The sequence below is a fragment of the Triturus cristatus genome, chromosome 3_2 (genome assembly GCF_964204655.1).
Source record: "Triturus cristatus chromosome 3_2, aTriCri1.1, whole genome shotgun sequence".
Lineage (NCBI taxonomy): Eukaryota > Metazoa > Chordata > Amphibia > Caudata > Salamandridae > Triturus > Triturus cristatus.
The window spans coordinates 259320755-259609112 of record NC_140584.1 but is presented as its reverse complement, the minus strand read 5'-3'; the positions used below and the strand labels follow the sequence as shown (position 1 = coordinate 259609112).

Sequence of the window (288358 nt, the reverse complement as noted above, 5' to 3'; positions counted from 1 at the left end):
GAACATGGAGCGGACGTGGGTGGAAAGAGTGGCTGCCACAGCTGCATACCAGCGAGAGGTAGCTGGGTCCCTCAAAGCCCTAAAGACACTCCTCATGGCATTGCTGCCACAAGGCCTGGCGCTGATGCATACTGCTACTACCACTCCATCCACATCTCCGGCCCCTGAAGTGTCAGTGCCACACAGTGCGGCAGACATTCCACCTCCGGCCCCTGATGTGTCAGTTCCACATAGTGCGGCAGACATTCCACCTCCGGCCCCTGAGGTGTCACTGCCACACAGTGCAGGAGACAGAACACCACCACCCACATGTGAGGCAAATGAAACATCAGAGGACGAAGATGCGGATGAATCTGCCTTGGTGGTGTGAAGGAAGCAGTAGCATTAATTTCCGCCATATAGCCTGTTCCTGCTTGGTTCTGCCCCTGCATCATCACCTTCCACTGTCCCCCGATGCACTCTGCGACACTCACCTTGGACCTCGACATGGACTGCCATATTCTGTTTGGTCACCAATGACACAGCTATCAGACTGCGGACTGAACTCCTCCTCTTCTGATGTACCTGTCATTCCCTGAAGGACCCTGGCTGGCCCTCCACGGGCCAACAATGTGAAGTTGGGTTTGCATGGCCCTGTACTGCTCCAGCTTCAAAACTCCACTGAATGTGCAATAAACATTCATGTTTATACAGATGTGTCATGTCTATGATCCTTCAAGTGTGGAAGTATGGATGAATGTAGGGTCAGTGATTCCCCCTTACATCCATGTTGCTCATGTTGTGGGACTTGGGTCACGGGTGACACATAGCTGATTGCGGTCCCGGTGGCACCGACACTACAACAGAGACACACGCATTAGTTACTTCTCTGTCCACCCCAGGACGGAACCATGCCCAGCGCCCCGGGGTCATTGTTCACACCCTTACGCTGGTCTGGCATATGCCAGGCCAGCCCACTCCGCTTACACTCACGGGGGATATAACGCTACATATCCCAGGTCTTCCCTGTAGGAATCTGCTGCTCACAGGTCTAGTTGTCAGCATGCCTAAGCCATTCCCTCATGGCTGGTTTACACCCACACCACACCGATCCAGCACAGCCATCACAGGACATGTGACCCTGCCAATAAATAGGGCCTGGCGCACGTGCTGGACACCATTTCCACTCTCTAACTGGGTGTCTCCGTGTGGTTATCATTTATGCATGAGGGCCTAGGGCCCTGCCACCTAACATTGCCCAGTGCCGGGAGTGACATGATGGCGTCCGCACCACGAGACTCAATCAAAAAGGGTCCATGGCTTGCGGTGCACAGACTTAGTGGCACGGGATACACTGTGGCAGGCACAGGCACACCGCCACAGGACAGTGTCTTTCTGTGCACTGAGGTCGGGGCACCTAAAGTGCTGAGAGGGTGTGCAGACTGCGATGATGCTCCATCCTGGCAGTCCGGACTGGTAAGGATTAGTGTGAGACCTGCTGGACCGCAGTGAAGGCCTGAGCCAGCGGGCAGTGCGGGCCTACCGCCACGTGGCGTTGCTTCGTGGTTCACAGAGTTAGTGGTAACTCAAGAGCTGGGCGGGTGTGCAGCCTGCGATGAGGCCGTGTGCACTGATGTGATCTCTGCCATTGCAAAATCAAGACGCAGGATCAAGTGTGTGACCTTGTGGCCCGCGGTGCGGGGCTGCATGATGTGAAGGGTGCCATGGTCGTGGGCCCCAGGCTTGGATCTTCCACCGGCGTGTAGTGTGCCCTCTTGGAGACATGCCGGTGGTGGAAGGTGAGCAGTGAGGCCTGGTTGCACAGGGGCGGGCAATCAACGCTGGGCGGCAGGATGGGCTGGGGTGCACCAGCCTGTGTGCGCAGGGGTGGGCAAGTGATGATGGCATGTGCAACTGTATGGACTCTGCCATTCATGTCTCTAGCAACTGTTTCAGATAAGGGACCTGGGGGACTGCTGTATATACCAGCACGTGGTTGGAGACACACCGGTGGCAGCAGGTGAATAGTGGGGCCTGGGTCCACAGTGTCGGCACTCTCTCTCTCTCCCTCTCTCCCTCTCCTTCTCTCTCCCTCTCTCTCTCCCTCTCTTTTTCTCTCCCTCTCTTTTTCTCTCCCTCTCTCTCTCTCTCCCTCTCTCCCTCTCTCTCTCTCTCTCTCTCCCTCTCTTTCTCTCTCTCTCTCTCTCTCTCCATCTCTTTGTCTCTCCCTCTCTCTCTCTCTTTCTCTCTCACTCTCTCTGTACTTTGATGTGCGCATGACACACCTTCTTATCTACATTTTTGTCTTGCAGGCTGTGACTTACAGAATGTTCTAAGAAGACCCGCCATGACTCTTCAGAATTGTTGTTTTAGGTTTGTTCTGTAATGAACACATTATTTGGATATTCTAAGATGAATGTATGATTCTCCTTTTTCTGTCCACACTTGCATGTTAGGTGTTGTGATTGTGCGACTTCATGCAAATTGTTTTGTTCATGATTGATTTGGTAACGTTGATGTGCAATATCTTTGTCCGGGGGGGTGCCAGGGGTAGGGCCCGGGAGGGTGGGGGGGTTCCTGAGGGTAGTGGCGGTGGGTGTTGTTGTCCTATTGGGGCTCCGCGCTGCATGTTCAGTTGCTCCAGGGCATCTGTTGTTCTTCATGTGTGGCTCTGGGCTGTGCTCCCTTGTCTGGTGCCAGCTGTTGTCCGACTTTTCACCAGGTAAGAGCAGGTGTTACAATCCTGCAGCTAATGCGCCTTATCGCATGTTTTGTGTTCTTATCGCCGATCGGGCTGGTTGTTGAGAAAGTTGCGGAGTGGTGTTGTCGCGGCTTTTGGCACGGGAATGCCTACTCTGCATCTCATTAGGGTTAGTTGCCAGAGTCATCTGTGGCGATGTTTTTTGCGGCTGCTATCGCAGGAAACTGGTGATATGGACTGTTAGCACCAGCTTGTGAATTGGGCAATGAATTTATCGTGACTTTGACTGCGGTAAAGTGCCGATAACTCGGTGATAGATCCTTGAGAATATGCCCCCGAGATGTGTGCTTGCAGAGTGGCGGAGACAGGGGGTGTGGCCTCTGACCACCTCTCAGCAAAACTGTGTGAGGCTTACTGGAGGTAACAGGAGGGCTTGTTGACCCTTGGACTTCATCCCCAACCAACAGCATGCCAGGAGGTGTGTTTGCAGAGCAGTCCAGCGACTTGCCAGATTTTTTTTCTTCTTTTTGTTCTTCTATTTTGTGGGAAGGAGGATGCTTGGCCAACTTCTCTGGACCATTTCAACCCCAGGGACCCCATCACCCGGGGCCCGGACTGTAGTGTGGATGCCCCAGTCCCACACAGGGCACCCAATTTTGAAACATTGGCTTCCCGTCTCCTGCAGAAGCCCGTATTGCTTTGAGACCCAGCGAGCTGACCCAGGGAGCTGCTAACTTGCAGCTCTCTGGGTCCCAAACAATGTGTCTGTTTCCCTGCTCGCTTCGACATAGGGCAGGGAAACAGACTTGCTCCGCTTTCAGCAAGCAAAAGCATTTTCTGCTCTTGTTTGCTGAAAGTAGAGCAGGTTGGCTATGGCTTGGCGGGAACGGTGCTCCCGCCAAGCCATAGGAAAGTGCAATGTTCCGAGATGGGCACCCCAGGAAATTGCTGGAGCCGGCCCTAGGGTTGGCGGCCCCCAGGGCCACCTACGGCTCCATGGAGGGGACAGCGCGGCCCCCTCTTTTGTTAATTAAGCCCCGGAGGGGTGGTGGGCCCCTGGGATGTGGGGCCATGAAGCCCCTGTATTTAATTTAAAAGACTTGCCCTGGGAAGGTGGCAGCCCAGGGGCTGACCTGGGGGCCGGAGTACCCCCCATGAACTATTGTTTCATTTTGCCCCAGGGAGGTGGCGTTCCCCGGGGCTGCGGGGGAAGCCATAAGAGCCTCCCCTGCATTCATTTAATTCAATAGCCCAGGGTAAGGGCCAATCCCCGAGACAGCGGGCGGCACGTGGCCCCCCACATTTGGCTCAGTTAGCCCCAGGGAGGTGGTGGACCCTGGGGCAGTAAGGCCCCCCCACATTATTGTAATTAGAACCGGAGAAGTGGTGGTTCCCTGGGCTGTGTAGGGGCCCAGTGGACCTGCCTGCATACATAGTCAAAAGTGCCCTGGGGAGGTGGCAGTCCCCGGGGTTTTTATAAGCCCTAGAAGGGGGGCATGTGCATAATATCATATGCCTCAGTGACCTGGCCCACCCAGGGGTTATTCAAAAGCAAGCACAGGAGCCCACACTTGCTTTTCTCTTTTCTGCTGCGAATTTCTCGATTTCTCTGCAAAATATATTTTTTTTAATGCTTCAATGCTTTGGCGGGATGCTAGGGGGAACCCAAGACCATGACTTGGAGGTCAGGGTATTCCTACCGTGCCCTCTATTCTTTATTTTCACTTTTTTGGGGGGATTCGGTTGAGTCCCAAGATGGCTGCCAACACTTCCTGGTTGAAGTGTTGGCAGCCAATCAGAGCTGTGCAGTTCCCTGCAAAAGCTCGTCTTTTTTCGTGAAGGCTTCGCAACCAGAGATATCACTATAATTTTCAACTTACATTTCTGTAAAAGTACTGAAAGGATTTGCACCTAATAACAAAAACCACAATGTGCGTAACAACATCTACATTTCTGCCAAATTTAGTGTAATTCCGTCCAGCGGTTTGGGCTGTAGGTTCGACAACGTACTCCTTTGGAAATTAACATTGCAAATGCACCCTTATTTTGCACCCCTATTTCTTGGTCTCCACTGCACAGATTACCCCAGACTTTCCATGACACATACAACCTACTTTGACACTTTCTTTGGAAAATTTCATCAGGGTTGGTCAAACTACCCAAACATTATAGGCAAGTCAAAAAATACTTTCCTATGGATACTAGGAGGCAAATATATATATTTATATATATATATATATATATATATATATATATATATATATATATATATATATATATATTACCTACTGGCGGTCGCCAGTAGGTAGTTATAGTTAGGACCCCTTTTCCATAGGAAATCCGCAACATTCTATTTGGAATAACTTTGGCGCCGGTCGACGAATCCTCGCGAATTTCTCAAAATAGGTGGGGCGCTACGCTCCGCTCCTTCCCTGAAAGTCTCGGGGGGATTCGTCAAGCAGGGGCTGAGATAAAAGGGGGGTCCCAAAACGCGTTTTTCCCATGCATTTTTCCATAGGACCTTTAGACAGGGCTACAGCCCGAACGGCTGAACAGAATTACTAGAAATTTGGCAGAGAGGTAGTCCCCAGGTCAAGGAAGTGCCTTTTGTAGGTTTGGTGTAAATCTGTTCAGTAGATTATGAGAAAATAGCCTTTAAATCAATATATATATATCTAAGCGCGCTCCGTGCGCGCTGGGTGCGCGCACCTCGCCGTGCGCGAGCGCAATTCTGATTGGTTGTTAGATCTTAGTAAACATTCGAATCGGTGGAAATCAGGAAGCGGCGGCCGCCATTTTGTCTATCGCATAAAGAGGGGGTGATAAACAAAGGGGGAGAACTTGAAAAGGGGGCAGAGTGGGTAGAAATAGACCCAGTAGGCATTGTAAGGGGGTCAAAGTAGGACCTTGTAGGGCAAAAAAAAAGATTTATATTTTGTTAAAAAATATCGCCGAGTGCGCGCACCCAGCGCGCACCCGGAAAAAAACTTTATTAAACAAATTAAAAAAAAATCGCATTTAAGTGTTTAGATATAAGTTATGAGATAAACTAAAATATTAAAAAAAAAACTAATAAAAAAAAAAATTATCCACACTCTCTCCACCCCGTGTGCAAATGGTCCTCGAAGGGCACCATTTGTGCATGGCTTATAAAACATACGAAAAATTAAAATATTACGTTTAAAAACGAAGTGCATCATATGTCCTCCATGTGCGCACGGTGCGCGAAGCGCATCGTGCGTACATGGCCCATCTAGCGTAACGTGGGCACGCGGTGCGCGTAGCGCACCGCGTGCCCACCGTGCGTGCACGGCACTAACTGCGTAAAGTGGGCGCGCGGTGCGCGAAGCGCACCGCGTGCTCAATGTGCGCGCACGGTGCGCGAAGCGCACCGTGCGCGCACGGAACGAACTGCGTTAAGTGGGCGCGCACGCCACGAATGGCGTAAAGTAACTTAGCATTTAAAAAACCGTACAAATTCACTGAAAAAACCATAGGTTTCACACACGTTATAGTTAGGAATTAGCATTTAAAAAACCTTGCAAATTCACTGAAAAAACCATAGGTTTCACACATGTTATAGTTAGCGGAAATTTTACTGATAAAAAACCAATGAAATTCCCCCGTTATAGTTAGTGCAGGCAACTATAACTCACGCGACCGCAATCTTCTGCTGATGACATATGTGTCTTTATGAAAAAAAAATATTTGTAATATATGTATAGCTAAAAATGTATGGAAGAAGACATGGGCAAATAAGTGTCTAAATACAGTATTAGCATCAGCAGAGGATTGCGGTCGCGTGAGTTATAGTTGCCTGCACTAACTATAACGGGGGAATTTCATTGGTTTTTTATCAGTAAAATTTCCGCTAACTATAACATGTGTGAAACCTATGGTTTTTTCAGTGAATATATATATATATATATATATATATATATATATATATATATATCCATAAGAAGCAAAAGCGTTTCCCCGTTACGGGAGCCCCAAGCACTTCAGGGTGGCCTCGCTACGTGGGTACGGAGCAGCCCACAAATCCACACTGGAAGAACAAAACTGTGAGGCCCATTACCTTGGAAGTAGCTTTATTTCAGAGAGTCTTTATGCAGCGCTTGTTTCCTTCTGCTCCAACGTTTCGGCTGAATGCCTTGCTCACGGACAGGAATTCAAGCGCCCAGGTGCGCTCGGTCATATTTAAATGAATGCATCACGTGTCCGCAATCACAATACTACCGGTCCCATAGTGCACTTTGATGTTTATTTAAAAGTAAAATGGCAATCCATAAATGTTTATGGCCACACTGGCAAATGTTAATCTTCGTAGGCACTAGTATCTTCTGAGGACTCGTTTTTCTGCAGGCAGGTGAGTAAATATCGATTTTGCAAATGTTTTTAAATTTGTGACTTTCTGAGAGGCTGTTACTTCCTCGGCACGATCAAGACGGGGTGTAAACCCATTTGAAACCCTTCCATGCGCCGTTCCTTTTCGCTACAGTAGCATTCCCTCGTGGGTCGGGGGCGCTTGTGGACTGAGCTCCTCCATTGATATCCATAAGAAGCAAAAGCGTTTCCCCGTTACGGGAGCCCCAAGCCCTTCAGGGTGGCCTCGCTACGTGGGTACGGAGCAGCCCACAAATCCACACTGGAAGAACAAAACTGTGAGGCCCATTACCTTGGAACTAGCTTTATTTCAGAGAGTCTTTATGCAGCGCTTGTTTCCTTCTGGTCCAACGTTTCGGCTGAATGCCTTGCTCACGGACAGGAATTCAAGCGCCCAGGTGCGCTCGGTCATATTTAAATGAATGCATCACGTGTCCGCAATCACAATACTACCGGTCCCATAGTGCACTTTGATGTTTATTTAAAAGTAAAATGGCAATCCATAAATGTTTATGGCCACACTGGCAAATGTTAATCTTCGTAGGCACTAGTATCTTCTGAGGACTCGTTTTTCTGCAGGCAGGTGAGTAAATATCGATTTTGCAAATGTTTTTAAATTTGTGACTTTCTGAGAGGCTGTTACTTCCTCGGCACGATCAAGACGGGGTGTAAACCCATTTGAAACCCTTCCATGCGCCGTTCCTTTTCGCTACAGTAGCATTCCCTCGTGGGTCGGGGGCGCATATGGACTGAGCTCCTCCATTGATATCCATAAGAAGCAAAAGCGTTTCCCTGTTACGGGAGCCCCAAGCCCTTCAGGGTGGCCTCGCTACGTGGGTACGGAGCAGCCCACAAATCCACACTGGAAGAACAAAACTGTGAGGCCCATTACCTTGGAACTAGCTTTATTTCAGAGAGTCTTTATGCAGCGCTTGTTTCCTTCTGGTCCAACGTTTCGGCTGAATGCCTTGCTCACGGACAGGAATTCAAGCGCCCAGGTGCGCTCGGTCATATTTAAATGAATGCATCACGTGTCCGCAATCACAATACTACCGGTCCCATAGTGCACTTTGATGTTTATTTAAAAGTAAAATGGCAATCCATAAATGTTTATGGCCACACTGGCAAATGTTAATCTTTGTAGGCACTAGTATCTTCTGAGGACTCGTTTTTCTGCAGGCAGGTGAGTAAATATCGATTTTGCAAATGTTTTTAAATTTGTGACTTTCTGAGAGGCTGTTACTTCCTCGGCACGATCAAGACGGGGTGTAAACCCATTTGAAACCCTTCCATGCGCCGTTCCTTTTAGCTACAGTAGCATTCCCTCGTGGGTCGGGGGCGCATGTGGACTGAGCTCCTCCATTGATATCCATAAGAAGTAAAAGCGTTTCCCCGTTACGGGAGCCCCAAGCCCTTCAGGGTGGCCTCGCTACGTGGGTACGGAGCAGCCCACAAATCCACACTGGAAGAACAAAACTGTGAGGCCCATTACCTTGGAACTAGCTTTATTTCAGAGAGTCTTTATGCAGCGCTTGTTTCCTTCTGGTCCAATGTTTCGGCTGAATGCCTTGCTCACGGACAGGAATTCAAGCGCCCAGGTGCGCTCGGTCATATTTAAATGAATGCATCACGTGTCCGCAATCACAATACTACCGGTCCCATAGTGCACTTTGATGTTTATTTAAAAGTAAAATGGCAATCCATAAATGTTTATGGCCACACTGGCAAATGTTAATCTTCGTAGGCACTAGTATCTTCTGAGGACTCGTTTTTCTGCAGGCAGGTGAGTAAATATCGATTTTGCAAATGTTTTTAAATTTGTGACTTTCTGAGAGGCTGTTACTTCCTCGGCACGATCAAGACGGGGTGTAAACCCATTTGAAACCCTTCCATGCGCCGTTCCTTTTCGCTACAGTAGCATTCCCTCGTGGGTCGGGGGCGCATGTGGACTGAGCTCCTCCATTGATATCCATAAGAAGCAAAAGCGTTTCCCCGTTACGGGAGCCCCAAGCCCTTCAGGGTGGCCTCGCTACGTGGGTACGGAGCAGCCCACAAATCCACACTGGAAGAACAAAACTGTGAGGCCCATTACCTTGGAACTAGCTTTATTTCAGAGAGTCTTTATGCAGCGCTTGTTTCCTTCTGGTCCAACGTTTCGGCTGAATGCCTTGCTCACGGACAGGAATTCAAGCGCCCAGGTGCGCTCGGTCATATTTAAATGAATGCATCACGTGTCCGCAATCACAATACTACGGTCCCATAGTGCACTTTGATGTTTATTTAAAAGTAAAATGGCAATCCATAAATGTTTATGGCCACACTGGCAAATGTTAATCTTCGTAGGCACTAGTATCTTCTGAGGACTCGTTTTTCTGCAGGCAGGTGAGTAAATATCGATTTTGCAAATGTTTTTAAATTTGTGACTTTCTGAGAGGCTGTTACTTCCTCGGCACGATCAAGACGGGGTGTAAACCCATTTGAAACCCTTCCATGCGCCGTTCCTTTCCGCTACAGTAGCATTCCCTCGTGGGTCGGGGGCGCATGTGGACTGAGCTCCTCCATTGATATCCATAAGAAGCAAAAGCGTTTCCCCGTTACGGGAGCCCCAAGCCCTTCAGGGTGGCCTCGCTACGTGGGTACGGAGCAGCCCACAAATCCACACTGGAAGAACAAAACTGTGAGGCCCATTACCTTGGAACTAGCTTTATTTCAGAGAGTCTTTATGCAGCGCTTGTTTCCTTCTGGTCCAACGTTTCGGCTGAATGCCTTGCTCACGGACAGGAATTCAAGCGCCCAGGTGCGCTCGGTCATATTTAAATGAATGCATCACGTGTCCGCAATCACAATACTACCGGTCCCATAGTGCACTTTGATGTTTATTTAAAAGTAAAATGGCAATCCATAAATGTTTATGGCCACATTGGCAAATGTTAATCTTCGTAGGCACTAGTATCTTCTGAGGACTCGTTTTTCTGCAGGCAGGTGAGTAAATATCGATTTTGCAAATGTTTTTAAATTTGTGACTTTCTGAGAGGCTGTTACTTCCTCGGCACGATCAAGACGGGGTGTAAACCCATTTGAAACCCTTCCATGCGCCGTTCCTTTTCGCTACAGTAGCATTCCCTCGTGGGTCGGGGGCGCATGTGGACTGAGCTCCTCCATTGATATCCATAAGAAGCAAAAGCGTTTCCCCGTTACGGGAGCCCCAAGCCCTTCAGGGTGGCCTCGCTACGTGGGTACGGAGCAGCCCACAAATCCACACTGGAAGAACAAAACTGTGAGGCCCATTACCTTGGAACTAGCTTTATTTCAGAGAGTCTTTATGCAGCGCTTGTTTCCTTCTGGTCCAACGTTTCGGCTGAATGCCTTGCTGCATAAAGACTCTCTGAAATAAAGCTAGTTCCAAGGTAATGGGCCTCATATATATATATATATATATATATATACCCACTGAGACAGGAAACCCATTCGAAAATGGCAGCATGCTGATAGCAGACTAAAGCAGGAAGCCACATCAAAATGTTCAAATCGCCAGACGCGTTTCGGGAATCACCAAATCCCTTCTTCTGTGGCATGATGTGTGAAAAAATGAAGTCGCTAATACTGCCTCAGTTTATATGCAAAACACCCGTAAACACTAAAAATAAGCACAGTTCGAATCCCAAGTGGGTAGAGGTGGGAACCAGCTGTCTTCTATCTTGCTTTGTTGCCGCCAGTCAATCAATCAATCAATGACACTTATAAAGCGCGCTACATACCCGTAGGGTCTCAAGGCGCTGGGGGGGAGGGGGTGCCGCTACTGCTCGAATAGCCAGGTCTTCAGCTTCTTCCTGAAGGAGAGGTGGTCTTGGGTCAGGCGCAGGTCGGTCGGGAGGGAGTTCCAGTTCTTGGCGGCCAGGTAGGAGAAGGACCTTCCTCCTGTAGTCGCTCTTCGGATGCGGGGGACGGCAGCGAGGGCGTGGTTGGCTGATCGGAGGTGGCGCGTGGGAGCGTAGAAGTTGACTCGGCTGTTGAGGTAGCTCGGGCCTTGGTCGTGTAGGGCTTTGTGTGCGTGGGTGAGGAGGCGGAAGGTGATTCTCTTGTTGACGGGGAGCCAGTGAAGGTCTCTCAGATGTCCGGAGATGTGGCTGGATCGTGGGATGTCGAGGATGAGTCTGGCTGAGGCGTTCTGGATCCGCTGGAGTCTCTTCTGGAGCTTGGCGGTGGTACCGGCGTAGAGGGCGTTACCGTAGTCCAGTCGGCTGGTGACGAGGGCCTGGGTGACGGTCCTCCTGGTCTCGGTGGGGATCCACCAGAAGATCTTCCGAAGTATGCGTAGGATGTTGAAGCACGCCGAGGAGACGTTGTTGACCTGCCTGGTCATGGAGAGGGAGGAGTCCAGGATGAAGCCCAGGTTGCGTGCATGGTCTGTCGGTTTGGGTGCGGTGCCCAGGACGGGAGGCCACCAGGAGTCGTCCCAGGCGGAGGGTGAAGAGCCCAGGATGAGAACCTCCGTCTTGTCCGAGTTCAGTTTCAGGCGGCTGGTCGTCATCCACTCGGCTACCTCTTTCATCCCTTCGTGCAGGTTGGCTCTGGCGGCGGCGGGGTCGTTGGTCAGGGAGAGGATCAGCTGGGTGTCGTCGGCGTAGGAGATTATGCTGAGGTTGTGTTTGCGTACGATGGCCGCGAGGGGGCTCATGTAGACGTTGAAGAGGGTGGGGCTCAGAGATGATCCTTGTGGGACGCCGCAGATGACTTCGGAGGCCTCTGACTTGTACGGTGGTAGGCGGACTCTCTGTGTTCTTCCGTCGAGGAAGGAGATGATCCATTCCAGCGCCTTGTCCTTGATTCCGATGTTGCTGAGGCGCCGTACTAGGGTGCGGTGGCAGACCGTGTCGAATGCCGCGGAGAGGTCTAGGAGGATGAGGGCCGCTGTTTCTCCATTGTCCATCAGGGCTCGGATGTCATCGGTGGCGGCGATGAGGGCGGTCTCGGTGCTGTGTTTGGCTCGGAAGCCGGACTGTGAGGGGTCGAGGGATCCGTTCGTCTCGAGGAAGGCGGCCATCTGCTTGTTGACGGTCTTCTCGATGACTTTGGCTGGAAACGGGAGAAGCGAGATGGGGCGGTAATTCTTGAGGTCGGTGGGGTCCGCTGTTGGTTTCTTGAGTAGAGCGCTGAGTTCGGCGTGTTTCCAGCTCTCGGGGAAGATGGTGGTGTCGAAGGATGTGTTGATGATGTCTCGCAGGTGGGGTGCGATGACAGCGTCGGCCTTGTTGAAGACGTGGTGAGGGCAGGGGTCGGTCGGTGATCCGGAGTGGATGGAGTTCATCGTGCGGGTGGTGTCTTCGGTGCTGATCGGGGTCCAGGCGTGGAGGGTGGTGGTGGGTGGGGGTGGTTGGTCGGTCATGGTGTGCGTTGGTTGGTTGTTGAAGCTACTGTGTATGTCCGTGATCTTGTTGTGGAAGTATGAAGCGAGGGAGTTGCAGAGGTCTTGCGATGGGGTGATGTCGTTGTTTCCTGCGCTGGGGTTGGAGAGCCAGTAGTGTTGGAGTGAGCATACTTCCAAGTGGCCTTTTTCGAATGGGTTTCCTGTCTCAGTGGGTTTATGGCGGCTGTTCCCGGTCGCGAGAAAGGCCCACCGCTGAACAGCGGGTCTCAGCAGGCACCTAATTGGTGTCATGGCGGCAATGATGGAAGGCGAGTGAGCGCGATTACAGGGTGGTGCTCACTCCAACACTACTGGCGGCAACAAAGCAAGATAGAAGACAGCTGGTTCCCACCTCTACCCACTTGGGATTCGAACTGTGTTTATTTTTAATGAATGTCGTGCCCACTTGGGAAAACTTACTTGTGCACTACAACATCCAGAGGGCCGTGTTTACGGCCGCGCCCCCTGTTGTGGGGCGGGTGTTTTGCATATAAACTGAGGCAGTATTAGCGACTTCATTTTTTCACACATCATGCCACAGAAGAAGGGATTTGGTGATTCCCGAAACGCATCTGGCGATTTGAACATTTTGATGTGGCTTCCTGCTTTAGTCCGCTATCAGCATGCTGCCATTAAACTATGTGTTATACTCATACTTCCAAGTGGCCTTTTTCGAATGGGTTTCCTGTCTCAGTGGAGATATATATATACAGTAACAGCAAAATGGTGAAAGAATTCTGGAATACGAGCACAAACACCATGATCACCATTTCTCAATTTCTTACATGTGCCAGCACTTTTGTCATATACGTGTTGGAGTGCCCGTGTAAACTACGGTACGTGGGCAGTACAACACATATGGCAAAAAAACGTGTACTTGAACACATGCGGGCTATCACTAACAATGATAAACAATATCCGATAGCCCACCATTTTGCCAGTCACCATTTTTCAGATTACAAAAAGCTAAGATATTATGCAATTGAGCAGGTTCTACCGAAAGTGAGAGGTGGAAACCGTGTGCTAATACTTAGGCAACGAGAATCAAGACACATCATTGGTATGTGCACCCTTTTTCCCGAAGGCCATAACTTGGATGAAGAAATGGCCATTCATTTACAAGAGGAATGAGGGCTCCATGAGACTATATGTTTAATACTCAAGATATGATAAAACAGTCATGATTTACATCGTTGTATGACTATGCTGCTAAGTACTGTACATATACAACATATCTGTCTTGTTCATTGTTTTATCTTTTTATCTTTTATCCTAAAATGTGAGCTGGTAAAGGTCTTTATCTAACAATACCTCATAAGTCTGACAACTACATTTCTATTTCCCACAGGAGGAAAGGAAGGGAATTGTCATCTATGGTGCCAACGTGATCCCTACCCTTTCTTCAGATCATCCTGCAGTCACAACACTGAGATAAGATTTTTAACATACACTTTTGACTTTATTACTTTGATTGTGTAATTAGGAAACCACGGGTTACTCTAAGGAGTAGGGGGTATTAAGATGGATGCCGGTTTATTTGTATTGTTACTTTCCATTTACAGTTTGCAGAAGGACTAATGGGTAGCATATACATATATCTGTTGCCTATAATCATGATTTATATACCTATAAATGTTTGTACCAACGAAATAGCCATCTTACATGAAGGACAGCGTTATACCCACTAGCCAGGGTGTTTCACAATAACTTAGACGCTTCATGGATATATGTCTTTTCCATATTGGTATATTGAATACGTAACTGTGAGACGGATTGCGCATAAAGTCTAGCACCTACACGAGGATGCGCACCAATTACGAAAATATTACCCACTAATTAGGGGAATTCTAGCATAATCCCACATGGAACATGTAACGCGTAAACGAAGGACAGCGCTATACCCACTAGCCAGGGTGTTTCACAATAATTTAGACGTTTGATGGATACTTTTCATTTGCATTTTGTTATATTTAGAGTGCAACTGCGAGACAAATTGCTTACATAGTCCAGCATATACACGAGGATGCGCACCTACTATGATAGCATTACCCATTATTCAGGGAAATTCGAGCATAACCTCACAGAAATGTACAACGCATACATACGAGTGTGCATAGGACAGCTCCTACATAATTTGATTATCAATTTGGATTATCAATTGTGGATCAATGAATATATACCGTAACATAAATACCATGTTTAAGAACAGTTATGCATTATTTTACATTATGTTAAGATGTTACAAGATGGCGCCCGAAATACGGCTACCTGTTGTACTAACGGTGTCCTTTCACTATGTTTATTGACTACCAACACGGAAGTATATGTATTGGCATCTTTATTGAAAATCACTGTGTGAACAAGCCACCACGGTGGCGAAACGCGTCACGGTGGGTTTATGAAGTGAATAAACCCCCACTTGGATATGAACTAGAACCTGGTTTACTGTGTCAGAAGTTTTTGAGAGCACGAGTGGGATCCCGTTTTCTCGACATATTGATTTACCGGTTCTCCGCCGGTCTCGCGCCACCCCTCAACGGATTGGGAATGCTTAAGGAGGAACTTGGATTGATATATATATATATATATATATATATATATATATATATATATATATACAGGTAGCAACTCAATTAAGCTGACACAAACCGAGTTATTAATTCAGGTTGGGTTCACGCGCAAACCAAATAATAAGGAATGGCTTGGTTTTCAGGCGATACATTTTTACGCCTATGATTTGTAACCAGATGGGGTTCCTATATGAGCTGTTTAAAATCAATGTAAAAAATATTCATGAAATTATTTCTTAGCCATAGGTGCTCCTTGATTTCATGGTGCCCCCCAATCATGCTCCAATTGATTTAGATATTTTTATCTATCTTTGTGTATTGTTTCTGTGGCCTTTTTTCGTTGTTTTTTAGGGATCAAAATGTATTTAACATGTATTATAACAAGTTCATGTATGGCATGAAAATTGTTGACATTTGTTTTCAAAATAACGACGCTAAAATCTGTTGTCTATGTTCATGGTTATGATGTCACGTTATCACGCACTTGCACTTTAAAAATTCAGGCTTCTATCGTTAGCGTCATGTGACCAAGGCCTCCAGTAGGTCGAAACGCGTCATGGCAGCGGTGCAGGTTATGGATTAAATAAAAAACTAAGAGCACCTACTTCTGGGTCTGTGTTTGTCTCTGGCGTGTATATGCAGCGCATCTTGTGAGGCGATTCCTTGTGGCGTTTATCGTTTCTCCGTTCAGCTTCTACGGAGTGTCACGGACCCCTTCTTTGCCTGGGCTCAGCAACAGGAAGCATCCTTCTGGTTACCCGGAAGTTCTACGAGCTTCTAGTCGGAGCGGTTGCGGGAGCCCCCGGTCAGCAGCTACGACCCCTACCGAGAGCCAGAGGCCAGCCTGCCTGAGTTGCAAGCGGCCGTGAAGACTGCAAAGGTAGGCGGATTGGCATTTTTGAACCGGTTAAGAAGTGTGCGTATTCACATTCGCGAGCATCGTCATTTGGCGTAGTGCCGTCAAAGTGAACTCATACATTATCATCAATTATCCGTAACCTGAGCACCATGGCCGCCAGCGCTGCGAGAAGTCGTGAGGAGGCGGCAATGGAAATGTTAGATGATTCTCCAGTCATTGAATCTGAACCGACTAGTTCCGCGGAGGTCCCCAGGGTGGGCAACACGGATTTGAAAGAACTATTCAAAAAGTTAGAAAAGGCCATGCGAGTTGAGACCTCGAAATGGTGGGAGCATCGTTCTCTATCACGCTATCTGGAAGTTGGACGCATACCGCGGGGTTTGCGTATTATGCTGGCGCCCAGCTATGAGAACCCGGATCCTCAGATGCTGGTAGACTGGGCGGAGTGCAACTTACAATCTTCTGCCAACTTGTTGAGAATTCTGGTCAGGTATGCTGAAAGCGATCGTTTAAAAATCCAAATAACCATCGAAGAGCTGAATGAACAAATAAAAAAGCTGGGTCCCTGTGATTTGGAGAAAAAATATCGTGAAGAAATGCATACCCGATTAGCCAAAGAAGAAGAGGCTATCAAGAAACGAAAGGCCTTTAAATTTCAGAGGGACAAAATTGACTATCAAAATGGTCAAATATTCACATTCGCCAAGAAGTTTGTCACCCTGAAACAGAAGGTTTGTCGGTCTGCCACAACATCGCAATTGACAGGCAGCAAGACCGGGGCGTATTCATCATCCTCTATTTCTGATCTTAGCTCAATTCCAGGCAGTGAATCAGAAAATGAACAAGCCTCTGCAAGCAAAGAATTGGGGTTTACAAGACTTACCCCGGCACAAGAGGTGGATTGCCTTCGGCACGACAGACGCCAGACCTTAAGGCCTCGTGTGCAGAATACAAGAATGGCAGGAGAAATAAAATCAAGCGAAGGGAACGTAGGAAACACCGCAAGATCCAACAGCGGTCAAAGACCGCAGAACAGCAAAAGAGGTCAGAAGCGATGGACTCGCAAACATTGAACGCAGCTTCCAAACCCCTCGCTGTCATCAACCTCACCAACATGCAACTCAGCACCAATGAAAAGAAGATCCTTGCCCTCGGCCTTTCTTTTTGTCCAGCAGATAACTTCAACTATGCGCAAACCCGCATAGACGTTTATAAATTCATACGGAAGTTGAAACTTCGTAAGTTTTTTGAACTGAACAAAGATAAAGCCAATAAAACGCAAAGTGAAACACCTGCTATTTCCTTCAGTCCTCCAGTAGGTACTGTGGGTGACTACAATCTTCTTTGTGATCTTCAATTGCTACAAGAAGAAGGCCGTGTTGACAATCTTTCACAAGTCGATGTTGCTCCCATCACCAACAAACCTGGCACAACACCGTTTAAACCAAAGTCCACTTTTAACCCCATCATGGTCCATGACAATATAGAAACATACAATGAAATGGTTACCTGCCAATTGAAATCTTTACACAAATCTGTTAAAGGTGCTCGGCAAACTCAACAACACTGGAACCATGGTTATGGACAGTTGATGAAAAAGATCCAAAGTGATGACAATGTTATTGTCCGTCAATCGGATAAGGGAGGAAACGTTGTCTTGTGGCCAAGAAAGTTGTATGTTGATGAGGCCCTGTTGCATCTAAATGACAGGTTGTGCTATAAGAGAAGCGAATGGAAGGTGGTTAAAGCTGCATGGGGCGATTTCTATAGCAAACTTTTGGCGTGGAAGAGCGCTGGTCTTCTCAGCACTGAGGAATTCAAATTCTTGAAAGTTAATTATCCCATCATGCCAGTTTTCTACCTTATTCCCAAGATACTCAAGAACACAGCTAAACCCCCTGGTAGGCCTATTATCTCGGCCAGGGGCAGTATTTTGGAGAAAACATCACTCTACGTTGATTTCTTCCTACAAAAGTACGTGAAGGGATTACCATCCTATATACAAGACACCAACGACTTTTTGAGGAAGATCAATGATATTGAGTGACAGGATGAATACTGGTTAATCACCCTGGATGTTACTGCCTTGTACACCAGTATTCATCACCATGAAGGGATCAAAGCGGTTGAACACTTTTTGAGGACTGAGCCTATGTATATGATGGACCACTGTAAAATGATTCTGGACATGATTAACATCTGTCTAAATAACAACTATTTCCTATTTCAGAATACAGTGTTCCAGCAATTAAGAGGTGTGGCAATGGGGGCTTGCTTTTCCCCGAGCTACGCGTGTTTACACATGGGCATGTGGGAAGAGCAAGTCCTCAAAGTTGATTTTAGTGAGGTCATGTCCAACAACATCATTACTTGGCTTCGCTATATAGATGACCTTTTTGTGGTTTGGAAGGGGCCAAGAGCTGCCGCCTTGGACTTTATTCAGGCCATCAATGCCAACCGACTTAATTTACAATTTACAGCTCAGATCAGCCAAACTCAAGTTAGCTTTCTAGATGTAGAGGTCTTTGTTCTTGAGGGTAATCTACACACTAAGCTGTTCCGCAAAGTAACCGCGGGCAATACTGTGCTGCATGCACATAGCCATCATCCGGAACATCTCATACGTAGCATCCCCTATGGGGAGGTGCTGCGTATTAGACGCATTTGCAGCACGGATGCCCACTGTATATCAGCCCAGGAACAGAGCAAACTGAGGTTCCTAGCAAGGGGTTATTCCCCGGCAGTGATTGACAAGGCAATGGCTCGAACTAGGTCTATGTCCAGAGACCTAGCCCTGACTACCAGAAACACCAATTCTAATTCTAAGGATGCCTCTAGTTTGATACCTACCCAAGATGATTCACCCAGACTGATTTTAACCTATAGTCGCCAACATCATAGCTTGCGTAAAATTTTCAAGAAAAATTGGTCGCTCATTCGCCATGACCCGGTAATAGGTAGCAATGTGCCCAATGCCCCTGCCTTAACTTTTCGGAAGGCTCGGTCCATGAGCAATATGCTGGTAAAGAGCAGTCCCGAATTAAGTAGTAACACAAGCAATTGGCTACAAGCCAGTAAGGGATTCATTAAATGTTCCTCTTGCAAGGCCTGCACGTTGGGCAGGAGTACAACTACTTATTCTTCTCCGTTTGCCAACACACCCTGTAAGATCACTAAAAAACTTACATGCAGGACAGACTTTGTAGTTTATGTGCTGGAGTGTACATGTGGCCTGCAATACATTGGCAGCACCAAATTGCAGGCACACAAACGTATACTCCAGCACATGAGGGCTATCACGAATCATGACGTATCCTATCCTGTAGCAAGACATTTCGGTGACAAATATAACAGCAACCTTGAACATCTTAGCTACTTTGTCATCGATTCGGTGCCTCCACTTAGACGTGGTGGGGATCGGGAAGCTATCCTCAGAAAACTGGAGACGCGGTACATTTTGGAGCTAGACTCTAAGGTACCTAACGGGTTAAACGCCAGTGAGGACTTCTTTACATGGCTCTAAATCCAACCTACACTCCATATCTGCCCTGCATTTGTAATCTGCATAGCATCTAATAGCACTTGTTCCGCGTAAGAGTTCGGATTCAATGTAACTGTTGATCACCATTGTTCTTTCCCTTTGTTATTTTCTTTTATTTTGAATTGTTGTTATCACTCTTTTTTGTTGTCTCTTCCTTTTTTCCCCACCAACAACTTAGATGTTGGTTTTTAACTGGCAGCACAAATATTTTCTTGAATGTAGTTAAACTTAAAAGGTCTCAGGCATTTTAGTGGTCAACTTCTTTGTTTGTGGGGTAATGTTTAACATGAGTTGAAATGGATTAAACCAGTTACAGGTAGCAACTCAATTAAGCTGACACAAACCGAGTTATTAATTCAGGTTGGGTTCACGCGCAAACCAAATAATAAGGAATGGCGTGGTTTTCAGGCGATACATTTTTTACGCCTATGATTTGTAACCAGATGGGGTTCCTATATGAGCTGTTTAAAATCAATGTAAAAAATATTCATGAAATTATTTCTTAGCCATAGGTGCTCCTTGATTTCATGGTGCCCCCCAATCATGCTCCAATTGATTTAGATATTTTTATCTATCTTTGTGTATTGTTTCTGTGGCCTTTTTTCGTTGTTTTTTAGGGATCAAAATGTATTTAACATGTATTATAACAAGTTCATGTATGGCATGAAAATTTGTTGACATTTGTTTTCAAAATAACGACGCTAAAATCTGTTGTCTATGTTCATGGTTATGATGTCACGTTATCACGCACTTGCACTTTAAAAATTCAGGCTTCTATCGTTAGCGTCATGTGACCAAGGCCTCTAGTAGGTCGAAACGCGTCATGGCGGCGGTGCAGGTTATGGATTAAATAAAAAACTAAGAGCACCTACTTCTGGGCCCGTGTTCGTCTCTGGCGTGTATATGCAGCGCATCTTGTGAGGCAATTCCTTGTGGCATATATATATATATATATATATTACCTACTGGCGGTCGCCAGTAGGTAGTTATAGTTAGGACCACGTTTCCATAGGAAAACCTCAACATTCTATTTTGAATAACTTTGGCGCCGGTCGACGAATCCTCGCGAATTTCTCAAAATAGGTGGGGCGCTACGCTCCGCTCCTACCCTGAAAGTCTCGGGGTGATCCGTCAAGCGGGGGCTGAGATAAAAGGGGGGTCCCAAAACGCGTTTTTCCCATGCATTTTTCCATAGGACCTTTAGAACGAGCTACAGCCCGAACGGCTGAACAGAATTACTCAAAATTTGGCAGAGAGGTAGTCCCTAGGTCAAGGAAGTGCCTTTTGTAGGTTTGGTGTAATTCTGTTCAGTAGATTCTGAGAAAATAGCCTTTAAATCAATATATATATCTGAGCCCGCTTACGGTATGCTTACTGTACGCTTACGGTAAGCGTACGGTGGCGTGCGCGAGCGCGATTCTGATTGGCTCTTAGATCTTAGTAAACATTCGAATCGGCCGAAACCAGGAAGCGGCGGCCGCCATTTTGTGTATTTCACTCTGAAAAAAAAGAGTGAAAACAAGGAAAGGGGGCAATGAGGAGAGTTACAGACCTCCTACCATTTGTAAGGGGGTCAAAGAAGGACAGAAAAGTACAAAAAAAACATTTATTGATTTTAAAAAAAATCACGGGGTACGCGTACGGTAAGCTTACGGTAAGCGTACGGTAAAAAAAATAAAAAAAAATAAATGAAAAGCAGATTTAAGAGTTTAGAAATTAGGGAGCTCTAAAAAGAGCTGTTGTGTTTATGAAGTCATTTTTTTAGTGGTACCTACAAGTAAGTACCGATGCAGAGTCTAAGGTTCAAGAGGAAGACTCTGTTCCCTTCATCATTGAAGTGCACACCATCTCCTCTATAAATGTCTTGCATGTCGTAACGCAAGTTGTTGTGGTAAATGGAACCCATACCATAGTCACGGAGGAAAGCAGAAACAGATTTGTTGACGTGCTTTCTTGCTTTGTCAATCTGTGGACAGAAATGATTGGACCAGTTCCATTTTTGCCTTTGGCATATGTTGGAAAACACAAAGGCAGTTTTAGGGAAAAGTGTAAACAGTTGTGCAAAGGTGTCCTTCATAAGCATTTCCAGACCTACCCCAGTCAAAGTGCCTAGGTCATTGCCACCACAGTGCACTATTATGAGGTCAGGGTGTTGGATTTGAATGAAGGATTTCACCAATGGCATCAATTGGTGCCACTTTAACCCTCTCTGACCAATCCATTTAATGTCTACATTTGGCAAAGCAAGGTCTCTCACCATACCTGTTTTCTCTGCAAACTTTTCACTCCAGAAGACATAGCTGTGCCCTACAATCCACACTGTGAACATCTTCAAAGGAGAACTGGATGCACTCAGGAGGTGTCTTTCAGTAGAATGGCAATATGAAAAGAAAGACAGTTTGGAAATGGAGGCATACATATTTTTTTCAAAACAAAAAGAACTGATTGGCTGTTTCATACCATTCTAGAATAAAAACTAGGCTGTATGTGTAAATTAATAGAAGCATGTTTTGTATTGGTAAAAAAAAATGTGTAACCAAAGAACAGTACTATGGATTTGCTGTTAGGTTTGAAAAGTCAAGCACTCTTGCTCTGTGGAATTGAAACATTGTTTGGCGAACTTCTGACCTAACTCAACACAGCAGTGTTCCATGAGCTGTTGCTATGGTAGCAGGCAGAAGTCAAGTTGGGGGAAGGGTACTGGGCAGAAGTCAAGTTGGGGGAAGGGTACTTTTGGAAAAGGGTTGGTTTTCAACCAATAGAAATGTGTGATTACATTTGAAAAAAAGGGGGAAGCACTGAGATTTGAAACTTACAAGTATATGTGTGGAAAAATAGAGGGAAAGTTTGCCATTATCTGGTTCTGCTGAGAGGAGAGAGGTGAACACAACAGAGATCCTGGCTCTGATAATCTGCTGTTTGAGTGTCACATTTCTTTCACAACTAACTAATTTTAAAGGTGAGTTTACAGTTTGAGAGGGGATGTATGTGGTAACTTAAGAAATGAATAATAGAAATGGAAATTGTTTTTGTTGTAGTTACACATGGTGGTTTCATAATGTGTCAGTCTGTAAAAGTGATTTTCACTTGCCCCGAAAAAAAAAAGAGCAGTAAGTGTGCTTTCAAATTGGCAAAGAAATTTCGTTTTGGGACTAATGTGAAAACATGACTCTGTGTGCAGAGAGGAATTATAGGCAGAGATTTATTGCGTCTTGCTCTGGTGATTTCACAGTTGCATTAGATGGAAAGGGGGAGCGAATTTTTGGGGGAAGAAGCAGAGTCTTAGCACACACCCATGTGCTTGCCAAAAACTGAAAACTGTTATAATATATGTGGCTCTAATGTTGATTCTGAAAGGTTTATTTATTTAACATTGCCAGAAAGTAAAACAGTCACTTTTGCTAAATTAGTTAAAGATGCTAATCATAGCATGGAATGCAGTGAGTGTCAATCTGACATGTTTTCAACGTTAATTTTAAAGGAATACGGACAGTATGTAATTTTAATGATGCAACGATGTAGAGCTGATGGTTCAAAATTGGATACTTTAATAAAGAAGTTTACAGGACAGCAATTATCAATTTCAGGAAAAACTTTTGTAACTGTTGCAATAATTTTCCATGATGGACCTACTATTACTTCTGGACATTACACAGTTTATCTAAAATGTGAAAAAGGCTGGACACTGTGTAATGATTCCCAATTGATTTTCAAACAACGTTTGCCTTTTGATTTAGCAAATTCCTATCTAATCTTCCTGAAACCTAAATTTTAGAGAGACTTGGCAAGATCTGGACAAAACAATTTTACCATTTTACTGGATTACCATTGCAATTTTGTAAAAAAAAGATTTTTTAAATTATCATTTGGCCTAATGGAAAGATAACCAATTGTAATGTAGACTATTTTAATTTTTAATGAAATTTTGAAAAACCAATAATTTAGAGATTATCGGTAACTTCTGCACATTTTAAATTTTGGAATGTTATTGGACTGCCATTGGAAATTTTTTCAAAAATGATTTAAAAAATTACTATTTGGCCATGTGGAAAAGTAACCAATTCTATTGTGGACTAAATAAATTATTGAAAAAATTTTCGTGAACCAAAATGTTACAGAGAATCGGTGAGATCTGGACAAATTAAACTTTAGAATTTTATTGGATTACCGTTGGAAATGTATTCCAAAAAAAAATTTTAAATTACTATTTGGCCTAAAGGAAATGAAATCAGATGTATTTTGGAGTTATTTGAGATATAATATTGTGATTATACTTCTGAAACAAACATATCAGACGGTATTTTAAAGAAATAAGTATTGGTATTAGATGATATTTTTTTACAATATTATGCATTTCTATAATGTTAAGTTTAAGTAAAAAAAGAATCAGGGCTTTTTTAATACAATCTTTGTGATTGGTATTTTTTTTTGCCCGCTGTAAAATGATGAATGCAATTGCTTTCACAATTTATAGTGAAATGCAATATATTCTGAAAACAGCAAAAATAAGGCAAAAATATTTTTTGGAAAAAAATGTAAATATGTGTACTGTATTATAAAATGTTTTAAAAATATTAATACTTTTTTCTTTTTTTCCAGATAGATATAGAAAATTTTCGAAAACTACAAACATTTTTAAAACTATTTTTTAAAAAAAGAAATGAATAAATATTTTTTCAGTGAGTATGGTAAGTCAATAATAATAATTGTAGTCTCTCAAGGACAATTTAATGTGATAAATGATTTTTAGTGTTTTTTTAAAAAAAAAAAAAAAAAGTACGCGCACCGTACGCGTACGGTAAAAAAAAAAAAAGAAAAGTTTTTAAAAACATATGTAAAAAAAAGATGAAAGATAAGGTTGGCTCTTAAAAGAACCGTTGTGTTCATGCAGGGACAGAGGAAAGAAAGCATGGGAAAATTAGTCTCTGTGACAAGTGTGCTGATCTATTTTGTTGTCCACTAGGGAAACACTGGTCTCCCTATGACAAATTAGATCATGACACGAGGCACATCGAATATCAACCCTCGCAAACCGAGGGTTAATTTCCAGAGGGCCAGCAAAAGGAGATTCTCCCCCCACTGATGAAGGGCTCACCTGACCTGCAGAAGAAGGAGTCAGCCCTGCAGATGATGGTCCAGGCTGAGCTGCTGTGGATGTACTGGCTCGTCTTTCTGAAGAGTTACCTCCAAAAAGATGACCATGTGTCCTTCTGTGTACATCCTGGAGGTGTCTCTTCATGGTGTGATTCCCAAAGGAATACTTCCTGTCAGGATTACCTCTAGAAAGTACACACTTACACAGCCTGCAAGTAACTAAGGGTGCATTCACCTTTTGCTGGCCTTCAGGAAAAGTAAAATAATCCCAAACATAAGAGGGCTTTTGTTTCCTCACTCTCTGCCTCAAGACAGTGCTGCTGGTGCTAGCCTCACTCTCAGAAGGGCTCTGCTGTTCTGCCATCGTATCCCAAAGACAAACCAGCTCCTTCTCCCAAGGGATCACAAGCAGAAATGAGGGGAATGGGTGTGGTGTAGGAGAGTTCTAGAACTGAAAGTAGTTTCAACCAATCAAAAGTTGTGTTTCATGATCACATGACCTACCGTACGCTTACGGTACGCTTACGGTACGCTTACGGCAAAAAGTGCGCATGCGCGTAAAAAAGACACGCGCTTGCGCGCTTGCGCATAACAGTCACTCCCCGACACTTCCGCGTAACGTGCGCGTGTGGCGTAAGCGCGCACGCGTCCCACGCGCAATACGCGCGGCTACGCAAAGTGCGTAACTATACGCAAGCAGCGTAGATAGATTACGGACGTTGCGTAAACCGTACGCTTACCGTGAGCTTACGGTACGCGTACTAAAAAAAATAAAAAAAAAAAAAAAAGAACTGCAAATAAATTTTACATGTTTATTTTAAAAAATATATTTAAAAAAACATATTAAAGAATTTTAAAAATTTAAGCATAGTCTTTATAAAAGGTAAGATAATTAAATTAAAAATATGTTAGAAAAAATAGAAGAAAAAAAAAAAAATTAGCATTTAAAAAACCTTGCAAATTCACTGAAAAAACCATGGGTTTCACACACGTTATAGTTAGGAATTAGCATTTAAAAAACCTTAGAAATTCAGTGAAAAAACCATAGGTTTCACACACGTTATAGTTAGGAATTAGCATTTAAAAAACCTTAGAAATTCAGTGAAAAAACCATAGGTTTCACACATGTTATAGTTAGCTGGACATTTTACTCGTAAAAAACCAATGAAATTGCCCCGTTATAGTTAGTTCAGCTAACTATAACTCGCGCGCCCGCAATGCACTGCTGATGACGTCACATATTACATCACTCATGACATGGTCAGTGACATCACTCATGACATCACTGATGACATCTCAAATGACATCACTGATGACATCACTGATGACATCATCCTTGTGATAGAGTGGCAGACCTCCTCTCACCCTAATATAACCTTTGACACACACATTCAAAAATAGAGACTAAAATTAACAAAAACAATGGACATACCAATAACAGTTACAACAACCTCTTCAGTAATTCTAAGATCCACATACACATCCACTCATTCACCAACAGTCCAATACAGTCACTCATACATGTACTCACTCATCATATGTACTCATACACCTATACATCCTGTTACACAATGCCACTCATCCATAGAGTTACTCACACACATAGTCACTCATGCTAATAAAGAATCAAACATCCATTTACTTGCATATACAGTTATACACACACCACCACACTTACTTCTACGGAAACTTACACATACTTAGTCTTTTAAACAATCACTTATAGAAACACATACTTATTCATACAGGAACTCTTTCAATCTCTCACTCTCACATATACTCACATATATACACCAATAGTCACATATACTAGTTTAAAACATATGTAGTTACTCATAAAGACACTATTGAGACAGTCATTCACTCACTAACACACCCATACACACACTCATCCACCCATACAGTCCTGCACACATACTGTGTTCAACACATACAAACAGTGAGTCACTCATTCATGCACCTATGCACTACGTAATACCCCCCACCGAACCATGCAGACCCTCAGACTGATACTCAAAAAACCAACTAATAACCTATATAGACACCCATGTAGCTACTCACCAACCCATGCAGCCACTTATACACAAAGTGAGAGACTGATACAGATATTTACATATTTAAACATTACTCACTAAGCCATGTATTCACTATGATACACTTAATCAGTCAGTTACACAATCAATTTTTCAAAAACAAATCATCCATTTAGACACTTATATACCCATTTATTCTTCCATCGACCTTGAGATATACATATATAAAACATATTTAATTTTCAGAATAACACACATTCACTGGATGATGTCATCAGTGATGTCATCAGTGATGTCATTTGAGATGTCATCAGTGATGTCATGAGTGATGTCACTGACCATGTCATGAGTGATGTAATATGTGACGTCATCAGCAGTGCATTGCGGGCGCGCGAGTTATAGTTAGCTGAACTAACTATAACGGGGCAATTTCATTGGTTTTTTACGAGTAAAATGTCCAGCTAACTATAACATGTGTGAAACCTATGGTTTTTTCACTGAATATATATATATATATATATATATATATATATTGCTGGCCTCGTCACAAACATCAACTTCTTCTCGGAAAGGACGAACGCGGACCCAAAGTTCTTGGTGCAATGGTGAGTTTATTCAAATGCCCTGCATCTCTGCCATAACGCGTTTCAGCCCAACCCGGGCCTTGATCACATGACGCGTTGCTTGGTGTTTGACCGCTATTTAAAGTGCTAGTGCATAACATTATGTGTTTAGACAGGTGACTGTTTCATAGACATGGAAAAAAAACTGAATAGCATTCACTTTCCTACGAGCGCTACAACAAAAGGTTCACCATCTGCAAATAAGCATACATTTGATGCACTGAATACATAAATGTACTATAAATAAATATAAATACAAATATAAACATGAGACCTGATGGATGGCATTTAAAATCTATTAAAACATTCAAAAATACGAATTGCAAAAAGCTAAAAATGCCACTAATTACAATACCTCGATCTCCATTGCACATAAAACAACCCTGTGTAAGGAAAATGTTAAATACAAAGGATTGTCAAGAAAGTGTGACTATCAAAATAAATAGAGAACACTTAATTACAATGATAAAATCGTTCACATATTGGTGTCAAGATGATCTGCTCTTTGTATATAAGCTGCTCGTCAAAATTGAGCCCCAGTGGGCTGACAATCACTCCATATCTTATTGAAATCAATGTGTGTAAAAGTGCAAAACGTGTCACCCAATTCAACCAATAGGTTCAAAAGTGCTAAGTGCCATAAATTAATACAATAGGTAAAAAAATCCTATGACTGAGGGGTTTGAGATGCATATATTGAACAGGGAATGTATTAAAATGTATATACATAGGCACTATCTCTTCTACAGAAAAACTGTCGCTACTACAACCCATAGACTAAGTACACTGATGACCAAACTAGCCCACTATAGGCAAGTGTAAAAATCTTCACTCGCATTGAGCCTTAGAGGTGTCTTAGTGTCGAGCTCTAATATATACTTTGTTTCTAAAAGACGAAGTTGGGCTTCACGATTTCCTCCCCTTCTCAGGGGGGGAATGGTGTCAATAACAAAGTATTGTAAGTGTGCTGGGTTGCCATCGTGGATCTCCTCAAAATGCCTAGCCACTGGGTAGGCTTGATCCTTATTGGTGATTGCCCTTATGTGCTGGAGTATCCTCTTGTGTGCTGGCAGTTTAGTACTGCCTATGTAGCGTAAGCCACAAGGATACTCCAGCACATATACAGCGTACTCTGTCTTACTGGTCAGTCTTTTACTAATAGGTATCGGGTCTGACTTGAAAGGGCTGGTATAACATGTCTTGTTTTGTGCAAATTTGCATGCTTTACGAGTTGGACATTTGATAAATCCTTTGTGTGAGGTGAGCCAGTTGGTAGGGGATCTAATTTCTGGGCTGTTCTTAACAAGACTGTTGCTCATAGACCTTGCATTTCTAAATGTCAGATCAGGTTTTTTAGGCAAATAGTTACCTAAAATCGGATCACTACGTGCCAGGCTCCGATTTTTATTCAATATTTTCCTTAGAGCCTGGTGCTGCCTGTTGTAGGTCAGAATCACTCTACAGGGCTGCTCTGAATGGTTTTGGTCTACATCCTGCTGACTAGTTTTAACGGCAAGGGTCTGTTGTCTGGAAAGTGCCTTGGTTTTGTCAATGGGCCTATCTATGGTGTCAGCAGCATACCCTCTTTCCAGAAATCTCTGTCTGCTTGCTTGCATATACACACACACACACACACATATATATAGATAAACATGCATATTTAGTATGTGTATATCTGTATACATGTGTTTGTCAATTCTTAAGAAATAGACCCTTCCGACTCTGCCTTTCGCTCCACTCTCTGACTCATCCCAAACCTTCCTGACTACGATGGACTCCCAAACATGCTATCCCAACTTTTATCTCCTTCTATCCAATTCATACAGATAACAGACGCACATATCCCCACTTCCAATGACATCTCACATCTTCCATTTAGTAATCTACTTTAATTATTCTATCCTTTGTCAGAAAACTAAAGTAAATGCATGACATCTCAAGAACACAAACTTAACACAAATAAACCTAAAAGAAAAAGGAGGTCACATATTACTAATCTGCTTATTTACGTCTACCCTTGGGTTCTGGAGTAGTGTTCTACTCACAGGAAAGGAATTCAGCACCTTGTCTAGGGCAGTAAAGTGCTATGTAAATACAAATTACACTTATGTATTTTGACAGAATGAGCAGTTTTGGGTAGGCCTTCTTCTTTGGCCTCTTTTAGGGTAGAGCCAGAGTTTCAACATGCTCTTACAGTTTAGGCAGTTTTCAATGATTCTTCTTGCATAAAGTAAGTTCTAGTATTTAGCCACTTCAATTGAGAAAGAGACACCACTAAACGTTTCTTTTTGAAAGTCAGAATGATTTGTTGTGGTGCCAGTTTGGATCACAATATTATTTTCTGAGAGCAGCTTTAAGCTTTTCTTGTAGGTAGTCTGAACCATTCCATTGATGGCTTTACATGTAACGCCTCGAAAGTGGATCTCCTTATCTCTTAGTTGAAGACAGTGAGGTGCTTCTAAGACAGGATAGAACAGATTCTGTAGATTTATGTAAAGGAGTTGTCTCTGTCCAGAGTTCTGAATGAATTCTTGGTAGCAGACACATAATCAAAACTCTGGCATAATTCAGAATTATGCGCTTTAATGCATAATTCAGAAACTATATTTGCTTCTGTAGAAAATCCTAGATGTAGTCCAATATATTTTAGTGTTCACATAGCGTGAAAGGCAATTTTTGACAAGTGAATTACTTGCAAAGCTATGTTGATTTCTTTTTTTTCCAATCTCCTCATTTGAGTACTGCAGTTTTGGATGTATCAAATTTGGAGTGATTTCTTAGCATCCACTTGTCAGCAGCTCAGAGATAGTCATCTAGATTTGCATTATAAAGACCACATTACCAGTTTCACGATGATCTGAAGGCCAGCTCCTTGGTTGTAGCATGTGGGGTAAAAAAAATCTATTGGTTTAAGGAATGGACGGAGATACTCTCTGAAGAGAGAAGAAGTGAACGTTCCTTGAGGTAACAAGATGATGCTTGATCTATCACTAAAATAGAAAGATAGAAAGATAGAAACTAACCCATCCAGTGTGGCTCTACTAAGATCTAATCCAGTCCCGTGTGGCTCTACTAATGTCTGTTTATCCTAGTCTCTCTATGAGAGAATCATAAAGAAGTGTGACGAAAAGTGCATATAGCTCTAGTAGAAGTAATACTGCCACTTCATTTCCTTTTACCAACATTGTTAGATCGTCCCAAAGGGTAGTTAAGGATGGATTATGTACCTGTTCCAGAAAGAAATTCTGTTTGTTAGTCTTATTGTATCTTCCTTTCTTAACAGAATTTGGAGATTTTAGTGATGGCTGCTCTTTCTATCAGTTGAAAAGAAAATCACTATTTGAGGTTGACCTGTAGATGTTCAGAACTGCTTTACTGAGATTGTACTTCCTGTGGAGTGTTCATATGTAGACTACCTTAAACTCTGTTGGGAATAAGCCTGTGGCTAAATTCAGGTCATAGATACGTTTATTTGGAGACATCTGTACTTTAAACCACAAATTTACATAAAACATATCAAATGAATTCATTTACATCACTTCTGTCACATTTCACCTTATTTACAGCAGCAGTCAAGAATCTTCCTGAGGCAATTGTCACAACTACAAAACACAGATTAAGCATTATATCTTTCACCGATTTATATCACTGTCTATAAACTGGAATCCAATGCCTTTCTTTTTAGATTTTGCATTTTAGGTAATTTCTTTTTTTGATCTTGGCAAGTTGCAACAGACCAATTTCTTCTTTCATGTGCGGTATTGTTTTGATAGCCTCCGGCTTTTTAGGATGATTGATCTGGAGACACATTACAGCTTCACCATACCAATTTGTTTGGGTATTTGTAAAATTCAGCTTTTATACAGGTATTCGATTATTAGTTACATTTTATAGTGATTATATATGAGTGGGATCTACAAGTGTAGCTGGTTTCTTATGGTATGCACTTTCTAATGGGAGAACTCTTTTAAGGTTACTTTTTATCTCAACATTTTTAATTCAGGCTGACAGATGAAGATGGCTCTACGTTGTCTATTACCCACTTAGTCAGAAACCCTTCTGACTTATATATTTTTGATTCAACTAATTACATTGGTGGGAAGCAAAGTATTCAATAGTTTTCAAACAGTAATCAAAAAATGTTCTATTTTAATATCTTTATTATAAATATGAAAATAGATATTTGCTTATAATTTCTTTATATCACAAAAACATGATGCAATCAATAAATAATCCTTTGGGACAGTTGATTATGGCATTATTTCAATCAAGGGAATTCCATGCTATGCACTGTATCCATCAAAACCTAGCAGATTTCTTCTCATGTGCAATCTAAAATCATGTGATACATGTTCTACCATACTTTCCAATTGTTAGTAATCCACCATGATAAATACAGCCGACACATGTTTAGTGGTGAAAATGCTTCTTCAGGGCTGCAATAAAAACATATGTTACACAGGAATTAGCATCAAATGCATTGCCCGATTATCAAAAAATATCAGTGTACTTATTGATACCTACAATTTCATTATCTACAATATTTACAAATTCCAGAACTTCTATAAACAAATTCAAGAAAGTTATATATTGAGAATCTTATGTCTTTCTTCCATAATTAATAAATGTTGACGATATCGTTTACAAAAGGAGGTTGAACCCCTAGTCTTATAATGGCTGTGGCGGCCAGCGGGATCATGGGTGGCAGGGTGGAGGGGTGTTAAGGTGGTGTTAAAAAAAAAATGTAAAACACCTTATCACCGCGTCTCTCCTCCTTGTTGCACTCCGGTCAGGAACAGGAAGCAGGAAGCACCCAGGCTCGCCAAAGCCAATGGATTAGTTGCTCAGATGGGGAATGAGAGCCTGGGCGTGTTCTCCACTAAGGCTGTAATGCAGCCTGGTTGGAGAACATGCAAAGTGTGCATGACTAATTGGCCAGCCTGAGACTGCCGGCCAAACAGTCATATGCACTTAGTGTGCCCAACACTCCTCCTCCCCCTGCTATGTGAACAGAGCAGAGCAGCCCCGCCCACCCCACACCACAAAGCTGCAGTAGCAGGACAAAATAAAATGATAATAACATCAAGTTATTATAATTTTATTTTTCCTATATGACTGCTGCAAAGCAGTGAGTGGGACGACACTCCTCCGCCTTAGCGGAGGAGCCACCACTGCATACATCCATTTTGATGTTTAATCTCCATATATTTGGACACATTATAAAGCCCTGTTTATGAAGAAGTAGGTAAAAAGAATCTGTTTAGACTTTCTCTTATTTACATCTCATTTCTTGTCAAAATGATTACTGTAAGGGAGAATTCTAGGGGCACAACATTTACTATGACAGTAGCCCTCAAGATCTATTAGGGACTATAAACAGTTAGCCATAAAGCTTTTGTACATGTATTGTGTGGAAGCTGCTTGTACCTTCCCGCCTAGTACCATACTAACAATAACTAGTCCCTGCTAATAACCTCCTATATCCTGGGATTAAATTCAGACAATTGTTTCGCACCTCGAGATTAATACGGATGTTTCCTCTCTCAAATATCCCTTCAGTATCATTCAAGGTATCCTGTCTGAGCTCACAGTGTTCTTCTCATTGGACCCCTTGCCAAGGATTTTATTCACCCCATTCATATGAATCATATTTTCGTATATAAAAGCAAAGAACCATATCCATCAATCTTTCCTCCCCCATGGGTTAAATCAGACCAAAGATTCCTTCCTTACTTACCTCACAATGTTTAATAGAACTTTTCTTCTTATGTCTATAACATATATCGATTGTTCACAAACTAATTTGTTATTCACATCCAAACCCTTTCTTCCTTTTAGGGAGGCATCACATGCCGTGGAAACCAAAATCAATTAAAACTCTGAGCTATTCATATTCTATCTATTAATTATCCTCCTTGAGTTCTGACTGATAGGGCTAGGGTTCTGGTTGGTTTCTAGGGCTACGATTTCAATTGGACTTAGGGCCTAGGGTTGGGGGTTTGATTGGTTGCCTGGGCTAAGGCTGTGACTGGTTAGGGTTAGGGTTCCCATTAGTGCAGGGTCACTTGATCTAGGGCTATTTTACCTTAGGGCTCAGGCCGTCTTAGCCCAGGTGTCGAGGCTAAGGGTAGAGAGGACAAGTGCAGTTGTCTGGTTGGGGCTGTTCGGGCAGGGTCAGACCTATGGCCAGAGATGCCGCCCTTTTTAAAAAAAAATTACCAGCCACCACATTAACCCATCCACATCATTATACATACAAACACATTCTCACCAAACACACACCTCACATTCACAACAAACACAACCAATCCACAAAGCAATTTCTCAACAAACACCACAAAACACATCTTAATGCCTTTCTACATCTACACCTCATTACACCCCACCTCAAATACTACCTCTTCATTCTACCAGAACAACTTCAAATACTCATAGCCCTTTGTTCATTTTCTCTCATACACCAACATACATCAGCACCATCTTTCCTCTTCAACATAAGCTCCCCACCAGCATTTTACAAACAAATCCTACACACACAAACTCACTAAACCAATATCACATATGATTACTCCACAAAAAGCAAACATCTCACACACACACACACACATGCAATTTCTTATTACCTTTCATCGCAAAATATAAACAAACACCCACTCCCATCCTCATGCCCACACAAATAATATACATCCTACACCAACTCTGCATACATATGTTCAAACATTTAAAACACCAAACACAAACTCCTCATATACACAGTAATACCCTTCCACTCACCTTTCATCCACTACATGATTTAGAGCCATAAACATGACCCACATGCTCCACCACCCCTCACGCACACATACTTTCCACCCTCAACATACGCAAATGATATAAACAACACACCCCTGTTCACAACTTTGCATCTCCTTGTCTATTACACAACACCACTACACCACAAAAACAACTACACATCCCACCACCTCACTCCCAACCTCTATCCCAATCATCTGCACACACAGACTCAACTAAATGCCTTCTATGCCTATTGAATGAGAATAACAATATAGACAACCACTAGTGCTATTCCAATAGCGTTAACAACATCACCAATAGTCCACCTGCTACAAACCCAAAGGATACTACTCGCTCTTCCAGAAAACAAGCTCACACATCCACAAAAGCATAATCTCCAAACTGCCTACTAATAAATGATGATCCATTTCTGAAAACAAGCATCACATCTACGACCTACTCACAGACACTCAACCTGACTTGCTCTTCATAACTGAATCATGGTTGGAGGATGACATGGCACCAGTATTTTATGAAGCTGTTTCTCCAGGCTATCAAGCTCTCACACATAATGACACAGGCAAAAGAGGAGGTGGACTACCTGTTATATTGAAGGAAACATTTAATCTCACCAAAGCTGGGGACATTTGCATGGTTAGTTGTGAGGCCCTCATCACCAGATGCAACGCTACACCAACTTTCTCCTTCTTTACAGAACACATTCCCAGACTCATTTCTAGACACAATTTCTAACCTTCTAACACAACACTCCAACCTATGCATCATAGGTGATCTAACTATGTGGTTTGATAAACTTAATATGACCCATCCCAGAACTATCATCACTAACCTAGACACACTGAACCTCCATCAGATCATCTCCAAACCCACACACATTGCTAGACACATCCTAGATGTACTTTTTCTAATCTCAAACTAGTCACTTTCAGAAGGTCACTCCAGTCACGTGGTCAGGCAACCATCTGGTAGCTTTCCAACACAAGACACCACAACTCTCCACACCTAATGACACCTTACCAAGAGCACGTATCAACCTTGGAACTAACTGAATTTTGAGGACCTAGAAACACAACTAACATCCAACACAGATCTGGGCACAATAAATTAAGTTTAAAAACTCTATGAGTGGCTCTTGGAAGCTTTTGATATGCTAATTCCACTACAAACAACAAACATGTCTAATGAAAACAAGCACCTTGGATGAATGCAGAACTAAAAAAGATAAAACAACAAATTGCAAAGCTACAACGTACCTGGCTGGAAATAAACAACACTCACGACAAACGTCGCCTACACAAACACAACAGAATATACACATCGTCTAACAAAAAAGCTAAAAAATATACTATTCAATCAGTAATCAGAATGCAAAATGCGCAAATATTTTTTTTTCAAATTCTCATTGAATTTCATAAACCTAAATGCACAGTAGTAAACCATCCTATTTCCCAAGAATAACAGTTTCCATTATTGCGATGTTATTAGTCACAGAGTGTTTGGGTCTAAAACCCACCTGGACTAACATAATCACACTCTTCGAGTATGCCTATTCCTTGAGGTGATCCAAAACACTTGAGGCAAAGATTTTCTCAGTAGCATCGAGAAGGGCAGTTTGAGGAAAATCACTGGGAGAAGGGCGAGAGACTTTTTTATGTAAAGAGACAACTACACTTCCTGTCTATGAGCTTGGAATGTTCCCAGTAGCATTCTAATAAGAGAAAGGGGGTGAGAAGTTTACTCCAGCCTTCTGGGTCACTCTGTAATACTTTTATGGGAATCTTGTGGGGACTCATCGTTGAAGAAGATTTTGCTTTCCTTATGTACGTCTCAATCTGTTTTTCCTTTGGAGGTATTATATGCCAATCAAGCATGTGAGATGGCTTTGGAGCTCCTCACAGTTATTTGAGGTGGAGTTAATCATGTAGAGCTAAAAAAAGAAGTTAATCCATTTCGATTGAGAGATGGGTACTGTGGCAGGATTTTTCCTACTGCCTGTAAAGTTAGAAATAAGCTGCCAAAATATTTTCCTGTCTTTTTTTAGGGCTACTTGTTGCAAATCCTTCCCATTCTTATTCATTGTTTTTTTATTGATTACAGAGCTAATTCTCATCCTTTTCCTTTGTAAAGCTTCAATTTATTTGCCACTGGTGACTGACTGAGAAATCAATAATCTGGTGTCGAATAAGCCTGTTTAACTTTCATAAAAATTTGACTTCCTTTGAATCTTTGATGGTGTGTACCTTTTCCTTTTGAAGTAAATGCCTCCTCTGATTCTCCTGGACAGCGTCTAAAATTATCTTTCAAATATTTGAATGGGATTTATTTCTTCTAGTGTATGTTGAGTGACGTGACTACTGCATTCATCCTAGTTATATTGTTAGAGTACCAAATAATTCGACCTTGGTTACAGGCTATAGTAGCTACTCCATTTCTTTCTGTTAGAGACCAATATGGCTTTTGATTTAGCTGCAATTCGAGCTTTGAATTTAATATTGCATGGTCGCAGCCTTGAACAAGCTCAGATTTTAGGAAAGAACAATTCTAAAAATATCACAACTATTTATAATATAATCAATATTGGAGGAGCCAGTAACTTCCTTAGTATAAGTGCCAGAATCTCCCCATCAATTGTTCCATTTAGAATCACACCATTTATTTCATGAAGCAATTTCAATAACATTCTTCCACATTATCTGCCTTTGCCTTAGGCACGAATACTGGATCTGAAATGGACCAGGTTTCTTCCAGATCCTTATTTTTATGGGCTTTTATAGAGACGTTTGAGATTTTTGCATTAAGATCACCCATTATTATCATTTGGGAATTTTGCTACGGACTCAAGAATAGACTCTATTAATTCAAATATCTCATTCAGCAAAGAGTTGTATTTCAGTCCGAGCAGAACATAGATAAGAAATATAAATAAAGTATCTGCAGAACAAGCACTTATTTTGGGAAGTTTAATTTTGATGCACTGCACATTGTTACAAGGAAGATGTATTATTTCAAAATCACACTGTATCTCGACCTAAAGGAGGATAGAAAGGCCACCTTTGGCATGGCCTTTCCTAACCCTTAAAGCTGGATCCTCAATAATTTATTAATTATGCCAGTCAAATTTTGCTGTGGACCAAGTCTCTTGGAGACAAATGATTGCTGGGTTGAATTGTAGAAGTCTATTCAGCTTATATATTTCCAAGCCGGCCAAATTTCAGGAGTTGATCTTTAAGTTATAGCTAGAAAGGGAGTTTGGAAATACTGTTCAATTTATTTTCATTTAAATTCCTCATAAGCCAAGACCAAGAGACAACAATTTTTGTATTATCCACTTTGGTCAGGCTTTGGTTCCATATTTGCCTTTCAACTTGGTCGATATGTACTGTGAGTGTGTTTGTAGAACCACTATTGCACAAATGGTTATTTAGGTTAGATGGGGTGGCGAGGGATAGACACCCCTGTCAGGTGCCGTCTTAGGTTTGAGGGGTAGGAGACTTATATTATGGGCTGAATGTATGACCGTTGGAAATTGTGACTCGCAAATTGCGCCACATTCCGAGTTACAATTTGCGAATCGCAATTTACAATGTACAATAGTGTCTGAGACATTGGTTGCGATTCCCAATGGGGTTGCAAATTACATGCCTTATGAATATTATTGAGGCTGTCGCAATTTGCTACCCCATTGGGAGTGGCTAGCACTCCCTGGGATGGTGGCCTGCTGGGGTCTGCAGACCTCCATGTCTGGGACTGCTTTAAAATAAAGCAGTTTTTTTTTTTAAATGCGAAGTATAACGGGATGCATTTAAAAAATTAAAAATTTAACTTTTCATTTTCATTTTTGAAGGGCAGGCAGTGGTCCCTGGGACTACTTCCTGCCCTTAGAAAATGTTTGCACATGCATTCCCAAAGGTGAAGGGGTCCCCTGGAGATCCCTACCCATTTGCGAGAGGTTTACCACCCTTCTGAGAAGTGTGGTAAATTTTGAGTGTTTTGCGACCGCAATTTTGGTCGCAATCCATTCTTACATGGCTTTTGGAATCGCTATTAGGAAGGGAATGCCCCTTCCTAATAGCGAGTCACAAAACCCTATTTTGCGAGTTGCAAATTGTTTGCGAGTCGCAAAATAGGGTTAGTACATGGCCCACTGGTTTTTTGCATGTGCAAATGGATCTAAAACCCATTTGCGAATGCAAAAATCCATCGTACATCTGGCCCTATATCCCTACAACATCAAAACCATTTATGTGAAGTCTTTCACTATCCTGTAGCACTATTGAGTGAATCACATTTGACCAAAATTCTACATGCGCTGTGGAAAGAGCTTGATTGTTGGGAAAGGAGACCAACTTTATTTCAGAGAAAGAGAGGGAATGGAGTTGTGGGTACTTATGCAGTAACTTTAGGATTTTTTGTCTATTTAGAGGATCATTTCCATTTGCAAAAACTTCCAAAATCTCAAGAACTCAGACGAGATTTGGGATTGGCTCTACCTTAGTTAATCTACTGCCGAAACAGTATAGTGGAAAGCCTGCTTTCCGAAAGAAGTCTAGGACTGTCAAATTCGGGGGCCAACGGATCTAATTGAGCTTATATTTCTTATCCAGATGGAGGGAGGGCTATGTTAGGTACTTGCGCATCCTGAGAAATTGCCTGTTTGGTTATTCTGCTGCCTGCTCCATTAATCCTCATAGTAGAATGGTCACCTATCTGTGTAAATTTTATTCTTCTGTACTTTCTTTCAGTAATTCTGAGATTAACTTTTTTTCCTGTTCCTCATATTACGCTTCTCCTTTGCCTTATTACTAACGGCCTTCCCTGATACAACTTCTTTTGTTATTGGAGTAGTTGGACGTAGAGTGGTCGAGTTACCTACACTGTTGGAACAATGGAAAATTTGGGGAATAGGGAGGGGTGGGTGAGAAAGTACATAGGTCCTGATTTAGAGATGATTCTGTAAATAATATACGAAGGGAGTAAACTGTTCCTTCCTCATTCTCTTTCCTTCCTTTTGTTTTTATCTTGCGTGTTTGAGTTGTGCAGGACTTTTTATGAAAGTTCCAAACGGATGGCACTTTTGTACCAATAGCTTCCTTACTTGTTTGATCTCCAACTCCAGTAACTTCCAGCAACTAAAAGATCATTTGGATTAGTTAAGGATTTTAATATTACAGTTTGAATTTCTAATGTGTGATTAGAATTAGAAGTTGCCTTTTCCAAAAGTATTAAAATAGATTTGAGTATCCTCTGTAGTGCCTTTAGGGACTCAAAAATGATTACATGATCATTTGCGGGATGAAATGCTGTTAAGAAGAGGAAAGTCTGGAGATCGAGAAAGATTAGCTTCAATCTCTGTAACATTGCTCGGTGTACTATTTAAAAGTTCTATTGTCTATTTCAACTGTTTGTTCCCTACCGTATGTGGCAGCTGGCTCAAATCTATGGTAGTGTATAATCCGTTGGTTGGATGTGAATAGAAACAACTTCAGGAGATATCTGCTGTTTAATTATTTTGGTAGGGAGGTGGATGCCTTTTTTTCTGCATTCTGAGAGTTTTTTGGAACTATATCTGCCTCGCTGACTGGTATGCTGTCATGTAGATCAATGGCAGTCATTGTGTGGCCTTCTTTTGAAACTTTTACATTTCCTGGTGTTGCTGCGTGTAATGTGGGAAAGAATTGATGTAGAGATGTTAGACCTTCTAAAGCGCCGATATACGCAGCCTTTTTCTTTCCTCTCTTGACTGTTTGCACCGTTCCTTGCCGCTTCATTACAACAGTGCAGTTTCTTTTTAATCGTCATGATGGTGAGATGTCCTTCCTCCCCTAAATGGCAGTGATCGCTGCCTCCACCCACCAACAGGCCTTTCAAATTGGTGCGCACAGTCTTTCAAAACCTAAAGTCCAAAAGAAAAAACAGCTGAAGAGTTTATGGGCAGGCACGATCACAATCGGACAGTTCTTTTTTGTTTTCGTTCAGAAAGTAAGTTTATTAAGAAAACAAGTGATGCAGTACAATATGGGTGGTAGGGAAACAGAAAAAAGGGAAACAGAAAATTTAAATGTATCATATAAACCTATCTAGGTTGGAATGAAAAGGCATTAAAATATCCATATATATACAAGTAACATCAAGTCGCATATAACAATCATGTTGCAACATAGCTTAAACCAACATATAATAGCATATTATAAAATAGGAATGTCCACGATATGGAATATCATGGAGGTCGAGCAACTTCTTGTTGAGCAGGAGATGAAGAGAAGGAGCTTTTAGCACTTGGAACGATAACTTTGTAAAGTCTTTCCAATTCTTAGTGATCTGTTGAAAGGCAATTGCCAATAATAAGTCCACAATCTTAGTGTTGGGAGTATGGTCTTCCTAGATAGGAGACAGGCTACCCAAGAATATATGCGTGGTAGAGAAAGGAAAATTAGAGTTGAAAATAGAGTTGATTTTATTCCAAACAGATGTCCAAAAATTGTGTAGGTGAGGGCAAGTAGAAAGCATGTGTTTTAAATCAGCAAGTGGAGAGGAGCAGGACCAACAGGTGTCAGGTATTGTGATATGTTGTTTATGTAGTACAGCTGGGTGTAGCAAAAGCCTGTTATAGATAAAGAATAATGTTTGCGTAACATTTGCTGCTCTAGACGTTCTCCTAATTTTAGACCATATCTTATTCCATAGGGAAGAAGGCCAATCAATCTCAAGATCTTCTTCACAAGACAATTCAGCTTTGGTCTTTGTTCTAATGGATTGCGAGGATCGTATATGAATATAGATATTGGAAGCTTTAGGAGATGAAAGTAGAAAAGAACATAAACTATTAACCGGGGGAGATGTTGGGTATGCTTGAATTCGAGTGTAAGCGGTTAAAAGGGCTTGCGAGATTAAGTTATATTTGGAATGGAAAGAAGGAGGTAAGTGAAATTGTTGACTAGCCTCGGAGACATACAAGATCTTATTTTGAGAAAATAGTTGAGACGTCCAGATGAGGCCATTATTTCTCCAGGATTTCCAATAAAAAGGTTTCCCACCAATTAAAATAGACCTGTTATGCCATAAAGAATAGTTAAGAAAGGATGAAGAGGGACCCAGAAGTTTACAGGTATATTTGGAAATAGGAGTAAATAAAGAAGGAGGTCTACAAGTAAAAGAGAGAAAGTCCTTAAAGGAAAAAGGGGAGAGAAAAGAGCGTTCAAGCATAACCCACATAGGACAATCGATTTAGGAATCAGAGAACCATCTCTAAGCTTGACGAAGAAGGAAAGATCTGTGGTAGGTGGGAAAGTCAGGATAATTAACCCCCCCTTCTGCTTTAGGTTTTGTTAAACATAACAAAGACATGCAAGGAGGTTTTTTACTCCACAGAAAAGATGATAATATCAAAGTGATTCTTTTAAAAAAATTTTAAGCAATGGGAACAGGGATAATAGAGATGGCGAATAAAACCAATGGCGCCAACATCATCTTAATGGTATCTAAACGACCCCACCAGGAGAGGTATAGCGGGTGCCATCTAGTAGTCAGAGAAGAGATTTTTTGTAGGCAATTCTCCATGCAAAGAGACACTTATCTCGATTGAGCTTATAGCCAGAGACATTAGCAAAAATTTCTACCTCTTTTAAAAAGCAGGGACAGAGGATTGAGGTTCAGAGAGAAATAATAAGAGGTCATCAGCGTAAGATGCTAACTTAATTTGGGCACCGTTGGATTCAAATCCTTTTATGTCAACATTTTGATGAATCTTGGACAAAAAAGGTTCTTAGGCTAAATTAAAAAGAAAAGGTGAAAATGGACAACCTTGACGTACCCCTCTTTTTAACTCGAAATAAGGAGATGAAATACCGTTCACTAAGACGGCTGCTCGAGGGTCTGAATACAGGATAGAAATGAAAGAAATAATTTTAGGGCCAAAACCAAACCATTTAAACGTATGAAAGAGGTATGACCAGTTCACTTGATCAAACGACTTTTCTGCATCTAAGGCTATTGCAACTGGTGGTATACACTTCAAATCTTAGTTCAGCACTACCAAAAGTTTATGAGTTGGCGGCAGGTTTTGGGAACATCTCAGGATATGAAATCAATCAAGGGAAAACTGTCATAATGGCTTGGAATATCACCACACAAGAGAGTTTTGTTAAAAAGGAAATGCGCTACTTGGGCATAAAAATTACTGAGAAAATAGAGCAAATCCCTGAATCTAATTTTCAAAAGACCAACAAGGAAATAGGGAAACTACTGCTGGGGTGGTCTCACCTGCCTTTATCTATTTATAGGAGAGTCAATATCATCAAAATGACCATTCTCCCTAAAATTACTTTCCTATTCCAGAATATTCCACTGGCTTTTAAGGGTGAGTGGCTCAAAAAAACTCAATCTAAGATATCTAGTTTTATTTGGGCCTCTAAAGGGGTGCATATCTCATGGAAAAAACTGAGACGACAATATGAGAAGGGGGGCCTAAGGTTGCCAGATCTATCTTATTATGCCTGGGGTTTTTTATTAAAAGGAGGGAAAGGGTTGTTTAAGGGGCCAGATGACTCAGAAATAGGAAAGGTGTATACAGCAATGTTAAAAAATGTAAAAGGGGAAGAATATGGCTTTATTCATAAATATGGAGACCTGCGCTTTTTTTTTAAAGATTCGTCTAAAGACCCTACAGAGGCAATGGACTGCATGGTACGTCCATTAAAGAATGCAGGAATCACTACGTGGAGTCAATTGATAACGAATGGTTCCCTAATACCCTGGGAAGAGAGCCAAACATTGTCTAATGGCCAACTCTCAAGATTTAAGTATTTGCAAATGTTGAGTTGGAGTCTCACTGATGGCCGTGGAGCAGGACTACCCAATAAACTGGAAGAAAGTTTGGTAGCCAGGAGAACCTTCAAAAAAGAGGTGGCAAATGGTTACTGGCTGCTAATGGAGATGGCGGATGGAGATTTTAATCTGCCGGCGGAGCTGTGGGATAAGTGCTTGCCAGGAGAGCAGATCCAAGATTTATGGCAAGTATCTTGTGACATACTATACACCACGGTTCGACCCGCAAATTTAAGGTGGAACTACCTCTTCTGTCTCCATAGGGTTTATTGGACTCCGTACAAATTATCTAAACTGGGGAGTGGAACAGCATCTAGATGTCCTAAATGTAACAAGGAGAAAGGTGATGATACTCACATGTTTATGCTCTGTCCGGTGATCCAAGGTTTCTGGCTAGATGTGAGCAACACAATATTCTCTATTTTTGGTGAAGCACCCCAGGTAAGTGAATTGCTGGTCTTTTTTGGACTCACAAATAATCATGTATCTTTGTTAAAAAATACAAAAATATTTATATTTTACTAAATACTTCTTGCGCGCAGGGAAATCTGCAAAAATTGGGTTAAGGCTAACCCCCCCAGGAAAATAGAATGGCTGGCTTCAATTAAATACACCAATATGCTGGATTGAACACATAAATGTAAGCAAAACGCGTTTTGGCTGCCTTATGAGGAATGGGCACAGTCACCAATCAATTGAGTCCAATGATTAGGCCTCTATACCACATTGCCAAATACTCTGGTGGTTGCCGACGGTTGACTGGGCGACTGGGCGGACTAGGCACCAATGGTTGAGTACAGATGGCAAGGTGTAGAGTGTACCACTCCAGGTCTCAAAAAGATCACTAGAGGCGCCTCCGGGAAGTGATCAAGGTTCTAACTCCTGTACACCTGGGCAATGAGGACTAAAAACAAAAAAAGAAAAAAAGGCTATTGCAACTAAGAAGTGAGGTAGGTGTGGGGCTTTTGATAAAATATCGAAGAATAGGCGAGTATTATCGGACAGGAGACGTCCTTTAACAAAACCAGACTGTTCTGCGCCCAGTAATTGAGGTAGGAATGATTCGAGCCGAATAGCCAGAGCTTTGGAGAAGATTTTATAATCAATATTTACAAGAGAAATGGTTCTATAATTTTTGCAGTGTTTCAAGTCCTTCCCATCCTTGGGTATTAGACAAATAAGAGCTTCTAAAAAGGATCCTGATGATTTTTTGGACTGTGTAAAAAGATTTAAAAGACTGGGGGGCATATGTATCAACATCTCCATTTGCGATTCTCAAATAGCGATTTTTAAAGAATCGCTACTTGAGAATTGCAAAACGGGATGTATTTAAAAAATCGCAAAACTTTAGCGATTTCTTAAAAATCCTTAATTGCGATTAGCAAATTGCGAAATCGCAATTAAGGAATACCTTCCCATTCATTTCTATGGGCCAGGAGACCCATAGGAATGAATGGGAAGTAATTCTCAAATTGCGATTCGCAATTTTCTAATCGCAATTTGAGAATAATTTCAAAGGTGCAAGGGTGTCTTGATGACACCCTGATGCACCCCTGAAATGAGCATGTGTGTGCATATGGCGCACATACATGCCCTAAGGGCATGTATGTGCGCCACGTGGCACTTTGTAAAATTACAAAAAGTGCATTTTTAACAGAAATCGCAAATTACCACCAACTAGAAGTTGGTGGTAATTTGTGATTTCTTAAGGATAATTCGCAATGCTTTGGTGCGTGGTACATATCATTTAAGAAATCGCAATTTGCGATTTCTTAAATGCTTACGCAAACTTAAGAAATCGCTAAATTAGCGATTCCTTAAATTTGCGATGAGAACTTGCCTCATACATCCCGTTTTGCGAATTTTTTATCGCAAACGCTGTTTTTTGCGAATCGCAGCGTTTGCGATTAAAAATTCGGTTGATACATATGCCCCTAAGTAATTTAGGAAGAAGGATGGGAGCGAAGTGAGTAAAAAATTCTACTGTGAATCCATCAGGATCCGGGGCTTTGTCTTTCTTAAGTGAATGTAAAGCATTTAGAAGTTCTTGTTGTGATAAGTCAGTTTCCAATGAGGAAAGATCAATTTGAGTATTAAAAGATTTGTGTATATCCGAAAGAAAATGTGTAATATGAGATTCTGAGGGTGTAGTCTCAGGAGAGTATAATGACTTATAGAAAAGGAGGAATTCATTTAATATATCTGGATCCTTGGTTTGTAGTATATTGTGTTCATCAAATTAGCTTCAATATCAAACTTGTTATGTTTAATTTTTAAATAATTAGCCAAGAGCTTGCCTGCCTTATTTTGGCCACCATAGTACTTTGCACTAGACTTCAACAGAAATAGTGAGGCATTCTCTGTAGATTCTTTGTTAAATTGAAATTTTTTCTCAATAAGTTGTGAGAGACAATTTTTGGATTTAGAAGAATAGAAAGAGTGTTCTAGCTTCTTAATCTCAGCCAAAAGATCACTAGTAAACTGACGGGCATTTTTATGCTTTCTGGAAACGAAGCCAATGATGAAATCTCTGGCGGCTGCTCTAAATGGATCACAAACAACAGAAAAGTGAAGATTATCAGTCTGATTGAGTGAAAAATATTCATTAAAAAAGGAGACAAAAGAGGGATGAAAATTTTTATCTAGAAGAAGTGAGTTATTAAATGTCCATCTTCTAGGTAAGCTGGATTTTGGAACTATATCCAATTGAATGGAGATGGGAGTAGGGTCTGAGATTAAAAAAGAGCCAATATCAGCGCTTCTCAGAGATTGGGAAATTTCATGTGAGACAAAAAAATTATCTAATCTGGATTGAGTTTGGTGGGCTGGGGAAAAAAACGTGAATTCTCTAATGGTGGGATTGCAAATTCTCCAGGCATTAATAAGTTAACATTGTTGAATAGTTTGAACAAAAAATGTATGGGCTTTATGGGATTTAAAGGAAACCAGTGAGTTACGGTCAGTGAAGGGGTCCAACACTTGGTTGCAATCCCCAGCGAGGATAAAGTTATCATCAATACAAGAGTAAATTTGCTGAGACAAAGAAGACCAAAACAGAGGATCCCCATTAGTAGGTGCATAAACATTAAACAAAGATAACAGTGCACCTCTCACTTGTAATTTAGTATATAGCCATCTACCTTCATCATCAGACTGTTAAGAAAGCAAATTAACCTTCAACGATTTATGGCAAAGAGTAATAACACCATTACGATTACCATCACCCGGAGAAAAAAAAGAATCTCCGACCCAATTCCTTTTCAAATTCAAAGATTCAGTAGCACTTAAGTGAGATTCCTGCAAGTAAACAATATCAGCTCTTAACTTGGATAAATTTCTTAAAACTCATTATCGTTTGATGGGTGAATTCAAACCTCTAACATTCCAAGATATGATTTTCAGGGACATAAAATCAACAATAAAATTACCAAGAATAGGAGGTCAAGAAAGACCATCAAAGAACAAAAGGTAAGATTAAAACCATTCCAACTATATGAGCATAAAATGCAATGATAAAGAAAAGTTAAGAACAATAACTGTAATAGTAAGCAAACAAAATGAAGCCAAGAAAAATAAGAAGTGAAAGACTCAAATAGGGAGAAAATATATAGCAAGAGGAACAAAGAAGAAAGGTAAAAGAAAAAAAAGAAAACGAAAAAATTATGCAAGTAGAAAAGAAAAAATAAGAAGATAAATGAAGAAAATAGATATTCATGTGAGAATAGGATGATGAACCAGAAGAAATCGAAGACAAAAAAGGGGAGTAAGAGAAAAAAGATATAAAACCGGAATAGAGAATGAGAAGAAAAAAAGAAAGGAGGAAGAAAGAGGATTGGCAATGAAGGAGAGACAACATACCTAAATCAAAAGATATCACAAAGGAGTGGGGGTGGGTGAAGCCACGAGAAACAAATGGCGCGTCCAGACTCAACGAAACGAGGGCGGGGACATACCACAGCAAATCAGATAAGGTGAGGGTACACAGTAATTGTAAACATCCAGGGACCTGTCAAGAAGAGGGAAAAAAAAAAGGGGTAACAATAATTATTAACACAAAAAAGTACAACAGGCACAATGTAGATACAATATCTGCAAAAAAAGCAAAAAGAAAAAATAGAAAGAGCCAACCAGACAAACAAATATATTAAATAAGAGTTGTATATGCTAACGCCTAGAAACCATGAATCCAGTAAGAGAATTCAATACAATAAACATAAGAACCAATTAAACAGCTTGGGAAGAAGAAGCCCCAGAAATGTCCATAGAGTCAGTTTTGCTAAAATTGAGGAAACGCCGCAGTTTGACAGGGTCTTCATAGGTCGTTGGTTTATTGTTATAGGTACAACCTTGAAGAGGCAGGTGTGGAAGAGGCCATATCTAGCACCCATGACACGTAAAGCAGGTCTCATATTCAAAAACTGTTTGCGTCTATTAGCTGTATATCTAGCATAGTCCTGAGCGAAGAATAAAGTCGAGCCTGACTAAGAAATGCGTTGGATAGATTTTGCAGCCAAGAGCACCTTAAGTAGATCTGTATACTCGAGAAAGTACATTATAACCCCTCTCGGTCTCCGAGAGGAGGAGGTGTCAGCATGGTGATGACCAAGCCTATGGGCTCGTTGAATGTTAAGTGAAGAATCTTCAGGCAGATGAAGCAACTTAGGAAGAAAGGACCTGAAGAACGATAGAAGGTCAGAACCTTCTGAACCTTCTGGCAAACCATAAATGCGAAGGTTATTCTGTCTGTTTCTGTTTTCTAAATCTTCAAACTGATGCTGTAGTGACACATTCTGGTATTGAAGAGTATTAACTTTCTCATGTGTATAAGAGACGGAGGAGACACTTTGTTCCACTGTTGTAAGACGCTCATTCATCTGAGAACAATTCTCCGTTAAGAACTGTAGCTTGGATGAGGTATCTTCCATGAAGGGGCGAAGTGCTCTTATCTCTTCGAGCAGAACCTCCAAGGAAATAGGTGATGAAGTGTTGGATGGAGAAGGTGGATCTTTCTTGAATCTTTTGGTAGTGACTTTACCATTTGTGGTATTATTTGCACTCAAATAAGGGGAAACCTTGGAAGCAGAGTTCAGTGAGTTCTCCATTTTAGCGAATTCAGAGAAAAGTCTAGAATTTTTAATGAACGTGTGCGTTAAATGCGACGTAGAAGGCCCCAACTTTTTCACTCTTCCCATAAGAAGGGCACAATATTGATAGGTAAAACTAAGTAAAATTATGCTACAATGGAGACAAAGTTACAACCTGTGGAAAAATATTGATGAATGAACCAAACCAAAAAAATTCAGCTTAAGTAGATTATGCTCCTCACTGTAGAATAACTGGAACGAGTTGTCATCTGTGGGAAACTTAACAATTATAGCCTTCTTTCTTCAAGATATAATAAGTCTGCCCTGGAACTGAAAACACATCAGGAAAATAAATATCGCCTCAAACGTTCGCCTGGGCCAAAGCTGCTTTGAGACGCAGTAGTGAGAGCACAGTAACAAAAACCATGTTTAACTAGAATGTGCCACATATGGTGAAACCTTCAAATCCAACGAGATAAGGAAGCTAACATTTCCACATAAAGTTCCTGCCAGAACGTAAATTGGAAGAAACAGAGCCAGAAAGAACAATAGCTGGCCAATAGCAAATTTTCCAGTCAAATAATATAGAGCAAAAGGCTTTCTAATAGCTGTGGTCGCATAGTGTCTGTTGCCCAAGGTGCCAGAAGGAATTACAAAATGCCAGGGGCATGAGCGCAGTGTAATTTCCTCACTGGAATTCCTCTTCAGGTACGAGGTGACGAATCTAAGATGGCGGCCGCTCTTGGCACCTCAGAAATGCAAGAGAAAACAACCAAAGAAACTCGCTGAATGTAGGCGGCAGAGGTCAGGTCATCTTCCCACGTCGGAGACCCCTCACCAAAGACAAAAGGGAATCCTGCCAACCGCATCGGGTGCCAAGCCACGCCCCCCACAATCGGACAGTTCTAAGATTGAAGATTGAATTGAAAATATTTAGAAGGCCGAAAGGACGTCGCCTCTACTGCCTCCAACGCTGGTCAATAAGTCTGCAGGAAGAACCAGGAGTACTAGTATTCTATCACCACAAACTGCACCCAATCCAAGCTGGGCCACTTCGGCGGTTGCTGGCATTCACCTTATATTGAGAACCCTCAGCCTACAGCTTCTCCCAGCAACCTGCACTGGTCCAACGAACCTCACAGGAGATGTACAGTGCGGCACACAACAAAGCACCCATTGAAGCAGCGCTCACCTCTTATTCTGACTCGGGCTGTACAGTCTTCTACCAGCCACTGGACGCTGGTCTGCCCAGGTCCTAAGAGTTGAAGAAGTGCGCCAGGATTCAGGACGTAACACGCTCCAAGAGCACCAAAGAACAGGGGCTGTCACCAAGAGTATGGGAGCGCAGCTTCCTCCTGCGCCTTACTTCTTGGTCACAACACCCAACAGACACCCAAGGTGCCCCAGGCAGCCCCAGGCAGCCCCATGCTCCAGAGCCCTAACCCAAGCCCAAACCTGCATATCTGCACCACTGGGGGGTGGTGTAAAAGGAGATTGTTGGGACAGAAAATAGTGGGCTCGTCTGGAGAGGAGCTTGCGATGGCTCTGCGCTCAGTTCTCTCCGTTCTCTCCGCTCATAGCTCCACTGGCCCAGCTCTTCCGGCATCTAACGACACAGCCCTTCCGTCCAACACAAGATCCAAGAACATGGTTACAACCAAAGCAGACATGTTTGATTCCTATTTAAACCAAAAGAAAACAACCAGCACCAACCCATTTCCAATGGCCCCCCTCCCCAAGGGAAAGTTAACCCAGCCTCTGAATTCCTTCACGCAACTAAATTTATGGATCTTGTCAAAACAAGCAGGCCGGCTGGCTGCTCCTCTGGCCCTTGTCCACCACAAATCTTCAAAAACATCCTTTTAACAGCCTCTGTGCCACCCCAGTCAGAACAATCATTCCTTGACAACTGGAGTCTTTCCCAAAGACTTAAAAAATAAATACAAACGCCCATTATTAATACCCAAACAACTACAGACATTTTGCAAATGGACCAGTCCTTGGCAAACTAATAGAAAGAGTAGCATTCACCTAGGTGTCTCAATTTATTAAAGAGAACTCCATGCTTTCTGACTTCCAAACAGATTTCCGTCCAGGGAGAGGCACAGAATCAGCCTTAATAGCCATCTGGGATAACCTTAAAAACACAGTATTCCGCAAAGGTGTCGCTGCACTGCTTCTATTGGACCTTACAGCTGCCTTTGACACAGTTGATCATGACACTCTAATTCAAAGACTCCACTAAGCCGGCATAGAGGGGTCTGCTCTCGACTGGATCACATCCTACCTTCAAAACAGAACAAATATCATCCATGCTCCTTTCTCTTCCAAACCCTACATCATGGGTGCTCACAGACATTTTCTCAGGGGACAAAAAGTACAGTTTGGTTTGTGCTGAGGGTCACATTTATGCAGTGGCAATCCCCACCCCAAATTCACTCCCCCGTTTTTTTTTAAAGTGTATTAGCCCTGTTTCAAAAAGTGCATTAGCACGATACCAAAAAAGTGTATTTCTCACAACTTATGTTTACTAATCCATCTGGGCTAGGTCAATAAAAAGAAAAAAAAATGCTCACCTCACTTTGTAGGCACAAGCATCTATGTTAGAGTGTGCCTACAAAATGACGTGACTGTCATGTCATGGTACCTTTTTTTTACATTATTTTCAGCCATGCTGCATATACACCATTGCTGAAAATCATTGCCAACACCACTAGGTCTCATAAATGAGACCGATTGGCTTTGACAATCCTTGTTCAGTTAAGGTGCCTGTATTACATTTTATATACAGTTACATGTAGGTTAAAGACCCCATTTTAGCTACAGATTAGTTTGTTCTTTTTCGCTAGCTGACTAACCCTCTTCCCACGCTCACTGACTCTGGCCCGTTGTACTCACAATCACAAATTCTCATACTTTATTCTGCACTTTTCAGGCATGAGCAGGGCTGCCTTGAAGAAAGTGCAAGCTAGACTGGCTGTAGAAACAAAGCCCTATAGCAAAATACCACAAAACATACCATTACAACATAGGGGTAGATTTATGACGTCTGGCGCATCTCTGCTAATCAGCAAAGATGCGCCAGAAGAGTTGCGACGCATCTGCCCACCCGTGCGCCACCATTGATGCGCCGCATTTACAATGCGGCGCACCGTGGCACTCGGATGGGCAGATGCGTGACGCATCTCCTGTCGGAAAGGCGGCGCATTGCTGGAGTTGCGTCGCAAGCGCGACGCAGCTCCAGCAAGGCTCGGGGGTGCCCTATCCCTTACATGCTGCGTCAATCCTTACGCCTGCTTCAAGCAGGCGCAGGGTTTTGACGCAGCATGGCCTTAAAGGTGACCGAGTGAAATTTTGTAGATTTCACTCAGCCACTTTTAGGAGGCGTTCCTGCGCTGGAACGCCCCCCCCCCTGCTCCAGAACGCCTACATGTGGCGCAGGGCTTTACAACGTGACGCATCTGCCAGATGCGTCACGTTGTAAATAACCCGCAGCATGGCGCCGGATTTGTAAATGAGGTGCAAGGGGCTCATAAATCTGCCCCATAGTTTTTTGTTTCTGGGCTTTGTTTCTACAGTTATTTTAGCTTGTTTTATGAGCAGGTCAGCTCTGCTCATAAAACAAGCTTCACTAACTATGCAGAAGATTTTGAACCCCAACAATTACCTGTCATAGACACTGGGATCCACTCTTCCATTGTGTCTAGGTGCCGTAGCACCTGTAAAGAAAAAGTAACTGGCTGCACCAATCAAAGGCAGGAAACAGACACAACGGACTACTCTGTCTCTGCACAGGGAGGCGGGTCCTGATAGTTGCAACCCAAACAGTGGAGAGAGGAGAGGATAAAAACAACATAGAGGGCGGAAGTAGAGAGGCCATGGGGATTCCAGAGAGAGAGAAGGACAGATTGGGATGCAGGGAGAATAAGATGGAGAAAACAGACACCAGGAGGATGTTGCCACCTATCTCGATGAGTCTCCTGAGATGTGGACCGAAGAGTGGTGGACTGGAGGACATTGTTTGGTCTGCCGCAACTCTCCTGAGAGCGGGTGAATGACTTAGGGAAGGGAACGGGACCCGGCAAGGGGAAGGCGCCAAGGTGTTCACAGCACTACCATATTCCCCTTCATTATTTCCTTGAGCACAGCCGCATATCTTTGGCAATAAGGAGCATGTTATTGTTGGTTTGGAGTGCACTAATGCTTTTCTGTTAATTGGCACTGGTGTGTAGCGCCGGTCTGGAGTATTCTTGGAGCTATAAGGCGTATCCTGTCATTCGGAGAAACAGTGCATGCTCCGGGTGACAGTGAAAACCCGGAATAGTTCTTTTTAAGAGCACCAGAGAGGTCACGAGGACAACTGTACAGAGTGGGGCTGTCCCAGGCACAGGGCATATCTTGACATGTTATACCTGTACTAATGACCCTCACGGGTGGAGGTGGTAGGTTAAAACAATAGGCATCTAAAACTCTTACTTACCGCCCTTTCTCTTGATACAGATCAGGGTATCAGAAATATGCCCGCTACCACAGATAGAGTAATCTTCACAGTTACACGCACATGCATTCATCATACACTAGGGCCCATTTCACTAACATATGCTCCGATACTCTACCAGCAGCAAACCTGTGGAAGAAAACTCCTAAACACCCTGCATCTATATCTAGGCGATAGGACCAGTTTTAGTGGCTGTCTAAAATAATATAAACAATCTATAAACAATGATCAATAAGTCTTCAATAAACGACAAGGAAAGAAACAACCAACACCATGTTTAAAAGTTATATTGCTTTATCTAAAATTAGTCAGAATAAAATCAGAATAAATCATTTCTCATAGTTACCTATTCTAACTAGTGTCAGAACGGGTCAGGACCAGTCTCTTGTAAAGTCTTTTCAGGATAAAGTCTTCAGCATCGGACCTCAGCAACGCAAGTTCACGCAGCAAGGCGACGAAAGAAAGAGTGGGGAGAGCCCTCCCTAAGCTAACATTTTATAATGCAAAATACAATGAAAACCCACATGAATTAATTGTATCACTGAGCAGAACGAGAAGGAAGGGATGTATCTTAGCAACATCCTGAAATCTCCGCTCAAGAAAAGTCATAATACGCAATCCTCGGAAAAGGAATCAAGTTTTGTAACTGTTGAAGTTCACTTCCCTCGGCAAACCAGCCTTTGCACAGAGTTCTTTCTGAGGCTCCATTGTTCACCAAGGACGAACATTTCTTTTGGAGATCCTCCAAACTTGCTGATGTCCTCCCGGAAACTTCCATATAAGGACTACCGTCAGTTTTTCTGTTAACTGAACTCCAGCAGGGGTCTCCCTTGTCACATCATAGATCTCGCCTGCACCACAGCTCAGCCAGGCTTCAAATTATTCTCAGTTATTTTCATAAAGGCCTCCATAGGCCACAATAGACCATCTTTAATTAAAGAGACAAAATAAAGATTACTACATCATAATGATTAGACAGTGTTAACCCCACTAATACCCTTATGTGTATGCATTTATCTAGCTTCGCGACATATAGAGCATTAATTCAGACAGCGTTTTGTGCTCAAAATAAATAGCACACAGCAACGTTTAAACATGGAAAACTTGCACGTTATTGTAAATACAAATACAGCACAAATAAGCTAACCCTTGTGTAACCTTCTCTTATGTTAAGACAAACAGGTTGATTAAATGAGACTCACTTGCACAAGACAAATAATTAGTTGTCAATTATTAATTAATTAATAAAACGCATAGACATGCCAGAGCTTCAAAAGCCCCAGAATTTTCTAACAGAAAACTCTGCTCCAGCAATCCCCCCTTTGGTGATTTTATCACCAAATAAACCCAAAAAAAAAAGAATTAGTGAAAATTTAGTCCCATTTTAGGAGAAATCAGAAATGTCTTTTCCCCTTACACAACATTAAACACCAGTCTCTCTTTCATCATCTCTCTTAGTCTCTAAATAAACACTCTCCCTCAATTCTTCTAATTCAATTTCTTCTGGTTCTCTTTTCGAATTTTTCAAATTCTTATTTTTCTTTTTATTTTCCAAAATTTTCTCTTTCCCTCTCCTGTTTTTATAACACACACACACTAATCTCAGTATCAACACAGCAACAATTATACAAGACAAAGGAAACAATATTCTACCTACAATAGTACTACCTATCTTTGTAATAAAATCCTTAACAGCTATCATCTTATTAGCTAGTTTAGTCCATAAACTCCCAGTTTCAAGTGGTACTAAATCTTCATGCAAATCAGTAATATTTTTGATATAGACTTTCAAGTCTCTACTCTCATCAGGAATGTAAGTGCAACAATGTTGAACTTTCAAAATTCCACAAACTCCACCCTCCTTAGCCAAAAGAATATCAAGGGCAAGTCGATTTTGCATAGACATGGCACGTACGGCACCTAACTCCGTATTTACCAAAAGAAATCCTCCTGCGGTATTTGTCGATAAACGATCAACCACTGTGGACAATTTCCGAATTCCATAAGCATTTAAAGAAATTCCCACTGCTGGAATCAAAACCCCAAAAATGTCACCCACTATTTCAGACCAAGTTTCTCTCTTAAAACGTTTTAGTATATTAATATCTTCTACATCACTTATTTTATCTGTATGAAAAATCTTAGGAAAAACTAAACCCACATAACATGTGCCATACCAATGATCAGGCAACCTGTAATAAGCTTTGTTCCCACACACATAGTACACTCCTGGAAAAATAGTATCTTCTCCACCTCTAAAACCCCAACCAGTCGCAACGAAGTATGTATCATGGCACTCACTAGTTCCCACAAAGTATGTATCATATTGGGATTTCCTTCTGGTAATGCATAGTTTACCCTTCTGCGGTGCATCCAAAGCTAAAGTTGGACTAACCCCATTCCTCAACTCCTTTCCCATCTCAATGTCCCAAATAGTCTCACTCACTTCATATTTCCCTGCTTTCTCTTGCATGTTCACTCTCCTTTCCTCTACCATATCCAGGAAAGCTTTCTCCTCCTCTTTCAAACTGCAAGTTAAATTATTCTTAAAAATGTAATCTAATGTTAGTCCTTTCTCTTCAATAAAAATCTCACCAAAAGTGTTAGCTTCTTTAGCTGGATTCAGCTCTTTGTTCATTGGCAAGTGCCCAAAAATACTATCTCTGTTAGACATCTTATAATCTACTTTCCCTAACAAATAAAAAACACTACTTAAAATACTACAAGAAATACCATATGTAGCTGGTAAATGATGATAAGTAACACCTTCCGAAACAGATGCAGGTAACTGCATGCAGACATAGCAATCCCTCACTTCCATTGTTTTCACATATTCATATAACAGTTTAGAAAAAACATTACTAGAAAAATTATTAATTGACCTATCTTTGTGTATGTAACTACCACTTCTAATTGGGACTACTTTCTGTGAATTCTTCTCTATATTAGTCATGTTTTCTGTGTCCATCCCAAATTCAACCTTAAAAGTAACTAATAAAACTAAAACACCCCAAAGAAGCATTAATATTCCAGTACAACAGCAGCACATCTTGCACCATCTTTTAAAGAAGGCACATCTATTTTGGTTATTCTCTATGTTAGCCATTCTGCTTTAACTTCTACTCCACTACTGTAATTAGAACTTTTCAAATTTCCAACGTTTGTTCCAAACTTTTCAGCTTCTTCAAAGATCTTTCTGTTCACTCAGTCCAAGTGAATTCTTTTTTCACTCAGTTTGGATACTCATCATTTTTCACTCCAATTTCTTCAACATCAAATTGTATTAGATCTCCAACACTTAAATCCTCAGTATCTGACTCTTCTTTGATGTCAGTCAAGAGTACTTTCAGGATTTCACCAGTTTCTTCCTCAACCACTTCTCGTACGGTCTCCTCTGGATTTCCTTGACTTTCCACCTCTTCACCTTCAGGCAGTGTCACATACGTCCATTCCGGCGACCTATACTTTTGGTTGGGTCTCTTAACTCTTTTTATTTCTACTGGTTCTTTTGATTTCTCTGATTCAACCTCTTCAGCTTTTGAAGTTTGACTGGATACTTCATTCACTTGTTCAGCTTCTGATGCATTTGTATTCGCTCTTATTATCCTGTATCTCAGTTTTTTCACTCTGTTGTTAGGCCAACGATCTCCTTTCACAACCCTTTTCGGCTTCACTTCTTTTACACTCTTTTCTCCAATCGAAGTTCTCTTTCTCAGAACTCGACCTTCTGTTTGTTCATTCTCATCATCCGATTCTGTTTCAATTACCTTTTGCTTTCGTTTCTTAGCAGTTTTCTTTTCTTTCACAGATTCTTTCACCACTGTTTGAGACTTCCCTACTTCTGTCCCTCCTCGGGTCTCCGACACGCAATCTTCTTGCTGTCTATTTGTCCCTTTACCTAGCTCCTCATCAATGTTCCCTACACCTCCTCGGGGGTCTTCCGCAATCTGTCCCTCTCTATCTTCTTCTGACCCTGTTTCTTCAAGAATAATCTCTAGTGGTTCTTCAATCTCCTCCTCTTCTGATTCAGGAGTAGTCTCTATGTGTTTTCTTTTTCCCTTTCTTTTTCCTCCACTGCTACTCGAAACTTCAGGCTCTTTCACAGAATCAGAATCTGATCTTCCTTCTGATACTCGCAGTGAATTTCTTGAAGCTCCCTCTGCTTCTCTTCTCACTGATTCTGTATCTTCAGGATCTTCACCATCACTGGAATCTGACTCTTCATAATACTCTTCACCAGTTCCCTCTCTCGGACTTGGAATTCTCAGAGTATGACTTGCATGTACCCAGTGTCTCACTCCAGCACACTTTACTGCAGTCGTTGTAGTCAGAATAACTTGTCTTGGCCTTCCCCACCTTGGAATCAAGCAATTTCTTCTTCTGTGCACCTTAATCCTCACCCAGTCCCCTGGACTTAGATCATGGGCTTGCTTCTTCTCAAGTGTGGTAGCTTCTTCTCCAACCTGGTGAAACACAGAATGAACTGCGTCAGCCAGGCCTTTACAGTAATCCAAAATCATGTCATCAGTTATTGTCATCAATTTATTCACAGGCACGAATGCATGGCGCATTGCACGTCCCATAATGATTTCATGTGGACTCAAACCTGTAGTTCTATCTGGAGTAGATCTCATAGTCATTAAGACTAGAGGCAGAACGTCTGGCCATTTCATGCCAGTGGCTAAGCACATTTTCCCAATTCTGTTCTTGATTGTGCCATTAATCTGCTCAACCACACCAGAAGCCTCTGGTCGGTATGCACAATGTAGCTTCTGCTGTATTTTTAATGCTTCACAAATCAAACCAATGAGTTCATTTTGAAAGTGTCTACCTCTGTCAGATTCAACTGTGACTGGAAACCCAAACCTAGGAATCAACTCCCTCAACAGTAATTTTGCCACTGTTAATCCATCATTCCTCCTTGTCGGGTAGGCTTCCACCCACCTTGAAAACAAACAGACTACCACTAGGACATACCTCAGTCTGTTCACTTGGGGCATTTCAATGAAATCTATTTGCATTCTTGTGAAAGGACCTCCTTCTCTGCCAATTGTCCCTAGACTCACCACTGTCTTTTTCCCAGTGTTAAACTGCTGACAAATCAAACACCTTTGACAGATACTCTCCGCAATTGTCCTAAACTTTGCATTGTACCAGGTTTGCTTAAAGGACCTAACCATTGCGTCCCTCCCCAGATGTCCCTGGCCATGATACATCCTTGCCATTGACGACAAAATTGAGTTTGGCATTACTGGTCTGCCATCTCTGTAGACCCAAACATGGTCTGTTTCTCTTGGAGCACATCCTGCCTTAACCCAATCTTGTTTTTCTTCCTCTCCTGCCTCATCTTGTAACTGTTTCACTTCATCCCACGTTTCTAGGACATTAGTAAACATCACAGAAGGTAAAGACATTTCCTTATTTTCTCTGTCCCTATTAATCGACTGATTTAACTTCGCACAGTACTGTGCGACATCGTTAGCATATCTATTGCCAACAGTGATAAAATCCTCTCCTGAAACATGTGCTGCACATTTTACAACTGCTAACTCCTTAGGCAGCTGTATCGCCTCAAGCAATTTTCCAATCAGCTCAGCATTCTTTATCGGAGTTCCACCCGATGTCAAGAAACCTCTTTGTAGCCACAGTTGGCCAAAATCATGCACCACTCCAAACCCATACTGACTATCAGTCAACACAGTTGTTCTCAAATCTTTCCCAATCTCACAAGCTCTTGTCAATGCCACTAATTCAGCAACCTGTGCAGATTTTACTCCTTTCAACGGTGATGCTTCCATAACCTCTGAAACTTTGCACACTGCATATGCTGCACATAGCACACCATTATCATTTCTCAGGCATGATCCATCCACAAACAGCACATGATCATTCTCAGGCAAAGGAACATCCTTGATATCTGGTCTTGGTTTCGTACAGTACTCAAGCACATCCAAACAATCATGATCATCTTCCATCTTTATACCCACATTCTCAATATCCGGCAAAAGTGTCGCTGGATTCACATTCGTACATCTCTCAAGAGTCACATTTGATGCTCCCAAAATCACTTTTTCGTATTTAGTCAGCCGACTATTTGACATATGCTGAGTTCTGCTTCTTGTCAAAAGAATTGCCACATTGTGAGGTACGAATACCCTTACAGGATACCCCATTATGATCCCCTCACTTTGCTCCAGGCTTCTGCATGTTGCAGCCACAGATTTTAGACAACCTGGTAAACCCACAGCTACTGGGTCAAGTGTCGATGAGAAGTACGCAATAGGCCTTCTCAATTGTCCATGTTTCTGGATTAACACTGAAAGTGCACATCCATTTCTCTCACTGCAATACAGTTCAAATTCTTTTTCATAGTCTGGCATACCCAGAGCTGGAGCTTCACACATTTTTGTTTTGAGCTCTTCAAATGCTGCCAATTGTTCTGCATCTAGATCCAATGGATCTGTCATATCACTTTTTGTCAATTTGATCAATGGCTTTGCTATCAGGGAAAAATTAATTATCCACTGACGACAATATCCCACCATACCCAGGAACATTCTCACTTCTCTCTGGGTTTTTGGAGCTTTCATTTCTCTGATTATTTTGATCCTGTCAGTAGTCACTTTTCTCAGACCTTTCTCAATATTATGTCCAAGATAATGCACTTCTTTCTTGCAAAACTGCAATTTGGCTGGAGATACCTTTAACCCTCCATCTCCCAGATGATTCAGTAAAGCTATGGTATCTACTTCACAAGCCTCACGTGTCTTTGATGCCACAAGTAAGTCATCAATATATTGCACTAGTACTGAGTTCTCAGGCATGACCAAACTTTCCAACGATCTCTTCAATAACTGATTGAATATTGAAGGACTCTCCGTATACCCCTGTGGGATACGACACCATGCTAAAATACGCTGGCCAAACCTAAATGCAAAAATCGGCTGGCTGTCATGATGCAATGGAATTGAAAAGAATGCATGACACAAATCAATCACTGTATACCACTCAGCATCATGTGGAATTTGATACAGAATCACTGATGGATTTGGCACGATGGGACAACATGCCACCACAATCTGATTAATTTTTCTCAGGTCCTGCACGATCCTGAACTTGCCATTAGGCTTCTTCAGCCCCATTATCGGTGAATTACACGGACTACTCAGTAATTCTCTCAGAACTCCTTGCTGAATCATTTTCTCAATTATAGGAGTTATCCCTTCAATTATTTCTGGCGTCATTTTGTACTGAGGAATGTTAGGATATGTAATTCCCTCTTTCACTGCAATCTTTACTGGATCTACATTATTCATCAATCCCACATCCTCTCCAGTAAAATCCCAAACTATTCTTTTCACCGTGTCTCTCAGCTCTTGAGGCAAATCCTCCGGATTAAACACTGGAAATGCACCAATTAATTCATTTTCTCTATTTTCTAAAGTCATTCGGTAGAAAACATCATCATCTGGTGTCTCAAAAGCTATTCCATCTGGTGTACAGAAAATCGTGCAGTTCATTTTGCACAATAGGTCCCTACCTAACAGGTTCACTGGACTCGTGTCACAGACAATAAATCTGTGCATGTCTGAAAATTTCCCTATCTGTACCTTCACTGGTTCAGTAAGACGTGTTCTGATTTGTGTATTGGCTACACCGACTACTTGGATTGCTTCATCCGAGAGAGGAAGATTTCTAACATCTGTTGACCTGACAGTTGATCTTGTCGCACCTGTGTCTACCAAAAAAGTAACACTCTCCTCATTTATTTTCCCATCCACAAATGGTCCTGCCTGGTCTATTTCTAGAGTTGCACCAAGTATGCACTCTTCTTCCTCTCCTCGGCACCGTCAGTAATCACCCTCAGACTCACTCCCTTCACTCTTTAACAAGTACTGCTGTACCTTGTTAGTACGTCTTGGTTTGTTTACCTGCTCATCATTGAAGAATCCCGAATCCTGACTGTACTTTTGTACCCCTCTATTCTGCGGTAAAGGTGGTTTTGGCTCTTGACTCTGCTGCTGTCTCACAACTTTCTGCTGTTGTTGCTGTTGCTGCTGGTTATTCCCTTCATTCTGCACCTGTTGATTTAAGGATTTACCCTCATTTAATGGTGGATTAGGACATTCAGATCTCCAATGTCCCAGTTGGCCACAGTTGTGACACGGGAACTTCTTTTTGGCTTCCTCAAGACTTCCTCTTCCCTTTCCTGCAAATCTTGGTCTATTCCCTGTATTATTTCCTGGATTATTTGCCTGTTCCACTAACTGTGCTTCTTGTCTTTCTGCAACTTTCACTTGTGCCCACATTGCTTTTTCCTTCAGCTTTCTTTGTTTTGCTTCAATTTCATCACTGAAATATTTTGCATGTCTTAGAATCTCATCTACTTTCTTACTCTGCCAATCCACTGTGTGTTCACGAATTCTCTCACCAATTTCAGGTCTAAGGCCATATACAAATCGGTATACAAAATGACTCAAATCCTTGTCACCCAGGTGTTCATCTCCACTGAATTGTTTAAAAGCCAGTATCAGCCTTTCGTAGAAAGCATGAACTGATTCCTTTGCTTCCTGTTGTGTTCGATCTATTTTAACCCAGTCTGTCTCTTTTGGTGGAACTTTACTCTTCAGGTATACCATCACCTGCTCATATTTCCTCATCACTTCCGGATCTGGTGCCCCTGTTCTTGAATCTCTTGGATATTCTTCAGTAGGCCAACTCACAACTATTTTACACTCAGTCCACAAGTCTGCTGGAACAATTATATCAAACAGACTATTCAGGTCAACCCACAGCACTTTTGACAATTTCACAAACCTGTCTACCTGCCTATACCACTCGACGGGCTTTTCTCTCAATCGAGGGAAATCATTCGTAAATGATAAAATATCCTGTCTGGTCCAAGGAACATGTACATATCCTCCTCCAGGTATTTCTCTCATGGGAAACTGCTCCACTGGTTTCTCTTTTTCTCTTACTGGAAATGCTGAGTAAGTTGTTCTATCTTCAGATTCATCTCTCTTCTTATACCACCTATCTTTCCACTTTTCTACGTCACCCCATCTTCGCAATAATGCCACCATTTCCTTAATCTGTCCTGTTCTACCAGATGTATTCAAATTCTCTATGTCCTTCTCCGTAAAATCCATCTTGTATGTTTTCTGTAAAGCCTTTACTTTATCAATGTCAACTCCTTGCTCATTTGCTATCGCTCTCAATCTATCATGCGTATTTCTTGCCCTCCATGTTATGCTCTTGCACATAAACATTAATTCACCATCATGATGACTTTTCAGGATTTCTGTTGGAACTGTTCCTGTCACAAGCTCTTCTAATTCTATACGTAATTTAACCACATCAATAACTTGTGAATCTTTATCTTTTTTCTGAAGAACCTTCATCCAGTCGTTTAAATCGTCAACTGTTATTTCTGCAGTTTTTCTCACTGGAACCACTTTTTTCTGCGGTTCTAAAATTGGCATTCGTGAACAACTAGGTTCACTAACATCCATTAATTCACTACCTGTGTCATGTCTTGTTTGTCTCAGGTCATTTCTCCCTGTTCTTTTATCTGAATCTCCTGAAGATCCAGCTGAATTTGTCAAATCATTTGCAATATATGGAACTACCAGTCCATTTTCACCTGCTCTCTGTCTGTCAAACCTAGGAATAACCGGACCTATAGTTACAGGTACCGTAACAGCTTCCAGATTCATCGTTAACTCTCTAATTTTCTCAGTCAGTTCTGTTGTCGTCTTCGCTAATTGTCTAGCATTTTCCCTACTACCTTGACTCTCTCTCTCTCTGAAAGAACCACTACCTCTTGATTCAGGTGTCATCTTTTCCTTCTCAACTGTATCTCTTATCGGAGAAACAACTGGTGTACTCTCATCTGATTCTGATCTATATGGAGGTGGTCTCTTGTAAATCATGTCATTTAAGACCTCATCTTCATACTCTCCATATCTTCTCCTATCTGACTCAGAAACCCTTTCTTCTGAAGGAGCAGAAGCTTCAACTGTTCTCATAGGATATAATCCCTCTGACATATTAGCATCCCGCCACCTTTTCATTCGATCATGATGTGTTTCACGATCATGTCTCCTCCCAAACATATATCTATACTGACCTCCAGTTCTCTGTCTTTCTCGACTAATTACTTCTTCTTCCCATTCCACTAAAGCCTCGAACTGTGTAGGTCTCGGCTTCGGGTCCAGATGTGCCATCTTTTCCCGTAAATTTCTTAACACGGCCAGATTAAATGAACCATGTTCTGGAAATGCTAGAACACCATCTTCTTTAGTATAGCCAACCCAATTCTGCAACCATATACAGGTATGTAATCCATATTTCGCAACCATAAAGGATGCAGGTGTTTTCGCTGGAGGTAGCAACTCACCCTCTCTTGTCTTAACCTCTTTATCCTTACTAAACCACTTCTTAACCTTTCCAAAGAACGTCTTTTTCTTTTTCTCCTCTTGATAATACATTTTAGCTAACTCTTATTAAACTCTCTATTTTTAAAGGTTTGCAAACTTAATTCTCGTTAACGCACCAGTCCTGGGGCGTCTACGTCACTAAGCAGCTCTTCCAATCCCTGCGCGACTCACACTAACGCACCAATCCTAGCGCGAACCCTATTCTGAGTCACTATCCAATCAGTGCGCGAACCTTCTGACGTCAGCAGCCGCTGCAGTCTCTGTCTCCTGTCTCTGTCACTCGTCTACCCCTCCTTTACAAAAACTCTCAGTAGACTTTGTGTGTCAAAATTTCTACAAAATCTGTTAGTTACCACATAAAAACATTTCCATTGTCTGCTTCGCTAACTACAGAATAGGAAAGAGAGTCTATTTCTCAAGAGTCAACAACTTACATACATCTCATAACTGTTTCCTCTAGGACTTATCCAAAGAGTCTTACAATTAATAAATGTATATGCATTCACGCACATTCATACGAGAAAAATATAGTACATACACACAGAATCCTGCTTTTTGAGAACAGCGCACAATCTGCCTCTGTACAGAATTATAACTGACAACAACTAAGCAGCTTACCTCTGCCCAGTTCTGCAAACGAGCTCAGAGAATACCTACTACTCCTCCCGTAATAAGCTTTAACGGCAATCCTTACGGATCCTTGGGACTTAAGACCAGAGTTTCACAGATAACCTTCACTATGATACACACTCCTTATATACCAGAAATTTCTAATAGTAACATACAATGTCACTGATTCCGAACCCAGACAATGTGAACGCGCAACTTCAATTGTCACACGTAATTCCTTACAATCCCGTCTTTCCCGAGAGCAGCATATACGCCTTCCTCTGCCCTACTACGGAACTGTTTCCAGCTTCCAAGTTCCAGAAGCACTACATATAACTCAACATTACGACTCCAACATATAATATTAGTACATATACCAACAACATCAAAATAAATCAATAATCAATAAGCAAATTTACAAGCAATCTTATCTTATCAGATCAAGACAACCATCTAAACCATCCTCTGCTACCAGAGAAATTGATACAGATCAGGGTATCAGAAATATGCCCGCTACCACAGATAGAGTAATCTTCACAGTTACACGCACATGCATTCATCATACACTAGGGCCCATTTCACTAACATATGCTCCGATACTCTACCAGCAGCAAACCTGTGGAAGAAAACTCCTAAACACCCTGCATCTATATCTAGGCGATAGGACCAGTTTTAGTGGCTGTCTAAAATAATATAAACAATCTATAAACAATGATCAATAAGTCTTCAATAAACGACAAGGAAAGAAACAACCAACACCATGTTTAAAAGTTTTATTGCTTTATCTAAAATTAGTCAGAATAAAATCAGAATAAATCATTTCTCATAGTTACCTATTCTAACTAGTGTCAGAACGGGTCAGGACCAGTCTCTTGTAAAGTCTTTTCAGGATAAAGTCTTCAGCATCGGACCTCAGCAACGCAAGTTCACGCAGCAAGGCGACGAAAGAAAGAGTGGGGAGAGCCCTCCCTAAGCTAACATTTTATAATGCAAAATACAATGAAAACCCACATGAATTAATTGTATCACTGAGCAGAACGAGAAGGAAGGGATGTATCTTAGCAACATCCTGAAATCTCCGCTCAAGAAAAGTCATAATACGCAATCCTCGGAAAAGGAATCAAGTTTTGTAACTGTTGAAGTTCACTTCCCTCGGCAAACCAGCCTTTGCACAGAGTTCTTTCTGAGGCTCCATTGTTCACCAAGGACGAACATTTCTTTTGGAGATCCTCCAAACTTGCTGATGTCCTCCCGGAAACTTCCATATAAGGACTACCGTCAGTTTTTCTGTTAACTGAACTCCAGCAGGGGTCTCCCTTGTCACATCATAGATCTCGCCTGCACCACAGCTCAGCCAGGCTTCAAATTATTCTCAGTTATTTTCATAAAGGCCTCCATAGGCCACAATAGACCATCTTTAATTAAAGAGACAAAATAAAGATTACTACATCATAATGATTAGACAGTGTTAACCCCACTAATACCCTTATGTGTATGCATTTATCTAGCTTCGCGACATATAGAGCATTAATTCAGACAGCGTTTTGTGCTCAAAATAAATAGCACACAGCAACGTTTAAACATGGAAAACTTGCACGTTATTGTAAATACAAATACAGCACAAATAATCTAACCCTTGTGTAACCTTCTCTTATGTTAAGACAAACAGGTTGATTAAATGAGACTCACTTGCACAAGACAAATAATTAGTTGTCAATTATTAATTAATTAATAAAACGCATAGACATGCCAGAGCTTCAAAAGCCCCAGAATTTTCTAACAGAAAACTCTGCTCCAGCACTCTTCTGAGGTTACTGGCGGCACCTTCCTCTTGGAAAAGACCTGCAACAGAAAGCAGAAGGAAAGCATCATCAGTAACATCATTAGAAGTGAAAAGCCTATCGAACTTCAGAAACAACCCATACAGAGAAATACTAACCAGTTTGACTCTGATAATCAATAAATCACCAAAATTCAGAATCCTACTCAGCCTTTGTTTCCTTATATCCACCCATACCTCCTACACATGGTGTCAGAAGTGGGATCTGGCGATATGGAGGCTGTGGTAAACCACATGTTGGAAAGCCAACAGAAGCTGGAAAAAGCCATGGAACAGTTTTTAACCACAGGTGCGGAAGACAGAGCGAACCTTCAGAAGGCCCTGACCACCCAGAGCTCAGTCCCAGGATACCACCATAGGAAAACTTGCTGACTTACTGGGTCAACAAAGGGCACACACTGCTTTACCATTGGTGGCCCTGCAGAAATATGTAGGTGGAGAAGACCCAGACATTTTCTTTAGTAATTCTGAACGTATGGCTCAAGCAGCTGCCCGGCTTGTGGGCAGAAATGGGGGTCAGTATCTGGGTCCTCTACTCTCTGGAGACTTGGAAACCGCCTATCACGAGTTCAATCCCCAAGGAACCACTACTTGTGGTGGGATCAAGAGGAGTATTCTTGCGAGACTAGGGGTGGATGAGGAAACGTATAGGGTGAGTTTGCAACAGATTAAGGAGGGTCCACAGGGGACTCAACGGGCCCTGTACTATTGAGTAAAGGATAAAACTGACGGTGGCTCAAACCAATCACCACCACCAAAGAGGAGATCTTCAAGAAGATTTACTTAGAACAATACATAACCTCCTTATATACCACTGTTCAGAAATGGGTACGCCAACATACACAACTAACTCTGGATAGAGCTGTTGAAATTGCAACTGCCTATACCCCAGTGCACAAGCTACAGAAAGGACGGGAGGAAATCGGTTGGAGGGTTACTGGCTGGTGCTGAAAGACCGCACAGGACAGGGTTGACCCAGAAGCCTGAAGGAGTGACGTTGCTGCCTGGTCCTTCTCCTACAACCCCACTTACCAGGCCTCAGTGTTTTCATTGTGGGTGATTTGGACATATTGCTCGCACTGTCTCCAGAAGGAGGAGCCTATAGATGTCAGCATGGTTAGATCTCTCTACTGTTCTACAACTGGAGCTTGTCCCCCCTGTCACTGTCAGATAAAGGTGAATAGTGAACCAGTTTCAGCTCTGGTGGACACGGGATGCCAACAGCGTGTTATGCAACCCCAGCTGATCCCAGGAGGAGTGAATAGCCCAACAGGAATGGTGAACATCCAATGCGCCCATGGTGATAAGAAACTTTATACCATGACGGAAATCCACCTCCAACTCCAAGAAGATGCATTTGTACCCCTACGGGTGGGCCTTATCCCTTAACTTCCAGAACCACTAATTGTCAGTAACAACTATCCCAATTTAGAAACCCTAGTCCAAAAGACCTGGAAGGACGGTGACTCTTGATGGGGGAACGTTCTGTTTTATCAGGCCGAGGCTAGTGAGTGGCCTACTTCAAAAAAAAGAAAGGCAAGAAACAAAGGAGAGAAGAAAAAGAAATCAACATGAGTCATATTACCCGTGTGTACTGATGACTTTATCTGGAGCTCTGATTGCAATTTCCACGCTACCCAGCATGAGGACCCTCTGTTCAGAGAAACATGGAACACGGCTTCTGAACAATAAGATCCAATGAAAGTACTCTTCTTCAAAAAAGGGGGATTGTTATACAGGAAGGGAGGAAAAAACCAACCCCGGCAACAGCTATTAATACCTATTCCATTTAGGAATAAAGTATTATTCCTGGCCCACAGCCATTAACTGGGTGGTCACTTTAACACAGAAAAAAATTGAAAAATCCATTCTGGATAGGTTCTATTGGTCAAGCATATACAGTCAGGTTAAGACATATTGCAGGAAGGGTCCTGCGTGCCAAAAGAATAGTCGCTATTGACCCTCAAGGGTTCCCTCACTCCTGCTTCCTGTGACTGAAGAACCTTTTTCTAATGTAGGAATGGATATTATTGGTCCCCTTCTTCCTTCACCCAGTGGATGTCACTATGTCTTGTTATGGTGGACTATGCCACTCGTTATCCCAAGGCAGTGGCTCTGCGACAGCCCAACACAACCCTAAGAGTGTTAGCCCAACCAGGGGACTTGTTCATTTCCTGATTGATGAAGCAGGTATGCCAGCAACTGGGCATTAAGCAAATAAGTACTGCTACATACCACCCACAGACTGACGGTCTCTTGGAGAGGTATGTTGCCACTCTTAAGAGCACCTTAAACAAATTATTGGACTTAGAAGCCAGAAGGTGGGAGGATATGTTATACCTGTCTCTTTTTGCAATAAGATGTAAGGTCCAAAAGAGCACTGGGTTTTCTCCCTTTGAGTTACACTTTGGTCGTCACCCCGTTCCTTGTTATACATGGCCAAAGAGGAATGGGAACAAGAAAGGATGACACAAAACCCCTCCTGGATATGTCGCTAGTCTAAAAATGCACTTAAGTCAAATAAGAGACATAGTGAAGGCCAATTTGGAGAACGCACAACAAGCCCAGAAATCTCAGTATGATAAAAAAGCGGAAGCTCATGTCTTGTCAGTAGGGGAGCTGCTCCTTTTAATGATGTCCTCATCTGAACACAAGCTTTTAAGTCAATGGCAAGGCCCCTATACAAGGTTGAAACAAGTGACCCTGTCACTTATCCTATCAAATTGAACTCTGAAAAAAGGTATCCCAGATCTATCACATAAACCTTCTAAAAAAAATAGGAGGGACCCCTTCCCGTCCTATTCGGGGCCTTTAGTGAGAAAACTACCTTGTATACCCAATGTATTGATTCAGATCTCCCTGAAAGCTTGAACCGAGAGCTAAGAACGCCCCTACATCCTTTTCAGGGCATGTTCTCCCTTATGCCTAGCAGGAACACTATCATAGACCATCACATAAATACACCTCTGGGGAAGAAAGTCCACCTAAGACCATACAGGATACCGGAGGCTTGTAGAGAGGTCATTGAGAGTGAGGTAAAACAGATGTTGCAAATGGGGGTCATTGAACACTCCTTTAGCGAATGGAATTTATTGATAGTCCTAGTACCAAAACCAGATGGGTCCATCTGCTTTTGTATTGATTTTAGGGAAGTCAACAAAATATCCAAATTCGACACATATCCCCTCCCAAGAGTAGACGAGATGATTGAAAAATTGGGGGAGACAAAATACATAAGCACATTGGACCTATGCAAGGGTTATTGGCAGGTGTCTTTGAGAGAACAAGATAAAGAGGAAATCTCCTTATCCACCCCAGGGGGATTATACCACTTCACAGTGTTACCTTTCGGGCTCCATGGGGCCCCTGCAGAGTTTCAGAGAATGATGAATTCCATTCAGAAACTCCACGCAAAATATCCTGCTGCCTATATCGATGACATTGTAATCTACAGCCCTTCATGGTACTCACAGCTAAGACACTTACAATCAGTCCTCTATGCCTTAGGAACTAGTGGACTGAAAGTTCATCCTTCCAAAAATCACCTGGCAGCTAGGAAAGTGAGATACTTAGGTTTTCTTCTGGGGGAAGGCCACATAGGACCCCAGTCAGAGAAAGCAGCAGCTATGTCACGAATACCCATGCCAAAAACTAAAAGAGATCTTCGTGCTTTTCTTGGCCTCATCTCTTACTACAAAAGGTGCATCCCTTGGTTTTCCCAGCTAGCAGACGCCCTTGACTGATCTAAAGAAATCCAGGGAAGCAGAACAAGAACTAAAAACAACCCTCCCAGGCTGTACTTGAGGCCTTTCAGGTATTAATGTGCTACCTCAGAACCAGTACTTGCAAGTCCTGACTATACTCAACCCTTTGTTCTCCAATTTCACCACTCAGTGTAGGTCTTGGAGCCATCTTATCACAGACGGTTGATGCTGGAGAAGAACGACCTGTAGTGTACATCAGCAGAAAGTTGTTTCCCCAAGAAAAGAACTACAGCATAGTTGAAAAGGGAGCACTGACTATTAAATGGGACATAGAATCCTTAAGATATTACTTAGATGACATGAATTTTCTCTGTATACAGACTATGCCCCCCTTTAATGGATTGCCCTTAACAAAGGGAACAATGATTGCGTGTTGCGATGAATCTTAGCTGTGCAGCCCTTCTGATTCCATACATTCCATCGCAGAGGGATAGAACATACACATGCTGATTATCTCTCAAGATACCCCCAAGAACCCTTTCTTACGAGTAAGAAAGTAAGGGAGGAGAGATATGGGCAAGATTCTCCTGAACCCCGCCACTTACCTGTCAAAGACCCTGGGGTCTGCTCTTCTGTTGTGCCTCGCCGCCAGAGCAAATGTAAAGAAAAAGTGAAAAGAAGGGTGAGAACGGGCGGGACATACCAAAGGCAGGAAACAGTGACAATCGTCTGCTTTGTCTCTGCACATGGAGGCAGGGGCCCGATGACTGCAACCCAATCAGTGGACAGAGAAGGAGGAGACTAAAAAACAGAAGATGCCAGGAGGAGAGAGAGATCAGGAGGATTCCTGATGGAGAGAAGGACCGACAGGCATGCAGAAAAAGCAAGATGGAGAAAACAGCCACCGGGAGGTCGTTGCCACCAACCTCGACAAGTCTCTTGAGACGTGGACCGAAGAGTGGTGGATGCTGCCGAAGGACGCTGTTTGGCTGTTTGGCCTGCCGCAACTCAGAAGAGTTGCGCCATTGCAGGTGAGTGATTAGGGGAAGAGAACGGGCCCAGCAAGGGGAAGGCAGCCAAGATGTTCTTAGTGATAGCCTATTTCCCTTCATTATTTCTCTGAGCACAACCGCATACCTTTGGCAATAAGGAGCCTGTTGTTGTTGGTGTGGGATGCAAACAGGCTTTTCTGTTTATTGCTGACACAGGTGTGTAGCACCGGTCCGGGATATTCTTGGAGCTATCAGGTGTATTCTGTAGTTTGGGGAAACACTGCATGCCCAGAGTGACAGGGAAAACCCAGAATAGTTTTTTTAAGGGCACCAGAGAGATCACACTACAACTGTACAGCCTGAGGCTGTCCCAGGCACAGGGCTTATCTTGACAAGTTACCCATGTACTAATGACCCTCACAGGTGCGGGTGGCAGGTTAATAACAAAAGGCATATACAACTTACTGCCCTTTCTTTTCCAAGGTTACTGGTGGCGCCATCTTCTTGGGAAAGACCTGCAACAGAAAGCAGATGGAAGGAAAGACATCATCAGTAACATCATTAGAAGAGAATAGCCTGTCAAACTTAAGAAACAACCTATACTGATATATAATTACTAGTTTGACTAATGATATTCAATAAACCACCAAAATTCTGAAACCTACACAGCCTCCGCATCCTTATATCCACCCAGCACTCCTACATAGACTAAAGAAAGCAAGCCCAGATTTACAAAATGATGTTGCTTGGCTAACACCAACAGAAAGAAGAAGCCACTCAAGCAGCTTTCTCTACCGTAACTCTCTGCTTACCAGGGGGTCCGGGAAGATCTGAGAGCCACAAGAGAAGATGTGCTGGGCCGCCAGCTGCCTGCGGGCCGTACTTTGAGAACCACTGCCCTTCATCATCAAAGCAGAGGCCCCTCAAGTCTGAATCATCTCACCCATGCTTTTCAACATCCACAAGAAGTAATTACCGGCAATGATTAATGAATTTCAGCTCACCTGCTATAACTGTGCATATGACACAGAAATATGTGTTAAACTGGAAACCCCAAAGACACTGGAAATTCAGAAATCTTCAGTTGCCTCTGAGCCATTGATCAGTGAATGACATTGAGTCATCTCTAATGGAATGCGTCCAAAACTGAAATACTCACCTGTGACATTTGGAAACATTATGACCAACTCTCTGCCTGGTATGATGATAAAGTATCCAAGGAAGTAAGAAACCTTGGAATTACCATGGACTCCAAGCTATCAATGAATGCCCAAGTGGATACAATAGCAATATCAAGCTTCATTACTATGAAAACTCTGCGATGCATATTCCCCCACCTAGGATTTCCACACAAGGTCCAAGCTACTATCTCTCTTGTACTGTCTAAACTTGATTACACCAATGGTCTCTGCCATGGATCACCTCTATCAACTATGAAAAAAACTACAACGAATTCAAAACTTTGCTGCCTGGCTACTCCTTTATATAAAGCCACAAGCCCACATCTCCCTTGTCTTAAGGGCCATACATTGGTTACCAGTTGCCAGAAGATCCACCTTCAAGCTGCTTTATATCACCCACAAAGCAATACATGGACTAGGACCACTTTTCATCAGAAATAAAATCACACAATACATACAACAAAGAAACCTCCACTCAAGATTAGTGCGACACCTCAAAATTACAGAATACAAGAAAAAAACCATGGGTCGAACACCTTTCTCTATTCAACCAACCAAACTATAGAATTTATTACCCCCAAACATAAGATCCACAGATAAACATCTTATATTCAGAAGATTACTTGAGCTGGCTCTTCTCCACATGATCACCATATTCAAAATACAAATGCACAGCAATATTACCCAATAGACGCCAATGGTGCATATACGTGTGTTTATAAACATATATACTTAGATTATATGCATGTATTCAGATATGTGCATCTCTTTATACAAATGCACATATTGCTTATAAAAAAAAATATATATACTCTTATATATTATGGTTAAATATATACACTCCCCACATTTATGCTTAAAATATATATATCTTATATTACAAAATACAAAAATGAGAGAGAAAAAAAGCTTTCGATTATTCTATACTTTAATTTGTATATGAAAAAACGTTAATACAAATGCTCTATCTATATCTCCTTTGGGATGGAGTAAATGAGTCCCATCGTAAACACTAAACATATAGACAAAAAATAAAAAGCACACAGTAAAGAAAGCAAGCCCAAGGGCCAAAGGATAGAATGTCCTGGACGTCCAGCTCTTTTAGACTTTCAAAATGAGGGTACAATATCGTTCATCATACCAATGCAAGAGCTCATTCTCTGTTGACGTTTTGGTATTCTTTTAGCTATTCATAGAGACCATCCTCAGTATTTGATGGAGGTCCCACAGTTAAAGGATAATCTGGAAGTTTGAACAAGGCTAAAGTCATTCAACCGTATGATACCACTTGCTGTAAATTTATACAAACATGATATTAAAACTCTCCTCTGCTCACCAGTGGGTTCCTTTTTTTGTTTTTCTTTATTGACATTTCCAAGTGCAATTTACTATCAACAGAAATCAGGTGGCGGCCTTTGCTGTCCGTACATAGGTTTACAACAAACAAAAGATGGACGGAATGCTGACAATGCAGACATTCTCCCCCAGTCAAGAGATCTGGGTTAAATCCATCGTTCTTTTGCCCACTACGCCACCCCAGTTTAGACATGGCCATATGCAAATCAGTCTTGACCCTGTGCCTCATGGGAACAGTCCAGCCCGAACTGCCAAGCCATGTCTTCCCTGGACCGGAATCAAGCATCCTAGGACCGGTTTCTGGCTATCAGCCGTCATCAGCCAGGATAGCTTGACTCCAGTGGCGTAGTGAGCACGGGTCCCACGTCTGGGAATACCCATCCCACTTAGGGCGAAAAGCGTTACAACAAACAAAAGATGGACGGAATGCTGACAATGCAGACATTCTCCCCCAGTCAAGAGATCTGGGTTAAATCCATCGTTCTTTTGCCCACTACGCCACCCCAGTTTAGACGTGGCCATATGCAAATCAGTCTTGACCCTGTGCCTCATGGGAACAGTCCAGCCCGAACTGCCAAGCCATGTCTTCCCTGGACCGGAATCAAGCATCCTAGGACCGGTTTCTGGCTATCAGCCGTCATCAGCCAGGATAGCTTGACTCCAGTGGCGTAGTGAGCACGGGTCCCACGTCTGGGAATACCCATCCCACTTAGGGCGAAAAGCGTTACAACAAACAAAAGATGGACGGAATGCTGACAATGCAGACATTCTCCCCCAGTCAAGAGATCTGGGTTAAATCCATCATTCTTTTGCCCACTACGCCACCCCAGTTTAGACATGGCCATATGCAAATCAGTCTTGACCCTGTGCCTCATGGGAACAGTCCGGCCCGAACTGCCAAGCCATGTCTTCCCTGGACCAGAATCAAGCATCCTAGGACCGGTTTCTCTCTATCAGCCGTCATCAGCCAGGATAGCTTGACTCCAGTGGCGTAGTGAGCACGGGTCCCACGTCTGGGAATACCCATCCCACTTAGGGCGAAAAGCGTTACAACAAACAAAAGATGGACGGAATGCTGACAATGCAGACATTCTCCCCCAGTCAAGAGATCTGGGTTAAATCCATCGTTCTTTTGCCCACTACGCCACCCCAGTTTAGACATGGCCATATGCAAATCAGTCTTGACCCTGTGCCTCATGGGAACAGTCCAGCCCGAACTGCCAAGCCATGTCTTCCCTGGACCAGAATCAAGCATCCTAGGACCGGTTTCTGGCTTTCAGCCGTCATCAGCCAGGATAGCTTGACTCCAGTGGCGTAGTGAGCACGGGTCCCACGTCTGGGAATACCCATCCCACTTAGGGCGAAAAGCGTTACAACAAACAAAAGATGGACGGAATGCTGACAATGCAGACATTCTCCCCCAGTCAAGAGATCTGGGTTAAATCCATCGTTCTTTTGCCCACTACGCCACCCCAGTTTAGACATGGCCATATGCAAATCAGTCTTGACCCTGTGCCTCATGGGAACAGTCCAGCCCGAACTGCCAAGCCATGTCTTCCCTGGACCGGAATCAAGCATCCTAGGACCGGTTTCTGGCTATCAGCCGTCATCAGCCAGGATAGCTTGACTCCAGTGGCGTAGTGAGCACGGGTCCCACGTCTGGGAATACCCATCCCACTTAGGGCGAAAAGCGTTACAACAAACAAAAGATGGACGGAATGCTGACAATGCAGACATTCTCCCCCAGTCAAGAGATCTGGGTTAAATCCATCGTTCTTTTGCCCACTACGCCACCCCAGTTTAGACATGGCCATATGCAAATCAGTCTTGACCCTGTGCCTCATGGGAACAGTCCAGCCCGAACTGCCAAGCCATGTCTTCCCTGGACCGGAATCAAGCATCCTAGGACCGGTTTCTGGCTATCAGCCGTCATCAGCCAGGATAGCTTGACTCCAGTGGCGTAGTGAGCACGGGTCCCACGTCTGGGAATACCCATCCCACTTAGGGCGAAAAGTGTTACAACAAACAAAAGATGGACGGAATGCTGACAATGCAGACATTCTCCCCCAGTCAAGAGATCTGGGTTAAATCCATCGTTCTTTTGCCCACTACGCCACCCCAGTTTAGACGTGGCCATATGCAAATCAGTCTTGACCCTGTGCCTCATGGGAACAGTCCAGCCCGAACTGCCAAACCATGTCTTCCCTGGACCGGAATCAAGCATCCTAGGACCGGTTTCTGGCTATCAGCCGTCATCAGCCAGGATAGCTTGACTCCAGTGGCGTAGTGAGCACGGGTCCCACGTCTGGGAATACCCATCCCAATTAGGGCGAAAAGCGTTACAACAAACAAAAGATGGACGGAATACTGACAATGCAGACATTCTCCCCCAGTCAAGAGATCTGGGTTAAATCCATCGTTCTTTTGCCCACTACGCCACCCCAGTTTAGACATGGCCATATGCAAATCAGTCTTGACCCTGTGCCTCATGGGAACAGTCCAGCCCGAACTGCCAAGCCATGTCTTCTCTGGACCGGAATCAAGCATCCTAGGACCGGTTTCTGGCTATCAGCCGTCATCAGCCAGGATAGCTTGACTCCAGTGGCGTAGTGAGCACGGGTCCCACGTCTGGGAATACCCATCCCACTTAGGGCGAAAAGCGTTACAACAAACAAAAGATGGACGGAATGCTGACAATGCAGACATTCTCCCCCAGTCAAGAGATCTGGGTTAAATCCATCGTTCTTTTGCCCACTAGGCCACCCCAGTTTAGACATGGCCATATGCAAATCAGTCTTGACCCTGTGCCTCATGGGAACAGTCCAGCCCGAACTGCCAAGCCATGTCTTCCCTGGACCGGAATCAAGCATCCTAGGACCGGTTTCTGGCTATCAGCCGTCATCAGCCAGGATAGCTTGACTCCAGTGGCGTAGTGAGCACGGGTCCCACGTCTGGGAATACCCATCCCACTTAGGGCGAAGACATGGCTTGGCAGTTCAGGCTGGACTGTTCCCATGAGGCACAGGGTCAAGACTGATTTGCATATGGCCATGTCTAAACTGGGGTGGCCTAGTGGGCAAAAGAACGATGGATTTAACCCAGATCTCTTGACTGGGGGAGAATGTCTGCATTGTCAGCATTCCGTCCATCTTTTGTTTGTTGTAACGCTTTTCGCCCTAAGTGGGATGGGTATTCCCAGACGTGGGACCCGTGCTCACTACGCCACTGGAGTCAAGCTATCCTGGCTGATGACGGCTGATAGCCAGAAACCGGTCCTAGGATGCTTGATTCCGGTCCAGGGAAGACATGGCTTAGCAGTTCGGGCTGGACTGTTCCCATGAGGCACAGGGTCAAGAATGATTTGCATATGGCCATGTCTAAACTGGGGTGGTGTAGTGGGCAAAAGAATGATGGATTTAACCCAGATCTCTTGACTGGGGGAGAATGTCTGCATTGTCAGCATTCCGTCCATCATTTGTTTGTTGTAACCCTGTCCGTACATAGGTGTCATTAATAAACATAATTTGCACACCGCATCCGTGGAAAAGTCGTAGCCCACACAAGGTACTATGCAGTCCCAGTGTGTGGAGGGCACACGTGGCCCCCTCCATGGGCATTTATATGCCCTAGGGACTACTACCTCCCTGGGGCTTATGTTAATGTAAAAGCAAGAGGCCCACCTGGAACACCTAGGGGCTACAAATAAAATGAAAAGGGGGTGCTGTGCAGACCCCCAAGCCCCGAGGACCACCACCTCCCAGAGGTTTTTATTAAATCTAATGCAGAGGAGGCAGCGCGGACCCCGAGCCCCAGGGACCACCCCCTGCCCAGGGCTTCTGTTACATTTAATCAGGGGGGTGTGCAGACCCCCCATCCCCGGGTAACACCACCTCCCCGGGACCAAATGCAAGAAGGCCCTCCCCTCCTGGAGCCAATTAGGGCCGGCTCCTGCTATGTCCCGGGGTGCCCATCCCCAGGACATAGCTCTTTGCTTTTGCTTGGCGTGACTTGACAGCTCCCACCAAGCAAAAGCAAACACTCCAGTTCCAGCATGCCGGAGCTGTCAAAGTGCTCCCGCCCGCTGGAAGGAGAGGTTTCATCTCTTTCCCTGCCCGCAGACATGCAGGCAGGGAAAGAGATGAAACTGTTGCTCTTGCACGGAGAGACCTGCAGCTCCCTGCGTGCAGCAGCAAAGCCGGCTCCCGCAGGAGACCATAGGAACATTGAGGCTCAGCCTATGGCCTCAAGGATGAGCTCCAGGGAACTCGGGAGACATGGCCGAGCCCCAGACTCATTTGTGTTGCCTATGACACGCTAAAATTCATCATGTATTACAATAAATACATTATTAAATTCTTTGCGCTTTTGCTATTCAGACGTATATCGGCAAGCATTTCATATTCCAAGTCCTTATTTACAAATCATATATTTCAATTCATTCAGCATACTTATATGGACATTTGAACTTTCACAGTAAATTTTAATTTCCAGGATGAACTGCTAATTCCTCCCCACTGTTCATGCCTTGCGAGGCCATAGTTTCTAAATTGATTATATATCGTGATTCCAGTCTGCGTAGTCTCAAAATTCTGTCACCTCCCCTTATATCAGCTGTTACATGATCAATACCATAGTATCGCAGCATGTCCCTGTTATTTGGTGTTTACTTTCCAAATATCTGGCCACCCGATATGTGGCATCTTTCTTTACTATGGTCATCATATGTTCCAAAATGCGTGTCTTTGTAGAGTGAATGGTGATGCCTATGTATTTCCGCCCACACGGGAAGACAAGGCAATACACTGTATAGGCAGTATTGCAGGTTATAAATTTTGTTATTGCCCTCCTGCTGTTCAAACCAGGTACTTCATAAAATAGTGTTCTTCTACTGTTCACACAAGCCTTGCATTTGCCACAGGGGTGACACCCCTTCAAATCCTTTCAGACGGCACTCTTCTGGGTCTCACACTTAAAGTGACTATGTACTATCATGTCTTTTACGGATTTGGTTTTCCTGAAGGTAATCAAGGGCACTGCTGGTATATCTGTTCCAATGACCGGATCAGTTCTCAGTGCACGGCAATTTTTTCGCAATATGTTTCTTAAATCATTGGTGTTTTCTGAGAACGAGGTGATCATTCTGAACTTGCCTGTTTCTTTTTCTTCCTTGTCTTTTTCCTTAAGTAACTCCTTCCTAGGGATGGAGTTAACTTTTCTTAAAGTCTTATCTAGCAACTGCTTACCATATCCTCTAGCAATAAATCTGGCTGTGCTCTGTTTCACTGCCACTTGAAAGTCACAATCTCTTGTACTGTTGCTTTTCAAACGGAGGAATTCCCCAAAAGGAATGCTGTTGATTAGTTTCTGTGGATGGCTAATGGTGGCATGGAAGACTGAGTTTCCAGCAGTCGGTTTTCTATATAAAGCAGTACATAGTTTCCCCTCAGATACAAATACCTTGAGGTCAAGAAAGTTTACTGTTGTGGAACTCATTCACCTGTGAACTGTAAGTTCACTTTGTTGGTATTCAAATGTTTTTTTTTGATAAACAAATTTATTGATTTTCTTAGAAAACAAGCACCAACAACACGGCTGTGGATAGCACCAATATTGATACAATACAGTAGAAGAAACACAGGCCTCACTTATCCGCCCCACCCCTCAGCAGTAAATACATAATGTATACATAATGAACAAGTTATTCCATGGCTCCCAGCCACTTGCCCCACACCCTCCGGTATTTCTTGGGACACCCTTGTGCCTCGTACATGGGTTTTTCTTGAGCCGCACACCAGTCCATCCCTCTCCGCCATTTCTCCGAACTTGGTGGTGAGGGTAGTTTCCAGGAGGCGGCCATGTCCCTCTTGGCTACAACCATGGCTGTATGATACAGTAACTTCTCGTTCCGGGACCCGTCTAGTCCGTCTGTAATCCCGAGAAGGGAGTGACGTGGATCATGGGGAACCTCCCAACTCTGGACCTCGGACAGCTGACTTTCGATCTCTCCCCAAAACCGAACCAATCGAGGGCATGCCCTCGGCCGGGTCTTGGCCGCATCTCGTACATGCGGCGGACGGGGAAAAGCCAGCCCGTTATAGGCGCTGCGGGGTCAGGTAACCCATGTGAATGTAGTATAATTGGACCAGGCGGAGTTTAGCGGATGTGTTGACCATTTTGGGTGACATGAGAGCATCACGCCAGTCCTGCTCATCCAGCGGACCCACCCATTCCTCCCATTGGCCACTGAGACGGTTAAGAGAGGTCGGGGTATTGTTGACCAGTGTCTTATAGATGCGGGAGATGCCCCCAGGTCACCCAGCATGATCTGTGCCTCTGGGGGGCTGTACTCGGGGACCCTGGTATCGTCTTGAATATGTACATGGAGGGCATGACGCAATTAAGTATTTGTAAAATCGTGACGGGTGCAGGGAGTATCGGAATTGGAGGTCTTGAAAGGAGCGCATGTGGCCGCTTGCCCACACATCGCCAAGTTGGAAGATCCCAATAAGATCCCATTTTTGGAACCCCTGTAACCCACTAACCTCCCTGAGCCACGTGCTATTCCATAGGGGCGTGTGCTGAGTGAGTTTGTGTGTCCATTTGGTGTGTCGTAAGGCCACCCCCAAGCTAGGAGCACAGAGCGCGAGACATCGGGCAGGGTGGACGGAATGGATTCCCCGTACATTAGGGATTGGATTTTGGGCAGTCCAAGCACGCTAAGTTCCAGCATGTAGGCCGGATCGGACCAGCCCCCGTTGAACCAGTCGTGTATACTCAATCAACGGGTTGCCAGGTAATAGAGATATAAGTGTGTCATCCCCATGCTCCCATCGAAGGATGGGATCTGGCAGGTCCTTAGTGCCAACCGGGTCCTCCCTCCCCCCCAGAGGAACTTAGCAGCCATCGTGTCTAACTCCCGAAACCACGCCCGTGGAAAACAGTAGGGGGTATTCTGGAGAACATATAGAAATCTGGGGAGAATCATCATTTTAAATAGGGCGACCCTTCCCAGGGGATTCAAGGGCAGTGTCTGCCACCTGTGGAGATCCGCCCTAGCTTTCTTCACGAGCGGGGTAACATTAAGGGACCACCTCAGGAGGAGAGCCACCCAAATCCCAAGATACTTGAATGACTGACGCCGAAACGGTATCGTGGACTGCCAGTCATAACAATCTCTGGATGGATGGAGCGGGACCAGGACCGATTTGCTAGGGTTCATTCGGAGGCCAGAGTTCTGTCCGAAAGAACTCAGGATCTGGAGGCAACAGGGGCCTGATTGGGCGGGATCAGTTAAGAAAAGCAGGACATCATCCGCGTAAAGAGCGATTTTGTCCACCGCAGAATTAGGCCACTCCCAACCCCGAACAAGACTCGCGGACCGGATCAAGGTCGCTAGGGGCTCCATCGCCAAGGCGAAGAGAAGGGGGAGAGGGGGCATCCCTATTTCATTCCCCTTTGAATGGGGAAGGCATCTGAAAGAGCCCCAGTAACCAGAGAACCCCAATCAGTCGCCGGAAATGGAGGCCAAAGCCCATCGCCACCAGTACATCTTCTAAGTACGTCCAATCCACGGTTTCGAACACCTTCTCAATATCAATAAGAAGGAGCGTCAAATAGGGGGAGAGCACCTGGCGATGCACCAGGGCCATGTGCAGCCGCCAGAGACAGTGTCTGGTACCTCGCTGGGTCATGAAACCGCACTGGTCCGGGTGGACCAATGTGGTACGATGGGGCTTCAGCCGTTGAGCAAGAATCGCGGCAAATATTTTAACGTCCGTGTTAATAAGAGATATGGGGCGATAGTCAGCACAATGGGGAGATGGTGGCTGGGACTTCGGGAGGATCACGATGGTAGCCATATCTGTCTCAGCCGGGAATGAGCCTTTTTCGAAGGCCACAGCATACAGATCTGCCAAGCGAGCAGGGGCGGCTGGTGGATTTTGAAACTGGTGGGCGAAAAATTTGTACCCTTGCACAATGTGCGAGCGAGCGAAGCGAGCGAGCCCGAACTGAAAAAGGAGGGTGCGATTCCCCCCGCAAGAAAATTTTGCAAAAACTGTATTCAAATGGTGGGTTTTACACCACATATTTACTGTAAATTTTTGCAAAAACGGGATCCAAATATAGCATTTTAACCTCTTCGACGCCGATGACGGAACGGTTCCGTCATGCACGTCGGTTGGGCTGTGCTTATGACGGAACCGTTCCGTCATGGCCCCGCCCGCGCTCAGAACTTTCAGCACCGCGCGGGAATCCGCGCAGCGCTGAAGAGGTTAAAGCACAAGTGTGAAGAAAACATTACAAACATATCAAAAATGTGCCCAATCCTCTAACTGGTCTGCTTGCAAAACGACCCCCAAGCCAAGCACACACAGGCAATGGGAAGAGGCCCTCTAAGTGTTTTCTACCTGTAACACATCTCTTCCTCTTTACTGTATTGGTTAATGAAGTCATCAAGGCTCACACCATTGGTAAGACCGTACATTACAAATACTTTGAAAATTAGATGGCGAAAGAGATCCATCCCAGGATTGCAGTTCATCCTTGATTTTTTTAAGATTAGCCAGACAAACAGAAATTATATTTCAGCAAACTGTGTTTATTTTGCAAAATATAGCATTTATATACTATAAATGTACACTGACAGAAAGTCCACATAACAGAAATTGAGGTGCAAAACATACAAACCTGACGACAAGATTTTGGGTGGAAAGCAAAGATATACTGAAAAAGACAGATATGGTTTATAAAGTGTTTCAAAATTTACAATAGAGAAAAAGGAGTTAACACAATAAGTTTCATTTTTAAATTGAAACATAAATAATAAAACATATAAATGTAGAGCATTACAAGCAAAAAAATTGAAATCAGTGAAGAAAGTAGTTTGCATTTAGGGCCTCATTTATGAGGTTTTGCTGTAGGGCAGAACAGTAGGCCTTCCTGCTGCCCTGCCCTACAGCAAAAGAAAAGGGCACAAATGTACCATATCTATCAGCAGATACGGCGCATTCCTGTCCTTTCCCCATGCACCGGCACACAATAAGCTGCTGTACGCCAATGCAAGCACTGTTGCACCATGGAGCACTGGTGCCTGCATTGCGGGCAATTACAAGAGACGTTTTCCTCTTTCCCTGTGTGCTGCAGAAGGCAATATGCATAGAAAAAAGAAAAACAAGGCGAAATAAAGAGATTTCTCCGCGTTGTACCTCTGTAAATTTTTGGTGCTGCTTCAGATTACCGATTTCTCGTAAATCTGGGGCAGTGTCAAAAAGCCATGGATGTTGCTGGGAACGCTCCCAGCAACACGCATTGCACGCAGAAAACTGCGTTAAAGGGGAACATATTTACGAGGCAGCATTAAGCCCAAAAAAGTGGCTTAGTGCTGCCTCGTAAATAAAAATCCTGCACCACGGAACATCACAAAAAGAGACATTGCGGCAGCGCAAGGGGCCTCATAAATGAGGTCCGTAATGTACAAAAGAAAAGTGAAGTATAAAATGTAAACTTTAATTTGGCATTAACAAATAAATAAAACCACACCAAGTGGTTAATATGGTTAAAAAAATATTAAATAAACACAAATATGTTAAAGTGGCAAAGCTTGGTTTCCACTCTTTATATTGGAACAATAATATTTAACGAGTAACAGTAATTTATAAAATGTAAACTTTTAAGCAGCATCGGCAAATAAAGACCACACACACAGAAAAATAACTATGCAAACCCAAAAGACGGAAAAATGAAAAGTGCTCAAATCTTTTTGAGAAATACAAAAAGCTTATAACAGCAACTGATTGTGATTTGTAAAGCACTAGGAAAATGCTGAAAATGTGTCATTGTGATTTAGCTGTATGAGTCAAGCCCCCTCCAAAAAGGTTATTGGGTGTCAACCATGTTAACTTTTTGTACAGAAATTTTGCACGGCGATCTTTAAGAGTGACAAACTTCTCTATAGTACGCTTATTAAATTCTGAAATGTCTCTGATAAGTTCCTGTTCCATAGACAACATGGCCAATGCATTCAGACGAGTCTCTATCATAGTGTTCCTTAAGAATGTTTTTATTCTCTTTAGAGTTGAAAAACACCGCTCGGCCTCTGCTGTGGTCATGGGTGTGGTGATCAGAATCTTGAACAGATTCATAGTCTCTGAAAATGGTTCTTGTAGATTGTTTTCAACAAATAAACCGAATAAGGGAATGGCACCAGTAGCTCCTCGAAATTCATGCCTCCCATATATGATTGATAGTTCAGAGTTCAATTTTTCTTTGTTTAGCATGGGATATGCCTTTATAGTTTCATTGAGCATTTGATTTGGAAAGGATTTGTCATATTTTTCAAAGTGGTCACTTTGGAGTAAAGAAGCACTGACAAGATGTTTGGTAAATTCAAATCGTTCTTTGGCGTGGACAATGATAGTATCACAGACTTCTTTGGCAACTTGGACCAAGACCTTTATATCAGTTCTGTGGCTTGAAAACACAGATTCCACCGGCAATCTAGCATCAAGATTGTCAACAGATGCCCTTACATGGGTGATGTGGGTGACAAAATCTGTTGTTTTTCTTTGCACATATAAGGCATCTATGGCCTTCTTTTGTAGCTGGTTATACAAAATGTCCACATGGGGCATTATGTCATGAAATAAAAAAAGGAAGAAAAGAAACTCTCTGTCTTCCAATGTTCTGATGAATCCATGGGCCTCGCGTACAGCAACTGATTCAAAATGACCGCTACTTTCAATGGCCCTATAGCATTTTTTCAAGTCTTCTCTGTACTCATAGATCATATTGACAGTGCGTATGTGGAAATTCCAGCGAGTTGTAGCCCCTCTTGGGAGTCTTCTAGAAATGATGTCTTGGAGAACTTCAGATCTTTTTGGAGATCGTGAGAAAAAAGCAGGAAAGCCACCCAGAATAGCAAAAACATTTTTTTACTTTTAAGATCCTTGATACTGCTTGCTCCATAATCCTATTAAGTTGATGAGCATAGCAATGCACATAATGTGCATTGGGGTAAACATCTCTAACTTTATTCTGGACTCCCCCAGAGCCGCCACTCATCACACTAGCTCCATCATAGCTTTGAGCAATGACTTTTTTTCTGTCACTGGTCTCTGGGAAAGTATTATTAAGTTCCTGAAGCAAAGTTGTGGCAATTGTATGAGCAGATGAATCTTTTAGTTGATTAAAACAATAGAATCTCTCAACAACTTTATTGCTTGCATTAATATAGCGGAAAACCAGTACGGACTGAGTCTGTGTGGATACATCAGTAGTATAATCCGCCTGAATAGCCACAAATTCAGAGCTTCGTAGCTGCTGTATTATGACGTCTCTTGTTACTTCCAACATACAGTCTAGGAGTTTGTTCTGGATGGTTTTGGAAGTGCCTTTAAAAGCTGTTGCTGATTTTAAGTGAGTGTCCATTGCACTGTCTAAGCTGGCAACAAAATCAACTAGGCCTCTAAAGATTCCTTTATTTGGAGAGCCTTCCTGCTCATCGTGACCACGTAATGCCAGTTCAAAAGCACCACAAAAAAGCACACAGTCAATCAATTTAGATAAAATGTACCTGTTTTATCAACTTCTAGGTTATGATTCCTTATTCCAATGCGATAGCCATCATCCAGCTGTGAAGCAATATTCATTCTTCCAAACATGGCAAGCTTTATTGAGCTATCTTGATTAGATTTACATGATTCGTGCTTCTTTATTTTTTCAGAGAGATGCTTCAAATCCGTAACTCCTGTTTTTGTCCATGGTACTTCACCACCAAACAGTAAGCAGGGAAAGCAGAACAGTGAATTTTTAGTAGTGCTAGCAGTAAGGCACATTTTCTTAGTATACCATGTAGTAGTGAATTTTCTAGTGTAATCTTTTCCACGATCTTTTGTAGATAGTTCAAGCTTGATTTCAGGCTTATCTGGTCCTGAAGTTTTGATCTGCATTTTCTCTTCTTCTTTCAGCCTAAAAAATGGTGTGAGGAGTAGCTGGTCAACTGTATTCATTTTGTATAACAGAAAATGATCTAGTGATCCAAGTCGTGTGATGGAGTAGGGCAGTGCTTTGAGTCTTTTAGTGATGCTGGCTGGCCTTTCTGCCAGTTACTGGGTCAATCGATGGCCCCTGTGAATAAGTAAAAAGTAGCTGTAAACTTGGACACTAGATGGGGTGCATCATAATGACATGTCAAGCGCACCCACATATAATCATGTTTCATGCAAACACGTGTGTTAGAAATGTAAACCATGTTAATGCATTTACATGCCATATTTTAGCAATTATCTAGACGATGAACAAAATAACATAGGAAATAGACATGACATCTGGAATTACTCATCTGAACAAACCTGTGTTACATTCATAATGTTTTAGTTGTGGTTTAAACTAATGCTTCATTTTAGTTTGATAATCCGCATTAGCAGAATTATAATGTAGCTGTGCTAAACTCAATTTATGTAACATGAATGCTTGAAATACATTCTTATGTTACCTCAAGTTGTAGGCCTGAAATACCAGTCCTTGGTAGTTCTCTTTCTGAATGAACGTTAAATTTCATGTGCACTGTGAATTTGTACTATCTCATGTTTTCTTTGCAGGTGGAGAAGCTTTCTCGTAGGAATAGTAATGTTTTTGTTTTAGCAGCTAGTCAAGGAAAGGAGAGGTTAGAATTGTATGCTGTAAGGTGATATGGGACAATACTCGTGAGTCAGTTTCGCACAGAAAAAGGCATGGGAAACAAGGGCAAAATAAATGTTGCCGAAGAGCAACCTGGAGAACACCGTGGAAAAGTCCATCCTAGGCTGTGTGACCATCATTGGAGTACGTGAATGAAGGGAATTATGGGAAAGAGTTTTTTTTTTTCCTCTGTACCTTTATACCCTTGTACTGAGGTTTATGTCCTACTGTTTTTGGCATTGTAATAAATCTAACTAACCTGTTCCAGTTATCTGTGAGTTATTAAGTATTGAGGTGTGTTACTTCGAATTGGTTTGTTGACTCAATTGATTTTCTCCCCTTCACACTTTCATGCTGCTTAAAAGATTCATATACCACCACCTCCTTAATATTAACTATTTAACGGTTTGCTGTATTCAAACCTACAATCTCTACCCGTTTTTCATATCACAGTGCCACAATTGCAGGGTTTGAGTTGGTATTAGAGTGGCATCGTTTGAAGTTGTTAAGTTGATAAGTCGTCCTTGTATCTTTATGAATGGAATTGTTAAAAATGGCACACAAAGGCGCACAGGGCCTCAAAATGTCTGCTATCCAACTAACGAAACCAAAAGTTACCAACAAATTGCACAATCTACGTACGCCATCAGGGCAAGGCAGCAGGCCTCAAAGCCACCCTCCCCCCCACCACCACCACCCTACCCCGCAACTACCCACCATGGAATCAAAGTCACCCTGCCGGCCGGGCCCCAAAGGCGTCAGTAAAATAAATTATCCCAGCAGTGACAAAATGAAATACAACACTTAAACAGTTTAACTGTTTAAATGTTGTTTTTCATTTTAAACAGTCTTCAGAGGTTCGGCACAGATGTTTTAGTATGAGGTCAAAGACCAGACTTTATAGCCCTTGGAAAAATGCTGCTTACAACCCATGCCTAAGAACATACCTCACACACAAATAAAGTGTGCACAAATATGGAAATCTTGCCTGATCGTTAACAGCATAAACCCCATCAGAGGCGTAGCTAGAGCTTGTGGCGCCCGGGGCTATCCCTCAGATTTCCGCCCCTGGGGGGGGGGTTGCTGGGGAAAAAGGACGGCAAGCACTTGAAAGAGGACCGAGAGGCACGTACTATCGCCGCTAATAGTTACCTCGATCATGCAAGTTACATGCACATACATGACACGGTCCAAAAGGCTACACAGTTGAATACACCGGTGATTGGCAGTGACTGGCAGTACACAAGAGAACACACAGACTGCATGATCTATCTGGGGACTCTGAAAAACCGCATGTGACATCCATCAGAGAGCTGCGTGAACAATTACCTGGTAATCCCCTCAGCACAATGCATACATGCACATACATGATGACACTGTTCAGGGATCCATCATCTACAGCTGACATTAAATGACCATTCATCATGGTCCCCCCATTAAAGCAGTGCACTTTGTGATCTGCACGGTACATGTTCTTTGCAGCAGGCATATTAACCCTCTGTGCTACCTTTCCATGAGTCAACCCTTCCACTAGACAAAACTCGGATCTCTCTCTAGGAAGAACATTAATCACCGAAGTAATCATGACATTTTTATTGTTTCTGTAAATTGTTGGAGGCTAGGAAGGTGGCAGCAAGTTTTTTTTAAAGCATAATATACTTGCAAACACTACGCACCCACCCGAAATAGGTACCCAGTGCGGTCACACCGTTTGCACCGCCCTAACCTGCTCAAGGTTCATGTGACTTAAGTGACAGAGTCACAGTGACTGGATCACTGTTGCTCTAGGGCACGGTTACTCATAGTACGGCCCGCGGGCCGCCAGCAGCCCGGCAAGCCTTCCTTGGCGGCCCGCGGACCTTGCAGACATCCTACCTGTGTTTTCAAAAAAACAAATTTTTTAAATAGTGTTAGCAAACACTGCCGGGTGCAGCAGCCGGGACTCTGAGATGCTGCTCTGTGGGGGCCGGGAGATTCCATTGATTGTCAAAGTGGAGATGCAGGGGCCTAAGAGGTGAAATACAACAAAGCTTATTAACATGTAAATGTTCTTTTAAAGACCTGTGAAGTACTCGGGTGCGGCTGTGTGTGCGCGCTGGGAAGCTGTCTCAGTGCGGCTGCCAGCTGGGCTGTGTGTGCACGCTGGGAAGCTGTCTCAGCCCGGGCTGAGGGCTGACACACACACGGGGTGAGATGACAGAGGGTGAGGGAGGGAGGGGGAGACAGAGGGAGGGAAACAGAGGTTGATAGAGGGTGACAGAGAGAGGGAGACAGAGAGGCACAGTCTGGGGGAGACAGAGGGAGGGAGACAGTGGGAGGGAGAGGAAGGGAGGGAGACGGAGGGAGACAGGGAGGGAGACAGGGAGACGGAGGGAGGGAGACAGGGAGGGAGAGGGAGGGAGAGAGACAGAGTGAGAGAGACAGAGGGAGAGGGAGGGAGACAGGGAGGGAGACGGAGAGGGAGACAGAGAGGGAGATGGACAGGGAGACAGGGAGGGAGACAGGGAGGGAGACAGGGAGGGACACAGGGAGGGAGACAGAAGGGAGACGGAGATGGAGGGGGGAGGGAGACAGAGATGGGGGGAGGGCGACGGGGGAGAGAGAGAGAGAGAGAGAGAGAGAGGGAGGGGGAGAGAGAGGGGGAGAGGGAGGGGGAGGGAGGAGGAGGGGGAGAGAGAGGGGGAGGGAGGGGGAGTGAGGGAGAGGGGGAGAGAGAGAGGTGTGTGTATACCGGGTCTGGTGGCTCAGTGGACGAAGGCATCTGCTGCAGGGACCTGTGTTCAACCTCATGGTCACAATTTATTTTAACTTTAGCCTCGCCCCTCCCCCTCTGACCCCGCCCCCACCGATGCGGCCCTCGGCCACACACCACACTGTAAATTTGGCCCCCGAGAGAAAGTTTGTGAGTACCCATGCTCTAGGGTGTGCTGCTTCATAGGCCTGCCCGCAAGACTGGAGATGAACTTCAGTATGGATTGTGGTGGACAGGCCTTCAAGGTTAACTCACAATTGACACCACTAGGGTACACCTGCTTGTGCTAAGACATCAAGCCTTCTAAGGTCTAGTGGGCCTTCTAAGGTCTAGCATGGGAATATGCTCCCTCAGTAGAGTGGTCTGGTGGACTGGTCATGATGGCTGAACCCAGTTCCCCAGTTCCAAATTCGACAGCCCTGGCCATAGTGCCACATCCTCTCCCCCACTGAACACCATACTGCCCCACTGAGAGAAACTCGCACTGCCTTCAGCTACAACCTAATTGTGCCCGCTATAAACACTTGGATGTGGCTCAATTCAAATTATGCACTTGATAAGAGTAATATGCTGCCTAAAAAAAAAAGTAAAAGCAAACACTCATAGGGAATGCAAGATTAAGTAAAGCATGTGAAATGTAAGCAGAAACAACATGGTTACCTTAACGATCTCTCACTCACTATTCAGAAATCAGCGAGTGGTTTTACCTGAAAGGTTAAGGACATGACTACAGGGCCCTGAAGTGAACCGTTTCAATGTCCATTGCTTATATCCTTAATAAACGTAAGCAGTATGGTTTAGAGCCGAACGCGCCAAAAGCCCAAACACCACACTGTTGTGCAAACATTGGTCAAAAGTCATGCAAATGGCAAAAGGCTGCTCTTGAACAGCACCTCATATGACAACATACACGTGTTCCACTCAATTTCATGCAACCATCCTAGTGAAAACACTACTCAAATGGTACTGGGATTGTCCACATCTGATGTAAGAAAACTTAACACACTACAATAAGTGAGACACATTGCAATACGTGAGACACGTATATAATTATTAAGAGTCCATCATCAGCCTTCCGGATAGTGTGCAGACTGAGTCAGCTCCACCAGGCAGCGTCAACCCCCATCATACTTACATGGTGTAGACCCCCGACTCATCTCACATTTCACTTGGGCAGAAACACAGCCAACAGGCACACACACCTAGCAGACTGGAATTAGAAAATGCTTTCCAAGACATAGCGCCACCTGGTGGTCTGTTAGCGCCCTCGTGGAGCTCTCGACCTGACAAACTGCCTGCACCTTCCACAGACTGCTCGAGCGCAATAATTACTACAAACCAGACATCTAGAGTGCAGGTGACAAAAACATACCACAGCAGTTATGCGCAATGCAAACAATGCTGGTAACAGAGCATAAAAGATGTCCCTATTCTACTATGTCCATATGGAACTGGCGTACTTTGTCTTTCTGTGGGGTATCAGACGGGTCCCTGTCGCCAAGAAAATACAGAAAAGAGGCAGCTGACATAAATTAAGGACGTATATAAATACATGCACCGCAGTATGAAAGACAGGCCAGAAATTTACTGTCATGGGAAAACCTGCTGCATCTCGTGTACAATAAATGTGGCTTGCCGGCCACGGCACTGCAAAATACATTGCATCTTGCTGCTTAATTTCCAGAAGAAGGAATTGCATTTGGGGAAAGGATGTTTAGTACTAGGGGTCGGAAGAACTAGGCAGTATGCTGGCTTTCTTCCTTGTTGTCGCCCCGCACAAAGAACCATTGCAGAAAGGATTGCCCAAACATGTGTACACTACACATAGTCTTACACACGCCCCCCTCTCCCAAGTAGCAGACTATTATCTTGACTTTCAGATCCTCCAGAGAGCCTGGCACTGCCAAACGGCCATTAAAAGCAGCTCACTGACACTGTCTCAGTCACTTGTGCAACATTTTAGATTTATTTCTTTTCTGAGGCTGAAGTTGCTGCAGTGAGCGGCTTTTAGTGGCCCTTTGGCAGCGCCAGCCTCTCTGGAGGTAATGAGGCGCGCAAACAACAACTATCCTCGCAGCTACACCGGAACCGTTGTAAACAAAAGTTGAAATGTGATAGCGTGGGCCAGCTGTGAGCAAGCACCTCAGAATACTGGTACAAGCCTGACAGTGAACCGGCCAAAGAAGAGAGCTTGGAACAGCTGTAATTGAACAAAGTAGAAGGTTCCATTATGCGTGTTTAACTCTCAGTATATTGCCCTCCCCCATGAAAATAAAGAGTGAAGGAACCCACCCGGTGCGCTTTGAGTAAAAGGAGGAGGCTTCCTGGCACACTAGAATGGCGACAACATCAAAAACGTCGCCATTCTAGTGTGCAACGAAGCCTCCTCTTCCTCCAGGGGGTGGACAGTAAGTCTCTAGCGTTGGGAGATGTTTAGAGGGGCAGATTATAAGGACAGGGGGGAAAAAAGGCCAGATGAAGTAAAAATTTACATTTCATTTTCTGCCACAACCTTCCTACGTTAGGCTGCAGAGAACGAATGTGCAGCCATATAACATGCCAATATGATACACCGAAACGTACAACATGTGCACACCGTCTACCATAAGTCAAAGCGTGAGCACAAACATGGAAGTTATACTTGCTGGCAGCCTATAAGAGAGCCAGTTCCAAACTGTATGCAAACTGCCGCAAAGTTCTGCTCCAAAACATCATAAATGTATAAGTGCGGATGGTAAATGCTAATACCCTAATGCGTGATATAGGAATCCAACAAAAAATACCTGGTAATGAATCCAATATGGCTCAACACCTACCAATAAAAGAAACACGTATGAATTGAAGGACGATATCGAAAGTACAAAACACGGAAAATAAAAGATATCAATATCCAACTGACCTGAAAGCAAACAAATCTGCCGCCACTCAATTCTCAATTCTTGGCGATGCTGCAAAGTAAACGAAAGCAGCGTTTCCCTGCGAGCTCTTAAAATGGCGCCACAGCTGTGGCCGATCACGTGATAGGCAAAGAGCTAACTCCCGATCGCAAACTGTGATGGAAAAGGCCGGCATCCCTAAGGTTTGATATGTTTAAACAGGCAGGCGCTTTAGACTTTACAGTATGGGAGGTAGAGAACAGTGATTCTGGCCAGCGGAGATCATTTCAGACGTCAAGGGGACCCGGAGCACGCCTGTGACAACAACCCTGTGGAGTGAGTGGGAGGCACAGGGGGATCATGCCACTCGGCACTGCCGGGCCCAGGGCCCTGTGTCAGACTTGATTTCAGTGAAATTATTTCACTACACTGAAATAAATCAAGTCTGACACAGCAGGCAGTGCCAAGTCGTGACTCGTGTCGCATTTGCATCCCCGATTTCCCGTGGATCCCACTCACACCGCTACGTGCTACTGTACTCTCTCTGAGGCTGATAAAAAAGCCACTACTACCGCCACAGCACAGCAGGCCACAAAGGGCGTCTACACCGTCCGCTGCGCGCTACCGCCAGGGTACACAAACTCGCAAAGTGCTCTAAGGCTGAAAAAAAGCCACCCGCCCACCACCCTCCTCCCCCGGTCCCAACTAGTACTACCGCCACGGCACAGCAGGCCTCAAAGAACGGCTTGAACTGCAGAAAGTAGAAAAAACGTTTTATGCACAACGCAACCAGACACCACCAGGCCTGTGTACTACCACGCCACCATGGCAGGCCCTCATCGTCATCAATCGAAAAAAAACAGTGCCCCTATAATTAAGAGGTTGTTGTGGGGGACGGGTGGCCGGGTGGGTCGCACTCGCTTACCTTAGTGTCCTCTTGTCCTCAACGTTCTCCAGCCGGGCTTCAGGAGGAGGACTGCAGTGCAGAGTGAACTAGTCTAGAGACAGCGTGGCAAGCACGCAGGCAGGCACAAGCCAAACTGAAACTAGAAAATACTGGATTTGATCTTTGACTCCTCCCCAGATCCCAGCAACCAGCAACCAATCACTTGCAGAACAACAAGCAAGTTGCAACTGTTGCTGGGTCTGGTGGAAGAGGTAAAGGCCACTGCCACACCCCCACACATCTCTAAACCTGCCGGACAGCCCCGCCCACAGCCATTGGAATTAATGGAGGGACTCCAACTCCTCCCTGGGCCAAGCTAATAACGCCCAAAATCAGGATGTTATTCTGGCAGTGAGACACAGGCTGCACCCACCACTGTGTCGTCACTGCCCTGCTTTCTGGCTCCAGGTCGAAGGAATCTTCGCCCAGCCAAAAAGCATTGCACAGAGCAAGGGCCATCCTCCCCCACCCCCCTAAAAAAAACCACAGATTTGCACATGTTTGTCAGGACTCACGAGCAGCCAGCAGAACAATTTATTTCTAAACTGCTCAGTGCCCATTAGGCATTTATTTGGTCCCCCAGGGTGGGAGGGCGACGCCCATCTCGCCCGTTTACACCAGCCGCCCCTGCAAGTGAGGCACGAGGACCTCACGATACGCTGCATAGTATTCCTGGGGTAGGCCATCTGGGCCAGGAGTCTTACTCAATGAAATGTGGGCAATCGCCTTGTGAATCTCGTCCTGCGAGATTGGGCAGTCGAGGTCAGCTAGAGCAAGAGGGTCCAGCTGAGGGAGGTGAGCGCCCGTCGCCTCCAACAGCTCCAAGAGCGACTGTGACGGAGGCCACTTGGCGTAGAGTTGATGATAGAAGGCTGCAAATGTGCCAGCCATGGCCATCGGGGAGCGATGTGCCGACCCCTCCTGGTCCAGTATCTCCGGAATGATACGGTTCGCTCTGGGGTACGTGGCAAGCCTATGTAGGATAACGCCGTTTTTGTCCCCCCATCCATAAACTCTGGCCACGGACGATCTCCACAGGAGTTTGACAGCCTCTAAGGAGAGATGCCTGATTTAATTGCGAATGTTCGTGAGGCGCCGCTCGTGGGCAGCACCGTCCTCTGCAGAGGGGGAACGCTCAAGGCGTAGAGCATGCGCTTCTAAGGAGGTAACCTGCAACAGCTGGGCCTGCCGCTGCCGCTGAACGTAACCTTTGGCAAACCCGCGAATGGTGGCCTTACCCATCTCCCACCAGGTACCCGAAGAGGGGACCGACCCCACATTGGTGATGAAATATTGCTTCAATTCCTGTCTCACCGCCTTCTTGAAGCTCTTATCCTGAAGAAACCAGGCGTTTAACCGCCATACTGGACGTGAGTAGGGAGGGGAGCCCCTATGCTAAGGAGCAGCGGGGAATGGTCCGAGCTACCTCTCGGGAGTATACGGACATCCTGGATAGTAGAGCAGTCCGTAGATGGAAGAAAAATTGCATCTATACGGGCCTGCGTGTGGTGTGCGGCAGAGGTGTGTGTGAACTGCTTGATGTGCGGGTGCCAGATTCGCCATGCATCACAGAGGCCAAGAGATTCAGCCCAGTTTGTTAACTGTTTAGCTTGCGCCAGTCTGGAGGTGGAAGGAGGGCCTGTTGTGTCGAGTAGCGGGCTGGAGACCGCTTTAAAGTCACCCAAAAAATGGTGGGCCCCAGGGGGAGAGTAGGCAGCAGAGCAGTGGACTGTTTTAAAGCTGTGGCGAGCATCATCGGAGGAGAGTACATGGACACAAAGTTATTGGGAGTGCCCCCGTGTGTACCACAAACCGTCACGGACATACCCTGTGGGTCACGGAAAACTTGTGTCAGCACAAATGGAAGGGTGCGCTGCAGTATTACGGCCACACCACGGGATCCTCGAGCGAAGCCCAAGTGCCAGACCCTATCATATCCATAACGCGGAAGAAAGGGACAATGGTTACCCATTAGGTGCGTCTTTTGAAGCAGGAGCACTTCTATATTAAGGCGCTGAGCGTAGTGCAATACGGACGTCCGCTTATGGCTGTCTAGTAGGCCATTAACATTCCAGGATAAAATATGCAAGGCAACCTTCGGAGTCGATTCATCAGTCATGGAGGCAGGAAGTCGTTATCAAAAGTCACCGGACCCTGGAGAGTCAACGGCAAATGCGGGGCCTGGAGCGATTGTGGCGACGCGCTGGCGGGAAGGACCGCATGTGTCAGACCCCTGTAGGGGCAGGCCCAAGTGCCTAATGGATGATGGTGCAGCAAAACAAAGAAGAACCACAGGGAACCTTGTGAGCAAACAAACACAGCCCCGAACAACAACAATGGGCAAATCCAGTCCCAAACCCACCCCCACCCCCACCCTATACTTTGAGAATGGAAGCATCTGTCGACCCCCCATTTTAACTGAACAAAACTAAAACGCTCGGGTTGGTTGCGTGGAGGACCCCAACAGAAGAACGGATATGCAGTACATCGGCATTAAACAGTGTGAGTGACCATAAGAACATGTCAGCAGTCCGAGCCCTCCCCAGGCGGGGCGCTCCCCCGATAGTGGGTGTACTGTAGATTCAGACCACATTGTCTTTTAAAGGGTGGGAGTGCGGGAAAGGTCCGAGTCCACCTGGGCCAATGGCAAGGACAAGCCTGCCAAGGTCTCGACAGAACGGTGCCCGTGACGCGGTGGAAATTCCGACTGACTGGAGGAGTCATGAGGGTCTGGAGCAGCTACACTTTAGGATCGGGGGATAGGTGCTTGTAGCCGGCGCCCCCTGCGCGACCGCGTAAGGCACCGGTGCTGGCGCCCTGGCGCCCCGACCCCTCGGGCCGCAATTTCGTAGGCTCCGGGGATGCGTAGCGTCTCTGGCAGAGAGGGCACTCTTCTGTAGGCCATGTCCACGCCGCTTCGGGTGAATCAAGGAAGTATGTCTTATTTTGAAAAATGACCCGAAGGCATGCTGGGAATTGGAGCTGGTACTGTAGGCCTAGCGCTCGGAGCTTCTTCTTTACTTCGGTGTATGAGCGCCTGAGGTCCTGGACCTCCCGGGTGTAATCCGGAAAGATCATGATGACGTGGTTCTGAAACTTGAGGGGACCAGCCGCCCGGGCCGCCCGCAGGATAGCGTCCCAGTCTTTGAAATTGAGGATTTTTAGAATAATGGGGCGGGGTGCGGTGCCAGGAGGAGGTCTGGGCGCCAGTGACCTATGGGCCCTCTCTACTACAAACCATGCTGACAGGACAGTGCCTGGCACTCAGGACTTGAACCAGTCTTCAACGAAGGTGGCAGCCTCGCCAGCCTCAACCCCCTCGGGGAACCCCACCAGCGGAGGTTGTTGCGACATGCCCGGTTCTCCGCGTCCTCAGCACGCCTATGAAGCTCCTTGGTATGAGCGCAAAGGTGAGTCACTTGGTCTTTGAGTTGCTTAATATCATCCTCGGCCGTGGAGAAGCGGGATTCGGCCTCTGTTAGTCGTACGCCAACCTTTATTTCTCCAATCTTCCCCTCAACGGACATCTGGGAGGCCCTGATGACCTGGAGGATAGTATCTAGGTAATTTTCTTGAGGGGGAGGGGGCGGCGGCAGCGGCCCCCCAGCGGCCCCCCCAGAAGGCTCCTGCTCGGAGGTGGTAAACCGGTCAATTTTGGTTTGCGTGGAGGCCGATGAAGGCTTGGGGCCCCTATCCCTTCCCATGTCTGGCGGTCAGTCTCAGAGTCACTGTAGCAGTAGGGAGCCCGGGGGTAAGCGTGTGAGGCCAGCAAGAGGCCCACGAAGCCACAGAGGCCTGGGCCACCCGGCAGAAGCCACTCGGTCCAAACTACCGGTCTCAATGTCCCAGTTGGATCCACCCGGGACCAGCGTGCAGGAAACGCTCTCCGCCACCCGACAAGATGGCCGACTACGCCCAATAGTGTCAAGCTTCGTCACTCGCCTTCAGGGTCCAGGGCGCCGGCCCCCCAGAGCCAGGACAGGGAACCCCGCACCAGGCCCCGAGAAGAGATGCAGGAGAGGGGAGGGGGAACCACCGCCCAACAATGCCACCACTCCTCTCCCCAGAAGCCAAAAGCCAGGAGATTCTCCTCCAACATCCACTGCACGGGTGCCCATGCAGCAGGGGAGGGCCCAGGGTCCCCAACTCTCCGGATTGAGCCACAGACCCCGTTACCCAGGAAACCACAGTAACAGGAGGCGGAAGGGGGGTCGAGCGCCAATGCCCGTGCTGCTGACCGGTCCGACAGCCGGTCCCCCACTCGCTGCACAGGTCACCGCTCGACCACCGGGGCCACAGGAAACTGCTGGATGGCTGCTGCCTCGCGGATGCGGCCCCCCACGGGACCAATGCATGAAGTGCCGTGCGGCCCCAGGCACTGCCACTCCACTCCTCAGGAAAGCAGGGAGAATCACTATCGGGGTCCGCAAGTGTTCAGGCAGCGGGGAAGGGCCCAGCAGCCCTACTCTCCAGGGTCAGCCTCGGGCCCCGCCACCCAAGACACCCCAGTCAAGCCCCTGAACCAGCCCTTTTATTGCGGGGAAAAACAACAGGCCTTGCAGATTAGAAGCGGGGTGGGGGGGCACGCACCAACACCCGCGCCGCTGCCCAGACCGACAGCCGGTTCCCCCACTCACCGTACAAGGCCGCCAGATGACTCCCAGCTGCACTCCGCAGTGGGCCGCCGCTCACACACATCCTTCCCTGCTGCGGCACCAGCCAACGTGCCGGCCGAGTTCCTTCCAAAGGCCCCGCCAGCCGCAGGATCCACCGTGCCCAAGGACTGCAGGGCAAACGGCGCCACTCCTCACAGGCGCCACAGTCATCCACTGCCCCAAACCGGCAGCGAGGCCCCGGCTGGCCAGACCATGCAGGAGGCCTCACGGGTGAACACGGGGGGCGGGGGCCCGCAACCCGCACCTCTGCTACCTTCAGCACTGACAGTGGGGCCCCCGCTCGCTGCACACTGCCACTATGATGCCCACGGCCAACGGCCCTGCCCGCCACACAGTCCAGGGGCCGTCCACGTTGCCTCCGCCGCCCCAGCACCGGCCGATGCACCGGCCAATCTCAGTCTGGGGCAGCGAGACACAGCTGGGCGGGAACTTCCTGATGGGTGCGGCCCCACTACACAGAAGCAGCCAGTGCTGAGCTGCCCTCGCACGGGTTGCCGCCCAGCCCCTCTCAAACTCGCCGCTTCCCCGGAGCCCCGGCCCCGCCATTCAGAGGCTGCGCCGCCGAGTGCGCAGACCGCGACAGGCCGCGAGCTGCAGGAGGCCACAGGTAGCGTGAACCGGCACCAGAACACCAGAGAAGGAACACCACCGGACAGGGACACCACTGCAAGCAGGTAGGTGGTTCGGATGAATGCCGATGGGTGCCAGATTCGAGGCAGATGACGGAGGGGTCCGGAGCACTCTTAGAATGCGACCGCCATCTTGACGCCTCAAGCCATGCTCCGGTATTCAAATTTTATTGAAGTCCCAGGCTGACTCCTGAGACCCCTTCCAAAGCATAAACAAGTCATCTATTGACCAATGCCATGATATTACTTTCACCATCCACCCAGCATTTTAAGCCGACCATGCCACCTGCTTCTCCCACCTGCCCACAAATAAATTTGCGTAGCTGGGGGCGAAGCAGGTGCCCATGGCGGTCCCTGAGATTTGCCTGTAATAATCATCCTGAAATAGAAATATGCTATTGTTCAGGCAAAAATCTGTGGATTCCATTAACATTAGATTGTGTTCCACAATTTTTAACGGTCAGTTATTTAGGAACACCTGGACTGCTTTTGCGCCATCTAGGTGTGCTATACTTGTGTATAGACTCAATATGTCCAGCACCATCATTTGAAAGTCTGATTCCAATTTCAATTTGTCTCTATGACACAAAAGGTCCTTCGTGTCCTTAATATAGGACGTCAATTCCGTTACAAATTGGAATAGAAAATGGTCTATGTATATTGATAAATGTTCAGTGAGACTCCCCTGTGATGAGACTGTCGGTGACCCACTGATGATTATTACAGGCAAATCTCAGGGACCGCCATGGTCAGCTGCATCGCCCCCATGGATGCAAATTTATTAGTGGGCTGGTGGGAGAAGCAGGTGGCATGGTCGGCTGAAAATGCTGGGTGGATGGCGAATGTAATATCATGGCATGAGTACATAGATGAACTGTTTATGATTCGGAAGGGGTATCAGGAGTTAGCCTGGGACTTAATTAAACATCTGAATAACAACAAAGTGAACTTACAGTTCACAGGTGAAGTGAGTTCCACCACAGTGAACTTTCTTGACCGCAAGGTATTTGTATCTGAGGGGAAACTGTGTACTATTTTATATAGAAAATGGACAGCTGGGAGCTTAGTCCTCCATGCCACCAGTAGCCATCCACAGAAACTAATTAACAGTATTCCTTTTGGGGAATTCCTCCGTTTGAAAAGGAACACTACAAGAGATTGTGACTTTCAAGTGGCAGTGAAAGAGAGCAGAGCCAGATTTATTGCCAGAGGATATGGTAAACAGCTACTAGATAACACTTTAAGAAAATATAACTCCATCCCTAGGAAGGAGTTACTTAAGGAAAAATATAAGAAAGAAAAAGAAATAGGCAAGTTCAGAATGATCACATCATTCTCAGAAAACACCAATGATTTAAGAAACATATTGCGAAACAATTGGCGTACAATGAGAACTGATCCGGTCATTGGAACAGATATACCAGCAGTGCCCTTGATTACCTTAAGGAAAGCCAAATCCCTAAGGGACATGATAGTACATAGTCACTTTAAGTGTGAGACCCAGAAGAGTGCCATCTAAAGGCTTTACCACTGTGGCAAGTGCAAGGCTTGTGTGAACAGTAGAAGAACACTGTTTTATGAAGTACCTGGGTTGAACAGCAAGAAGGCAATAAAAAATGTATAACCTGCAATACTGCCTAGACAGTGAATTGCCTTGTCTGCCCGTGTGGGCTGAAATACATAGGCAGCAACATTCACTCTACAAAGACACGCATTTTGGAACATATGAGGGACATAGTAAAGAAAGATGCCACATATCGGGTGGCCAGACATTTTGAAAGTAAACACCAAAGTAACAAGGTCTTGTTGCAATACTATGGTATTGATCATGTAACAGCTGATATAAGGGGAGGTGACAGAATTTTGAGACTACGCAGACTGAAATCACGATATATAATCGATTTACAAACTAAGGCCCTGCAGGACATGAACAGTGGGAAGGAATTAGCAGTTCATCTTGGAAATTAAAATTTACTGTGAAAGTTTAAATGTCCATATCAGTATACTGAATGAGTTGAAATATATGATTTGTAAATAAGGACTATGATCAATTTTAGTGTGTCAATTTCAACACAAATAAGATGTGGAATAATTCCGCAACTCATGTATTAAGTAGAGTCATTATGGCATTTCTATATTGATTGTATGCCCATCCAGAGCTTGATCGAGCAACACGTACATGCCAATATGGCGGATCCTTTGTAATGAATTATTTCCATGTCCATCTTCGATTTCAATTGAATTGTGTTTTAAACTTGCCGCTTCCGGCACGTTCGGTGACATTGACAAAGGCGTCAGACGAAATGCGTCTGTTGTGTGCCTGCACGCGTTGATAATAAACAACGAACATATCCAGCTCCAACTGGGAGTGCTTATTTCTTGATTGAAAAGAAGGAAAGGGGCGTGGATTTAATTTCACGGGTACACCCCCTTGACGGTAGCACCCATCCATGAGTGCGCAGGAAAAGGTGATTGGGAGCATTGATATATATAGATGGAGCTTGACTATAAAATTCTTTAAGCCCACACATGGCGTTGTCATCCTTGTTTGAAGACGATATTGGTTTATACTTTACGGGCTTTGCTGAGTCCATTTGACGATGTGCCCTATGATTGGGATCGCGGCGGCAGGCAGCAAACAGAAATGAGGAGCACTATCCGAGCCGCCGAGCCCCCTGCCATGCTGAAGAAGCAAGAGAAGTTGTTCTAGCTGTGGTAGTGAGCAGCAGTAACCAGAGAGTTGAAGGACCCCTAGCAACTGCTCAGCCACCCAGGTAAGACTGCACGTTATTGTGGGCAGGAGGAGGGAGAGCCGCTGTAGGAACACTAAAGTCTCGATTGGTCCACTTCAAGAGCATCAGTGGCTGTATGTCACCAAGCATTTTGCTGAAATTTTAGTTATTTCAATGTCGACTATGGAGGTGAGAGAGAGGCTGCCCTTAGAGTTTTCAGTGATGAGCTGGCTATAGGAATAGGAGCAAATAACTGTACAAATGTCACAGTTGGACAGAGGGGATCTAGCATCCAGGTTGAAGAAATTGGCAAAAATTGAAGCATGCAGAAATGTCACAGGGGTGGGAATCGAAGTCGCTGCAGCAATATTTGGGAGTGGTAACACATCGCACGTGGCTTGAGGATTCTAGTAGCCTTAAGCTATGAAGACTCAAACCCTGACAAGTTGCGCGAGTGGGCTAATAACAACAACAAATCTCCTAGAAGAATGTTAGGCATATTGCTAAAATATGCAGACATTGATAAAAAAAAATTGTTGGAACAAATGGAAGGAATTCAGTCCTCTATTAATAGCGAGCAGAATCAAGAATAAGTGAAGAAGGTCACTACAGAAATTAAAGAAAGATTAATGAAGCTAGAAGAATCACTTAAGACCAGGAAAACTCAAATATTTGCATGCGATAGAGCAGATTAAGAATGAGGCCAACTTTATACTTTCTTAAGAAAGTATGATAATTTGCGTAGACAACGGCTAGTTGGTGTTAATGAAACTAGGCAAGAAATATGTTCAGGACACAGTAGCTTGGTGAGTTCTGAAATTGCCACTGCTATTGATGAAGGAACAAGTACAGCACAGAAAGGTGTGACCCCATCAGTTATAGATTAATTTGAATTTTTACACCAGGATCGGCGATTCTATTTGTGCCCCCAGACAACAACAACCAAATGTAAAATCTCCAAGAGGAAAAGGCAGAGGAGAGAGAGGCGTAAGAGCACAAAGAAAATCAGCCCAAAGAGAAGAATTCAAAGTGGGACAAGAAACAGTAAGAACAGCAACGAGTACTGAGAACACTGAGAATTCTATTATAAACCTTTCAGACATTGTTCTAACACCTCAAGAAATTAGGATCCTCCAGTTAGGACTTTCATACTGCACTAAACAAAATATGTGTTATACTCAAACGAAAACTGATTATTTAAAATTAATAAAGTACATTTTGCTCAAAGAGAAGAATCAAAAGAAATCAACAGAGATAAGAGGGGTATCAGACCAACAGATTGCCTTAATGGTTGAAGATATGAACTTAATGCTGGAACTTTGGGAGCTGGAAAATGAGAATTTGGGAATCCAAGAACCAGTCAATGAAGAAGTGGTGTTGACTGAAGGAGGACTAAATGTCTTTGGTGAAGCCCCCACTAACTTTAGACCAAAATCTAAGCTTACCCCAATGATGTCAAAGGAAGCGATTGACATTTTTAGTGATTTAGTAATCAGCGAACTGAAAAACCTGTATTTTAGTAGCTTTAAGAAGAATAGTTATAATCAGTGTCAAAAAGAATATAAAAAATTGATCAATAAATTGCAAGCAGAAACAGAGTGCGTAGTCAGAAATTCTGACAAAGGTGGCAATATAGTTGCATGGGCTAAAGAAAAATATTTGACTGAGGCATATAAATAATTGAATAATTTAGTATGCTATCGCAAATTATCTAAGGAATTCATGATATCAGTTCAGGTGAAATTTGCTTCTGAATTACAGGTTTGGAGGGATAAGGATATACTCAGTTATGAAGAATATTTTTTCCTCAAAACAAATCAGCCAGTGACACCAGTGATGTATTTGATCCCAAACATTCAGAGAGATCGTGAGAATACCCCAGGTCGCCCTATTATTTCTGCTATTTGTAGCACACTTGAGAATACATCAAAGTATGTTGACCGTTTTCTGGGCGACTTTGTTAGGAGTTTCCCATCTTACATTCAAGACACAGGTGATTTCTTATGTAGGATATATGATCTCCCATGGGAAGAAGACTATGTAATTAGTACAGTAGATGTCACCACACTGTATAATAGCATCAAACATAAAGATGCTTTAAGAGAGATTGGTCACTTCCTGGGAGCTAGACTGCTGAATCTGTGGCAGCGTACTCAAATGCTGCTAACGTTGTCTGAATAGCAACTTTTTCTTCTTCAATGGCAGATTTTGCCACCAGATCCGTGAGACAGCAATGGGCACCTGCTTCGCCCCCAGCTATGCAAATCTACATATGGGCTGGCGGGAGGAGCAGGTGATCTGGACCCGTTACCATGATGTATGGGAGAAAAATGTGCGTTGGTGTCGCTTCCTTGGTGACCTCTTTATAGTCTGGAGGGGTACTGAAGAATGCACCAAGGTGTTCCTCAATCAAATTGAAATTAATTACCTCAATTTACACTTTCAAAGTACAATATGTAAGACAGAGGTAAATTTTTTAGATCTGACAATATATGTCAAAGACAATAAGCTTGAAACCAAGCTGTACAGAAAACCTACAGCTGGGAACACAGTTTTGCACGCAGCAAGTTTCCATCCACGTAATTTATTTGGAATATCCCATATGGTGAGATCCTAATAGTGAGGAGTAACTGTAGCGACCCCAAGGAAGAGAAATCCACCATTGATCATTTGAAATCAAGATTCATAGTTAGGGGGTACACACCTAGGTGCATCAATGAAGCAATTTTAAAAGTCAAGTAGAGACCTAGGGAACAAATTTAGTTTAATCCATACAAGACCAACAAATAAGTTAGAGATGAATAACACTTTTGACTCATCACCACATTTAACAACCAGGAAGGGGCAATTCGATCAATCCTGCACAAGTGTTGGCATTTAATAAAGAATGACCCGGTGGTGGGAAAGGTGGCTCCTAGAAGACCTGTCATTACATTTACATTAAAGCGATGAGACAGGATTTAGTGCGAAATAGTCCAGAAAGATGTAAGCAAGTTAAATCTACATGAGATAACAGATCAAGGTTCAGGAAGTGCGGTAGGAGTAAGGCCTGCCAACATGGAAAAAATATGACGGAATACAAGTTAGCACTCACATCTCATATAAAATGCCTCAGTGGTAACTATACTTGCAAGACAGAATATGCGGTTTATATATTAGTGTCCATGCGGGCTGTCTTACATAGGGAGTACCATCTTAGCAGTTCCTAAACGAATATTGCAACATTTACGGGCTATAAAAAACTGTGATAGGAGTTATCCGGTAGCCCCGCCACTTTGAAGTGGCAGTCAAACAGCAGGTCTAGTTTACTTCGTCTTGGATGCTGTCCCCCCAAATATTCAGGGAGGAGACAGAGAAAGACAACTCAGATGGATGGAGTCCAGATATATTATTCAGATGAATACCGAAGATCCATGGGGTCTTAACACTGAGAAAGATTTGCATACACATTTGTAAATAATATCAGAAAGGTAGCCATCATCCCTCTCGGTCAGCAGTTATTTTAATTGTTTTTAACATGAATCTTACTTTTTTGTGACAGGAATTTTTTAGGAAGATTTTGTAGGTAAGTTTGCACATTGCACAAGTCATTTAGCCGTTATCTGCACATATCTTATAGCATCTCGCTAGGAAGGAGACAGTCATATATTATATTAGTTACTAAGGGAGACACAGCCCACATGCACTTTATTATATTGCTGTGCCACAAGTAATGTAGTCAATAGGATACCACTCAGACAGATCAAGCATTGGTATCAGACAAATATGGCTTTGATATGTTCATACAGTACAAAATATTTCATAATTCATAATGGATAGTAATGTGTTTCATGTATTTCTAATGCTGGATGAATATAGCACTGTGACATCTAATGGGGGAACAATATCCCTAGAACAATTTAGTATTCATTTGATCTCACCGATGTTTTATATGCTGTAATGCGCACTACATGCAATTTAACAGTAAATATTTAGTAATTTATATGCCATATATTTTGCGGGTTCACAATACAAATTTAAGTTTCTAGCCATTATGGATGAAATATTGTGAATGGAACATCACATTTGAGTATGTAAAATGACTTTATTCCCAAAATGCCACATTTTAAATGGATTTCAACATATTGTATTTTACGATGACACAATTAAATGTAAGTCTTAATCAGATGTTAAAAAATGTAAAACAGTCAACTGTTAATAATGGTTAATCTGACACGAAGGAAAGAAATATGTGAACTTATGAGAAATGTTTTTGCGAGATGCCAAAGTATGTCTTAAAATTCTTTTGGTCACATGTCACACAGTTAACTTTGTAAATACAGGCAAAAAAATGGCACCTCGACATTGGTGGACAAGTCGGTATATCAGCCGAAACGCGTTTACGATGGAGCACAACAATAAAATTCTTTAAGCCCACACACAGCGTCGTCATCCTTGTTGGAAGAGGATTTTGGTATATATATATATATATATATATATATATATATATATATATATATCCACAGTAACACCTCCGAGAAAGGAGCCCCCGACCCTTCAGGGCGGCCTCTCAAAGGCGGGCACGGAGAAGCCCGTCACTTCAACAACATGAGAAAACAACAGAGGCCCATTTCTGAGGACAAAGCGCTTTATTCCAGGCAAATGCAGCACAAATTCTTCCAAACGTCCAACTAGTTTCGGCATTTGCCTTGATCACGGACTGGGAAGCGGGAAACCAAGTGCGTACGTGCCTGCATTTTATAGGTGTATTTAAGGTCACATGACTGTAAAGCATACAACTTCCAGAATGCCACGGGGGATACAGGTAAGTGCTGACATTAGAAGAATAGTTCTCATAATTCTGGCAATCGTTAATCCTTTGCTCATGGCAGCCATCCCGTGCATTACACATTAAATAAAACCAAGTGGAATACAGTCACGGCAGTTTGTATGCCAGAAGTGCTGAATATACAAATGTCCCGGTAAAAAAGCTCCCGTCCCCAGAACGATTGGTGCCGGAAATCATCCACACCAAATCCCTTCCAGCGTTGCAGTAACTCTTTGCTCAGTGGAATTTTACCTCGATAGGTAGAAACTGCATCGAGTGGGTCATGCTCCTTGATTAACATCCACAGTAACACCTCCGAGAAAGGAGCCCCCGACCCTTCAGGGCGGCTTCTCAAAGGCGGGCACGGAGAAGCCCGTCACTTCAACAACATGAGAAAACAACAGAGGCCCATTTCTGAGGACAAAGCGCTTTATTCCAGGCAAATGCAGCACAAATTCTTCCAAACGTCCAACTAGTTTCGGCATTTGCCTTGATCACGGACTGGGAAGCGGGAAACCAAGTGCGTACGTGCCTGCATTTTATAGGTGTATTTAAGGTCACATGACTCTAAAGCATACAACTTCCAGAATGCCACGGGGGAGACAGGTAAGTGCTGACATTAGAAGAATAGTTCTCATAATTCTGGCAATCGTTAATCCTTTGCTCATGGCAGCCATCCCGTGCATTACACATTAAATAAAACCAAGTGGAATACAGTCACGGCAGTTTGTATGCCAGAAGTGCTGAATATACAAATGTCCCGGTAAAAAAGCTCCCGTCCCCAGAACGATTGGTGCCGGAAATCATCCACACCAAATCCCTTCCAGCGTTGCAGTAACTCTTTGCTCAGTGGCATTTTACCTCGATAGGTAGAAACTGCATCGAGTGGGTCATGCTCCTTGATTAACATCCACAGTAACACCTCCGAGAAAGGAGCCCCCGACCCTTCAGGGCGGCCTCTCAAAGGCGGGCACGGAGAAGCCCGTCACTTCAACAACATGAGAAAACAACAGAGGCCCATTTCTGAGGACAAAGCGCTTTATTCCAGGCAAATGCAGCACAAATTCTTCCAAACGTCCAACTAGTTTCGGCATTTGCCTTGATCACGGACTGGGAAGCGGGAAACCAAGTGCGTACGTGCCTGCATTTTATAGGTGTATTTAAGGTCACATGACTGTAAAGCATACAACTTCCAGAATGCCACGGGGGATACAGGTAAGTGCTGACATTAGAAGAATAGTTCTCATAATTCTGGCAATCGTTAATCCTTTGCTCATGGCAGCCATCCCGTGCATTACACATTAAATAAAACCAAGTGGAATACAGTCACGGCAGTTTGTATGCCAGAAGTGCTGAATATACAAATGTCCCGGTAAAAAAGCTCCCGTCCCCAGAACGATTGGTGCCGGAAATCATCCACACCAAATCCCTTCCAGCGTTGCAGTAACTCTTTGCTCAGTGGCATTTTACCTCGATAGGTAGAAACTGCATCGAGTGGGTCATGCTCCTTGATTAACATCCACAGTAACACCTCAGAGAAAGGAGCCCCCGACCCTTCAGGGCGGCTTCTCAAAGGCGGGCACGGAGAAGCCCGTCACTTCAACAACATGAGAAAACAACAGAGGCCCATTTCTGAGGACAAAGCGCTTTATTCCAGGCAAATGCAGCACAAATTCTTCCAAACGTCCAACTAGTTTCGGCATTTGCCTTGATCACGGACTGGGAAGCGGGAAACCAAGTGCGTACGTGCCTGCATTTTATAGGTGTATTTAAGGTCACATGACTGTAAAGCATACAACTTCCAGAATGCCACGGGGGAGACAGGTAAGTGCTGACATTAGAAGAATAGTTCTCATAATTCTGGCAATCGTTAATCCTTTGCTCATGGCAGCCATCCCGTGCATTACACATTAAATAAAACCAAGTGGAATACAGTCACGGCAGTTTGTATGCCAGAAGTGCTGAATATACAAATGTCCGGGTAAAAAAGCTCCCATCCCCAGAACGATTGGTGCCGGAAATCATCCACACCAAATCCCTTCCAGCGTTGCAGTAACTCTTTGCTCAGTGGCATTTTACCTCGATAGGTAGAAACTGCATCGAGTGGGTCATGCTCCTTGATTAACATCCACAGTAACACCTCCGAGAAAGGAGCCCCCGACCCTTCAGGGCGGCCTCTCAAAGGCGGGCACGGAGAAGCCCGTCACTTCAACAACATGAGAAAACAACAGAGGCCCATTTCTGAGGACAAAGCGCTTTATTCCAGGCAAATGCAGCACAAATTCTTCCAAACGTCCAACTAGTTTCGGCATTTGCCTTGATCACGGACTGGGATGCGGGAAACCAAGTGCGTACGTGCCTGCATTTTATAGGTGTGTTTAAGGTCACATGACTGTAAAGCATACAACCTCCAGAATGCCACGGGGGATACAGGTAAGTGCTGACATTAGAAGAATAGTTCTCATAATTCTGGCAATCGTTAATCCTTTGCTCATGGCAGCCATCCCGTGCATTACACATTAAATAAAACCAAGTGGAATACAGTCACGGCAGTTTGTATGCCAGAAGTGCTGAATATACAAATGTCCCAGTAAAAAAGCTCCCGTCCCCAGAACGATTGGTGCCGGAAATCATCCACACCAAATCCCTTCCAGCGTTGCAGTAACTCTTTGCTCAGTGGCATTTTACCTCGATAGGTAGAAACTGCATCGAGTGGGTCATGCTCCTTGATTAACATCCACAGTAACACCTCCGAGAAAGGAGCCCCCGACCCTTCAGGGCGGCCTCTCAAAGGCGGGCACGGAGAAGCCCGTCACTTCAACAACATGAGAAAACAACAGAGGCCCATTTCTGAGGACAAAGCCCTTTATTCCAGGCAAATGCAGCACAAATTCTTCCAAACGTCCAACTAGTTTCGGCATTTGCCTTGATCACGGACTGGGAAGCGGGAAACCAAGTGCGTACGTGCCTGCATTTTATAGGTGTATTTAAGGTCACATGACTGTAAAGCATACAACTTCCAGAATGCCACGGGGGATACAGGTAAGTGCTGACATTAGAAGAATAGTTCTCATAATTCTGGCAATCGTTAATCCTTTGCTCATGGCAGCCATCCCGTGCATTACACATTAAATAAAACCAAGTGGAATACAGTCACGGCAGTTTGTATGCCAGAAGTGCTGAATATACAAATGTCCCGGTAAAAAAGCTCCCGTCCCCAGAACGATTGGTGCCGGAAATCATCCACACCAAATCCCTTCCAGCGTTGCAGTAAATCTTTGCTCAGTGGCATTTTACCTCGATAGGTAGAAACTGCATCGAGTGGGTCGTGCTCCTTGATTAACATCCACAGTAACACCTCCGAGAAAGGAGCCCCCGACCCTTCAGGGCGGCCTCCCAAAGGCGGGCACGGAGAAGCCCGTCACTTCAACAACATGAGAAAACAACAGAGGCCCATTTCTGAGGACAAAGCGCTTTATTCCAGGCAAATGCAGCACAAATTCTTCCAAACGTCCAACTAGTTTCGGCATTTGCCTTGATCACGGACAGAGAAGCGGGAAACCAAGTGTGTACGTTCCTGCATTTTATAGGTGTATTTAAGGTCACATGACTGTAAAGCATACAACTTCCAGAATGCCACGGGGGATACAGGTAAGTGCTGACATTAGAAGAATAGTTCTCATAATTCTGGCAATCGTTAATCCTTTGCTCATGGCAGCCATCCCGTGCATTACACATTAAATAAAACCAAGTGGAATACAGTCACGGCAGTTTGTATGCCAGAAGTGCTGAATATACAAATGTCCCGGTAAAAAAGCTCCCGTCCCCAGAACGATTGGTGCCGGAAATCATCCACACCAAATCCCTTCCAGCGTTGCAGTAACTCTTTGCTCAGTGGCATTTTACCTCGATAGGTAGAAACTGCATCGAGTGGGTCATGCTCCTTGATTAACATCCACAGTAACACCTCCGAGAAAGGAGCCCCCGACCCTTCAGGGCGGCCTCTCAAAGGCGGGCACGGAGAAGCCCGTCACTTCAACAACATGAGAAAACAACAGAGGCCCATTTCTGAGGACAAAGCGCTTTATTCCAGGCAAATGCAGCACAAATTCTTCCAAACGTCCAACTAGTTTCGGCATTTGCCTTGATCACGGACTGGGAAGCGGGAAACCAAGTGCGTACGTGCCTGCATTTTATAGGTGTATTTAAGGTCACATGACTGTAAAGCATACAACTTCCAGAATGCCACGGGGGATACAGGTAAGTGCTGACATTAGAAGAATAGTTCTCATAATTCTGGCAATCGTTAATCCTTTGCTCATGGCAGCCATCCCGTGCATTACACATTAAATAAAACCAAGTGGAATACAGTCACGGCAGTTTGTATGCCAGAAGTGCTGAATATACAAATGTCCCGGTAAAAAAGCTCCCGTCCCCAGAACAATTGGTGCCGGAAATCATCCACACCAAATCCCTTCCAGCGTTGCAGTAACTCTTTGCTCAGTGGCATTTTACCTCGATAGGTAGAAACTGCATCGAGTGGGTCATGCTCCTTGATTAACATCCACAGTAACACCTCCGAGAAAGGAGCCCCCGACCCTTCAGGGCGGCCTCTCAAAGGCGGGCACGGAGAAGCCCGTCACTTCAACAACATGAGAAAACAACAGAGGCCCATTTCTGAGGACAAAGCGCTTTATTCCAGGCAAATGCAGCACAAATTCTTCCAAACGTCCAACTAGTTTCGGCATTTGCCTTGATCACGGACTGGGAAGCGGGAAACCAAGTGCGTACGTGCCTGCATTTTATAGGTGTATTTAAGGTCACATGACTGTAAAGCATACAACTTCCAGAATGCCACGGGGAATACAGGTAAGTGCTGACATTAGAAGAATAGTTCTCATAATTCTGGCAATCGTTAATCCTTTGCTCATGGCAGCCATCCCGTGCATTACACATTAAATAAAACCAAGTGGAATACAGTCACGGCAGTTTGTATGCCAGAAGTGCTGAATATACAAATGTCCCGGTAAAAAAGCTCCCGTCCCCAGAACGATTGGTGCCGGAAATCATCCACACCAAATCCCTTCCAGCGTTGCAGTAACTCTTTGCTCAGTGGCATTTTACCTCGATAGGTAGAAACTGCATCGAGTGGGTCATGCTCCTTGATTAACATCCACAGTAACACCTCCGAGAAAGGAGCCCCCGACCCTTCAGGGCGGCCTCTCAAAGGCGGGCACGGAGAAGCCCGTCACTTCAACAACATGAGAAAACAACAGAGGCCCATTTCTGAGGACAAAGCGCTTTATTCCAGGCAAATGCAGCACAAATTCTTCCAAACGTCCAACTAGTTTCGGCATTTGCCTTGATCACGGACTGGGAAGCGGGAAACCAAGTGCGTACGTGCCTGCATTTTATAGGTGTATTTAAGGTCACATGACTGTAAAGCATACAACTTCCAGAATGCCACGGGGGATACAGGTAAGTGCTGACATTAGAAGAATAGTTCTCATAATTCTGGCAATCGTTAATCCTTTGCTCATGGCAGCCATCCCGTGCATTACACATTAAATAAAACCAAGTGGAATACAGTCACGGCAGTTTGTATGCCAGAAGTGCTGAATATACAAATGTCCCGGTAAAAAAGCTCCCGTCCCCAGAACGATTGGTGCCGGAAATCATCCACACCAAATCCCTTCCAGCGTTATTGTGAATGGAACATCACATTTCAGTGTGTAAAATGACTTTATTCCCAAAATGCCACATTTTAAATGGATTTCAACATATTGTATTTTACGATGACACAATTAAATGTAAGTCTTAATCAGATGTTAAAAAATTTAAAACAGTCAACTGTTAATAATGGTTAATCTGACACGAAGGAAAGAAATATGTGAACTTATGAGAAATGTTTTTGCGAGATGCCAAAGTATGTCTTAAAATTCTTTTGGTCACATGTCACACAGTTAACTTTGTAAATACAGGCAAAAAAATGGCACCTCGACATTGGGGGACAAGTCGGTATATCAGCCGAAACGCGTTTACGATGGAGCACAACAATAAAATTCGTTAAGCCCACACACAGCGTCGTCATCCTTGTTGGAAGAGGATTTTGGTATATATATATATATATATATATATATATATATATATATATATATATATATATATATATATTACCTTCTGGCGGTCGTCGCTAGTAGGTAGTTATATTTAGGACCTAGTTACTGTAGGAAAATGGCAACATTCTATTTGCAATAACTTTGGCGCCGATTGATGAATCTTCGTGAAATTTTCAAAACTAATTCTTTGTTGAGATCAGCTCCTTTGTTGACAGTTTGGGGGTGATTCATCAAGGGGGGGCCGAGAAAAAAGGGGGGTCCCAAAACGTGTTTTTTCAATATTAATTTCCATAGGAAACTTTAGACAAGGCTACAGGTCGAACGGGTGAACGGAATTACCCCAAATTTGGCAGGGAGAAGGGTCTTGGTCTAGAAAGCACGCTTTTGTTTACTTGGTGTAAATCCGTTCAGTAGTTTTTGAGAAATATTGAAATGTACAGATATCGATATTTGTGAATGCTGCCATCTGATTGGCTGAGGCATTACGAGCACGAGCTTGCTGCTGATTGGCTGCGAGCACTACAAGCGTTTGCAACTAGGAAGTGTTGGCCACCATTTTGTGATTCCGTTGAAGTGAGTAAGGGGCAAAAAGGGCAGAAAATGTGGGAAAGAGGAGGGTAAGTGCACTGTAACCTTTGTGGGGTGTTTAGGGTGTGCTATAGAGGGGGTGCGAAGTGAACTAATCATACCTACCGGTGTGAAGGTTCTAGGCTACGAAAATTAAGTGAAGCATTTGCTAGTGTGTGATGTTTCTAAGGTGAGCTTGTGCGCGACTCGAGGATTAAAGCGTGAGCCCACACTGTGTGTCTTATGCTGTGGAGTCATGTGCCCTGGCCGCTGCAGTACAGTTGTTGAAGTAGTGTCAGCATGTGTTTGTACCTACTAGGATGAACTACTGACCCGTAGTGGTGTGAAAGTCCGGGGTACGGCAAATATGTGAGGTATTCTCTAGAGTCTCATGGAAGGAGGAAGTGTTGGCCGCCATTTTGTTATTCCGTTGAAGCGAGTAAGTGGAAAAAAGGGCAAAAAAAGTGGGAAAGAGGAGGGTAGGAGCACTGTAACCTCTGTGGGGTGTTTAGGGTGTGCTATAGAAGGCGTGCAAAGTGAACTAATCATACCTACCAGTGTGAAAGTGCTAGGCTACGGAAATTAAGTAAGGTATTGCCTAGAGTGTGATGCCTCTAAGGTGTGGTGGTTCAGGACTCAGAGATTAGAGCGCAAGTCTAAATTGTGCGTCTTATGCTGTGAAGTCATGTGCCGTGGCCGCTGCAGTACAGCTGTGGAAGTAGTGTCAGCATGTGTTTGTAACTACTAGGACGAACTACTGACCCACACTGGTCTGAAAGTTCTGGGGTACGGAAAATATGTGAGGTAGTGTGTAGAGTCTCATGCTGCTAAGCTGAGCTGCTGCCGAACTCGGGATGAAAGCGTGAGCCCAAACTGTGTGTCATATGCTGTGAAGTCATGTGCTCTGGCTGCTGTGCCACATCTGTGCAAGTAGTGTCGGCATGTAGTTATAGCTACTTGGAGGAACTTTTGTTTCGAACATTGTAACTTGTGTATGGTGCTTAGGGGGTGTTATATAGGGAGTGTGAAGGTAAATTCGTGTGTATGAAATAAATTTGGTATTTGGAAAGTTGAAAGCACTGACTCTTACGGGTCGCTGGGGGCGTAAGGTGAGGTGCTGCTGGAGTTGGGTATAAAGCTGATGAACTACTGACCCCTATTGTGAGCTTTTAACCTGCACGTGCCATTGAATGTTCGATAAAATGTTGCAAAAGTATATCGTTAGGTTAAAAAAGATTTATAAACTTTTAACCTGCAGGTGTCGTAGAAGGTTCCAGAAAGTGTGATGATAAAATAGGTTGAACTTGTGACCTGTATGTGGTGCGGAATAATAAGTAGCTTTTCGGAAGGAAAATTCAAAATTAACCAATGGAGGTAAGTTTTGGAATGTCGTTGAAGGAATGAAGTATTCTGATTTTTTCTTTACATGTATTTATGTGTGGAGCGACAGAGAAATTGTGCCATTCCTGGTTTCATTCTTGATGAAGTCGGAGCTTTACATGTACTATGTGAGAAAGAGAGAATTGTATGCGTGTGTCATTTGAAATCTGGATAACAACTACAAAGGTGAGTTAGAAATGAACAGCTGATTCCTCGTATGAATTGTGTCTCCTAGGTTGAATGCTGTAGCTGCTCGTAGATTTTCTTAACAACTCTCCGGCTCCCTCCCCTCTCCTAATACGAGGGAAGGTGTTTGCCGGCGTACTTGCTCGCGTTTGAGCATTTTATGTGGAGTTCACCATTTGTTTTTAGAAATTGCATTTGATTCTTCTTGTATGCTCCCACTAACCCGCACATTAAAATTGTACTCATTTCTCGCTATTTTGCGAGTTTATCGGGGTTTTCTGAGGGACTGTGACACTACAGGGTGCCATTTTGGTCAGCGCTCTAGCGTTTAGACCGTGGGGGCTTTAAGAGCAGACCCATGCTAGCGCGCAGCGCAACAGCTGATTCCTCGTATGAATTGTGTCTCCTAGGTTGAATGCTGTAGCTGCTCGTAGATTTTCTTAACAACTCTCCGGCTCCCTCCCCTCTCCTAATACGAGGGAAGGTGTTTGCCGGCGTACTTTCTCGCGTTTGAGCATTTCATGTGGAGTTCACCATTTGTTTTTAAAAATTGCATTTGATTCTTCTTGTATGCTCCCACTTACCCGCACATTAAAATTGTACTAATTTCTCGCTATTTTGCGAGTTTATCGGGGTTTTCTGAGGGACTGTGACACTACAGGGTGCCATTTTGGTCAGCGCTCTAGCGTTTAGACTGTGGGGGCTTTAAGAGCAGACCCATGCTAGCGCGCAGTGCACGCACGCAGCGGGCGCGCCGATGGCGCGCCGGAGGCACGCCAGAGGCAAGCCCGTCTGCGCCCGTTCGCGCCAGGACGCCGACAGCCGCCAGGCCCCCTGATAGTTTGCAGCCACTGTTAAGATCCGTGAGTAACCCTGTGCAGACATATTCACGTGAGCATTTGTTGTCTTTAAATATGGTGTGTTGTAAAGCTCTGCGCCATTTCAATAGAATTCTTGAGGGTCCCTTCGCATGCTCGACCTGTAAGTTTCAAAGCATGCATTGCTACTGTCCCATTTTACTTGCTGCATCGCCATCTGATTGTACATGCTTACCTGACTCTCTTCGGTTGGAGCCTCTTATTTATTCGTCTCCCACTGTGCAGCATCAAGCATGGAACTGTATCCTAGCTAATGTTAGATCTTTGGTTAGGCCCTCCGCGGATATATGGGATGTCTTAACCGATCTGAAGCCGGATATAGGTTTCATTACTGAGACCTGGCTTAAACCTACCTCCACCCCGGCTATTACTCTAGCTATACCTGAGGGCTATCGGATTCTTAGGCGGGATAGAATAGGTAAAATGGGTGGGGGTATAGCCTTAATTTATAAAGAGGAACTGACCGTTACCATCCTTGATCAGATGGGGACCGAAGCATTTGAATGTATTGTTTTCAGATTGGACCTCTCCGCACGCTGTAGCTGGAAAGGCGCCTTAGTTTATAGACCGCCTGGGTCAACATTAAATTTTACTAGTCAACTGCTCGAATTCATTTCTCCCTATTTAATTGCTTCACGCAAATTTCTCCTGCTTGGGGATTTTAATATTCACAGCGAAGATGCTTCCACTCAAGACGCAAGATTATGTTTGCAGGATTTAGCAGCTGGAGGTTTAGCTATTATTAATACCGCTCCCACTCACATTGCTGGTCATACTTTGGATCTCATCTTTGCTAATTCTTTGGACATTAAATGTGGTGAGACTTACCCGCTTACATAGTCTGACCACTTTATGATACATTTTCAATTGTTGGGCTCTATTGACCATCTCCCTGCGATAAATAATCATTTTGCTACCCGGCAGTACAGACCCTGGCACAAATTAACATCTAACCATCTCTCCCTACTTTTTACTGGGTGGGATTGAGATAGTATGCAAGGGGATGTAAATCAGCAACTCGATTTTTTGATTTGAGAGTTAGTAATTTACTTGACAAAGTAGTTCCTCTCAAGCCTCTTAGACATTCACCCAAAAGGTCTGCCACTGGTTGGTATACGTCTGCTTTATGAGAGGAGAAAAGTGCCTGTAAAAAACTGGAGCGTGTTTGGCGACGCTCACATAATGAGCAAGCCAAAACTACTTATAAAGCAGCTATGGTAATTTATCATAATAATGTTAAGTTGGCCCGTAAAACGCACATTGCAGAGACTTTGGAGCATGCAGGTAACAATTCCAGAATGCTCTTTCAAATTGTACACGATTTCTCGAAACCCAAATCTTGCCAAACTAGGGATATTTCTTCTCAGTCATTATGCGATAATATCTCCTCCTTTTTTGTACAAAAAGTTGAGAAGATTTATCAAAATATCACCCTTTCCAATACTTTTGTCCCTATCCCTATGGTGACCACATTCCAGCCTACTAGTGTAGGACCTCATTTGACTACATTTCCTGCTATTACCATCACTGAAGTGCAAACACTTCTGGAATGTACCAGATCTGGATCCCCCTGGATACTATTCCTGCTAAAATCTCTTCTAGATTTGCGGCTCAGCTGGCGTCGCCACTTTGCTCCATAATTAATATTTCTTTAAAATCTGCTAGTCTTCCGCAAAGGTGGAAACATGCCCAAATTATCCCCATTCGTAAAAACTCAAACATCTCCCCTGAGGAACTGTCCAATTATCGCCCGATTTCGTTGCTTCCACTACAGAGTAAGATCACTGAGAAACATATCAATAAGCACTTATCTGCTTTCCTTGAGTCTTCTAGTGCTCTTGATGTTTCTCAGTAAGGCTTTCGTGCTAAACATAGCACTGAGACTGCCTTAGTGGAGGTAACGGATAATATTAGAATGGCTCTGGACCAAGGTCAAGCGGCACTTCTGGTGCTGCTCGACCTCTCAGCAGCATTCGATACCATCTCTCACCAAGTTCTTCTGCACAGATTACAAGAGCTTGGTATTAACGGATCTGCTTTGAGCTGGTTGTCAGATTTCTTGTCCAACCGCACTCAGGCAGTGTCATTGGGTTCTTTTACTTCTGCTCCCTCGCAGGTTACTAGGGGCGTCCCTCAGGGCTCATGTCTGAGCCCAACTTTGTTTAACATCTATGTGACGCCCCTGGCTAAACTTATGAGGGATTTGGGGTTTAATCCTATCTCTTACGCAGATGACACCCAACTCCTCCTCACCTTTGACAAAACGAGATCAGACATACAAACCATCTTTTCTCAGGGCAGGATGGCTATTGCCTCCTGGATGAAAACCAACTATCTCCAGTTAAACTCTGAGAAATCTGAGATTCTGCTGTTTGGAGGTGCTGACATCTGTTGGTCACCTAGTTGGTGGCCTGAGGAGTTGGGTAAAGCCCCCGCTCCCAAAGAGGTAGTTAAAAATCTGGGCATTAAGCTCGATAAGAAACTTACCCTTCAGACCCATGTTAATACAATTGCTGGATCCTGTTATCACATTTTAAGTTTACTTAGAAGAGTTTTTCCAATGCTCCCTCTCTCCACAAGGAAGACTTTAATGCAGGCACTGCTCATGAGCAAGATTGATTATTGTAATGCTCTTCTTCTTTCTGCTCATGTAGCTTCATTGGACAAATTGCAGGTTATCCAAAATACGGCTGCCCGTCTGGTAACTGATTCACCTGCCAGGACCCCCTCATTGCCTCTGTTGCATGAATTGCATTGGTTGCCAATCAAAAAAAGAGTGCAACAGGCTGCATGATTTTCAAGACTCTTAATGAGCTTAGCCCTCTTTATCTTGCTAGGAAACTGAAAGCGTATACTCCTATATCTCACTTAGATCAGGATCAAAAAAACTCCTTTCTGTTCCTAGAATAAACAAAGCCCGTACTGGTGGCAGGGCCTTTTCGTATTTGGCTCCCATGTTTTGGAACAGTCTTCCCCAATACCTTCGTACGGAAATGCCCCTTCTCCAATTCAGAAAGCTGATGAAAACTTATCTTTTCTAGTGTCGAGATAGTCTTCTGTTGCAAGCGCAGAGATACCCCTTGGGGTGATTCAGCGCTATATAAAATCATAAAATCATAAATCATAAAATCATGTGTTTTATAGTATTGATTAAGTATTTGAGGTGATATTTTTAATTTTGAAAGTATTTTTTATTTCAAAGTAATATAGTGTTAGTAAAGTGTGGTGTTTGATATTGGTTATGAAATATGCATAACATTTGAGCTGTTGTTATATAAGTATTTTATATATGTTTAGGAATTTTTCACAAAGAAGAAGTGTAGTTTGTCATCTTTATAGGACTGTATTGTTTTGAAAATGAGGTACAGCGTTAATTTGAGTTTGTAATGTATTTGGGGAGATAAAGAAAATGTTGCACGTTTGCAATTGATACTTTTTGTGAAAATAGTGGGGTGGGAGGGTGGTGGTAGGAGAAGTATGTGTTATTAAGTTAAAAGCGATAAAACGAAATGCAGAAATATTATGTGGGCAGGTTGTGGTCCTATTTTTGACACTGAGAGAAAAGGTTTGAATGTAAGTCAGGGTAGGTTGTTGTACAGTGGGGCAGTGTACAGTGTTTGGAGATTACATGGAGAGGAGATGGAGATAGGAAAAGTGATAGCTTCCTTTTATATGTACGCATAGGTTCCTTTTATATGTACGCATAGTTTGAATCATGTGATCCTAAGTTGAGATAAATATGAATATGGTTTCTGGTTTGCATTTGGGTATAGAGAATAGTTTTTGTAGTTTCTGACTAGTGAATAATAAAAAGGTAGATATACTAAAATATATGGTAGTAAACTTATTAATTATTGTCTGTTCTTATGGAATAGAAGTAGTTGGGGAGTGCTTCTTTAGAAGAAATGTTTTATAAATGTGTGAGAGATAAAAAAATGTAAATGTGCGGTATATTTTCTGTATGACTGTTGACATTAGAGAACTACATGTGATTATAAGTGATACTATTTGTCAGGCTGTGTCGCTGTGGTGGATATATGTAGGTGTTGAAGTGGTTCGTGTTTTACTGATGGTGAGCTTCACTATCCCTTTTGAGACACTTGTCAATGTATTCATGCCATTTAATATCTTTAATATAGATACAGTAAAGGGACTGTATATCAAAAGTTTGGGAATTAGAACTTTGTTTACTCTACCCATGCCCTGCTATACACTCTACAGAGTGTTTAAACGACTTTCGTAACATATAGATGTCTAGCTAGTAAAGATGGTGTAGTTCGACTGGGTCCATTTAAAAGCCTTGCTATGGGATGGTTTATGTTTTACCCGCCAATTTGCATGTTTGAATACTTTTTGCTGATAAGTTCTGGCAGACACCTGTTAAAATTAACGTCGTATATGGGTATAGTGGCGCTACTGGGAATGGTGGGGGTTTCTGTTTGATTTCGTACGGTTAAGCAAGGGCGGGGTGGGTGTGGAGGAGGTGGTTATGTTGCTGATTGAAACACAGAATATAGTAACGTGCAGATGGCGAGCTACTAAGGGTGATCTAGTACCACTGGGAGCACTTATAAAGAGCCCTATGGCATGGGATACGTTGTAGTCGCAAATTTGCATGTTTTAATATGTTTTGCTGATGAGTGTTCTGGCAGACACCTGTTAAAATTAACGTCGTATATGGGTATAGTGGCGCTACTGGGAATGGTGGGGGGTTCTGTTTCATTTCATACGGTTAAGCAAGGGTGGGGGTGGGTGTGGGAGAGGTGGTTATGTTGCTGTTTGAAACACAGAATATAATAACGTGCAGATGTTGAGCTACTAAAGGTGATCTAGTACCACTGGGAGCACTTATAAAGCGCCCTATGGCATGGGATATGTTTTAGTCGCAAATTTGCATGTTTTAATACGTTTTGCTGATGAGCGTTTCGGGAGACATCTGTTGAAATCAAGCCTCTGTTTGGCTATAGTGGCGCTTCTACGTTTGCTGGGACTCTTTCTTTTATTGCGTAAAGTTAAGCAAGGGTGGGTGTTGAGGTGGTGTAGTGGTACTGTGACTATTTATAAACCGTCTTATGGTATGGTGTATGTTTGAGTTTCAAAATTGCAGGTTTTAATAGGTTTTGCTGATGAGCGTTCCGGCAGACACCTATTAACATTAAGTCTATGTATGGCTATAGTGGCGGTAACGGGAGTGCTGGGTCTCGTTGTTTGATTTCGTAAGGTTAAGCAAGGGATGGGTGGGGGTGACGGAGGTGCGTATGTTGCTGATTATAAGACGGATATTTGTAACGTGGGCATGTGTAGTTACTAAAGGTAATGTAGTTTCACTGGGCCCATTTATAAACAGTGCTATGGGATGGTTTATGTTTTACCCGCCAATTTGCATGTTTGAATAGTTTTTGCTGATAAGTGTTCCGGGAGACACATGTTAAAATTAAGCCTGTGTATGGTTATAGTGGCGCTACTAGGAATGGGGGGTTTCTGTTTGCTTTCGTACTGTTAACCCAGGGCGGGGGTGGATGTGGGGGAGGTAGTTATGTTGCTGTTTGAAATACAGAATATAGTAACATGGAGATGTGGAGCTACTAAAGGTGATCTAGTACCACTGGGAGCACCTATAAAGCGCCCTATGGCATGGTATGTGTTTTACCCGCAAATTTGCATGTTTTAATACGGTTTGCTGATGAGCTTTTCAGGAGACATCTGTTGAAGTTAAGGCTGCGTATGGCTATAGCAGCGCTTCAACGTTTGCTTGGGCTCTTTCTTTTATTGCGTAAAGTTAAGCAAGGGCGGGTGTTGAGGTGGTGTAGTGGTACTGTGACTAATTATAAACCGTCTTATGGTATGGTGTATGTTTGAGTTGCAAAATTATAAGTTTTAATAGCTTTTGCTGATGAGCGTTCCGGCAGACACCTGTTGACATTAAGTCAATCTGTGGCTATAGTGGCGGTAACGGGAGTGCTGGGGCTCGTTGTTTGATTTCGTAAGGTTAAGCAAGGGATGGGTGGGGGTCGGGGAGGTGCGTATGTTGCTGATTATAAGACGGATATTTGTAACGTGGGCATGTGTAGTTACTAAAGGTAATGTAGTTTCACTGGGCCCATTTATAAACAGTGCTATGGGATGGTTTATGTTTTACCCGCCAATTTGCATGTTTGAATAGTTTTTGCTGATAAGTGTTCCGGTAGACACATGTTAAACTTAAAAAGTTTTTTGAAGGAAAGGAAAAGGAGAATGCAACGCTTTTTTCAAACAATCTGCGTTGCCCTTCCCAATTTTGTCCCCCTAATAGCACTGTGGGCCCTGAGACAATGGTGTTTGAACAAAAGGTCCTACAAGACATCCTTCAGTTGGAACAAAACACGCACGCTGCGGGTCATAGTAACATGCACCATAGAGATTGGCAAGCACTGAAAAGTATTCAGAGAAATCAAGCCATCACTATCAAGCCAGCCGATAAAGGCGGGGCGGTGGTAGTAATGGACACACAAGACTATGACACTGAAGTGGGCAGGCTTTTGGGTAACCGCTGCAATTATAGACCTCTGGTGCGGGATCCCACTAAAGACCTACAAGCGACCATTACTAAACTGGTGACGGAGGCAAAGGAAAAGAAATGGATTACATATAGAGAAGCCGAATTTTTGATTAACACCAAACCGAGAATTCCGGCATTCTATATTGTACCTAAAATTTACAAGAGACAACGACCACCTCCAGGACGCCCAATAGTATCGGGCATCCAGTCCTTACTAGAACCACTCTCACAGTTTGCGGATTTCTTCCTGAGGGAATGTGTCATCACCCAACCCTCGTATCTCCAAGACACTACCGATCTCCTGAGAATGTTGGAGAATGTAACGTACGACCCTACCCATCAATTTCTAGTCACCATAGACATAGAATCATTGTACACAAGTATCCCTCAGGAAGCAACGCTGGTGGCAGCAGCCCGTGCCCTGAGGGATTGTGAATGGTTCTATGATACCCCCCAAACCTTTGTCCTTCAATGCATAGAGATCGCATTAACTCAAAATTTCTTCTCATGTAAGGACCAGATATACCTCCAGGTGTCCGGTACCTCGATGGAGGCTACTTTTGCCCCAAGTCTGGCCTGCATTTATGTAGGCCAGTTCGAGGCTTACCATATCTATCCTGACACCAACCTCTTCCAGAAGAACATTGTTCTCTGGAAGAGGTACATAGACGATGTGCTATGTACATGGGAAGGTTCAGAAGAGAGACTTCACGAGTTCTTACACTGGATTAATGGTTTGGATGACTGTTTAAAGTTCACGTGGTCGGTGAGTAGAACATCTGCAGTATACTTAGACCTCGATATCCAGGCGGAATGTGGCGGGCTTGTGACAAAGGTGCATCAAAAACCAACGGATAAAAACTCCTTGCTGCACTATAGGTCATACCATCCCAGAGCTCTTCGGGACAACCTACCCGTGGGACAGTTTTTAAGATATCGTCGGAACTGCTCTACTTTACAACAATATTCTGAACAGTCTAGTGTCCTGGCCACAAAGCTAGAGAACCGAGCATATCCTAAAAAGGTGATAAAACAGGCAAGAAAAAGAGCATATAATACACCCCGTGCTGCCCTTTTGGAAAAGACTCCCAGGAAGAAGGGCGATTGCATTCCCGTGATCACTACCTTTGGCCCACTCTCTACGAAAATCAGACAGGTTATCCGCAGACATTGGCACCTGTTGAACACCACAAATATGAAAATGCCTCCACCCCGGTTTGCATTCAGGCGATCAGCTAACATCCGCGATCGCTTGGTACACACCAGACCCAAACAAGATCTACGGGAGACCAATATCCCGCAGGGACATTATCCTTGCGGGAATTGTTCAGTGTGTGAGTTTACATCTGCTACAAAAAGTGTTACCCTTGTTAAGAACAAAAATTGGTTCCTAAATAAATTCAGCAACTGCAACACATCAAACGTCATCTACAGATTGACGTGCCCCTGTGATCTCCATTATATTGGCCTCACCACCAGGAAGGTTAAAATAAGGATACAAGAACATCTCAGTACACTACGTGCAGGCAAATTGAGCACCAGATTGGTACAACACTTCCAGTCTCATAAACATACCCCTCGGGATGTGCGTTGGGTGGTTTTAGAGAGGGTGATGGGAGACCAATTTAATATGGAAGTAAGATTGAGCACAAGGGAAGCACGCTGGATTTACCAGGAAGGTGTAGATCAAACTGGACTGAACGACCTTATTGAATGAAACAAAGTAAATCTATAGTCCATTCTGCCTTCATGCCCTCCTGCAAGGATGGCGTACTTGCACTGTACCCACTGTCCACAGGAACAACATCAGAACTATTCCATCAGGTTCCAGGTCCATACAGTGTTTGTTAATAAAGTTATGAGGTTTCTGAATGTGCCACCTGGGTCTGGTATTAAGGGGTTTCCAATGTAGTAAACAGGCAGCAGGGGCAGTACACGTGTATGCATAGTGGATGTAGTATGTTCTCACACTGGCCCGCTACCGCCTCACTGTATCTAAAGCCTGATAGTCAGTGTACCAACACTCTATCTCTTTCTAAAAGTTTAGATAGATGCCAAATAAATTGGACCTCAACACGAAATCCGCCACCGATAACGATATATAGGCTTATGCGCGGGTTTAGATAAGCCCGAACTCCAATCTCTTTAATTTGGAATTTTTCCTTTAAAAAACTATGTTTGATAAATTCTATTATCATCATAAATGACAATATTAACATCATCCATACAGATGGATGATATATCCGGTGTTGGCATTATTTTAATCCCCATGTGAACGTAGGTATTGGTAAAAAACTGAAGAGCACACTGATGATCTCACCAGTCTAACATGGCGGTGATGATTACGTGGTCAAACAGTCAGATTCCCCAAGGCGGGCGGGAACGCCTGAAGTCCGATCACGTGGCACGAGGCTCTGCTCATATTGACGAAATACACCATCAGGGCTGATGCGGTGCCGAGTTGATGCCGGACACGGTCGTACTCACGGTGAGCTTTGCCTAGCTAGCGGGCGTGAGGTAGGATTATGGCAATAGGAACGGTCATTTAATGCTCAGCACCCTACCAGAGCCACAGGGAGCGACTGGGATAGAGGGCAAACAAACCGGGTCGTTATGAGGGGGAGTAACGGTCATTTCATAGAGTAGGGATTCCCCTGACCACACGCTGAGTGTTTAACAATAACAAGAGGGTATATCATGGAAGGTTTGATTTACACTCAGAATGGAACACAGAACCATTACAGAATAAACCTTTACGGAATAGTCATTGACAGCCATGTGGTAGATATATCCTCCACGGCCTTATGATCTCTGTTGTGTATTACAGACTCACTGTAGGAGTTGTCTGGAGGAACCTTGAAAGAGTGATCACAGTTACACATACAAGCGCTCCAGGGTAAAGGTATGCCCGTGATGGGCAATATCCCAGTAAATGTCTTGAAGGAAATGTAGTCTAAGACACAGTATATACCGCACATGTGTTCTCTCCTTTTAATCAGATGCCAACTAACTTTGCTTTGTGTTGTTTGTCTTCTCCTTGTGTCTTTAATAGAGTTTTTAATAAGACAAGTGATGGTGCAGGGTGGATTGACAATACCCCATGCCCTGAAGAAATTGCCGTGAGTTTATCCGAAGGCAATGAAACATGTCGGCATTTTAATATGAGCAGACACACAGCACAGAATAAAATAGCAAGCCAGTGTGATTTAGCTCAAATCTGTATATAGTTGTGGTGCACGAATCACAGCACAGCTTTCTCCTTCACACACCTTAGCACTCTGTCTTTTGGGTAGCAACCCATTCATTTTCTTTTGAACTCTTCGTTTTCTGGAGTGGTGGTAGCTGATGATGAGATCTGAGGTAGCAGGCGAGTACCTTCCTGCTTTACCCTCCTTGGTGGTGCTACCGTGAGGCACCATCACTCCTTTCCTACACTTTTTCTACACTTTTCTATCACATTGGGGTGACAGAGACACAAACTTGGGTCATAAAGATAATCCTTCTGTTGAAATTGTCTATTTTTTATTTTGGTGAGTTATACCTACAAGTAGCACAGATGGTGCAACCACTTCCTTCATAAAGTGTCTAATATATATGACAATTCTAATAGGTATATGAACTGTATCCTCACCAAGTGAACAGGTCAATTATTGTTTACATATACATGTTAAAATTAAGCCTGTGTATGGGCATAGTGGCGCTACTAGGAATGGGGGGTTTCTATTTGCTTTCGTACTGTTAACCAAGGGCGGGGGTGGGTGTGGGGGAGGTAGTTATGTTGCTGTTTGAAATACAGAATATAGTAACGTGAAGATGTGGAGCTACTAAAGGTGATGTAGTACCACTGGGAGCACTTATAAAACGCCTTATGGCCTGGTATGTGTTTTACCCTCAAATTTGCATGTTTTAATACGGTTTGCTGATGAGCTTTTCAGGAGACATCTGTTGAAGTTAAGGCTGTGTATGGCTATAGTGGCACTTCTACATTTGCTTGGGCTGTTTCTTTTATTGCGTAAAGTTAAGCAAGGGCGGGTGTTGAGGTGGTGTAGTGGTACTGTGACTATTTATAAACCGTTTTATGGTATGGTGTATTTTTGAGTTGCAAAATTGTAAGTTTTAATAGCTTTTGCTGATGAGCGTTGCGGCAGACACCTGTTGACATTAAGTCTATCTATGGCTATAGTGGCGGTAACGGGAGTGCAGGGGCTTGTTGTTTGATTTCGTAAGGTTAAGCATGGGTGTGGTTGGGGGTGGGGGATGTGCGTATGTTGCTGATTATACGGACATTTGTAACGTGGGCATGTGTAGTTAGTAAAGGTAATGTAGTTTGAGTGGGCCTATTTATTAACCGTGCTTATGTTTTTCCAGCAAATTTGCATGTTTGAATACTTTTTGTTGATAAGTGTTCCGGCACACACCTGTTAAAATTATGCCTGTGTATGGGTATAGTGGCGCTACTAGGAATGGTGGGGGTTTCTGTTTGATTTTGTACGGTTAAGAAAGGGCGAGGGATGGTTGTGGGGGAGGTGGGTATGTTTCTGATTAAAACTCAGAATTTAGTAACATGCAGATGTCGAGCTACTAAAGTTGATGTAGAACCACTGGGAGACGCTTATAAAGTGCCCTATGGCATGGTTTATGTTTTACCCGCAAATTTGTATGTAGCGTTCCGGTAGACGGTTGTTGAAATTAAGTTCTTGTATTGGTATAGTGTGTTTACTAGGTTTGGTGTGGCTCTCTCTTTAATTTTGTAAAGTTAAGGAAGGATGGGGAAGAGGGTGGTGCAGTGGCAGTGTGCCCATTTATGAATCGCTTTATGGTATGGTATATGTTTTTCTGGCAAATTCCCATGTTTTAATACTTTTTGGTGATGAGTGTTCCAGCAGACAGGTACAGAAATTACACAACATTTCTGTGGCTAAGACATCTTTGTGCTGATAGACATTCTTGTACTGTGGTAGAAGGCTGATAGCGTTGATGGAAAATTATGAAACTTGGTGCCATTGTAGATTTTAATGGAAGGTTACACTGTTTGTTTGTTACTATGGTGTAGTTAGGGTTCTAAGTGGGAGAAAAAAAAGTGGGGGTGCTCTAAAAGGGGGGGGCAAAGCTCTTAAAGGGGTGTGGGCTATGTAAGTTTGGGCGTGGTCTAAATCAAGATAAGTATCATTATGTGCTTTAGAAAATCCTCTCCAATTATCGTAGGTTCAGAAAAAAACATTGTTTAAAGGATTTCCCTTTCTTCTACAACGTGGGTAACCTAGCGTGATGTCTCCAGTTCTCAGTAGTGAGCAAAATAAGCATGCATACATCGATGTGCATGCTGTCACTGCAGTGTAATAAAAAAAAAAGTACTATCTTTGAGAGGGACAAAAATAGAGCCTGGTAGAGAGTCGTTTGGAGGCTGCCTGAAAATAAGTGCCGGTCCCCAGACCCGGCCCAATTAAAGGGCAGTATCCATGCATCCTAAGCACTGCGCCATTCGACCATCTTTTAATTAATTAATATATTCCTATATACATAATTCTGTTTGTCCGCTTATCTTAAGCATCTATGAGCGCACTCGCCTATAGTAAGCACTGTGCCATTCATGCAGCGATACGCCTATATTTGCATAGATATATCTGTCCTAGAATCAATCCTAAGCATTTATCAGCCCACCCGTCTATCGTAAGTACTGGTCTTTGCATTCATTCATCCTTCCATCCATCCATACATTGATACATTGATCTATGTATCTATCCATTGATGCATCTGGCCATGCATCCACTCGCCAATTATTCAACTATGTGTTCTTATTTCCGTGCATCGTCCACCCCCGATCTTTAAATACGACGTATTATACTCATCCAGCTACCCTCTTAAGGCGTTGAAAAGGCTTGCGAAAAGCATTGACAGGCAGATTTTTTAATAAAGAATAACAAAGCTTTGAGTTACTCTTTGTGGAGCATACTTCAACACCCTTCTCTGGTGGTGTTTTAAACAAAGGCACATCTAGCGAAAGAAATGTAAAGGAGCTTTTAAGTGTAATACGTTAATTTAGAAACATAATGTTTTGTCGAGTTGTTTATAGGTACACTGTTTTAAAGTGGCCGTGACTGACAGATACTGAATACCTGTACTTCTTATATTTTTGAAAGTATACCAGAGAGCTAATTTGGGGTGGTGAGAACCTTGAGTTCTATATTTCCATGTGAAGTACAGTATAGGAATATAAAAGTAATTGGAAAGCTTTTATGTTCATATTAAAGAGGAGGGGTGAGAACTTAGTGAGGCAGGCAAAGTGTGTGTTTTCATAGCACTAAAACAAGACTGTGTGTAAGGTGAGACCAGGTTTGTGCTGGAGTTGCCTTGTTGTGGTTGTTTGCAGAGGCGCAACCAGAGGGAAATTTCGGGGGATCCTAATTCTATCAGCAATAGGCAGAGTGGGCATGTAGGTTGTAAGAAGGGGTGAAAAAGAACAGTCTCCTTTACAAAAAAATTATGTTTTGAAGACCGGTGAAGTATTGGGGTGCGGCTCAATGTGTGCGCCCAGGAAGCTGTGTCAGAGAGTCCAGGGCAATGGGCGTTGCGCGCCTGGTGGCCTGCAAAAAGAGAAGGGAAATACTGAGAGAAAATGGCTCTCTTTAAAGGATTTCCCTTCTCCTACAATGCGAGTCACTTGGCATGATGTCTGCACTTCTAAGTATTGAGCAGTGTGCATGCTCTCACAGTGTCACTGCAGTGCAATAAAGAAAAAAAACGGATTACGTTTGTGAGGTCGGAAAATAGAGCCCTATAAAGACCCGTTTCGAGGCTCCCAAAAATTAAGTGCTTGTGGTTATATCCCCACAGATACCCTCTCCAGGTAAAGCCATGGGTGCAGTGTTATGTTTGCGAAGTTGTTGATAAAATTGTTAGGTAATAATGTAAATTTTTATGTGTGCTGTTTGGTTGATAATATCATTCTAAGTACATAGATTAAAAATTTTTAAAATACTATTTATAATGTTGTGTGCGGTGGGTAGCAGAGAAAGTGGTGTGGGGTGGTGGGGTGTGGCGGAGAGGTGAAAAGTATGAGGTAGTGCAGTTATATATAAATTGTAAAGGAGTATGTAAATAATTAAATAAATACTTGCTGTATGTTCTATGGCACTACTTGTCATCCTAGTGGTCATCTGTCATGCTCCATCACGTTGCAGCAGTGGGTCTGGAAGTTGTTAGTGGAAGTTTTGCAATTGTATTTCTAAAGCGAGGTTAGGTGGTATAGTTAATAGGGTATAGGTGCCAATAGGTGGTTTCACTAAATATTTGTACGGTGAGGTTCTGAGTAGTGACGGTGCTGAAGAGTTAAGGAGAACCACCCGCCTCCCTACGTTTTCGTAGCATAGGCAACAAGATACAATGATTGTTAAACCGCAGCACACGTAAATTCAAATCATGTTTTTTTTCAAATGGTATTCACACATAAACAGTAGATCAATCAGTCGAATTATTTTCTTTTTTCTTTAATCAATCTTCAAGTTTTCAGTAAGTAAAACGTTCTTAAGTCAACACGTGTTTCGTCGCCTCAGTAATTTCGTACATGCGACTTGTTCACGGCTAGGTAAGACAACAATATGATAGCTCACATTACTTAATAATAGCATCCATTTGTCTCGCAAAACCAAATGTGCTACCAGGGGAAAATAACCATAATAAGTGCCTGTACGTGCATATAATGGAGTGACAATACAATTCAGGTTTTAACCAAAACGACAAAAGATTCCCACAATTCCGTTCATTTAATACCGGAATTCAAGTGCGAACGTGAAACTGAAAATGTATGTGTTTGGAATCATCAAAGTGTCACCCAGTGACCAAAAAAGAGAGAAACCACCACTTCAGTCTTCAAATTAATCGACCTCTAAACATAGAGTATGCACTTGTATCTCAAAAAGAGACAACCGACCTGAACGGTAATACTGTATTGCAGTCTGTGAAGAAACACAAAAAGCGCATACATATATCAGTTCTATGTTCTACTGATCCGTTTCATGATTAACATGCTGCACTCAGTATATGTGCCCCCGAGACCAAAATCGATATACATTCTTCTAATGTGGCGATAATTCCAGGCCACATTAATCCTGTGACGTGGGGCGTACTCCGAAATTTTTCAATTAAGCTCAGCTGGGCAAGTAATTGCTTCCTTTTCCCTGTGAATAGGCTCCCAAATCCATGAGGGGAATATAAAACGAGAAAAACGACCCGGCTTACCAACGGGGAAATCTACTATAAAGCACTTCCTATTTGTTGGTGCAATATCAAAGATCCGCGCTCTGTTGCGGCATAACCCAACTTAAAACAACAGTTCTTACTGAAATGTGCCGCCGTTCCGCGTATTGGTCCCCACGCTGGACTCCTCGTGTGCGAGTGCCCTCATTATTCAGAGACACGTCCTAATGACTAAACCCGCGGGGTCACGTGGTCACTTCAAATGGATGATCACGTGGGCAGTTGATAGCCAAACTCCATTTTTGAATAGGCTAAAGGCTCAAGTATAATGAGAAAATCAAGTGTCTCCTTACGTATATATCCAAAAAACTTATTTTTTGTCGGTGATCATCCCCAGAATATTTAACATGAAGTAATGACAACGTAATACGTTTTTATGATTATAATGTTAAAAAGGGGGAAAGTGGATGATAAAAGCAACCTCTATCTTTAAAACGGGCAAAATTTAGCGTTTCACACAATAAATTCCCGACATCTGCCCCTTTATACATGTTCATATGTGAGAGGTTGCGTAGACGTACCATAGTGACTTAAAGTATCATTAAGTGTTCGTGTAGCATGAGTATTTGGTATATCTCATGTGAAATATAGGACACTGTAGATGTCCCCATATTAGTTATATCCATATTGTGCTGTACCCCTTCTATTGGCCATGCCCGAAATTCTGTAAAAGCCAAAGGTTTGAAACTTCAGGCATTAATTGAACCGAGAGATAAAATTAATTTATTTATCTCAAATTCGACCAAAATTAATGTTCACGGTGTGAATCGTGTCTTGGACAAGGTTTTAAATACTGGATACGGAGGCAAAACATGGAGCAAGATTTACAGGTAACTTAAAGTTAATTGTAAAAAACCAAAGGTCTCTAACTGTCTCTATCTCACAGGTAGAACGATGACGTCTCTATTCCAACATTCCAAAATTCCGGCAACCAACTCCAATATTTGAAGCATAATAGCTCCCGTCATCCACGATGAATATCCGGTCCTTTTCAGTGTCTCCATTATGTGTGTATTCTTACTCCATAGCTAGAAATCGCTGTCAGTGACTATTGTGTGTAGGTGACATTACTGTACATCAACCAAAATATTTATACATTGTTATATCTATTTTTAACATATGTTTTACTGTACAATGCATGGTGGTCTCACATCAAAACACATCAAAATTACATAGATTGTTAGGCTCCACTCTGTTAACTTTACTTTCATGTGTTTGCTGTATATTACCTGGTAGTCTCACATCAGATCACATCCTAGTTGCATCGATTGTTGGGTTCAGCTAAATAGACTTAGCTTTAACTATAGATTTCATTTACCCAAGAAATAATGCATCTCCTGGTCAACATTCATCCCTGTGTCTGTTGTCCGTAACTTGAGAATCCAGGATGCCTCATTTCTGCGCAATCGCAGTTCTCTATTACCGCCTCTCGGGTGTCTCAAAGTCTGTTCTATCCCGTAAAAAGGAGAAGTCTTTATGCTGTCCTTGCGCATGGCAGTCTGTGATGTGTGTCATGATGGGGTATCTGAGGTCGCCCTGTTTGACCGCCCTCATGTGTTCCCCAATCCTCTCACGTAATGGTCTTATAGTACTCCCCACATATTTTTTGTGGCATCTGCATTCAATTATATATACAACAAAATTTGAGCTGCAGTTTATGTTGGTGTTAATCTTGTAGCATTTGCCGTCGGGGCCCATGAAGTCTATCTTCCTATTATTAGCCCATTTGTATGCTGTGCAGTGTTCTCACACGTAAAAACCCTTTGAATGTGCTGTTAGCCAGTCAGTGTTTGTTTTTGTTGTGGGGTAGCTTGGGCTCAAAAGGTTCCTGAGACACATTCCTCTTCTGTATGTTAATTCTGGTCTCTTATTAATAGAACCAGTCAGTGTTACATCCTCATTTAAAATGTGCCAATGTCTGTTTAGACTCTTACTCAGGACACCTGATAGGTTATTGTAATTAGTAATGCATCTGACTCTGGTGTCTCTACTCTTCTTCTTAGTATTTTCTCTTAGAGTTTCCGCTCTCCCTGTCTTCTCAATCCTGTTTTTTGCCTTTTCTAGGATACGTCTGTCATATCCCCGTTGTTTGAAGCGTTGTGTCATTGCTTCTGTGCATGCTTTGAAATCAGGTTCTGAGCTACAATTGCGTCTAGCTCGCACAAGTTCCCCATAGGGGATGGCATCACACAAAGCAAAAAGAAGAATTTTTCAAGTAAGGTGAAGCAGAGTTCAATTTCAAATATGAGGCAAAGGAAAGATGATTATCTGGTACTCGGAGACAAAAACAATTCCAAGAAATTCATCAGACTTTTTCGATCTAGAGTGATTCAGAATTTATTGAAAACATGCTGCAAATATAAAAGAAGAATGTTCCAATTCAAAGAGAAGCAGCGTATTGGAAGTATAGTGGGTACTGCTTTCAATTTGAAACAGAAGTTGTTCATTTTGATTTTAAAGAGAATGAAAGTATTGGATAAAATAGTCAAAGTATTGAAAGAAAAAAGTAGAAAAAAAAGACTTGTGAAGAGAACCAACTTTTGTGCAATCTTTAGTGGACATTGGAGACATACTTCTAGTACTGAGCCTTTTTTAATGAGGAAAGTTACTTCCAGGAAAATAGTTTATCATTTGCAGTTGATACTGGAGGTCGTTACTACGAAGTTCAGGATGGTGTTCCTCTTCCAAAGGAGGAAATGGTTGGTAACAGTGCAGAAGAGTAAATAGCTGAAGAAGTGCAAGGGAAACTTCCACGAGCTCCTGTGTATAAGCGGAGTTGTAGTAGCATTTGTAGTATTCGACAGGAATCCATTGATATAATGCGAAATTTGCTACGAGAATATACTCAGAAAAGTATAAAACAGAAGATTAAGTTGTTACAAGGACTAGATCCATGTAATGTAAGAAAATATACTGAGAAGTATGGGCATTCTCTGGCTTGTCTTTTAAGAAGAGTTTGTAAAAGTGTTTTTCATCATTTGAGGATGTTAGCAGTACACCATTCAGAAATGCGGAACTATGTAAAGAAACTGTACTATGGAAAAAGTCCTGCATTAAGTTTAAGTGAACTGAATGGAAGTCTTTTATATGGTTCTTTATCAGATGTTCAAAAAAAGTGTGATGATATTGAAATGCGATATTTTGGTTCAGAAGAGCAGTTCATAGAAAGAGAAAGTTTGACAATTACAGATGTTGGAGGAGATGAGAAAGTGATTAGCACTGATCAGTTTGAAGAAGAAATTGGAAAGTTTAATATAGTGTGCTCTGAAATACCAAACTATGTTTGTGTTTGTTGTCAACGTACTCATAATAAAAGTCAAAGTAGGAATGTTGATTTGTATTTGAAAAGTGAAAAGGACAACAATGGTAAGTGGGAAGAATTTGCAACTTACTTGTTTGTTGAAGGTCGATTTGAGTTAGGTAGTGATCAACGTATATGTAATAGAGCAGTGCATAATAAGCTGGAGTTAGTAGCTATTCCGCAGGAGCTGGCCAAATTGAATACATATGAGTCGGTTCTAATTCAATCTGTTCATCCTTTTCAAACTATAATTCGGATGGAGCCTTAAACAGGTAAACTGACACCAACAGACTTGCAATGAGGGCTGAAAGGAAGAGTGGTGTACTTACCTTTGGATTTTAAGAAAAACATTGAAACTATTGCTGGAGAGAAAGAGGAAGATGAGGCAGTATTATTTTAGTAAATGATGTACCCACAAAGAGTCGGAAAATATGTCAAGAATTTGTGGATGTTAATAAAGTTGAAAAGGCTACCTTATATCTTATAGAGAAAAATATTTATTACAAAAATGTAAATGTGGATGAACAGGTAATACGTTTAGAAGATGATTTTGAAATTTCAAGTGGTCAAATAGAGAAAGTGGACAAGTCAAGGACTGAAGAGATTTATGAACATTATACTATATGTCCTTTGCATTCAAAAGAAGTGATGGGAAGTAGCATTGAGTTATTTCAAATGAAAAAAGCACAGGGAACTCCAATGAGTTTATGGGAGAAAAGCTTGGAAGCTCGTTGTTTTCCACAGTTGTTTCCTACTGGAGAAGGTGGACGATATGATGACCGACCTGTACGGATTCCAGCTTCAGAATATCGGTCAACAAGATTATATTCTGAAGATCCTAGATTTCAACAGTGCATTCCATACATATTTCAATTTTTGTTTGAAAGTGATCTGTCTTCTCTCTCGTATGCAGTGAATAATATACTTAAAACTGGAGTTCATGAATCACTTCTTTCTGCGAAACAATTTGTGGAGAAAGTTCAAGAAACAGATGAAAATTTAGAAGCACAGTTAATCAATTTGATGGCATGTCAACGTGGAACAAATGAGTATTGGTATCGTCGTCATGGAGAACTCAAGTGTATGTTACGGAACTTAGGTACACCAACATGGTTTGTCACACTTAGCTGTGCAAAGTATGCATGGGAAGATTTGCTTGAGTTTTTAAGAGAAGCGAATTCTAATATAAAAAATGTTGAAATAAAGACTCCTGGTGAACTGTGTTCATTGGATCCTGTAAAAGTGTGCAGATATTTTAATCATAAGTTTCAAGCTATGATGTCTTTTATCTGTAATAAAAAGAATCCACCTCTTGGAGAAGTTACCGATTTCTTTTGGAGAAAGGAGTATCAAGCAAGAGGTGCATCTCATATACATATGTTAGTATGGATCAAGGATGCACCTAAATTTGGAAATGATTCTGATGAAACAGTATTGTCTTTCATCGAACAGTATGTGACATGTGAGATTCCAAGAGAAGGAGGAGATAGAAGCTTGAGACAGCAAGTTTTACGTTTCCAAAGTCAACGTTGTGGAAAGTATTGCAGAAGAAAATACAAGTCCAAAGGAAAATTTTACACTAAATGTCGGTTTGGTTTTCCCCGTCCAGTCATTTGTAAAGGAAGAGTAAATTCTTTTTTTTCTTCTGTGAGGCACACAATAACTCGGAATTCTCCAACGAATACCTACAACTTAAAAAGAACAGAAGTGTCAAAGTATATCAATGACTACAATCCAGTTATTTTAAAAATGTGGAATGCGAACATGGACATCCAGTATGTTGCGGATAACTCAATTGCTGTTGCACGTTATGTTACATCGTACATAACAAAATCGGAAAAAACAGAGATGAAACAAATGTGGGAAGAAATTGCACAAGAGAATAGTCTTAGCAAAAAATTGTACAGCTTTAGTTTAAAAATGCTTTCCCACCGAGAAATTGGATCGTATGAATGTTCAGACCGCTTGTGTTCTTCAAGCTTATATTCAAGGTCACAAGGAATCATTTGCGTAAGTTTAGGTCTTGCCTGCAAACGAAATAGAGTGTTGAAATCATTGGAAGAAATTGAACAATTAGCAGCAAATGAGCCAAATAGTACAGCCATTCTTAAAACTAATATGTTGGATACATACTAACCGAAAAGTAGTCAACATCTGGAACAGCTATGTATGTATGAAGTACTTCAACATTACAGCTTCAAAAGAAATGTTAAAGAGAATTTAAAAGAAGGAACGTTTGCAGTAGTTGGATGTCATGGTTGTGTAGTAAAACATGCCAAGGGTAATCTTATAAACCACAAGAAATTTAGTTGTGAAACTCCAAATAAGTGAAAATGTTACTATTTAGCACTTCTGCAGCTGTTTAAACCATGGCGTAGCGAAAGTGAATTACTTGGAGAGTTTGACTGCTACGAAGATTCTTTTAATGCTTGTAAAGATAGCATTCGATGTCCAATTTTCCCTACATATTTTAAATTGTTGAATGATGAAGTTGAACAGGAAAAGACTATTATAGCTGAAATAGCTCATGAAAGTTCTCAAGATAGTCAAAGTAGTGGTCCATGTAGTCAAGATCCTCTTGGAAAACCAATGCTGGAAAATGAAGCAGCGATTGCTATGCATGAAGTCAAAATTGCAATGCAACAAGCACACGAGGAGAATATAACATTGGAAAAGTTAGAAGAACAAGTAAATATTGAACAGAAAGAAATATATGTGCAAGTGAGAGAACGGATAGAACATGGTTTGTTGCATGAAAAAAAAGAATGTCTGTGTTCATCTTTTAAACCTCTTCTGATGTACATCAGTGGTCAAGCTGGGGCAGGTAAAAGATTTTTAATTAAAGTTTTGACCAGTTATCTTCATAAAAATACTGGTTACCATTTATGTTGTGTGGTAACAGCTCCAACTGGATTAGCTGCACACAATGGTAAAGGAGTTACTTTGCATAGATTATTGATGTTACCAGTGGAGCATGATAATAAATTAGAATATCAGAAGTTGTCCGGAGAAGCTTCTTATGAAGTGTCAAGAGTGCTGAAGAAAATTAAACTTTTAATTATTGATGAGGTGAGCATGGTCTCAAACTTAATGCTTGCTTTTGTACACTTAAGAATGCAACAGGTATTAAAAACAGATTACGACATTCTCTTCGGGGGAAAACATTTAATTGTATTTGGAGATCTGCTACAACTAACCCCTGTAAAAGGAGAACCAGTGTTTAAAACTCTTCTACATGAAGATACTAAGAAATCTTTGGGAAGTATTGGAAATGTGAATCTGTGGTTACATTTTGAATATAAAGAACTCACTCAGAATATGCGACAAGCAAGAGATGAAGATTATGTAAATATTCTAAAAGATGTAAAAATTGGTGTTCTAAGCAAACATGGTAAACAAGCTTTTCAAAGTCGTCTGCTAAAGAACTTGTTTACAAATGAAAACACACCAGCAGAAGTAATGTACAAGAAAATGAAAGAAAAAAAGTCTATAGTTTGCTTAATGCCTACAGTGGAAGAGTGTTATACATTTAATAGAGAGTTTATGAAATTGGAAAATGAAGAAATAGTTCACATTGAAGCTATTGATAAAATAGAGCATCAAGGAATAACAATTGTTCTTTCTGAAAAACTACAGACTAATTTGGAATTTTTGGAAAAGTCTGTATCAAAAACTGTTGGCTTAGAAAATTTTTTAGATGTATGTTTAAACTGTCGGGTAATTTTGAAGCGTAATCTGAATGTAGAAAAAGGTTTAATGAATGGAGCAATGGGGAAAGTTGTTGATTTTGGGAAATATCAAAATAGAAATTAAATTGAATTTTTGATCAGATTGCAGCGGTAAGACAGATTGCACGTTCTGCTGCATGTTTTTTTGCTTGTAAAAGACTTGTATGTTCGTAGAAAACAGTTTCCCTTCTGTTTAGCATATGCAATAACTATTCACAAATCACAAGGTTTAAGTGTAGATAATGCTTTGGTAAATGTTGGAAAAACTGTGTTTAAAGAGGGAATGGTATATGCTGCATTATCTCGAGTTAGAACGTTGTCTGGTTTGTATTTAATTGATTTTGATGAGAACAAGGTTAGTGCTGATGTTAATTGTGTAAGAGAATATAATCGTTTGAGAAGGCTTTATGCTCCCCATTTAGGTGAATATCCTATTTATGAGAAACGTGTTGTGTGTTCAAAACGCAAATATGTTGAAGAGTTAACTATGGTTGAAAAGCAGAAAGAAAATCAACAGAAAAGAAAAGATGTAAAGAAGCAGAAAATACAAACAAGTGATGATGTTGTTGGATACCAATTAGAAAATGCTTCTGGTGTCAACTGCTATGGTAATGTCATTCTAAATGTTATATTTTATCTTGAGGATGTTTGTGGTGAAATTATGGAAAGTCAGGAAAAATCTTTATGTTCTGCACTCTACACTTTATTACAAGAATTGAGAACTGACAGAAGTAAGATTCATTATGTTTCTGGTATTCGCCATCTGTTGGATACATGTACTGGATCTTTAACGTTCAGTGCTAATATACAGCAAGATGCACAAGAATTTCTGATGGTTATGCTTGGAGTACTAGAAGATGAAGGAATTCAGATTGGGAGTTTACTTGGACTCAGTTACAAAATTGGAACATAAATGTGAAGAGTGTTTATTATCTTCAAGGACTATAGTTGACAGAGAAAGATTTTTATATTTAACAATACCGGACTGCAAATCTGTACCATTTTCCAAATTAGTAAAAGAAGCTGATCATGAGATGATGTGTTCTCGTTGTAAATCAAGAATGCTATCTGCATTATGCCTACAAAGATATGGAAAATATTTGATTATAATGCTGCAACGCTGTCGACCAAGTGGAAGAAAAGTGGAAACCAAAATTAATTTTTTTGTTGCTAATCAAGTATCTATTTCTGGAAGAACTTTTGCAACAGTTGCTATTGTTTTCCATGCTGGAAGTACTACTACAAGTGGACATTATACAGTTTATTTAAAGTGTAATAATGGTTGGAGTCACTGTAAGGATACACACTTGGAAATGAAACAGAGATTGCCTTATGAATTACCCAACTCATACTTAATTTTTCTGAAATAAAGATTTTAGATACACTATTCGGCTTTAATGGGAAGGTGTATAGATCTTTAAGGAATTCATACTGGATGCTTTCAAAGCAAAAATGTTGATACATTATGTGGTGTATTGGAAAAATTGTGCAGCGAAACTACGCAAGATATTTAAGGAATTCATACTGGATGCTTTCAAAGCGAAATGTTTGATATATTATCTGGCGTATTGGGAAAATGTGCAGAGAAACTACGTAAGATCTTGAAGGAATTCATACTGGATGCTTTCAAAGCGAAATTTTTGATACATTATCTGGCATATTGGGTACATTTGCAGACAATCTACGAAGTAAAGGTAAGCTTTGAACATTTGAAGTACTATTGGATGTGTTATTTGTGTTGATTTTTTATTATATTTGAAAGAATTAGGGTTTGTTTTTTTTTTAACAATGTAGTTCATAGTTTTTTTTCCCCTGCTGTTTATGATGAAACTACACTGGCATCACTGTGAATAGTGAAGTTAAGTAGTAGCTGATGACAGCAAAAAAAGGGAGAAAAATTGTTATCTGAATGTTAAATTGTTTTGTATTATTTAAAAACTCATTGTAATTTGTGAAATATATTACGTTACATAGTACTTTTGCAGTTTATTTTATGTAGTTGAAAAGTTAGAAAAAATAGTATTAATGACAAATACACAATAGTAGTTCGATATTTAAAAAACCTTTGAAATTCATTGAAAAAACCATAGGTTTCAGAGACGTTATAGTTAGGAATTAGCATTTAAAAAACCTTAGAAATTCATTGAAAAAAACATAGGTTTTACAGACGTTATAGTTAGGAATTAGCATGTAAAAAACCTTAGAAATTCACTGAAAAAAGCATAGGTTTCAGGGACGTTATAGTTAGTTGGACATTTGACTCATATAAAACCAGAGAAATTTGCCTGTTATAGTTAGTTGAGCTAACTATAACTTGCGCGCCCGCAATGCACTGCTGATGATGTCACATATTACATCACTCATGGAATGGTCAGTGACATCACTGATGACATCTCAAATTACATCACTAATGACATCACTCATGACATCATCCACGTGGCAATCTGATGCATATACTGATGCTCTAATATAAAATTTGATACACCCATTGTAAAATGCTGACTACTATTTTTTAAACCATACACAGAATAATGCCATATACTACATACACTCACTATTTCCTAGATCTACACACACATCCAGTCACTTATACATGTAGTTACTCATCAGTAGAGGACTATAATATGCACTCATGCATCTATACATGCAGTCACACACTGCCACTCATCCATAGAGTTACTCACATGCCTAGTCAGTAATGCAAAGACTGAATCACATACCCATTTAATCATGTATACAGTTATACACACCAACTTCGTTATTTTTAGACATACCACATCACTTATTTATACAGATACTAACACATATTTACTGTCTTATACAATCACTGATAGAAGCAGACACTTATTTATACACCCACTCTTGAAATAACTTAGTCTCACGTATACTCATTTATATACTCCAACACTCACATATAGTGGCTTAAAACATATGTAGTTAGTCACAGATATACCACTGAAACATTTATTCACTCACCAACTCACCCATAGACACACTAACTCACCCATACAGCCCTTTCCAGATGCACTTTTTAATCCATACAACCACTGAATCACCCACTCAGACATCTATGCACAGACTCATACACCCACCCACCCACACAGACACTCAGGGACCCATACAGATACTCAGACAACAAATCAATAACCTATATAGATACTCATGTAGGTATTCAGCAACCCATGCAGTTGCTTACACACCAATGGAAAGACTAATACAGACTTTTACACAGTTTAGTCACTAACCCATGCATTCAGTAAGACACGTTCAATCACTCCCTTATACAGTCAGTCACACACATACAAAATATTTCCTTTAGGCACTTGTAAATGCATTCATTCTTCAATACACCTTAGCATATATATATAAAACATATTTACATTTTATAGAAACACACATTCACTGGATGATGTCATGAGTGATGTCATCAGTGATGTCATTTGAGATGTCATCAGTGATGTCACTGACCATGTCATGAGTGATGTAATATGTGACATCATCAGCAGTGCATTGCGGGCGCACGAGTTATAGTTAGCTCAACTAACTATAACAGGCGAATTTCTCTGGTTTTATATGAGTCAAATGTCCAACTAACTATAACGTCCCTGAAACCTATGATTTTTTCAGTGAATTTAAAAGGTGTTTTAAATGCTAATTCCTAACTATAACGTCTGTAAAACCTATGGTTTTTTCAGTCAATTTCTAAGATTTTTTAAATGTTAATTCCTAACTATAACGTCTCTGAAACCTATGTTTTTTTTCAATGAATATATATATATATCTCAATACTTACTATAGGAGTGAATGAAAAAATATTATATACATACATACATATATGTTGCATTGTAATTGCATTCATATAGTGCTTACTACCCCTGTGGAGGTGTTTAAGTGCTTTTTCGGTGAGTAACATGCTACTCCGGAACCCATAAAGGATTAGTTGTGAATTAGTATAGTGAAATATTAAAGTAATTTGAGTGGTGGATATGTTAGTCAGTTGTTTGGCTTGAGAAGGATAGTTGAGGGATAGAGGAGGGAAAAAGGTTTGCATTTGTATAGCGCTTGCTACCCCTGATGGGGTGTTGAAGCGTTTTTTGGCGAGTAGCATGCTACTCTGGAACCCATAAAGGATTAGTGGTGAATTAGTATAGTGAAATATGAAAGTCATTTGAGTGGTGGATATGTTAGTCAGTTATTTTGATTGAGAAGGATAGAGGAGGGATAGAAGAGGGAAAAAAGGTTTGCATTTATATAGTGCTTGCTACCCCTGATGGTGTGTTGAAGCACTTTTTCAGTGAGTAGCACACTACTTCGGAACCCATAAAGGATTAGTGATGAATTAATATAGTGAAATATGAAAGTATTATGAGTGGTGGATATGTTAGTCAGTTATTTGGATTGAGAAGGATAGTAGAGGGATAGAAGAGGGAAAGGTTTAGAATTATAACATAGTAGTAGTAGGAGGCTTGGGATAAGTAAAAGGGAGGTGGAGGGGGAAGAGTCAGAGGGAAGGGTTTAGAAAGGCTGGTTTTGGGGTATCAGAATAGTAAAAGACGTATGAGATGATGCAAGGAGGGGTAGAGTAGAGAAGACTATAGAAAGGGTTATTTTGAGGATCATAGTAGTGGTGTGGGGTTTGGGATGAATGAGAGATTAGAGGTAGAGGCTATATTGATAGAGGTATAATGTGAAAAATAGCTTAGTGCATTCGATATGCTGAATTAGAAGAAAAGCAATAAATATACAGATCCATAAGTACATGGAAGGTATATAGATGCATAAAGGAAGGTAGTATATGTAGATTAAAGATGCATTAAATAAACCCCGGCTTTCAAGTGTTGTTGTACTTTAAATCAGTTAGATATATATATATATATATATATATATATATATACATATATATATATATATATATATATATATTTTATCAATCAATAGTGAAGAACTTTGTAAATAAATAGTTATGATAAAAGATTTACTTATTTTTGCAGTCACTTATATACATGTTAAAAACATAGAATAATGTAACTATTGTAAACTCAATTTGGAACACTTAAAAACACAACTAACATCCAGTACAGATCTAGAAACATTAAATTTAGTTCCATAACTATATGAGTGGCTACAAGAAGCATTTGATATCCACTAAAAACCACACAACAGAACTAAAGAAAACAAGGACCTTGGAGAAATACAGAGATAAAACAACAAATTAGAAAGTTGCTACGTGCCTGGCTCAAAACAAATGCCAATCAAGACAAACTTCGCCTACAGACAATTAACAGTTTATACAAGTCAGTTACCAAAAAAGCAATGAAAAGATACTATTCAGACAGAATTCAAAATGCTAAATGTGCAAATAAAGAATTCTATAAAATTCTAAATGAATTTCGAAAACCGAATTTCCTAGAAAGAGCTCATCCCGTTACTCAAGGTGTCACGGACAAACTAGCAAATCATTACACGGACAAAGCAGAAACATTGGGCTCATACTTAAAGCAAAGACAAAGCATCAGCGCTAACACTTTTACAAAACAACAATCAAAGAATACTCTAAATCGGCCTCTCCGTTCCTTCAAACACATTTCACACAATGAATTTATGGACCTGGTCAAAGCAAGCAGGCCTGCCGGCAGCCCTCCTGACCCGTGTCCACCGCACACCTTCAGGACAATTCTTCTAACAACCTCTGCTGCCGCTCCAGTAAAAAGAATCATCAACAACTCCTTAACTACCAGAATATTTCCTGAACAACTCAAAAAGTCATACATACGCCTATTACTGACAAAACAACCTTAGACCCACTGAACCCTGACAACTACAGACAGATCACAAATGGACCTTACGCAGCCGACATAGAGGGCACTGCTCTAGACTGGATCACATCCTACCTTCGCAATAAAACTAATGTCATCCATACCCCACCTTTCTCTTCCAAACCGTACTTCACAAAAGCAGGGGACCCTCATGGCTCTATTTTCTCTCCCATTCTTTTCAACATCTTCATGAAGTCATTACCGGCACTGATCAATCAATTTCACCTCATGTGCTATAACTGTGCAGAAGACACCCAAATACTCCTTCAACTGGAATACCCCAAAGACATTGAAAACGCACCAATTTTCAGTTGTCTCAGAGCCGTAGATCAACGGATGACATGGAGCCATCTCAAATTGAATGCTTCCAAAACAGAAATACTCACATGTGGCAATTGGAAACATTATGAGCCGCTTGCCGCCTGGCCTCATGATCTGGGAACACCGCTTAAAGTATCAAAAGAAGTAAGAAACCTCGGAATGACCATGGACTCCAAGCTATAGATGAATGTCCAAGTGGGCAAATTAGCAAGATCAAGCTTTGTTACTATAAAGAAAATCTGCTACGAATCTTCCCCCATTTGGCATCTCCACACAAGGTGCAGACTACCATTTCCCTTGTTCTGTCCAAACTCGATTATGACAATAGCCTCTACCACGGATTACCTTTAACAACCATGAAAAGACTACAATGGATTCAGAACTCGGATGTCAGACTACTCTTACATATAAAACCGCAAAACCACATCTCCCTTGCCTTGAAAGCCTTGCATTGGTTACAGGTTGTTTCGGGATGGAGCATATTGGGTCAAATCAAATGTTGATGTCACCCAGAATGCATAGGTTGGAGTGTAGTGTTATCAGGTTGGAAACAGTGTCTAGAAAGCATGTCTGGGAATGTCGCATTGCTAGGTGGTGGTCTGTAAAGGAGTAGGAAGTTACAGGAGCAAGACGGTGTAGGACTGCATCTGGTGAAAAGGGCCTCACAATTTTCTATGGAGACGTTGTCAACTTTAGTGATATGTAATGTTTGCCTAAACACAAACGCTTGGCCGCCTCCTCTTTTGCCTATATGATCATTGGCTGTTCCATGAGTGGCAGTGGTATGTGGTTCTGCTGCTGAGTTTGTTATAGATCACACGCTGAGTGAGGGGATGATATGAAGACTCTGATGAGACCCTTTTCTACATCATCTTTTGACACCTGACGTAAATGGCCACCGATAACCCCGGAAGAATTCCTTGACTTCAACACATATGTCACTACTCGGTCTTTAGAAAGGTCCCTTCTGGCCTGTCATTTCCGAGTTCTCCTATAATTTGTAGTTAGTAAATGTCAGTGAGTGCTCACATTTGGGGACATGTTGCTCGCACCCTGCCCCTCTATAAACAACAGAACAGACCTGCTCTAGCATGGTGGTTACTGAATTTGGTTGTGGACCATATATGTGCGACTCGATGTGTCACTTACAGGTGATGGCATCCACGAAGATTCTGATTTGGTCCGTGAGCAAACAGGTAGAGTGTTGGCATGACGTGTAGCATGGGCTCCATGTCGGCACAGGAAGTGGGAAGCTGCATGAAGGTGCTGTTGGGGTTTTATTCAGTGGTGGCTGGCAGGGAACGGGATGGCAGGGGGAGGGTGGTGGAGGAGTTTTGATAGCAAAAAAAATGAACACTTATCTTTTGCCCGCCGCTGTCTCTCCTCTGCTCCAGTCCCTCCTGACGCCGCCATCTCTCCTCACCTTCCATTGCAAATAGACAGCTCCCAGGCTCCCTACCCTAAGCCAATCACAACGCTGCAATGCAGCGTTGAGATTGGTCTGAGCACAGTAGTTCGGTGCTAAAACGGGGACAGGGAGCCTTTGTATGTTCCTCATCAGGCTGTGTAATGTAGCCTGGAGGGGAACATGCAAAGTGTGCATGACTGTTTGGCCGGCCCAGGACAGCTGGCCAAGCAGTCATGCCCACTTGGAGTGTGCGAATCACTCTTCCCCTGTGCCACCAGCCCTGCCCCGCCCTAACCTAGCCCCATCATGAAAAATAAAATGATAATAATGAGGTTATTTTCATTTTATTTTTCCTTTCTCCTGCTCTGATAGCAGTGGGACGACACTCCTCCGCCGTAGCAGAGGACCCGCCCCTGGTTTTATTCCCCTCTTTCCGCCTGCTTTGATGAGGTGGTTGGACCGCTACGCTACGCTCAGCCTGTCTGAATGACGCATCGTAATTGGATTCGCAGTCCATACGCTGCTGCGCTCTCCAACAGCTTCCATTGGTCCTTTCCGAGACCATTGTGGTCGGAATAATCTGTCTGAGTGGGACGGACCACAGCAGTCGGATTTCTGTGAATTCGCATGCATTGTAATCCAGCAGTCGGAGTGACCGCTTCCTACAGTACAGCGGAAGCCGGTCCAACCGGCATCGTGATGACCCCCATGATATTTATTAATTGTGTCAATCAAGTCTTTTTCGTTATTTATTTTATCAAATGTATTAATGTTCCAGCTTAACACTCTGATGTTGAGAGTGTGTCCCTCATATTATTCTACTTCATTTCATTGGGAAGCTTGATTGAATATTTGCTCAGAGGATAGAACACAATATTGAATAAAGAATGAGTAGTTATTGTGGAATTCAATCCAGTCCTTTCTGGATTAATTATGTATTACTATGTACAGGTAATGGTTATTAAAGTGGTTATTGGGACTCTCCTGCCAGTTATCCTTATACCTTGAGTGAATGTTTCTTTCTTGGACCATTACTTGACCTGACATTATTCTAGTATGAATTTTCAATATGTGTGGTTCATAAGGTCCACTTTATTGTTGAAGGGCCAATTTAAGGCACAGATTGAGAAATTTTTTGTTTCAAGGCTGATTTCATTCAGTACATCAGATGATTTAGAATTTTTTTTCTTAACAAAATTTGAGAAAAATAGATTTTAGTCAGCTCTCGTTCATCTGTTCTTTTAAAAAAGCCTACAGAGTTCTGTACTTTAGTGGTCATTTCCGCGATATCAAGGACTTTGCTGAATACATCCAGGAATTTTCATCTATTTAGCGGGCAAACTTTCCTTGTTTTTTTTTCTTTGAGGGATATGTCAAAGTAGAATTCCAATTCTTGGTTTGATTGATTTACGCTAATCTTTTTTTTATCCATTCCACACTCTTACATTGTCTCCTTCTTACCAGCATAGGCCTCGTGGCTGTATATAATGATTCCAAAGTTTTCACTGATACTTTTTAGTATTGGTATTGATATCTTGAACTCATTTTGAACATCTTATAATAACCTTTTCTATTTCTTTACTCTCTACATTGCCTTGTCCTGGATATTTACCTTCCTCCTCCCATCTTGTGCCATACAGTTCTTATTCATCTTCCCTAGCAGGTGCTAGTAATGTCAGTAGGCACTTATTCCCCTGTTATAGTTTTGAAGATATATTGTTTATATTAATAATTGATGGTCTGATTGATTATGCTGATCAGTGCCTCTAACATGCCCTGAAGGGTCCCAAGCATCAGATGAAGTACATCAAAAAGCGAGGGTGCTGAGGAGGGACTTATACTCATATTCTATGTCGATGTATTCTGCTGTTGACTCGACCAATAAAGTTTAGGTCCTTCAGAGACATGGTCTGAATTATAATCAATGCAGTCATTAGATTTTAAATCTTATTGACGGCCTTGATGGTGGTACTCATCCAAAGCAATATATAAACTTTGGTCTAATGAGAAATTGGATATTCACATTCATCCCCCAATATTGTGTTTAAGCATGGACAGTTAGATCATCTAGGCCCTGTATGGGTGGAAAATACATTTGGTAGCTCATCTGAGCAAATGATTGCTTCTGCAAGGCTAATATGTGCATTGCTTAATTTACCACCATTTTTTTGCGGCTTCTAATTGTTCGCCACTTGGTCTTTGCAAGCATCCTTCGTTGGGGCCACTTCCATCTTTTAGGGCAGCATTGGTTATAAAATTGTCTTCTGATTTTGCATAAGATTTAAAATGCTTGCTTGCGAAATTCGGAAACAACTTTGCAAGCTGGGTAGATAAATCCTTTGATTGAGGAGACTCTTCTCCTCTAGAAGCAACTACAGTTAGTAATCCCCCAGTTTGTTTTAATTGATTATCCCCTTTGTTTTTGCAACTCTGTTTGTCCTGGGACAAAGGTTGCTTTATGGCTGCTTCTCCATTACTTATCTTCGGTACCACTCTTTAGAACACTGTTATTCTGTTGCTTGATGACCCCATTGCATCCTATTTGAAAACTGAGAAATTACAAATAAACAAAATTACTGCACTGCCCTTCAAAGACTGCTGTCTTTAGCACATCGTAAACACTTAGTTTTGCCCTGGACTAAACAATGTGTATTGTCAAACCTCTTTATGCAGGAAGTTAATTTTGGACTAAATGAGCAGGCTTCAAATCCCCCCCCCCCTTTTTAGCTCTCGCCTAGGCAGCATTTGCGCTGTCTTCGAGACATGCTATATTCAGGTATAGACTTTAAGCTCCACCCATTTTCCGGCCATCTTTTCAGTGGGCTGCTGTTACTTTGTAAATGGTGGCTTTTGATTCGCCCATAAGCTTAGTATTCCCTCCTTAGTACCTCCTTTTCTCCTGCTGTATACTCCCATGAGGACTGCTCCTGTTATATGTGTTGTTACTCTGGATGATTTAATTACAGTCTGGGAGCACTATTTTCTTAAATTACTTTCTCCTGCCTGGACACGCTCTCCTGCAACCGTTTTTTATTAACCAGCAAGGCACGCTTGTGAAATTTGAGTGCAACTGATAAAACAATCTAGTTATTTCAGTATTTGGCTGCTGTTGCAGGCAGGACACGCTCAAATGCAACTGCTTTTTTTTTAACCACCGAGGCACGCCTGTGATATTTGAGCGCAACTGACAAAGCAATTCAGTTATTTCAGTAATTACTCCAATGCACCACTTAGCCTCATGATTCCATAAATTAAAATAGTGGAGTTGAACTCGAAGTCGATGTTTAGTAAAAACCACTGCGAAGATATGACCATCCATACCGTTATGTAGAAGAGGCGGAACATTCAGGCCCTTTTCTAGAGGCAAATCTCATCACTCCAAAATGCAAAGACATGGGATAGCATTAGCCAAGTTGAAGGTTTGTTTTTACTAAATTATTCGTTTGACAGTAAAATTACAGCTTGAAAGATTGTTTGCATATATGTAAACCTCTCATGTCATGCAGTAGCGTTTCACCCCGATTGTTGGATATACCACTTGCTATCCTGCAATAGAAATGGATGCACTCTGTAAAGAATATGTTCATGAGAGCAGTGGCACTGTGTAAAGCTGTGAAAATTACTTTTAAATGCTGCCAAGGGAGAAGCTTTCAGGACGAGACTAGGCTAACGAGCTATCAGAATGGTTACAAAGAATGCAAGAGAACTCTGGAACTCAGCCGGACAGCTCAGGTGCAGTCCAAAGGCCTGTTGGACCAGATGATTCTTCTGAGACTTCCAAGGCTTTATGAAATTGCCTTGAGGCTGAGCTGTAAACAAAGCAAGTTCTGTTAGGGAGAAGCCTTGGGCCTAGAATGATCTTCCACTACAATGTTGTTTTTTGCCTGAGGTATAAAAGATTGATTTTGGAGGACAGTCTACCTAAGGAGTGCAATCAGCACATATGGTAGTTGCAAACTGGTGAGGTAGCAAGTTGCTTGGCTACGAATGTTCTTGTACAAAAGACTAAGGACCTTAAACTTTATCCTTTAAATATCTGGAGCCAATTAAAAGACATAATTGCAGAAGGGATGTGATTGGTGAGTTCCAGGCCAAGAGTAGGGCAAGCTGCAGAGTTTTACACACACTGAAGTTTGGCCATAATCTTCACATGAAGGGCCCTCTATAATTTATTACACTAATCGTTCTAGAGATAATTAAAAAATCACTAGGTAAAGCAGAGAGGGGGGCACTGGCATCATAGACATGTTAGCATTAATAATTTTATCCGGGTAATGGATATTTTGAGGGTGCGGTTACATAGGGCCTGGAAAGGAGGCAGGTCCCTTTAAGTGTAGTATCTCTGTGTTGAGTGCAGTAAGTTAGAGAAAGTTGTGGTGCATTTAGCTTTGGGTACTTGTCGGTCTCTCCATAATCTGTCAAAGTTTGCAATTTTTGTTACTGAAACTGATATGTATTTGGGTATCATCTGCCTTCATATGTCATACTAAAGATCTAAAGATGCATGAGTGTAAGTGTGATACTACATGTCATCATTGATAACATGGATGATGTTGCTAATTATGTAATGCCATCTGTAATGTAATTGATGGCATAAATTGTAACGTTATTTTGTATTTCAGGCCAACAGCAGTTGGTGGTAGAGTCTTTTTTGGTTGTGTAGACTACTATAACTGTCTTTTAGACCTTTCAATATTTTTAGGTTCCCAATAGAGAGTCAAATTTGGGTCAGCCTTCAAGCTTTCTTTTAAAGTATGAGAGTTCATTTTTGGGGCTCGGGTTCTAGGAAAGTACGTATATGCATCAAATTTCAAAATGCATGGTGCAATGGCTTAGATCTTTATGTAATATTTACTGTTGGTGTTTCCAGCATTTTCTGGGATACAGCCTTTTTTAAACTGTCCTATCACGATTTAAATGGGAAATAGGACTTTTGAGAACGCTCTCTTTAATTATTAACCCCTTGAGTAATTTGCACAAACCTTCCAAGATTTTGTGATGTGCCATTGGATGGGGTTGTGTGTATGGCGCTTCCTGCTCAGGATTGTGACCAGCCATCTTTGGGATAAGAACTGCAGTGCTGTGATGTGTTAAAGTCATTGACCATATTGGTTTCAGCTTCTCAGAACACTGAGTCAGAGTGTCAAGCGAAAAGCCCCAGAGTCCTCTTTCCTGTAATTACTTTCGTCTCTCTACCACAGGGTACTTGGATATGTCTTTGCATTATCTACAACAGTGAGACTGTTCTCTGCCGTCAGCCTTTGGCACATCTAATCATATTATCTAAGAGTCCTTTAATTGGTTTTTCCATACTTTTTACAAACAATACAAACACATGCCTTTCAAACCGGTATTCCTAGTAATCCTACGCCTCACCAGCGGAAGCGTAAGGAGGTGTAACGAGGAGAAATATTTTTATTTCTCCTTGTTTTTTTTCTCATTCTGCAGCACACAAAGCAAGAGGAAAACACCTGTTGTGATTGTTTTTGTGCAGGAAGGTGTGCCTTCCTGTTCAAAAGCAATCATCCCCACAATGCAGGCACCCTTGCACAATGGTGCAAGGGTGCCTGCCTTGGTGCATGGCAGCCAATTGTGCGCCAGCGCAGGGGAGAGGTCAGGGAAACTTCATATTGTTGTAAATATGACACATCACTGTCCTTTGAAAGTGATGCGCAGCAAAATGCTTGTTGCACTGCGCTACATTACTTTCTTGTAAATAAAGCCCTATGAGACTAAATTCTGGGAGCGTTTCCCATCTTGTGTGGCTTCCATCCAATGCAAGCAGGAGTTGCACATATCTATAGTTTGTTATTAATTTACCTGGAATTCCTCCTGTGGTTTTGCAAAGCTCTTGATATGGTTTCGTTCCAATAGGTCACCCAGGGTGGAGATGCCTATGCTGTCCCAGGCCTTGAAGCTGGTGAGCTGCTCTGGGTGTTTTCAACCAACTCCCTATCCGTGATCATATTTTGTGTGTGACCTTTTTGCTCTATTGTGTCCATCCCAGTGTGTCTCTCCAGCACTCATACTACCTTAGTGGGTGATGGATGTGTGTTGGTGGTTGTATTACCATATGGGAGCCCCCATATCTCAGCTATCTAGGGAAAAAGCTGGGTCAACTTGATCGCCCAACAAACACTTATTCACCATGAACAGCATGGAGGCCCAGTAAGAACAATGGAACTCTGCAGTCCCCATTATATATTAATTGTGTGCTATTTGTCAACAGCAATACTGGTTGCTCCATTCCCTGCCCCCACAGAGAGGACCAAGGCCCGCCTTTCAATCAGTGGAACAATTTCCTTGATAATCCATGGGTAAGGTATAGAGGGGCATTGACAGTTCAATCATTTTATACACTACCACCCTACCTAAAAAAAAAAGTCAGGTGCAGTTTGCGTGATGGCTAGAGATTCCTTTGTAAGGTCTCATAAAGGTCCTGAATATTGTCACTAACGCTTCTCTCAATTCAGTGTCAAATGTACCACTAAGTGTTTGAAATTTTCTACTTGGGTCCATAGCTTATTTTGCTAGTTTAACGCTGACTCCTTTCTGGGTTTTGGAATTATACTTGATTTGTTCCAGTTAATTATGAGGCCAGATGTTTGCCAGTAGGACTCAACTATATTCATTAGTCTCTAGCCTGTGGTGACTATAGGAAGAGCAGGGCATCAACTGTATATAAGCATATGAAGTCTTTTGTATTCTCTATCCACTGAAAACTGTCACCTGTGCATCACACAAAATCCAGTTTGTCAGTGTTTCTATTGCCAGCGCGAAGAGGAAGGAGTTGAGCGTGCAACACTGCCTGGTACTTCTCCTTAAAAGGAAGGGGTTCAGACAAGATCCTGTTAACCTCTCACCGAGGACGTTTATATACCAGTGCTACCTGTAAAAGGAACCTGGAACAAAAATTCCTTTTTTTTTCAACCTGGCCTTGCAGTTGCCAACTGGACCCTTCTAATACAGTGACGTGTGCTTCATCCTAGGTGTATTAGGGATGTTAACAAACTACATTCTCATGGATAGTATTTTAGCAAAAATCTTCCTTCTGAATTTGGGAGAGATAGAATGGTAGGTGCTGTGTTCAAGTGACTGTCCAGTCTTGTGTATTGCTGCAATGAAGGCAGCTTCCAGATTCGCCAAGAAGGCACCAATTTGTACTGACTCTAGAAACATATTCAGAAAATTAGGAGTTAGCAGTGTTTTGTTAATGCTAATAAATTTCTTCTGGAAAGCTGCTCAGCATGGGGTGTTGCTCAGACTGCATGTTAGTTGTTGTGTCTTTAACCTCCTTTTCAGACCATGATGACATCAACTTTCATGCTCCTTCAGCATTTCCTAACTGGAAGATGATTTATCAATGGCAGGACCATCTGTTTGATCGGCGTGGGGTGTGCATTATATAGTGTACTACAGCACTGTGAAAATGCATTGGGAATTCCTGCTAGGCTATCTTCTCTTCTATTGGGGGTGCTAGATCACTGCTACAAGTCTAGAAGACATCTCCCTACTGGTAAGCCTGTACAGGAATTTGTCAGATGTATCCCCTATTTTGCTAACTCTACTTCGTATTGCTGATGAAGCAAGTTTTGATGTGTCTAGTGCTATTTGTTTAAGGGACATGTTTACCACCTCTAAGTGCCTCAGTAGGGTAGGGTCAGAGGAAGCCGCAAATTGTTGTTACAGTTGCAAGACACGGGATTCCAATGTGGTGATCTTCAATTTTGTCTGTTTCTCTTTATATCTGAAATGGAGATATACTTTTTCCTCTAACGTCTGCCTTAAAGTCCTCCCATAGTGTAACATATCATTGTGATCCAGCCTATGTTAACTTGGAAAAATAATTTATCACAGTGCAGATTTTTTCTTTTTTATAATCCTCATGGACTAACCACCATGCATTTAACATACATGCCCCTCTTTCCATACTTTTTAGTAACCCAAGGGATATCTCCACTGAGCAGTGATCTGTGAGACCTCGCGGTGCACACATGTTCCCTGTTTCCAAGGCTGGTGTTTGACTGGCATAGAGATGTAATTCAATCTGAAAAACAAATAGTGCTGTCCGGAATAATAAAAAGAACACTTTTTCTTGTGCATGCCATATTTTCCAGATATGGGACAGTGCTCAGTCCACCAAATTTGAGCTTCTATGTGATCCAGACGTCCCTGAACTGAATATTTCTATAGCCTTGAAGTTTCCTCTAATCGTTGTTGGGGTCTGTGGAATTGCTGCTACCAAATTTGTGAGGTCATCTAGGTCCTTCTTCATCAATGTTGTGGGACATATCTACTCAGGAAAGACAACAGTGTCTACCCTCTACTTTGCTCGTTAGTGTAAGATAGCCATCAATCGATCTGTCCAAGTTCGATCGATAGGCAAGAGGAAGGTTGTTTTAATTGCTATTCCTCTCACACCTCTTTTAAATCCTGCCTAGAATACTCTATCATATCAATATCAGCTCTGGAAGGAGCATCTCATATATGTGAGGTAGGTTTCTTGAAGTAGGAAACAGTCTGCTGCATGTCATTTGGCAGAATGTAGCACCATCCCCTTTTAAATTCTGTTGTTTAAGCAACTAACATGCACATGTGGGATTAGGTATATCAGCTATGTTTGCCTTCAGCTGCTAAGTGTAAATACAGACGGTCACCTAGGAACAGAATTTTTTTAACTAATAATAATTACTTTGTCAACAACACCAAGTGCCTCCCACCCTCTATTTCCTCGCTTAAGGCATCTGTCATCCTAAAGAATGAAAAAACCCATAGTTTACATCAGGAGCATCACAACTTATTGTTCTTTGGATCAGATGTTTCAGCAGCCATTGTGTTCAGTTCCCATATGATGATCTTCTCTCCTTCTCAATGTCTGCTTATTTTTTTCATCTGCTCTCATTTGATTTAGCTTGATTTGTCAAAGTCTGGCTGAACAAGGATGTGGTTGGATTCCTCTCTTCTCCTTGGGTTTGGTTGAGGGTTTCAGGAGATCTGTCTCAGAGTACATTCTGGTGTTCTTCTGAGCTATCTGGCCTGGTCCTCTTTATTCCAGCCGTCTGATCTGTTCCTTGAAAGGATTCGTCCCCCAAGCAACTCCCATCATTTCAAAGAGTAGTTAAGTGGTTAACCATGTTTGTGGGGTCCTTCTCCACCACCTAGTCCTATGCCCCCATCAGTGTATTAAAGAAGAGATTTTTTTGATCTGAAGAGCATTATTAGCATGGCAGGAATTTTTTGTTTCACCACTCAAAGAATCTGCATTGTTGCTGGATTAAGCTGGTGTAGCTTGGAAATATTAGTATATGGGAAACTTTGTATTAGAGTTGTGTTACATTGTCGGTTTCTTTCACTACCTCACCTATAGCTCTACAATTGAGAACTCTAGCAATCACAGGTCTTGGTGCATCCCCAGGAGATGGGTGTTGCATAAGTACCCTGTGCGTGCTCTCCATTACGAAGTGAAATGAGAGTTCGTCATGCAGGAGTACAGTTCATAGCCATCCCTCCAGTAATGTATCTGGCCCGGATCTTCTACTCTGTCAAGGAACCCAGTCAGAAGGAGGTTGCTCCTGCAGACTCTCCCTTCTGCATACTCAACTCTACTAAACAGATTCTGCAGATTGCTGTTTGACTGAATCATCTAGCTAGAAAACCTTTCCTTTAACTACAGTATTGTGGAGGTTCAAACTAGGGTCACATCTATGCCCACCTCTCCAGTTTTAGTATCCAGTGCCTGTCTAGAGAACTGTATGGCCTGTAGGATTGCTTCTGTTGATGAGGTGGTGACATTGGCGTAATCTGACTCCTGTCATCATGTGCCAATCTGTCTGGGCAGAGGTTCCTGCTCTAGTCGTAGGAAATTTATCAATTTTTCCTGGTTTGTGCGTAGACAGTCTTGTCTTTCGCCACCTTGGTAGCTGAAGAGTAGTGACAGGTGTGCGGGGGCAGGAGGAATAGTGGAAAGACAAACCTTCGGAGCAAGACTAGCAGCAAGACTCAGGTCTCACCATCAGTTTCTTTTAGGTGTGTTTTGGAACAGGACACATCCACTCTCTGACTCTCCTTATTTCTTTCTGGATCTACTTGAGGATGGTGTCTCTTAAATAAGTCAGAGGAGGAGGGCTCTCTTTTCTTTAAATGCTGGGGTAGGTCTGGGCACACTCAAGCTCTCTAGCCGGCCTCTTTGATCCACTAATTTCTGCCTCCCCTTTGTCAGATCTACTCAGACCTCAATTCTAGTGTTGTCTGCTTGTGGGTTTATTTACTGCTGAGACAATCACTACTCTCCATAAGCAGTTTGGATCCTCCGGACTTGGCAACATTATCAATCAATCAATCATAGGCATTTGTATAGCGCACTGCTCACCCGGAGGGTCTCAAGGCGCTGGGGGAGGGGGGGGGGGAGGGGGAGGAACAGCCAGGTCTTGAGTTGCTTCCTGAAGGCGAGATGGTCTTGCGTTGTCCGGAGGTGGATGGGGAGGGAGTTCCATGTCTTGGCTGCCAGGTAGGAGGAGGATCTTCCTCCGGCGGTGGCTCTGCGGATGCGGGGGACGGTGGCGAGAGCGAGGCTGGCGGAGCGGAGCTGGCGGGCGGGCTTGTGGAAGGTCAGGCGGCTGTTGAGGAACTTGGGGCCCATGTCGTGGAGGGCCTTGTGTGCGTGGGTGAGGAGTCGGAACGTGATTCTTTTGTTGACGGGGAGCCAGTGCAAGTCTCTCAGGTGTCCGGAGATGTGGCTGTGTCGGGGGATGTCCAGGATGAGTCGTGCTGAGGCGTTCTGGATCCGTTGGTGCCGGCGTAGAGGGTGTTCCCGTAGTCCAGCCGACTGGTGACGAGGGCCTGGGTGACCGTCTTCCTGGTCTCGGTGGGGATCCACCGGAAGATCTTTCGAAGCATGCGCAGGGTGTTGAAGCATGAAGACGAGACGGCGTTGACTTGACTTGTCTGGTCATCGAGAGGGAGGAGTCCAGGATGAAGCCTAGGTTGCGTGCGTGGTCCGTTGGCTTGGGGGTGGCTCCCAGGGCGGGGGGCCACCAGGAGTCGTCCCAGGCGGAGGGTGATGATCCCAGGATGAGGACCTCCGTCTTGTCTGAGTTCAGTTTCAGGCGGCTGTTCTTCATCCATTCGGCGACGTCTTTCATCCCTTCGTGTAGGCTGGCTCTGGCGGCGTCCGGGTCGCTGGTGAGGGAGAGTATCAGCTGGGTGTTGTCGGCGTAGGTGATGATCTTGAGGTTGTGTTGACGTGCGATGGTTGCGAGGGGGCTCATGTAGACGTTGAAGAGGGTGGGGCTGAGCGATGACCCTTGTGGAACGCCGCAGATGACTTCGGTGGCCGCTGACCGGAACGGGGGGAGGCGGACTCTCTGGGTTCTTCCGGCGAGGAATGAGGTGATCCACTCCAGGGCCTTCTCCTGGATGCCGGTGTTGTTCAGGCGCTGTACCAGGGTGCGGTGGCAGACAGTGTCGAACGCTGCGGAGAGGTCCAGGAGGATGAGGGCCGCAGTTTCCCCGTTGTCCATTAGGGATCTGATGTTGTCTGTGGCTGCGATGAGGGCGGTCTCTGTGCTGTGGTTGGCTCGGAAGCCGGATTGCGAGTGGTCGAGGGATCCGTTGGTCTTGAGGAAGGCGGCTAGCTGTCTGTTGACGGTCTTCTCAATGACTTTGGCAGGAAACGGGAGGAGCGAGATGGGGCGGTAGTTCTTGAGGTCGGAGGGGTCTGCAGTTGGTTTCTTCAGCAGGGCACTGATCTCGGCGTGTTTCCAGCACTCCGGGAAGGTGGCGGTGTTGAAGGAGGCGTTGATGATGTCGCGGAGGTGGGGTGCGATGATGTGGTCGGCCGTGTTGAAGATGTGGTGTGGGCAGGGGTACGTAGGGGATCCGGAGTGGATGGTGTTCATTGTGCGTGTTGTGTCTTCGGTGCTGACTGGGGTCCAGGTGCGGAGGGTGGCGGTGGGGGGCATCGGTTCGGTGGTGGGGTTCGTGGTTGGTGGGCCGAAGCTGTTGTGAATGTTGGCGATCTTGTCGTGGAAGAAGGCTGCGAGGGAGTCGCAGAGGTCTTGCGAGGGAGTGATATCATTGTTTCCGGCGTCGGGGTTGGAGAGCTCTTTGACGATGCTGAAGAGTTCCTTGCTGTTGTGGGTGTTGTTGTCCAGTCGTTCCTTGAAGGCTGTCTTCTTTGTGGCGCGGATCAGTTGGTGGTGTTTGCGGGTGGCGTGTTTGAGGGCCGTCATGTTGTCTGTGGTCTGGTTCTTGGAGGTGATGAGCTCGTCGGTGAACCAGGAGGCTTTCTTGCTGCCGCGTCTGCTGGGGGGGTTCTTCTTCAGTGGTGCGAGGGCGTCTGCGCAGATGGTGATTCACTGTGTGAGGTTGTTGGCGGCTTCGTTGGGGTCCGTTGAGCTGGTGGGGGGGTTCTGGCTGAGGAAGGTGGTGAGCTGGTCGCCGGTGATCTTGTTCCAGCTCCTGCGGGGGGCTTGTTGAGGGTGGTGGTGGGTCATCGTTTTACTGAAGCTGAAGTGGACGCAGCTGTGGTCAGTCCACTGGAGATTGGTGGAGTGGTTGAAGGTGACGTATTTGCTGGATGAGAAGACTGGGTCAAGCGTGTGGCCGGCGTAGTGGGTGGGGGTGGTTACCAGTTGCTTGAGTCCGAGGTTGGCCAGGTTGTCCAGCAGAGCAGTGGTGTTGCGGTCCTTGTTGTCCTCCAGGTGGAAGTTGAGGTCCCCCAGGAGGATGTAGTCGGTGGAATTGATGGCGTGCGGGCTGACGAAGTCTGTGATGTCTTCGCTGAACTGTGTGCGTGGTCCCGGTGGTCTGTAGACGAGGGTGCCTGTGAGCGTGGTCTTGGGGTCGGTGTGTATCTGGAAGTGGAGGTGTTCGGCGGAGGTGAAGGTGTCATCGGAGTTGGTCGTGATGCGGATGGTGTTCTTGTGGATGATGGCGATGCCTCCTCCTGTCGGGTTGACGCGGTCCTTCCTGGTGATTTTATAGCCTTCCGGGACGGCGATGGCGACGTCGGGCGCTGAGGAGGCGTTCATCCAGGTTTCCGTCAGGAAGGCGATTTCTGGTGCTGTCGAGTCGAGGAGGTTCCAGAGTTCGACGGCATGCCTGTGAACGGAGCGGGTGTTGAGCAGGATGCACATCAGGTGTTTGTTGCTGGGGCTTGGTTTAGCAGGTGCGGTGTTGGGTCGGAGGCCGGTGAAGCGGCAGGTCAGGCAGGTGAAGGGTCCGTGGGTGCGTCTCGGGGTGGCTCGGTAGCAGGCGGTGTTTCGGCCGGCGTTGAGTGCGTGGAGGGTTTTGGCGTCGTAGATGTGCAGGGTGTGCTGGCGAGGGCGAGGACCAGGGGGTCTGGCGCTGGGCGCGGTCCAGGCGCGGACGGGCGCAGACGGGCTTACCTTTGGCGCACCTTCGGCGCTCCCGCTGCGCGGTCGCTCTGGGGGCGTCATAAGTAAGGAGCCGGGAGGGAGGAGCAGCTGGGTGGCGGGAGCGGGGCGGCGAATGGAATCACAGGGGGGCGGACCGCAGGGAGGCAGCGGCGGGAAATTCCAAGAAGCAGCGGGAAATTCCCAGGAGCAGCGGGCAGCGAGCGAAGGAATCTGCAGGCAGGAGGCGGCAATAGCAGGCAGGAGCGGCAGCAGTGAGTGGGGCGACCAAGCCCTGTGGAGGGCTGAGCGGTCACACTCTGTGGTCCCCTTAAGTAAGGAGCCGGGAGGGAGGAGCAGCTGGGTGGCGGGAGCGGGGCGGCGAATGGAATCACAGGGGGGCGGGGCCGCAGGGAGGCAGCAGCGGGAAATTCCAAGAAGCAGCGGGCAGCGGGAAATTCCCAGGAGCAGCGGGAAATTCCCAGGAGCAGCGGGCAGCGAGCTAAGATATCTGCAGGCAGGAGGCGGCAAAGGCAGGCAGGAGCGGCAGCAGTGAGTGGGGCGACTAAGCCCTGTGGAGGGCTGAGCGGTCACCATTCTTCCTCTTATATACTTCATATGCTAGGTTGCAGGCAGTATAGGACTATTTATTCCTCAGGTCTCTGGAACTATCCTATCGAGGGATGCCCAGTCCTATTATTTACAGTGTGTCCTCTGTACCCTATCCCTTTCTCATTGTCGTCTGAGGTGTGCTTGTAGTGAGGACTCCCTTAATACGTACATACATTGTTAAGTTAGCATAACCACGTTAGATGTTAGAAAGCCATCTTGCTGCTTTTGCGCACGACACTGCGTTTACATGTTATTCTTTAAACAAACTGCTGACTCGAGCCTTGCCTCACACGGGAGCAATCTGTTGTTACCATCCCGAGCTCTGCGCAGCGACCTTGGTCTTTACAGGGTGTGACAAACAGTCTGGGTTATTACACAATGCATGTTTTCCACTCTAGGTTGATCGACCCACTATTTAGCCATAACACACGAGCAGCTGCAAATACCTGAAAGTTGGTGCTTTTAATATTGCAGACATCATAATTAATATTCAGACCGAAGACGAGCCTTCCTGCGAGAAGTCTCCTGATGCTCCTGTGATGTGATTTCACTAAGCTGATCTTTGAGGTATGGGGTCCCCTATTCAAGCCTAAGAGACCTTCTATTAGCCTAATAATAATATTAGCTTCTTAGTAAAGGGAAGGTGGTAGTATCCACTGTCATTATAACATGATCACCCCTTTTATATTCTATGGTATTGTAACGATGCTGATGGTTTTGATTTTAATCATTTGTCTGCTTGTATTAGCCAAAGTACTGCATCTTAGGACACGTGGTCTATAAAAATAAACTCTTTTTATTTTCACCGTGTCTCTGTTGATTCTTGTTGTGGACTGATGTGAGAATAATATACGAACAGGTATTTCCGATTTCCACCATTCCTGAGAGTACACTGAGTAGCTTGTTCTGGGTTGTCTTTTCATTGGGATCTCTGAGCCAAATCTCGGATAACGAATGGGACACTTATGCTAGCCGGATACTGGGTTCTGGGTTCTGAGGTGAGTTTCTGGTACACCACAATTCACTGAGGTCCTGGGGTTCTTCGCATAGTTCTGTGTATAAGCAGAATCCCTGCAACATGGCGCACCTAACGTTTGGTCTATGAGTAGAAACGCCTTAGTAGTGCTTATATTAGTCCACAACACCCTCATTCTTCTTTCCGGATAACAAGTCTGACGGATTTAAACCTACCTATTTCTGTTGATATAGGTTTCTTCAAGCTTGATCATTAAAAAGGTTGTTGAACCCTTGTGCTACTGATTACTTCGAGTGTAGCTTGTCCTTATGTCGGTAGATATTGCGGCGCATAGCCGTGCAGCTCTGAAACGTCATTTGACGCAGTATGGGGTGCCGGACACTGGCATGAACGTCATCTTTGTGGTAGGAGCCGATGCGGCTCATCCTTATGAGTTGTTCTACTCTTGGGTGACGCTTCCAGCAGTGAGTGAGGACGATAAAACCTTTCATTCTTACACTGCCACCGCCGTGCCAGCGAGCTATACGCCGTATAGGACACAGGAAATACCAATATCTGCTTGGCAGCATCTTATTTGGTTTAATGGCGCCCTTCCCCATGTGGTTATACCGCCGAGAATGGGCCCTTTATCGATTGAAGGGGCCACTTGGCCGGTACTAGCCGGATTTACGCCTCATCCCCGTTACCTCACGGTGACGGTGGCTGAGTTGCGTGTACTGCACACTGCCCTTATTACGGTATATAGGGCGTTAGTGCAGTACGTGTCGCGCAATATGCAGGCGGGGGCACCTGCGGTTGCGGGACAGCCTACTGACCACCACGCGGTGGTCATTAGTCCTGTTATGGTTAATTCTGTTATGGGCAAGCGCCCCCAAACTAGGGATGATTTCCCCTTTTGGCTTGCTGAAAAATTTGACCAAATAGAAGCGGTATATCCGAATACATCTCCTGTGGAGAAACACAGGATCCTTACCATTAGTTTGCCTAAAGACTTGGTCCCCGACGTGGATGATTGTGTAAACTGGGGCAAGGTCTTTGCAGCGACGTACGCGCAGTGCTTTGGCACTCCGTCTATGATGATGCTGCCCTCCGTTATTAAACGTGTTCAAGAGAACCACGGTGCGGAGTCTGCGATAGAATTAGGAATGCGGCTCCTCGGACAGTTTGACCTGGTGGCTAACATGATAATGGGTAACCTTAAAGGTGATGCGTTGCAGTTCCAAGTTCGTAATGAACTGAAGAAAGTTGCAGAAGAGGATAAGCCGCGGGAATTTGCGAAAATAATCTCGTGTGCATACAGAGATTTGGGTCGTAGCTCTTTAGGAGTTAAGCCTGTGGTCAAAATTCCCGATATTAAGCAGCTGGGTAAGGCGGAAACCTCTGGTAAGGATGACCGTCCAATCTTTCAGAAACAGAATTGGCGGTCGAAACAACAGGGAAAGCAGCAGCAGAAACAGGGCTCTCGGCCTGCCTCTCCCGTTCAGTCAGGTAGTGAACGCACTTATGATCTACGTGATCGTGCTACTATTAAGTCTCCTGATAGATTTCAGGTTTCTGAACAACGTTCTCCTCGTTCTTCACAGGAAACATCGGCTTCACAATCCAGTGGCGGAGGCGGTGGCAAAGGTCGGGGTGCTACACAAACACGTGAACAGCCCCGACAGACTGAGGGTAAAGGCAAGCAGGACGATTTTGCACGACAAAGACCCCCGTTTCAGAAGAAGAAAGTGGCTGCTCTGACGGCGAGGTATGCCTCAGATAGTGCGGACACAGCTTCGGAACCGGACATGGGCGCTGACGCTACTGGACAGCGCGGCGGAAATTACCATAGTCCGTCAAGCTCTGCGTCCATTTCTGGCGGCGACAGCAACTGATATATTGGTTACTGTTGAAACAGCTGACACCAGAGTGGCTCCCCCTGACAGACTTTATGAGATAGTCTTACTAATAGAGGGTGACATACAACGTACAATTAAGGGGATTTTTTGGGATAATCTGACTACCACCTATGATATCCTCCTAGCGGAGGCAGATTGGCCCCCAGCTTTCATTTTAGAAGCTCCTAAAGGGGAGGAGGTAATCCTCCCGTCCTTTGCGCACACAGTGCCTAAGGACCAGGCTGAAGTGTACGCTGAGGAGTGGGCGCTGGCGCTTGCGCCGGCGGTGTATCGTACTCAGGTGGGTTGGGACAGATTGTCTCCCTGCCATGAGATTCCATTGCGGTCTATGCCCCAGCCTCAACCCCAATATCCCATGCGTCGTGAAGCTAGACCCCACGTCGCGGCGATCCTTGAGCAATTGGAATATCAGGGTGTTATTGAAACTTATGTGTCCCCTATGAATAACCCTTTATTCACTGTAACGAAGCCTGACGGCTCGTACCGTTTAGTTTTGGATTACCGGCACCTAAACTCCCATTGCCGGACCTGCGCGGTACAAAATACACACAGCTCGGCTCTTGTTGACAGTCTCGTGCGTAAGAGATTTAAAACGACACTTGACATTTCCAATGGCTTTTTTAGCCACAACCTGTCCACACTGAGTAGCCAGTGGACGGCGTTTACTTCGGGCGGCAAACAGAAACAGTTTACAAGATTAGCCATGGGCTACAAAAACAGCCCTGGCGTCTTTTCCGCTCGCGTGGTCTCGCTCTTAGAAAGAATAGACCCCGACGCATACTCCTATGTTGACGATATCTACCTCACGGATGATGAGCTGATGCCGCATCTGTCTCGAGTCGACAATATAATAGTGAGTTTTGCTGACTATGGCTACAAATTTAATTTTGCGAAGTCTCACATCGCGGAATATACAGTGTTGTTTTTGGGTTACGAGCTCAACAACGAGGGTAAGGGATTGGCTCCTCACTTTCTGGAGAAGAGCGCATGCTTGCGTGCACCCACTACACTGAAAAAATTACAATCTCTACTGGGCTTTCTGAATTTCGGCCGTACGTATATTCCTGATTATGCCCAACGTATCAAGCCGCTATACGCCTTGGTACAACCTTCTTTTTCGAAGTCTGGCTGGCAGCTAGAACATTCTGCTATTTTACAGTCTTTACAGGCTGATCTTCTTGCTTCACAATACTTGCTGACGCGTGATAACCGCACAAACCTGGTAATAAGAATAGTACCAGGCGCCGTGGGTTTCACGCATTTGACGTTCAATGAGGGCGATACCGTCCCCATTGCGTATAAATCACACTTGTACACCTCTGCTGAATTACGTTTTTCCACCGTCGAGAAAGTCCTGACGGCAGTACAGATGGCGATCCTTAAGGATCCCATGCGACGCGCACTGTCGCATGGGAAACAGATCTTGGTTGTAACACCGTATCCTGCCCTAGAGGCAGTGACTAAGGCAAGTGTACCAAATTCTAAAGCTTTGCATCCACGGTACAATGGGCCACGACACTGACATCCCCGGATGTCACTTATATCTTTGACGCCTCTTTACAGACTCAGGAGTTCTTGCAGTATGAATTCGTTCATCCGGCTCCTCTGTCTTTGCGCCCGCTCGAAGAATACCATTGTGTCATATACACTGACGGCTCGGCGCAGCCCGCGATTGGATCAAAGCACGCCTATTCTGCGGCTTGCGCAATTGTCGTAGGTACATTCGTGAATGGTGAATTCCAATCTGATGCAGTGCATACGCAGTCATTGGGTGATTGTACCGCGCAATTGGCGGAGCTCCAGGCTCTGGTGCTTGCACTGGAGTTTGCTGATCCCCGAGTCACGACTCTTATAGTAAGTGACTCCTTTTATTGTGTCCAGTCCTACAATGACAACTTACACTTCTGGTCTCAAAACGATTACCGAGATACCAAAGGTAGCACAATTAAGCATAAATTGCTTTGGGTTCGAGTGGCAGACTTTAAAGAACGTCTCCCTCTTGTGAATGTTATTCACACTCTTGGTCACCAACGACTTGGTGTCCATGCTGTCGGTAACAGCTTGGCTGACGAGGCAGCAAAAACCGCAGTGGCTACATACTTGGTGGCAGCAGTTACAAGATCCAAAAGTAAGATTGATGATGACATCTTGGCAGCTATTGCTGCTACAGAGAAGGGAAGTGATTACCCGAAGGGTTTTCCTTCTCGTTATTTTTATCACTTAAGTCCTGATAACGTCCCGTTAGTGAGGATTAACAACGTTGGTGACAAAATTATTCCCAACGCGGACTGCAGACCAGCACTGATACTAGCAGCGCACGAGGGGTTGGCGTCAGCCCACGCCGGAGTGTCCGCTACTATATCTCTGTTACAACAACGTTACTGGTGGTTTGGTTTATATAAACAAGCGCGCGCTTATGTACTTGATTGTGACATTTGCCAACAGATTAAACCTTCCTCTGTTGCGCGCCCACCCCAGACACAGTTGTACATATCTAATAAACCATTTGGTTGTGTTTATTTAGATCACTGCGGTCCTTTTTCTTCGGATACTGCGTACAAGTATATCTTGGTTGCAGTGGATTCGTGCACACGTTTTCTCTGGGTATGGCCACAAAGGAGTGCTGACTCGCGGACTGTCATCAGGGATTTGCGTGTCTTTTTGGGAACTTTTGCGTGTGGTACCTTCCATTCTGATCAGGGCCCTGCGTTTGCCTCTAAGGCTTACAAGGAGGCTATGAGAAATTTGGGGGTCCAAGTCAAATTTTCGTCCCCCTACCGACCTGAGGGTAATAGTGTGGTGGAGCGAATGAACCGTGACTTAAAGCAATCATTGACAGCACGTGTTTTAGGCACAGGCCGGAACTGGCTAGCCCATTTGTATAACGTCCAACGTGCACTTAATAATCTCCCTAGAAGGTCTCTGGGTGGGCGGACCCCGTACATGATGCTCTTCGGAATCAGAATGTTTGTTCCAGACCTTGATGGTCTAGACATGGCGGCGTCGACCGCACCCTTTGACGTAGATGATCACTGTGCTGTTTTGCAGACTCTACAAGAAGCCAGAGACACTCTTTCGAAGGAACACTTGCCCTCCACATCTGAATCTGAGGTTCAGATTCCGGTAGTCGGCTGGCTACCCCGAGTTGGAGACCTGGTCCGTGAGAAGGTGGAGAACAAGAAGGAGTTCGGCCCCTCTTATCGTGCACCAGTTCCAGTGCTTGGAGTGCAGGGTACAAGAACAGTCATTTTACCTCCACTTCCTGGTCGAAAGGAAAACAGGTACATCTCTATTGACAATGTCAAACTTCAGCGAGTGGCCGATACTTCTTAGTCTGACTCCTGCAGTTTCATGCCAGACGATGCAAAGAAATTCAATGTTGGTTCCTGCTTCTAACACCTTGTCTGATGTTGCCATCGAGATGCAGTCTGTTACACATGTTTTGGTTGCCCCTTGGACATACATCTGGCTGTTGCTTTTCAGTATTTTTTTGTTTATGTCCATTGGATTCGTAATAGTTTTTTTCCGTCTCGTGGATGGGCACTATCTCAAAGAGAGATCGACAATTAGACTTAATGGAACTTTGGCCCCCCACTCCTCGTCCCACATCATGAAAAGGGACCAGACTTTTGTGAATATTACTGCCTGGCCCGTCTTGGATGGAATCGCGTGGGATGCTGTTAAATTTCAAATTCATGGGCCTACAGAGGTCATTAATGTACCTAATGTATTTCGTGTTTCTATGGGTGATGTGGTTAAGCAGAACATACGTTCTGATGATTGGGATGTTCACGCCATTGAAGCACTGTTTTCAGATTTGAAATATTATGCCGCTTTTGATGCTGAAGATTTATATGAAAATGCGGCTAACTATGCAGAACAGTATTGTTTTCAGCATTATGGAAATCACTTCCTGCATAAAGCGAATACATTTAGGAATTTTGTAAATTTTACCCAATGGGAACACTGTCCCACCCCCTCTTTTGGCAGTTCACCTACATTAGTTGAAAAGTATACCTATTTTACTGATTTCAGTGTTTCCGACCCGGCATCCTTTTATTTTAAGGTTATGCCTGAGTCTGCCTCGAAGGTTAGACTGACACACACCAAATTACTTTATTCTAAATCCTTTATGGATGAGTTGTCAATCAAAGGTTATGATATATGGAAGGCTACTATTGATCTTAAGTCGGTTTGGGGTTCCAAACCGTGGCAGGTTCAGGGAACTGAAGCTTTACACCGTGCCTGTCTCGTACCAAATCACATGTTGTTTTTGAATTCAACCATCTTCCAAACCACCTGTTTCGGATTGGCTACTTCTAAAAAACTAAATTCACCTTCTGTGCCGGATCTGGGCGCTTACCCCAATTGGGATAACCACACAGATCTGTCCCTTCCTGCTTTGCAGTCATTGATTGCTAATACATCTTTCAATATTTCGAAGTTTAGTAGTGAGGGGTGGTTAATTTGGCAAAGCGGTTCAGATACCTGTCAACGTCGTTTTCTAGGGCTGAAACCAGGGTATACTCAAGAACGCGTAGACCCTAGGTTTGAGTCGTCACATACAGTAACTACATACTCTGTAGGGAAACTATGTCAGTCCTGGCTGCGACATTCCACCTTGGCATCTGTCACAGTTCATTTATCAAAATTACATGACAAAATAGATTTGAATGATTTTGTTAAAGGTCCTGTGGGTGGCAGAACCAAAAGGTGGGCGTATGCTATTTACAACGAAGTATGGAAATTGTCGCAAATTGAGGCGGCTTCCAGATTGAGAGCTATTGACCAAGCTAATATGGAAAAGGTTTTAGCCGTTATTGATAACAGCATTAACACTCTCTCTTCACGAATTTATACGTTAGATAATATTGTTTCCTCAGTTGTTGATATTGTGCATGATGATATGTCTGTATTGTATCATGGTCAAAACCAGTTACGTTCTGTTATGCAGTTTGCATGGACATTGCAAACGTTAAAGGCAGGGAGGGTCCCTTGGGACTATTTGAATACAACATCTTTATTCCTTCCCTTTAACCTTACTGAGAAGCAGCGGTTCATGTCCATGAAAGATGCTACATATTCCTTGTTACATGTTGAAAAATTGGAGAAGTTACCTTTCTCTGTGGCGGAACTAAATTCGGCCACGTGGTTAATCCACGGGTTGATCACTCTCCCGTTCGCGCTTTTTAAGTTTACGTCCTGTATGAAACACTATGCTCTGGGTAGATATGAACAACTGGGTACCGCTTTCATACATGAGGTTTGGTCCCTCCCTTTTACGTATCGATGTACAAGAGACGGTACTGAGGTTTATCTGAAAGGTGAGGAATGTACAACGACACCTGATCATTCTGTCGTGTGTAGGCACATTCAGTTACACGGTGCATGCAATGTACAAGCCCCGAATTTGGCCTGCGTACTAAAAGGTGTCCCAGTGCCTGTGGTTACGCCTTCTTTCACGCTGCTTGCAAACGGTAGTTATTTAATTTTGGATAATGAAGCTTGCTGCGGGATGTTAGTGGGAATCCCATATATAGTAACTGTATCGCAGAGGGTTGTCTGCTGCAATAATGTTCTCTTTCCACCCCCGCATGGGCGGCTGGATGTTTCCATCTGGCCTTCGATTCCGACCTTGAAAGCAGAGTTCAACAAGATGAGCAGAATAAGAGCTCTATTGTCCCAAAAAGAGGTGCCATTGACTTCCTCCCGTGAAACATTTGTCCTTCACGTTGCAAATGCGCGCACTGAGGTGCAGGCGCTTTTGAATACTGACCTCCCCCTGCATTTTGGAGCTTTGATCCAAACAATTTTCAATGCCTCGTCCACAACCGGCCTGGCTCATTTTTTTAAACTTGTGGGCTCAGGCCTCGTGACCTCTTTCCAAACTATTTTTGGTGTGATTCCGGCATTTTTTCATTCTATTTTCTCAAGCGTCTTTGGAGGTGTTCCGCTGATTCTGGCGCTGGTGGCAGGTGTGCTGCTTTTACTTTTCATACTACGGAATGGCTGCTCTTTCTGTGCCACACGACCGCCTGTCCCGTCTGCATCTTCTTCGTGACAGGATGCTTGACTATTATGGTACTCTGCCATTGGCGACTTTGAGCCTGGCATATGGATTATCCTTCAGGTATTCCTACTTCACCTGTGTGCAACCTGTCTTTCACTGCCTGGATTGTCCCTTTGAATGGCCTATGGATTTGTGCTTAACCAACACGGTGTCTCCGGTGCCGGATTACGATCGACTGATGAGGCCCTTAGTGTCTCACGAGTTTGCCTGTTCTGGTGTTCGGATTATGGCCTGTGGTGCGGCGCATGGTATCCTGGGTAATTGGGACATCGCACGGGCTGCCTACGATTTCTTGGCTATGAGCTATCTGGAGGAACAGTTCGGTTGCCCTCTGATTGTGCTAGAGGCTCCGCTTATTGAAGAACATGTATGTTCCTTTTCTTTACTTAATTGGATGGCTGAGACTTTTAGTAGCTCTGCAAACGATTTTTTGTTGGAAGCAGTTGCCACGTATGCTGCATATACGTTCATGGATTGAGTGTAATATCGTCCACTTTACCTGTGCCTTTGGACGGCTACCCGGCGCAGCATTTATTTTTATTTTTTCTCTTCCCGTTATTCGTTTGAGGTTTTTTGATTTTTTCCCCTTTTCATTTTTCATTTTTTCAGACTTTGCCCGATCTGAAAGTTTAAATTGAATACGCCTTGTTCTGCTCTGTCGAAACTGAACTCTGCGTTCTTTATTTTTCTTGCCTATTGAATAGTGCTTCGATCAAGGGGGCATGTAGTGAGGACTCCCTTAATACGTACATACATTGTTAAGTTAGCATAACCACGTTAGATGTTAGAAAGCCATCTTGCTGCTTTTGCGCACGACACTGCGTTTACATGTTATTCTTTAAACAAACTGCTGACTCGAGCCTTGCCTCACACGGGAGCAATCTGTTGTTACCATCCCGAGCTCTGCGCAGCGACCTTGGTCTGTACAGGGTGTGACAAACAGTCTGGGTTATTACACAATGCATGTTTTCCACTCTAGGTTGATCGACCCACTATTTAGCCATAACACACGAGCAGCTGCAAATACCTGAAAGTTGGTGCTTTTAATATTGCAGACATCATAATTAATATTCAGACCGAAGACGAGCCTTCCTGCGAGAAGTCTCCTGATGCTCCTGTGATGTGATTTCACTAAGCTGATCTTTGAGGTATGGGGTCCCCTATTCAAGCCTAAGAGACCTTCTATTAGCCTAATAATAATATTAGCTTCTTAGTAAAGGGAAGGTGGTAGTATCCACTGTCATTATAACATGATCACCCCTTTTATATTCTATGGTATTGTAACGATGCTGATGGTTTTGATTTTAATCATTTGTCTGCTTGTATTAGCCAAAGTACTGCATCTTAGGACACGTGGTCTATAAAAATAAACTCTTTTTATTTTCACCGTGTCTCTGTTGATTCTTGTTGTGGACTGATGTGAGAATAATATACGAACAGGTATTTCCGATTCCCACCATTCCTGAGAGTACACTGAGTAGCTTGTTCTGGGTTGTCTTTTCATTGGGATCTCTGAGCCAAATCTCGGATAACGAATGGGACACTTATGCTAGCCGGATACTGGGTTCTGGGTTCTGAGGTGAGTTTCTGGTACACCACAATTCACTGAGGTCCTGGGGTTCTTCGCATAGTTCTGTGTATAAGCAGAATCCCTGCAACATGCTCTGTCCCCCGCTGCTGCCATTTGATTTTCTTTCCTCCATAAACCTCTGGCCAAGGGGGATGGGGTCCAAAGGAAACCCAAGAGAGGCCTAGTTGGTGGTTCCCCAGTAACTGTACATCTGTCCCCTCCAGTGAACCCACCTCTCTTTTTCTTTAGGATCCTGCCCAAGAGCAGCATCTGACTCACCAGTCTGTTGAGCTCACCGTCACTCTGTTGCACTAAGGCCTGCAGCTCTAACTTGTTCCTCTCCTCAAACAGCTGCCTTAGTCCAATTCACTTTTTTACCCAGGTGTGGCTTTTGTTACTGTGGGACCACATCATGGACAGAACCCGGGAGCCCTGCCAATAGGGCAACTAGGCTCTCAGGCAGTCCTGGCCCACCTCTTTTTCTCATTTTAAGCCCAGTTGCTGCACCTCTTGTGTTTACTCTGGGTACTAGAGTGCCTCGAGCCTTGTTTTTTCTGCTGTGCACTGTTTCGTGGCCTTTTAGGTGGCATCTTCTTTTTGCTCAGACTGGCCCACCACACTGCCCACCACGCAGGGCCCTTGGATTGGTCAGGACACGAGCAGCCAGCTCCCTCACAAATGGATACTCTGAGATGCTTTGTCATTAACCCTGAGTTTTCCCCAATGGTGAGGGATAAGAGATGTGACTATTGATTGAATGAACTGTAAGGCAGTGGTTCTTAACCTGTGGTTCGGGGACCCCTGGAGGTCCGTGAAATCTACTTAGGGGGTCCACAACTGCTTAGAAAATAAAATACTATTAACAGATTGGTAACATTTATTATATAAATAACGAAGCAAAATGTACAATTGAAAATTTTAAATCGGAGGCAAAAAATTAAGTTGGTACACTCAGTTTGATTCATGGGAGCAGTGCAAGTGCATCAAACAGCATATAGTGTGGACAGACTGTGGCCTCAATTGAATTTACAAAAGCTCCAACCTTCCTATTCATTTATGTTTTATGTTTGCCTGGGCATTTGTTTGAGAAATGCTTGTTTCCGTAATTTTGTGTATTGTTTTGCGGTTCAAATCATCAAAATTGCATAGGCCTGGTCCCCGGGTTTCAATAACAACTCAGTAGGGGTCCTCGGATTCCACGAATGATTCGGGGGAGGGGAGAATGGGGGGGGGGCAGGATTCCAGTAATGAGTAAATAGGGGTCCACAAATATCAAAAGGTTAAGAACCACTGGTGGAAGTGATCGCAGAGCCTCACTGAGGGAAGTTCGCCATCTTGGCCTTCCAGACCACGCTGCTATCTCACCCAACTGGATGTCACTGGACCTACCTTCCTCCAAAGAACACTGAGGCTCTATTAGCCCCTGATGCAGCTAGCGAGAAATAACTCTTGCTGCAACAGATCTTGACATGGAGGCTGAACGTTCTCCTTTTAGACTGTGAAACCTATGGCTTATATTAGGAAAATGTATGACCATCTTGCCTTCCACTGCAGGTCCCAAACAAATGATTCACCATCATTACATGCAACTCTGATCATGGAAACTATCTGCTGTGCCCAATCTTGGAATATAGCAAAGTGGGATCCCAGCTACCTTGACCCTTACTCCTTGTGTCATGATCAGAGTACATATCTCTCTCTCTCTCTCTCTCTACACACAAATATATAGGAACCTACATGGGCAGACTCAAATTTTGACATTATTTTCAATACTTTCCAGGATGTTGCACTTCAAGCCCATTTTGACACCACTGGGTCAAACGTCTGGCTCTCAAACACATCACCTATACACATCGGTCACACAAATCAAAACCGTTCCCATCCATGTCTTGTGAGAGTACAGTTAACAGTAGCTCTAGACTGTTCTAAACTGAGGTGTGAACTGTTTATATGACAGTTATATTCATGAAGTTTTTGGTAGATTTGTGAAACAAAATACAGTTGGATGTACACCACAAAATGTTTTGCCCATCGACTGATGGCATGAATCACAACCAAAGAGTGACTTTCGAATCCTCTGTAGCAAATAGTTAAATATTTCACAATGAAAGGTACATTTACTACTGTGCACATTAAGTACATGAATTTAGAATTATTTCCAGGAATCAACAGTTGCTTCAAACGGAAATGCCAGCAATATTTGTAAACCTTCTAATTAACAGTTTAATTCCCAATGTAAGTAGGGAACACAAACTAGTTAGCTGCCGTTAAGAGTCCAAGTATTTAGTGCAGAGAGTTGTATGTAGCTTAACTTGCTGGTTCCAATCGTGGTGAGCCTACTCATGCTCCAGAAGTTTATTAGTTGGTTAATATATGTCTTGATAACGTTTCTGGAGTGGTTTGGGGTACCAATATACAGCTCAGCAGCCTGGAGGGGCTCGGTTGTGTGATTTGTAAATATAACAAAAATAGCATTTATCTCTTAAATAGCAGCAGACGGTATGCACCCTGAATGGTGACCCCCAAAATACAAATAGAGACACAATATTGAGGGCAAAATATTGAAAAAAAACATATTGACAGGTAAGTAAGTCTAGATTTTCTACACTTAATATCCATGTAAATGAACCTACCCGGTACATATGTCTTCAAGGTACATAGATAGGGCATTAGGAATAGTAAATCTATACTTCCCTATATGCATCTACCTTTCGATATTTTGTCCCTCGATATTCTTCCACCACAATAGTCCAGGGGCCGATATTCACTTGTGCAATCCAGCAGCAGACTGTAGGGCAATCTAAAACAGAGCATTTTCTTTGAAAGGCTCAGCAAACCAGAATCTGCTGGAAACTATCTTGCAGCAGCGACTAGGCAGCAGTAGCTGAGAAGTAAAAACAAGCATGGGTATATATTGGAAGACATCTTCCCTTCAACGTTAGCACTAATACCCATTGCTTGCAAACGTTAGGGCTGGACTGCTGGTTTCATGGACTGTGCAGGAGGTAGAGAAGACATTTTGTGACAGCTGGCACATCCTCGGGTTGACTTGAGGTTTTTGTTGTCTGATAAGGCTTCTGAAAGCAGAGTGCCTTGTTTTCTTTTCAGAGTCCACTTCATCGTAGGAAGTTTCCTGAAACTTCTTGGGGTGGAACCACTTGTAGTACATACATCTTAGCAAAAGTCCAGTTGTAAACGACAGCACAGTGCTCACACAGAGAGGTAGTGCGTAACAGTCTGTAGTTAGGGGATCTCTGTAGTACCACCAAGTTACGAGGAGGAGCAAACTGTCTGTTGTTATAAATGCATGATAAATTAAACTGCGGAAAACAGTTCGGCCCTCTGCCACATTAAACCAGGAGAAATACAGTATCAGAGCTACTGTTCCCCGGTAGAAAGGTTCCAGGCCTGGCAGTTTCATGAAGTCAGTCTGTTGCAACCAGACCCAGATTTGCAACGCGCCCCAGAGGATGAGAAAATGCACACATATGTAGTACTGGAACAGCACTGTGAATACTGCAATGCACAGAATCCGTGGACAGATAAGAAAAAAGTTCCACACAAAATAGATAATGACAGCACCACAGCTGAGTCTGTGCTTATCTTTGAGGAAAAAACGTAGTGACTGGTGGTAATCCTGAACAGCCCAAGAAATGGAGAAAAATGAGATACAAATGCTGAAATCTAAAAAAGAAAGAAAAAATGAAAATTAAGAGAATGCATGAAAAAAAAAAATTAAAAGAATGTGCCTTAAGCCCTTTTTATATGAATACCAGTGTAATTCAAATTCACTCAAACAGTAACTACCGTGACAGACAATATTTCGCATTAGCCACTCCACTTTATGTTCCCCCAACAAAATCTGTCACAAAGAAGAAACCTTGAGGAGTATCTTCATGAACCACTTCCATGCAACCGCCACAGGATCTCTCACAGAGGGGACCCTCTGAAGGTAAACCCAAATGTACCCTTCCAAACTTATGCAACAGATTCACTTACACAGAGGCAACTCTGAAGGGTGATATCATGGGTCATTTCCCAGCATCCACAAAAGTAAATCTTGCAGAGCAGCTAGTAAGCATTTTAGTTAGTCCTCTATATTGGGTAATATGGATCAGCGGAGGATACATATACACGACTGCTGTACTTACATGCTTTTTTAACATAGGAAGCAGGCCTTACAGAACAAAGCCTGGATTTAGTTAGGAACGACCCATGATGCCAACGAAAGTGACGACTTTAAGGATACGGCAGCCCTGTAAGGGTGGAGGCTTACCACACAGACTGTTCAAGTTCTGAGAAAGGTTGATGAGGACTGGGTTAAACATTCTGCAACTATTCATGAGTCTAAGGGATAGTTGGGGATAATGACAAATTGCAAATACAGAGTTGAGTTTGTAGTCATGCAAAAGGAGCTTCAACATACATGAAATAGCACTCCGTCATTCAAGAATCTTGGTCCTGGTGGAAAGCAGGCGGCAGGCTTAGATGAACTGCCAGAGTTGTACCAGCCCTTGCTTGCAAGAGTTTCGAATCTGTATTCCAGACCTGGAAAAACTTAGCCACTGTTCAAGTCTTTAAAAATAGATCCATGACAAATTCGTTCATGTTCTAGTTACATTAGAAGGCAGGATTACATTGCCATGTCTCATGTCTTCAAGTGCTGTCAGAAGAAAGGGTCACCAACCGGGACATCCTGTTTGGGCCCACTCAAGAGCTTGGGACGAGTCAACTATTATCTTGTTCTCTCTATATTGTGGCAGAGGATTAAGCTGTTCACTTGGCCTTCATAGACCTAGCCTCTGATAAAGCCAAGCTCTGGCCAGGGAGCAGTGATTGTAAGACGCTGAAAAGCCCAAGGACACTATTTGTGTGGTGAGGCTTCAATACAGAACTTTAAACACGGTCGGTGAGTCCATCCAGGAGAAGGTGATGCTGTAGTGAGAATGAGGTTAGGCTTGGGGAAGAGGAACTATAAACTGGGAGAGTAACAGGTAACATTTGTCGATATGAGTCAGGTGGAGGAACCGGGCCAAGGGTTAACTCGGTCCCAGCAGCCCTAACAGGGGAAGCATCACACCAGAGTCCGTTCACCTCCCCTTTTCCTGAATGCACTGGGAGGAGAGGTTAAGAAAGGTGAGAGTGGAAGGAGTAGAGTAAGGAAGGAAAAGGCACACACAACCTGCCAGGATGTAGGTGCGAAGGAAAGAACAAGAGAAAATCCAGGTCAAATTTAGAAAAAAATATCACTGACTGTCAGGATAAGATCATGAAAAATAAAAAAACGCCCTGGAGATACATTTTTGTACACAAACTTTATTGTATTTTAGCAAAAAATACAAGCAAGGTTTGTTATAGAATTAGTCACAATGCCCCATGCCGTCTGTGCCACCATATGGCACCTTGTAGTTGTATAGCCAGAGATCCATTCGCATGGAGTTTGGAATGGCATCGACAAAGAGCTTTGATTACAGGGGGATGCAGGGAGACAGCCAGGACCGGCAGTTGTAAAGGCGTGGACTCCGGAAGACCCAACTAAGGAAAACTACCCCAGCACTAGATACCGGGAGGGCGGGGGTAACCAGGGAGGGGCAGACAGGAAAGGAGGGGATAAGATACACTAGAACAGAGGGAGGGAAGGGAGAAGAGGGATCCTGCTTTAGTCTGTGTGTAGTGTATCTATGCTGTGTAGATACATAACACAGTACTAAATGTGGCACTCAACACACATCGATTGTGCCAATCTTATAAGCTCTGGGCATCAGAACTTGCTAACAAGTTTTTTCAAATTTCTTGCTTACGTCAGGTACGGTAAATGTGTGCGTTGCTGTTGGCTACTTTTGAGCTCAAGCGGTATCACTGAGCGAAATGATACATTAATAATGCTAAAGACTTATTTTTTAGGAAACTGCGTGAGAGGGTGAATTGACCCTTCATATTTTGGTGTACTTTTAAATGCACCATTTTTTTATCCCTAACTTTTAAATGAAATTATATTTTGGATAAACTGAAATCTGAATTGACCGAAGGCAGAGGGCCTGATTCTACTACTACAAACTGGTGCAGATTCACTACTTTTTGGAGTTCACAAACAATGCTAGTATTGCACCCGATGCACATTTACAGGCATAATACTGACAATATCAAGGGACATTTCTGAACGTTTATATTTACCCAGTGCACAACTGCACACACACTAGAATTCCGCACTGGACAAAAACAACCATGCTGCACAACAGCACATTTTTTGCTCCACAGAAAAAATATTTTTCCCAGTGGAGAAAGTCTCCTTACACCATCATGAAGTTTGGGAGAGTTCCGGGACTTTTACAATTCAAAGGGGATTTAAGTCCAGCCCTTTGCTGGAGCAAATTACAGATAATGTTTAGGCGTGATGCATCAAAAAAGTGTTGGCGTTCACCAAGTCTCAATGCAAAACATGCTTTTATCTGCCCACTCCGCACCCTTTGTGTGCAGTGTAATCATTTCAAATTGTATACACTCATGGCATACACAAATGAGTAGTAAATGCCTTTACGACTACTAGGTTTCATTTTCTGAATAAGTGAGAGGTGTAAATGCAGTCATTTCTTACTGCAAACATATGTTTATGGCCCACGCGCTTTAAGACCCGCAAAGAAGTCCTTACTCACTGGGAAAGAGGAAAAGGAAGCTTGAGAAAGCACTTCCCGTAAACTGTGATGTCATCAGCTAAGAGATTGCGCTTCAAACGAGCTTTCATTAGAAAATAAAGGGTGCTTCGTTCCTATCATTAGGTTGATAGATTTGCACCACATTCTTTACCATTTCGAAGCTTATGGTGTCCTGGTGGGAGGATGATTCACTTATTGTTGTCCCAAGCCTCAAATTTGGCAGTGGCACGTAGCTATGAGCAAGTTGAAATTCTTACTTTGTCAGAATTATAAATGAAAGGCTGCGAATACTTGGCAACTAAATTCCTAACTTTAGAAACTACAGAACACAGTCTACTGACACTGTCCGGATCCGGAAGCCCTCTAAGCATTAACTGTCAAAAGTTAGACCTCTCGATGTAGTCTCTTTTCTAACGTCTAGCATTCGACTATCCAGTGCACTGAAGACACTGATCAAAACATTCTCCAGATGTGAACAAGCTATTATTTTTAAAACGGACTGAATGAAAACAAAACGAATTGAAATTCATTCCCTGCCAGGCTCGTCTACCTTTTTGTGATGGCGAGTTATGTGCTAACCATTAAGGTGTTGATGTGTTCTTGGAACTAATCCTGCTAGACTCTCAACTTACTACCAACGAATTGTAAACAACTCAACCAGCAAACTGTTTTCATTCTACAAGAAAGCAAACAAGCATTTGCAATGCAATAGGTCTCGCATTCACACGATTTGAGCTATTGGCATTGTAAATGACAATGCCTTTTATTTATGTTTTGGTTTTTAAAACTTAAATAAAAGGCATTGTCATTTACAATGCCAATAGCTTAAACTCACGTAAATGCGAGACCTATTGCATTGCAAATGCTTGTTGCTGATGGTGCAGCACTTCTGTCCAGAAGCATCACCAGAGGACCTTAGTAGCACTGAGTTCCTAAAACATTACTTCCTAGATGATCTTGTATGGCGCCTCTGCGGTGTTATTGTGACTAACTCTCCGGCCAGTTGCCGATTCGTCGGCGCAGACGAAGCGCTGCCCTTTAACACTGGTTGTTTATAGTTACGATTGGACTTTTGGGCAGTGGAGAGGCATGCAACTTATTGTGGTAGGTTATCAAATGTGTAAGGCGCTGACACAACAAAGTATTCTGATGCTGACATCACTTCCCGTCCTGGATGGGAGAGTCATTTATGGGTCCGGGGACAGGTGCTTGAGAGGGGATCAGCGTAGATGACTGAGTAGCGTGGCAGTGAAGGAAAGGAGGGAGCGATGGGGGTGGGAGGGATGCAAATGTTAGAGAAATGTAGAGGCAAAGTGCAGGAGAGGTACAGAGGCACTAGGTAGAGAGGTACTGTGGCGCTGGGAGGAGAGGTACAGAGCGCTGGGTGGACAGGGTACAGAGCGCTGGGTAGAGAGTTACAGGGCGCTGGGTGGAGAGGTACAGAGGTGCTGTGTGGAGAGGTAGAGGCGCTGGGTGGAGAGGTACAGAGGCGCTGGGTGGAGAGGTACAGAGGCGCTGGGTGGAGAGGTACAGAAGCGCTGGGTGGAGAGGTACAAAGCACTGGGTGGAGAAGTACAGAGCACTGGGTGGAGAGGTACAGAGCACTGGGTGGAGAGGTACAGAGGCGCTGGGTGGAGAGGTTGGTGACTGACTGAAGAAAACGTGGGAAGGGCGTCCATGTGTCCACATAGAGCCGCTTCCAGGCGCTTTTCGGGCTCGCACGCATAAAAAGAACACACAGAGCTGAGGCCAGGGGCCTGGACAGGGCGGGCGCGAGGTGCGGGTACCCGGTGGACACAGAATGCGAGGAGAGGAGGCAGGCATCGGAGAGAGGCAAGGACTGGCGAAATAATGGCTGAAGAGGAGACAGGCACTGGAGACAGACGGGGAATGAGGAGAAACCGGGATGTAAGCTTTGATAGAAGAAGAGAGACGACCTCTAAAGAGACAATGTGCGTTGAGAGGCAGAAAGGGTTAATCTATGGGGGAGACAGGCAGGCAGAGGAATGCATTGAACAAGGCAGAAGAGAAGCGAGATGCCGTCCAGAAGTGAACATTGAGAAGCAGCCTCCGGTACGTGTGTCTGGAAGAGACGCCGTGCATGAGCGTGCAAAATCAAAATCTCCAGTCCGGGTGGGTGGGGCCTAATGCTGACAGGGCGGACGCCAACCCCGCTTCCACAGAAGCCTAACACAAAAGCAACAACAATAGATCTCGCCAAGGCAGAGTAGCGCATGCGCTGCATCGCAGGCGAGACCTAAAAAGGGCTGACCTATGGGTCGCCGTGACCAGGGGCGCAACTAGACCCAGACTTCGGGGGGGAGGGGACCTAACACTTCCAGCAATGGGTCAGGAGATGTATTTCCAAAAGTGTGGCTGGAGCTATCCTCATAACCTATATGAGAGAAAGAAATGACATACTGTGTAATGTAAACATATTTGAGGAACCGGGCATTATTACAAACGTGTTTTGGTAGATTTGACACTGTTCTTAAGCTACTCACAGTGATCTTTAAAATGTAGATTGAGCGCATTGACAACTACAAATTGTAATCCAAAGCGCATAAGACACATTTTCTCAAAGTTATTCCAAGACAGTACCCTTTTTGTCAATTCACTGATCCCTTATGTGGCAGGACAATTTGCTTGTGAAATATTTATCATTGCAAGTCCAGAAAAGTGCCCCAATCACACTAATGACGGAATGTAGCTAGTTGTCTTGATGCGGATTGTTGTGGCTTGAATTGGTATTGTACATCCTTTCCCTTAGTTACCGGTTCCCTGCTGCTAAGCCAGTATGAATGTGGTGCAGTGGAATGCTGGAGTGCTTGGTGATGTAATGGAATGATTGAGTGCCCTGTGAGGTTGAGAGTGTCAGTTGGAGTGTGTGGGCTGAGCAGCAAGGATGCTGCTCCTGGTGGGGCTATATGCAACTGAAATAGGTTCCAGAAACCTACTTTTGGAACCTATTCTACTGGCTACTGGACTACTTGATTACAAGTACCCAACGCTGATCACAACACCGAGCTTTTAATCTTTTTGTCTAGAAACAGTTGGTTATTGGCTGGAATTTATAAGGAGCCCTTGTTTGAAGGCCTCTTTGTTTTAGGGAGTTATCTTGAGAAGAGACCTTTATCCAAGGAGTTGTTGCTACCTCTAGCTGGATTAGCTGCAGAGCTATTAATAAGTGCAATCTTGCATATATGGGCATGACATGAGTCGGTCAGTGATCATGCTGGTCTACAAGAGTTTGCAGCCTTGATAAAATCCTGTGTGGTCAGGACGTTGAAGGTGAGTGGTTGTTTGTATTGTTTGTTTTCTAGTGAACTGTGCAGCACTGTTGGAATTGTGATTGAGCAATGGAGAGGGAAGCAGGGGGTCTACATTCATTTGGAGCATTGGAAGTAATGCAAGTGTGCCAGACATGCAGCAAGGGCCTTCGAGGCCTTTGACTGTGCTGCCAAGGCATTAGAATGTCCTAACGTATTGTCTCTTCAGGTACTGTGGTTAGACGACCCTTTTTCATGTGAACTCTTCTAGCTGGTCTGTCCATGAGGCCCATCGTCAGCTCTCCCTGTTCATATCTCCTGCTTCATGTTCAGGTCTCTTGAGTACGGTCTGCTCTTCAACTGTAGGACATCTCTCCAGGACCGAGGGCAGGTTCCTCTGAAGCAAGAAAGGCATCAGGTGTCTTGGCTCCAGTCAGCCTACCCTGCTACATACTTCTGTGTTGTTCTTCAAAGGAAAACAAAATGAAACATCCATGCTGCTCACCGTATAAAGGTTGAGCAATGGCTATTCCTGTAGGTGTGCACTGTATAGACTGTCAATTATTGGAAAGAATACATATTGAATTTAATGATTATGCATTAATGATTATACATTGAGACAGAAATATACATTAGTTTAGTATCCATGCAATGACGCATTTAGTGGAGTCCACTAAATATATACGGAGTGAACAAACCATAAGAGAGCCCATGTTAATTTAGGGAAATATAATGTTGCATGAAAATGCTATACTAGAAAGGATACATATTTTCGACTGGAGCACTGTGAACTGTGCACTACCTAGCTCCATGTAGTCCTGTCATTCACTTACTAAGATTTCAATGGGAACCAAAGGCACAATGGGCGCAGATAAGGAACTGTGCCCGTTTACTGGCAATAAATGCATGAAAGGAAATAAATGAAAACAACGTGATTCTGAATAAAAGTAAGTGTTATAAAACCACTGCACTGCTTCTGGGTAATGAGTTATGTCATGGAAACCCATGACAAACTCATGCTGTGGTCTGTAAAAGTTAAGATACTTGTAGAGTACTGTGATGCACTTTGTTTAAAGCACCATAGTTAATAGATGTGTTTTAGAACTTCAGAGATTTACTTTTGGGTCTGACTTCACATAGCAGCACACCTGAGAGAGGGGCTTTGTTTCCGCCCACACACTGGTTACCTTAAGTACAGTATTTGATTGGTCAGAAGATGTGTTCTGCCACCGAGAAACCGTGCTTGTCATACTACTGTTGGCTCCTGAGGGGAGTGCGGTCACCTGAAGAAATGTAATTATGGGGCAGTTTGCAATGGGAAGACTCATCTACTATGTATTAGCTAACAATATTGCTAAAGGGTCACGACATGCTCACTATGTGCATTAACTACAGAGTGGACCATATTTTTGATAGACAAATCCTCTTGCCGAATAGAGCTTCTTAATAAGAATGTTCCCTCTTTAAAAATGGCAGTGGCAAACACTGTAATGCTGCAAAGGCATCTGTGCATGTGTTTTTTCTTCCTCATTTATGTTTGTGCTGTGCAGACTACGCAGTTTGTTCTGCCCTCCCATCCCAGAACTGTGAAGGACACCCCAGTTGCTGAGTCCTATCAGTCTCATGCCGATTTTTCCTCCCACACCAACCCAATGTCCAAGTTTGCTCTCCCCAACTGCAGCAGCCCGGACCCATGGCCCTATTTTGACTATAAAACGGGAAGAAATACAGGAAGGGGAAGACAACAACATGTCTAGCCCCTTTTGAAATGTAAGCAATTACATCCATTTTACAATTAGACAGTGGTTTTATTTCAATGGCAAATATCTGCCCCTGTTCTTTCTGCAGGCAACTCCAAACTTACTCTTAAACTGCCCCCTCTGCACCCTGCCAATTCTGCTCAGTAGTGTTGGCTTAATGCTTTTTTAAGTGGTGGGTGTGATATTTTCCCCAAATTTCAGCGAACAAAATGAGTAAATAGACTTTTTGTAGGTGGTTTCGGGGAAATTGGGCTCCTCCCCTGAAACCTTTTTGAAAACATTTGGATCAGATTTGCTAAAACGCCACAGACTCTGAAATGGCATTTATGAAACATTCCAGCACTTTCATGGTGCTTGAGAAAAGCCTGGCCTTTCCTAGGAGTAGACCCCATTTTTTCCAATACAAGTCAGAAATTACTTCCACTACACCATGGTCGGAATTTTTCGAAGGTGGGCCCCTTATGCCAAAATTAAGTACAATATGCCAGTTTCAGAAGTTTCCGATGGATACTTCACCCAGTACTAATGGGCACCTAAAATAATTACCTCCGATATACAAGGGTCCGAGTTTTTCCATCAGTACCCCACTATAAACGTGAGGGCCTGCATTCTCCCACAGATAACACCTCCCATTTTTAAGCCATTAATGCCCTCATCCATAAGGCAAGAATAACCTCCAGTATGCCAGACCAGCAGCACACTTGTGAGCATAACACAGATACACTCACACACAAACATGCACTCATAAACATACACATTCTCTCACAGATACCCTTTCTCTCACACAATCAGCTTCACACACACTCATTCTCACTGTATCTCTTGCACTCGTTTGTACATTTGTACTGTCATACTCACACACACACACACGCGCTCTTTCACTCACACTCCCATTAGTTCAATCTGCTTGTCTTGCATTAGAAAGGTTTGTACTGTCGCTGCCCCTGCTTTACCTGCCTTACCTTTTAGTGAAGCTTAGTAAAAATATTTTCTCTATACACTATTAAAAAATCATAACATATGGCCTTGTCAAAGCCTCAGACAACTCTCCACTGTTGTACCTGCCACCACAGAGCACTGCTTTCATGCAGGCCAACCGGCCCAAAACACTGATCTACGTCATGGCTTCAGCAGCAACGAAAACACCAGGCCCCTGTGCAGGCCAAGAGAGCACAGGTGAACGATTAAAAAGTACCTCTGGAGCCAGTGCTGCTTTGCCCACCCACAACACACTGTATGCCTGAAGTCGCTATTCGATTCCCTCACCAGCCCACAGCCTCTGTTATACTGCTTCATCCTTAGCCTGTTGCGCCTGCTCCCCCTTCTGCAGCCGTTGCCTGCTTTCTCCATCTATACCACATAACCACTCACTGCCAGCTCACCTCCACAGCCTCAGACCGACCCTCAATCACGCACCATCCCCCAAAGCCTCAGCTCTAATCTCTCTTCTGGCCATCCCACATTCTCAGTCCACTCTCCCCTCTTGCACCAGCAACGTAGTTGCAGATGGAACCGACTAGGTAACTAGATCTACAGAAAGAGCAGGTATTCTGTAGGTGCCGATATGGATATGTGTACATTCATGAGTTGGGTAATTTTTACATCTCACCTGCGACAGCCCATGCGCTGCTTGTGCATGCACTTGTGCTTGCAAGATGTGTTGTATTTAACAATCACTTTGGCAATGCTTGTTATGCGTGCAACATAAGAGGAGTCCACATGTAAGTGCTGGGTGATGTGAATATTGTGAGTGAGTGCAGTGTGAGTACTATGAATGTAGGGTGAAAGGTGTGCCAATGTGAGTGCAGGGCGAGCTGCATGAGTCCAAGGCGAGCGGAAGGCCAAAGTGAGTTCCAAGTGAGAGGAGTGCATACAGAGTGAGAAGAATGTGTGCAGGGTGAGTGATGTTAGCAGTGTAAATGCAGGATGATTGGTGTACCTGTGTCAATGCTGCTTGACCAGTGAGCCTGTGAGTGGAGGGTGAGTAACAGGAGTGACTTGTGAGCGCATGGTGAGAGGAGTTGCTCGATGAGTGGTGTGTCCTAGTGAGTTCTGGTAGACTAATGTGCCTGTGTGTAAGCAGGGTGAACTGTGTGAGTGATGTGTGAACGCAGTGCCTGTGTGAGTGCAGGCTGAGCAGTGTGCTTGTGTGAGTGCATGGTGAAAGGGGGGACCGAAGGGTGAGCTGCGTGATTGACCAGAGCGCCTATGTGAGTGCAGGTTGAGCAATGTGCCTGTGTGAAAGTAGGGTGAGAGGAGTGAGTGGAGGGTTAGTGAGGTGAGTACAAGGTGAGCGATGTACCCACTACGTAATGTGCTTGTTTGAGATTGAGTGCAGGGTGAATGGTGAGACTGCAGGGTGAGCAGTTTGATGCTATGTGAATGCAGGGTGAGCGATGTGGTTGTGGGAGTGCAGAGTAAGAGGAGGATGAATGGCTTGAGTGCATGGTGAGTGGTGTAAAGCAGTGTGCTCGCTGCGAGTGCATGGTGAGAGCTGAGAATGACAGATGAGTGGAGTGTCATGTGCATGCAGAGTGAGTGGTGTGTTAGTGTGTTTGAAGGTTAAGAGCAGGGTGAACATCGTGAGTGCAGGAGAAGTGCATGAGTGCCTGGTGAGTGGTGCAAGTGCAATGTGATCTCTGTGAATGCAGGGTGAGTAATGGGACTGCAGGATGAGATGTGAGAGTGACAAGTGAGCGGAGTGCCATGTAAATGCAGGGTGAGAGGTGTGATTGTGTGATTGTGTGAGTGCAGGGAAAGAGGAGGGTGAATGGCGTGAGTGCATGATGAGCAATGTAAATGCTATGTGATCACTGCGAGTGCAGCCTGATCTTGAAAGCGAAAGGTGAGCAGTGAGAATGATGGGTGAGTTGTCTGAATGAAGCCCTTTCAGATCTAAGGGCATTGCGCGCCTCAATAATATGGTAATTCTGATTGTTGCATTCCTGCATTCTCAGAATATATTGAGAATGTATTTGCCAGGTGAGGTTGACGAAAAAGGATCCTACAAAACACTTCAAAATGTGGGGATTACATGTGTGTTACGTGGGTAGACCGAACAATTTCCCACTGAGGCAGCAAAAGTACTTAACACATTTAAGGAATAGGCAGAGAGGGCAGGCACGGGTCTGAGACCCCGTGTAAAAAAAAAAAAGAAAGTGTCATTAACAAGTAATCCGTCTTTAAAGACCTGTGAAATTGTCAGATGAGACTGAGATAAGGCGCCATCCACTGTACAGCGAGCACACAGCAGCTCAAGCTCGGACTGTGTGTGTCCTGAAACCTGCATCAGCCCGCGATGAGACACACGACGGGGGCTGAAGCTCCTTCAGCCCTATGGGCGTCGTGCGCCTGCCAGTGACATTATATAGTTATATACTTCCATATATAACAGCGCTCAGCAACAAATTATAACTTATACCTATTAAATTCACATACTACATATCTGTATGTTCATCCACAGCACTTTACAGCCAAAAAACCAAACATCACCAAATGAACAGGCATGGAATAATTGAAGACATCTGGCACGCGTTACTGGACACTTCTGGAGGACTTAATATAGTACATTCACAGCAGCCCCCAAACATCTATACAATCTGACTGCTTCTTTAACTATCACAAAGACATTCAGATAAGGGATGATCTCTTCACTTTCTCTCTCCCTCCAACCATGCCAGCTCAGGACCACACTGCACAAAATCTCACATTAGACAAATAAGTGCAGTAACCAGCTTAGAAGACTATATCTTATGAAATACCATAATGGGACCTGCAGAGCCGTTCGAAGCTAACAGCATACTGAAAACCCAAAAAATGTGCATCTATCTCTTACACTTCACCATTCAACTGCTACACACTGCGTCCCATAACACGATAACCACACCTCATGGTTATCACGTACGACATGGATACACTTCCCACATAGGATGAAAACAAAAAAAACATTCTTCCAACCAAACACCCTACATGGTGTTGCATGCTACTCATGTAGGCAAGCGCTTTATCGCTCCACTTAGGGGTAGTAAGGGGTATATAAATGCTGCAATACAATACAATGCAATGAAATACTAAACAACCCATTTGTACTCGGCTTCTACTCGTAGAGTCAGGCCCATTGGAGTATAAGAACTCCAGTCTGATACATCTACCTCCACTATGTGCCTCGTTTAGAGGAGGGCTGAAATGAGATATCCATCAATAATTAGAGATGTACTGACTGCCCACCTATCAATTCCACCATCTGATTTAAAGGTTGAGGTGATGTATTTTTTGTTTTTTACGGATAGCCACCAATGCTTCCACCATCAGGGAAATCATTGCATGGAGAGGTGGACTACCAAATTTACTCCTGTAATTTCAACCACGACTGCCATGATGAGAAATCTCAGAAATGTCCCCCACACACTCAGAGAAACGCTCCAGTAAATTGGTTACATTAATAATGCCATATACAAAGACAGACCCCCATATTCGGAATAGGATAATGAAGGGCAAGTCCACCATGGAAGGTCTTGCTCAAGAGGAAAGTATTCTCGAACACGGCAAGCCGTGCAATATTTGGCAGGCAACACCATAGCGACACCAGCCAAGCCTGGCCTGACAAACTTTAAACAATTCCATTCGAGCCTCTGGCATTGATGTTTGAGTACATCTTCAACCACAGCAGCATTTAGACTGATTTTGGCATTTTACCAGACTTATTTTGCCTTCCCTCTCACAACCAATGCCACCACAAAATAAATTAAAGCTGCTTTAATAATTGCTGAGATAGAATCAGCACCCATCCCACATTCCATTTTGATTGCCAGAAATGGAGGAGACACAAACCCATTTGTCACCTTTCAGGTAACACACCACCTATTGCTACTTATCTTCCAATTGTTCTGTCACAACCACCAGATGTTTCTCCATGTTCCCTGCTACTCAATTCTCTGCCTCTCACCATCAGCAGATCAGACTGACATTAGTGATTGACATTAGTGACAAATACTTGACGAGATTTTAACTTACTCCTAGCCTTATCCCAAGCTCCATAATAGTTGGAAATATCCATCCTGCTGTTGGCAATCACTCAAGTCTAGACAAGGAGATACCTGCAGCAGCTTCCAATAGTGAATGTCAGGGAAGCCAATGAGGCTCCAATAATTAGTGCATCTACCCCTACACTCATGGGTTCATTGATATTTGCCATTCCAGCTCTTGCCTCAAAATCTGCTGTCATGTTTGTACCTAAGAGTGTGCAGCACTTTAATCTTTCTTCTTCAGATCTTGAGCCACTCTGTGGGTACTTGCATGCCAGTCACTGAAGGAGTTCAAGATACTATAACTCCGATTAAAAGAATCAAAGGCTCATGTTTGGTTCTTGACACTTCAGATGCAGTGGGGGGTCAAGCAGTCAAGGCTTATTTTATGATGTGGTTATGAATAGAGACCTACAAGTGCAGTGTAAAAGAATCAGATCACACATAATAAATGTCAATGTTCAGCCACACTGTAGTAATATAGTTCCGTATCTATATGGTAGATGACTAGAACTGTATAAGTGACTGCCACTAAAGCCAATATTGAGTTCCATGGCCAACAGAGTAATGCAACTAACGCGTTCTCTAGTGTATCCTGGGACTGCCTTAGGACTTACAAAATCAGCTTCTAAACCACAAAAGCTCACTTAAGGAAAAACAGTTTCTTGTTCAGTGCCCAGTGATCTGTTATCAGCAAAGCTCAGCGGCCAGGTTCAATGATGCACAGGTCTTGCCACTAGTGAGCCGCCTGGACCAATCCTATGCAGCCCAGTTTGCAACCACCCGTAATCCACCAACTAATCCACCATTGGATGGAACAAATGGGCTCAGCTTGCTATGGTTTGCGGTTTAAGGGACCACCCAGACGTTGTCTTACAGCTCAAGCAACTTGGGGCCAAATAAGTAATCCTTGTAGCAAGTATTGTTTGTTTACTCTGCATCCTCAGTAACCTGATACTAAAACAACCTCAATAGAACGCCACCTAGAAACCTTTTTATTATTACGTTTTGATTCCCAGGAGGTAGCAAGTGTAAGCAGAAATGACTTGCTCCTAGAACGTGACGTAGGTTTATGATTCACACAAATATAATGTGACTGGTGCCCAAAAATGAATGTCAAGATAATGCATTACTTTATAAAAAAGTATAAGATTTTTATTGACTTTAAGGTTCAATAGATTAGTAAAATTAATATGGGAAACGGCATTTACAATGAGGGCTTAAACATGTGTGCATATGATGCAGAGCGGATGGGTGGGGAGAGGAACAGGAAGGGTCGGAACAGTAAAGACAGGGACGCGGCTTGGTAAGTAGGGCTGGGGCATGGGCTGGAGGGTTAAGGATGGGGGTCGAGGTAGTTTTTAGGGCTGGAGGCCGAGTTTTAGGGCTCACGGCAGAGGGGAGGGGCAGTTTTCAGGGTTGGGGGTCAGTGTTAGGGCTCAGAGTGGGCGGGCTGGGGTCGTTTTTGGGCTAGGGGCTGGGTTTTAGGGTTCAGGGTAGGGGATCGGAGTCGTTTTTTGGGCTGGGGCAGGTAGATTGCAGGTCTTGGAGCTGGGTTTTAGGGCTCAAGGCAGGGGAGGCTAGGGTGTGATCTTTACCACACATATACCTTTGCCAATAATGCCTTTACAACGAAATTCGAAAATGACGCTGCCCCAGTGCTTTCTGGGATCAGGAAGGACTAGGTGCGACGCGGGAGTCAGGCGGCAGCTCAAGGTACGTTTATTTTTGTATTTTAAAATAAACCCCCCGCGCTCCCACTCCCGCGCTCTCTCCACCCGCCCCACCACCTCTTCATTATGGCGGCCACCACTGGAACCATGGCGTAGGTCATAGTGAAGTGATGGAGCAGGGTTTTGCAAAATAAAAACCTGCTCGGTTAGAACCTCTATTTAGTGAAATAATCATTTAAAACCGATAACTGCATGACATTAATCGTGTTGCAATTAAAAATTGCGCATGCATATGCGAGATGGGGGGGGGGGGGGACATGTTTGGAGTAGGCTGCAAGCCTGTGCATAACTAATGCAGAAACTAATGTCTAAAAGGCTGCGAATTATTATTTACATAATGCTTTGATTTTATGCGTAACATTAATAATGCTTTGCAAAAACCCATTTATAAATGACTTGTGTGGAAATGATATTTACATTATATTTGTCTTTCTTAGAAACATGGTAAAGGGTTTAATTCTGAAATGGGAAAGGCCTCGGAAAACAGTTCGAAGATTTAGAACTGTGGTGTGGGGAGAAAAATTTGGCAGCGAAGTGTAACCATTCAGCGAGTCTCCGTTGATGACCAAGGTTGTGCAGAGGAAGACAAAGAATACTTTTACAGCCGAGTTCCTCTGGAAGCGGACATGTACATAATTTGTTACACGGAATATTAGCGTGCTGCAGAGGAAGAAGATACTGAGGCCTGTGAATGACGTAGCTTTTATGAACATAAGAACTCTTGAAAATGGAACTTGCCTGAGTGGTGTGACCGAGACACCCCTTGTTTTATCCAATTAGAATTGTTTGTTAGGTTGGATGGATAGAGTAGTGGGTTGGACTTTTTAGAATGTAAAGTATAACTAAACCTGGAAAGTAAGAGGAGTTGTCTGCATTTTCCTAATTTTGTGAGAGGAGAGAGCTGTGACGCTGTTTCTGATTCTTGAGGGCTGGCTGATGATCTGCTGATCCTGACTTTATATCTTTGCATTTTAAATCGTTTGAAGTGCCTTGCTTACGCTCATGGCCAGGGAGTAGCATTTCCTAGAATCTTGGGTGATAGGTAATATTTATTGATTTATGATTTGTATAACAATTTTCAAATGTTTTCTCTTCTTTTGTCTCTCAAACTATCCACTCCTTCAATGCGCTGATCACGAGAAGTATTTGCATATTGCATGTTCTTTACTGTGTGTGACACGCATTTGAGCTGTATTGTATTTCTATGAGCATTTTACATTTATTAGATACAAATCATTAACCTTATCAAAAGTGTCTGTTGTTATTATGGTATTGTATTAATTTATAGAGTATTATTAAAAACCAATCCCTGCCCTCTAACATACATCCATAGACAGTAGAGATGAACCAAACTGTTGATAAGTGATATTAACTCATGCAGAGTGGAGGGAACCTATTAGGAATTGGGTCCAGATTATAAAAGGATGCAGTTGGTTCCCGAAACGCTGTATCAGAAGTGTGGTGACACACTGGAGACAGGAACTGATAAAGCGTGGGAGGTGGCCTGTGTTCACATCGGGTATAAATCATCCTGCTTTCATCTCCAACTCTAAACACTAAAGTAACTATGAAGTAAAAATAAAAACACTGCCACTAAAGGGAACTACCTTGTGTGGGGATGTGCTCATTTTGAGAGAGCAAAATGAAATCACTCAAAGTGAAGTTAACCAGTGGCTGAAGTAGGCCATTCCCCCATGCTGTAGTGGGAATTAATGTAAATGAAATGAGAATGAAACAACAGACCAATGGATGAAGAGAGGTGGCTGAAAGCCCCTTTAAATAAGTGAATTATACATATAATTTTTGAAAAAACAAAAAGGTCTTATCTAACACTAGACGTACAAAACACAAACATTACCCCAGGGGAAAAAAAGAAAAATGCTGCATTTACCCTGGGGTGGTTTTGCTGCCTGGTAGTGCCCTGCTACTTGGAAAGATGGGCAAACCGTCCAATGAACGTGTTGCTGGTTGGATCGAAGCACACAACAACCTGCCTAAAATAGCATGGGACGACAGGGGTTGTTGATGTGTGTGTGGGGATTAAGCAGCAGAATCGCTGTTTGCAGGAGACAAAGGAGACAGTTCCTAAAGGCCTTTACTGGTTACAAGCGTCCCTGAAGCTGTAGATAGAAATGAGATTCCCCAGCCATTATTTAAGGTAACACTTCGCTTCTCTACCTTTCTCTGCCGCTCTCACTTGCTTCCTCTTGCTAAAATTACCCAAACTAAACTCAGTCAAGTTAGAATGGACATCATAATCCCGACGGCGGTGCACCAGGGATTACCTGTCCGACCGCTGCCCCGAAGGGATCTCAGATCCTGTCAGAGGCTGCGGTCTTTCTCCCCACCCGCAGTGCCCCGACCGCCGGCTTCGTAATCACGAGATCGACCGCGGCCCTGGAATGTCGAGCTGTTGGTGGTGGCCCGTACAACATCGTAATCGGGCCCTTAGTTTACTAGCACAGTTAAAGTACAAATAGATATGGTCTAGGGATTGAGCTGTCAACTCTAGAACCCAGGGACTTCGATTCTAATCGCTGCTCTGGCACATTCTGAAAGTAGTATGATTCTAGGTATATCATTAAATTATAAATTTGTGAAATGCTTTAACTGTAAAAACGTGAAAAATAATGCCCTTCTGCAAATGTGTACATAGGAAGCTGCCGTACAGCGCTTTGTTGCAAACCAGCTAGGTGTGAGCTATATAAACATTACTACATACTATTTCTTGGTAATCCTAATGTCAACCTTTCTTCAGTCAGGAGCTATATAAGCACGTGGCTTTTAAAAATGCTTTTTTGAAAACATATTTCCAACTGAGATACCTACTATGGACCAATTAAAACATGACTTGTTTCACCCTGAGAAGAACAGTTTTTCCTCATATTCGCTCTCCTCTTTTAACTAAACGGCTGCTTCCACTGTATTTGCCAACTACCGCCCTAATGGTTAAATCATTACAGTGTGAGAACTGCTGTTCGTTGACGTGTCCCCTTATGACTGATTGATATATGGGCCATACTGTTTTTTAAATATTTTTTATGTCTGTTTACTAAAAAGCAATTACATTTGTTTTAGAAAAACCATCTCCTTCCAAATCATAAAGTCAAATGCCCAGTGCTTAATCCAGAACTGACTTTCAGGAAATGGTTTGCTTAAAACATTGGCCACTGGGGGCAATAAAGAGCAATTCCAAAGCCAAAACAAAATGGCTTTAGGCGGTTGGCCAACTCTGCATGGCTGGAAGGGTTTCTTCGAAAACTGACCAAAGGATGATGGGATGCTAATCGGTCTGGAACACCTGGACCAAACTGTAACTGTTACAGAGCTCTGTATTATTTCAGTATTCCATTTGTGTTTCTGATTTCCACCTCTACAGACAGCTGATGTACGCTTTTTTCTTTTTATATAAAACCCTTATTCTGGCTTCTATAAGGTTTTTATCAATGCAGTACATTTACTGTACTTGCATCCTTTGCATTTTGGTGCCTTGTCCTGTCCACTCTTTCCTTTTCTTGCAAGGTACAGATGTACCTAATGTATTAAAATCTTGATCAGCCGTGCTTCTTTTTTGCATTGTTTGTCAGCGAGGTCCCCTAAAAACTGAGCACAACACCTTTAAGAGATGTTACCCCTGATACAAGTACCAAATGTAGTCTATTACGAGACTGCATGCAAGACAAAATGTACCTCACTGAATTCTTCTATTCCAATTTAGAGTTCCTCTGCAGTTGTTACAAGAAGAGAGTGTTTTAGGTCAAATCAGTTTATATTCAGGCACATCTGTGCAAAACTTGTAAAATCTCTGACATTATTTCAGGTTGCCGATGAAAGCACCAATCCATTAATAGCGCCTTCAGCTAGGAAAACTGGTAAACCACTATGAGGCCGAGTGCCAGTCTCAGACACGGAAAATTGGACAGCAATGCACAGCCAAATCACCAATACCTTGCCTTAATTTAACATACTTTGGGCCTTAGTCACAAAGGTAAATTTACTTGTGTAAATGTACTCATGTGTAAATCTATTAGTACAGCTTGTAGTAACTGTACAATTTTTGCAATTCACAATTTCTGGCTGTAAGCGTACTCTAATGTATAGACTTACATATCCACCACTCTCAGGGGTGAGCGGGGAGTGGAACCTCACACAACAGGAGTGCAAATTTACTACTAGTATATACGTAGGCAGATGTCTCTTTATGTGAAAGTGTAGGGAAAATATAAAAAGTATCAACTAAAAAATGAATTACAAATATTTTCATAGACAAAAATTACTTTTTCAAAGATCTATTTTAAATCTAGAATGAGTAAAATACAATTTTACAGCACATTAACTTAAAAATATATGAAATAATTAAGTAAATATTTTTAGTCAAAATGTAATTATTAAATGTTTTGAAGGATATTAAAAAAAATCCCACACAGTAAATTAATTCTTTATATTTCACATTAAAATGATTAAAGGTTATGTACAGAATCAATGTCAATTATTGTCGATTTTTTTCGTGTGTGTGTGTGTATACACACAAAAATATAAATATATATCTCGGAGGTGACCGAAATGCGTAATGACTATTTGGGGCGAGTAATAAAGAAGATTTTTGCACATATCTTACCGGAGTCCGTGCCCATTTGTCCGAAGAAAGTGGATGTATTTGGGAAGTCTCTTCCTCCACTGTTTAGGTCTCGCCTACGCAGCGCGCATGCGCTGCATAGGAAAGAGACCTTTAGAAATCGCTCCAGGTTTGCAGGCAAACACGTGCACGCATTCCATTGACTTCAATGGCAACGCGTGCAGGTGAGGCGATTTACTTGCGGGAGCGAGCGCCGTCATATGGTAGCAATTATCGCTCCCGCAAGTAAATTGCGCAGGCCCCCCTCCGCCCTAGCTTCTAGCACGCGCGCACACACAACTCCAGGACTTTGTACTTTAAGCGCGAGGGGTGCGTGCGCCCAATGCTTGTTTTTTTTCTGTCTGGGGTTTATTTTCGCTTTTCCCATCCGACCCTGCACTTGCACAACCAACGCTGATGAGACGAGTCCGTCAGCCCTATTCGATGGCAACTTCAGGCATAAATGTTAAAAACACAGTTATATGTGCGAGAAAAAAAAGAAAACTGCAGTAAAACACGGTTTATGTATAAGACTGTAGAATCTCGAGGAAATGGCACACACAAAAACTAAAAGAAGTAAAGCGTCTATCAGATCGGCTGAAATATTTAATAACGATAGTACATAACATTTGTTGCTTGAACAGTTTGTTTCCTCCACCCCAAAAGAAATATGAACAGTATTATTTCTGTAAAGACACAAAAACGAGTAAAATGCCTGTGTTGCAACGTGGCCAGCTGTTGTCTAGCCTTCTGCTCCACAAACGGGTGGTTGGTTTATTTATACTTTATTGTGTTTAGAGCGAGTACTTTACTGTTTTGTTCTTATTTGTTTCAATTGGAAGATTGGTGGTTCTTAGATGCAAACAGACCCGCCGTGAAAATATCCGTGTGATGATGATCCTGGAGACATCGTACAGGGCGATTCACCGTCGAGAACAGCACGTGGGTCGGATCTCTCTCTGTCGGAACACTTGTGCACTAGTGAAAATACAGTAGCCCACTCTGATGTGTTGGCCTGGGTTTCTGTAGTAATGTTTTTCCTGCTCTTCCACTGCTGCTTCCAACTGTGGCTGGAAAGAAAGGGGAGAGGCTGGAAGACTGGGCATTGTGGGCAAATGTGGTGTAATGGAGTGTGGCTTCTTGGAGGCATGCTGCTGACTGACACTCACCCTTTTTGTAGTAGAAATTGGTCTCCACTTTAATACAATCGAAACGAGCATTGGCATAGCCAATAGGTCTCACCTTTGGGACCTTATAAGTGTTTAGTTCTCCAGCACAATATCCTTGGTGCAACAACATCAAGTGTTGCATGGCTAAACACTTATAGGGTCCCAAAGGCGAGGCCTATTGGCTATGCCAATGCTTGTTTTAATGGGAATGTGTTGCAATCTGTGAGTGGCCATGTGTGGTGCTGGACTTACTCCAAGGCTGAATTGGAGTAAATTTACAACTGTTGTGGGACCTTTTTACCTACAGTAATTTTAGAAATGCAGTTTGTGGAGAACAATGGGCTTACTCTTTTGTGGGTAGCTGTTTGTTGCACACTTACCCACTCCTTCACCCTGTCTAAATCCCTCCTTACATTTCCCTAAACCCACTCCCATTTAGCAGTAAATATTGCCCATTATCCAGCAACTCCCCTAGGTTCCACAAACATTTTACTACTAAAACGAATACCTTCCTGTGCAAAGACCTTTGCACACATGGCAGAGATACTGCATAAAAAATGATAGGAGAGGCGGAGGCCTCGACATGGAAGTTTCTGTATAAGATTTTGTAGTAAGTTTAGTAGTATTACTACTAAACGTACTACAAAGTTTGTGAATCGGCTGTGTGAGTACGCATTTAACCAAGACGTGATGCTGACCACCAACTGAGTGCATTACTCATCTTGAGCAATGCATGGCAAAGTTTAAATCAAAAAGAGAAGCACAGAAGGGCATATTCTGGAAACAAGAAATGGTTGCTTATGTATTTCCTTAGGACTCTAGAATTATGGCTCATAGGTTGCTACCGTCTAATGTTGGTCCTGAAATGGCACAAAAGGTGGGAATAAATGTAGGATACTGCCTATCCAACAAGGGCACTTTACCAGAGAACAGCAATGTCCCTTTGTAGGTCTGGATTGACAGTGCAGCTGTTGCCAAACCTTATGTGATGAACAAAAACATAGCTTTAAGAGTATTACTGTGAGAGGGCTTAGGCTCCACTCACATGTTAGTTCCCATGTACAGGATTTGACTGGGCTGAATTTGTGAGCTTCTGCTTGAAAATGTGCCTGTACTGCATGTTTTGGTTTTTGGCCGCATCTGTTTATTATGAAATGATGTGATAAAACCAGTAGATCTGATGTATTTATTGTGAAAAGCATATGTCAAAATCAATCCATTTAAGGGTGGATTTTTGTTACTCTATATAACAACATGCAGAGAAGGGCATTGTTACACAAAATCTCACAGATTACTGTAGAATGCAGGGATTTTGATGTTGGTTACCCCCGTGACAAACTGCTCATACAGATGATTTGCTCTGTGAAATTCCTTGTTACGCCCATTTTAGGAGAGTTAATACTTTGTTTAGACAACTTGAATTTTGTATGTCTTTGTAATTTTATGACTGTGTGCTTGATGGTTGCTCTCTGGGAAAGCTTACGCTCAAAACTGTAGGTCTGAGTTGGTCTACACAGTGTGCCACTGGAACCAAGCTATACCTGACTGATGAGCCTTAATAAGGGCACAAACAGTCTTGGGTTGATGGTGTTCCGGTTCAGGGAGGACGTGGCCTGGCAATTCGGGCTGGACTGTTCCCATCGGAGCAGAGTCAAGACTGATTTGCATACAGCAGGGTCCAAATAGAGGCGATATGGTGTGCAAAATAATGGTGGTCTGGGATGCAGCTGCAAGCAAGAAACTGATGGCTAACATTATTTCAAGCATCCCATCCTTCACTTTTTTGTAAACTTCTGTCAGAGGCCCTAAGTGGGACCGGTATGTCTAGACGGGCCCTCCGTGTACACTGTGCCACTGGAACCAAGCTATACCCAACGGATGAGCCTAATAAGGGCAAACCGGTCTTGAGTTGCTTGTGTTTTGGTTCAGGGAGGACCTGGATGGCAGTTTGAGCTGGGCTGTTCCTTTTGCAGCAGGGTCAAGACTGATTTGCAGATGGCTGGTCCAAACTAAAGTGGCATGGTGTACAAAATTACGATGGACTGGGATACGGAGGTATATGGAGTAATTTACCAGTGGCTGTGATTTTTTCAAACATTATGTCCATCCCTTTTTTTGCATACTTAAATTTTTTTGTGTCCTTTTTGTTCACTTTTTTGTATACTTTAGTTGTTTATGGTACAAAGCTAGAGACCGGATTGGTGCATTGGAAAAAGATGTCCAATGCCATGATCTGTTTCTTATGAAAACCTATGACAAAGGTAGTAGGCCTAACTTATTTATTGTGAAAAGCATTTGTGAAAGCCAATAGACAATGGGTTATCACATTGAGTTAAAGGCTGTTGACAATTATTTTGTTATATGTAATCTCACAGATTACCTAGTAGGAAAGGGTTTTGGCGCTGGTCACCAACTCTGATAGGCCCATGGAGTAGGAGATTGCCATATTTAGAGGGGTTGTATATTGTTTTGCCAATTGTAATTTTGTACATATTTTTAATTGTATAACTTTATACATGATGGTTGCCTGCTTAGATGCACTTGAGTATGCATGTGTTAGTAATAGTATCAAGCCAATGGTAAAGCTAGAAAGCTGAACTGTTCACTGGGGGGAAAAAGTATGTCAAATTCCTTACGTGTGATCTGTTTATAATGAAATGTTATGACCAAGCAGGAAGGCCTGACCTATTTATAGTGAAAAGCATGTGTTGAAGACAAGAATAGATTATTAATGCACTGTGTTATAGCGTAAAGGCAGATATTTTGCTACTGGGAACCTCACAGATTACCATAGTATGGAAGAGTTTGGGCGTTTGTGATCCACGTAACCAAAACACTGGATTTTATTACTGTATATCTGATAGTTGCCTTGTGGGAAAAACAGGGTCCAACACTGTAGGTCTGAGTTGGTTATGAAGACAAGCCAATGATAGAGGCTATACCCCTAATTGTTTGTTGTAGAAAGTTACGATAAAGACAGAAAGCCTGACATATTGATCGTAAAAAGCTTACGTTAAAGTCAATAGGAATTTAAGGATGGCTTGTTATTACTCTGTTTTAAAGCCTACAGACAGGTATTGTTACTTGGAATCTCACATAGTACACAAGGCTTTTGGTATTGGATGCCCCCTTTGAAAAGCCATGGGCATAGAAAATTTGTACTGTGAAAAACCTTGTTTGCCCCTCTTAGGAGATAGTATTTTGCTTTGCCAACTGTAATTTTATATACTTTTATAAGAATGTATGCCTGATGGTTGCCATGTGGTAAAGTTTAAACGCAATACAGTAAGCCTGAGTTGGTAACCGTGAGAAGCCAATGATAATAACTATAGCCTTAAGTGTTCACCAGGAAAGGGTATGTCAGATGCTCTAAGTCTAACTTTTTTTTTTATGAAAAGCTAAAACAAATTCAGTATGCTGATTTACTTACTATGTAAGATATAGGTTAAAGTCAATAGGCCTTTAAGGGTGGATTGTTTCTGCACCGCGGTAACGCCTGCAGTCAGGTACTGTGTTATATGAGATCTCACAAATTATCTTTTGTATGGAAGGATTTTGGTGTTGGCTACTTCTTTAGACAGAGTCTAGTAGTAGATGAACTGCACTGTAATATTTCTTGCTAGAACCGCTTTGGAAGGCCTTATGGGCTTAAATGTCTGCCACAAGCTTATAGTAAAAAACATTATATGATACATGCACCCATTTAGAAATACATTAATATCTATATAGATACATTGAGTGCCTTTGGGTCCGCCGTCTTCCGTCACTGGTCTGTCTGAGTATGATTTACACTCTGCTTTGCATCCATGAGAGCGTACAGCACAGGGTAAAGGTTTAATCCACATTAGTCATTGGCTTTCTTGCCCTGTAAATGATAGCATCTTCTGCTCACATTTGCACAGCCACCTGAAATTGAGTGCACTTTGGTGTCAGGGCAGATTGGTCAGTCCTTTAGTTTTCAATGTTGTCCTTTTATAGTTCCCCTTCCATTTCTTTACTTTTCCTTTTTTCATTTTCATTTTTCTTAGGAGGAAATTACAGCTCCCCAACAGGCCACTTGTTTGCCGCTCATATAATCTGCAGAGTACCACAGCCCACATGATCACTTCTTCTAATCAAGGCAACCATTATGGAATGCTGTTATCCATAGTGTATCATTGTTTTATCATTCCATGATGGCCAATGCGTTGATTTTAAACATGGCGATAATGCTGCTACTTTAAAACACTACACTATATTAAAAAACGCTGCAAGATCGACACCTGCTGCAATGCTTAGTTTTGTTATTGCAAGCAAATACCCTCTGTGTTTGGACAGCAGCATAGTTTCTTTTTTCTATTTGTATTATTTTCATTTATTATAATGTGTTGTTGAGTTTGTGTGTGTTTCATTGAGGTTGTGCCAGAGTGTGATAGCTAGAATGAGTCAGTTGCTGTGTTTAGACAGGAGCATGGTTTCTTTTTAGGTCGAAGCTTTCCAGACAGCACATCTTAGGGATGTTCAGAAAGCTTCGCTGGGAATGCTTACCATTAGCTTTGTAACTCGCATTTTCTGACTTTCTATTTGCTAGATTTACTTGTTTTAGGCTACACAGGTTCAGTTCGGCCCTCGCAAGCAGCAACGCCTTTTCACAGTACCTCTCCTTGTATTCATCCACGAGTGCTCCTTTCTGTAAAACAGGCCTGCAAATCTTGTTCTTATCTTGTCACATTTGCTGTCATTCAAAGACAGAGGTCAAATTTTAGGCTCTGTCTTCTGAAGAAGCTTGGTGTTTACTTTTCTTTCTCTGACTTTAAAGTGAGAGGATTTATGTGACAATCTTGCTTGATACTGGGGGAAGAGGAAAGGGTTTTTTTCTAGTACACCCCAGCATTTAAATGAATTTGGCAAGTATTTCAGAAAATATCAGAATTAGGAAATCACAAATGAAGCACATTTTTATTAATTTTAAAGTGTGTAGGAAACAAATAATTTAATATGATCATTATCCATGCCATTTCAGGTGATGTCATTTTCACTCATTATCGTTTGTGCGCTGTATAGTTTTGTTAGTAAAACTGTGTCTGAGCAAATGTAATGGTTATTTCAATTGGAAATTTGTTGTCTGTAATGGCAGTGGGCTACCACGCTAGGCATACTCCACTCTACTCTGGACCACTCCACATTACACCAAATCACTGCACTCTACTGCATTCTGCACCACTCCACTCTACGCCACTGCACTCTATGCCTCTCTTCTCTAATATGCACCACTCTACTTTATACCAATGCACTCTATGCCGTCTACCCTACACGGCCACTCCACCCTACCGTGCAACACCTCCCTCTACGTCACTCTCTAACACTGCATTCAATGCAAATACACTCTGCTCTATTCCACTCCACTCTGCGCCCCTGCACTCTATGCCAATCCACTGTACGCCACGCTAATCTACTCTACACCCTATGCCACGGTACCCTACATCACTTTATGCCATTACTCTGCGCCACTGTGCTCTACCCTTCACCTCCCACTCTACGCCACTTCACTCTACCATGCACCACTCCACTTTACGCCACTCCACTCTGAAACAAGCTAGTCTATGCCACTTCGCTTAAATCCACTCTATGCCACTGCACTCTACTTTGGCCCACTGTAGTCTACACCACTGCTCTCTACACCAGAGCATTTTACGCCACTCTGCACCACTGCACGCTCCACCACTTCACTCTACACCACATAATCTACACGCCACTGCATTCCATGCCAACACACTCTACACCGCTGCACTCTACTCTGCAACACAGTGCTCTCCACCACTGAACACTATGCTGCCCTAGTTTGAACTATGCACTCTATCCTACCGCACTTTGCAGCACTACACTCTGCTCCACAATACTCTACTCTGCACCACTGTAGTCTATGCCACTGATCTCTATGCCAGTGCACTCTACTCTACTCCACTCTACACCACTGCACACTCTACCACTGCACTCTACGCCACCCTATGCCACTGCACTCCATGCCACTCTACTCTGCACCCTATGCCACTCTAGTCTACACCACTGCACTCTACGTCAGCACTCTACTATGCACCACTCTAATTTATGACACTGCATTTTACAACACTGCATTGTACGCCGCTGAATTCTATGCCACAGCCCTCTACGCCACTATACTCTGCAACATTCTATGCCAGTGCACTCTCCACCAGTCCTCTACAGCACTCCACTTCACCATATGCCACTGCACTCAACTCTACCCCACTGCAGTCTTTGTCATTCTACTCTGCACCACTGTACTCAAAGCCACTGCACTCTATGCCACTTTTATCTACATCACTCTACTGGATGTCACTGCCCTCTATGCCACTCTACGCTGCACCAATGCCCTCAAAGCCACTGTATTCTATGCCAATGCACTCCATGCCATTCTACTATGCATCACTCTAATCTACGCCACTGCATTGTACACTGCTAAATTCTATGCTGCTGCCCTCTACGCCACTACACTCTGCATCTCTCTATGCCAATGTATTCTACACCAGTCCAATCTATGCCATTCTACTCTACGTCATTGCTCTCTATTCTGTACCACTTTACTCAACGCAACTGCACTCTACCCCACTTTACTCTACCCACCTCTAAGTCACTGCACTCCATGCCACTCTGCACCACTGCACTCTACACCAATTTACTCTGAACCACTCTACGTCACAGCACTCTATTATGCAATAGTCTAATCTACACCACTGCATTCTATGACACTGCATTGTACGCCACTGAATTCTATGCTGCTGAGCTCAACACCACTATACTCTGCAACACTCTATGCCAATACACTTTATACCAGTCTACTCTATGGCACTTCACTCCACTGTATGCCACTGTATTCTATTCCACTCTACTGTATGCCACTGCACTCTATACCATTCTACTCTACGCCACTACACTTTGCTCTGCGCCACTGTATTCCATGTCACTGCACTCTACGCCACTCTACACCACTGCACTCTACAACACTCTACTCTGCAACACTGCACTCTATGCCACTGAACTCTACCATACTCTTCTCTGCACTACTGCATTCTATACCAATCCACTCTACGCCACTGCACTCTGCATGACTCAACTCCACGCCACTGCACTCTCAGCACTCCATTCTATGCCACTGCACACTACAGCACTATACTCTACTCTGCACCACACTATGCCACTCTAGTCTGCACCACTCAATGCCACTCTACTATGCACCACTCTACGCCACTGCACTCAATGCCACTCTGCTCTACATCGCTGCTCTTTATTCCACCATACTCTATGTCACTGCTGCCTATTATGAAACACTCTTGTCTAAGCCACTCTATTCTGCAATGCTGTATTGTACGCCATAGAATTCTATGCCACTGCACTCTAAGCCACTGTAGTCTGCATCACTCTATGCAAATACACTCTACGCCACTCCACTCTACACCACTCTACGTGACTCTACTCTATGCCACAACACTCTATCTCATGCCATTCCACTCTACGCCACTCCACTCTCTTCTTATGCTACTAACTTTTAGCCATGCTGATCAACAGCCATGCGAGACCTATTGGCTTTACCAATGCTTGCTTCTACTTGTATTCTTTTTCTTTATTTTGCATGTGTTGTTTATTTTGTGTGTTTTTATTGTGGTTGTGCCAGAGAGCGAATGCAAAAATGAGTCAGTTCATGGAGGAACAGATGCATGAATGCAAAGATTAGTGACAGTGCCTGTATGATGACTTATTAAGTACCTAAACTCATTTATGACACAAAAGGCGCTTTCATTCATAAGCCGGACCTACTGGCATTTCCAGTGCTCTTTCAAGTTCAGAGCACCCTGTCAGCGATTAAATAAAACCTCTTTTTTAATAATGAATATGTAGCTATCATATACTTCTAGCAATTTAGAACGCTAGATTATACTCACACTGGTAAGTAGCCGCTCCGTTATTGTACAGAATAATGTAGAGAACCAATGTTAGCTGAGGCACGTTCTCGATGAATGTCTCAAACAGCCGGAGCATGCTTATGTCATGGGTCAGGTAATAAGCATAGCTGTTATATGCCGGATATTGTGCCCCTTTTCTGTAGGCCTGGAATCCCACCTCCAGAGCATGTATGCACCTGAAAGAGATAACAAGTCAGGGGTAGTTTGTCGCTAATGAGCATTTGGCTAAAATAACTAGTGCGATTAAGAGCATTATTTCTTTATGCAGAGTAATTACTTGTGACATTATTATTTTGCAATAAGCACTTTTATAGCAAATACCTAGCCTCAGAAAGCTTCGAAGCACTTTAGAAAACACATTTCAGGAGTACAAGACCATGAACAAATGACATTTAATTTTATGGAAGCAAAGGAAACTTAATGATGGAGAGAGAATTACTATTCCGTGTTTGGAGAGGGGGTAGATAGAGCTCAAAAGCGCAGAATCCAAGAGTGGAGGCAAGTTCCAGGTCTCTGGCCGAGGTCATGCGTGTGCTGGGCGAGAGCCTGTGTAAGGCGTCGCACACGAAAACCAGACCTGGTGTTCAGCTTTCACTGGGGTTCTGGTGCAGTCACATTCGGTCAAGGGTGAAGTTTATTTCCTCTGTCATAGGTTTTGGGATGCTTGTGGTCAAATGTGCGGCTGAACGTAACTTAGTTATTCTTTTTTTCTGAACTTTAGGAGTGAATAGTTCAAATGATAGATGTGGAAGGCCTGCTTGCGTGTTCTCTTTGCAGCAATTCGTGGTTTCAAGCCTTGCCCTCTTTTCTCCCATTAGATATAGCTAGTCCCTTGGTGAAGTAACCTGAACCTTCCAGGATGAGAGAGCATGGCAGAAGCATATGGTGTTTTAAATGGAATCCTAGCTGGCAGAGGGAGCCAAAACAGTATTTCACAATAAGGGGTGACGTGGTCATACTTCCGTAAGGCACAGAGTAATGTTGAAGTCTTCCTTTAGAGAGGGAAGAGTGATGTCTAATACGCCCCTAAGGAGAGCACTTCTTCCATCCCTATATGGAAGAACCAGGGCCTGTAATGTTTGGGGGAAGAGAGCAGGCCTTTTCATTTTTGGAGCCTTTAATTGGAGCAGTTAATCTAGATTTGATGAGTGTTGTTATTGTTGGATGCTGCCTTCATTTTGGAGGATGAAACTCCACTGTTTGGTTACACAGACCGGGACCACACAAATGGATTGTAAGGGGTGGCTTTGAAGATTGCACAAACATAAGTTACAGTCTGTTGGAAAGAAGGGTACTGAACCACTGCAGGATGGTGCGGCCGGTGCCCATGTGTGAAAATGGAGCGGGTATGATGGTCAACTGTGTTGAGGGACACTGACGGATACAAGGACACTGGCGTTCCTCCTTGTACATGATCTAATGGGTGCCATTAACCTGGATGAGCTACGCATACGAGGTAGGTTCTAGACTGGAAGGCGTTTGGAGGGAGATGGAAGGGGTGTTGCTCAATGTGGGCGTGTAGATGTAGGGCTATGGCCTTTTCTGGCATCTCTGGTTTTCAGTAGTTAGGCAAGCAAGCGTGCCGGTGGCTAGAGAAGCTCCTCTTTCAGAAGGAATTTTATGGGTGTTAAATGGGTTCATGTAGTTTTCAAATCAACACGGTTTGAGGGAATTGGTAATGTTGCTAAGATCCTTGGTGGTCAGAGTTTGGAAAAACAGAAGCTTCTGTATGTATCCATGTGGATTATTTGGTATAAAGTGGTTGATGCCTTTATGTGTGGTTATTTTCTGGATGAAAACTTTCTTTATTGTAGTCCCAATTCTTCGTACCTGGCACCCACCCTTTTATGATGCCCCTCACCCGAATGTCTGTGTTGTCACTGAACTGTGCACATCCAAACAGAAGCTACTAGATCAGGCAGCCTAACCAGGGCTCCGAGACGCTGCCTTGCCCAACCTGAAGCAAAGTATATATACAGATGCTGCTACCCTTCTAAGTTCTTCAATAACAAACAAAGCCATGTATTAACTCCTTAACTGCTGGGCCTCCCAAATCCCCCTCCTCCCTCCCCGAGTGCTGAGCCCTTTTTTGGTCGAGCCTGTAACAGCGCATGCGCTGTTCTGGCGAAGACTTTATGGAAGGGCTTTCAGAAATCGCACCAGACGCTCGCACACGCTCGCACGTGTGCTTTTAGTTTTGCCCCAGGCTATTGGTCTTTGCGTGCATCTTTTTAACAAAGACAGCACGCAATTGGCCAAAGGCGGGCGCATTGCTCCACCCATGGTCTATTGGTTGTGGTTACCCGCACAGCCGCCATGTGGTTTCAATTATCGTGCCCAGACACGAGCGTGATAATTGAAAACAGATCGCTCGCTGTGGAGCGTACGCGCACCACTTGCGTGCTTGTTTGAGATTCCGTTGCATTCAGTTTCGATTACAGTGCCAAGCTGCTTTCAGTGCAGACTTCAATGAGTTTTCATCTTCTTGCAGCTGCCTTAAAAGCTCAGGCCTGGAACAACAACAAGAGCAATATCTTAATTCAATCTTAATCAGGGCCTGTTATTGCACTTCACTGTAGTCCTTTCACTCATTCTGTGTTGTGCTGGTATAACGACTGTGCACGCTGAAGTCCTCCGCTGTCTCTGCAGACATCTCTTTCGCTCTGTCTATTGTGATCGGAGCTAGAAATGTAATCCAGGAAGACAAAATTAATCCAGTTATTGGCCCTGATACCATGGAGCCTTATCGCAGCCGGTGTTGTAGCAACGCCCTGGTGTTATTTTCTCCACGCTTCTTGAGCAGGGGTTGAGTCAGCGCTGAGAGGCGATAATGGCCCACAGTCCTCACGCTGGAAATGTTTTATGTCTGACTGTCCGCTGCTCGTATCAACTCCGTTACTGGATAGTGCGATGCTGGATGTAAATGCAAGCTTGCGCATTCCTGAAAATACCTCAGCGATGAATCACCCAATTAAACACACACCTCCCGAAATGTTTAGCAGAGAGGTGCTGGCCGGCACAGCGAGGTAGGTGCTCTAGTTATACAGGAACAGGCTGCAAGGAGAACCTGAGTGAAGAATAGGAGATGGAGTGATTTTCGTGAGCATGTATGGATGTCACGGATAAAACCAAGGTTTAGGCGGAATGTCGTTAAAGCATTTCAGCAGTAAACCGGCCATGCTTCAAACATCTTAAGCCTTGTTGTATTTTGATGCTTTCAATCCAGCTTGTTTCATTGGTGGATCAGTGCAGACCATAAATTGAGTGTGTGTGTCTGCTGCCCAGAATGTGCATTTGCTGCCTAAAACGTGTAGTGTTTCTCCTCCATTTTACTCCATACCATAACGCTTTGTAAATTTCAGTTTCTGGCCCCCAATGTGATCATAGGAAACCCTGCCCGCTAAGCCTAGATCTGGTATCTCTGTGTGGTTGTGTGTTGGTATGATGTTTGCAGCCATATGGTGATAATGTCTTTCCTCTTACTTAATAGCCCTGCACCTAAAAAGTAGTGTATACAATTTGCCTTTTTTGAAAAACGTGTGACTTGCAGAGGCTGGGAGTAGATTTGCGCACATGAGGGTTGGAATTTTTCTTTGATCCAATGGGGCAGGAGAAGGAGGAGTTTGTATAGCAAGGCTGCAGAATCACATTTAGGATTAAAACTCCCACTTTAACTTTTTGTAGCTTTCTTTTACTCTGGGATACCGTTTGCTAAACCGTGCCTAGCTGAGTCCAGAAAATATGGCAAAGTGTAGTAAAACCTAGCACAAGATAGTGTAGGAGCTAACATTTGATTTATTTAGAGGTAGAGGGTTTTGACAATCAAAGCAGTGGGATCATATAGGAAATGTTGCTGAGCCCTTCAGTAAGAGAACTCACTTGAACGAAAGAAGATAGAAGACTGATTGGTGTATGCTGGATGAAATCTGGTCTGTTGGACAATGGAGAGGTATTTCCATATTTATTTTGAAACTTTGAGACAGGAAAAACTGCTTCAGAGGGTTAAGGAAACAAGCATTGGCATAGCCAATAGGTCTCGCCTTTGGGACCTTATAAGTATTTAATTATGCAGCACAATATAATTGGTGCAACATCAACTGTTGCATGGCTAAACACTTATAAAGTCCCAAAAGCGAGACCTATTGGCTATGCCAATGCTTGTTTGGCTATTTGAGGTAGTTTGTGCTTAAGCCTTCATAAAGTTTTGTCCTCATAAAGGTTTCCATGCCAAATTTGCATCCTTTTTAGGTCTCGGCTGCGAAGGCTGCGCTTGCGCAGTCTCGCTCCGAGATTTAATGACTTGGAGAAGAGGGGCTTGAACCCGCCCCTCTTCTCCCCTGTTCTCCATTGGCTGGCCTCTTGAATGCTGGCCAGCCATTGGAGAAGAGGTCAGTCATTCCAAACAGGCCCCGTCCTTTTCGGATCGGGGGGCGTGTTTTTTGCAAGAAGTCTCAAGGAGGAGACAACAGCAAAACACGCCCCCGAATCCGAAAACGACACTGCCTTTCTCCGAGGCATTTCTGCTCTGCCTCGGAGAAAGGCGGTGGTGTCTTCCGGTGCCCTCTTTACTTGTTTTCTGCGAAAGGGATGCTCCTTCTAACTATCTGTTCTCAAGGGCTGGGCTCCCTAATTATAGGCAGAGAGGTAGGACAAACTCCGGAACCTCTTGTGTTATTCTCGTAAAACTCAGGGCCCGTAAATTAGAGATTATAATCAACAATTATAGGCAGAGAGGTAGGACAAACTCCGGAACCTCTTGTGTTATTATCGTAAAACTCAGGGCCCATAAATTAGAGATTATAATCAACAGACTATTAGTCATGTTAAAAAGCCATAATGACTAGGGGTAATATGCGAGTAGTTTAGGTTAAGCCAATGCTCAACCTTCCTATCCACGTTTGTTTTCTTAAATATGCGGAAACTTTTCTATAGCATTATGTTACCAGCTGGCGTCTGACTATGGGTGGGTGGCTAAACCAGAAATAGTTGAGGTGACTGCAGCTGTCCGTTTCTGCCCTTTCTTTGTATCCGACAGCCTTGTTTCAATATGGCGGCGCCTCTGTCGAAATAGGATAGTCCGTCGTCGGTTTTGTACCGCGGTGTCGCCGCTGGGGCAGCTCGCACAGACGCTTGCAGCCAGAGCCGGTGGCAGGAAGTTCATCTCTGGCTGTCTGCCGTTTAGTGCCCGGGCCTGTCTGTAGCGCCCGGTTCTCCTCCTCCCCTCACCGGTGCCTCACTGCTTTAGGATGGGGCTGCTCTCCCGGCTCTTGGGCTGGCTGCGCTCGCTCTTCTGGCGGGAGGAGATGGAGCTGACTCTGGTCGGGCTGCAGTACAGCGGCAAGACCAGCCTGGTGAACATCTTAGAGGTGAGTGCCGGAGTTGATGGGGAAGGGAGATAATGGGGTTTTGGAAGAGGCAGGTGAGAGCGGTGGGTGGAGGCTGGAAGGGAGCAACTGGAGGGGTATGCGGTGCTTTGAGCAGGTGGACAGTTGAAGTGCTGCAATAAACAACCCAAACGTATTTTATGTTGGAATAGAGTAGTGTTTACAGATGTGACTGTGCTTCTACTTGGCGTTTATCAAACCAGCGAGTGCATTCTGGGGAGTGTAGTCATGGTTTAGTTGGAGCAGCTCTCATGGAAACAAATGTATATGCCGAAGGAAAACGCTATTGGAAAACGTGTGTCCTTGGCGACAGCCATCTGGTAACCTCAGGGAAGAGTGGCTCATCAGTGCTCGTTCTCTCGATCTTCGCTTTTTAGTATTTGTAATCGATGACACGATGAACCATTCAAACCTGACATCGGGCAACGTGATCTCACTATAGATATAGAACCTGACCCCGGATGTAGAAATAGTGGAAGCTGCCAGCCAAGAACACAATGTTAATATTGGTTGAGGCTGACTGTATTCAGCTCCAAAACATAAATAAACGGATTAGGGATCCGGGGAAAAACAGCCAATATCATGACAATGTTTTTTTGTTTTTTTTTTTGGGGGGGGGGCGTTTGTACGGGACTATTGCACTGTTAAGTGGACCACAAGGACCAACACGGCAAGTAGAAGAAAGGACAGTCTGTTCAGTGGTGTGCCAGACATTTTGAAGCCAGTTGGTGCCTCCCTATAGAGAATGCACAGCGCAACAACACGACTGACATAGCCTCTGTAAACACACTGACTCGTGGTGGAAGGAAGGTGAAATGGTATAGAAAACCAGAGCCACGTCACATTTACTGTTGTACAATTGAAGGAAAATACTTGAAACCAAAAGTAGGCAGCGTGTAGCTCACTACATCTGGGATCCACTGAACCATTGAAAATAGGAAGGTTTGTTAGGTCAGCGGAAGCAGATGTATAGGCATTCATGGCAAGAATTCTTAGTCATTTGTTGCAATTGCATACTGGGCAGATGGCAGCCGGACACGCATGATCCAGCCAACTACATAAGTGATTATAGCTCTGTGCTATGACTTGTTTGTAGTGAAGAAGAGCACCTCAAACAAGAGCTGAGGTCCTCAGTAGTCGAGTATGTCTAATAAAAAGTGGGATGTTTAGAGTCCAAAACGAAGTGGGGGCTGCTGAAGGACAGGAACTGTGGTTTTTAGGAGAAGATTGCATCAGCAAAGAACTGGGGTCTACTTTTTTGTAGCAGAGTTGCATCTGACCAAAACTAGTGTCTGGTGGAGAATAGTACCACGAAAAATACTTGAGGCTTGTACATAACAGTGCATCTGAAAAAAAACCTGGGGGCTGATGGGAGTGGGAGGGGAGGGCAGCAAACAAGAACTGGTGCAGGGACAGAAGAGAGCAGCAAAGAAAGGGAAGTACACATCAGGCAGAATGTTGGGGCTGGAGCAGAAACGTGCATCTGATAAGAACTATGGCTATTGGTAAGAGAGTAGTTGGCAATAACTGGGTCCTAAGAGTGCAGTTTCTTAGAACTGTAGGGTGGTGGTTCAAGACAGTTACCGACAAGAACTGACACTGGCGGAGAAGAAAGCAGCTGACAAGAACCGAGGGTGGTGGATCGGGGAGAAGAAAATAGCTGACAAGAACTGGGACTTGAGAGTGTAGCTGATAAGAACTCTAGGGTTGGGTGTGAAGAGTGCTTCTAACAAGATCTTTAGAAGACTTCTGCTAATACTGTTTTACTTCTGGGGCAGAGTGGATAGGGCGCCTGCAATACCTTTCAAGAACAAGTGTCTATCTGAGAGACACACTTAACTTTTGCCTCCTGGAGGGCAGCGCTCCTAACGATTCACAACAATATTTAAGTGCATCACGAGCTGAGACAGACAATTTAGCTATTTAGCATAGTTCCTCCACCCAGTCTTGAATTCAGGACTCTCTGAAATGCCTCAGCATAAAGAAATAGCAACATTTACGATTTTTAAAAAGAATGCTGAAATGTCTATGATAGAATAGTTTTTGGGTCTGTGAAGCACAGCTTCGCCTGCAGTCTTTCACTGCTCACTCAAGAACTTGTAGCATCCTTTAAGACAATGGATCTTTGTTATGCAGTTGAAGGTAAGGCGCAGCTGACAGTGGAGGTTCGAGGCAGAAGTTAAGAGGTGAAAATTAAGGAGAATGGAGTTGATACGCATTATGGGGGACTGCCCCCTCTTTACTCCCCAGTGCTCTCTGAAGAGTAAAAGACCAAGCAGACGTCAACTGATGACAAACGGAGAAATCTGCAATGCAAATAGGCAAAGCAATACACTCGATTTCTAGTTCACTGCTAACTTAAGATGGAGAAAATTAGTGAAACCAATAAATTGTAGTTATTAGCTGAAAGCGAAATAAAGAACTATCCCCACATATTTTTGCATCTCCCCTCAAAGACTAAAACTGCATGCAATTAAGAATAATGCATCAAACACATTGCTTGATTCTATGTCTAGAGAGTCAGTAAAAAGAAAGAACATCTAGTGGAGGAGACTGCTTATAACATCTTCTTAAACACAGGGCCTGGTGTATCAAAGGGTTTTACCTATTCTGTCTCTGTGGTAAATATTAGTACATATGAGCTTACGTTGTTATAACAGTTGCATTCCACCCCAAAGGGGCGCCATGCTTCTCCTTGGATGTACTAGTACCTTAGAAGAGCACTTCCTTACCACTACAAGTCTGAGAATTGTTGCATAAGTAGTTGGTCGAAGAATGCCTTCAGTAAGAGGCTTTGGTTTAGTAGAGTGAGCTGGACGCTGTCTCCAAAACACTGGCGCACAGTAAGGGGTTCATAATTTGTTCCAATGTAATAATACATGTTATAACTTTATCTGTGAAGACGGGTTCCCTTCAGGTCCAAGATGGGGCTCATTTCTTCATTGATCAACCCTGGATTTAAGATGGATTTCTGAAAGTTTTAGGGCTCTGAACAGATTTTTTTTTTGAGTGCATACTAAATATTTTAAATGCTGATTAAAAGGCAATGGCATACCTGCAGAAGGACGTTCCATTGTGCTGTGTTTAACATACTTTCTAAACAGTCTACACCCAGCCCATCCCTGTAATGTATGTCCACTAAAGCCATGATGGATTCCTTTGGTATTTATTTACAGGCACAATTATTTACAATGCTTGAGTTTCGTTTAATTACTCTGGCCTCCCCTGTGCAATGCTGTAATATAGTCAGTCTTTTGGAAAGATGCTGTGCTTTGTTCCTATTTTAGCCCTCATGATGAGCATCGTGACGTTCTGCTTTTATAATCGGGGGTGCACCGTTCTTAAGGGTCATTGGCTGTTATTTCAGTGGGCAGATACTAACGCCCACTGTTATTTTGGTGTGTTATTAATGGAGAAGGTGAGCTGTTTTTTAGGGTCATTGGTGGGTAATCTGGAGTATGGTCTGCTTGGGATTCAGCTCTGCTGGCTGTGTGCACCCACTTGACTTATTACGCCTTCAGTTCTTGTTTAATGGGATGAAGCACTCCACGATTTTCCAATACTCAATTTTCCCAAACATCACGTTAGTTCAATAGTCCTTTACTTAAATACATATTCTTGTTATCTCTTTCTAGTTTTCTACTGCTGCTTGCAGTGAAGTGCAGCTGCCCTCTCTTTTGAGTAAAATTTGCAGGTATTGGTGGGAGGCACTTTAAGGAGGTTGGTCCAAGTACATGTTCTGTTTAAGCACTTCCCTCAAAATTCCTGCTCCTATCAGGAGTTGTGTGCCAGACGTTTTGTCCCATGGCTTTAAGGCATCATTGCTTGCTTTCCCGATGTGAGTTTTTCGAAATGACTCACTCTCTCATTGCATGTTTACTGGACCAGGTAATGGCGCCCCGATACTGGTGAATGCTTCAGTTCTGGCGGTTTTTAATGTTGTCAAGCTCTGTAACATGCTGCTCAAGATATAATCAGAAATTGGTGGTAAAGGAAAGAATTGTTTTGGACTGCAGTCTCTCTCTGTGGATTAAAAAGTTAATTTTTGGGGATGTGGTTGGGAATGGTTAACGGGCAGGTTTCCATTTTGATAGTGGACATATTTCCAGAGCACCAAGAACCACTGTTAGAACGCTTTCATCCACCCCTGCAAAAGAATTTGCGGAATAAGTTAGCAAATTTTGCCGCACCCAGATGCACTTCTTACAGTACACAACTACACTTTTTGTGTCATTTTTGCAGCACTTTTTTACTTGCAATCGTTCCTTTTCAGCCTTAAAATAATGCAGACTGTTCCATCAGTGTATTCCACCTTGGTATAGGTATGTTAGAGGTATCTGCTAGTATTTGTTTAGTACTGCCATTGACTTTATTGAATCAGAAGGGTGAGAACCTGAATTGATTCTGCCAACACTCAAACTCATAATCTGCTAATTGTACCAACAAGGACTTAAGTCCTCAAGTCACTTTGTGCTAAAACACCATACTATATCTCTAGCCACCATCGTCTAATTTTTAGCTGAGAGCATTTAGCTCGAAACATGAGGCTTCACCAACATTTCGCAAACCCTCCAAAGTTCTTTAAATGCTCTTTCATCTCGCCTCTTTTGGTGGCATGAATCACCTAAGGTGCAGCATTACAGCAACATAAAACCCAGAAACACCTTTCTGGACTTTTCCCCCTTCTCTCTCTCTACGTGACTTCTAGCTTTTACTGCTGACCTATTTCGAGGAGCACTGCCTCAGAATAAGCAAGTTTAAAGCTGGAAGCCGTGTGGAGTGTGAGCCAAAAACAGAGAAATAATACAGTAACTGCACTTAATGACACCCCTTAGTTGTTGTTGTATTGTAGTTGCTTTTATTTAGTGCTTCATACCGCTTCGAGCTTCCAAAGAGCATTTGCAGAGAGATGGTAGCCTTCTTAGTAGTAGTGCCTTAGATGGAGGGAAGTGTCTGTGGGTAGTGGTGGTGTGCGTGATGATCACAGTTGTTTTCTTGCTGTGTTTTTGTTGCTGTTTTGAGGTGCACCCCTCTTTCCTCTGTGAAGAACCCCCACCCCCTTCAACCCTCACTTTCCTCCATGGAGGAATCACTCCACTCTCGCAATACTCCCTTTTAGGACTTTGGTGCATCCTCAAAATGCTCTCTGCAATAGCTCACAGCCTCCCCCCTCTGTATATTTATTTAAGACATCAGTGACTACAGATGGTGCTCCCTGTCCAGCCAGCAGACAACTGACTCCAGAGAGAACCCAACTAAGACATAGTGCATAAGAACACCGGAACACTTATGAACCAACACTCCAGGTTTAAAGATACATGTACTATTATTAAAGATTTAGACACTAGGAAGACCTGACACATGTGCAACACATCTTCTTCCCTTTATAAAAACAAAATACACATACAGCATCATACATATCATTATACTGAATAGCAGTCAATGGCTTAACCTTTTTTTGCATACATAATCCTCCAAGTGCCTTGGTGGTATCCTCTGTCTAGGCTCCCCTTGTGCACTATCCACCTGCATCTCATCCAAACTGTCTTCACCACACCATTCTCGTTCAAACATCTTGACCTTTTTATTCCCAGCACCTCATCATCATGAATCTACTACCCTACTCTTGTGCTTCTTTGTTGCTTCCTTCCACTGCTTCTGTCCCAGCACTGGACCCGCTTTCATACAAATACATATTGGGCGATCCCCAAGCAGGGATTCACTAGGGAAGGGTACCATTGGAAAGGGGAGATTCTCCCCTTTCGAATGTAGCTCTCCCAAGTGTTTCGGTGCTCGGGGGGGGGGGAGAGTGGGAGAGGAGAGGGCTGTGATAGCCCAATGAGCACCGAAACATTGAAACTAAAACTAAGTTTCAGTTTCGTTTTCAATGTAATGAGGACAGCGTGCCTTGCGTGTGATCGTCTTTGCACTGAAAATCACCAAAGGGCATCAGGAGGTTGGGGAAGCTCTCCCCCCCCACCCCCCCCACCTGCAGAGTTCCCAACTAAAAAAAACAAGCATTTACAATGCAACGGTCTTGGCATTGGTAAAGTTAAAGCTATTGGCATTGCTCATGACATTATTTTTGTTTGTTTTTGTCAATAGCTTAATCAGTATGTGTGTAGGTGGCCCTGTGTGTGGGTGCAAATGCAATAGGTCTCGCATTTGAGAGTGATTAAGCTATTGACATTGTAAATAACAATGCCGTTTCTTTAACCCTTTCGCTGCGGCGGGAATTCCGCCGCAGCGCTAGGGGGGGTTTGGGGGCAGCGCGGTGGCGCGGTGCTCATGGCGGAACCACTCCGTCATGAGCCGCGGTTGAGCTGTGCTCATGACGGAGTGGTTCCGTCATGACTCAGCCCACTGCGCTAATCGCCCGCACAGACAGGGAATTAGCGCCGCGTGGGCGGCGCGGCCGCCAACGGCCGCAGCATGACGGAACCACTCCGTCATGAGCACACGGCGACCGTGGCTCATGACGGAGTGGTTCCGTCATGAGCGGGAAAGGGGTTAAATGTTTTAAAAACAAAAACATAAACAAAAAAAATGTCATGAGCAATGCCAATAGCTCTAACTTTACCAATGCCGAGACCATTGCATTGTAAATGCTTGTTTCCAACATACTGGGGATTTCTAAAGGTAGCCAGGGTTTCCGATTCCCCTGGATGGGACCGAGGAAAAAATATCTAAAATAATATCTAAATATTTTGGGACAGTAGGAAAAAAGTGCTCTGGATAAAAGTGTCTATTTATTTCATTAAATTGGCATAAAAAATGATATAGCAAACTTTATTTGCACGATCAATAAAGACCATTGCAATCGAATAAAAAAAAAAGAAGCGTAACCAGTACATCAATTGCAACAAAAAAGAAAAACACAGAGGAAAAGAAAAGAGAAAACAAATTAAAATTGTGACGGTTTAAAAACACCAGGATCTCAAATGCCACACATTGATTAAAGGAACAGTAAAAAGCTAAAGTACAATTCATCAGTAATTGTCAGAATCCAGGTCCAACAAAAGGTAATGCGCCATACTTTTGTTTAGGGTGATATGCAACAAAGATATGTGGCGCCTCACCGACACCAATCCAAGCTCCGGGAGGCTTAGACATGCATTCTGAAATCATACTTACATTATGATACAAGCCAAAGTGATTTGATTTTTGTTTTCTATAGCGCTTGAATGTCCTGAGGCATCTTGGCGCTGCTTTTATGATAAACTATTGCTGGTTAGTTGTGACCTACAGTTGATTTTCAAAGAGCCAGGTTTTCAATAATTTCCTGAAAGAAATTAAACTGGGACGGTTTTTTAAATGTAATGGTAGCATATTCCATAGCTTGGCTATTACTGGTATGAAACTCATCCCTTCCCAATGTGCTCTCTTAGTTCTGGGGATCACCAAAAGCTTGTAAGCAGATGATCGAAGATTTATTTTTGTAATGTACCAAATAAATTGTTTTTTTAAGTAGTCTGAGCCTGACTTGTGCAGTGCTTTATAAGCTAGGCAAAGAGATTTACATTTGATCCTTTTGGCAACTGGAAGCCAATGCAGTTTGATTAGACGGTGCAATACTGATTGAGGCTTGGGAATGTCCAAAAGCAGTCGGGCCGCTGCATTTTGTAAGACCTGTAATTTCTGTAGAAGTCCTTTATGTATGTTTAAATAAAATGCGTTGCCATAGTCCAAATCAGGACAAAGCCAAGGCGGACACAGCCGTTTTTTTTGCTAATCCTTAGGAATGAGGGACGTATTTCGCTGATCAGCTTTAGATTAAAAAACACTGCTGAAGTTAGAGTGTTGACCTGATCCTTAAAAGCTACTCTGTCATCAAAAATAATACCCAAATTCCTCACTTTTTTCACCGGCGAAAGGAGCGATCCCAGCTAGTTCGGCCACCAACTGGAGGATCAGAAGTCCGGATCATAGCCCAGTTAAAGCACCTCAGTTTTCTCCGAGTGCAACTTTAAATAGTTGGTTTTCATCCATTTATTAATCTGTGTCATGCATAGATTGAAACGGTTGGCTGTTTCTTTCACATTGCTGGACACTGAAACAATTAACTGTGTCATCAGCATATGTGACAACTGAAAAACCAAAGGTCCTAATAAGCTTAGCCAGCGGTGTTACATACATGTTAAACAGAGTAGGGCTCAGAGATGAGCCCTGTGGTACACCGCATGGCAGCCTAAACTGTTCAGAGTAACATATTCCCATCTGAACAAATTGCACCCTATCTGCTAAAAATGATTTGAGAAGTTTAAGAGCTTGGCCTTTAATTCCATACAAGAAGAGTCAGTCGGCAAGAATGTTATGATCAACAGTGTCGAAGATCATTTAGAAGTCTAATAGTAACAGGACGGCCTTCCCTCCCGAATCTAGGATGAATCTTAAATCTTCGGAAGCCATAATAAGAGCTGTTTCCATACTATGTGCTTTGCGAAACCCGAATTGCGTTGGATCCATTATTTCATTAGCTTTTATAAAAGTGGCTAGCTGGACGTTAAATGCTTTTTCTAGGACCTTTGCCGGAAATGGTAACCTGGAAATGGGTCTATAGTTACTGGGTTCCTGCACAGCCAGATTCAGTTTTTTAAGCAGAGGGAATATAGAGTCCATCTTACAGTTCCCTGGAAAATGGCCTGCTCTGATGATTTCACTGAACAAATTAGTCAGCTGCTCACTTATAAATAATGGTGCCAGGTGTACTATTCTGGGCTGTCATGGATCTAGCAGTGAGCCAGAGGTGGTTTTAAGTATTAGCTTGTGTACCTGTCCTATACTCAAAGGGGAAAAGTTCTCCCATTCTTTAATAACTGGACAACTTTCAAGAGTTGTTTGAGCTGCTGTATATTTAAGACTCTTGTTAGTAAAAGAATTAAATACATCTTCCACTTTTCCCTGGAAGAACTTAGCTAGAACATTACAAAAGGTCTGACCGCCAAAGTTGCTTTTAGGTTTGGGTGCTTTTCCTAAACTTTTCACTGTGCGAAAGAGCTCTTTATTGGAATTTTTTGACTGGGCTATCTTTTCAGTAAAATACTTTTCTTTCTCTTCCAAGATAAGTTTTTTATAATCTGTTATGGCTTGTGAATAATTTTTCCTGTCGACTAGGTCGTATTTGGATCTCCACTGTCGGTCTTTCCTTCTGCAAAGCTGTTTTTGCATTCTAAGCTTATCTGAGAACCATGGTTCTGAAGGGGTTTTTTATTACTGAGAGATCAGTTTTATGAAGGCTAGGGAGTCAACCACAGTCTTGATCCAAGAAGAGTATGAAAAGACTGCCTACTCTGCATCCGAGATAAAACTTGGTGTTGAATTTACTAAACAGGATTTAAACTCAACGGGCCGATGTTCTTCCAAACACAACTTTCAAAAGTAGGTCATAAATTGGTTGGTCTTTCTTGAGGTGGCCCTATACTAATGCTAAAAGTTATTGCCTTATGGTCTGATCATAATAGTGGTAATTCCTCAATTACCTTTATTGTTGAATTGTTTGTAAAAATGCCATTCAGAATATGGCCTGCTATGTGCATAGGGTGCTTCACCAGTTGTTTTAACTCAAAGTTGGCCATTAAATGGACCACAGATGCTGTATCGCCATCATTCAATTTTTCTAAATTAAAATTTAAATCTCCTAAAACCAAAAAATCGGAAGCATCAATACTAGATTCAATAAAAGGACTTATATTGTGGATAAATGTATTTCTTGGACCAGGAGGGCGATGAATCAGGATGCCTCTAAAAGTATACGTTTTAGTAAGTTCAAATTGAAATGAGAGTACTTTGCATTCCAAGTCACTACCCGCTGAGGATCCCGATACCAACAAGTCGTTTTTATAAACAATAGCCAGTCCCCCGACCTGTTTCCCCATTCTATCAGCTCTATGAAGTACGTATACTGCCGGCATTGCTTGAACCAGGCCTAGATCGGAAGCCTGGTCAGCCCAAGTCTCGGTGATAAATACAACATCAAACTTGTGCATATTTACCATCTCTGCGAACTCAAGTCTATGTTTGACTAATGATCGAGCATTTACCAAAGCACAACGAAAGCATTTAGGTGTCAGTGTGGTTTGGGTGCCCTAAGATTTACCCCGACGACTTGCTTGTATACCATCATCGGAAAGACAGAGTTCACAGGAGATGCATTCTAAAGGACCAGAACAGGGCTCATGTATAGAACAGTTGCTTTACATCATTGTTTATTATAACATGGCAAGTTTCTGCAGTGCAGTTCCTTCCGGCATTATCAAAATTTGGGTCTATCCAGTGATGGGGGCCATATCATGTGAAACATAAGTTGGAAGTGAAATGGCTGCAGGTTGTTTGTGTGATCAGTGGTGCTGCTAAGCTGCTAAGATATTCAAAAATACATGTTTCCACTTTTCAGTTTGATTAAGCAGTTCCGAATGAAAGACTTTACGCACATTCAAAGACCTAGTGGTAGTTGGTAGGCTCAGGTTCCGCGTTTTGATAGGTTGTGAACATTGTATGATGTGCGTGAAATCTGTCAATTTTGACAGTCCAGGCCTTTTGGCCCGGAAGCTGGTATCCAATCATGGTGGCAGCTTGTATACTGACTCCATTGTGTGCCCTCACATTTTAGTTGTGATCTGTTTAATAAGTAACTCAGATTTTAAAGGAATTATTTCAAAACATGCCATGGTTTGTGGTGTCAGATCTTTCATACAGAACAGGATTGCTTGGCGACATGATCTAATGCCGCTTGAATAAAAGATGTTTCAGAGATAGATTTTGCACCACGGTAGCAGAACTGGGCAAATACATAGAATATGTAGAAAGTCATCCAGTGGATATTGACAAAACCTTCTCCATTGGTTGGTGCCATCTTGGAAGAGCATTGATTGAAGGTAGAAACCCAAGTCTGACTTGTAGCCCTTTAATTTTTACATACATTGTTAAAGTAGCATTCATGTGAGCTTGCGCAATTGGTGCCTGGTAGGTATTGATGGTCATCCAAGCAGGACTGCACAACCTGAATTTGGCTTTGTCTTCACACCAAGAAATCTGCTTGACTGAATGACTGGTGTGGTAAGTTAGTATGACAGAACTGTTCCGCTTCCAGATGTTTAATTGATGCTGCTAATTCCTCTGACCAGATGGTTGCGTTCGGTGGCACATTCAATACTATCTCTTGCCATAGTAATGCTATTAGTGCGTTTGTTTTTGCCTGCATCAGTAATGATGCATATTTGATGAAAGACCCTTCTTGTACCAGTTTGTAGTCCTGGAGGCCAAATTCCAGTCCAATTTGGCACTGGTGGGGCACTTTGCGGCAGGTGGAACATGAGGCGAAAACCTTTGCTCTGTGCCATATTCAAGAAGCTAGCAGATTTTCCAGGAAAGATTTTCGGCCGTATGTCAGCATTGGTAGAAACTTTGCCTTTATCCCTGTTAGTAGCAGCTACCAAGCTAAACTTTACAGCTTAGTTGCCAGTGACTGAAGTTCTGCAATTTGTGATGTCACACTCACTTTCAGAGTGCTAGGTGCAGGGGATGGGGCCAGCGTTCCTTCAGCCATATACCTATATACTTATAGGTTCCGCTTCTACCCACCAGACTTCCCCCACAGTACCAGGTCTTTTTCTTAATTATCCTTTTACTAAAGATGACTACCTTTGTTTTCTCAAATTTTATGGCCACTCATTAGTCAAGCAGTATTGCTACAGAGAGGTTAGCAAAGTTTGCAAGTCTATGCCGGAGTGAGTCAATAAGCACGGTTTACTGTGCTAAAGTCACCATCTTCCTAGCTTTCAGGAACATGCAGCGTTGAATCGAAAAACCTATTTTTTTAACCAGTTTTGGCATTTTTCAAAGACGTAGCCCATTTTTTAACTTTTTTTTGCCCTTTCAACTAACTTCCAAATGGTGGTGAAAAGCAGTGTGAAACCCATGATTGATCCAGGAAAGCTATATATTTCTGAAAAGTAGACACAATTCTGAATTCAGCAAGAGGTCATATGTGTAGAACCCTCAAGGGTTTCCCAAAGAAACTAACTGTTGAAATAAAGAAATATTGACAATGATTAGGAAAAATCAGCCATTAGTGATAATTACACTTGCAACACCCTTTTGGTTGTGTGGATATGTTTTGTAGATTCTCTAAGAACCCAAGGTACCCAGAGCCAACAATTGAGCTGCACAGTACAATGGTTTTTCATTGCATACGGAGTACAGACCAATACATATGGTAAAATATGCAGAGTGACAAATAGGTATCAAGGTAACCTATGTATTTCTGAAATAGGCACATGATATGGCGTTTAGGAGCAGTGGTTATTTGTGCATCTCTGTTTTTGTGGGTACACATAAGAGCATATGATTTACAGGGTATTTTTCAAAATATCTTTTTTTTACACACTGGCTTACATTTGAAAGGCACAAATTCAGCAAAATCTAATTGGTAATGACAAATATTTTACTATTCGATGATCCTACAGGTCTTCCTTCCACCCAGCATTCCCCTAAGTCTGCCGATACAAATTATACCTCACTTGTGTGATTTTGGACCCTAGCTAAACCGGCACCTAGGAAAGCCTAGCAAACCTCTATATTTTTAGGTTAGGTCTCGCCTAGCGATGCAGCACAAATGTGCTGCCATCGCTTTGCGAGGCATGCAGTATACACTGTAGTTTGGAAGCTTCTTGGAAGCCCTGCCCACTCTCTGCCCATTGGCTTTGTCTTAAATGCTGCCTTCCGATTGGTTTGAGGCTTGTTAGTCCCTCCTCAGTCATCATTTGTATCATTACACGGCTACTGGGCCCGTTATTCCTAACGCTATTTTCTTTTAAGGTCTTGCCTAGCGATGCAGCACAAATGCGCTGCCATCGCTTTGCGGGGCATGCAGTATACACTGTAGTGTGGAAGTTTCATGGAAGCTCCGCCCACTCTCTGCCCATTGGCTTTTGTCTTAAATGCTGCCTTCCGATTGGTTTGAGGCTTGTTAGTCCCTCCTCAGTCATCATTTGTATCCTTCCACGGCTACTGGGCCCGTAACTCCTAACACTATTTTCTTTTAGGTCTTGCCTAGCGATGCAGCACGAATGCACTGCCATCGCTTTGCGAGGCATGCAGCATACACTGTAGTGTGGAAGTTTCGTGGAAGCTCCGCCCACTCTCCGCCCACTCTCTGCCCATTGGCTTTTGTCTTAAATGCTGCCTTCCGATTGGTTTGAGGCTTGTTAGTCCCTCCTCAGTCATTTGTATCCTTCCACGGCTACTGGCCCCTTTACTCCTAACACTATTTTCTTCCCTGTCTCCCCGCCAGTCCCCTCCCCGCCCCCTTCCCTTAGTCTGTGACTTCTCGCCCCCCGCCCCCCACTCCCGTTCGTGTCTTTTTGTGTCTTCAATGCAATAGGACTTGTGTAAATCACGATGTGCTTTGTTTACGTTTAGTGCGCCGTGCCACTGGTCCGACTCCCTGCTGGTGTCTCAAGCCATGGGGGAGGCCAGCCAGTTATCGTCGATAGAGAAGAAGCCGGGAGGGCAGCCCATTGTTTAGCACCTTTGCACCCCACCGTTGCAAAGGATGCCCCTGCTGAGAGACCGGAGGCAAAAGAGTCGACCTCCGAACAATCAGTCAGTGCTGCCGGTCCGCTGAGGCAGCCGTGACCCAAAACGCTTGCTCCGAAAATCCTCACATGTTTAGTAACTTAAGGACTGGCTGCGGGAGAACTTCATACAGCAGCAAAAAAGGATCTCAGGGGAATCACTAGCAGAGCAGCGAAAAAATATAAAAGTCTCAGGAAGATAAACATTTTTGCTATTTAGGCTCTGCCTATGGGTGAGAGAGGTCATCTAGTCCACAAATGTAGGGATTGGCGCAGCAAGGTCGGGGTCTTGTCATAATTCCCATCAACCAAATCCCTGTCTATGTAAAAGACATTCACACCGAAGTAACGAAAGGTCTCAAAACTCCTGGGGAGATGTCCTTCTGGCGGAACCACGCAACATTAAGATGAAACCCATCGCAGTGGAAAAATACAGGGCTTGCCTCAATTCACCCTGAGACCTGTCATGTCAGCAAAAAGATCAAGCAGGGCATAGAGGGCCGATAGCTTAAGAGCCTGGTCCTGAATAAATACCAAGACATCATCCGAGTATAAAGACATAGTGTGCCAGTCCAATTCTGCCTTGACACCTCACGCAGGGCCCCCTGGCACACAGTTGGACAGCTAACGGTTCCATGGCTAGTGCAAAGATCACCGGTGAAAGGGAACACCCCTCCCGATGGAGAAATAATGTGAAATCTGACAGCCAGTACGGACCCTTGCCTGTGGTGCGGTACACAGTATCCTTACCTTTTATAAAAAGCCAGGACCCATCCCAAAGGTTTCCAACAATCGGAGCAAGTAGGACCAACTCAGTGTATTAAACACATTTTCACAATCCAAGGAGATCACCACTGGGAGTTCAGCCTCCTGGGAAACAGCATTCATGATATGATACAAATGCCGAATACTGGAGTGAGTCGCGGCACAAACCCACATTTGTCTGCGTGAACACAGCCAAGGAGAGAGACATGCAATTGTTTCCATAAAAAAGCATGATCTACGAAGAAAGGGCTGAGTTAGCACGTATTCAGGGTTTGTGGTAAAGACAGAACAAGACTCTTCCTGCAGTTTGAGGATTTACTGGACACGTCATTCCAAACAGCAGCATGTCAAATCCTAGATGGATAGTTGTTCTAGTATTCGGACACTAGTTCCCATTGAGGATGGTACTCAACCCTCTGTTTCAGTTCTTGGTTGGCAGGAGAAGAGGCAGCTTAAAAATACACAAGAATGAGTCCTTGAGGCCTAGCAACTGTGTTCTTTGACTGGCTTATTTGCTTCATTCAAGGTCATATCCAGCTCCTCTCTGCTTTTACCTTTTGTTGCTATTCTCATGTCCCTTACATCGCACCCCCTCCATTTTGGCCTGTTCTTTTATGGTTATTTGTCCTCTGTTATTTCTATGCTGACAACTCCAGTGTGGATGGCTCCTGTTCGCCATCTAATGGTCAAACTGTTTTGTAACACTAGAGAGGTGAGTTTATACATTGTTGTTTGATTAGTGAGCTACTGTTTAAGACTTCCAGGGACTCACTGTCTTGCAATCAATGCCTCACCCCTACCAGGTTCCCCTCAAGTCTATTCTTTATTGCTTGTTTTTCCACTTCAATGCTGAATCTTTGGATTTGGGGGTGACATTGGACTGTCTGCGTGCATCTTTGGTACATTGGCCTTGAGAGAGACTTGTCAAATCATAGATGAAGCCCAACTGTCAAGCTATCCATTGGCATCTTTCGATCAGTAGTTTTAGCTTCATTGCAGAAATTACTGACCTGGTATTGATAAAAACAAAAAAAAGGATTGCGAGTTGGACCAGGCTGCTTCGCCTTCTCAAAGTATCATGATAATCCATGCAGTGGTTTTAAGTCTCGCTTATGCAGCTCTTGCGCTGACTCTGCGAAACATGCTGTATTCAGGATATGGGCTTTAAAAGCTATGCCCATTTTCAAGGACTGCATCTGTTACAAGTGTTGTTACTCAGGACTTGCGAGTACTATTTCTTTCTTTTATAAAGAAAACATTTTTAAACTCTTTTTATTGGTACTTATACGATGATTTGTACATACAGGGAGCAGTCACATTATAGCATCATTACATTTTTATATATTTCTAAGTTCTGTTATACATATTATGACTCACAGCAATCTTGACTAGTAATGACCATGTTACTCCCCAGTGTCTGTCATAGAAGCCTCAGTATGTCTACCAGGCTCCACAAATGTTCTCCCATTTTTTGGGGCACCCTCTACTCATTTGCCCATTCTTTTGCTATCGGGATGGAGGTCGCCCCCAATTTCCTTCCTACGTTCCGTTTTGCAACTACAGCTGCTAGCGCTAGCCACTGTCTTACATGTCTCGGCCAGTCTTCTTCTCCTGTAGTCATCAGCAGGAACCATTTGTGCGCCACCGGTACCTCCAAGCCCACCACTGCAGCCATCGTCTCGGCTATATTCCACCAATACATCTGTAGGAGCGGAGAAGAACCCTTCTGACCTGCACCCCCATGGCTCAGTGTGTTTTGACTACATCGAATTCGGTGTAGGACTGACCTGGGGTAGTATACTCTGTGTAACACTTTCAGTTGTATCAATCGAAACATTGCATATAGTAGCCATCATTCTGAGCATCGCCGCTCTGCCCATCATAGTTAAGGGCAGAGTGTACCAGTACTTAGCATCTGGTATGAGTCTGTATAGTTGTTGGCCCAAATTCTTCCGATAGAACTCTTTGGTCTCCTTTGTTCTGTGGATCCCGAGGTATTTTAAGCCATGTTTTTCTATTGACACTACACACCTGGACGTCAGGGTAGGTATTCCCCCTGACAAGGGGAACAGCAGTGACTTGTCCCAATTAGTTCGATATCCTGAGTACTCCCCTTATATGCGGAATATCTGTAAGAATCGGTCTTCTGATTAACTCAGTTTCCTCACAAATAAAAGGATATCGTCCGCATATAGTGATATACGGTCTTCCCACTCCTCCCTAATCGGTATCCTCCAAATCAGTGGGTCCTAACGTATTCATGCTACGAGTGGCTCCAGAGCCAAAGCGAACAAAATTGGAGACCGAGGGCAGCCCCGTCTTGTTCCCCTCTGCAATGCAAACACTCGAGATACTATGGCATTAGCCTGTACACTGGCCAATGGTTGTTGGTAAAGACGTTTAACCCACCTTATGAATTTGGGGCCCATACCCAAACGATCCAGGAATGCAAAGAGGTAGTTGCATTCCACGCTATCACATGCCATTCTGGCGTCTAGGGACAAAAGAGCAGACTGTTCTCTTGGGCATTCATCGGCTATATGAAGTATTCGGAACAACCTTCGGAGATCTAGCCTAGTTCCCCTATGGGGCATGAACCCAGATTGGTCTGGGTGTATAAGGGTGGTAATCACACCAGCCAGACATGGATAGGAGCTTAGTCAGTACTTTCACCTCATTATTGAGCAGCGAGATTGGTCAATAAGGCCTACACTCCGATGGTGGTTTACCTATTTTTGGTATTACCGTTAGAACTGTAGTCCTTTGGTCCAAAGGAAGCATGCCCTCCTTCTGTGCCTGCTCGAACATGTTCAACAGATTCTCTGTTGTTTCATTCAGCATGGATTTATACATTTCCACTGGCAAGGCGTTTGGCCCCGCTGCTTTCCCCGAATGCAAGGCTTGGGATGCTGATTTTATTTTATTAATCGTCCGGTCGCCCTCTAACATCTCCATGTCCTCCTTGGTGAGTCTTGGCAAAGTAATGTCTCGCAAGAGGTCTGTACAGTCCTCTTCTGGGTGTGTGGAGAGGGATGTGTAGATCCCTTCATGATACTTGATGAATTTCTCAGCCACCTCTGCTCCAGTTTCATGTTTGCCCCCCTCCTCATCCAACGGTCCTGGGACCCATGCTCTGTTTGTCTTCCTCTTGTCTAACCAGGCCAGTAGCTTGTTCGCCTTATCTCCCACATCATAGAGCTTATGTTGTGTAGCCAAAGCTTGTGCTCTAGCACTATCCTCTAATAAGTTCCATACTTCTTTTTGGCGCAGTCTTAAGCGCTGTCGATCTTTAATTGCTTGGGAGCCACCTCCTGTTGCCCGAGCTTCCAGGTTTATTATGTCATTTTCAAGGGCAAGGCATTTAAGGTGTCTCTCCTTCTTGATGGCCCCTATTTTCGCCTGAGCTCTACCTAAAAGGGCTGTTTTAAAGGCTTCCCAGATGGGCAACTTGGAGTCAACTGATCCCAGATTATCCTCAAAGAATTGCAACTCCCCTTTCCGCATGTCCTCCCTGAATTCCTCATCTTTAAAGATCCATGGGTCTATTCGCTGGGGTAGTGTGTGGCCCCCATTAGGGCCTGATAACTTTCCTTCCACCGTGGGGGTGGTCTGACACCCCTCGAGCTATGTGTGTGGCGTCCATAAATTCTCCAAAACCTGGGCCCTGTGTGATGAGATAGTCAAGCAGGGATGGGCTTCCGGTCGCTGCCGACAAATGGGTGTATTGCTTCATTGTAGGGTGTTGGTTTATCCAAATGTCCCCTGGGCCCATTGCTTCGAGGAATCACCCAAGCGGACTTCCCTGTCTCACGGTATTTGTCCCTGGGGAACCCCTCCCAGCTACATCTAACTCTGCTGACACAATGTCATTCATATCGTCTCCCAAGACTAATTGGCCCTCTGGGAGTTGCAGCAATAGGGGACCCAATGCCTCAAGTGTAACCATTTGAAGTCCCAGGGGAAAGTAAACCGAACACAAATTGATTATTTCCACCTCCCATGTCCCGCTTACTACTACATATCGCCCCAGATCATCTGTCCACACTGTGCCTTGAATAAAGGGGAATGCCCTTCTAGTCAGTACTCCCAGCCCTCTAGATCCGAAGGTATATCCTGCATGTGCCATTAAGGTGTAGCCATATCTATGCTTTGCAGTAGTTGCCTTTTAAGTGTGTTTTCTGCAGGAGAACCACATCTGGTGCATGCCTTTTAATGTATTGCAAGACTGTCGACCTCTCAAGTTTACTATCAAATCCATTTACATTCCAGGACCACACCTTCGCTGAGGTCGGTGTCTGTTTATGGTCCCCCATCCATGAATAAACTTGAGTCCATGCCCTTTCCTTCATCTTTGTCATTATCTCAGTAATAGACTTTTGTTTGCTCCCTTCATATTTGGTACAGCACCTAGCCAAGAACTTGCACCCCTGTCTACCCCCCTGCTACCCTGCTTTTAAGGTTATGAAAACCCCAACTCTCCAACCCGCAGAGTGCCTGTCTCCCCAGAACTTGCATAACAATTTAAATTATTAAATTGGGGGATGCTCGACCGAACAGGACAGATAATCAAAAAGCAAATTTTAACTCAACCCCATCCCCTCCCCCACGTCCGAGCTCATTACCGGCTGGTAGCCTCTGTGAGTCTCATAGGAGTGTTCCCGGCTGGATGTCACGGTGAGACAGTCCCAAAGTCCCAGTGTTCCTGCTTGGAGCTCTGAACTGCCTCAGGGAGTGAAGGCAGATTCTTCCAATCTTACCTCCGCCTTGGTCTCACCACGTATCATTCTTGTGTCTCTTCATCTCTGGGCGGACTACCGGGTCTTGAAGATGTGACTTGTTGGTTGTGCCCAGCTGCAGTCCCTTTGCTACCTTTGTTCAGTCCACCTCTCCGTTAGGATCTTTGCCTTTGTCTCGGTCAGCTGTGCACCCGCCCTCAGCCACTCCCAAGCCTCCTCTGGAGAGGTGAAATGCCAGGTCTTCCTGTTGGCTATCACCCACAACCGAGCCAGCAAGAGCATCATGTACTTTAATTCTCTTAGTTATTTTTTCACAGGTTCAAAACGTCTCCTTTGTCGCTGCACTTACACAGTAAAATCTGGAAAAAACCTGATCAGGGTGTTTTCATAATGTATGTCTCCTTTCACTCTTGCTGCCTGTAATATCGCATCCCTGTCACGGTGATTGAATATTCTGGCAATGATCGTGCGCAGCGGGCCTCAGGTTCAGGAGGAGGTACCGGCGCCCTGTGCACCCTCTCAACAGAGAAGAACTTTGATAATCTTGGGGGCTGTAGCTTATTGACGAAGAGATCTTCTAGGAATAGGTCGACGCTAGGCCCCTCTGCCCCTTCCGGGACTTCCACCGCCCGTATATTGTTTCTTCTTGCTCTCCCATCCTGATCTTCCAGCTGTGCGGCCATATGCGTGGCCTGCTGTGTGAGTGTATGCACTTGGTCTTCCAGGCGTTTAGTCTTTGATTGGAGCTGGGTGATGTGAGTCTCAGCTGTCAAAACCTTCTCACTCAGTTTAAAGAGATACGCCCTGATAAGGGCGACCTCAGTTGACACGGAGTCTATTTTTGGTTCTAAGGAGCCCTTTACGTCCCGGATCACCGCCATCATAGCGGCCAGTGAAGGTTCTTCTGCCCCCCTTCTCCGCGGCCGCCGCGGGCTTCGTGATGGAGTAGTTGTCTATTCTATTGGATTGGACCGGGCCCGCACCCCTGTGGCATCCCCATCTTCTCTTTGTCTGCTGTCATGATTCCGTGGGTGGGGACCCACAAGCCTCCTCAACTACCTGGCCGCTATGTTCATTATGGGTCCTCGTTTTCTCTTGCCCTTACATGGGTCTTTCTGGGCCGGCTGGTGCTCCCCAACTATCCTCCCCGGCTCAGAAGTAGTCGGCCCGCCCCACAGGACCCAAGCCCAGTCTATAAGTCCCCAGCTTTAGTTTGGTTCAGGCGGGGGGGGGGAGCCCTGAGTCCGAAGATCGCATAGCCTCCGCCCCGCTACTCCGTAATATGCTGCTCAGTGCTTGTGATCGATCGAGGGCACTGTTTCTTATTAATTGAGCCCTTCCCTTTGGCGATGTGCTTGCGCGGCCTATGTCGCACCGGTTCCAACTGGGTAGGCCTTTCGCTAGTAGGATACCATGCAGCCGCCCACTGTGCAGGCCCTGTTCCGCCTCATATGATTGGGCCGCGCCGTTCGCCCAGCGGTCCCTCTGTCGTCTGGGCCCTGCCTCTGATATGCGCCAACGACTCCCCGTACTGCCCCTCACCTCTGCTTCTGATCGCCCTTTAACTCAGCGGCCGCGGTCCACCTCACCTCCTCGTGGTCTCGAGTCGATGCTTGTAGCGGCGGGCTCGGCCACTTTGCCTGGGCTCCCTTGCGGCTCCGGACCCTGCCTGTCTGCGTTGGTGCTCCATTTGCCTGCTCACCACACACCACCACGGTGTGTCCAGCAGGCAGTCGGTTGTGTGGACCTCGGCTCGCTTGCGTGAAAGCTGCATCCGATTGGTGCTTCGTCTCTGCCCAGCTGCTGCCCTGGGCCCCGGCAAACTCCTGTGCCACTCCTCGGCGGAACTGGGACAAGGAGGAAGGAAGAGAACAGGGGGACGTTCCCCTAACTCGTACTGCTACCCGATAAATAAAATGTCCCCCAGGGACCAGGATTTCGACGGATGTTTCGGGCTCGGTCCGGAGCTCCGCAACTCTGCGGCCATCTTGGTCCGTGGACAAGCCACGATCCCCACTATTTCTTTCTTGAAGTTGGAGCACTGGAGGCCAGTGTTTGTGGTTTACAGAGCGCTGTTGGAAACGGCTGTAAATCTTGCTCTTATCTTCCCGCATTTGCTGTGCATCAAAGACCAAGGTCTGTTCTGGCTACAGCTGCCTCCTCTTCCCTCCTGCTTTTGAAAGACATGACCTGGCGTCATGGTTTCTGCCATCCTATGGCTCAAAAAGCATTTGCAATGCTATAAGTCTCGCATTTGCAAGAGTTTAAGCTATTGGCATTGTAAATGACAATGCCATTTATTTATGCGTTTTGAAAACCTGCAAAAGATGTGTGAACACGCACTTTCTACTTATAGTCCTTGCTTACGAGAAGCAAGGCTGGCAGGAACTGCGCTTCTTTTACTGCCAGCTCGCTTCTTGTAAGCAAGGACTATATACGCTTGCAGGTTTTCAAAACACTTAAATAACAGGCATTATAATTTACAATGCCAATAGCTCAAACTCTTGCAAATGTGAGACCTGTTGCATTGTCAATGCTTGTTAGCTATAGGAGACATATTTTCTCACTGGATTACTATGGAGTTTGACACTTTTATGGCAGTCACATCCCAATAACGGTCTGCCACCCTGCAAGATCTTCAGGAGCCCTTACAGGGTGCAGTTAATGTGGGTAATTGTGAGGTGTACTCAAACAGGGCCAAACTTGTGTAATTCCTCGGTGGAGTTCAACGTAAAAAAATTTACATAAGCATAACTGTCACTCTATGTAATCAAACAACATATTGTTTCCTCTCCCGATATATATCTCTCCCACGCAGCTCTTTCCAAGTGACCTTTGTTTTCTATCTCCCAATTTCTCTTTTTCTCTCCCGGTTATCTTTGGTCGTCTCTTTCCAAGCTTACCATAGCTGTCTAACTTCCTGTTTCGTTTTCAGGGCACTTTCCATTTTGTTACACCAGCTACCATCTCTTCTCTGTGTTAATTCCCTTATTTATGTATTTGTTATTAACGCAGTGTAACATGCCTATCCATACAGTGTTTTCTGTCAATGGACAATTATTATTTCTGCCCATTATACGGCCTGAAAAGGTCATTGCAAATATTTGAAGAGTGACTAATATTTCTGAGCCAACACCCACAGTGGTTTGCGCCCCCGCCTATACAACAATTAGCATTGTGCAAACCACAGCTTCCTCATTTCTTCCCATAGAATCTGCACTAAGGCGTACACTAGCTGGCCTCAGACATTGTGCAAGGTCAGATAGACTGAAATGAGAAATAGGTGTAGTCAACAGGAATATGTGAGTCCAGGAATTCATAAAGTAATACAAATATTAGTAAGAAAAGACAGGCACCACAGTTGAATGAAGTGGGTTGTGAAAGGGGCACCGATAATGTACAAAGTGGGTGATAGTCCCTCTTTAAATCCGGCTCCAAAACAGTATTATAAGTCAGTTCTGGTTAAAGGGAGATAAAATGTGAAAAGAGATACTTACCCAAAACATAAAAATCGTACTTCACAAATGTGTATCAAGAGGAGACATAATGAAGCTTGAGACTGCTTTTGGAGATGTGGTGTCACTGTTTAAAGGAATCTTACATGGGGACAGTGGTGTTCTGTCAGGCAAAATGCAGCGGTCAAGCGTACGGTCCAGAAAACAAGGCCAATCCCTCTAGGTGAATTCTAAACAAAAAGAAGATAGAAAATCCTATATTTCTAGTTTAGCGGCTCAGTAAGAGTAATCCAAAAAGCTCACTTAAACCAATCCAATGCATATGGGCATTGGCCAATGAATGTACCTATCTCTACATTCAATCAGTAAACACATATACAGGAGTGACTGGGACATGTTTATTTATTTGAGAAGTTTTATATAGCGCGAACATGACCCATCAGTGTATCAGAGCGCTGTACATATAGCAGTCAAGTCATACATACAGGGAAAAAAAGAGCAAATGACAGGCAAGAAGGAATAAGCAAGGAGTGATACAAATACAATATACCATTCGGGCTATGCAGATCCAAGATCCAGAGGTTTCCACAGGAAAATAGTCAAGCGACTTCAGGACTACTAGTGAAGGAATCTATTCACCAGAAGCATTTTTAGATCTTTTTTGAAGGAGGTAGTCGAGGGTTTTGTCCTTTATTCTGCTAACATCCGCATAAGTATTGAAGGTGGAGCCGGGGCAGGTTTCTAGGCCTACTATTGGGAATGTCATGTGACATCTCCTGCAGGATCTTATTCCCCATGTATGGGAATGTATAAGATTTCCGCACAGGAGGAATGGAGCTCACTGCGCAAATGCGTGTTTCTTTTTCTTTTTCCCGTTTCTTTTTATCTGCAGGGAAAACATTCTTCTACACTCTCAACAAATATCAAAACGTCCATTCCTTTTCCCATATTGAAAGAGCAGTTACTCCAGCCCTTTTCTGAAGTACCTTTCTGACCATTTCCACGATGGCAAAAGTACAGTTTGTAGACCACAGTCACAAACCCACAAGCTACTCATATCTTGCAACACAGGCTTCCCACCCCTTGCCTGGGATTTCCCCACATTCTTGAAGGGAAATCCGCAGTAGTGAAGCAGTTTTTAGGGCTCGCACCTGCGTTGCAGTGCGGAGCACTGCTCGCGCAGCGAGAGGCCTTTGGTATTTGTTTTGAAAGCTGACCACACGCTCATGCGTGTGATCAGGTTTTCGTGGGCAGGCATTGGCTTTCGCGTGTTTTTTTTTTTTTATTTTGAAAAAGGCACGCGATTGGGCAAAGGCGGGCGCATGTCCTGCCTTTGCAACGCCCATTCCCGACCGTGACTAGCACGCGCAGCAGCGCGCGTTCGCCTCGCTGCCACTGCCGCGCTCCCTCCCCCCGCTCCTCTGTGGTGTGCGCGCACCACTGGTTTATAATCTGATTCCCACAGCACGCATCAGATTACAGGGCGTTAGTCTGAAGCATAGTAATCAAGAAGATTATGTGGTGTACTGTGCCACAGATAATTACTTCGATGTTAGATACCTTGCTTTACCTCACCTTAGAACACACAACGTGCTTACTCCGTACCTTTCACAATAGATTATTGTACAAAACGGCCACGGTTTCTTTGCTCTTCAGTTTGTTACAGAATGGGATCTTTATTAATTGACTCTGATTATTTAAACCTGCTTTTGATTACCTGATACTGGATTACAAATGTTTACTGTTACTACTTTGCCCTTCATTAAAGTACAGAAAGAGAATGCACTGACTACTTTATCCTACAAATGTTTACATAGATTACTCGCAGCTCGTTCTCTTTCCTTTGCACATGTGATATGCTGCGAGGGAGATCCTTCAGAGTAACTACTCCTAGAAGAAGCCTCACAGAGACAAACGAGCTAGAAGTGAAAACCAGGCACACGGCAGCCCAGGACCCCTGGTCCCGTCATATCTCGACTCACGTTCCCTGCCTGCCTCGTGCGTCCGCCCGAGAGAAGCTTGGAAAGAAAGTATTCTGTTTTTTCAAACAAAGGAAAGCCCTGCCAATAACTTGTGACTCAACGTCTTCCAACGGTTTACAAGTGGTTAGTAATTACACAATCCCGTGAAAAATGCTAACAAACTATTATAAGGCAAACAGTTCTACCATCAATAAACAACGACTAAAAGTTTTTGCAGCGAATGGAGGCCCGTTGGATTTTCTGACGCTTTGCAAAACTTTTGCACCCACATTTTAAGTAGTGTACTGCAGCTGGTGCCGTGTTTGTGGAAAGTTAACATTCCAACTTCCAAGATGAACATTACCATTGAAACAGTGAATCAGCCAATCACAGGGGCGTGTGACGTGAGTCTGTATGCGGCAGCATCAGTATTGTTTGCACCTGCAGGCTAGGCGCTCTGGCAGTGGCACGCGGTTTGAATGTAGGAGCACAATGTAAAGCAGCCTACGTCAAGCTCCTGTAAGTAACTGTAGTTGTTTTTCCATCCTGGCTGTAAAGCGCCGTTATTACAAACTAGGCAGAACATGAGATACATGCCCAATGCTTTTTCCTTTCTATTCTGTTCTAAAATTTTATTGACATTTAAATTAACAAACAATAGTTCAAGGATGCATTAACCTTGCGATATACAAGATACACAATAAAGTGCAATAGAATTCATTGTATTACAAAACATAGCTCAATACAAGAGTACCAGCATGGCCCGCTACCACCCAGCATAGTACACATGTGATGAATTTCGTATACGAGCAAAATAGACAGATTATAGATAGTTGGTATTAATGCTAGGTATTCATTTATTGCATTTGTCCTTTACAGCAATTTACATAACATGTGTGTACAGCGCAACTAAATGTAAAAAGAATAGATTAAATCAGTACAGTAGAACAAGCCCACTCATATTCTTGACTTTTTGCTGATGTCATTTGTTGTACGAGTCAACAGTTCATTACAATTCTAGTCAGTTTATAACATGTAATGGACGCTCTATTACTTGTAAAAATCTCCTAGTTTCAAGTAGGCTCCTGGTAATATACCATAATTCTTCGATTGCGACAAAGGGCTCTCGCCATACAGACCACTAGAGTTAATCACCAGCAGGTACCAGTTTTTTGTCTGCTAGTTATTTAGAGCTGTAGCACTATTTCAGGGCCATTTGCAACTCTAGACGTAGGTGAGACCCCACAATTCTACTTATCCAACCTCTATCATAAAGTGGACCATTTTCTGCAAAGATTTTGTTTAGTTTTTTTAAATGGCTCTGTAACCACCATTAGACATATGCAAAACACATGAGACTGCCTCTGCTTATCTAGATAAAGTAATCTTCATATACCTGACCGCTCCACTCCCATAATCGAAAAATACCCTATAGTTCACCTACTCTGTAGGTACCTGGCCTCTCCCTTAATCTACAGATACTCAACTGCTCCATTAATCTACAGATACTGACCGCTCCGCTCCCATAATCTATAGATACCGGACTGCGCCGTTAATCTACAGATGGCCGACTGCTTCCATACTGTAGACATTTCATTGCTACCATGACCTACAGAAACCTGACCTCTCCTTCTACAGATATACGACCGGTCACATAACCTACAGATTGCTCACAGCTCCAATAATCTACAGATACCCGACCGCTCCCATAATCTAAGGATACCAGACCACTCCCAAAATCTACAGATCCCCCGACTCCTCTCATGATCTACAGGTACCTTACCGCTCTCATAATCTACAGATACCTTACTGCTTTCATGATCAACAAATACCTGACTGCCTGCAGCCATAATCTATATTTACCAGGCCGCTCCCATAATTTTCAGATACCGACTCTCTCATAATGTATAGATACCGGACTACTACTATAATCTACAGATATCCGACTCCTCTCACAATCTACATATACTTTACCGCTCTCATAATCTACAGATACCACGCCTCTCCCTGGACTTTGACCAGGAAGCAGTCAAAACAAACAGATCAAAATCCCTCAAACTAAACCACAAGAACCTTTTCCTAACTTTCTGTTTCATTGGTTCCACCTGGTGTGTCTGGGGGATTCAGTCTGTTCCTCTCTCTGCTGGACTCCATATACTTTCAAGCTCCTCAGCTTGTGGAGACCAGACTCAAAGCTTGATCTTTTTCTGCTGCAGCAATGTTGGCTTTCTTACCATCTCTCTATCTGTACCTCACTTACTCACGGCCGTTCTTGGCAGTACCCTTCACAGGGCTGGCTTGTACCCCCAGTTCCCGAACTCCTGCCTTCCTGTACTGAGGCACCAGTTATACTAGGGCAGCAGGACTTGGCCTCTGAAAGTAACATAAGGTTTTGCTATCAGTTGGCTTCTCCTTTGCACTTTTCCCAAGATTGAGTCTGAGCAGGACCTGTGGACTTCCTGAGATAGAAGAATGTGATTAACTCATAATTTGGAGTTCTGTTGAGAACTGCCACCCTCTGTGCCAATATATATTGCAATTTACTAGAAGATGTCTTCAGAACCTGGCCACAACTGTAAAAAGGACAGATGATGGACGGAATGCTGAACAATGCAACATTCAGCCCCAGTCAACAGACCTGTGTTACATCCATCATTTTTTGCCAACCACGCCACACCAGTTTGGATCCAGCCATGTGCAAATCAGTCTTGACCCTGCTCCTCACACGAACAGTCCAGCTCGAACTGCCAAGCCAGGTCCTCCCTGGACTGGAAACAAGCATTTTAGGACCGGTTTCGGGGTTTCATCCCTGATCAGCCAGGCTAACTTGAATCCAGTGGTACAGTGAGCCCGGGACCCACGTGCTGGGCATATCCGGCGCACCTAGGGCTAACAAGCAAAAGACACAAAAATTGTGGCCAGAATGCGGAATAAATTCTGACCTTCAGAAGCTGGCCAGACACAAGTCTGCTAAATCTAGAAGCCATCACAGGCTCCCACAAGCTTTGTTTCTAATCCAGTCAAGTGAGGATCCCAATTTAGTGTTTGCACGATGACTGAACAGGGGGAGTTAAATCTTTTCAGCTGGTGCAGTGGTACTCCTTTTAACAAGTTGCACTCACTGTACTTCACTAATGCACGTAGTAGTCGTGGAAGCCCTAGGGGGACCAGATCATCTCTGCCAAGATTAGCTGGAATAAATTAACTTCTTTGAACTTTCTTGGAGGATCCTCCAGGTAGATTTTAACCAAAATTAGAGCCGGCACACAACTTTGTTTTGAACCACTTTGTAGAGATATTTTATTGGTGCAGGCTCCTCCTCCACCATGGTGTACCTTCCCCCAAGACTTGAATAATGCCATACAGAAGTTCTGTTCTTGTTCTTAACTGCAGTAGCGGCTGGCATTGAACGAGAATGGAAAGGCGGGGATGGGGGTGCGGGGGAGATGTTGTTTAAAAAATAAACACTTACCTTCTCGCCATGCCTCGAGTCATCTCTCCTCCATGTCCCTTTTCGTGATGTTGTCTCTCCGCCAGAGGCACACAGGCTCCCTCCCCTAAGTCAATCACAACGCTTCAATGCAACGTTGTGATTGGTCTGAGCGCCATGGCTCAACTCTCAGATGGGGAATTGGAGGCTGGGCATGTTTCTGTGTAATGCAGCCTGGGTGGGGAACCTGCAAAGTACGCAGGGCTGCTTGGCTGGCCCGAGAGGACCAACTAAGCAGTCCTGTGCATTTTGGAATGCAACAACCACACCTCCTCCCGGATGTCACAGGAGTCCTAGCCCTACCCAATCTGGCCCAAAAAAAATGATAACAGAAATAACTTCTGTTATCATTTCTTTTTTATTTTATTTTATTTTTTTACTTAGTGGAGGAGCCGCTACTGCTTAACCAGTTCCTGCTCAGTTGAGCAAATGCTGTGGAATAATATGTCAAACAGCAATAAAGTATATTCCCAGGCAACTGGCTTTTTTACTCAAAACGCAGCTCCGTAAACCCCTTCTTGGTTCAGGGGTATATTGGCTTCAGTCCAGTTGACCGGGTGACAGTCATACAGCTTCTCCTCACAAGTGAGCAAGATAAAAAATCTAGGATTACTGGGGCTCAACCTAAGACCCTTCTAGTATATCGGATTGGTACATAGGCAAGAGCGTAACATAAGCCCCTGCAGAGCAGGGAGGGACCCAAACCTCCAGGGGGCCCCCAACTTTCAGAAGGGTCCCTTGAGGCCAAGGAATATCTGTGAGATGTGGGAAACCTTGGGCCCATTATCACATTCTGCAGTGGAGTGGGCATCATTTTGTGTTACGCCACTGTAAATAGGAGACGATCCACAAAAGCATTTGAGTAGTACTACAGGAATGCTCTTTTATGCACTCTAACGTGCCTTTGTGAATAGGACCAAAAAATCCAACTCATTATTAGTAAAAGTGCAGAGAGTGCACAATTCTTTCTGTTTGTACTAACTGTATATGAATATTCCAATGATGATCCCATTGTAAATGTTTTGGGAGCAATTTACAAAGGCGCGTAAATGTACATTACTTAAAAGAGTACTGCTTTACAGACGCCTAAATAACTTTGTGCATCAGCCCCTACTTGGCTACCTTTCCAATAACACAAGTGGGCTCTTGGCTACTGAATGAAGGAACCAAAACTCTAGACACAGTAACGTGTTTAGCACATAATCGGTGGCCCAGGAACAAGATAATATCTTTTTGATGTTTATAATGATGCCTAGTTAAGTGCCCGCCTCTTTCTCCACTAAGCACCAGTACGGAGCTCAACCATTAACTGATGCAGCGGTCACCAGTGCAGCATCCGGAAGAGTACCAGAACAAGCCTTCAGTGTCTAGAATCATTCACTGCTGACTACTGACACAACAGCACGACAAGTACCAGGATGCATCAGCAGGGCTTTATCAGAGTCGGAAGTGGAGCTAAATCTGAAGATTGGGAGAACAGCACTACAAGTACCAGAATGCATCTGCAGGGCTTTATCAGAGTCGACAGTGAAGCCAATGCTGACTGGCAGAACAGCACTGCAAGTACCAGGATGTATCAGCAGGGCTTTCAGAGTCAGACGTGAAGTAAACACTGATTGGCAGAAGAGCACTACAAGTACCAGAATGCATCAGTAGGGCTTAATCAGAGTCGGAAATGGAGCCAAATTTGAATATAGGGAGAACAGCACTACAAGTACCAGGATGCAACAGCAGGGCTTGGTCAGAATTCAGAACAGTGTGCCATAGTGGTGATGCTCAGAACAGGTCTGAGCAGCTTGCAAACCCCTTTCTGTGTAAGTACAATACTAATGGCGGCCACTGGCGAGTTTCTGGTCTTGGGTCTTATTACTGGAGCCTAGAGACACAACGATACCCCTGTCGTGACCCGCCCCCACACAGGCATCGAACAGGGGGCTCCTGGAAAGTACTCGAGAAGATAACAAATCTTGTTCATAGCTAGCCAAATGTTATATAGCTGTCTGGAACTGCCCACTAGTCACTGACATGCCTTTGAGGCAAGCAATATTAAGCATGAAGGAAACTGTGTTTTTACTTTTACTACTATGAGTAAGGTCCCAGCATGCTTAGCGTTGGTGACTGAGAAAAACAGAAATGGCTCAATGTCAACTTCCTTACATGGGCTTGTGTGATTATAATTTTAAGTTTAAATAGTTGTAAGCAAGAAAGCTAATTTTCTTCTCCCCCTGCCGTGGGTGGAAGCCGAGCAGGGTAAGGGGCCTGGGTGTGGTAGTCTTCACTGCAGCCGTGTAGACGGACAAGTCATCATAGCCGTTTCAGGATCCAATAGCAGGGCCTGGTCAGTCTGAAACGGATTCAATCTTGACACTGAGAACAGTACTACAAATACCATAATGCATCAGCAGCCTTTTGTTGATTCTAGATCCAAGTGTGGAATGTAGTCTATCACAGAAGAGGCCGGAGCCGCTGGCAAACGTGTCTGTGAAGAGCTGCTTGCTGCACACCAGTGCCCTGGATGGTGACAGGATCAAAGGTTTAATTTGGAACATGCCATGTCCCTTGCACTAAAGACAGAATCCAGGGAGTCACTGATATTTCCAAAAGATGGACGCCATTTTAGCTAAGTTCTAAGTGAGTTTAATACACAACAGATATAGTGAGTGTTTCTGTTTAAAAGCATGCATGCCCAGCCCTGCAAATTTAACACTATGCCTCAGAACAGAAACTACATTAACACAAGTATAATAAAAACTGACAATCAAAACAACAATGAAACAGTAATATAATTAATATCCAAATCTGCAACAGTGAAACAATACCACCTTTAACGGACTGACCCTCTAAAGTCCATGTATTCAAGTAAAGAAACAAAGTGAGCACGTATTGTCAGGTAAAGGTCAAGTTAAGTTAATATAACAAGCATTTGCAATGCAATAGGTCTCGCATTTGCGAGAGTTGTAGCTATTTTTATTGTAAATGACATTGCCTTTTATTTATGTTTTGGTTTTTGAAACATAAATAAAAGCCATTGTCATTTACAATGCCAATAGGTCAAACTCGCGTAAATGCGAGACCTATTGCATTGCAAATGCTTGTTTAACTTGCCAGGAATCATTTTGTGAATTCCTTGCAGACGGTGTATTAGGCAGGAAACCTATTTTAACAATCGAAAATATATTTGCGAATAGGTCTAACCGTATTTAGAAAGAAAATAAGGCTTATAAATATAAGTGTTTTTAAGGACGGTCTAAAAGAGGTAACTAAATGCACCACATAAAACTGTGGGAATATTTGAACATAGCGATTTACAAAAGAGGGTGGTAAAGTCCAACCAGACTTGAGCTTCACAAAGCACTCTCTAAACATTTGGGCCTTCTACAAAAGGTAAGTAACCATGGCGAGTGTCTGATGTCATTGGGCAGGTCACTCCGGACTTCTGGACAAGAGCAAGAGTCGGTTTCGTTGGCTGTTATACGTTTGTGAGAATAGGCAGCATGGGCTAAGCGAAGGTTACACAGCACACGGGTATCCCACCTACCATGGCAACTGTAGAAGGATGACCCCAAGACTAATCAAAGCAGTATTACCAGTAATTACATGCATTGGCAGTGCTGCATGCCATGTTCCTTGCAGCTCGTGCCTGAGGTCATAGTGACACCTAAAACCTATACCTTATACATGTTATCCTCGATGCTGAAATTCGGCATACCTTTGACTGTACATTCTCTCTCTTACCCTACGGTTACCAACATGTAGGGTTCAGTAATTGTAAGGAATTGCGGGATTACTTTTATATTTTATAGTTAGTTTCCGCATAGGTTTCAGTCGTGCAAAGTTTGTGCTTTTTCCTTCTTAATTTTGTCAGTGTTGCAATTTGTGTATTCCTAACGCAAATCGCCAAGGACCATTTGTTATGTTCTGCTTCGAATTACACTGTTGAAGGTTGTTGAGCGCATTTTTCAAAATCGCGTAGCAGCGAAAATGCATGGAAGCTATGCGTGGCATCTACTGTTGAGATTCTGCAACATCTTTGTGCATTGCAAATTGAGTCTGCAGAGTTGCTCATGTCTTTGCGTACGACTGCAAATTTACAATATTTGTGAATCAGGCACAATGTGAGTTAACCAACTAAAAATAAAAAATAAAAAGCCAGAATACTGTGACAAAATAGGGGTATTTCGTGAAAATCACTAGTTTGTTTGCGGGTGCTAAAGTAGTAAGTGTATTGAAAAGTACAAGCAAATAATTTTAACAGCACTGTATTTCCTAAAATAATGTGTACGGGGGCAAAATCTGTTTATTTACTAAAAATCAAAAAGTTGTCTTACCAGTAAAAATTGGCATGTTAAGAAAATGATAAGGGGGTATTTCTGAGGAAATTTACTAATTCTTTTAGGTGGAAAGCCAGACAGGGACGAACAGTTTATTAAGTGAAAATGACAAGTTGATGGTTTGGACACAAAGCACGTACTTTCATATATATTACCAGCTGATATTTATGTGATGATTCATACTGACGTGGTGATACATATTGAGGTTGTTATGGTATAGCTTCCTTTGATGCATATAGTACTTTCCTGCTGCTGAGGTGGTTATTTATAACTCCTAGGGCATTTTGTGATTTTCATTGATAGATTTATATGAGCTCCTTACCCCGGCATATAATAATTGTGAGGACTGACCCTGTATCATAGACCTCATCTAAGCGTGTGGTACAATATGAAACTGCAATCACTGTTAACCGAGCTGTAGCTCTTCTGTTTAGTTCGAAGGGGAACTGGGAAAATTAAAGTAAAAGAAAGGCAGAAGCGAAGGCAGATGTTTGACCATTTTGAAAAAGGAAAGGACATATTAAACGCAGACCTGGGTCAAAAGACCTGGCTCAAAATCTTATGGTTTGAAAGTCAAAAACTTTGAAAACGAGTTTTGTGACATGCGTATATTGTTACAGCTATTTCAAATATGTCATGCGAGTATTGAGAAGAGCACCCACTCCCATCCCTGCTGTGCATCTGGAAGGCTCACACTGACATCTCAGGTCAGACACTGTGGGTGCGGCAGGTCTAGTTGACAGTATTAATTAGGGAACAAACAGATGCGAAACCTAACATATTAAATTAATATTTCAGGACGTCCTCAGAAAGGCCTGGTTTAAGAGACAAGAATTGTAGCCCCCTCCCCCAAGTCCCCTCGTAACTGTCACAATAGCAGGGTTCCGCAAAGTCTAGCCATGGTGAGAATGTCTCTTCCAAGCCAGGTTAAAGTGATTAATATAGTCATGTGTAAGCTGACTAAGCACTTTCTAGTCACGTGTGATCTGTGCTATTATTGGTCACCTCCTCAAGCTTGTCATATGATTCAGTCTGTCTTCTGTACGTGAAATGTGACCAATTCTTCTGATACAGTTCGATAAACAGTATGATTTTAGTTTTAGCCACACGGAAAAACAAAATCCTACTTGAAAGGGAATACTTTAATGTTTAATTGTACAGCAACCGTTCTATTTGAGTGCGTGTCTAGCACAAGTGCAAACTGCATTGTGCAACTGACCCATTTTACTAACATGCTACTAAACAGGCCGGTCATGTATCAAAGTCATGGAGTCAGAAACTCAACAGACGCCATCAGTTAGGAAACGTCCCTCTCTCAGACTGCCACCCTGCAATTACAATAAGTAGTGACTCAAGACTGTGGGCCTGTGTTATATAATTAACAATAGAGGCTGGCGACGATCCGGATTTTCGGATTAACCAGAGAATAGGAGCTACCGAGGTGCATCAAGGAGATGGAATATAATTTGTGGCAAATCTAGAAATGCCCACGTGTGAGCATTTATAGGTCACCATATATCCGCCCTGTAATATATTTAGCCTGCAATATTTTCTTGATTGCTCTTAATATACTATTGTGATTTCAGGCTAAACCAGATTTATGCGCATCATATGCTACAAACAGGACTCGAAGGACACTAGGCGTTGTGTCAAATGCTATCTGATTTCACGGAGCAGTAGGACCTAAGCTTTCAGAAATCTTTCAATATTATTTTACAATAATTTCTCTTTTCTAAAACTATTGCCTCTTCAAGGATTTCTCAAATGGCTACCAAAAATGTTATGCGCATAATTCGAGCAAAGGTATATTTACGGTACTATTGACTGTGGAAACCGTAAGTAACTCCAGCCAGCAGCTTCTATTAAGACAACCATGGGAGACCCAATTCAGAGACCTGCAAGGTTCGACTGAGAATACCTTCAAAATACTGCTTAAAGCACTAGCACAAAACCGCATGCGATTCGTATAGACTACTACTACTCACGATATGTGCTTTTTGCAGAGTGATTTAAATGCTACAACTAGAATGTTTTGTGTGGTTCTCAAGTGCTACAAATTAGATGATAATAGAAAGAATAGAACATGTACTACATCCCTCTTTTAGTAGGGTCAGCATCCTTATATTATTTATAAGGGTTAAACCATTAGTTTATGCCGAACCAATATTCTTCCTTTTTAGTTTTGACATTTATGGTGCTTGTGCTGTTCATGATGAACATACTGTATTCTGTACATACTATGAGGGGGTTGGGTTAGCCATTGGCTTCTTTTGATCTAGAACCTTTAGCTATTGGCTTGAAATCAGCCCAGCTCAGTATTTCAGTCGTACTGTCTTCCTATTGGCTCTAATACCATCCTACATTTGAGTGCATGAAGGACTATTTTGCATCAGTACTCTTTTGGTGAGCAAAACTGTAGCAATTGGGAGCGAGCGTGGACAAAAGCACCTGAAAAATAAATGATAAAGCTAATAAAGGGACTAATTTTTTACTGCAGCATCTATTTGTCAGATGCCTTTGCCTGCACTGTAGTCAATAGTTTTGATGTGTTTATGGCATGAACACACTCGAACTGCATGCCAAACAAACGGCTTTGCCACTGCTTGTTATAAAATACCTAATGTTATTTAAATATCCTCTGGAGGTTCCACATAATCTCAACTTTATGTGGAACCTATCTGTTTATTTTATTCTAATATACCCCAATCCAACTCCAATTTAGGTTCATATCGACAACTTAAATTTTCCAAGATTTTTATTATAATACTAGTTGGCCTTTGGCACTGAGCAAAAAACGTAAAACACTTTGCAATCACATAAATATCCATGGATAATTGGATACTGATAATAAAAGCTGTCTGAGCAAAGACAGTAGCACAGAAAAAAAATTGGAAGAGTAAGCACCAATAATAGAACTATTCCAAAGGGTGCGTTTAGGGAAGAGAGAGGCAGGGAATTCCCAGGGTGGGAACTACGACTCTGAAAGATGAACGCAAGTAAGGAAAAGAGACCCATGCTTGACCATTTGAGGCAGGTGAGGCAGACTGCTGACACAGTTCGTTGTAATTTACCACTTTTCCCTGTCATCTGGTTTTTCATGGTTTTAATGCAAGGTTGTTTAGGACTCGTGGGTTTCCTTGGACAGGCCTTGACCATACAAAGATTTCAGAGGGCTTTGGGCAAATTGCTTCTTCCGTAAGTGATAACACTACAACTATTACTGGGATTTAATTCCTCAATCTCAGTTATATTCATAATCTTCAAGTTTTAGGACTGCATGGCCCAAGTCCAACATTTATCTTTAGCCACGCTGGTATTTTGATTCACAGATCCTTGGGTTCTTGCCAAGCTATTTTAGGAACATTCGGGATTATTATATTCAGTAAATCTTATACAAGGACCTGGATTTTCTCCTCCTTCATTGGTGGTATCTGATCTTTACATAGTAAAGGTTTAATCCCTATATGTATGTATCTGGTATTTATTTAGTGCAAACTAGGCATAAGGCAGTGGAGCGATCTGCATTGTCAAAAGCAAAGATACAATCAACAAATAAAAGTGTACTGTTCCTGCATCATGATGTAGTGTCTTTAAAGAGATATGTTTTCACCTGTTTTCGCAGAGTCCGGCGGTCCTGGTGGATACAGTGATGTTATTCCAGATCTATGCTAGACACTCCAGCACAGTGGAGCAAGGGTCACTCAAATCCTAATGTCTCTTAGTTACTGGGGACCTGTTGAACGGGGTTTTAAATGCATTAGCCAGCGTTGGAGAGGCTGAAGTTACCAAGACTATGTAGCAGATTAAGGTTAATAGAAGATTTTATGATGGTAAATTTACTCATTCCCTGGGTTGATGTTCTAAAACAAATGTGGATGAAGAATTGGATCCTGTTCTCAGACCTTGTCTGAACTTAATAGGTCAGATGAGGGACAATGATGACCAACAGTTCAGGGCTTGCTAGGATTGCCTACCCTGATGTTCATGCTAGATTCTTTAACCCATTCTTAGTCCTTAACAAGAACTTTGTGAATTGACAGTTAAGTATGGTATCTGACGGACCAAAACATACTATTATTGCATGCCTACTAGATCAAATGTTATGCTGAATAAAGGCTTGGCGTAGTAGCTCCCTCCTGCCCTTCATAAGGGTTGGACACATACAAGCAGGGTGGATTATGTCTTCACTTGCCAACCCTCAAAATCTGCCAGTCATGATTTCACTCTTCCTAAGTCATGGTAGAGTATAGTTAAGAGATGGAAGATGACCACATCGAAAATTCATAATTTTTTGTCTTAGAAAGCATGAATATTCTATTGCAACGTCTGATTGGTCTTTAAACTCTTCCGCCGTGGCGCTAATTCGGTCGCGGCGCTGGGGGGGTGCGGGGTGAGCGCAGCGCCGCCATGCTCGTGACGGAACCACGCCGTCATGAGTCACGGGCGAGCTGTGCTCATGACGGCATGGTTCCGTCACGACTCTCCCCACTCGTTATTTCGCCAGCACAGGCGGGGAATCAGTGCCACGTGGGCGGAGCGGCGACAGCATGACGGAACTATGCCGTCATGAGCACACGCCGCCCGAGGCTCATGACGGCGTGGTTCCGTCATTCGCATGGAAGGGGTTAAAATGATACAACTATTCAGCAGCATCCACATATTTGTTTGTTTTGTCTGTGCCTCTTTAGTGATAGTTTTTTCATCACACCATTCAGTGATCTTGTAATGGTTGTATAGGAGACTGGCATGTCCCAAAGAGACTTTCTCTGGAGTTATTACAGAGAGGTTTCCAAGTATGTCCTCGCAGGTGAATGTTCCTGGCCTTCTGTTATTTCACACCATAGCACTTTGTTTGATTTGCTGCTCTTTATGCGTGGCTGCATTTTATGAAGGCCCCCTGTCTAGCTATGGTTTGTTTGAGTACAAAACTATAAACGTATCTGCATTGACAAGGAGTCTTAAAGCAAGGCAAAAAGGTGCCTATAGGTTTCGGAGACTATATTGTCAGGCAACGTTGAGTCCCAAAAGTGGGGCTTCACTTCCATAAGTTAACGTTGGTAGCAATTTTGCAGATACCGTTTTCACCACTGGTGTCAGGGAAATAACCCTAAGTATTTTATATAGAGTTTGAAATGCTGCTGTGAGTGCACATCCTTACACTCTAAGCTGCCGTTTTAGTGGCAGAAACAACTTTTTAAAATCAATGATCACTTCAAGATTCTTGGACTCATCCACTTCCTCAATTAGTTTATCTTAGAGAAACCATTTTTTATTTTTCTTAATTTTGTTATCAATCACCATAACTTTGTTTTTTAAAGGTTTATTTCCATTCAATTTGTTTTAGTACAGTGCAAGAGCATCAACAAGCCTTTGCAGACCCACTTTGGTTTGGCTTGCCAGTATAATATCATCTGCCTATAACATGTTAGATAGTGGTCAGCCATGAAACTTGGTGGGAGACCTGGGAGGAGAATTGACAGCCTTCATGCTGGAGGTCAGGAAGGCCATAAAAAGATTGAATAATTGAGAAGTTATGAAGCATCCCTGCTTCAGACCTTTGTGGGTGTTGGTTTTCCTGGAGATACGAGAACCGTCACCAATCTTCATTCTGACCATGTGTTGGACTATGATAATTAGATGGACCTAAAGAGGGGAAATTATATTTCAAATTGAACCAATTTTTTCCATAACTTGTTTTGTTGGGCACAGTCAAAAGCAGCTTTGAATTCCACAAAGCAGCTTTGAATTCCACAAAGCAAAGATGTAAGGCTAGTCGCTTCTTCACCTGGTGGTCAATGGAAGAGGAAAGAGCTAGAATGTTGGTAATATTGCCTGTCCCTCGACAGAAGCAGGTTTGGTTTATATGAATTATTTCCTTGTCAATTGCCCACATTGTTAGGTCTTGAGAAACAAAGTGACAAAATATTGTGCTTCATTGTCGAGAAGCACTAGGAGCCAGTAATTCCGAGGTAATGACCCAACACGCCCTTCGTAGATGAGACTGATGATAAAGTCTCTCCAGGAATTTGGCACCAGCTTACTCTGCAGTATGTGGTTAAAGAATGGGGAGTGCTTGGCAGACCCCAGGATGGTGGATTGGTCTTATAAATAGCTTGAGGAATGCTATTCTGCCCAGGTGCACCATCAATACGCCCTTTTGCTATGACCCTGATGATTTGAGGCTGTAAACACGATTATGAATCTTCTTTAAAACTTGACTCTGATGCGCGAAGAGCACTATTCAAAACAGTCTGGTTGCTCGAGCCCATGTTGTTCTCATCTTGAACTCTGAAGATGGCGTTCTATATGTCTGGTGGTGGGTATAATTTCTAATTTCCTGGAAACCGGCAGAAATGGGATTTAAAAATGTTGTTTCAGCAATGTTTGAATTATTCATAATGTGGGAACTTCTTTTGATGCTAATAATTGCCAAACTTTTTTGGAGTTATTCCCCGTGCTAGGGTGAAGTACTTTCACTCAAAAATGAACCCCACTGTTGAGATTTAAATTAGTCTTTGAATTAGTTAGGACTGTTTAGGTTGCCTGGATAATAAGGAGTTTCACTTTTTGGAGGACTTTGCTTTCCTGGATGAATAACATCGGTTATGTACCCTGCACAACACCACTTTTTGATAGGCAATTTTGTTTTCCTGTGTATTTATTAGGGAGGCTCTCTCTTCTTGGTTCTGTGTTTCGAGTCCACATCAGCGAGTACAGGTTTCGAAGAGCAACGGGAAAGAGGTTAAGACCTGTCCCACGTCCCCAAAATTCAGACATAGCTATTGCAGTAGTCTCCTCCCCACCCACTTTCACAACCGCAGCTTGGCTTGGTAGCAAAAGCTCATGCACCACCTCCACAGCCTGTCACTCCCTGCAACTGGAATAGGCAGTTGTGTAGTCCACCTCACTTCACAATAACTACTACAACATGTGGGACTGGACAATTGTCCACCTTTTATCCAGGGATTTTAGAGGTGATGTTGTCTTTCTTATTCCCAGAGTTCCCAAGTTCCAGCAAACACCTGCCACATTTACAATCATTTTCCAGAAACAGTAAGACATTCACAAGACCATGCTAACGTATTTGAGAAACCCTTTATGCACCTGCTTGACACTAATTTCTTTGGTTCACGTGGTCCTCCAAATTCTTTTTTATTGTTTTCGGGAACAGATAACTCTTGAGGAGCAACCCCTAGATAGCATTTACTACAGATCAACTGTGATCTATTAAGAGGGACCTTCTGCTCCCTGGAAAAGTAACCTTGTATCGTCAGCACAAGCGTATTTGGAGACAGCATCCTGCCAGACAAGGCCTACAAATTATTTGTATCAGTGGCTCTTCCCCACTAAACTAAAAATCATAATTATAAATGCACAATATTCGTCAAACCCATTTACAGACTATGATGCTGCCCTTGCATGTCTTCTTATGTTTGTTATCAAAGATACAAGAAACAGGATTTAATGCCTAATCTAGCCCTGTATGGGGAGAGTATACTGATCGGCTTTATCTTATCACATTATTTCCATTTAAATAGCGCTATGAGGATGGTGGGGCATTGTGGCTATTTCATATCACATCAATACATTCATCTCATTCCTTTCATTACTTTCTCTTCCATTTATGGTGCATAAATTCTGACTTGCAAAATCCTCCTGTCACAAAGTTTGTCCACCTCTGATCTCCTGTTATCAGGACAAGAAACCTAGTTTCCCGCCCTATTCTGTGAGCTAACTGACAAGCTTTTTTACTAAATACACCCTTGGCCTAATGCTGTTGGACTTTAATAAACGCTGTGAACTTGCAAAAGACCGACAAATAAGACCTTCAGGAATCTATACACCTCTTTTTTCAGCTTCAGCACATGACCCGGCCCCCAAATATTTTGCGGCACAAGCGATATCAAATATATCAAGTGGTGAATGATGGTGCATGCTTTGTGCCATTGTCTGTCCCATGGTGAATTCCACATGCATGTTTCCCTTTACTCTGTCTGCTTTCTCTTCCTGTTCTCTCTATGGTTTTGGCGAAGAGTGCCTCTGCATCCTTGTTCGGATCAAATAGGAGGGGGGTGGAGGGGTCGTAATGCAATTTTGTCCATGCTTTGCGACCCACCTCTTTTGCAGTGCGAGTTTTTTTTTTTTTTAAATCATGAGGAAGGGCGGTGGTGGCTTAACCCTACTTATTCTTCACTTTATGTTTTTTTGGATGGAGGTCGGTACCCCCCATGCCTCATGTTTATTTTTAAGGCCTGCACCTGTCATAATGTCTAATCCAAGGATACATTGTAGGTGATGAAATGACCGGCACAGTGACGTGCACAGCAAAGGCCTACATACCAAGCGGCATATAGGTATATGACTCTTTAGAGTGTGTGCAATAGTAGGTACCAAAAGAACAAAATCCAGTAAGTGTATCAAAAGGAGTTGGAAGGGGCCGAAGCTAAGACCATCCAATTCCGCCAAACCAGTCAAAGTGTCAGCTCACTTTCCTTTTTTGTACAGCAAAGTAGTCATTCATCTACTTCATTATGTTGAGCTACGGGAGAATTAACTCTTCTAAAGTATCATTATACTATTAGAGAGACCACATCATTATTTTAGGGAACGGGGTTTAAAAAAAAAAAAAAAAAAAACTGCTCATGGTACAAAATAGAGTAGTTTGTGTCATCTATGTCCTAAAGAAAAACAACCATGTAGAGAGAAAAAGGGCCAAGCTACATTGGTTGGCAATAGAGCAGCAAATCATGCATATGGGTCCTTTTGAATTGTCTGGAAGGCTTTGAACAACAAGGGACCAAAATGCAAGTCTAGTCTTTTTTCCCACAATCAATGCACCATCTTTCTTAGATCATGCAGTGACTGCAAAATGCTTCTCCCTAAGTATCACCAGGGTAAATTCTGAAGTGGGTATCTAAAGATACCAAGAGTACAGTTTTAAAACAAACTTCCCCAAAAATTTAGGAAAGAACAAAATTTGTGTTCCTTAAAAAAAAAAATTAAAGGTAAAAGCAGTACTTGTATTGCAAATGTGAACAGTATGTGTTTCTTACACCAGGCTTAAAACAATTGTACAGTTATTGCAATATAATTGTATGAAGCAGGTTTTTGTGAATTGAGTGTATTGTTTGTGCGTTTTCTCAGGAACCTCCATTGATTTTTAGTAATAGCAAATATTATTGTATTTGTTAGATTTTTTTGGGGTTATTTTTTTGTTGTTTCAAACTGGGCTTCTATCATTGTTTTTCTATAATGTATAATATAAACTGAACTAGCATGGAATTTGGCATGACAATTAGGGGACTGAAAACGTGACTTATTTTAAAACATCTATAGTCCAAAGTGCATTCCAATACAAATTAGTGGATAATTGTCTGGTATTTTTAAAACTACGATTAACGTCTGTGTCCACGTGAAAGTGGGAAAGAAAGGCTTCAAGAATAAGGAGAAAACATTATTGTAATTCGACTACGATGATGGATAGATTGGGTTCTTGGAAACATTTTCAGTGCTCTCATATCCGTTAAGTAAGACAATACATACCTCTATGCAGGCGCGCAACACCCATTGGACTCAAAGGGCTTCAGCCCCCCCCCCCCCCCCCCCGTGTGTGGCAGCCCAGGATGAAACAGCCGCACCCGAGCACTTAACAGGTCTGTAAAAGACCATTTGCATGTTAATGAGGCCTCGCAGTAGTTAACTTTCACCCCAGCAGCTCCACTCTGCCTATTGCTTAAAGATTCAGCCCCCCCCGAAATTTGTTCTTAGCAATATGTCATTAACAACACCACATAGAACTGGCAGAATTACTGCAAGACGCATCACACTGAATGAAACTTCACGATTTAACTGCAACTGTTATGCTTGCCTGCATCACTTATACGGGGATTCCACATAGTAGCATGCTATCCGCATACAGAGTATTTGGGCGCATCGTGCGGGGGTAAGGCGCTATATACACAACCACCCAACCAATTACCTGGGTAATAAAAGTGTTTTACTGAGCAATAGTACAAAGTGCCATGACTTAACCGGACCCACTGTCACCCGAGGAACTAAGGGCATTAATGAGCAAAAACACCCCGTCTATCCCCTAAACACAGAGTGCTCGGTCACGTTAGTTGACAGACGGACCCACGGATACTTAGAGAGCACCGCGCCATCGGCCCCGCCCCACGCAGCGCGCCTCTACCTGAGGAGGAAGCCCAGCTGACAGACGTGCAGGCAGGTCCGGCAGCGCGGGGAGGACAGCAGTCTGTAGGAGTTGAAGTCCGACAAGCACAGCTCCGTCTCCTCGTCAGGCGCCTCCGCGGCCTCCTGTCGCTCCCGCTCGTCCGCCCGGTACCAGCCCCAGCTGAAGAGCTGCACGGAGACCGAGGACAGGCCGAACAGAGCCAGCACCAGCCCGCCCCAGTAGTAGCGGCCCTCGCTGAAGTAGCTCCCGGCCACCCACAGGTCGGCGGCCATGTCGCACAGGAAGGAGCCGGTGCCGAGCAGCGACAGGCACAGATCTCGGAGCTGGAAGCGCTCCGGCGGCAGGGAGCCGCTCATGGCGCGGTTTCAGCGGCCGCAGGACGGCTCGGACTGGCCGGTCATGGCGCAGCTTCTGGGCTGCAGCCCCGCTCTCACTTTCCCTGGAGTGGGCTCGCAGCAGCGGGGTTATGCACAGGCCTCACTCATATTACCGAGGTCCGCTACACGGCACCTTGGCTTCAGCTCTCACTCCTAGAGTGAGCACAGCAAGGGCGGGCTCGGCCAGGGGGGTGTGGGCAGGCGACGCCAAGCTCCATGGCTCCTCCTCAGGTCGCGAGGAAGCGCCCGCATAGTTATTAAAGGATTATAGAGAAGCACCGCTTCTTCGCTGTAAGCGTGTACTCTTCGTAACTCCTTGTCCCGTATTTGAATCGACAAGAAGTGAATCACCCGCATCTGTCCATTGTGAAGGATAGTGACGTTACAAAGGATGAAGGCTCCCTGCAGAAGTTGGCGAGGGATTCCTGAGGCACCATTTTCTCATAGATCGTGGGCAATTTGGGAGGGGGATTGTGTGGTGTGTGTGACCGCCTTATGTACTTTAGCGTGGGGGCAACTCAGTTTCCCCTGCCTAAGGGCCAGTCCTTTCATGTGCAACTAGAAGAACCTCCCGTTCCACTTCCGTATTAACAAATAGGGTAGGCCAAGCAGAACATTAGAAGGAAAAAAATGATAGTTAATTTGCAGGACCGGAGCATGGATTTGTGGGGACGCCAGGCAGAAAAGAAACACGCGAAGACGCTCTAGTTTTCATATTCTGAAACGTCGTAGAAAGCGACATCACAGGTAGTTGCATCAGTTAATAATCCTCCCTTTATGCCAATGAAGTCCACAGATCAGGCATTTGGTTTTCAATAGCGATGGAGCATTAATAGAAAGGGACTCTCGCTGGATCAGGTGAGAGACCTCTAAGTGCCAAAGCTAAGAATAGAAAGCATAGATTGAGGAAGACAATATGATAAGGTGGCCTGGATATCATGCACAGATGGGGTGGTTGATATATTGAAAGGCAGAAGCACCAAAGATTAGACCTAGACCACAACCACACACTTAGAACCTAACCACAGCAAGTAATCTCATATTCAGTTTTTAAGAATTGAACTAACTAAAAGAAATAAAGAGAAAATGGGTAAAAAGGACTCATTAATTTGCGGGCAACTAAAATCTGCACTGAGCCTGTCACTGAACAGAAAAGTGTAAATTAAAGCAGCAAAACAAGAGGAACTTACAATAAATGCTGTGCGGCGTACACGTATAAGAAAAGGAAATCCAGCAATGTGGAAGAAGTAAGTTTGGGGTAGTGGCGTTTGCCTTGCAAAATAAAGTTACCGAAATTGCATAGAACTAAAAGCTTAAAAAATAGTTTAAGTCCCATTTCCCTAATATGGAAGAAGATGCTTGCAAAATTGTAAAGGGCAGGGTCGGATTGGTAACGTGGGCACTCGGGCAATGCCAGAGGGGCCGGTGGCCAGTCCCAGCTGTGGGCTGCTTTTTTGAGCAGTCTAGGGGGCCGATTTGGGTGGTTTCTGGGTTGTTTGGATACCGCCAGCGGCCGCTTGAGTGGCCTTTCTGGAGGCAGAAGGGCGTCCATTACCTCCCTTTATCAAAGGGCAGAGGTGTCACTCCCTTTCTCTCGCTGGGCCGACCACAAAATTTGTCCATGCTGAGCGAGGGTGGGGGGGCCTGAGCAAAAGTGGCCTCACTTGTTTTCAGGTGTATTTCACCAGAGTAAACTAATCCGTGCATTTTTTTTTACCCTCCCCCCCCCCCCCACCACCCCTTTTTAAAAAAAAAATATATATTTATATTTTTTGCCGAAGCTGTTTTGCCAAAGGCAATGTGCAAATGTGGGATCATTTTTTTAGCGTGCCTGGGCCGATTTTTAATCCCAAACCAACCCTGGTAAAGGGTCATGCTGCTAGCCTCCTATTTAGCGTTAAATGTAATAAACCAAATTACTCCTGTCCTCTGGTAAATCGATTGGCTTTTGGCTAAGATAGATAATTGAGTGCAAGATAATTTCTAAAATCCACATCTTAGTCAAGTCACACCACTTGTGACATAACCAAAAACGATTTTGTTCTTCCAACCAACAATGCAAGATTAGTCATGCTGAACTTCCTGGCGACTTACTCACATAGGCTCAAAGATTGGCACATCCTTCCGATGTGAAGTGATGTGCATAAAACAATTCCCCTTCTCCACAGTGCTCAGCCATCGTACTTCTGAACCCTCACTCCATCTTCTCAATCCCACAGGAGGCCAGTTCTAACTGTGCTGCTCAAAAGCAGCAATTTCCAAAGACTGCCCTGTAACTCTCTGAGGTTTAGGATTATTTGTTGTTGGAGGAGGCACACATCATGCTGTGCCTGCCAGGCATAGCACACTGACATTCTGCACATGACAATGAGCTGTCTGACTTTATTAGAATGGTTAAACTGATTGTGTGCACACCAGCCCTAAGGCTGCAGCAGCCTTTTGAGTTGTCACTTACTTCTGGCCAGCCTAGGCAGAGAAGACAGTTTATCCACAGCAGTAAAACAAAAAGTCCCATCTGTTGGCCTTGGCAATAGGCCTGCTAGTCAACTCTGAATTCTTTGTCTTGCCTATCCCAAGTCTGGCCTCCTCTCTTAGGTCTCACAGCACTGAAGTCTTGCAGGGTGGACTACTTTCCATTTTCATTACACAAGGAACTTTGCACAGGCAGAGACATCAGAATGCATTTGATGGGGTTAGGGGACTATTGGGGAGTATTTTTTGGTGTTTCATTTCAAAACTACCTCCTCTATATCAGACTCTTAATAGATAGAACTAGGCTACCTAGACAAGGTGCTTATCGAATTTGATTAATATGACATACTGTTTTTGAGTTCCAATACCTTTACTAACTTCTTGAGTAAGCTTCGCCTTCACGCTATTGCTACCTTTCGGAGAGACAAGTTTCCAAAATGAATAACTCTTATCCAAATGAAATGAAACAGTGTTAACCTTAAAAACCCGAAATGTAAACAACGTTATCTACCACGAATGCTGCAACTTAACAACCTGCTGCTGCGGATTCAAAGTAAAGGTCTTGCAGTATACTTCCCTGCCTTTTTCACATTACATAAAAATATTGGAGAAGCTTCAAACGGTCTCAATAAGAGTATGTTTAAAAAAAAAAAAACTTTGTCAGGACCCCTTACAAGATTGGCAATTCACAACTTACTGCACACACCTTAAGGCACCCCCAGAGACTCTTCCTAAGGCAGGAAACCTTTAATGGAAAAGTAAAAATCTATACCTTCAATAATATCAAGGTTGCACTAGCACAATTTAGTGTCATCGACCACTTACAGATGTTGACACCTGCATAACTTAGTGTTTCTAAAAAATGTTGCTGCCAGAATAAGCTACACCAGTGAAATTAGTTAGTCACTGTTCGTCCCTAGTAATATGAATTACTTGGACAGTATATCTTTTAAGCAGGATCAAGGATATTTAAAGCTATCTCTGGAACACAGTGTTAGACGATTTTTACTTATGTTAAGGTTAGGCATTTTACCCCTAAATAATTTAAAAAAACAGTGGTCCAATAAAGGAAATAAGACCTAAATATGTGTTCTCTGCAATGGTGGCACTCAAGATATTACGCATGTTCTTTCTGTTTGTTCTACTATGATGGTTAGAGAAGCTAGAAATCAATTTTTAAAACGTTTGTCTTAAATATAAAATATCCAACATTGATTAATTGATTTAGCAAAGTCACCCCTTAAAGAATTTGTCTGTTATATTTTGTATACGTTTTTAAATCATTTTTACCAATGTACTAATAAAGTTTTGCACTGAGACTTTTAAACCTTTCAAACTTTAAACTTTTTCTTTTAATTTTAATCATTTATATTTGGAAATATTGTTGATCTCCGATGAGATCTAAATCAATAAAATTTGACTCTTGGCAGTTCACTGAAGTTGGCAGACTGACCCCAACACTAGAGGTGGTCCAGCGATATGTTTTGGCCATGGAAATGGGAGACAAAATATACAATCCTGGCTTTACCCAAGCACGCTTAAAATCAAGACTGAACTCTAAATTTGGGCAAGTGCAATAACCTAGTGACATATGCTTGGAAATGGTAGTCTCTTGACCTTGCCTTCAGAATAACTTCTACCCCAATTGTGGTACAGGAGACATGGTTTGTAATCTCATCCTCTCTGTTTGGCAAACTTATTGAACTTATTCTTCTGCCCTTAAAATAGCTTCTAGTAAGTGAGTGGTTAAAAAAACTGGTCTGGATATTACCTGGGGGGGGGGGGGGTGTCGAAGGGATTTCAACAGCTCATCTACTCATGAAAATGTGATCGAATGGTAACATTATAGCCTTCACAGCATGCAGTACTGCATTGCAGTCTTGGATCTCCTGATTTAAGAAATGTTTGATCTTGGAAGATCATCCGTTCTCTGTACTTTCCACTCCTAATTTGACAATATGTGTGCACTTTGAATTAGGCTTAATGAAAGAAACACTAAAGACTTATTTCCACGGTATGCCCCCTGCAAGGTTTTCATTCACACTTTTAGGGCCTTTAAATCCATTTGCTCGCATTCAGTATTTGCATCTCTAAAGGTGACTGCATCCCTGAAGGTGCAATGTTCTGGACCCATCCTGGGTTGCAGCTCTACCTCTCAGCCTTGCAGTAAAGAAAAGTTAGCCAACTTTAGCACCTCTTTTAAAGCCCACTGAGTGTTGGAAAGCTGTGGATTTCCTGACCGACCTCTACAGTGCTCCTAATAAGCCTTTTGTATGTTGTGCTGAGCACAGCAAGGTGCAGGCCATTTGATGTCCCATATCAGCTCAGTGTGGGTAGCTAGACCGCTTACCTCAAAGTGGGACGAACCTGCAGATTGATCCTCAGCATTTTGAACCGATGTGGCACTGAAACTGGGATTTGTTGCACACTTGTGCCTGTCTAGATCAAAGCTACTTTGGCTGAGTTCTTCCCAAAAACAGTGACCTCCTAGATACAATCTAATTCAATAATCAACACAAACAGAAGGTCTCTGAGTGACGGCAGCAGCACTTTCAGGATGCTGACACAGAATATCACTAAGTGATTAAATTCCGAACTCACACTTTTACTCACTCACCTACATATACAGGCCTATCATTGACTTGATTACCTGTTCCAGAGATCTGTCCGTAACTACATGTAACTCGTTCCATAACTCTACATAATTCTGTGAGTGAAGGAAAGTTTGTCCTAATTTTCCCTACTGGGTCTATTCTACTTTGAATGGTAGAAAGCACCAATTGTGCTCTGTAGAAGGGAACGTTTGGTTCAGTACTGTCATGCTGTGCGTGTTCTGTGAGGCAGCAAAGCTTGCACTGCTGCTGATCGATTTATAACTGTCCTGTGATGGGGAATGCTTGCGCTGCTATTGCCCTTGCTGTATGTGTTCTCTGAAGGATAGATGCATGCACTTTTTATGCCACAGGTGTACCTGTTCTATGAAGAAGGGGGTGTTTTCACTGCTGTTGCCCCATCTTGCTAAACACAAAAAAGGATATATGAAATGCAGTTGAATAATTTGCCCTATGAACAGGGCCTGCTTCAAAATATTTGATGTGAAGTATTTATAAACCTGATAAAGACGCCTCTTCCTGCATATACAGTATTAAGAGTGTTGAAACATGTTGGTGGAAAAAAGAAACAGTATGTTGCTCGACCCTCCTGTTTTTAATCGTGTTGTAGGGAGAAACCAGTAAAAACATTTTCAGGTCACCCACAAAGATTTCAATACAGGTCTGACAGTTTAACAGAGGGAGAACATAACTGTTGACATAAGGGGCATAACCTTACCCCAGCCAGGGAACTAATAATTAGAAGAGTGTACAACCATTGAACTGCAGCACTCTGAAGCCTCACCCAGAGTATGTGAATGTACAGTAATTCCATAAGAGTTGTTCTGAATTTTCATTCTTATTGAATGTATATGTCTGTTTACAGAGAGTGTACAACGGTCCTTCAACTCGTATCACTCCTTCTTTAGGGTGTTAACTACAGGTGCTGTACTTGCCCTGTATGCATATGATGATTGTAAGATGCTGCTACTGCTACCCTGCCCTTATGATTTGTGTTAGGGATTAACTTTGTGTTCAGGAATGTTGAGCTGCTGTTGTCCATGTTGTATCTTTATTGTGTTGCGAAGCTCAATTTAAAACATTCCAGTACACATACAACTAAGTGATTTGCGTTCCAATTAATTGTTTTCATATATGATGTGTATGAAAGAGATGTGATGGATGGGCTGTTGGCACTACTGCGCCATTAAGGGGGGACGGTGTGGGAACAATGGCTGCACCGCCTCCTGTGGTTCGAGCAGAAAGGCCCAGAAGGCAGCATTTCCCCTGTCCCAAGGAGAACAAGAAAATACCCTTTGGGTCATGCATGTCTGCCTGCTGTACCCGCAGCTGGAGTTGCAGTGGCTGATGGCATGCCATCACAAGTTCAGGCAGGTTGCACCATCATTTTGCAAAGTGGTGACAACTGTGTAGCAGTTGGGGGGGGGCAGCTAGTATGTCGGTTCCCAGTGCAGCTAGTGTCCCAGAGCTGGAGGGGTTTAGGGGCAAGAATCTGCTTCTGGTGCTGCACAGCCAGACCTAGTAGCTAATCTCACTAGTGTGCTATCCTGGCTTTCCAAGATGGGTGGGTGCTCCAAAGTAATTCTAAGTGGGACTGCAACGGAGCCTTGAGAAGGGGACAATTTGGAGAGGGTGAGGGGGCTGGTTGCCCAGTTTGGGTTTGGTGATCAAGGATAGTCGTAGCCAGTTCAGCAGGCAACTCAGAAAAGGAGTGCAGTGGTTCCACAGGCACTGTTGGGAGGTAGTCCCGTGGGTGAGAAAGCCCAAGGGCCTACAGCAGGGTAGGCGCCTTGAGTATCAGTGCAACTGGACAGGGTCAAGGAGATGGCCATCTTGGGTAATGTTGCCGCAACTACTGCTTTGCCGACTATGGGTTGGGTTGAGGTGCAATCTGAGCATGATCAGTTGAGGGGGCACCTCCCAGCAGAGGCGAAAGAAAAGATCTGGAATGGTGCATTTGTGGAGATATTTGATCTGATGATTGAAATTCCGCTGAGGGAAGAGGCTAAACTTTGTAAGGAGTGTTTGCATTCCAGAGATTGCTCTCATGCCCCGCAGAAGTGAGAGGAAACATTATTGAATGGGGTAAAGGGTTTCAATAGCTTTCATTCAGTCCTGGTGCAAAAGTTCCCTGAACTAGGGAATCAGTTCTCTTGTTACCAAAACAAAATTGTCTGTGCACATGATTAGTTTGGGGGCACCTCATTGAAGGAATATGACAGGGCTTTAGAAGAAAGAAGGTAACCTGCAAAATGTAGTATAGGGATCGGCTAATGTCAATTCTTGGTTGCGCCATTTGATGGTCAGGAAGTCCAACGTGCCTCAGCCCCCTTAGGCCGGGTCCGGCCAAGGGTCAGGGCAAAAGAGGGGAGCTTGCTGGGTCTCTATAGCAAGAAAACGTGCTTGAGACCACCTGGAAACTGTCATTTCAAATTCAATTGTTCCTTAGGTGGCATGTCATCACACTCAGAGTTCAAGTGGTTTAAAAAAGGGAAGGAAAAGTGCAAGAATAAGCAGTGATTTCCCCATCCTTTTTCCTGAAGGCCTACTCTCCAGTTAACATTCAGGTTTTGACCCCTTAGCTTAATAGTTACAGTAACCCGAGGACAGCACAGACACTCTTGGATGGCATCAGTTAGAGTTTCAGGATCCCTGATTGGGGGACTAAACAGTTTCCTTTTGCAAGACTCAGCAGTCCATGCTTGCTAATAGGGCTGTAGCCTGTCAAAACATTGCCAAGGAGTGTGCCCTGGGTAGAGTGGCTGGTGCCTTTGATATCCCCCCCCACCCACTCCTTGTGGATTTCCTCTGCTCTCCTTTGGGGGTAGTGCCCAAAGAAGAACCAGGCCAGTTCCCCTTGATGCATAATCTCTACACCCCAGTAAATGAGGCTATTGATCTGATACTTTGTTCAGTAAGGTATGCATGCTTTGACCAGACCCTCACTATTCTGCAGCAGCTGGGGAGAGGTACCCTGTTGGTGAAAGCAGACATTTAATCTGCTTTCCGTTTGTTGCCTGTACACCCAGATAATTTCCATTTGCTGTGGTTTCAGTTTGGTAGCACCTTCTACTTTGATAAGTGTATGCCCATGGGCTGCTCTGTGTCTTGCGCTTACTTTAAGACCTTCTGTTCATTCCTTGAGTGGGTTTGTAAGAAAGCGACTGGCGCCAAGTGGGTTCTGCATTACCTGGATGTTTTTTTTCTTTCTGGCCACTGTGTGGAGGTATAGGAGGGTTTTGTTCACCTGATGGGGCGGTTCGGGGTACCACTGGCCAAGGGCTAGACTTGCTGCCCATCCATGGTGATTACCTTTTTGGGCATCAAACTGGATAATATGGCAGCCGTTTGCAGGCTTCCTGGAGAGCTTGGTTGCCAGGAAGGTTACACTTCATCCCCTCGAATTCATTGTTGGTCAGCTGAACGTTGCTTTATGTGTTATCCCTATGGGATGGAATTTTTCCAGATCCATTGCAAAGGCCATGACTGACTTGAGACAGAGGCGCTGTCAGACGTATTTGTCGCAGGAGGTTAGGCAGGACCTGAACATTTGGGGTTCCTTCCTTCAGCACCGTAACGGGATCGTGGCATAGGTATCCCCGCCACAGGCTAGACTTGACTTGGGTGTTTTCATGGATGCAACGGGGAGCAATGGGTTCAGCGCCATGCTTGGTGAGCAGTAGTGTGTTTAGTCATGGCCAGTCAGGTGGCGCCAAGGTGGATTTGTGCGAAACTCTGCATTTATGGAGCTGTTCCTGATTGTCATTGCATTGACAGTCTGGTCTACCCAGCTCGGCATTCGCTCAGAAGTGTTTTGGTCAGACAATATGACAGTGATGGAGGTGATAAATCAACAAAGTGCGAGCTGCTGTATGGTCTTAAGATTGCTTAAAGAGCTAATCTTGTTGTGTCAGCTGAATAACATCACTTTTAGGGTGAAGCATGTCCCACGGGTACTCAATAACACTGCTGATGCTTTGTCCCCTAAAGTTGCAGGAGTTCAGGCGTTGCCATCCAGAGGCAGCGGTGTCCTCTACACCGTTCCCAGAGCATCTTTGCAGCCTTGGTGCCGCTTGGCAGCCAGCTTAGCTACTAATTCAAGGAGAGCCTTTCTAGGGGGCATTTCTGCGATACCTGAATTTTTTAAGCCAGGGGGGTAGGGGGGTTCTCTTTGAGCAATCCTCCTGGGTATCGTTCCTAGTAAAACTGAAAGGGGAGTGACAGTCAGTGGCTTACGCAAAGAGACATGTGGTGACCCTCTCCTTCTTTGCAAAGTTGAGAGGGCACAAGGACTGGCCCTCTTATTTTCCCATCAAAAAGGCCAAATGAGCTGGCGGAGGTTGGAGAGAGGACATGAAGGCCCATTGACGTGCAGAGACTGGTTGCCCAAGGTCTACTATTCACAGGTTGAGGCACATCTGTTTAAGGCAGCCTTCTGGTAAGCCTTTTATGGGGCTTTCAGGGTATTGAAATTGGTGGTGCAGTCTAAGAAGGCCATTCATTGGGACATTCAGATGGAACAGTTGAGTTGGCCAGATGAGTCATTCGGGGTAACTTTGCTGTCTTCCAAAACTGACCAGATGGGCAGGGCGGGGGCATATAGATCTGCATAGGGCCCCAGGCTCCTGCAGTTGCCTGGCCCAGCCTCTTGTAGATCATCTGGAGCTATGTCCACAGGGTCCAGCCACTGCGCTGTTCCCCCCACAACGATGGGTCCCCTCTCTCAAGATATCAGTTCTCTAAGGTATTGAGGATTTCCATATTGGCAACTGGGAGTGACCCATCTCTTTTCAGCTTGCACTCATTCCGGATAGGGTGACTACTTTTGTGGCGAGGGGTATGCCTGGACAGACAAGTGTGGAAGATTGGGAGATGGCATTCTGAGTCGTGTAGGCGATACGTTAGAATGCATTTGCTCTGACTTCTAATATTGCTTCTCCTTCTTCCTCTATGCATACAGGTGCTATGCCAACTAAAGAGGTGTGGGTCTTTAGCCACTCTTTCCGCCAGAAGGCTTGAAAGGCATACAGGTCTGGTGATTTTGCGGCACGTGCTAAGGGTGCCAGTTCCAACATGAGGTGGTTTGATCAAGAGGTCTCTGGTAAAGAGCCTACGTTCGGCGGTAGATAAGCTAGTTCCAAGGAGGCTTCCGCCTCTGGTGATTTTGCATCTAGGAGGCAACAATTTGGCGCAGTTAGGATGTAGAGACTTGTTTAAGATCATCTTTGTGGAAGTTATGTGACTCGCCAAGCGTTTCACAGAAGTCTTCATTGCATGGTCTCCTGTAGTACTGGGTAAGTCCTGGTGCAGAGGGCATTTTGTGCGGGTGCTGAATGAGTCCGCCAAGCTCCTGAACAGATGGCTTTTTCAGTTGCTGAGATCATCTAGGTAAGACTGTATCCCCCACGTCTGCATTAGGGGAGGGAGGTTTTTTATCCAAGATGGGGTGTATCTATCTCCTGAGGGCAATGCCATGTTCGCAGGTAACCTGTTCACTTTTCTGTGTCAATTGATCTTTCGGGAGACGAGGTGTGTGTCCAGATGATCGGCGAACCATGCTGGCCTGTGGCAGGGTAAGTTCATGGTTGGCAGGAATTTTCAAGTCACCTTTGCAAGTCATTAGGTAATGTATTCATGAGAACTCTGTCTGTGGGACCTCCAAGGGATGTGCTTGCAGCATTTAGTAGAGAAGCTGCCAGTGGAGAAGTTGGGATGGTCATTTCCGCTACTCTAGCCTAGCTCAGCACATGCACGGTGGCGCTTTAGGGACACTGGCTCTTTGGGGCTTGGAGAGTGCAGTCCATGCCAGGGAACCAAGTCATGGCCCAGTTGCATGGGCTGACTCCATCATGGGTGTGTGGGCGCAATTGCTCTGTTGCAAGCAGGCCTTTCGCATTGCCTTAAGACCAGCTCGCTCACAGCAGGATCATTTTAAGAGAGGCTCAGGCAAGTTTACACACAACAGAAAGACCCTGGGATGGGCAAGGGTGATCCAGGGACGAGTCTACCATGAGCTCACAGAAAACGAATTGCTAGGGCGGTAGAGGGGTTAGGTGACTCGATATGTAGCTGACTCTCTTACAATCACCAAGCTGAATGTAAACTCTTGGATTGTGCTGGGGTTTACTGGCTTTTGTGTAAGGAGTATTAATAAAATACAGGCTTGAGATGGGTTATTTGGGGGGGGGTACGGTGGGTATGTGATACTGGGCTTGGGCTCATTTGGCTTGGGAGGAGGAACTCAACGTGTCTCCTCACATATTATAGTGGGTGACGCTTTAGTTGGGCAAAAGGTAATGTGGCACAAATGTTTGGTAGGGGTAAACACGTGTTTGAACACATGACCTGAGCTACAGCATGTCATGGTTTACAGGCATGGAAACATGCAAGAACCAACCTAAGTAGTCCTAGTGTACATTTCAGAATGCAGTCTATTTAGACTCGAGGTAAAATAAATGAGAAAAAACGAAGTGTCCTCTCTTCTTCTCAAATACGGAAAGAGGGCCGTCTGGCATTTTTTCTCACAGCATGGTCCTCCCCCACCTCAGACGCATGGGTCTTGCAAACGGTACAGGTTTTCCACATTGAGTTTTAGGGTTGCTAACAAAAGACATCTCGACCGAGTCCCATATGTTTCTCCCAGCGTGACGCATCTCTTATTAACAAGGAGGTAGCAGGCCTCCTGCAGAAAGAGCCCAAATGCAGGTCCGTCGTACATCCCAATGGTCTTCTAAACAATTTTTTTCTTGGCAACAAAACAGACGGCGGCCGCAGACCAGTGATTAACCTCAGGGATTTCAACAAGTGGCTAGTTTACCACCATTTCAAGATGGAAGATGTTCACCTTCTCAGAGATGTCCAGCTTCCATTGGACTGGATGCTGCGCCTAGATCTAAAAGACGCGTACCTGGCGGTTCCTGTTTTCCCTCTGCATCACTGGTTCTTGCAGTTCCTATGGTGCTCCCAGACCTTCGAGCTTGTCACTCTTCCATTCCATCTGTCCTCAGTGCTTAGATTTTTCACAAATGTCCATAAGCCACGCATTAGTGTTCCTTAGGCAGCAGGGAATATGGATGATCGTTTACTTAGACAACATGTTCTTCCTGGCTCAATGTCCCCAGGAAACTCCTTGTGTACCTACAGACAGCGGTAAATCTCTTACAGGGCCTGGGATCGTAATCAACAAAAGTTGATTCTATCTCCCGTCCAGAGAGCAACCTTCCTATGTTTTTTCATAGACTCCTCTGTCTTCCCTGAGCCTCCCTTCCCAGAAGATGGCAAAGGTCATGCACGAACTTCGCCAAACTGTGTCCAAGTCTCACATGTCACTCAAGGAGATTGCCCGCCTTGTGGGCCTTCTCTCTTCCTCGATTCAAGAGATCTTTCCGGGCCCACTCCGCTATCGGGCTCTTCAGCGCCTCAAAGCACATCACTTTAGGAAAGGTCTGGCGTATTCCCAGTCAGAACCATTAACTGACGAAGTAAAGGAAGAGATTGTTTGGTGGCTTACCCATATGGAGGCGTGGAGCGGGGAGGGCAACCTTCGGTTCCACCCCAACTTGATCGATTTCAGATGCCAGCGGGTCCGGCTGGGGCGGCAGTTGTGGGGAGTTTTCCACAGTAGGAAGTTGGTTACCACAAAAACGGAGCTTACAAATCATTTGGTTGCCCCTCCTTGCAGGCATTTTCTTTCTCTGTTTACTGTTGGACGAAGGACAGGATGCAGACTTGTGTCCTCTTAAAGATGGATAATGTCTCAGTCGTGAGATATATCAATCATTTGGGAGGCATCAGGTCCCAAGCTCGTGCAGACATGGCAAAAAATGTCTGTAACTTTTGTCTGGAGAATCATGGCTCCATCACAGCGGAGTACCTCCTGGGCCAAGCGAACCAGGTGGCGTATTGGCTATCCCGGAATCTCCAAGGCTCAAATCTATGGAAACTGAACACTTCAGGTCTTCTTAGACCTAGCAGACAGGTGGGGTCCTTTTTTTTGGTAGACCTGTTTACGTTTTGTTTCAACCACCAGCTGCCACGGTTCTTCAGCTGGAGGCTGGGCCCGCAAGCGGCAATGACAGATGTGTGTCTCCAAGATTGGAGTCAGGAGAAGGGTTATGCATTCCCTTCCTTTTCAATGATCACCTGAGCGTCTGTACAAGTACGGCTACAGCAGGCAGAGGTGATCATAATGCCCATGAGGAAGTCTAAAGTGTAGTCTCCAATTCTACTGGAAGTTTCCAGGAATTCTCCAATCCGACTCACATTCTGTTGAGTTCAGATCTCATGCCGCATCTACTGGCAGTAGAAAGATCATTGCAGCTGATGGCGTGGCGGGTTACAGACGACCCTGGACATTCCCAGGGCTTTCACGACACACTGAGTTCCTCCTATCCAGAGCATGGGCGGACAGCACAACCAAACTATATTGTTCCTACTGGTCGAGGTGGGTACGTTGGTGTATGCAACGGGGTGTGGATCCCGTGGGTGCAGTAGTGCAAGTGCTCAATTGTCTGTCCAGCTTAGCAGAGGACGGGCTGGTGTACCCTTCGATCAATGCTTTCTGATCTGCAATTTCAGCAGGACATGCTCCCATTGTCATTGCCCCGGTGGGGGAACACCCTTTTATCTGTTGGTTGCTTAGACTGATTTGTCTCTCCCTTTCACCAGAATCACACTTCACTGTTCTTTGGGATGTTAACTTGGCCCTGAACATTTTCTTGTCTTGGCAGCAGAATAGTTTTTCGTCCCGGAAAGAACTCTCAGCCAAATTGGCAATGATGCTATGTCTCGTTTCGTGCAGACAAACTTCAGATGTGAGAGCCCTTGATATATCTGGCAGGGTGTTTTCCCTGGACGGGGTGTCTTTTACCGTAAATTGACGCACTAAATCCCATTACTGCATAATTTCTTATCCGGCTTTCCGGGATTAGCCCAAGCTGAATGTGGTTCAGTGCCTAAAGGCGTATGAGGAAATTAATGATAAAGTCCGCCCTCTGGGCATAAGACAGCTTCTCATCTCTTTGAGAAAACCATACAAAACAGTATCTTCCCCTACAATAGCCTGATGGGTCATGCAGGAGGGTGGTATAGATACCAAAGTATTTGATGCGCATTTAGCAAAGGAAGCAATGGCTTTCAAAGGCTTTTTGCCTAGGGGCGCATTTAGAGGATCTATTGCGTGCAGCTGGCTGGTCCTCTGACTCTACCTTTAAAAGGTTCTTCTTTAAGCCGGTGTTGGAAATAGCTCAGTTGGTAGTGAGCAAGCTTTGAACTAGTATAATCCTCGCCTCCGGTCCTGACCTAGTATGAAAATTTGCCTAGCCTTAATGAAGGTAAGTTTCAATTCTATTAAGGACACAGAAGAAATGATTATACAACCCGGTGACCAAGCTAGACACTGACCTTCTCCATTCTGGAGTAAGTAAACCTATTTTCAATTTAAGAAAAAATTTGGTGATGATGCTTATTGGGTTAATTTGTTTCCGTTGTTTGAAGTAATGCCTACTTGCACATATTGTTAATATTGCGAACTGATGCTACTGAGAGTTTTATAATGGTCACTGACAAAGCCTTTTTTTGCAGGAACTGACGGATCGAAACAGTACACATGAGTGCAGGCAGCGATAAAGTGCTACGTTGGGGCCATGCTGCATAGACTAAAAGAAAGACTTGTGTTTTTATTCTCTGGTGTTCATGGTAAAAGTAGTTTATTTTGTTGATAATGTTAAAATGGCTGCTGTGTTTTAATTAATGTTATTTAAAGCGAAGGAAGAAAGCGTAATCCTTTTTTCCATGTTCTTAATAGAATTGAAACGAAAGCTTGACAAATTCTCATTCTCTCTGTATGTTAATTGGAGAATCATCATTTCATTACAAGACATGAGGCTACCAATATGCATGTTTAAAGCTCTCCAGTCCCAGACTGCTCACATGCTTCAATGGTCTTAGATAAATTTTGTGACAATGCGAGCATTTTAGCAGTCCGCCACCTTCAGAATGTCAGCAAGTGTACCACTTGCCCAAAAATCCTTACTAGCCATAAATCCTCTGGGGAAGCTATGGCTTGTAAGGTTGGATAGGTCCATTCTAGTCTCGGATATTACTGCTCTCACCCACTCTGAGATTGTAACCGTTAAGACTGCCTTATAGGATTTTACATAGGAAATTAATAATTGATCTCAACCCCCCCCTCCTACCCCCCCCCCCCCCCCCCCCCGAGCTCTGAATTCCAACATTCTTTGCTCATAAACTCTCCTGCAACCTTCAAGAAGTCATTATCCGGTCATGTTTTGACCTCTAGAAGGAAGAAGAGAAACGTCAAATACCTTAAGAGTAGGCAGTATCCAATGTGGAAGAAATTACACCCTCGCAGAAAACCGTTGCTCGAAGTACTGCTAAAAGAACCTAAGCATCAGAGTAATGCGACATTCAAGATGGCCGCTGTCATCCCTAGTGAAGCAGTTATGTTCTGTTATTTGGATTTAGGGTGCATTACTGCCCTGAGGCGTCTAAGCGCTGTGAAGTTAAGGCTGCGAGTGTCAAGACTGGGTAGCAGAAAGTGATAAGTCCTGAATAACCAGGTTTTTACCGCTTTCCTAAAAGCGAGGAGGTTAGGTGCAGTTTGTATACTGAGAGGAAGTAAGTTCCTTGCATTGGAAGCTTCAAGCACAATGCTTTTTCCTCCCCCATCGTACTTGTTTAAATCTAGGCATTACTAGTAATTTTGCCTTTGCTGACCGAAGATATCTGGCAGGGAGATACTGTTTGGGACTCTGCTTCAAGAAGTCCGGACCAAGACCATGAACTGCCTTGTAAGCTAGACATAGTCCCTTAAAGGTGATTCTTTGTTTAACAGGGAGCCAGTGTAGATTTTTTAGCTCTTTTGATACTGAACAGAATTTGGGTATTTTCAACAAAATTCTTGCCGCAGCATTTTGCAGGACCTGAAGTTTGTTAATATACTTATGAGTGGTCAGCAGCAGACTATTGCAGTAATCGATCATAGACACGATTAAAGAGGAGACTAGTGTCTTTTGCAGATTAGCGGGTATAAAAGGCAAAACCTTTTTGATTGTTCGGAGAGTGTTAAACGTGGAAGAAGTGAGTTTATTTACATGATCAGAAAAGTTGATTTTATTATCAATAATCACTCCCAGGTTTCGAGCTTTTTCCACTGGAAGGGGGATGGGGTCCATAATATCTGGTCAAGCTGACTGTTGGACTTGGCCCTTTTTGGCTAAAGGTCCCTAAACTTTTTGCCTTCCCCCTAGACCTTTTGTCTGACATGGTGTTGCCAACTTAGATGCTTTGTACAATTTGCCACTGCTGATCAGTGTCAAAGTGCTCCCTGTGTAAAGTGTAATGGTAATTGGTTGTCCATGATTGGTATGTTTGCCTTACTAGTAAAGTCCCTAGTAAAGTGCACAATGTGTGCCAGGGCTGGTAATGCAAATGCTATTAGTGGGCCTGCAGCACTAATTGTGCCACCCACACAAGTAGACCTAAAGAGAGAACTCAGGCCTGCCACTGCAGTGCCTGCATGCAGTTTGTTAAACTGCCATGTTGTCCTGACAAGTGCACCCACTTGCCAGGCCTTACCCTTCCCTTTGTATGCACATCAGACACCCCTATGGTAGGTCCAGGGTACCGTGTATGTGAAAGGTAGGACATGTACTGAGGTGTGTACCATGTCCTGACAGTGAAATACTCTCCATTTCGTTTTTCAATGTTGAAAGGCCATCTTGCCCATAGGACAGAATGGGGAGGCTGTGTAATATGTTTCCAGCGTATCTTCCCATAGGCTTAAGATGGAGAGGTGATGGTTAGTGTGCCTGAACTCACAATTTAATAACACATCTTTTTGTGAAGGTGGTTTTTGCATTGTGTGTTTAGAAACCACTCTTTTAGATGTGGCTGGGTTTTTGTGCTCTAACATTTCTGTGTGTCTCTGCCTGGTTGTGGATTGACTGTCTGGATTTGAATGTGATAGGCTCTGCGGAATGTCTTGACCCAGGGGAGAAGGTGAGACAGCAACAGGCTGACTTGCATGTGGAGTGTAGGGGGGAGGAGTAGTCCCGGGAGGTGAAGAGGCCTGGGCTGCTGCCATAAAACAACGGCTCATTTCCTGCTGAGTGATTAAGGATCCAGACCCCCACTATCAAAGGAAGAAGGTGTCACTGGCAGGGAGACACCCAGAACGGTTTGGACAGGGGTCAGTGCCCCCCTGAACATAGACTTCAAAGACATTGAGAAGCATAACTATGAGAGCTGAAACCCTGAACGTACGAATGGAATGGAATTGTTCAAGACTGTAAAGGATTGTAACTAATTCGTGGTCAAGAGGAACCTCTGCCAAGGAAGAAACCGCTGAAGAGACTGAAAGAAAGGACTGACCCTTGCTGTGTGTTCTGGGGCTGGCCTGCAGTTTGCTGATTTAACCAAGGAGAGGCTAAAGGGGCTTTCCTGTGTGCTGTGTCCCCCTGCTAGAAACAACTTTGCTGCGTGCTGTGTCCTGAAGTAACTTATCCCCAAGGGCCCGAGGATAGCTGGCTCCCTGATGTGGAAACTCAGGAACACAAAAGTTTCCAGATGTGTCTTAGCGACGCTATGTGCGTGTGCTTTTTGCAGCCTGAGACCCTCGTAAGAATCGCCCTGTGATCGTGGGCACCAGGTGTCCAAGTGAGTCTCAGACGCTGTGTGCTTCGTGCAGCCTGAGACCTTCGTGAGAATTGCCCTGTGACCTTGCACACCCGGAGCTCAAGTGAGTCTCGGAGACGCTGTGTGCCCTGTTGCAGTCTGAGATTTTTGTCATTGCCATCGTCCCAGACCGGCATCCCCAGAGGTGCTGTGCCGCTGCCCCGAGCCGGCCTTTGCCAAGGAGGGACCGCGAACCATCTCCGTTGGGGGGTCCGAGTTCCACTGCCCAAAATCAACGAAGTCGCTTCAGAGGCCCAAGTCGCGAGGAGAGTGAGGTCGCACCCCTCCGGTAACGTTCAGCGAGCGTGTGTCGACGCCTGGGGCGGGGTGCGGGCTCCAAGAGAAATGCTCTCGGCCTTTCCCATTCTCTTTTTTTTGCAAAAACAATTTTTATTGCATAATTCAAGCACAATAGCCATCTGCAATGACCAGCATATCATTGGTCTTCTCCTAGTAATATACTCCAGTACATAGTACAGTGCAGACCACTTCCAACTATCAATGCTTTGCCCCCCAACACTCCCCAAACACAAATATTCCCTCCCCCCACCCGCAAGTCAGTGTGCCATAGTCGTAGGTACCGTGAGAAGTCCATCTCGTGAGTGGCCGTGGGAGCGGCCGCGAGCCACCCCCAACCCCCATGATCAGGTGCCAAGCAGCAAGGAGAAGAGGAGCCCTCCCGCCCCCACGTGTGACCCGTCAGTAGCCTTTCCACCGCTACTCTGCTGCATGCTGCTCCTGTGCGTCAATGCCCTCCTCTGCTTCTGCGCCCCACCCTCGGAGGTCCTCCACTAATGCTTCCCATGCATGTGCCATGGCTAACGCTTTTTCATCATTTCCCCGCAGCGCTAGCTGCAGCCTGAGTGTACCCTCGCTACCCGCCCATTTCGTGAAGGTAGTTCTCCACCTCTCAAAGCTGGGGCCAGCTCTCGATTTCCAGTGCAGGGTAATTTCTCTTTTAGCCATCACCAGCCCTAGGTCGCAAAACTTGCTCGTGACTTTCGTGCGCGGAGTGTGGGGGAACCACAGCAGCAGGCAAACTCCCATTTCCACCCCCAATTCCCGCCCCGTTACGTGGGTCAAGCAATCCATGACCTCCCCCCAATAACCGCAGAGGACGCCACAGGACCAAAACATGTGCTTAAAGTCGGCCCCCTCCTCCCCACAGCGAGGGCACTGCGGAGCGGGACCCCCAAAGTATTGAAATAATTTAGCTGGCGTCAAATAAGCCCTATGCAAGATAAAGTACTGCACCAATTGAAACCTGGCATTGCGGGTGCTCTTCCAGGCCCGTCTCTGTAACCTGGGCCACGTCAAGTCCGGAATGGGCTTCCCAATGTCCAATTCCCATTTATCCTTCAGCGCACTCAAAGGGGCTAGGTGTTCCATCGCCAGTCTCTGATAGAGGCATGTAACGGCCTTAACCGTGCCCGCCGCCATGACCACATACTGACAGCCGGCAGCCGTCTGCGGTTCAGAGAGTCCCGTGTTCCAGTGCTTTTGTAGGGCTGCCACCAGGGCTGCGTGGAGTAGGTAGTCTCCCCTCGGGATCCCGAAGGAATCCTGCAGTCCCTGGAATGGCTGGAGCGCTCCATTGAGGTACAGGTCCCCCACCATCTGTAGCCCTAGGTCTTCCCACCGAGCCAGCCCCGACCAGTCCCCTCCATGGGGGAGGGCCGTGCACATGCCCAATGGGATCTCCGGGGCGTAGGGGTGAACAGTGCCGACCCTCCGCAAGCTGCGGTTCCAACACAACCGGAGCGTCCGCTCCTCAAGCGTCAGTTGCGACAACTCTAGTCGCTGCTGGAAGACAATAAAAGAAAGGACATGCCGCGGGATCACCCTGCCCTGCGGGTCTTCGGGACCTCTAAACTCCCTTGCCACTGCCTGCGTTAGCCATTGCAGCTGGGCCACCAAATAATACCACTCGAAGTCGGGCACAGCAAGCCCTCCCTCTGCTCTGGGCCGTCGTAGCGTGGCCAACGCCACCCGCCGCCTGCCAGATCCCCAGATAAAACCCGTGATCATGGCTGTGAGCCTGCGGAAGAACGACACCGGCACCCAAATAGGGAGCGTACGGAAAAAATACAACAATCGCGGGAGCGCCACCATCTTTAGTAGCGCTACCCTCCCAGCTACCGAAAGAGGCAGGGTGCTCCAGAATCTAAAACTGCCCGCTAGACCTCTAATCGCCCTACCAACATTCCCCTCCAACAGATCCTGCTGGGTGCGGTAGATATGCACTCCCAGGTACGGCAGACAGCGAGCTTCACAGCGGATAGCCCCGAGGGCGGGGGGGGGTCTCCTCCCACTGTGTAACAGGGTATACACAAGTCTTGCCCCAGTTGACCCTCAAGCCCGACAAGTGACCGAAGTCCCTCAGTAACGCTTTGGCACCCTGTAAGGCCCCCTCCGCGTTAGCCAGGAAGAGCAGTAGATCGTCCGCATAGAGGGAAATATAATGGGTTTCCCCCCCGCAATAACAGCCCAGCATATGCGCGTCCCAGTCGGGCATGGGCCGCCAGGGGCTCAACCGCCAGGGCGAACAGCAAAGGTGATAACGAGCAACCCTGCCTCGTACCCCTTCTCACCGGGTAGGAGGCCGATATCGTAGTCCCCGTTCGCACCCTGGCCACCGAGTTAGCGTAAAGCAACCTCGTCCAGCGCACGAACCCATCCCCCAAGCCGAACTCCTGCAAGACCCTCGGCCTTTCCCATTCTCGCACTGCGAACCTCCGCTCAAGCTAGTACTTGCCAAGGAGTGGCAGTACCGGGGCCGGAGAGTGGAGCTGCACTTTGTTTTTCCACCATACCCGTGTTGGGGGCATATTTTGGCAGAAGCTGACCGCGAGTCAGTAAGAGTGGCATAGAAACCGTCCAGAGCACCGTGATCGGTGCTGGAGTACATTATTGTTGCATTACGCATTGAATTATTTTTGCATAACGAACTGCCTGATTGTTGCATTATGCATTACGAAATGCATAGCATTGCATTAGGACTGCATTGGATCATAGAGAATTGCTCATTAATACTGCAAGAACCTACCAGGGCTTGCTGGCCTAATAACCAGCAAGGTGAAATATTACAAATACGCATATGTTGGATTTTTATGGTCTCATCGTATATCTTTTTAAATAAACATATAATTGTTTTTATGAAACACGTGTTGAGTCCATTTGTGGTGTCATCATTGGGTTACTGGGAGCGTGGTTGCAAATACTTTACACATTTGCCTTGAAGATAAGCCTGGCTGCTCGTGCCAAGCTACCGAGGGAGTGAGCAGGGGCCATCTGAGAAGGTATCCTTCCTTTCCCTGACTTGGAAGCAAGGGTCCCTATTTGGCCTAAGGTACCTACCTCAGCCAACTAGAGGCCCCCAGTTCTAACACTGACGGACCCCAAAAGGATGCTTGTGGTCCAAAAAGTAAGACTTTGTTTTCTGCAGTTAATTTAAGGTAGCTGCTGTTCATCCAATTGTGGACCGCCATCATACAAACAGGAAATCCACTTCCTGTATCGGTGTCGTTTTTTCCTATGGAGACAATAATTTGAGTGTCATTGGTTTAGGAAGTGAGTGAGAATCCAAAACCTTTTATCAGATCTGCTAATTGGGAGATATAAATGTTAAAAAGGGTGGGACTCAGCGAGGATCCCTGCGGGACTCCACATGGAAGGGAGAATGGGTGTGAAGTAAAAATCTCCGGCTTTACTATTTGCTCTCGGTCCTTTAAATAGGATTTTAGCAGATTCCAGGCCAGACCACTGATCCCACAGGCTGTTAGTTGTCTTAGCAGTAGTTCATGAGTTACTGTGTGAAAAGTCGCTGAGATATCCAGCAGGATAAGGGCAGCACCTTTTCTGTGATCTAGAGCCTGCCGGATCTCTTCAGTTGACATGAGCAAAGCTGTCTCCGTACTTTTTCTCTGGTGTTCATTGCAAAAGTAGTATTTTTTTGTTGATAATGTTAAAATGGCTGCTGTGTTTTAGTGAATGTTATTAAAGCGAAGGAAGAAAGCGTAATCATTGTCTCCATGTCCTTAATAGAATTGAAACTAAGCTTGACAAATTCTCATTCTTTCTAGATGCTGATTGGAGAATCATCATTTCAGTACAAGACCAGAGGCTACCATTATGCATGTTTAAAGCTCTCCAGTGCCAGACTGCTCACATGCTCCACTGGTCTTGGATACATTTTGTGACGATGCAAGCATTTTACCAGTCCGCCACCTTCAGAATGTCAACAAGTGTACCCCAAAAAACCTTACTAGCCATACCTCCTCTTGAAGCTATGGCTAGTAAGGTTGGATAGGCCAGTTCCAGACTTGGATATCACTGCTCTCACCCACTATGAGATTGGATGCACTCTTTTTGACCCTGGGTGAACTGTTTGAATTGTTTTATCTGGTGTTTGTTTGCACTTGTGGAGGCTTTTAAATTAATTTTAAAAATACTTACTGGGTACTGGGTAGGGGCGCTGGAGTTTTTTTCTACCGCGCAGCGAGGACGGCTATCCGGTCCACCGCAGTCGGTTACTCCGATTGATTGATGTGGAGCGAGTCGATCCATTGGCTTTCTCAGCTGCATGGGGCGCCAAAGGAGCGGTTAGCGCTCTAGTGGTTGGCCCTCCCAGCTATAAATTTCCTGCATTTTCAGCTGCTCTGCTGGCACGCCTAAGGCAAGCCCGTCTGCGCCTGGACGCTGCCGGCTGCCAGGGAATGATGCCGGCTTGCACACAGAGACCCCCGCTGCCTAGGCTGATTTATTCCCATGAGAGGCTGGTGGAACTCGGGCATTTTGCACCTTGTGCAGGAGGGCTAATTAACATCCAAGCAGGGACTGCCCCCCCCCTTAACCTTCGCGGAATGCGTGCGAGAAGGGGAATAAGAGGGAATGGGGGGTGGGTTAGGAGTGCTCTCTAAAGGGCTCTATCTCAATGCTAGATCCATTCCAAAACATGTGGCTGAAATGTGGGACCTACTAGATGAGGCTAGGCCTGACATACGTCTCTTTACTGAGACCTGGTTGAACAAGGAAGCGACGCCTGCACTGGCAATAGCATTTCCAGCTGACTATTCAGTGGTCCAGTTGGACAGATCTGGAAAGCGGGGTGGAGGTTTGGCCATCTGTAGGAGAGTGGCATCGACTGCATAGTTGCCCCCAACCTTTTGCTGATGTTTTGACTGTTTTATGACTCTATCCAGGCTGTGGCCCTGCTATCCAGGACCCCCGCCTGTCTGCTTCCTCTCTTAAACGATGTGAGTACCCTAGGTACAAGCCAATTGGATACTGAGGATACCCTGGCAGTCCCTTGTAGATGGTACCCTATGTACCCAGGGCATGGGTCCCTCAGTAGGCCTACCAGGGCTGCAGCACTTATTGTGCCACCCTGGGACAGCCATACAAACTGACACCACCAGACCACTACTGTAGTCTGGGTAAGGGGGTGCTAGCACCCCTTACAGGGATATAGGTACCCTATATCCCACCCCATTACAACACATATACTCTCATAGGTCACCCCTATAGCAGGCCTTGGTAATCCTACAAGGCAGGGTGCTGAGGTATGTGTGAGGGGGGACCCCTACCTGAGTAGGGCCCCTCTGCAACCTTCGTAAAATCATTGCTGGGTTGTGTGTAGTGTAGCCATACCATATACTCTTAACCGCATTATAAGTCTAACGCGATAACTTGAGAATGGTTACACAGAACCATATCGTGTTTGGTGTCAAACATGTAGGAATCATACCCCCAGTCCAGCCATGGGCATGGGGGCATGATTCCCCCCTGCTAGAGGGGCGATATGGGAAAAGCGTCAGAATTTAGACACCAATTTAAAAGTGCACACGTAGTACAAAATGGCTACTACCCGCCACCCACACGACTCTGGCTGGCTGTTGCTGGGGAAAATCCCAGCCTCGCCAGCTGGACAATAGGGCTCCTGTGGCAGGGAGATGCTAGCACCTCCCCAGACAGGATATGTGGATTGGACCTGGGTGGGTGCACCTTAGGATGCCTTTCAGAGTTGCACGTAGGCTGCTACAGCGCCTACATTCTGCATACACCGCCTGGAACCAGCTCAGGGGCATCCTGCCCCTCGCCGACGCGGGAAACAGACAAAGGGGAGAGGGTGTAGCCACCCTTTCCCGCCTCACCTCTCATTGGTGGACACTACTCTGGACACTCCCCTAATCTTGGGGATAAAGGTGAATAACGTGGCCCCAGAGCCTCAGATTAATCTTGGACTTCACAGACTTTACCTTCGACGAGCTGCTGCCCAGCTGACTGAAGAAATCTCTCTTGGGGTAAAGGAGTTACCCCCCTGCTTGGCAGGCACCTGAAACACTGCAAGTGACCCAGTTGGAACTTTGCTGCTCCTACGGACTTCGTTGACTCCCAGCAACCTTGAGGTGGGTTTCCTGAGCATCCCAGAGGCCAGTGAGTGTGCACAGCAAGGCTGAGCACTGTGGACCGCGTGGGTGCCGAGATCTCCAATACCCCAAGACACCGGCCACCTCTTGCATAGCACACGACCCTGACCAGTGGGGAAGTTGTGCTTTGGCCCGTTATCGAGCCAACCACTTTGCAGCAATTGTGCCAAAGATCAGCGCCCTAGCACCCTCCGGTGGCCCGTGGGCTCCCTTTTACGCACGCCAAAATGCCGCCTCCCGCGGTCCCTTATCTCTAGACTTGTGGGCCCTAGTGGAGGTCAATCTCGACTTTCAAGAGTTCCCCTGGTTGCTCCAGGCCTGCTATACAGTCTATCCAAAGGAGACCTCTCACAGACCTCGTGGGTCTGCACCAGTAGCTGATTTGTTCATCTTGCGTGGGTTGCGGTTGCCAAGGCTTAGTGGATCCAATCCGGACACTAACACCGCAGCGACCCTCATCCAACGTGGGACAGTCGCCCTCCAGAAGCTGGCCTTCCTTGAAGCCTCCCGGAGCCCGTGGCTGCAGATCCAAGCTACACCTCTTTCCACTTGAAGCACCCGACATTGAAGGGCTCTTTCCTTTGAGCTCCCTGGTCACGGTGCCCTGACCCTGACTCTGTCCCCTCTGCTTTCAGGTTCTTTTCTACAAGATCTACAAATTCAATCTTCACGGCATCATCGACGCTTTTGGCTAGCAGCAGTTTTGTACATTTTCCCATTGAAAATCAGCCCGCGACCCGACATCGAAAACGACCTATGCACCCGGCTTCCCTGGGGCAGGTAACAGTGGTACCTCGGTACTCTCGTGGTAGTGGGCTCCTCAAAAGCTTAACTCTACGTTTTTAACTTTGAACTCCTGCTAGAAGTGTCTTTAATCTGTTTAAATCAAACCGCGACATTCTCCATGGGATATAATAGAGATCCCGATAGCAGCTATTTCCACTGCACGCGCCTCCCGTGGGTCCCCTTCCTCATAACCTGGGGTGGATTCTTAAGGGGCCATCGATCCTAAATGCCCTAGGCATTGTCTGTAGAATTGTCGTGGTTCTTATACCACTTTTTTAATATATAGTTTGGTCCCTCCCTGGGGCCCTGTGATTCCAGTGCTATTTATTGTATCTATCAATGCTTGTTTGAATTGTAACTTTGCCTCTAGCCTTATAAAGAGAAATGTGGGATTCTGTCTAGAATAAATACATATATTTTATGTATATATACCTGTGTGGACTACTCTTTCATTTGGTCATTCAAGAGGTTATCTATGGTAAAACAATAAGCTTAACACTCCTTCAAGACTTAGCCTGAAGGCTGCTCTCCACAGCTACCACTAGGATAGCTTTCTTTAAAGGTTGTCTTTAACCCATTACCATAAGAGTCGAATTGGGCTGGTGCAAGGTGTCCCCTATAACTAGAGGACAGCATATGCCAGGCCAACTTCTCACACCATCGCAACGCGTTCCCCTTATCAAATTAAAACCCTAGATACTGTCTCCTCCCCCAACCTAGAGTTGTTGATATTCGGGTACTGCGGGGTCAAGCCATTGAGTGGGCGGGTGCTCTAGTGTACCACCCTCCTGGAGGTAACAAGAGAGTATTGATCTACTCTGCTAGAAATGCTGGCCCCGTATATGCTCCAAACGGACAGGTTCCTACTGGTTGGGGACTTTAACCATCACCTGGAAGCTCTCTCCAGCACAGATTCTGCCTGCTTGGTGGCAGCGATGGAATCCCTTGATCACGTGGTGGGTCATGTGTTGGACACTGTCTTTACCAACATCAGGGAGGTGGTGGTGGAACCCCCGCAGAAGATGGGTTGGACAGATCACTCGGCACTCAGCTTCTCATGGGCGTGCATGAAACCACCCAGCCCCCCACACAGTCATAAAGTCCTCCGTGGACCCTGGAAAAGGGTGACACCGGCTGCCTTCAGTCGGGCCTTTATCTCTCCCATATTTGGAAAGGGTGATGACGGTGACACGGCCTTAGATAGGTTTGAAGCCGCCATAACTAATGCTCTAGACTCTATTGCTCCATTTAAGAGGGTAAAGATTCAGGAGAGGGCAGCGCCCACCCCTTGGTTATTAGACAGTCTCAGAAGAGAGAAAGCGCCTTGTAGGGCCAAAGAGAGAAGATGGAGAAAATCCAAGTTGGAGCAGGATGAATTGCTCTATCGAACCGCGCATAGAGCTTACTTAAGTAGCTGTAACTCAGCCAGGAGATCTTATTTAGGCTCCTGCATCATGGAAGCTAAAAACTCATCCCGGGTACTTTTCACTATTTTAAAGGAGTTCACCAATCCCAGGTCCAATAATCCGCTCCCACCGCCTACTCAGGCACTATGTGAGAACTTAGAGAGCCACTTTACCAACAAAATCGATGTGATCTATCGTGCCTTTGGCCCTGAAGAGGGCGCTCATGGCAAAGCTTCCCTTCAGGAGAGTTGAAGTCCATCAAGCCTAGAACTCTTTCCTAATGTTACGGGGGAAGAAGTTAGTTCCTTACTAACTCTAGTGAAATCTGGTTCCCCATCAGATCCGGTGCCTCCTGCTGTTATGTCAGCGCTATCCCCAGTCCTTGCCGAGGCTTTTGCGGAAGTAACATCTCGCTTGCCACTTCCACTGTTCCTCATAAATGGCAAAGCGCGCGCATAAAACCCCTTCTCAAGAAGGCTCTAGTTGACCCTACCGATCTTCAGAATTTTAGACCCATCTTTCTTCTTCCTTGTTGCGCAAAAATCAAGGAGGCATTAGTCGATCGGCATCTCTCCCACTATTTGGAGCAGAAAAACATATTGGATACTTACCAGTCGGGCTTCCATGCCTCACACAGCACGGAGGCGGCACTGTTGGAGGTTACGGACACTCTAAGGATGTCCCTGGATAGTGACATCCCTGTCATGTTGGATCTGTCGGCTGCCTTTGACACCATCTCTCATCAGATCCTTTTGGACCGGTTGCGAGAGATTAGTGTCAGAGGCGGGGCCTTCAAATGGATCCAGAGCTTATTGGCGGACAGAACACAATGTGTCCAGTTGGGGTCCTTTGTCTCTCACACCACCAGTGTGGATAAGGGGGTACCACAGGGCTCGGTTTTGAGCCCCACCTTGTTTAACATATATGTGGCCCCCCTAGCCTCAGTTATTAGGAATTGTGGGTTTGAAATCATATCCTATGCTGATGACACCCAGGTGATAGTCCCTATTGAGAAGAGTCCTGCGGTCACCAAACTTAAATTTAGACACTGTATGACCAGCATAACGAGGTGGATGTAGAATAACTTTCTCCAGCTCTACTCCTCTAAGACTGAGATAGTGCTATTCGGTAAAGCGGAGGAGATGTGGACCCCAGATTGGTGGCCACCAGAGCTAGGAGACGCGCCCGCCCCTAGAGGATGGGCCAAGAACCTGGGCATAAAAATTGATAACTTATCAATGGAAGAGCAGGTAAAGTCGGTGGCAGGCACCTGCTTTGGAACCATGCGAATGCTCAGAAGGATCTTTCAGTGGATTCCGCTTATGGCCAGACAGACTCTTATCTAGTCACTCTTGGTCACTCGACTGGATTATGGCAACTCGCTGCTGGTCAGGATGAGGGAGGATTTGACCTCTAAATTACAAGTGGTCCAAAACACGGCAGCCCGTCTTGCCCTTAACTAGCCGGCACGGACCCCCTCTTTACCCCTCCTGCGCCTATTGCATTGGCTCCCTATCAAAAAGAGGTCAATTTTTAAACTGCTATGTCTGGTTTTTAAATCCCTTCATGGGATGGGGCCAGCCTACCTGATGAAGATCATCGAATGGTATCAACCCACATGACTGCTGAGATCCAGGTGCCGTAATCTGCTCTGTTTACGGATAATCAGGAAGGCTAGGATGGGTGGACGGGCATTTTCGTACCTAGCCCCCACTCAATGGAATACCTTGCCAGATGAGATCCGCGCTTGTACCAATTTCCGCCATTTTAAAAAGCTTCTTAAGACCTGGCTATTCTAATGATTCCTCTGCAATAGTGTGCTCTTCTCTCAGGCGCCGAGAGATACCCCTTGGGATGATTCGATGCGCCCTACAAATGAGTAAATAAATAAATAAACCGTTGAGCCTGCCTTATAGGATTTTACTTAGGAAATTAATCATTGATCTTTCCCCTCAGCTCTGAATTCCAACATTCTTTGCTCATAAACTCTCACAGAACTGTCAGGAAGTCATTATCCTGTCAGGTTTTGACCTCTAGAAGGAAGAGAAGAAAGGTCAAATACCTTAGGTGTTGGCAGTATCCAATATGGAAGAAATTACATCCTCGCAGGAAACTGTTGCTCGAAGTACTGCTAAAAGAACTGCAGCATCAGAGTAATGCGACATTCAAGATGGCTGCTGTCATCCCTAGTGAAGCGGTCATGCAGTCTAGTTGTTTAGCTTAGAATTTAACCAATGCGCGCAATTGACTACACACGATGTACTTCAACTGAACTTTCTGAGGAGATAAGAATTGTCTCGCTAGCGCGCCTGAATTGAGAATAAAGAATTAAGCCTCGTAGAATCGACGTTTCTTCAGCATTTGTGCAGAAGCGCTAACGTCTTGCCATCGCGCATGAGCAGCAAAGAACCATTCGTAGAATCCGCATTTCACTGCTCCTGGATCGATGCCATGAAGCCTTCCCATTGCGCATGAGTAGTAGTCGTGAGTAGTGTTTCAGTACTACGACAGAACTTTGAGGTAAAGACAGTTTTGAGCAAATAGCATTTTCAAGTTTCCAGTTAATGTGCTTGCCGTTTCGTCACATTGAGCAGTGTTCCATTCGAGAGCTTGGCCAAATCAATACACCAAGTAAAAGACTATCAAGGAATAGAAAAAAAACAGCCAGAGAACTGAGTACTAGAGAGCAGTGTCTCTCTAAGGAAAGTACAAAAGAATCACCTAGGCAGCATTCAGAGAGTACACTAACTTCAGGAAAACAGTGTAGAGCTTGGGAGTCTTCCGCAAGCTTTTTCTAGGAATATGACTAAATCGTCTAGAATCGCAAAACCTACTATATATATATATATATATATATCTACTGGCGGTCGCCAGTAGATAGTTATAGTTAGGACCGTGTTTCCATAGGAAATCTGAAAATTCTATTTTGAATAACTTTGGCGCCGGTTGACGAATCCTCGCGAAATTTTCAAAACTAATGGGGCGCTCTGCTCAGCTCCTAACCTGAAAGTCTCGGGGTGATTCGTCAAGCGGGGGCCGAGAAAAAAGGGGGGTCCCAAAACACGTTTTCCCCATGCATTTTCCCATAGGACCTTTAGTCGAAGGTACAGCCCGAACGGCTGAGCAGAATTACTTGAAATTTGGCAGAGAGGTATTCCTCAGGTCAGGCATGTGCCTTTTGCATGTATGGAGTCAATCTGTATAGTATTTCCTGAGAAAATTGCAGTTAAAGCACATAAATATCTATAGCCGCGCACTGTGCGCGCACCCTAACGTGCGCGAGCGTAATTCTGATTGGTGGTTACATGTCAGTCAACGTTCAAATCGGTCGAAATCAGGAAGTGTCGGTCGCCATTTTGTTTGTTGTGGGTGCGAGAGTGAAAAAGAGGTGGCGAACGTGAAAAGGGGGCAGGGTAGAGAGTTTCCGACCCCCTAGCCTTTGTCAGGGGGTCCCTAAAGGACCCCGAAGGGTGAAAAAACATTTTTTTTTTTAAATCGCGGGGTGCGCGCACCGTGCACGCACGGTGAAAAACTTAAAAAAATATATATATATATATACATAACTTAGCATTTAAAAAAACGTACAAATTCACTTAAAACACCATAGGTTTCACACACGTTATAGTTAGGAATTAGCATTTAAAAAACCTTGCAAATTCACTTAAAAAACCGTAGGTTTCACACATGTTATAGTCAGGTGGACATTTCACTCGTAAAAAACCAATGAAACCCGCGAGAGATTGCCGAAATGTTCGCTCGCCACTATGCCACGGTATATGCGGCGCCGGAGGCCTCCCAGGCGGCATGGGCGGCTGACCTGCTGGCAACCATCGAGGTGGTGGGTCTGTCCGAACAGGACAGTGGTGCACTGGAGGCTGAGTTGTCCGCAGAGGAGGTCCATAAGGCCATACTGGAGGTCCGGTCCGGGAAAGCCGCGGGCCCAAACGGCATCCCGGTGGAACTCCTTAAGTCGATGGCCTCAATTCTGACGCCCCACCTGCTCGGCCTTTACAACGAAAGCCGCGAGCTGGCCCTGTTGCCGGAGGATATTCGGGAAGCCGCCATCGTCGTTGTCCACAAGACCGGGAAGCCTGTGGATGAATGCCAGTCATATAGGCCTATCTCTCTGATCGCCATTGAGGCAAAGGTCTTGGCCAAGGTTCTGGCGAACCGACTGCTTCCCTTTCTGCCGGACTTGGTCCACCCCGACCAGTCGGGGTTTGTGCCCGGGCGGAGCACTGCCCGTAATCTGCGTCTGGTGAACGGGGCTATCGGACGAGTGCATACCCTTGAAGAAGAGGCCATTCTGTTGGCACTTGGCGCAAGTATGGCATTTGACGCCGTGGCTTGGGAATACCTATTCGCAGTTCTAGATCGGATGGGATTCAGAACAAAGTTTACGGGATGGATTCGGCTGTTATATGAGCAACCTAGGGCACATGTAGTGGTGAACAACTATCGATCCTCCTCCTTCCCCCTTGGGCGCGGCACCAGGCAGGGCTGACCACTTTCGCCCCTGCTCTTTGCACTGGTTCTCGAGCCATTGGCGGTGTGGATAAGGGGGGACCCCGAGATCAGCGGCCTGAGGTGGACGGCGGGACAAGAGGGCCGCATATCGTTATATGCCGACGATATCTCGTTGTACCTAGCCTCCCCTGCTCGGTCGCTGCGTCGGGTGCTCCACATCTTCCACATCTTTGGGGCGCATTCTGGATACCAAATAAACTGGTCTAAATCCCAGATGTACCCCCTCTGGGGCGAACCTCCCCTGAGTCCCAGGGGCTACTCTATCCCGCTGGCCCGTCAGGGGTTCCTATACCTTGGGATATTCATCACCACAGACGCTCAGGTGTTCTTGGAGAGGAATCTCCTGGGGACATTGCGGCGATTTCAGGCGGACGTGACGCATTGGAAAACCCTTCCTCTCACTGTGTTGGGGAGGGCGTCCCTATTTAAGATGCTCGCACTACCCCGCTTTTTGTATGCGTTGCAGAACGCGCCTTTTCCGGTTCCCAACTTCTACTTCTCATAGGTAGATGCTGCGGTGCGTGAACTGCTATGGGACGGTAAGCCGCCGCGGATTGCAATGGCCAAGCTAACGATGGGATGGTATGATGGGGGAATAGGTCTGCCGGATTTGCGCCGATATTATCAAGCCACGCAGCTGTCGGCTATCAACAGCTGGGTGTTTGGGTGACATGACGATCCGAGCTTCCGAATGGACCACTGGCCGCTGGGTAAAGGGGGGTACAACAGAGCCCTGTACACCAGCCACAGGAGGTTGGGGCTGACAGGCCCGACGGCGCGCACGGTGGAGGTTTGGCATAGGGTTCAGAATCAGACGGGATGGAAGAGGCGCCTGACGAAGGCAACCCCATTATGGGATTCGGACATTCTGGGGAGACTTAGTTCATACGTCGGTTTCGACAAATGGGACTTGATCGGAATCTCCAGGGTGAGCGACTTGTGGGTCAAAGGTAGAACGGCATCGTTCCCGGAGCTTCAGGACAAATACCAGTTAGCCCCCACAGAGGGCTTTCGCTACCTACAGATTAGCCATGCCATAAACTCGGCTCGACCCAAAGACGCCTCCCTCCCGGCCTCCTCTCCCCTAGAGGATAGGCTCCTGTTGGACCCTATGACCCGAAAAGCCATATCGCTCACGTACAAGAAACTGATCAATAATAGGAGTGACCCGATGGCCAAGCTCAGAGCGGCCTGGGAGGCCGACGTCTGGGCATTGCCGGATGAGGATTGGAGGGAGGCACTGGCCTCCTCTAGAGAAGTGGCTATCCCCTTGCGTCTTCGACTGGTACAACTTGAAAGTCCTCCATAGGGTATACTTTGACGCCATATTGTTACACAGACTCGGGAGGCGGCCGGACCTGCAATGCCTCCGGCAGTGTGCACTCACTGGCACATTTTTCCACATCGTATGGGAATGCCCCCACATAAGGGAATACTGGGCCGGCATCACTAGGCAAATGGCTAGAGTTTGTGACAAGACCATACACCCGTCACTTCGGTTATGCCTGCTAAACATCTGGGAGGCGACGGACCTCACACCAGTCGAGCAAGAATGGGCCACGGGGAGATGGGGGTAGCCAAAAGGAACATCGCGCAGCGTTGGGGGGTTGGTACCGCCCGGAGGTTAGCGGACTGGGCTAAAGACATGGACTATGCCATGCTAGCGGAGAAAACTGTGTTCACAGGGAGGGGGTGCCCGCGAAAATGGGATACCAAATGGGGCAAGTGGAACAGGTATAGGGGTAATATCTGCGTCTCCCCGACAGTTGAACTTAGAAATGAGCGAAAGCGGATACAGGAGAGGGCTACGCTGGATCAGCAGGACACTGACTAGGAAGTCCCGAGAGGAGACTGGAAGGGGGGAAACCGGGATGGGGGATGGTATGGTGGCAGCGAAAGGTGGGGGAAGGTCACTGGATAGGGAACAGCAGAGAATAGCTTGGCTGCTGAGTATAGGGGGTTGTGGACTGGTGGTAACGACCAATGTACGCATTTCTGCAATGTCATTGTCATGGTTATTTTCGCTGTCTTGGTTCTTAATAAAAAGTGTTTAAAAAAAAAAAACAATGAAATTGCCCCGTCATAGTTAGTTCAGATAACTATAACTCGCGCGACCGCCACTCTATCACAAGGATGATGTCATCAGTGATGTCATGAGTGATGCCACTGACCATGTCATGAGTGATGTAATATGTGACGTCATGAGCAGTGGATTGCGGGCGCTCGAGTTATAGTTGCCTGCATTAACTATAACGGGGAATTTCATTGGTTTTTTACGAGTGAAATGTCCACCTAACTATAACATGTGTGAAACCTATGGTTTTTTAAGTGAATATATATATATATATATATATATCTCAACCGTAATAGTCAAGATTGACTTTATACCTGAGAAGCAGTTATCTCCAACTCTTTGAATATTATGAACATCAATATTTCTACCAACCCTTTAAGGCATGTTAGAAAATACCATTCCAACAAAAATTGTAAACTCTAAATCAACATTTGTGGAGAGAAGCTATCTTCAGTCATTTAACAGATAAATAAGAGAGTAGAGTTCAAGTTCCATTCAATTAAGGTGATTGAGAGAGATTGGTTATTTAAGTGCCCCTAATAACTGCTGTGATAATTTGTTGGATGTGCAGTCCTGATATTCAGTTAAAAAGGGTTGACTAGTCGAGATAAGATGCACCAGAAGTGGGGAGTCTCTCTGTTATACCCTTTCCCCCTGCTGATATTAGAGACATATTCATATATTCTGTTGCTGGTGTGAGTAATGGGGACTTAGGATCATTCATCTCTGTCTTCTGCTTCTGAGGAAATAGATATCAGGTACAGTTTCGTGCAGATTGAAGTGCCAACCAAACTTGGGATTAGATTTCCATTCGAGCAGAATGGCAGAGGGAATAGATTTGAAAGACTCTTGCAACTAGTTTAGAGGGTGTGCAAAAACAGCTAAATTACACTGTAGAAGACAATAAGATTTTGAAAGAAGTGTTAAGAAGATCTAGTTAAGAAGATCTAGTCAAGAATCCTTGCAGATGAAACAAAAGATGGATGAACTAGTAGCTGCAGCGAGTTCCCAAGTAAGAGGGGCTCCAGAAATTCCCAGTGTTTCACAAGCTTCAGGGTTATCGACTCAAGTAATACATGCAATAGCCCCAATTATTCCTTTAGCACATCCAGTGCGTTTTGGGGGCGGGGGCGGGGGGGGGGGGGGGATCCACATAAGGCACACTTTTTTTCTTTCACAGTGTTCTCTACATTTTTTGTTCCGGCCAGTCATTTTCGCTGAAGATCAGTCTAAGGTGGCATTTATATTGTTTTATCTGACCCGGGATGCAGCAGCATGGTCAATGCCCATAGTCACCAGAAATGATCCAGTTCTATTTAACTTTCATGACTTCAAGACAGAATTTTTTAGAGTATTTGATCATCGTCTCAAGTCACTGATAGTTACTTAGTGGATTTTCGACAAGGGAATACAGATCTAGAGGCCTACATTGCTCAGTTCAATAAGTTAATAGTAGAGACTAATTGGCCAGATGTAAAAAGAGCTACAATTTTTATCGTGGGCTCAAGGATGCCTTAGCTCAGATTCCCTAGAGACCCACAGAAATTTCTGCACTAATTGATTTAGTTTTACAACTTGACCATCGTCCGAATGAACGAAGATCAGAAAAGAGATTATCGTTAACTCTCACCCAGGTTAGATAGAATAAGGAGCGAAAGCCATATGACCACAGAATTTTTTTCGACAGAAGAACCAATGCAGATTGGCTCAATTGGAGGACCCCCTTCCAAGGAAGAGATTGAAAAACAAAGAGCAAATCAATTATGTTTGCATTGTGGAGTACCAGGACATTTTGTCAGAGAATGTCCGAAACAACCTAAAATGGGTCAGTCAGGAAAAGGCAAGCTCCATCAGTAGAGGGAGTTGCTCTGATGAAAGCAGGAAACAAGCCAACTCCAACAACACAACATGTTGCAAATATCTTACAATCTGCAGCTCCGCTTTTGGTGTTACCTTTTATTGTTAAGTTTCAGAACACAGAGATTCAAGGAGTTTCAGTCATGATTGACTCTGGAGCCACGGGCAATTATTGTGACATAAACTGTACCAAAGAATGGGGATTCAATTTGTCAAGAGGATAATATTAGAAGCAGTCAGAGCAGTGGATGGAACCAATTTACCCTCTAGACCCATTACATATGAAACGGAGTCAATACTTCCAATGGGTTTGAGTGGTCATAGAGAACAGATTGTTTTCAACTTAATAGACGCTCCTCAATTTCAATTCATTTTAGGGTTACCTTGGCTCACAGAGCATAATCCCTGGATTGATTGGAGTCGAAGAACAGTCATTATGGATTCTACATATTGCAAGGAAAATTGTTTTCATGAAAATTCCAAAAGATCAGGAATGTCTCAAACTGAATGTTTAGCATCAGTTTCTGTCACAATTTGTGCAACAGGAAGACATTCTGAATGAATACCAAGATTTGGCAAGGGTTTTTGATTAAAAAAAAAAGCTGCAAAACTGCCTCTACACAGGCCTTATTATTGCCAATTTGAATTGGAGCCTGGAGCAATTTTGCCCTGTAGTTGGATATATGCCTTGAACGAAGCAGAGAATCGATACCTGAAGGAATATTTGGATCAGTACTTAGCCAATGGATTTATACGTCCCTCCCAATCCCCGGTCTCATCTCCTTTATTTTTGTTTAGCCCTAAAAAGACTGGCGAACTTCTCACCTGTATCGATTATAGAGAAATCAATCAAGTAACAGTCAAAAATCGATATCCTTTACCTTTAGTGTCGATACTGCTGGATCAAGTAAAAAATGCCAAGATATACACACAACTAGATTTAAGAGGTGCATGCCATCTAATTTGTGTTGCACAAGGAGACGAGTGGAAAACAGCCTTCAGAACGCGATATGGCTTGTTTGAAAATGTAAATGTAAATGTATGTGTCTTGTAAAGCGCACTGCTGCCCTGAGGCGTCGTGGCGCTGTAGACCGCTGGGGAACCCGTCCTGGCTATCCCTGTGAGATGGTCCCTCCTGGGTATCTCCAAGGTGAAACCAGGCATCCCCAGCGAATGTGGGGGGCCGTTGTGGAGATAAGGCAAGCTAATGCCCAGAGTTGCCGAGTACCAAGTGATGCCATATGGTCTCTGCAATCCCCATGCAGCCTTTCAGCATTTCGTAAATGATGTGTTACGTGAATTCCTGGATAGAATAGCAGTGGCCTCTATTGATGATTTTTTTATTTTCTCCATTGATGACGAGGAACATGTGTCTCATGTCCGGGCAATGTTGAAAAGGATGCAAGAAAACAATCTTTATGTCAAATTGGAAAAGTGTGCTTTTCACGTACGTCAAGTGGAGTTTTTGGGGTTAATTTTGTCACCGGGTGGTGTCAGTATGGATCCAGCCAAAATAAAAGCGGTTGAAGATTTGCCACCCCCGAGGTGTGTAAAAGAAATTCAAAGCTTTCATGGGTTTGCAAATTTTTATAGAAGGTTCATTTCACATTTTTCCCTAAAGGTCAGTCCCATCACTCTTCTTTTGAAAAAAGGTGTCAAGTTTGACTGGACACAAGAAGCAGAACCAGCCTTCCAATTTTTAAAGCAATCTTTTGTCACTGCTCCCATTCTGCAGCATGCAAACCCAGAATAACCCTATTTTGTGGAAGCAGATGCTTCAGACTCTGCTATAGGAGTAATCCTTTCTCAACAGCACAAAGACACCAGCCAGTTGCATCCAGTGGCCTTTTATTCAGGAAAACGTACCACAGCAGAAATAAATTACTCAATCGTAGGTAAATAACTTTTGGCAGTAAAAGAAGCCTTCCAGGAGTGGAGACATTATTTAATGGGGGCACAACACAAGATTACTGTGTACACTGATGTTTTGATTGCACCTATCAGATAATACAGAATCTTCCACACGGTGGCTTACCATCCGGTGCAGCCAAAGACTTTAACACAAAATAAACAACACCTTTAGAAAAGGGCTTTATTTTACAAAATGCAAGGACGCTCTAACAGAAAAAGCTTTGCCAGATGCCAAATGCAAAAGATTCAAATATACAAAGAGATAGATATGTTTATATACAAGCAATAACAACCTGTTGAACATTGCATTAATCTCTTAGCATGAGCTGAAAGCCATTTTGTACTTGGCAGCCATCTTAGTTAGCTATGTGCTGGCCATTTGCTGTTTCCCTCTCCCAGAGTCTTGCACATGCTCAGATGTGCTTAGCTAGTAGAGTGCACCTGTTCCTAGTATAGAACTGTCAGGCTGTTCTAACTGATGTCAGCAACTTATTACTCCTCCTACTTGTTGACTGTGCAGTTTCTGTATGACCATCTATGTGCATAACTTTTCTCATGTGTACTTGTACCGCCTTTTTTCAGCCCCTGTGTGGGTATATAATGCATTTCTGCACAGGCCTAGGTCTTAAAAGGTACAATGGCAATGAAATGTGGTTCAAACCCTTATCTTTTAAGGTATTTTGTACTCCCCGTTTTTCAAATCTTGGGGTAGTCGCCAACAAAAACTCGCCACCTTCAATTTCAAAATTGTTTAAAAAGTTTTTTACTACAGATTTTACTTCTGGCAGTCATCCCAATGAGCCTCGCAGTGTGAAGAGCTCACCAAGTGTTTCTCAAATCAAAGTAATGAAAGAAACGTCCCCGAATGGTATGCATATTTAGCAACCTTTTTTAAGATTTGAATTGGGTGCACTTCTAAGGAAGAATAAAGGTTGAACCTATAGAGGGTGCATCTTTTTCAATTTTTATTTTTCACTATCCAGGCGCACTATTTACCAAAAAATTTTTCTTTTTGGGTGTATGTTGTGGACACTTGTTCATTATTGTTTTGGAGCGTGCTGGCCACCGATGATGATAAGAGTGGGCAAAGCTGATGAGTACCAGTCAGCAGGCTCAATTGGTGTTGCGCACGTGAGGTGCCATCTCGCCTCTTTCACGTTTTTTCTTCACGTTTCTTTCATTACTTTGATTTGAGAAACACTTGGTGAGCTCTTCACACTGCGAGGCTCATTGGGATGACTGCCAGAAGTAAAATCTGTAGTAAAAAACTTTTTAAACAATTTTGAAATTGAAGGTGGCGAGTTTTTGTTGGCGACTACCCCAAGATTTGAAAAACGGGGAGTACAAAATACCTTAAAAGATAAGGGTTTGAACCACATTTCATTGCCATTGTACCTTTTAAGACCTAGGCCTGTGCAGAAATATATTGATTGAGAGGAGGGCGACCTAGGCCTTTTTCCCTCTATAGCTCCTTACTGTGTATATGGGTATATAATGCCCCTGTTCTCTGTATTCCTTAGAAAATGTCTCATACTGTTATTTGAGAATGCTGTGTGACACATTTTTTCCCTCTTTAGAGGTTAAATAAAAAGATGTCTTTTATATTACAGCTTCTGTGCCAATCTCTTCTTTGTTGGTATAAAAGGACCAGGTGTATCAGTGACGCCCCTGAGAAGGTTTTGATTTCTACAAAGCTAAATGCATGCGTAATACTGATTAATAAACAAGCAGCAAATAATATGAGATAAGACTCAAGAAAATATACTGGACGTCCTGCAAGAGATCATAAAGCTATATATACATCAAAGGAGTCCTTTGGAGGTGCACCTTGACTCACTCGCACATCACAAAGAAAACACACCCACTCACACATCAAATGATCACAGCCACTGGCTCACATCACAATGGCAATAACCATAACTCTATACATCAAGTGGTGCAAAACACTGCATCTCAGACTGGGGAAGTTAACAGCCGTGGTTTGAGAGCCTCAGCAACCAGGGTCCACGCTCCGAGATAGACGCGTCCGTCCTCGCATTCCAAAACGCCCGGTTTCTAAGTCCACAACCCTCAGCTTTAAACACACTAGAAGGTTCGAAAAAGAACTCCCCTTGGGCCAGAGAAATCTTACCAGAACTGGCCAGGTTCCAAGCAAGCATTCCCACGGCAGGAAGGAGCTTTCACGTCCCCTTCTCCAACTCTCGCATGTTCCAGCCTCTATCTTGACGAAGCTCACAAAAGCCTCTCAGAGTACATAAGCAATCCCTCACAAAAACAGAAAGACCTTGAACGTGAATAACCCAAGCAACTTGCAAGCACTGCTGTGTACGCCGAAAAGTTGAAGCAAGGCAAAGCCAGGAAGAAAGGATGACATGAGGCCATGTCAAAGCCAATAGTAAGCACTTCATAATTCTCATTAGTGTACAACACAATGCACAACTGAGCTTGTGTGTATCACTGCCCACAACACTGTACTTTGAGACCATAGAGTACATTCCACAACTCTCTCTCGCCCTTTCACGCTTTCAAATGCACATCCCACACGCTCTGCTCTTGGCAAGGCTATTCTACTCCATGACAGCTCCCATTGAAAGACGGCAAGATTACAAGAAAGAAGAGAATTAAGTCATATGCAGGACCGTCTCGTAGATCCAGGCTAGGATAAAATAACACACTAAAGTCTGTTAAAATAATGGTAGTCAAAGGTCATCACTGGGTATTAAACCACAAGAGTGCCTCTAGCACTACAACTGACCATCGAAATTTTTAATTTTAAAAAAATCTGTGTGAATCCTAATGGCACGGCAGTTAAGATGGTCATTATATTTTGCAGGTTATGATTTTGTGATCACATATCGTCCAGGAGTGGCAAATGGCAAAGCAGATGCACTTTCAAGAATTGATACTGAAATTGTCGAGGCAACTCCAGAAATGATACCCATCATCCTGAATAAAAAAATTGCCTTGGCAAACCATTATACCGATTTAATAACCGAAATTAGAAAAAGTCTCACTGCTGAAGAATTGTTGGCTTGGTCAAAAGAAGTTTCCGGAAGAGAAATCATGGATGGATTGCCTCATCATCAAAGAATTCTTTTTGTTCCCACAACAGAGTTACGTGAAAAGGTACTTCACGTCTGCCATGATGACCCATTGGCAGGTCCCAAAGGAATTCATGAGACTCAAGAGCTGGTCAAAAGACATTTCTGGTGGCCTAAGATGTAGACTCAGATATGGCAACATGAGTCAACCTGTGAGAAGTCTTTGAAAGGGAAACCTTATTGATTGGTACCACAAGGTTTCTTGTTACTATTGCCAACAGCACCACATCCATGGCACACAGTCACTATGGATTTAATTGTAGACCTTTCCCCCCAGTCATGGCCATAACACCATTTTAGTCTTTGTAGACACCATTTCTAAGACGGCACATTTCATTCCATTGAGGACAATCCCTCTGGCACCTCAGGTAGCGCAATTATTCACCCAGCATATTGTGAGAGCTCATGGGATCCTAAAAGTCCTAATTTCTGATCGGGGGTCTCAATTAA

The 288358-nt window shown here is 44.0% G+C and overlaps 1 protein-coding gene across 2 annotated transcripts; it reads right to left on the bottom strand.

The window, feature by feature from the left end:
• Nucleotides 1-64199: 64199 nt before the first annotated feature.
• On the bottom strand, nucleotides 64200-251714 carry XKR8 (XK related 8). Of its 2 annotated transcripts, XM_085647573.1 has the most exons (4): nucleotides 247659-251714; nucleotides 199750-199946; nucleotides 70443-70492; nucleotides 64200-65283 (listed from the first exon to the last, which is right to left on the bottom strand). In XM_085647573.1, exons 1-4 carry the CDS (start codon nucleotides 248015-248017, stop codon nucleotides 65218-65220), a joined length of 672 nt encoding a protein of 223 aa, XP_085503699.1. In that variant the 5' UTR covers nucleotides 248018-251714; the 3' UTR covers nucleotides 64200-65217. The 2 variants fall into 2 exon arrangements, with proteins under 2 accessions (XP_085503699.1, XP_085503698.1); XM_085647572.1 differs by lacking the exons at nucleotides 64200-65283; nucleotides 70443-70492 and adding an exon at nucleotides 169528-171273.
• Between the last annotated feature and the right edge of the window lie 36644 nt (nucleotides 251715-288358).

Bases quoted from the DNA above. Each gene is read 5' to 3' on its own strand.
- XKR8 (XM_085647572.1), bottom strand. From the start codon at position 248,017: ATGAGCGGCTCCCTGCCGCCGGAGCGCTTCCAGCTCCGAGATCTGTGC. The intron at 199,947-247,658 runs GTAGAGGCGCGC...TATCTCTTTCAG, and splicing joins CAGCTGGGCTTCCTCCTCAG to GTGCATACATGCTCTGGAGG. The intron at 171,274-199,749 runs GTGAGTATAATC...TTTCTTTTTTAG, and splicing joins CGGAGCGGCTACTTACCAGT to ATTTCAGCATTTGTATCTCA.